Raw genomic sequence first — 288358 nt, 5'->3', positions numbered from 1 at the left:
CTTTCTGTGGATCGCAGGGAATTACCAGATGTCCCGGGTCTGTGCGTGGATTTTCCTGCTTGTTTTCCGGCTGTACGTCGTTCTGCGGGGCTGCGCGTCGAAGTTTCGATCTCGCGGCAGGCGTCGCGTCGATTTCTCCTTGGAAGTCGGGCGGCGTTGTCCTTGCGGGGCCGTGCGTCAAAGTTTCGATCTCATGGCAGGCGTCGCGTTGATTTCTCCTTGGAAGTTGGGCGGCGTTGTCCTTGCGAGGCCGTGCGACAAAGTTTCGATCTCACGGCAGGCGTCGCGTCGATTTCTCCTTGGAAGTCGGGCGGCATTGTCCTTGCGAGGCGTGCGTCAAAGTTTCGGTCGTCCCGAAGGCGTCGCGTCGATCAGCGTCGGTGTGCGGCGTTTTTCTTGCTGCGGAACAAGCTGTGCGTAGAAAATTTCAGCGCACAGAGCGTCCAAGTGAAAAAGAGAAGTCTTTTTGGTCCTGAGACTTCAGGGAACAGGAGGCAAGCTCTATCCAAGCCCTTGGAGAGCACTTTCACAGCCAGACAGGAGTTCAGCAAGGCAGCAGGCCAACAGCAAGGCAGCAGTCCTTTGTAGAAAAGCAGACAGGTGAGTCCTTTGAGCAGCAAGGCAGTTCTTCTTGGCAGGATGTAGTTTCTGCTTCAGGTTTCTTCTCCAGCAAGAAATGCACCAAGCCCCCTTTCAGTTCAATCCTGTCTGCCAGAGTCCCAGTAGGGGGTGTGGTAGTCCTTTGTGTGAGGGCAGGCCCTCCACCCTCCCAGCCCGGGAAGACCCATTCAAAATGCAGATGTATGCAAGTGAGGCTGAGTACCCTGTGTTTGGGGTGTGTCTGAGTGAATGCACAAGGAGCTGTCAACTTAACCTAGCCAGACGTGGATTGAAGGGCACAACAAGATTTTAGTGCAAAGAAATGCTCACTTTCTAAAAGTGGCATTTCTAGAATAGTAATATTAAATCCGACTTCACCAGTCAGCAGGACTTTATATTACCATTCTGGCCATACTAAATATGACCTTCCTGTGTTCCTTTCAGATCAGCAGCTGCCACTTCAACAGTGTATGAGGGCAGCCCCAATGTTAGCCTATGAAGGGAGCAGGCTTCACAGTAGTGTAAAAACGAATTTAGGAGTTTTACACTACCAGGACATATAACTACACAGGTACATGTCCTGTCTTTTACCTACACAGCACCCTGCTCTAGGGGTTACCTAGGGCACACATTAGGGATGACTTATATGTAGAAAAAGGGGAGTTCTAGGCTTGGCAAGCACTTTTAAATGCCAAGTCGAAGTGGCAGTGAAACTGCACACACAGGCCTTGCAATGGCAGGCCTGAGACAGGGTTAAGGGGCTACTGAAGTGGGTGGCACAACCAGTGCTGCAGGCCCATTAGCAGCATTTAATCTACAGGCCCTAGGCACATATAGTGCACTCTACTAGGGACTTATAAGTAAATTAAATAGCCAATCATGGATAAACCAATCAATAGTACCATTTACACAGAGAGCATATGCACTTTAGCACTGGTTAGCAGTGGTAAAGGGCCCAGAGGTCAAAAGCCAACAACAACAGGTCAGAAAAAATAGGAGGAAGGAGGCAAAAAGTTTGGGGATGACCCTGTCAAAAAGCCAGGTCCAACATGACCCCCTACCAGCCTAAAGCCAGGGGAGAACAATCACTATCCTGATGTACTTCCCTGTTTGAGGCGACAGAACAAGGAGCCAGGCCCACAACAGCAGGGGCATGCTCCAGTTCTTCGTCTTCCTGACTCCAATTGGATCCCTCTGTCCATACTCTCAGGGCCCACTAAGCCAACCCATGGGGAACCTTTCTCCTTACCTGCGGATCCCATCTGTGCAGCACCTAACCTTACTTTGCTCACATATGTATCCCAGGAGCAGGATAGTACCACCATGACCAACACAGTGGTGTTGCCCACTCTACCCCCGGGGTGTGACACTTGTCCCCTCCCCAGGGATAACTCTGTCCACCCGGACAGCAAGCCACAGTGGTTACTGACAGCTGCCAGGGATGAGAGCCAGGCCCTAGGCCTCTCAAAGCTCTCCCACCACTGTGGCTGCGGAGAGTGGGGGGCGGTAGCCCCAGGTGCTGGGCACCCTTTAACCACTCTCCCTTCCACCAGGTCAGGGATGACAGCCTGAACCTGGTCCTCCCCTCTGGGGCTCTGTACCCTCCCTCCTGGAGCGGTACCCCCAGAGTCCAACATGGTCAGGGTGCTTATAGAAGTCGCCCTGTACCATTCCTCCACCAGTGCAGGGCTGTTAACCTGCAACTGGCCCTCCAACCTGGGGTCTGTACCTTCAGGTTGGACTAGGACCCGGGGTGAGGCTTCCCTCCCCCTGCCCTCCCTTCTGGGGTCCAGCACACTCCAACTAGGAGTGGCCTCCTCAGAAGACAACATGGTAGGGGCACTGTTATCAGTAACCCCTCCCTCCAGGTCTGGGGGGACACCCTGAACCTGGTCTTCCAGCCCAGGGTCTGTACCCTCAGACTGGATCACTGCCTGGCAAACCAGGACTTTCTGGGAGGCACACCTACCCCCCACCAGGTCAGAGTTTAACCTCTGCACCTGACCATTCAACTCAGAGTCACCACCCTGAAGTTGAACAATTGCCTGGCACGCCAGGACTTCCTGGAGGGCACACTGACCCTCCACCAGGTCAGAGTTTAACCTCTGAACTTGGCCATCCAACTCAGAGTCACCACCCTGAAGTTGCACAATTGCCTGGCACGCCAGGACTTCCTGGAGGGTACACTGACCCTCCACCAGGTCAGAGTTTAACCTCTGAACCTGGTTCTCCAATCTAGGGTCACCACCCTGAGGTTGGGCAACTGCTTGGCACACCAGGTCTTTCTGGGAGGCACACCTACCTCCCACCAGGTCAGAGGTTAACCTCTGAACCTGGTTCTCCAACCCAGGGTCATCACCCTGAGGTTGAACAATTGCCTGGCACGCCAGGACTTTCTGGGGGGCACACCTACCCCCCACCAGGTCAGAGTTTAACCTCTGAACCCGGTTATCCAACCCAGAGTCAGCACCCTGAGGTTGGACAACTGCCTGGCATAGCAGGACTTTCTGGGGGGCACACCTACCTCCCACCAGGTCAGAGGTTAACCTCTGAACCTGGGTATCCAACCCAGAGTCACCACCCTGAGGTTGAACCATTGCCTGGCATACCAGGACGTTCTGGGGGGCACACCTACCCCCCAACAGGTCAGAGTTTATCCTCTGAACCTGGTTAGCCAACCCAGAGTCACCACCCTGAGGTTGAACCATTGCCTGGCAGGCCAGGACTTCCAGGGAGGCACACCTACCTCCCACCAGGTCAGAGTTTAACCTCTGAGCCTGGTTCTCCAACCCAGGGTCACCACCCTTAGGTTGGACAATTGCCTGGCACACCAGGACTTTCTGGGAGGCACACCTACCTCCCACCAGGTCAGAGTTTAACTTCTGAACCTGGCCATCCAACCTAGAGTCATCCCCCTGAGGATGGACAACTGCCTGGCACGCCAGGACTTTCTGGGGGGCACACCTACCCCCCACCAGGTCAGAGTTTAACCTCTGAACCTGGCCATCCAACCCAGAGTCAACACCCTGAGGTTGGACAATTGCCTGGCACAGCAGGACTTCTTGGGAGGCACACCTACCTCCCACCAGGTCAGAGTTTAACCTCTGAATCTGGGTATCCAACCCAGAGTCACCACCCTGAGGTTAAATCTTTGCCTGGCATGCCAGGACTTCCTGGGGGGCACTCTCACCCCCCACAAGGGACACACCGTCCCCAAGGGCCACACAAGAGTCTGGTTGGCGCAGGTCTCCCGACCTCTGCCCATCCGGCAGAGTCTGGGTTTCCCCCAAACCAGAAACGGTTTCACCTGGGTCATTCCTGGGGGGCTCTGCTCTCAGAGCTGACCCCTGACTCTCAAGGTCCTCCACTGGGGTCTGCAACCCCCTCTCAACCCTATGTCTGGACTTCTGCACCCCCTCACTAGGAGGGGTACTGGCAGACACCAGAACTGTTGGGATGCTGGCTACAGTCACCCCCCCAAGTTCTTCTGACACTGCGGGGCTTCCCTCAAAAGGTGGCCCTACGGTACATACTAGGCTTCCCTCCTGGTGTTCCCTCATGGAACCCTCTAGGACCTGGGACCTACCTGGGACACTACCACCCTTTCCCACCTCACTCGGTTGGGAACCACCTAGACCACTCCCTTCAGGAGGACCCCCAAATGCCTCTTTAGACTCTCTGGTACTCACCCAGAAGTCTGCCTCCATTGTAAGTTCCCTGGGGTCAGAGAACTCACACTGCACCTGGTGTTGGCGTAGCTCTGGAAAATAAGGAACAGACATATGCTCTCCAGCAATTACATCACTCTGCCCTTCACATGTATTAACCACAGTACCCTTCACCCAACCACCCAGTAACTCAGCCTTGGAAAAGCACTCTACCTCACCCTCCTGAGACTGGTGAGACAGTATCTGTCTGTCCCTGACACTCAACCCATACTCTTCTGGGATGTCTCTACACTCTATATCCAGGACGTCCACCAGGGGGGAACCCTTTTCTCTGTCACTCTCTGCTAGAGTCAGTAAAGTGTCCCTCCCCCCAGTAGGAATATGACTCCCTGTGCCATTTCCCCAATCCTTCTCAGGGACCGTGTGCATAACGGGAACTACCTCATACCCTTGAACCGCCTGGGGTGTGTCAACTCCCTTCTTCAAGTTGGGCACCACATCTCTGGGCTTGTGCCCTTCTTCAGCAGTACTAGATGCAAGATTTTTGCTGCCACCATCTGAACTGGACTCAGCCCTTCCGGCTTCCAGTTTCAGCTCTTTACAGCTCAGCTCTTGAGCTGCAATCTTTTCTTCTTCCAGGGCTAAGAGACTTGCTGCCTCAGCCCTTTCAAGAAACTCATCTAGCTCTTCCATCCACCGCTCTTGAGCTAGGAGCCATTCATCTCTCACTGGTTCTCTTTCCTCAACTGAGTAGTCATCCTCCTCATTTGAGCAGTCCTCCTCCTCATCTGAGGGGTACTTAGTCATTTGGTTTTTTTCTGCCTCTCTCTCTGCCCATCTTTCTTCCCCCCAGACTATGTAGGCATGTAGCATTTCCATCTTAGTAGATTTCCTTGATACAGGAAGGCCCCATTTTCTGCAAAGCCTCCTTAGTTCAGCCTTAGTAAGGTGGTCAGTAGGCACAAAGAGTGAGTAGGTAAGTAATCTCATTGCTGATAAAGTCTTACTGGTAAAAACCAAAATCCTAAGTCCAAAATATCAATAGTATATCCAGGAGGACATCAGAGAACCAAAAGCAAAAAAAGATGAAAAATCAAGTTGACCTTCAACTGTGGGTAGGTAGTGAAATACTTAGTTACTGTATGTCACAGCACAAACACAAGTCCTATCCTCACCGCTGATCACCAATGTTAGAAATGGGGTTTTTGGTTGGCAGTCAGGTTGCCCTCTGTCCAAGCAAGAACCCTCACTCTAGTCAGGGTAAGTCACACACAATCTAAAATCAGCCTGTGCCCACCCTCTGGTAGCTTGGCACGAGCAGTCAGGCTTAACTTAGAAGGCGATGTGTAAAGCATTTGTGCAATAAATCATACAACACCATAATATAACACCACAAAAATACACCACACAGTGTTTGGAAAAATATATAATATTTATCTGGATATCTTCAGGTCAAAACGATCAAAGTTGCAATATGAATTTGTAAAGATATCACTGAAAAGTGATATAAAGTGTCTTAAGTCTTTAAAAAGTAAACAAAGTCTCTTTCAAGCACAAAGTACCTGGTTTCTGGTGGAAAATCTCCTCAGAGGGCCACAGAAGAAGAGATGCGTGGAAAAAGGGTGTATGCGTCGATTTCTCCCCAGCACACACGGACTTGCGTCGTTATTTTTCACGCGGGAAGTCGTGCGTCGTTTTCCGCCACGCGGACAGTCTCTTTCTGTGGATCGCGGGGATTACCAGATGTCCCGGGTCTGTGCGTGGATTTTCCTGCTTGTTTTCCGGCTGCGCGTCATTCTGCGGGGCTGCGCGTCGAAGTTTCGATCTCACGGCAGGCGTCGCGTCATTTTCTCCTTGGAAGTCGGGCGGCGTTGTCCTTGCGGGGCCGTGCGTCAAAGTTTCGATCTCACGGCAGGCGTTGCGTCATTTTCTCCTTGGAAGTCGGGCGGCGTTGTCCTTGCAAGGCCATGCGTCAAAGTTTCGATCTCACGGCAGGCGTCGCGTCAATATCTCCTTGGAAGTCGGGCGGCGTTGTCCTTGCGTTGTCCTTGCGTCAAAGTTTCGGTCCTCCCGAAGGCGTCGCGTTGATCAGCGTCGGTGTGCGGCGTTTTTCTTGCCGCGGAACAAGCTGTGTGTCGAAAATTTTAGCACACGGAGCGTCCAAGTGAAAAAGAGAAGTCTTTTTGGTCCTGAGACTTCAGGGAACAGGAGGCAAGCTCTATCCAAGCCCTTGGAGAGCACTTTCACAGCCAGACAAGAGTTCAGCAAGGCAGCAGGCCAACAGCAAGGCAGCAGTCCTTTGTAGAAAAGCAGACAGGTGAGTCCTTTGAGCAGCCAGGCAGTTCTTCTTGGCAGGATGTAGTTTCTGGTTCAGGTTTCTTCTCCAGCAAGTGTCTGATGAGGTAGGGCAGAGGCCCTGTTTTATACTAAGTTGTGCCTTTGAAGTGGGGGTGACTTCAAAGAGTGTCTAAGAAATGCACCAAGCCCCCTTTCAGTTCAATCCTGTCTGCCAGAGTCCCAGTAGGGGGTGTGGCAGTCCTTTGTGTGAGGGCAGGCCCTCCACACTCCCAGCCCAGGAAGACCCATTCAAAATGCATATGTATGCAAGTGAGGCTGAGTACCCTGTGTTTGGGGTGTGTCTGAGTGAATGCACAAGGAGCTGTCAACTAAACCTAGCCAGACGTGGATTGAAGGGCACAACAAGATTGTAGTGCAAAGAAATGCTCACTTTCTAAAAGTGGCATTTCTAGAATAGTAATATTAAATCCGACTTCACCAGTCAGCAGGACTTTATATTACCATTCTGGCCATACTAAATATGACCTTCCTGCTCCTTTCAGATCAGCAGCTGCCACTTCAACAGTGTATGAGGGCAGCCCCAATGTTAGCCTATGAAGGGAGCAGGCCTAACAGTAGTGTAAAAACGAATTTAGGAGTTTTACACTACCAGGACATATAACTACACAGGTACATGTCCTGCCTTTTACCTACACAGCACCCTGCTCTAGGGGTTACCTAGGGCACACATTAGGGATGACTTATATGTAGAAAAAGGGGAGTTCTAGGCTTGGCAAGCACTTTTAAATGCGAAGTCGAAGTGGCAGTGAAACTGCACTCACAGACCTTGCAATGGCAGGCCTGAGACAGGGTTAAGGGGCTACTGAAGTGGGTGGCACAACCAGTGCTGCAGGCCCACTAGCAGCATTTAATCTACAGGTCCTAGGCACATATAGTGCACTCTACTAGGGACTTATAAGTAAATTAAATAGCCAATCATGGATAAACCAATCAATAGTACCATTTACACAGAGAGCATATGCACTTTAGCACTGGTTAGCAGTGGTAAAGTGCCCAGAGGTCAAAAGCCAACAACAACAGGTCAGAAAAAATAGGAGGAAGGAGGCAAAAAGTTTGGGGATGACCCTGTCAAAAAGCCAGGTCCAACAGTGGGCATGCTGGGTGACTGGATGTAGGGATTGTGGCCTGGGTGGGGTAGTGGTCCTGGTGGTAGTGGGAGGCGTGGGGTGGTACATGCATTACAGGTATGGTGGATATGAAATAACTGTAGATGACTTACGCAAGTCCAGTCCTCCAGTGAGTCCAGTGAGGCCCACAGGGTGCAGGATAGCCAGTACTTCTCCTCCCAGTCGGTGTAGTCGGGGTGTAGGTGGGGGTCCTCCCCAGCCTTCTGTATAGCAATGTAGTGCCTGGATGCCATAGACCTCACCTTTTCCACACAGGTCGTTTCATCTCTTGAGGATGAAGTCCCTTGTGCATGGATAGTTTCCCACTGCGTTGACCTTGTTTACTATAGTCTGCCATAATTCCATCTTCCTGGTGATGGGTGTGTGCTGGACCTGTGCCCAAAAGATTTGTGGCTTGACCTTCAGTATTTCATCCACCATTGTTCTTAGCTCCATATCTGTGAAGCGGGAGTGCTTAGGGGGTGCTATGGTGTGTGTTGTGGGTGGTGTGTTGTAGGATTATTGGTGAGGGTGTGGTTGGGTGTGTGACTTGTGTGATGTTGCGTTCAGTGTCTACGTGTTGTGTTATCAATCTCAGTTGTCCTATTGGCGATGCGAAGGATTGTGGGGTGTGTATGTGAGTGTTTTATAGTGTTGTGGATGTGTGTCAGGTGTGTGGGTTTCCAACTTGCGAATGTGTGCATTTCTTGCTGTTGGGTCCAACTGCTGGCCGAGGTGGTCCGTACCGCCAATGGTAGTTCGACATCCACTAACTGCTGCAGTGATTTGTGCATCGTTATTTATAGGGCAGAGGATTTGTCTGGTGGCGGTGGCGGGGTGCAGTGTGGAGCCTTTCCGCCATCAAGGGCCCTGGCGGTGGCTGGAGGTTGCAGAATGTTTGGAGGTTTCTGGTTTTGGCATCATTATATGGTGATGTGCTGTTCACCGCCAATGGTGGTCTTCTGTTCACCATCACCACGGTGGTCGGCAGTGTTTCCCGCCATGTCCATAATGACCACCTAAGTCTTATATGATACATTTGAAAAAAAGTATATATCAATGATGAAATAATGGGGGTCATTCTGACCCCGGCGGTCTAAGACCGCCGGGGCCAGGGTCGGCGGGAGCACCGCCGACAGGCAGGCGGTGCCCCGCAGGGCATTCTGACCGCGGCGGTTCGGCCGCGGTCAGAAGAGGCAAACCGGCGGTCTCCCGCCGGTTTACCGCTGCCCTTAGAATCCCCCATGGCGGCGCAGCTTGCTGCGCCGCCATGGGGGATTCTGACACCCCCTACCGCCATCCTGGCACGGCAGGGGCCCCCGTAAGAGGGCCCCACAAAGTATTTCAGTGTCTGCCTAGCAGACACTGAAATACGCGACGGGTGCAACTGCACCCGTCGCACCTTCCCACTCCGCCGGCTCAATTCTGAGCCGGCATCCTAGTGGGAAGGTTGATTTGCCCTGGGCTGGCCGGCGGCCTTTTGGCGGCCGCCCGCCAGCCCAGGGCAAATCTCAGAATCACCGCTGCGGTCTTTCGACCGCGGTGCGGTGATCTGACGGCGGAACCTTGGCGGACGGCCTCCGCCGTCCGCCAAGGTTAGAATCAGCCCCAATATGTTATGTGTTTTCCAATATGAATGGTGAAATGCCAGACTGTAATCTATTAGTTAATTTATGAGATATGAACAAAATTCCTTTTTAGATTTTTAATATATGATTTGAAAAAATAATTTATTAAAGGTTCTCTTGAAATATGAATTTATAGTGCTATATTAGATATTTTTAAAATGGTAGTTGCAGCATTCAGGGAATATAGGGTTCTGCATACAGCTTCTTTCACATGTTTTGGAAGGCATACTAACAGTGAAGTTTGATATGTGTGCTGTGGGGGACTAATGAATAATGTTCGTTATAACATATATTTCAAACTAATGTATGGGTAAAAAGTGTGCCTTTTGGAAATTACTCTTTTTTAAATTGCAAGTTAACATAATACAGTGCGGCTGGAGAGTTGAAAGTTACATAGGGTTATTGCTACTGTCTACTGAGTTTAGAATCTGAGGGACTGATTTGAAGTTCGGCAGACAGGAAGACTCATCCGGCAAACTTCCAAAGGGGAGGTTGCTGCTACAATGGGTACCTCCCAGCCAAATCCATTAGGAGTTTCCCACTAGGCTGACCTCGTTTTCGGCCCATCATCCCAGCAGGAAACTGGCAGCGGCATTGCCTCTGGCTCAAAATTGAGCCGGCAGCAATGTTGTTCCCTGCAGGGTGCACCAGAACCCTTAAATGTTCACTGTATGCACAGCAGATTTTCTTCTTTATCCAATTCATGATTTTCATACTGTATCTAGCCTTATTGCTCAGTTGTTTTGTGTGCTCTGTTCATTTCACTCATTTCTCTGTTTATGTTTTAGAAGAAGTAAGTATGTGGAAGGTGTTGGTGAGTACCGGTTAATAATAGGGAATGTAAAAAGTGGTTTTATTAGTGAGAATAGAATGTTTTTATGGCATTACAACACAGACCTTTCAACTGAAGGTACTCTATGGTGCAAGATACTAGGCACTATAAGTAAAGTATAACTTGAACTTTAAATATTCCAGAAAGATAGTGTACATTATTTTTGCCATGGATATTCTATGGTTTTCTCATTGAGTATATCATTAAGTGTAATGCGGTTACATATGTAGGGTGATAGGTGGTGCCCATTGTAGGTCTATGTTCAGTCTCTCTCATCTATTGTGTGCAAATTTATTCCATCACTTGGTTTCCTAAGTGGTCCTTTATTTTCTCTTTGCTGTCTTTTGCTCCACTCTTGTTTGTGTTTGTTTTGGTTCTCATATGAGTTTTCATTACTGTCTTGTGCTAAATACATCCTTTTCGCTGTTGCTTTCTCTTCTATTCTGAATTTGCATCATGCATTCATATTCCCCCTCAAACAAATAACCAATTACTATCAACCCTCCAACAAAAAACTAGTATAAAGAAGTTGTTGGTCTGTATTGATGAACAATAGGAAAGGGAAAAAACAATTTTATTGGAGAACATTTGGTGCCACTATGATAGTGAGCTACATCGATAAAGCCAAGTTGTTTCATAGGGCCCTCACTCTATGCACTTTACAAAAAGAAATGCGGTGTATAAAGAGACACCCTACATTATTAAGTTGCAATATAGCTTATAATGTTTAATGTTCATGATTATGTTATAATTATGTCTTACACAGTTACAAAGGTCCTAAATCTATAATGAAATCAAACCTGTGCAATGTAGATTCACATTTTTGGTGTGTTCTTGTGACTGTGCTTTAAGGCATGTCATTGTCTTCTATGACCAATGTATGATATTTCCTCTATTTTGCTCTACTTCTTGTTGACTTTTAAATAATTTTTCTTTACATTCTGCTAGAGTTTAGCTCAGCTATGCTTTTATTTGCTGTCTTCACCTTACCCAATTCCATGTTTATCTGTTTAAAAGGAAAGTATCAGGAAATTGCTACTGAGCACTGGTTAATGAAAAAAATGGCAAAACGTGGGTTAATTAGTTAAAATATAATACTTATATGACACTGCCACACAGATCCTTGAACCGCCAGAAGACCGTACCGCGGTCGAAAGACCGCGGCGGTCATTCTGGGTTTCCCACTGGGCTGGTGGGCGACCGCCAAAAGGCCGCCCGCCAGCCCAGTGGGAAACAGCCTTCCCACGAGGACGCCGGCTCCTAATGGAGCCGGCGGAGTGGGAAGGTGCGACGGGTGCAGTGGCACCCGTCGCGTATTTCAGTGTCTGCATAGCAGACACTGAAATACATAGTGGGGCCCTCTTACGGGGCCCCTGCAGTGCCCATGCCATTGGCATGGGCACTGCAGGGGCCCCCAGGGGCCCCGCGGCACCCCCTACCGCCATCCTGTTCCTGGAGGGAGACCCGCCAGGAACAGGATGGCGGTAGGGGGTGTCAGAATCCCCATGGCGGCGGAGCGCGCTCCGCCGCCATGGAGGATTCTCAAGGGCAGCGGAAAGTCGGCGGGATACCGCCGACTTTCCGTTTCTGGCCGCGGCTTCTGGCGGCTTTCTGGCGGTGCTACTGCGGTCATTCGCCCTGGCGGTTTTTACCGCCAGGGTTAGAATGACGACCACAGTGTTTAAAAAGTGTCTTATGACACTACATTTTATTTACTTGCAGCATATCCTACAATATTGACTGTTTCTGATCTGATCTCTTTTACAGTTAAGAAGTAACATAATATAAAGGTCATAAAACTATGGTAAAGTTAATGTTTTTCAGTCTAGCTGCGCCTTTTTATTATGTTCTCTTTTCTACACCTACACCCTCCCTTTGACTTTTATATTAAATATTTCTTTGTAAGATCACCTTCCATCACACTTATCTACTGTATGTCATCCATCTGTGCTTTTTTGTGCTCTCTTCAGCCATTTCTTTGTTCAGTTTTTAGAAAAATAAGTATGAAGAAAGTACCATTGAGCACTGATGGATAATAAAAAGGGGCCAAGCAAGTTTTTTCTACTTAAAATGTAATGTTGATATAATAAAAACATGCAGAGCATTAAACACAAGCAACTGTATAGTTGGGGGACTGTAGGCACTATGGGGCATATTTATGAGCCCCTATCGCCACCAGAGCGTCACTTTTCCTGACGCTAGGGTGGCGCTGTGCCCTGCACTGTATTTACAAGGCGGTGTTAAGCCACTTTTTGTGGCTTAATGCCACCTTGTAAATACGACCCCTTTCACACGCAGCCCTTTGCGTGAAAGGGGCGTGCAATGGTGTTGCTGTGGGCATGACATAACAACACCCATTGCATTTTGACGTTGCCTCAGATTTGCGAGTTTTCGTAAACTTCAGTCAGCGATAAAAATGTAACGCCACCCCAGGGGTGGTGTTAGCAAGGCGCAACGAGGAGGAATACTTTTATTCATCCTCGTTTTTTGCTTTTTCTATGTTTGCCGCATTCTGCAGCAGGTATAGAAAGAGCAAAATGCTGGAAATTATTGTTTATGTGTGGGAAGGTGTCTCTTCGTGCACATAAAAAATCATTTGAAAATGGCGCTTTGACAATTCTGTGTGTGCTGTATTCTGCAGCACACACTGAAGTGCCAAATCACCATTGGTGATTGTTAATGTGCAGGAAGGGACACTTTCCCACAGAAACAACCACGCCATTCAACGCAGACATCCTTGCACGATGGTGCAAGGATGTCTTTGTTTACGCTGGCACTTAACTTTAGCACCAGTGCAGGGGACAACACAGGAATGTGCCGTAAAATAAATACAGCGCATCCCTGTATTGTGAAAATTACAGAGCACGGCGCTGACAATTTTGGTGCAGCATCGCGCTCCATCATTTTCCTATAAATATGGGTCTTTCTGCTAAAATACTTAGCATTTCTACTGCTGATAAAGTGTAGAATGACAGTGAATATTATAGCATTACAACTCACCATAACTGGCTACACTGGCCAATAAAGGCTACTGCCATCATAGGCTCAAGGTAAAGGAGAGGACCTGTGACAAGAGACCTTGCCTTTAATGCTTGGTGTATGCTGCAGCAGTGGTGAACAAGGTAATTGAACATACAGCTCATAAAAGTGAAAAGTCTTAAAAACCTGCCTACAGGAAACTCAGAAGGTTCACAAAGTCTCATGCTTCAAAGACTTGAATGAGTTTCACTGTTTTTCATTTGTGGTTGCTTGACAGTTTCTACTGTGTGAATACAGATTTATGAGAGTGGTTAATGGTGAGATTCGTGCTAGTTGGGCTATTTTAAACAGTTTTTTTTTAAATTTGGGATAGCTGAGGGACAAAACAGTTAATGAGAATGCCCTCTTCCGCTCTCTAGTGGCATGTTGACATTTTCAGCTGTGGGACAATAGAGATAAACGGCTCTTGGGTGCCTTGCTTTGTGGAATCTGCCTTTGGCCTTCCCAGGCCCAGGCCCAGTCTACATATCCTAGAGTGCTAGGGGAAGGAGAGAGGCACAGACTGCTGGTTAGGACATTGTCCTTTTGAAACAAGTGACCCTATGGCCCTCATTGCGACCTTACAACCTGGCGGTGTGTGATAAAGTGGCAATAATATTGCCAACAGGCTGGCTGTAAGTACGTCCAAATTATGTCCATGGCGGTGATCTCTTCCATAGACAGCCAATGTACCACACCAACTGCCAGGGCCGAAACAACAGCCACCACGGCAGTATCCGCCAACAGCCAGGTTGAAGTCAAAGTTCTGCACACCATTTTTTGAACCTGCAATCCACCAACTTTTCAGGGGCGGTACCAACGCCAACATCCTGGCAGAAACAGAGCACAGAAGTGAAACATCTCACGATTGGAGACAAAGGGAATAACCACACCTCCATGGAACCTGAACTGCAAGTTTTCCTGATGATCTTCTACGTTATGCTCCACCACAAACACCAACGCCGATGAAGTCGACAGCCACCTAGCACACAAGGAAGGGTGGGAGGAAAACGAGAGTGACACACACGCACCACACACACCTAACACACACACACTGTACATACAACCAGCTGCACTACAAAAACAATTTGACCCTGAAAATCGGCAGAATAATGCATGGACAACAGGAATTGACGAAAGTGATTGTAATCAGATCAACATCAAAATGAATAATCCTATTTGGGAATGAAACAGATATGTACACATGTACGAAAAAGGTACACTGTCCAGTCCAAAGTTCAAAGGGCCGATATGGCCACAGGGCACAGTCCAAGGCCCAACTCGAATCCTGAGCACACCTGGATAAAACACTCCAGGGGCATCAGTTTGCAAATAGGCAGGACCTCAGGGGGCACCTCAGCCAGATGTGGGAACAAGCCCACTGGTTCTGGAGGGGGCAACATGCCCATTGCTTTGTCCTGGGGAGTGCAAGACCGCAGTCTCTCGAGTGGGTGTCTTGCCCACTGGTTCTGGAGGGAGCAAAATGCCTATTGCTTTGGCCTAGTGAGTGCAAGGCCACAGTTGCTCAAGTGGGTGACTTGCCCATTGGTTCTGGAGGGGGCAGCTCACACAGTAGCCCCTGGAGGGTGTACCTCATGGTGTCAGCCTGCGGTCAAGGCTGCATTGTGGTGGTGGGGGAGGCTTCTGGGCAGCTCCTGCACTAACCGATGGCTGCATGGTAGTGGTGGTAGGGGGAGGCTCCTGGGCAGCCCCTGTACTTAATGATGGCTGCATGGTGGTGGTAGTTGAGGGAGGCTCCTGGGCAGCCCCTGCACTCACTGATGGCTGCATGGTGGTGGTGGTTGGGGAGGCTCCTGGGCAGCCCCTGCACTCACTGATTGCTGCACATCCACAGCTGGCAATCAGGTCCTGTGACAGCTGCTGCTGGTGGCGGTGTTTGCCTGACAGCATCCGTTGGCGTAGAGTGCCTCTTGTCCTCCTGTTCATGGGTCAGGGATGCCCTACCCTTCCTAGCAGGGGTGGATGAGCTCTTCCCATCTCTGCCTGGTGGTACAGGCTCCTTCACCTTCCTCACAGCTGGTGCAGGCTACTTCCCCTTCCTCATAGCTGGTGCAGGCACCTTCCCTTTCTCACAGCTGGTGCAGGCTCCTTCCCCTTCTTCACAGCTGGTGCAGGCTCCTCCCCCTTCTTCATAGCAGGTGCAGGCTCCTTCCCCTTTCTCACAGGTGGTGCTGGACTCTTCCCTTTCATCCTAGGTGGTGCTGGCTCCTTCCTCTTCAGTGTTGTTGGTCTTGTATCCTTATCACCAAGAATAGGTGGTGCTACCACTGTCCCCGTGGACTGTTTGGCTGAGGTGCTGGGCTGTGTCCTTGGTACCCTGCCCATACGTGCAGGACGGGGGGTAGGGAACAGGTCAATCTGGGAAAGGAAAACCTTTTTAGGAACGATGGGGCAGGAGGAGGGAGGAGTAATGGAAGTGGAGGATGAGGGAGTGGTTGTTGGAGGTGTATGTCTGCTGGATTTGGGTGCAGGTGCATGGGCTGTATGCTGTTGTGAGGTGGATGACTGTTGGGTGTCTAAGTGCTTGTGTTTGTGTACTTTGGGGGTCAGACATGGTGGGAGAGGACACAGGGGACGCGTGAATGGATGTTGCGGAGGTGTCTGCTAGTGAGGTGTGTGTTCTGCTTGGTGTGGTGATGATGCTGGTAGTGGATTTTGATATAGTGCACTCAGGTGTGAGTGTGAACTTAACTGGGAGGGAGGTGGAGTAGGAGGAGGAGGAGGAGACAGTTGAGGCAGTGGATGTTGTTGTGTCTGCGACTGTATGGTGTTTGTGTGAGTGCCTGTGGGATGAAGTATGGTGCTTGTGTTTGCCTGTGCCCCTCTTGGGTGTTGTTTTGTGTGCATGCTCATCTGTCTGCTTCAGATGGGTTGGGGTTGAGGAGAATGGCACTGGGAAGTGGAAGCTGGCAATTGGGATGCCAGCCTCTGGATGGCATTCACAATGGTTGACTGCCCTACAGAGATTGATCTCAGGAGGTCAATAGACTCCTCACTCAGGGCAGCAGGGCTCACTGGGGCAGGGCCTGAGGTGCCTGGGGAGAAGAACATGCCCACCCTGCTGGGTGAGCAGCACAGGAAATTCGCTGAGGGGCTACTGGGAGGGGGTGCTGTTATGGGTGGTAGGGCTGTACCTGCAGCTTGGGTGGTCACAGAGGTGTCTCCCACCACCAGGGTGCTCCTATCAGAGGAGGTATCAGAGTCTGTATGTCCCCTCCAGTCTTCACCGTGGTGCTCCCCTCTCCCTCCATCCCACTGGTTCCCTCAGCATCTGTGGGCTCTGTCTCCAGGGTCCTGTGAGATGCAGCTCCCTCTGTCCTGGTGCCTCTGCTCCTCCATCAGATGATGCCATCTGACAAAAGATGACAAAACAAGAAAAGGGGGAGAGAGACAAGGATACACTTGGTCAATGACTGTACTAACACCACCATTGGGGAACACAGTACCCTCAAGCACAGGGAACAGGCCTACGCATTATGCAGTGCACTTCAGGTGATATGGGTAGTAACCAAGGTATGAGGAGGAGCACCCACCGCCAACTGCAGCACACCTGGGACCTACACAGCCCAGCCTAGAAGTGAATACTATCAAGTTAGGATACCTGTATTTTCCATGCAACCCTTACCCTTCAGAGGACCTTCACTGCTATATCTGGCCTTAGGGGCACCCGCTAACACACAACCACCACCCAGATACCACCCCACGCGCCATAAGTAGTGGTGATACACACTGTACTCACCCCCTTGTGACTGCTGTGATGACCTCAAACACCCATCCAGCTCATGGTAGGCCACCGCCAGTATGCAGGCCATCAGGGGGGACCGGGTCCGATGGGCACTCCTTCATCTTGGGAGGCCATCCCCAGCTGGGCCTCCGATGTCTTCCGTGCCCAGCATCTCAGGTCCTCCCACCGTTTGTGGCAGTGGGTGCTCCACCTGCCATAGAACCCCAGGGTCCGCACCTCCTTGGCGATGGCATGCCATAATCCCTTATTTTGATGGGCACTGACCTGCAGATGTAATACATACAGGAGAATTCCATTAAATTAACAGTCCAGCCTGTCACACAAGTGGCCCACCATACCGATCCCATCAACATTGTAAAACACATAGGACAGCCCACAACATGTACACCGCCAAGAGGAAAGAGAACCCACCCATCCTCACGCAATGCCTTCACACACAACTCCATACAATAATGCGCATGCATCGTGCCCACAGTGTACTCACCTGTTGGTCTGGAGGCCCATACCGCTGTCCGTACTGGGGTAGGACCCCAACAGCCAGTCTCTCCAACTCTTCCGAAGTGAAGGCTGGGGTCCTTTCCCCGGTCACACGGCCCATGGTAGGCTCCAGACACAGGTCACAGCAGCACATGCAGTGTGGGTCCTCTCCTGTGGAAGGTTAGGAAACAAGTGAGGAATATGAAATAAAAAGGCGGTCACGTCCGAGTCGGTGTATTCCGTCACTGCCAGCGTACATCCCCATAGGCCACTGTACCCCATAGAGCCCAATATTATCCAATGAGGAATTGTATGGTGGTTCAAGACCGCCTATCACCACAGTGCACAACGTCGGCAGAATTACATCACTTCCACCTGTCTCTCCACACAAGACAGGAGGTTGCCATTTCAGGGGGCCTATCGATAATTACTGTGTCACAGGTTAAAAAGCACATACTTTAAAATTCCACTTTCCTAAAACATGATTACACAATGTGGACTGCTGTTGTGTCATAGTTGTTCCAATTGTGACAGCCTACCCACTCATGTGTCCCTTAGATACCTACTGCTGTGGATAAATAGGAGTGCCATGTACAGACCCCTGGTTCACTTCACTACACTGGAGGACAGGTACATAATACTGACCTATAGACTGGACAGGGCCACAATCACAGAGCTGTGTGCCCAGTTCGAGCCTGCCCTGATCTCAGTTATCCTTCAGCCATCCTTCTGGGATCCCCCCTCTTGTGCAAGTTCTATCAGTGCTCCATTTCCTGGCATCTGGTTCTTTCCAAGTGACAGTGGGCTTGGCAGCAGGAATGTCACAGCCAATGTTCTCAGTAGTGCTGGCAAGAGTCTTGTCTACCCTGATAAAACACATGTGTAGCTACCTTGCTTTCCCCCAGGTGGAAGATTGGGCCACTGTGAAGGCTGGGTTTTATGCAATGGGACATATCCCCAATATAATTGGGGCGATTGACAGAACACAAATTGCATCCCCCCCCGGGCAAAATTACCAGGTGTACAGGAATCGTAAAAGTTTCCACTCCATGAATGTGCAGATGGTGTGCCTGGCGGACCAGTACATCTCCCACTTCAATGCTAAGTATCCTGGGTCGGTGAATGATGCCTTTGTCCTAAGGAATAGCATGATCCCAAATGTGATGTCCCAATTACAGGGGCACAGAGTGTGGCTAATAGGTGACCCTTTGTCCCCTCCCAGTGTATGTTGGTGTATACCTATGCTGTTGGCCAAATAGGATAGTGTGTAGCTAATTGTTGTCCCTCAATATTTGCAGGTGACAGTGGTTAACCATACCTATTTTGGCTGCTGACCTCTGTGAGAAATGCCAGGACAAGGGCAGAAGATTGTTATAATGAGGCGCATGGGCGAACCAGAAGGATAATTTAGAGAACATTCAGCCTCCTGAAGGCCAGGTTCCGGTGCCTCCATCTTACAGGTTGATCCCTGTGCTACTCACCCAAGAAGGTCTGCCAGATAGTAGAGACATGCTGCATGTTACGCACCCTGGCACTCAGATGGCATGTACTTTTTCTGCAGGAGGAGGAGACTGGAGATGCTCCTGTGGCAGCAGTGGAGGCTGAGGACAGTGAGGATGAAGAGGATGAGGATGTGGACAACAGAACATTAGTGATCCGTCAGTACTTCCAATGGCACACAGGTGAGACAGAGTAACTTCACATTTCTATGACTATTGTTGCATTCTGTGTGGCATTGGCATGATGGCATTACCCACTTATTTCCCCCACTTACTGTTACCTGTGGATTGTCATTTTATAGATGTTGGTGATATGACAACAATTACCTGATGTGATCACAACAGCCATCAACAGGTCATTCATTCTATACTCTCACAAGGTACAATTCATTTGCAGTGGTTGCAGCTGTTTCAGACAAATCAAATGTGTAATTCATGAAATACTAGTAGTCAAGTTTTATCCAAGGGTGTTTATTGTAGTGCTAAAAAAGTGAGGGGAAAGTGCAATGGAATGGGTGATGATGGAGGAAAGTTCAGGGTATTGTTCCAGGCTGTTTGTTGCATAGGTGCAGTGTCCAAGGGAGACACTGGAAGGGGAGCAATGGCAGTTCAATGTGGACAAGGTGACAGAGTGGGACACAAGGGGGACAATCAGGAGAGTCTCATTTCCTGGTGGTGGTCTTGGCAAGTGTCTCTGGCTTATGTCTGGTTCACAGGGAACATTTGCTGGATGGTTCACCTTCTGGAAAGGGAGGGATGCTGGTGGTCTCTGGGTCCTGTGGTGGGGCCTCCTGGCCACTAGCTGCAGCAGAAGTGGGGGGCTGTTCAGTTGACTTGCTAGTGGTAAGGGCATGATGGTGTGCTGTTGCCTCCCTCATGATGTTGCCCATGTCTGCCAGCACCCCTGCTATGGAGATCAGGGTGGTGTTGATGGCCTACACGTCCTCCCTTATCCCCTGATACTTTCTCCTGCAGCCACCTGTTCTCCTGCATGTTGTCTAGGATCTGCCCCATCGTGTCCTGGGAATGTTGGTAGGCTCCCAGGATCTTGCAGAGTGCCTCCTGGAGAGTCGGTTCCCTGGTCCTGTCCTCTCCCGACGCACAACAGTCCTCCCAGTGTTCCTGTTGCCCTGTGCCCTGTGCCTCTGTCCCCTGAACTGTGTGCCCACTGACCCCAGGTCCCTGATTGTCTTGGGGGCGAGGTGTGGCCTGGGGTCCCTGTACAGGTGGGAACTCTGCTGATTGACATGTCCTGGGGACAGAGGTGTGGGTACACTGGGTGGGTGCTGTGGTGTTGGTACCTGATGGGGGGGGTGCTCCGTAGTGGTCTGAGAGTGGCCTTGGGTAACCAACTGCCCAGTGGTCCCTGATGGGCCAGGTAGGTCATCCAGAAGTCTAGAGTTACTGTCATCACTGGGGGCTTCTTCTGTTGTGGGACTGGATAGTGGTGGCACCTCCTGTCCACTGACATTGGCTGGGGTACCTTTGGGGATGTAAATGATGTATTATGCTTCAAGTGTATGACATTTGTACTTTTGTTAAATATTGACTTACCAGTGTCCAGTCCTCCGGCTACTCCAGCGAGTCCCTCAGGATGCAGTATAGCAAAGACTTGCTCCACCCATGCTGTGAGCTGTCGGGGGGAGGTGGGGGGTCCACTGCCAGTCCTCTATATGGTGAGCTGGTGTCTTGCTGCTATGGAACGTACCTTCCCCCATAGGTCATTTCACCTCTTCCTGATGTCGTCCCTTGTTCTTGGATGCTGGATCTTGGATGCTGTCCCACGGCGTTGACCCTGTCCACGATTCTCCGCACCCATCTTCCTTGCAATGGAAATCTACTGTACCTGTGCTCCAAACAGCTGCGGCTCTACCCTGACAACTTCCTCCACCGTGACCCTTAACTCCTCCTCAGTGAAACGGGGTGGCTTTGTGGGGCCATGGGTGTTGTATGTTGATGAGGGTGTGTTGGGTAATGTGGTGGAGTGTGTGATGTGGAGTGCGTGAGGGGTGTATGGGTGTAAGTGGAGTGTGTGTCTAGTTGTCTTGTTGCTCTTCTTCTCAGTCTCCTGGTGGCAATTGGTGTTCGGAAGGGGTTGGGGGTAATGTGGGTGTATGTTTTATGGTTGTGTGGGTGTGTGGGTGTGGTGTGTGTATGAGTGTCAGGTGTGAGTATTTGGTATTGGCCAATGTTGTGTTGTTTTGTATATGGGTGTCCATTCTGAGCGCGGCAGTATGTACCGCCAGTGGTTTACTGCCATTGAATGTCTGCTGTGGTGATTTGTGGGTCATAATGTGGTGGGAGTTGTTTTGTTGGTGTAACGGTATGGGTTTTGGGACCATCACTTTAGCATTGACCTTTAGTCTGGTGTGCGAGTATCATAATATGGTGAACGGATATTCGCCAGTGTGGGGGTAAGTTGGCAGCCGTCAGTGTGGTGGTAAGCTTGATTTATCACCAATGTCATAAGGAGGGCCTATATCACCATTTATAATGTGGTTCTGTTCCATTGTCTTCAATTGACCTGTCAACATTCAAAACCTCTACTATAACTCATAATGTTGGACCTTTGTGATTAGGTTACTTTGCTATGTATACCTAGGAATTGTAGGTTCCATGGGCCATTTTTTAGTATTTTACACTTTTGAGTAAATTCACTTTGTTTTGGCTTTTCACAAAATCCAAGTGTAAATTTACTCTAAAAGTGTCTCCACCAATTGAAGGTCCACCCTTTATGAAGAAAAAGATTTTGTGCATTTTGTCCAATTACCTCTATTTCATCAGGTTGCTGGGGGCAGTATTCTGTTGACAGAGCCAATAGGAGTCTTGTTGATGCAATACTTATATTCCACACTATTTTAAATGAAGTGGGCACACCAAGTGTTTGGCACAGATGGCACTCAATTGCTTTTGCAACAGAATAATCTGTCTGCAATAGTCAAAACGACCTTTGTTCTTTATTAGATTGTGGAGAGCTTGATTGAAGACATGTGGCTTTCAACATCAAATTGGACTAATCCAAAGCTCTTTCCACTCTTTCCCTTGCTTCTCCAGCATTTATGGAATTAAGTAATAAAAAGAGAAAGGCAAAGTCCTTCAACCAGGAAACACAGGAGCCTTCCTACTTTCCTCTTCCCATGGCTCACTGTTTCACCTAGAGAATTCTGGTGAGCTCCTTGGTCTCCCTGGTTTGGCCGCAGGGGAAAAATCAGTTTAGAGTGACTGAGAACTAGTGGCTTGCCTCACCCTCCTCTCACAGCTGCTGCTGTGCACGTTCAACAATTAACTGCCATAACCCTGTTCATGGCTGTAATTGGTGAACATTCACAGAAATAGTTGTGAAATGAAGGCTTCAGAATTGCGGGGGCTTCTACCCCCTCTGTCTCCCAGGAGAACTTTGTTTTTTAATTATGGCATATGCCCAAATAAGGTTGTAGAATGTTCTAACAGCCTGTAACTACCTGTAACCATTACATGTACTCTCCCTTGTTATTGTCCCTCTACTTGGGCCTATACCTCTAGAGTGAACCTTAAATTGCTGGTACACAGGACTTTAGGGCTATATTAGGACACTACTTACTAAGAGCCAGAGGGTTTTAATACCATTATGATTTTCTGAGGTAGGTTTTACTGGTCATTGAATTGCCATTTATTTGTTACAGTTTTTCACATTTGGCTTGGACATATATTGATGTAGCAGGCCTTTAATGGCTGTTATAGTTAGCTGCATTATTTTATTGAGGTGCATTGGGGTGTTCTGCATTCAAGAGGAACAATGTTTTAATATTGTTAAAGCATGCTGCAGGTGTAGATTACAGCCATTAAAGTCACACTCCATTGCTATAGCCATTCACTTTTGGCACAAGTCTGTAATAATGGAGTGGGCCTTTAATTGTTGCTGTAGCTAGGTTATCAAACCTTTATGAGGACATTCTGTGCTCATGTGGTTGAATGTTCTAGTAGCAATTTAGCCTTCTGCAGCAGGCTATTATGTCCACTAATTCTCAAACCCTTGTCTTAATAGTTCTAAATTGGCTGAGGCCTATAACACTAGAATGTCCATTTAATTGACAGTAACGTCTGCAATGACAGTCTGTAGGAGTATATCCACCTATAGAGACACACTAACAAACATAATTTGTGTTTGGTGATGTCTTTTCAAGTCTTTGCAAGGCCAGCTGTACTCTGAGTAAGTGGTGTTGAGTTGCCAGGCTTATCCTCTACATTAGCCAATGATTGGAGAATTTTCAACATCCAATCCGAACATGTTCTGCCATGGTCCCACATCCTTTTGTAGCATTTCTCTTCACTCTATAGGCACCCAAACTCCCTGAATTCAAAATACCTAACCTCTATTGTTCTGGAATAGATCTTGCTCTCCTTTGGCCAATATCCTATTTGGATGAGGTATCACTTCTTCCCTCAGGGTCATACACTGCTGCTTCTTATTTCTGGGTTGAAGGAAGAAGGCCTAGGAGGTCCCAAGAATGAATTATGATCTTGCTATTACTATTTGGAATATTCTTGTCAAAAGAGGAAGCATGACGGTGTATGAAAGTTCTTCGTCATTCTTCCACCTGCTCTATTCCCACTCCTAGATGGTAATACCTAGTAGGGTGTTGACAGCACTTCTTCCTTCTAAGTCTTGGGGCTAAGCCATCCTCTCCTGAGAGCAAGTCACGCATCTCTCATCCAGGAATTTGTATTGAGCCTCCGGAGTGGTCCTGAGTTTCAAACTGGTTCTAAACCAAAGTTTGCTCAAGTGGTAGAAAGTGGTCTTTTTAAAAAATGACGTTTCTACCAACATTATCAAACGTCTACTTTTAACATTAAATTAGATATTTGAAATGAAGTGGAAACTAGCTTTGGAGTATTTTTCTAGTATTCCCCCTGGCAAAGAAGTTGAATCATGGACTACCCTCATAGAGGGCAGGTTAGTCCAAATTTGTAGGGCACCACATTTATTTGTGTTGTGCATTCAGCCCTTAACACAAACAAGCTACACATAAGGAGTGATGTATTTGATAAATAAAAATAGTTTTTACTACATGGTAAAATAACTTTTCCCTGCCATGTGCCACTGCAGTACGTTTAAACTATTGTCCTGTCTGAGCACAATGGTACTTCTGCCAGCCATACATCTTTGTTCTATATGTGACTGGTGTTAACATATGCTGCAGCCCGTATTAAACATTTACCTTTCATGCCATTGGTGCTAATTCTGCTTCAACTTAGATTGGCCTTTCTGAAAGTTAAATACAACAATTAGGTGAAACTATTGTTAGTGGCAGTGCACACACACTGTGACACAGGATAGAGAATCATAATACAAATAAAAACATGGTCAAGAAAAAAACTAAAAATCTTGGGTGCCCACATACACAAGTACGGTTTGGATGTTCAGTACGGTTTGGATGAAAAAGGTAGAGTATTGATGACATTTGTTCTGATTTGAAGGTAGGATGTTATCCAGTCTATTGCAGTCTCCTCTATGCCTGCTTTGTAGAGTCTCTTTATGGGAGTGCCATGATAAACTGTGTTGAGGCAGCTGAGAGGTCCGAGAGAAGTAGTCCAATTACCTAATTCTGGTCTACTGTGTGTTTAAGGCCATCTCAGATGGTGATGCAGGTAGATTCTGTGCCTCATTCTGAGTGGAATCTTGTTTGGTAGTCTGAAAGTGTGGTGTAATCTTCAATAAATTGTGAACCTGGGTGAATGTTGCTCCTTCTCTCAGTTTACACAGGAAAAGGCCATTTGCAATCTGTCTGTAGTTGTTGCGGTCATGGGGGTACAAGTTTTTTTTCAGCAATAATGAGTGTATGTATGCCATTTTTTAGGCCTTAAGGAAGGGTTCCCATAGTTAAAGAACTATTGATGATTCTTCTTACTAGTATAGCAGCCGAGGAAGTTTAAAGCACGTTTTTGAGGATTTGTGGCGGATAAGGGTCAGAAGGTGAGGCAGCTAGCCTGCTTGCTTTGATCAGATCCATTAATTCACTTTGTGATATTTGTTTGAAGGAATGCAGATGCATGATTATCATACATTTGGCTCTGCTCTGTCACTTTGGGCAGAGTCAGTAGGGGGTTGTTAGTAATGGGTTGGTGCTGGCAGTTTCAAATAGGGGTCCAACATATCTGCTTTTATTGTATAATGATTTTCCAGTTTGTCACTAAATTTTTGAGTAATGGAATAAGTTCCTTCTGTTCATTTAGGTTTACGAAATTCCAAGATAATTTTATGAAAACATTTTATTGCACATTTAGCATTTTGAATTCTGTCTGAATAGTGAATTTTTCACTTTTTTGACTGTTGACTTGTATAGTCTGTTAAATATCTGTAGGTGAAGTTTGTCCTGATTGCTGTTTATTTTGATCCAAGAGCACTGCACCTTTCTAATTTGTTCTTAAATCTATTTTAGTTCTATATTTTGCTTTGGTGCTTGCTTTCTTTTGTCCTGTTTTGTTGTTCTTAGTGGCATTAGGATATTACATGCTTCTTGTAGCCACTCATAACGTTTTTGAACTGAATGTATTGTGTCTAGATCTGTGCTGGATGTTAGTTATGTTTCTAAGTACTGAAAATTGAGTTTGTTCGACAGTCGATAGATGGATGCATCCAAGGTGGTCTGAGGTGCATTGTTTGTGGTGTTTATGGTGGAAAGCTAGCAATTGGTAGTCTGACCATGTGACTGTGGCAATCCTTTGTAAGGTAACTAGTTCTGGATTTGCGAAAATGACATCTAGTGATGTGTGTGGGTTTGTGGACAATCTGAGGTAGGTTCATTGTGTGAGATTCTTATGTTTATGTTTAGGTCACCAAGAATACACAGGTTGGAGAGCAGGGTTCTAAAGTTTGAATCTGTTTTTGGAAATGTGTCTGGGAACGTTTCATTGTTAGGTGGTGGGTTGTAAGGGACAAGGATGTTACAGGAGGAAGTTGGTGTAGGGTTGCATCTGGTGATGAGAGCCTCACAACCTTGTATGGCAACGTTGCCAGCGTTTGTGAGATTTATTGTTTTTCTTAAATATAACAGATAGTCCACCTCCTCTTTTGCCTATATGGTTTTGTGTGACAGTTTGGGAGCCTAGCGCAATGGCTGCATGCAATATTGGGGCCATGCCATCTCCCAACCATGACTCAGTTATGAACAGTAAGTCAGGTTATGTGTCAGTAAGTAGGTTGTAGATATGGTGCTTGTTTTTAGGGTGTGATCAATCATTTATTAGTAGGCAGTGTAGAGATAGTAATGTAGATGTAGAGATAGTAATATGGTTGTGGTATGACTTTGTTTTGTAGAAGACTGAACATTATTTTTTTAACCTAAAGCAGGTGTGTCATTAGTGCCGGTATTAGCAGTATGATCATGGCAATAGCTTTCTCTTTCTATAGTGTATTCCTTTTCCAGTATGCTTGGAAGGCATTTTGATGGGTCTGCATGTGTAGGTGATGAAGACAGTTGTTGAGAGTGAGTTGGTGAGCTGTGTTGTTTTTGTAGGGTAGCCTTGTTGTATAATAGATAAGGAGATGTAAAGTTGTAAAGAGTGTCATGTTGTTTATTTTGTTTGTATCTGTTTTGGGGAGAAAGTGTATAGGTTAAGGGGAGTGGTGGAGCATGTGGGCCATGTTCAAAGGCTCTAACCTGTGCCATGGATGAAAGATGGGTGAATAGGAGTTGTTGTGCTAGGTACTGGTGATGATGTAAAATTTGGGAGTAAAGATGGTTTAGGATGTGTATTATTAGCAAACTAAGAAGGTTGGGAGTGGGTGTATGTTTCTGAACTTGTGATATTTGCATTATGAAATTGTGTGAGAATTTGATGTGGTGATGTGTGTGTCATATTTTTTGTAGGTAGTGAGAGGAAATATTGAAGTAGATATTTTCTGAGAAGAACTTGTATGTGAAGTACTGTTGGTGAGTATAAGTTGTATGGTAAAGTGGATAGTGATATGTTTTGGAAAAGAGTTTGTGTTGTGTGAGTTAGATTTCATAGCTGGAAGAGTTTATATGTATGGTGGATTGGAGTGTAAGGAGAATTTGATTGGGTGCTTTTGATAAAAAGAGGAGGAAGCTGTGGGAGGAGGATATGATGGAGGTCACAGTATGGGTTTGGTCGTGATAGAAAGAGGTCTGTTAGGAGCAGGAAGAGGGTAGAACTTGTGTTCTGTATGAATGAGGTGGTGTCTGAATGGATTAAAGGTATGTGTAAAGTGGCTTTGTGTATGTTGGAAGTATGTAGGTTGTTAGTGGTATAGGACAGAGTGGTGTTTTGTGTGATAGTGTATGTGGCATTGTGTGGTAGATGGGGTAGAAGGGTGTATAGGTGTGGTTTGTGGGGTTTTGTAGTGTTTGTTGGGATATTGAAATGTAGATAGTGTTTGTCTGTTGTAAATGAGTAGCTTGCATTTGTTGAGAATGTGTTATTATGTTGTGAATCGCACAAAGGACAGCATTTCTAGCCCTATGCCTGACCTGGCATGAAATGGCCAAAATAGGCAACTATCCTTGTCTTCTCCTCCCTTAGCCTTAATGCATGTGCTGAGATGCCCTGAGCTCTAAGGTTAAATACCCCTAGGTCAGATGACGCCTTTTGCAAATAGGAACCCTAGCCCTAACCAATCAGAACACTAGCCCTAGCAACCGATCAAAAGCTAAACCTCAAGCCCTATGTCCAATAGAAAACCTAGCCCTCGGAACCAATCAGAACCCCAGATTGTTCAGCTTATTGGAACTCTAAAACTGAAAGGGTCATTAGGAGTTTGGCAGATGGAAACATTCATTTGCCAATCTCCCGACGAGGAGACTGCTGCTGTACTGCAGTCTCCCCACTGACCCCAATACAACTTTCCCACTGTGCTGACTGGCAGAAATCAAAGGATTCTACCAGTCAGCACAGTGCGAAAAATTCAGCAGCATTGTTCCCGGCTCATAATCGAGCCAGCGGCAATACTGTTGCAAGCAGGGTGCACCAGCACCCTAGAAATGCACAATGTCTGCAAAGGGTGCTGGGCAGGGGGGACCTGGGCATGGTCAGTGCAGAGCCACCCCTGTGTCTCTCACACTTGTACTCTGCCAGCCTTTTCATAGTGGTGAAACCGCCATGAAAAGGCTGGCAGAAAACAAGGTTGTAATCAGCAGGGCGGCACTGAGTTCAATAAGCAGGGTGGCTGGCAGGACCGCCATCAGCCCATCGGGATCTTGGATCCTGGCGGGAATGACGGCAGGTTGGCGAGTCTACCTACCAACCTTGTAATGGACTGCTACAGTCTTGTGACTGCCAGACTCGCAATTGGCCCCTAAATCGAATAAAATCCTTAGCGTAGGAACCAATCAGAACCCCAGACCTATTGACCAATCAGAACTCTAAACCTAAGCCCTAAATCCAATTGAAACTTTAGCCCTAGGACCAATCAGAGCATAGATGCAACAGCCAGTAAGAACTTGCATAAACAACACAGGCTGGTGGGCAGGAGGCTGGGAGATGCTCCTCTAGTCAGAACCTCCTTGGAAACAAACAGACTCAATCCATACTTTGCAGGTCCTATTCAACCCTGCATGTAAGGCCCGAATTTAAAGCCACTAAAAAAACTGCTTTGTGCACACTTAACAAATTACTTTTTTATCCAAAAGTGAGTACTGCATAAACTTTCCAAAACAAGCTTCAACCATAAAGTAGATTAAGCAGTGTCTTAAATACCGTGCTTAGCTTCTAAAATGTAGTTTGCCTTTTCACCTCTTAAAAACACAGGGGGGTGGTTGATTTCCTCTTACAGGCATTTGAACAGTACAGGGGTAAACTAGGAGAGACATTTAAACAGCCCTGGGTAAAGGAAAAAACAGTTTTAAAGTTTCAAGAATACACAGTATACATCTGTGTTCTTACCGAATATGTGACAGAACTAGGTCCTAAACAACTATAGCCCAAACCACTACTGCTAAACAACTAAAAAGTCTCTACAACTAAGTACTGAACAACTACTGTCTAAACAACAATTGTGCCTGAATAACAATTGCCTGAACAACTAATATATATATATATATTCTAAACATCTAATAAACCATAAAAACCAAAAAGAAAACCTTACCTTAAAATTAGTTGTTCAGGCAATTGTTATTCAGGCACAATTGTTATTTAGACAGTAGTTGTTCAGTACTTAGTTGTAGAGACTTTTTAGTTGTTTAGCAGTAGTGGTTCAGGCAAGTAGTGGTTTAGACCTAGTTGTTCAGGATGTTTCCCGCTCTGACCACCTTGCTTGTCTTTTTGCTAACTAGGGCACAGATAAGCTGGGACTACAAAATGGAGGTGGCTGTATTGAGTTACTTTAAAAAAGCAGGAGTCCCTCAAGTCTCAATCAACTCACCCATGCTTTTCACCATCTGCATGAAGTCATTACCAACAATGATTAATTAACTAGCTATAACTATGCAGATGACATACAAACACTCCTTAAACTAGAAAGCCCTAAAGACATTGGAAACTCAAAAATCTTTGGTTGCCTCAGAGCCATTAATCAGTGGATGACATTGAGCTACCTGAAATTGAATGATTACAAAACTGAAATACTCACATGTGGCTATTGGGAAAATCATGACTCACTCTGTATCTGGCCTGCAATTTGGGACCACCTCCTAAAGTATCATAAAGTATCCTAAGGAAATAAGAAACCATAGAATTACCTTGGACTCCAAGTTATCAATGAATGCCCAAGTGGACAAATTAGCAAGAAAAAGCTCTTTTACTTACAGGTACTCATCCCAAACTTCTTTCACTCCTTGGATCAACCCAGACCTCATTTTACGACTATGATCTCCCAAACAACCCTTTCTAAAGTCTTCTCCAATGTAACCCTCCTTTGACTCATCCCAAACTTAATCTTACTACTGTGATCTCCCTAATCCATTTCTAGAGACCCTTCCCTTCTCCAACTCTAATTTTTCCCATCACAAACCCTATCTGACTACTATGATCTCCCACATAACAACTTCTAGACTTTTCACTCTTTTATCCCTCCATTATCCTATTTCAACTCAGCTTACAGACTTGCATGTCCACCACTCAAATTACTCATATTTCCCTATACTAATCCACCACTAACCCTTTTTGGGTTTCAAAGTAGTGTGCTACTTGCTAAAAAGCATGTTGATGCCTCATCAGAGGTAGTAAGTGCTATATGAATACAATTATAACTACAAAAGGTAAATTTCCTCTAGTTACTCAACAGTCTACATGGATAATTAACATGCATGTGCCTGTGAATGTGCATGCAAATTGTTACTCTTGAAGGCAAGAGTTGTACCTTTATATACAAGAGCAATCCATTGGTTCAATCTCTGTAAGTACCATGAAAAATGATGGTGGGTGCATGCCAGTGCCCAAATAGAGTTTTAGAAATTAAAACACAGATTATCCAACAATAATATTTTAAACAATAAGGTTCACATCCTTTGCCTCAGATGAAGCGCTAGGTCTGTTCTTGTCTGTGCACCATGCGTACCATACAGTTTACAGCTGTCTAGAACTTACAACAAGGAAGTTCATCAATTGATGCTTAGCCATTGGCCACCACTGTATGACTGACATTGAGACAGAAGAACCCTAGGTGATAAAAGGAATTATTAGTTGGCATAAATGGTAGTCAACCATAAGTAATTAACGGCCTGATTTAGAGTTTGGGGGACGGGTTACTCTGCTGTATTATGATATTATTAAATCATAATATGGAGGGTGAGAAATCCTCCATCCACCAAACTCTAAATCAGGCCCAACGTCAGTAACATGTTAACTCCGGTTAAAGGCTTCTTTAATTTAAACTTGAGCTCAGCCTCTGTTAGCTTTGGTACTGAGCAGACAAGCTTAACTTATGGAAAATGTGTAAAGCATTTACAAGTACCAAAACAGTTAAAAAGTCAAAAGCACAGCACAATTGACATATCACTCCAAATTATATAGCATAGAGGAAAATTTTATGAAAACGAGTGAGACCAAAACAACACAAATCTAATAAGAGGAACTGGAGGTTTTAAAATATTTAACTGAAAATAGTGGCAAATAGCAAAACGTTCCAAGGGTAGTCAATCTTCATTATAGATTAGGATCTAGCTAGAGGTGGAGGAAGATTGAGATGGGGGTGGGTTGGATACAAGAAGTAGATTGACCCAGCTAGGACCTGGAAGGGAAGTTGGAAAAAAGCTTTTAAGTTTCAATCTTAGCAAAATAATTTATTGTTTTGTTTTAAAAAAAACGATTTTCTTTGTGGGATAAACCTGACATCCAGCCAGATGCTGTGAAATGCTGGTTGTTTACATTTCTTGGTCAGTTATCTGGATGCTCTGGAGCAGAAGGTTAGAAAAATAAATCAAAAGTATTTTGGTGCCCAACCTGGCACAAGATTACATTTTTAAGAGCCATAGAACACTGCAGGGGCAATTAAAGACACTCAGGGTCTCTACCAGAGGGCAACAGCAAGTCCAGTTGTGTTCCAGTTGCCACCGGTTAGCTGAGATTCTTCACAGAAATGCCCACTTTGGCATTTGTATGTTCCTGGAGTCACCACCAATGGGATCAGCGCTCTGATTCTTGGAGATGTTTCCGTCCTTGGATTTCCAATGGAGGGTACACTAAGCTCCTCAGGATCTTCTTACAGGTCACAATTACCAAGTGCAGCAGGTTCAGTTCAGCTGGTATCCGTTTGCAAGTCCAGCAATGTTTTAATGGGGTGCCTAGGGGTAACACAGTTTAGGCCTGGGTGGAGCCTGTGGACTTCTGCTACGTGGAACTCCGCGAAGTGCCCAAAAATCTCAGCTGTGCTATGCGGAGTTCCGCAAGTGGTGGAGTTTGGGTAAGTGGGACTGTTTGTGCTGATTTTTAGCACCAAAAGTTTGTTCTGTGCTGTAAAATCAAAGCACATGGCACCACGTTGAGCGCCAGAGAGTGCTAACTTGCTTCTGCCTCTCGAGTAGAACTTCTACTCAAGCGGCAGCTTCCTCAATGTGAGCAGCAGCTTCCTAATGTGGGTGCGAGTGACCTGCCACGACCGTCTGGTGCGCTCACCAACATAGTGATTTCTCTCACTCAACAACTTAACGTTGGTGAGCCATGCAAGAGAAAATAATTCCGCTCCGCATCACTTCGTGGAGTTTATTTGAATCTCCATGATCTGGGTGGATCACGGAGTGGACAAAACTTTGGGCACTCTGCTGGTGGAGTGGAATTCTTCAACCACCCAAACTACATTAATAGATGGTACCAGAGAATGGTTTGTGATGAGTCTTAGTTACTCCCTAACCAATGGGGTAATGCTGCCTTTGGGAATGCTGCTCACTTTTTCAGTATTTCTGTTTGCAATATTGCAAACAGGCCCAAAATGGCATATGCCAGGGAATTTTCAAGATGGTGAAATTCTTTGCTCACACTACGGCCCAGATTTAAGAGGGCCTAGCACCTCCTTCCACCACTTTAGCATGTTTTTTTATGCGAATGTGGCCCAACAAGGCAAAAATCGCTGCACCAGCTTTACAAAGTGCAATGGGAGGGTGTTCTCCCATTAGAGGGAGCTGAAAAAATGGCCATTTGTTACAATGGGCCCCTATGTACTGTTCATGGTTAGCGCCAAAATTTTGTTGCAGACCCTGAACATTACATCAGTGCTATTGCCCCACTATCCTCTCCTATGGTGTGCCATAATTTAAATACGGCACATACATGCTGGTGGTCGGGAAGCACTACGGGGCTAAAGGTGCAAGAAAAGTGGTGCTGCACTGGGTGTAGCACCACTTTTCTTAAATCTACCCTCTGAGTGTGGGCAGGGTGTGTGCATGAGAGTGTGTTAGCTAAATCACCTGTGTCCTTCCACATCTAACACTCAAATCCAGTTTGAAGCTGGCACTTGGCCCACAGAAACTCAGAGACAGAAGTCTGGTAGAAGAAAGCCAGGGTCCTTTCGGAACCAGACAGGAAATACACATTTGTCTTGTCAGCCTGTTCACTTGCTTTTAAGTGTGCCTCAAGTTTTATCTGGGTCAACAGACCTATCTATCAAGCAGGAAGTTGCAGTCTGTTTTCAACTAAAGCCCACAGCTTCCACTCTGAATTTTCTGTGGAGATTGGATTAGTTATGTCAGCATATTCAGCCTGTTGTGAGCTCCTGGGAGATATTTCACACCTGATTCACACCTTTGCAGACAAAGTATAGGCTGGGAGAAGCTAGGGAAATAATGCAAATTAGCATCTGGGCACCTCAGACAGGGAAAAAAGTGGCATTTTGAAAGTTGCCTTGCCTTAATATGAATGAAAATATGACTTCCCTATTATAATGGATTTTTATTAAGCAAAAGCAGTTGTTTACTTGTTTTTCTAGCTGGTCCCAACCCTGAGATAGCAGTATTAGGGCCTGATTTACAGAAAATGACGCTGCACCCAGAGCAGTGCCACTTTACTTGTGCCCCTTAGTGCCCCTCTAGCACCACCAGATTTGCACTGTATCTAAGATATGGCGCACCATGACAGTAATTAGGGAACTAGCTTCAAAATTTATGAAGCTAGTTCGGAGCTTTGCAGGATTAGCATAAAAAATGTTTACTCTAATCCTGCGGAGCCCATTGAGGCCCATTGTAAACAATGCTGAGCAGGCATTAAAAGTGCCCTAAAAAAATGATGCATTTTTTTTCAGCCCCACTAACTAGGGAGCGTCCCCTTTGAATATATTATGCCTGGCGCAGGCATAATGTAGCGCAGAGGTTTAGAAAGTGGCACAATGCATGCATTGCGCCACTTTCAAAATTTGGTGCAGCGATTTTGGCCTTGTTGGCCCACATTAGAGTAAAAAAATTACGTCAATGTAGCGCAAAGAGGCTATCGGGGCTCTTAAATCTACCCCTAAGTATTTTGATATGTACTCTGGGTTTCTACTTAGGACTGCTAAGCCTGCCAGAGTGAAATTCGCTTTTAGGGCCTCATAACTGTAGGTAATTGGTAACAAAAATGTTGTACATGCCACTTTTTTATATACCATGCCCCTACCATGTGGGCTACGAGTTTTACAAAGGAGTTACTTAAAAATATTTAAAATGGTTTTTACCCTGTCCTGTAGGGTTTAGACACAGAAATGCTGTAAGGACTCACCAGGAACCGCCATGGACTGCTGTTGCTGTGCTGAACTATGACCTGCTGGGTCACTGGGAAGAACTTACCACTTGCATCTTCTTTGTGCTGGCCTGTTGCTGGGCCCCTCCACCTGTGGGCCTCTTCTTTGGACTCTGTCCCCCAGGAGCAGTGTGCTGTGGCCCCTAACCACTGTAACTGTCTGCTGCCAGTGTAGGAAGAGCGTCTTCTTTGGAATTTTACAAATGCCAGTGGGAGCGCTAGTTGGTGATGACAAAATACGCTTTGAACGGGCGTTCTAGTGCCCCAAAATAGCGACCTTCCGCACATGAAAGCCTTTTCCTCACTCCGCAGCCCGAGCTGTCTGTTATTTCAGCATGCATGAGGAACGCCAGTGTGTAGTGCCCCCAGGGCACCAAAAAACCAAGCTCCTGAGGGAGGGTGCGCTCAGGAGTACACCCGGGGCGTGGTGTGTCAAGAAGGACGCCCCCGGGGCACCAGCTGACCAGGAGGGGCCCATCTTAAAGCAGAGGGGGTGCGTGGCACCCCCCCTCCTCCCCAGAATTATTGGTGACCTTGGCCCACTTGTGTGAAGGCCAGTGGAGGCCAGGGGGGGGGGCACCCAGCAACTGTGGGCCCCAGGCCCGTAAGTACTACAGAGGGGGTGCATGCTTCCCTCCTCCACCTCAGAGGTCACGAGAGTCCCCCGTTTTGCACAGAGGAGCGCCAGGAGCCCAATTTTTTGTCTTTTAGGCACTAGATGTGCCTGCATCATCGAAAACAGATATTTCCACAAGAAATAAGATATATTCTAAGTTCTTTCTACAGACTGGAGTGCATATATTGCCTACCTGCTTGATAATGTTTATGTATGTATGTAACTTTTCCTTTTATGGGCATAACATGCTAATATGTTTCTATGACTTGCCATATGTTTTCTAATGTTCCTACTATGGGCGTTTATGATATTCTCATGACAAGTGTTGTGGTGTAATAACTTGTTTCCTGAGTACTGCTTATGTTGCAGAATACTGAGTAACCTGTGTGTTATATGTGACTACTGCTAGTTTGCAGAGTAACTAATGTTTAACATTCTGACAACTGCTAAGGTAGCAGGATAGTACTGATATGTCATGTTTGGTCTAATAATTGCGTTGTGTACACTACAGTATATTTTCATATAATCTGGTGTTGTGTTTCCTTTGTGGTGGGGATACTGCGTCACATGTGTTGTGTGTGTTGTGCAGCGCTTTATACATTGCCTCTGGGATAGGCCTGACAGCTCCTGCCAAGCTACCAAGGGGGTGAGCAGGGGTTACCTTGGATGTGTAACTCCCTTGCCCTAAAGAGTGGGTAGGCTCTGCCTGGCGGAGGTGCATGCCCTAGCCAACCAGAAACCACATTTCTAACATTGGTCGTCAGCGGTGAGGCTAGGACTTGCGCTTGCACACTACCACTGTAACTCATTATTTCACTACAAGGATTGCGTTTAGACCATCACATGTTTGGCTTCTCTTAATTTTCTCTCTTTGGTCAATTTTCCTGTTTTCAGTTCTCACGCTTGGGTATTGTGGATGTCACATTTGTGTTTTTTGTACCTTTATAATATGGGGCTTATCTTTGACTTAGAGGACCTGACGTTTTACATGCAGGGAGAATTAGAAGGGTTCTGTAGAGAGAGAGAGAGGGCTGCCTGTGAAGGGGATGTCAGGAGATCTCTGAATTTCTTTGAAAGGCTTGTGACATATACCCAGGGAGGGAGTGTGCTTAGGGGGTATCCAGAGGATCCTGAGTGTAGCAAGGGTTCCCAATGGGAGGGCTCCCAGATCTCATCCCTAGAGAGTGGTAGAGAGACTGATCAGGAGGGTGAGAATAACCAGGTAGGGACGTCAGTTGACAGGGAAGGCCCCAGTGATGGGGAGTCCCTTGCTGGGTCCGGTGTAAGAAGCAGGGCTACCTCTCATTCCTTGACACCTGATGAGCTAAGAGATAAGCGGGAAGAGAGGGACCTGAAGTTGCAGTTAGCGCCCCTGGCTGTTGAGGAGAGAAGGGCTGAGGTAGAGAAGGCCTTAGTACAGGAGAGGATGGCAGAGAGGGTCTTTACCAGCGAAAGACTTGCTCTAGCGCACAGTCTGAAGGTTCTGGACTCACCAGCGCTGCAGGTGGAGTCCAGTGGTGGCAGCAATGTAGATTGCTGTAACAAAGATGTTCCTCACATACCCATAGATCTGGTACCTAGGTTCCAAGAGGGGGATGACATACGTCAGTGGTTAAAGGAATATGAGAGGGCTCTGGAAGAGCACAGGATCCCTGAGAAGGACTGGGGGACTGGCCTAGGGAGCTATATTCCTGAGGAGGGGCGAGATGCCCTACTGACACTAGAAGAGAGTGACCGGGGGTACTCCACTGTAAATAATGCACTGATTGTGAAGTGTGGTTTTTCCCCTGAGGAATACAGAAAGAGGGCAGTAAGAAACTGTCCCACCAATCTTGGGAGGAGTTTGTGGAGGATTGCTACATTTTACTAGATGGATGTGTGAAGGGTAGCACAGTAAACAACTTTGAAGGGCTGTTTAATCTGATTGTCATAGAGCACCTGCTTCGTTGTTGTTTTTCAGCGTTACACCAACACGTGTCAGCGTGTGAGCTCTCTGACACCAGAGAGCTTGCAAAGGAGGTGGACTTCTGGTTGCATACCAGAGGGTCTGGTGTGGCATTAGGGAGTGTTCCTAATTAGAGGGGCCTAGGTGTTTCCCAACCAGGTGTGGTGGGAAAGGCTTGTGTCCCAGGTAGGTGCCAGTGTAATGAGAGGGGTTCGGGATCCCATGTCTTGTCTCAGAGGAGAGGAAGTGGGGGTTGGCTGTGTCCCAAGATGTCTGAGACCCGGTCTCATAGCATGGGTGGTTCCATGAGTGGACGCCAGGATGGGAGCCTAGCCTGCACCGTAGGGCCAACTGCTCAGAGGGATCCCACTTTGCCAGTAGAACTTGGGCGTGTGGCTGGTGACAGCGTTCCGCCGGTTCTGTTGTCTAGTAGTCTCACTTCAGAGTGGAAGAGGCAGAAATCCAGGCGTAGGGTTGAGAGGGGTCTCCGGGCCGCAGTGGAGAACCTGGAGGGTTAGGGGTCAGCTCTGAGAGCAGAGACCCCCAGGAATGACCTTGGTGAGACCATTTCTGGGCTGGGGGGAATCCAGACTCTGTCAGATGGGCAGAGGTCAGGAGACCTGCGCCAGCCAGACTCTTATGTGGCCCTTGGGGAAGGTGTTTCCCTGGTGGGGGTAGGTGTGCCCCCCAGGAAGTCCTGGTGCTCCAGGCAATGGTTCAACCACACGGTAGTGACTCTGGGTTGGATGATCAGGTTCGGGGTTTAACCTCTGAACTGAAGGGGAGTAGGTGTGCTCCCAAGGAAGTCCTCTTGTGCCAGGCAGTGGTTCAACCGCAGGATAGTGACCCTGGGTTGGATGGTCAGATTCAGGGGGTAAGCTCTGATTTGATAGGGGGTAGGTGTGATCCCAAGGAAGTCCTGGTTCTCTGGGCAGTGGTCCAGTTTAAGGGTGTCCTCCCTGGACTGGATGGACAGGTTCAGGGGGTAAACTCTGACCTGGTTGGGGGGGGGCGGTTAGTGTGCTCACCCCGTGTGAAACTTCAGATGGCTTCTCCCGAGGTGAGGAGACGCAGGACTCTGGAAGTGGGGTTCAGGGAGTGGGAAGCTCGTCCCAGACCCCGGTTCAGCCTAAGGGTGTCGTCCCTAGGTTGGGTGGTCAGTCGCCAGGTAGTGATCCAAGGCTGGCGAGAGAATTGTGCAGGACTGCTGTACTCAGCACCCTGGCATTTGTGGATTCTGGTGATACCTCTCCTAGGAGAGGATGGCGGGATCCTTGAAGGAGGGGTAGAGGGAGGAGAGCCTCTCCTCTAGCCCCTGTGGAACCTATGGGTGCAGACCCTAGGTTGGTGGATCACTGGCAGGGTAGAGTCCTTGAACTGATTGGAAGTAGAATGGACACAGGTAGCTTTGCACCTGGGGCTACTGCCGCCCACTCATTATGGTTTCAGAGACCAGAGGCTGGCCTGGTTCTGGCCACTGGCAGCTAGAGAACCCCCATGGGTTGGTCTAGGTTGCCTGGGAAGCATTGACAGAGATCCCAGTATAGTCAGGAAGGTATAGAACTGAAACATGCCCCTGGTGTTGTGGGCCTGGGTCCTTGTTCTATCGCCCCAATCAGGGAAGTACATCAAGGTATTGATTATTCTCCCCTGGCTTTAGGCTGGTAGGTAGTCGTGTTGGACTCTTCTCCTTACGCTGAGTAATCCCCATTCTTTTTGCCTCCTTCCCCCTGGTTTTTCTGACCTCTCGCTGTTGGCTCTAGGACTCTGAGCATTTTATCACTGCTGACCAGTGCTAAAGTGCAGGTGCTCTCCCATCTAAAGTTGGGTTGATTGGCTTATACCTAATTGGCATATTTAATTTACCAATAAGTCGCATACCACATTGGTATCTCTACACACAGGGCCCGTAAACTAAATACTACTAGTGGGCCTGCAGCGCTGCTTGCACCACCCACTGAAGTAGACTTTCAAACCTGTCACAGGCCTGCTAGCATAGGGCCTGTGTGTGCAGTTTTCTGCCACAGGGATCTGGCATCTAAATTTACTTGCCAGGCCCAGAACTTCCCTTTTACTACATGTAAGTCACCCCTAAGGTGCACCCTAACTAGCCCTTTGGGCAGGGTGCCATGTATGTAGAAGGCAGGACATGTGCCAGGTTGCGTGGCCTGTCCTGGTAGTGACAAACAGTCTAACTTGGTGTCTCACTGCTGTGGGTGCTGCCTTCTCATTGGATTGCATTAGAAATGCAATGTCCTATGTGTAAGGGGTATTGTCTGCTTTATGAGGGATAACGTAGGCGTGTTTGGTATGGTTGTGATGGTGATAATAAGTGCTGCTTACTGGTGTAGGTGTATTTTTTATTACTATTACAGAAATGCCACTTCTAGAAAGTGCGCATTTATCTGTGCATATGACTCTGGTCTTTTGCAGCTTGACTCAAATCCACGTCTGGGCAGAATGACAGTTGGGGCTTTGTGCATACTTTTCAAACAGCCTGTTAAGGGATGGTGGAGGTGTCACAGAGGTGAATCTGCATACTGAATAGTCTTCCTGGGCTGAGAGAAGGGAGAGGCAGGGCACACCTAGATTTGTAACGGCTGTGCCCTGGCCTCACATTATAGGATCGTTAACCCCCCACTGATGTTTGGAGCCTGTGCTGAAGGAGAGATGGGGCACTCCCAGAACCAGTTGTAACTGGCTGGAACCTCCTCACCCTACCATTGCAAAACATTGTAAGGACTGAGTATAAGTACAGGGGAATTTTCCCCACAATTTGGAGACTCTTTGAAATATCCTGGAACTGGACACAGAAATGCTGGAAGGACTCACCAGGGACCGCCGTGGACTGCTGCTGCTATGCTGACCTGTGACCTGCTGGGTCACTGTGAAGGACTTACCACTTTGGACTCTGTCCCCCAGGAGCAGGGTGCTGTGGCCCCTGACCCCTGTAACTGTCTGCTGCCAGTTTAGGAAGAGCGCCTTCTTTGGGATTATAAAAATGCCAGGGGGAACGCTTGTCGGTGATGACAAAAAGCGCTCTGAATGGGCATTCTAGTGCCCCAAAATAGCGACCTCCCGCGCTTGAAATTGCTTTTCATCACTCCGAATCACTGCCGCAGCCCGAGCTGTTCGTTATTTCAGCACGCGTGAGGAACGCGCTGTGTGTAGCGCCCCCGGGGCACCAGAAAAACAAGTTCCTGAGGGAGTGTACGCTCAGGCGTGGCATGTCAAGAAGGACTCCCCCGGGGCACCAGCGGACCTGGTCATTAGCTGCTTTTGCCACAGTCGGAGGAGACGGGTGTCTCCAGGTGAGAGACCCGCTGTTGAGGTGCTGAGGATTGCTGCACCAAGGAGGAGGTGCGTGGCCTCCCTGTATACAAGGAGGAGCCGCACAAGCCCCCACTTTGCTCGGAGCCCTTCTCCCCGCACACCTGGTCTCATTCCCGGCTCCTTGTGGGCCGGTGTCCCTGAGTTTGGCCCCTCTTGGGAAGGCCGGTGGAGCCCCCAGGGGGCCACCAATGATCGTGGGCCCCAGGAGGAGCCTGTCTTTAAAGCAGAGGGGGTGTGTGGCGCCCCCCTCCTTCACAGAAGTATTGGTGACCTTGGCCCGCTCGCGTGAGGGCCAGTGGAGGCCCTGGGGGGCCCCCAGCAACTGTGGGCCCCAGGAGGGGCCCATCAGTAGTACAGGGGGTTGGATGCTCCATCTCAGAGGTCACAAGAGGCCCTCGTTTGGCACAGAGGAGCGCCAGGGCCCCATTACTTTTCTTCTAGGCACTAGAGGTGCCTGCATCATGGAAAACAGGTATTTCCACAAGAAATAAGCTATAATCTAAGTTCTTTCTACAGACTGGAGTGCATATATTGCCTACCTGCCTGATGATGCTAATGTATGTATGTAAATGTTCCTTTTATTGGCATAACATGCTAAGATGTTTCTATGACTTGCCATATGTTTTCTAATGTTCCTACTATGGGTATTTATGATATTCTTATGACAAGTGTCATGGTGTAATAACATGTTTCCTGACTACTGCTAATGTTACAGAATACTTAGTAACCTGTGTGTTATATGTGACAACTGCTAGTTTGCAGAGTAACTAATGTGTAACGTTCTGACAACTGCTAAGGTAGCAGGCTAGTACTGATATATGATGTTTGGTCTAATAATTGTGTTGTGTACAATGCAGTATATTTTCATAAAATCTGGTGTTGTGTTTCCTTTGTGGTAGGGATAGTGTATCACGTGTGTTGTGTGTGTTGTGCAATCCTTTACACATTTCCTCTCTGAGAGGCCTGACTGCTCGTGCCATGCTTCCAAGGGGGTGAGCTGGGGTTATCTTGGACTCGTAACGCCCTTGCCCTGACTAGAGTGGGTAGGTTCTGCCTGGCTGAGGTGCATACCCTAGCCAACCAGAAACCCCATTTCTAACAGTGGATCAGAAGTTATATTTTACTTTGTTGCCCTAAGGGGTGGCCTAATTAGTGCTGCAGTCCACAGATTACATTAACTTTCTATGTCATGGGCACAGTTTCTACATCATACACTATGGCCTTGTGTGCCAATTAGAGATTAGCCATTTTCTACATATATTAGGAGCCAGAGCACATACACTAGGTACTGGACAGAGGTTACCTAGGCCCATGTTTATACTTTTTGATGCAAAACTGTGCAAATGCAGTTTTGTGTTAAAAAGTCTAGCACCGGCTTGCGTCATTCCAGACCTCCAGCCGGGCGTTAAATTTAAGGAATCCTGCAAGCCAGTGCAAAGGGTGGGCTACCATCTGGGAAAATAATGTTGGACGGGAAGGTGGCGGTATGGAGGAAGGGTGTTTTGCACCAAAAAATGATGCTAGGCTGGTTAGAGGCAAAAGAATGCCTTTAACCAGACTAGCGTGATTTCCTGACACCAAACCATCCATACCACATGATTCCTGTCTTATAAAAGACAGAAGTCATGCCCACCACCCCAAATGGCCAGCACAGGGGACAAGGGTCCCCTGGACATGGCCATTGCACCCAGTGCCATGTAGGGGGGGCCATTTCAAGGTCCCCAATGGTATTTTTTTTAAAGTACTTACCTCTGCTTACCCTACCCATCCTCTGGTGTCCCACTGGTGTGGGTGGGGTGTTACTGGGGCTGAGGGTGGGCACCTGTGGGCTCTTTCCATGGTGTTTGACTATGTACATTGGTCCACAGGTCCCCTAATGCCTGCCCTGACCCAGGCATTAAGCAGGCTTAGTGCTGTTATTTAGGCCCGCCTACCCCGTGCACCTTTTTTGCACGGGAGGATAATTTTGGCGCTAGGGGCTTTGAGTCATTTTTTGGACGGGAACACCTACCTTGCATCTCATTGACGCAAAGTGGGTTCACACATCCCAAAAATGATTTTAACTCCAGTATCTTGTCAGTAGATGGGTTTAGCATCAAACTATAAATATGGAGTCGATTTTGCGCTGAATTTGTGTAAAAAAATTACGCAAATTCAGTGCAAACAGAGTATTAATATGTCCCCCTAGTGTGCAGAGTCCACCAGCAATACAAATCAGCACAAAATGGGGGTGACCCCCCAAAAAGGGGCATTTTCCCACTCCCTGTGACTGTATTGACAATGGTGAATGCTTTAGTGTGTACCATTAATGGAATAGACATACTCAGCACACTATCAAGGAGCATATAATAGAGTATACAGTTTTATGATACATTTTGTGAGTAGCACCAACATCTAGGGCCCAGTATGCAAATATTTGGCTGAAAGGTATTCTTCCTTATTGGCCAAATAACAAGTCCTTTTCCATTGACATTTACCTCCTGTTTTGAGCATCTGTCAAATTCCAGTGGGTGAATTGCTGTATGCAGAGCATGGAAGTCAGAGTTGTGGTCGAATATAAAAGATAGGCTATGACTGGGGGTATTTTCCGCGGCCCTGTGGTGTTCCTGGGGCTGGTTGAGGGCTATGCTGTGCCTCTTCCCACAGCCCGTAGAACAGGGAGCAGATCCCATTGTTACTGTGTCTGGAATTAATGGACCACACACACTTACTCAGGGAATGCCAAACTAAATGATTCTTAATGAGGCAAGCTGATGAAAACACAAGCCATTTTTTGCCATGTGTTTATTATTTCACTGGACTATAACTCTGACAATGCCTCCTTAGTGATTACTGGGAATTTTGAATTGGTATTTGAGTGATGGGAAATCTTCTTCTGCTCAAACTGCAGAAATAGTGGTGTAATTTGATACCCAAAATATATGTAAATATCAATAGATACTATTGTGACTGTGGTACTGGAGGTTGGTAAATTTCCTTTATATTGTAGTTCTATCTTCAAATCAAATTTCAAACTGAATCAAATGTATGTATGGGAAGAATACAAGGACTTTAACCAGCATTATATATGATGTGAAAAAATAGTTGTACAGTAACAAACTTATAGCCGAAGATAAAGGGAATCCAAAGATAATTAGCAGGGAAATCTAAGATCAATAGGGTGTTCTTGCAACCACTCGAGCACAAAGGAAGAGTCAACTGTTAATCCCTTCTCTACTAGGCCTTTTGCCTCCCAGCACTGAGCCCTTTCTTGGCTATTTGGGGTATTTCACGTTTAGGGTCCCATACCTTTTTTTCTACATAAGGTATCCATCCCAAATTTGTGTCCTTTTTTCCAACATCCTGAGTATTCTAAAGCTATCCAAGCTTTGTGTACTACCGTGGAGGGGACAGAGGAAGTAGGCAAAATATAGCAACATTCTGAGTTTTTTTTTCCTAAAATAGGGAAAAATGTTTCAGACAAAAGTGTTGTTTTTTTCCTAAAACTTACTGTACTAAAGTCTCTATCTTCCCAGCATCTATGGACATGCAAAGCTGAATCAAAATATATAATTTGTTATAACAGTTTGGGCACTTTTCTTAGAGGTAGCCCATTTTTCCTGTTTTTGTGCTCTCAACCTTCTTCCAGATTGTGGTGGGAATCAGTGTGAAAGCCATTGGTGATCCAGGACAACTAAACATATCTGAAAACTAGACAAAATTCTGAATTTAGCAAATGTTCATAAGTGTAGATCCCTCAAGGTTTTCCTCAGGTAAAATAAGTGTTGAATTAAAGAAATATTGAAAATGAGTAGGAAAAAATGGCAATCTGTGGCATCATTTTCATATGTAACTTTATGTCACTATAGCTGATTCACTAAGCAACATACCATCACATCCGCTAGACCTTTCTGGTTGCAGGGACATATAGGGATTGTAGGTTCTCCAAGAATCTAAGGTACCCAAATGCAAACAATTGAGCTGCACTGTACAATGGTTTTTCATTGAATAACTGGTATAGACCAATTCTTATAGCGAAATAGGTAGAATGAAAAATAGGTATCAAGGAAACTTATGTATTAGTGAAATGGACACAAGATATAGAGTTTAGTAAAAGTGGTTATTTCACAATTTTCTGAATTTGTGGGTAACTATAGTAGTGAATGATTCGGAGAGTATTTTTCAAAATATCGTCTTTCTCATAGACTGATTTACATTTGAAAGGCACAAATACAGTGAAATCCAATGGGTGATAACAAGTGTTCTACTATTCTATGCTCCCACAAGTCTTCCAATAATAATGGTACCTCAAACGTGTGGGTAGACCTATTGCCCATAACAGGAAGCGGCTCAAAATGAAACATAGATGCAGCTTATTTTTCTACCCAAAACTGACGCTCTTTTTCCAATGTGCGTAGTTCTATATTTCGTACTCTAGCTCAGCTCGCAGCAAGGGGAACCTAGCCAATCTCTATATTTTTGAAAACTAGACGCCAAGGGGAGTCCAGGTTGGGATGGCTTGGATGGCTCGCTCCACATTTTGTTACCTAGAATCCCTTGCAAACCTCAAACTATGATTAATAACATATTTTCCTCACATTTCTGTGATGGAAAGTTCTAGAATCCATGGGGAGCCACAAACTATGTTCCATCCTGCATTTAGCAAAGTCTCCTAATACAAATGGTACCTCACTTGTGCCTGCACAGGAAATGACCCAAAACATAATATGGATAAATCACACTTTCCCACCCAAAACTAATGTGGTAGCTCTAGATTCTTTACTGTAGCTCAGCTGCCACTTAGGGAATGTTAGCCAATCTGTACATGCTTGCAAACTAGACAACTAGTGGTATCCACAGTGGGCTGACTTGCATGCGCTCAGGTTTTGTTACTCGGAACGCCCTTCAAACATCAAACTTTGACAAAAATTTAAAAAATTCTCACATTGCAGGCATGAAAATTTCTAGAATCTGAACGGAGCCACAAAATAACTTACACCCGGCATTCCCCAAAGTCTCCCAATAAAAGTGGTACCTCACCTGTGAGGGTGAACCTAGTGTCCATGACAGGAAACAGCCCAAAATGCAACATGGGCACATCACAAATTTCCACCCAAAACTGACCCTATTTGCCTAATATGTAGCTCTAGATTTTAGAACTTAGTACAGCTGCCTTCTAGGGAGACCTAGCCAACCTCTACATTTATGAAAACTAAACACCTAGCACTATCCAGGGTGGGTTGATGTGCATGGCTCTCTCCAGGATTTGTTACCTAAAATCCATTGCAAACCTCAAACTTTGACCCTAGTTCAGCTGCCGCTTAGGGAAACCTGGCAAACCTGTATATTTTTGCAAACTAGACAACTAGGGATATCCAGGGAGGGCCGACTTGCTTTCCTCCTGCCAAGTTTTGTTACCAAGAATCAGTTAAAAAAATCAAACTTGGTCTAAAATTCACATTTTCCTCACATTTCTGTGATGAAAAGTTTTAGATTATATAAGGAGCCACAAACTCCCTTCTACCTGCCATTTCCCCAAGTCTCCTGAAACAAATTGTACCCCAATTGTGTGGGCAGACTAGTGCCCACAACAGGACATGGCCCAAGTCACAACATTAAGGCAGCATATTTTTCCACCCTAAACTGATCCTCTTTTACCAATGTGGGTAGCTCTAGATTTTAGAACCTAGCACAGCTGCCTTCTAGGGAGACCTAGCCAACCTCTACATTTATGAAAACGAAACACCTAGGGGTATCCAGGGTGGGCTGACTTGCTTGGCGCCTGCCACATTTTGTTACCCAGAATCCTCTGCAAACCCCAAACCTAGATTTGTGTTACACAGACTCCCTTGCAAACTTTGACAAAAAAACATATTTTCCTCACATTTCTGTGAAGGAAAGTTCTAGAATCCAAAGGGAGCTGCAAACTTCCTTCCATCTGGCATTCCTCAATGCTCCCGATAAAGATGGTACCGCACTTGTGTGTCTGGGCCTCGTTTCTGCACCAGAACAAATCAAAATAGCGTCAAGAATGGCAAGGTCAAGTCCTTTGCAAGTACTCCTATTGTTGTCAGTTTGATCAGTTCATGTCGCAGGCACTAGACCCAGCCACACAAGTGGGGCAGAATTTTTACTGGGTCAAGTGAGGAAATGCTAGGTGGGAGGGATTTTGTGGTTTCCTTCTGTTTGCAGGAGAAAATGGCACAGAAATGCAAGGAAAATGTGTGATTTTAGTGACATTTTGAGGTTTGCCGGGTATAATGAATAAGAAAACCTGTTGGGATCCATGTGAGGCATGCCTCCCTGTATTCCCCTTGGTGTCTAGTTTATGAAAATACCTATGGTTAGTTTATTTTCCCTAGAGACAGTGTGCAACCTGGCAGAGAAAAACAGAAATGACAAATATTACTTCACAACCATCTATTACTCGAGTACACACATATAGCAGATGGATTAGCCAACAGGATGAATAAAGGTTCAATCTGTTAAATTTTACTAACAAGAGATTTCACAAAAATGAAATACACTGGTAATTATTGAAAGGTAAAAAACTAAAACAATAACTCACAACCTTACAAGTTGTAAAGCTGTGTCAAGGCACGAACTGCTTTATAGGACATTCACATACCTTTCATATGTGAAACACACAAGATCAGTCACTCCGTTAGCTGCGGGCCCAGCACATTACAACACACACATCAACAGACAATGTGGAGACAGTGTACACCTTGGCAGAGAAATACAGAACAGACAAATATAACTGCACAACCATCTATTCTTCATGTACACACACATACTGGTTGGATTTGACGCGAGGGTGATTGAATGTTCAAAACATCAAATGTTATTAACAAGAGAGTTCACAAAAATGAAATACACTGTTAATAAAAGAAAGCTTAAAAAACTAAACCAATGAGTCACAATTTGTGAGCTTTAAGGCCGCGTTAGGGCGGAAACTGCTTCACACTCCTTTTACACACGTTTCATATGTTACATATATAAGACGATTCACACCGCCAGCCATGGGCCCAGCACATTACAACACTGACATCAACAAACAATGTACAGACAATGTACACCCTGACAGAGAAAGACAGAAAAGACAAATATTACTGCACAGCCATCTATTTCTCACGTACACACACATACTGGTTAAATTTGGCACCAGAGAGAGTGAAGATTCAAAATGTAAAATTTTATTAACAAGAGACTTCACAAAAATGAAATACATTGTTAATAATTGAAAGGTTAAAAAACTGAACCAATGACTCACAGCATGTGAGCTGCAACGCTGTGTCAGGGCACCAACTGCTTTACAACCCATTTACGCACCTTTCACACGTGACACACATAAGACCATTCACACCACCAACCACTTTACAACACTCACATCAACAGACAATGCCATTCAAGGGCCCATCGCTTTCATACGACTACGTGATGACACAACAATCACACTGGCTGGTGGCTGACAGAGAGTGTGGACTGGTGTTTGGCTAGCAGTGTATGTAGTGATGAGCAGCAAGTCACTACTCACACACCACCAGCCAAATGCCAGCTCACATACACCGTCAGCCAAGTATTAGCTCACACCTACTGAATCCAAGTGCCAGTCCAATCCTCCACCACTTCAACTCTAGGAGCACTTGCCTGCTCCACTACAACAAGGCTGCCTATCACAGGCTGCTGAAACTGAACAAATGTCACCTTTGACTGTCGAGAACCATCCTTGAATATAACAAAAGCATTGAAAGTTGCAAGATTAAACACATGGACACCCAACTTCCATGCTAAATGTAAGCCTTACAAACAGCTGTATAAGGTTCCAACCTCTAATTTACTCTAACTACACCACCCATGTGCTTCTTGTAGTCTAAAATGCACACGTTTGCACACTTCTGTAACCTGTCCCAAACAGTCACAGGTAAAGTACTTTTATCATGGATGGTTGTTAGCATGTAGACATCTCTCCTGTCTTCAAATTTCACAGCTAGAAGTTCATCGCTATGCAAGGCTCTGCACTGTCTTTTCTCAAGGATTTTACAAACAAGCTCTTCTGGGTAACCTTTATGGTTAGAGTGGATTATGCCACAAGCAACAGTGCCCACTTTGAACAATTCCCTGAACAATTGCACACCAGTGTGGAATCTACCTACTTATAAATGGTGACCTTTGTTGAAAAGTCCTCTACCAAGTTCCCATACAATTCTCTCACTAACTTCCAAAGTCGTTTAACAAACAGGCTGGACAACAGTAAAATCCCTATAAGTTTACATACGGAAATTATAGACATAGCCTGTACTACTCTCAAACAGGAGATACTTTTTAATTCCACCATTTGTCTTCTTGTTAGGAATGTACTGCCTAAAAACCAAACGACCCTTGAACAGGACCAAAGATTCATCCACAGCTAATTCTGTCCCTGGAACATAGATTGTTGAAAATCATTTAACAAGGTAATCAAGGACCTTAAAAAGGCAGTCACAATCAGGGGGATCTTGTGGCAATGCTGAAGCTAACAACAAGATGCAGCATTAGAAGAAGAAGCAAATACATATCACGACTCATGGTTGCAAGAAATACAGCCATTACCATCAAGTGACTAGTAGACCAATATGAAGACAGTGACAGCTTCCTTATCAAGCCCATCAAAAAAGTTAAACCTAAGAATTTCTTCAACTTATCCACATTTGTGGGAGTCCACTGGCTTGCTCTACAGTGGGCCTTAGGTCTGGCATTGTTGTCTCTCAAACATTGTTCAGCATACAAAGTAGTCTGGTCAACACTCTCATCTAAAACTACACCATCCATAAACATCTGAAATACATTTATAGGCAAAAGGTTTTCAGTAGTCACCCCACACCCTGTGACACCAGTAAAGGCAGACAACGCCAGCTGCACCACATTTAGGGTAACCCAGAGCTCAGCACTTCTAATGGGAAATCTTTCAGGCCCAGACTGCAATCCAGATTTCTCCTGCTGCATGATCTGCACACCAGTGTTCTCCTCTAAAACAGGCATTTCCTCTACTCTGAGAGTGGATTAATCATCAGATGATTCCTCTTGGACAGAAAATTCACTGCCAGAATCTTGCACTTCCTCCTCTGCGTCAGATGCAGAGTCAGTCTCAATATCATGGTCAGAGGAAGATTAAAAAAACATACGAACAATCTGCTGAGTGGTAATCCTGAGGCTAGCCATAATCTTTACTAATAAAAGTACCTTGACAAATATGTCAACAACAACCAACACTGTGTAAAATAAGTAATAAACAGTGTGGCTTTATCACAAAGACCTATATACTCAAAAGCGATATCACTCACTTGCCAGAGACAACTAGACTCACCAGCCCCTACTCTGCACAGACAGAGCAAACACCAACAATATCCCACTAGAAATGAAAAATAAAAGAAAATTACACACAAGACAACACAATGCACATGGTGCACAAATTCAAGGAGAATTTCGCACACAATAAAACAGAAGCTAAATATGCTGCTATTAGACCACTTACATTAAAACACATTAATGCAGGGAAATGATACTAATTTAAACAGTAAACAGTGCAAAAATAGTTTTCTTACCAAACACATGCAACTACACAACTTGCAGATCTACCAGTGCTGATACGGCAAGCAAAGAGTTGAACCAAGGGAAATCAAAAGCCTTGCACGAGAATAAAAAGGAGAAATAAAACATTAAAATCACAAATTCAATTGATGACAAGAAATAAAACAGCTAACATGATAAAACGCCACTCTTCACTACCCAAATGCCAGTACACCCACTGCCAGCCAACCACCAATACATGCAGACTGTCAGTTGAACTCCAGTTCACACCTTTCTCCCTCCCTTAGAGATAGATTGTCCTAAAAATATGGCCACTCTGTCCTCAGGGGCAGCACATGGGGTCACTCCCCGCAAAGTTATCAACTAAAATCCCTGGCGTCCAGTGGCTTTTGACCGCCCGGGGGAAGATCAGTCAAAAAAAAGGCTAAACTAGCCCCTTGGAGATGTGGGGGGAACACGGAAAAACCTTTTGCCCTATGGCAGTGAACCTTGACAAAGGGCTCGCTCCCTTCAATTGCCTAAATAAGGTGTCCCTGGTGCCTAGTAGATTTTGACTTCCTGGGGGGGAGATCAGCTGAAAAAACAGCCGATCTAGGGGGTGGCAAAGCATTGAAAAAACATTTTGCCACCAGGATTGGACCCTCTCCCAAGGGGTTGTTCTCTTCAATTGTGCAAGTACAATTCACTGGTGCCTAGTAGGGGGGCAGCGGAAGTACTTCCATTGCCATCCCTGGTGGAAGGGTTGTAATAGGTGGCCTATGGGGGGAACGCTAGTGCTTCCCCCGTGAGCAAGTGTGAGGATGGAACAGTTTTGTCCTTAGCACACACCCACCGTGGCTAAGGATACAATAGTTCTGTCCTAAGCACCAATGGGGTTAAATGGTCAACACTTCTCAGTGCCTCAGATCACATGTATCACACCATTGGCATAATAGTTCAAACTCCAATCAATGTGCCAAAATATATAAAAAAGCTTTAGAGATCACCATGGTTTGCATTTGACATGGATTAACACAGATAAATAATCAAGATAATGCAAGATGAATGTTTATGTACTGTGTTTTAAAGCAGTTCTTGTTGTGGCATACAAAGAACAGAATTTTGAACATTCTGAAATTTCACAAATGTGAATTTAAATGTATAGATCTACTCATGTATAAAATTACTGGTAAACTTTCATATTTACACCTAAGTTCAGACCTACATTTCTGTACCCACATGCCTCCACCAATTCAATTCAGGCGCTGGAGACATTTAAGACATTCATTACCAGAATTTTTCACTTGCATTTAGGGGCAGCTCAGAGCATTGTTTGTATTTAGGAATGGCAGCTCAAGACTCAGAGCCTATGACAGGTGTACTTCAAAATCTACTTTCATAGTAAAATGGTTGTAGTTATCTCACTGACAGCAAAATATCCAGTGTTGCTCTGTACAGCATTAGAGGATTCTATTGGGTACTCAAATACTTATGCAAGAACTCCCCAAGAAGAACAATCAAAATAAGAGTAATTGAGCACCAGAAAATGATGAGGTCCTTTTGGGTCATAAGAAAGAAAATAATTATTCCAAAGTGAAGATGGTTATTGCTCAAAGGATCGATTGCTTGCTCTAGTTTTTTGGGCTTAAATACACATAAATATCATCGGCATAGACGATTGTGTGGTTTATTCCAATAAACACTGTAAGTGAATTCACTCAATTTTATCCTTCACTATTCAAATACAACTCGCCAATGCAGAGTGTTATACAATTCTGTTGAAGAGATGGAAGTCCTTGCATGACAAGGAAGGCTGTGTCATTCAGTCCCTCTTCAAACTTGTATGGCCAGCATTGTACTTTTATCTCAATGTCATTAACATTCGATGAGTCCACTGACAGTGCTCCACCTTTTTAGTCATTATTCCAGAAGACCAAAAGGCTCTACTGGCTCGGTGGCTTGACGGCATGCATTGGTCCACTACCATTTATAGCGGATGGTAGCTAAGGCCTTTTAAAACATGCTATGAAAGACTGATACTGTTGGGCATCCAAGATTATGGTAAGAGGAAAATTATTTTTTCTCTCTACTTCTTGCAGAGGATTTTCCTAATCTTCTCTGCGTGAATTCCATTCCATCCTCTATAATCTGTGTCCATCACTTCCCCCTCAATAGATACATGTTTGTGTGTGTTTGGGCTTATAGTCAGGTTCTCCTGAGAATATATATTGCATGTAGCGCAAGTTTGGCATTTTATGACAGGGTAAGTCAGTTCTGGTGGCTACTTTCAGAGGTCCTATAGCAGCATCACCTCTGTTTAGTTTTGAGCTGCAACATGTATTCAGCCTAAATCACAGCCTGAACAGTAAAGACTGAAACAAAGGGGCACATCCACAAAGGTAACTTTCACTTTAGAGTAAGTTTACTACCTTTTGGTTATTCACAAAATCTGAGTATTAAGTTATTTAAAAAGTGTAACATATGTCTCCACTTCCTGAAAAAAGGAGTGCAGGCAGATTTATGAGTGTAAGTTATGACTACCAAACTAGAAGTAACTCCAGCAACACACATGGCCATCCACGGGTACTGAAACACAAGCCTATAGAAAATAACAGAGGCAGGAAAAAAAACCTTCGGAAAATAAGTTTAATTAAATAAAATAATTTAAAAAGTTAAAAATATATACACATTTGATATAATATTAAAACATATATATAAAAGTAGTAGATAATTATTTATTTTATTATGTTTTAACAACTGTTGTTGAATGTAAAAAACTGTAACTTTTTCAAATATAATTAAATTACTTATAATTAATTCTAAACATCATTTTTATTAGTAATTATAGCATGTTATTGTTATTTCTTTTGGGGAATTTATTATTCAATTTAAACATCTGAAATATATTTTTAACATATGTAAATTACTGAAAGAAATAATTCAAAATAAAGATAATATTGCTATAAATGTATTTATTTTGTTGTACATTTAGAATAAATATTTTAAATAATTTTACATTAGTATTTAACATAAAATATGTTGAATATTTTTTTGATTAAGATCAACTTTTTTTATTTTTCCTCATGGTTTACCATAATGAGATCTCATCCACAACTGATCAGCGAGTGCTCAACAATTTAACAACAAGTTTAGTTCAGCCCTTACTAACTCACACTTAACTATGTGCCATGCTTGCAATGTGTTTTATTGTAGAACTGTCAAATATAAGCGTGTTGCATATCAGTATAGAAGTATGGTACCAAAATCCATAACTGAGAAGACAAGTGAATGAAGTGTGAATGTCCATCATTTATATGACAATCCCCAGTTCTCCTCCCAAGTTCACACTTGCATTAGTGAACCCCTTTTGTATAACTGGACAGGTGGGCGTGTCTGATTTACAGCTTGCTTATCCATCTCATTGGCATGACCATCCATCTTTTTTGTTTATTAGGCTTTAAAAAGTGTAACATATGTCTCCACTTCCTGAAAAAAGGAGTGCAGGCAGATTTATGAGTGTAAGTTATGACTACCAAACTAGAAGTAACTCCAGCAACACACATGGCCATCCACGGGTACTGAAACACAAGCCTATAGAAAATAACAGAGGCAGGGAAAAAAACCTTTGGAAAATAAGTTTAATTAAATAAAATAATTTAAAAAGTTAAAAATATATACACATTTAATATAATATTAAAACGTATATATAAAAGTAGAAGATAATTATTATTTATTTTATTATGTTTTAACAACTGTTGTTGAAGGTAAAAAACTGTAACTTTTTCAAATATAATGAAATTACTTATGATTAATTCTAAACATCATTTTTATTAGTAATTGAAGCATGTTATTGTTATTTCTTTTGGGGAATTTATTATGCAATTTAAACATCTGAAATATATTTTTAATTTAATTTAACATATGTAAATTACTGAAAGAAATAATTCAAAATAAAGATAATAGTGCTATAAATGTATTTATTTTGTTGTACATTTAGAATAAATATTTTAAATAATTTTACATTAGTATTTAACATAAAATATGTTGAATATTTTTTTGAGTAAGATAAACTTTTTTTATTTTTCCTCATGGTTTACCATAATGAGATCTCATCCACAACTGATCAGCGAGTGTTCGACAATTTAACAACAAGTTTAGTTCAGCCCTTACTCACTCACACTTAACTATGTGCCATGCTTGCAATGTGTTTTATTGTAGAACTGTCAAATATAAGCGTGTTGCATATCCGTATAGAAGTATGGTACCAAAATCCATAACTGAGAAGACGAGTGAATGATGTGTGAATGTCCATCATTTATATGACAATCCCCAGTTCTCCTCCCAAGTTCACACTTGCATTAGTGAACCCCTTTTGTATAACTGGACAGGTGGGCATGTCTGATATACAGCTTGCTTATCCATCTCATTGGCATGACCATCCATCTTTTTTGTAACTAGGCTAAAGAAACATGTTATTTGGACCAATAGCACACATCCTCCAGTACTCTAGATAGTAGGTCGCTTTCCTAAATATGAGGTTGAGGAGATTGTAGATTCCAGGATACACATTTCAAATATTTGATTGCATTGAAGGGTTGTGATACTTTGGAAAGAATGTGGGAACCTGCAGGTGGTTTCCATGCTCCCAGTTTGGTTCAAAACCAAGCCCAGTAGCCTGTTCCCATTGTGGAATTTTTGGGAGGTAGTAATGTTAAGATTTACAAATGATTCAGATATAGGAGTATTTTCTGGGCTGGAAACATATAAACTACCGATGGAGAACATAGTAGAGGACACTGGTTCACACAAACATTAGTTTGCACAACAGTGTTTCTCTCAAAAGACTCACTTTTGGGTTAGCTGAGCACTTCATGGAAGAAGGATAAGAGCTAGTACGCAAGAATGTTTTGAGACTGACCCCATTCCACTTACATTCTTGCACTTGTTGTTTTGTATTTTTTATTAAAATCCTTTGAAATCAATAAAATTATGTTTCTTAGGAGTTGCACTATTGCACATGAAGGGGGAATAATTAGTCCACAAATAGCCATCACAATGAATCTGGTAGGTCATTTTCCTGTTATTCAGCATTCCACTTCACATTCTTTTCTCTATTTGGAGCTTAGTGTCATCATCAAAGAAGAAGAGATGACAAGAATCTTCTTGGGCAACTTCTTGTAAGTACTCAAAAAGAAGGAAATGCTGCAACTTTTTAAAACTTTGGTGTAGAGATTAGGTTCCTATTTAATAGTCAATGAGCCAACCACTTATAAATGCATATAAAGCTATCATAGAAGCTTTCATAGAAAGTGCGTTCCAACCCATAAAAGCCCGGATTTTCGTTCACTTATACGCAGTTGGTGCTGGGGTGTTTTTATCCTCAGCAACAGTGGTCATGCATCGGCATCAAGGAGAAATGTGGCACTTACGATCAGCGCAGTGACACTGATACATGGATTTCTGTAACAAACAGCTGCAGAACCCACTTCCAAGGGCCCAGGGCTATGTTGGCACCACTTGACAGGGTGTGACTCACATTGGGCAGAGTCCAGGAGCGATAGCAGAGTTGTTTGAAGTCTTTGATATCCCTGAGACTTCAGATAAGGAGGCATACCAGCAAGCCCTTGGAGTCACTTTGGCTATGGGGATGTAGAGATGCAGGTCCAGTACTTCTCACTTCCAGACAAGGAGGGCTGGAGGCACCAGGGCAGGCACAGCAAAGCAGCAGTCCAGCAATGTTCAGCACAGTTATAGCAGAGTGACAGTCCCTGTAGCAGCACAGGAGTACTTCTTCTTAGCAGAATGTCCACAGGTCCAGCAGTGTACTGATTTGGTGGGGGTTGGGGTCCACTGCTTATACCCAGTTGTGCCTTTGAGGTGGAAGAGACTTCAAAGAAAACCCTTTTAAGTATACAAAGTCTCTGTCCTTCTTTTCCACTACAGTGGGTTATGCAGCTCTTTATGAGGGCTCAGGACCCAGCTATTCAGGAATAAGTGTGAGCCCCTCCCTCCCATCCTACCCAGGATGATCCATCAAGATGTTAATGGCCCATCAGAATGTTGATGGCCAATCAGAAACACCTAGCTACCTTTGTGTGTGGCTGTCTACAGGGAATTCACAGGGAGCCAAGCTGTCACCTACCCAGACATGTATTCACAGACAAAGGCACAGAATGGTTAAAGTAAGAAAATGCCAACTTTCTAAATGTGGAATTTTCAGACTTGCAACTTAAAATCCAACTTTACCATCAGTTGGGATTTTAAATTGTGAGTCCTGAGACACCAAACTCAAAATATCTACCCGGTCTCAATTGGAAACTACACTTATAAAATGTAATATGTCAATTCCAATATTAACCTATTAGTAAAGAAAAAATAAGTACCTGTCCAACTTTTTAAACACACTTCACCCTGCCCTTGGGACTGTCCACCTCCTACCTTAGGGGTGGCGCATATATGTTATAGAAAGGGAGGTTTGGGTCTGGCAAGAGAGTTAACTTGCAAGTTCGACATGACAGTTTAAAAGTGCACACACAGGCTCTGCATTAGCAGGCCTGAGCCATGATTGAAGGGCTACTAAAGTGGGTGACACAATCAGTGCTACATGCCGACCAGTCACATTTAATTTGCAGGACCTGCACATGTACTGCACTTTTCCAGGGACTTATAATTAAGGTATACATGCCAATTGTGGGTAAGGCAATGCTACCACATTTTAGGAAAATAGCCCATGCACTTTAGCACTGGTCAGCAGTGGTAATGTGCCCAGAATCCTAAAGCCAGCGAAAACGTCAAGGAAACCACACCAAAGATGTCAGGTCTAACAGGGACTGTGGAGGATGCTAGACAACTGGGCTTCTGATCAAATGGGCCCGCTTTTGTGCCTTGAGAAGTGACCACTGTGGACACTGACATACCCTGCATGTGGCAAAAGGCTTGAGTGTTTAAGTAGTGTTTAAGTAGTGAAGGCATGAAGCACAGTCTGTTCTGGAAAACATTTGTGGCTGCCACCAGTAAGACCTCATGTCTTAAAATCACCAGGATGTGGCTTCTAAAGATTATGGAATCTTAACATTCTGCAGTAGATTGTCAAATCCCATTTTTTAATCCCGTGGTAGATCCTCAAAATCCCCAGAGTCTGCCACTCAGATGGGGCATAAGGTTACAGCATTGGGACTGTGTGCACAGAGACAGGTTTGACTGTGCTGGTTAAGTAGTGGGTGGGTAGAAACGGGGCAGCACACATGTGACAGTCACAATCTTGGGCAGCATGACTACTGTCACACAACAAAGACAACACTACGTTGCAATGCCCTGAGCAAGAGGTGGAAGGGGGAGCCCATAATGCCCTGGGTCAGAGGTGCATGGGAGAGGATATGAGCAGCTCTCCCATGACAGAGAAAAGGCTTTCTTTTAAGAGTATGTAGAGTTGAGTGGTCAAGAGCAGTCAGCTAATTTTGCACTGGTGGACTTTAGAGTTACCATGTTTGAGAGCTCTGACACTGGAATGTATAGTTGAAGGTGGTCAGCAAATTGATGAATGCAGATGGTATTTTCCACAAGGATTGCTGCTAGAGGCTCCATATATAGTCTGAAAAAATGAGTTACTAGAATGATACCTTTTGGTACTATGTATTTCACTGGAAACAGTAAAGAGTCGATTTCCACAACTTGAGATGTTGAAGAGAAGAATGATGTAAACCACCTCAGTACCGTTTGCACAATTCCCATTTTAGAGCTAAAGATCTGAAGGAGTGGTTGGTGGCCTAGCATAATGAGTGCTGCATGCAGTTCTTAAAGAACCACCAGGCATACAACTCCATCATCTAATATTTTAAATGTATTTTATATTATTTGGATGCTGGCTCATCTGTACCTAGTTTGAACAACAACGCAGAATGGAAAGGACTGAGAAACCTGTTATTTGTGAATGTTTACATAGTGAGGATGTAACAACTCTTTCAATACTTTTTCCCAGAAAGAGTAGTTTGAAGGCTATTCTGGGATTCTTAAGGTCTTTGGAGTCCATGTTGTGTTTCTTGAGGAATTTAATGATATATGTGGATTTTAGGGCTGAAGGGAAATTGCCTTTTTCTCGAGATGTATTAACAAGTTGAAGCAAAATAGGTAAGATATCTTGCAGAAAGCAAGTATAAGGTCTTTGCTCCAAGAGGAGGAATTTGTTCAGGAGATGACTTGATAGATGTACTGTGTGTTACGTTTTTCAAACAAGGACTACATGGTAGTTATTCTTTTTGGCATTGCATACATTGGGGCTGTAAGGGCCCAGTAAATTTTGATTACCTTGGGTTATCCTGTCGATGATCCCTCACATCTGTGTTTTTGGTGGATTACAGGTCCCTGAAAAATTTGCCTTTTTGTCATCAAAGAGTATGCTAAAAGCATGCATTAACTCTTCACTCATACCTGTGGCCTTCTTCAAGTGTCTAGCATGAATAGTGGACATATCTGATTTCCTTTTTTTCAGACCTTTCAGCATATAGCTAGTTTTTGACAACGTATTCAAGGATGTGAGACAATGGTACATATACTACAACTGGTGCTGCAAGAATTCACAGTAGTTTGAGATTGCTGAGTATAATACAAACTGAGTTTTTGAATTTGCTGTGTATCTCAGGAGACTTTACTGTATATTCTCCTCATCCACCATTGTCAAAATCCTGAAAGAAGAAGGTTCTTTTACCCTAGATTCTTTAAGTAGTGTATTCAAACTACAAAGATAGCACTCCCACTAGGGAAGTATAACGCAGTTTACATAAAAGTGATAAAGAGTTTGACCACCAGATATAGACAACAGTATATTATCTTTAGCATTCACAGCCTTTAATGTGGCTAATAAAAAGTTATTATGATTTTGACTGCAGTATTTGCACATTTTTGCATTTAATTGATGATTAATATATCAGAGGTATTATAAGCTAACGGTAACCATTGCTACATATGGCATAAAAGTTAGTATAGCCTAGGGCATGTGGACTTTAATAGTTCACTCTAGATACTGTGATAAACAATGACTTTAGGGCCCAGATTTAAAGAGAGCTTGCCCCATTCCAACGCCACATTAGTGTAATTTTTTATGCTATTATGGCTTTGGAAGGGCAAAAACACCGCACCATATTTACGAAGTGACACCATGCTTTTAACCCCTTGCACCACATTATGCCTGTGCCAGTGTAGGAAAGTATCATCTTTCTTGGCATGTTACCCCCAATTTCTGCCTGTTTGTCAGTGTGTTTTTCCTGTGGCACTGGGATCCTGCTAGCCAGGACCCCAGTGCTCATGGTTTGTGACCTATATGCGTTATCAGTATGCTTGACTGTGTCACTGAAGTTCTGCTAACCAGAACTCCAGTGCTTATGCTCTCTCTACTTATGAAATTAGTCACTATAGTTTAGTGACTTCATATTCCAATTCCAATTGGCACACTAGAACCCCCTTATAAGTCCCTAGTATATGGTACCTAGTTACCCAGGGCATTGGGGTTCCAGGAGATCCTTGTGGGCTGCAGCATTTCTTTTGCCACCCATAAGGATCTCATACAAACCTTTCTTCAGGACTACCACTGCAGCCTGAGTGAAATAGTGCCGACACTATTTCACAGCAATTTTCAGTGCACTTAAGTAACTTATAAGTCACCTTTATGTTTAACGTTCATTTACTAAAGGCTAGGTGTAAAGTTACTGTGTGTGAGGGCACCCTTGCACTAGCAAAGGTGCCCCCACTTTCTCCAGGGCCAAATTTCCTGGACTTCGTCAGTGCCAGAATACCATTACACGCGTGGACTACATATATGTCTATACATATATGTAGCTTCACAATGGTAACTCCAAATATAGCCATGTGAGGTGTCAAAGATCATGGAATTGTCCCCCATTCCAGGTATTGGGAGGCCAATCCCATGCATCCTGGGGGCTCCACCATGGACCCCCAGCACTGCCAAACCAGCTCACTGAGATTTCCATTGTAGCCCCATTTTCTGGTACCTCACAGACAGGTTTATGCCCTTCTGGGGACTGAGCAGCTCAATCCCAGGAAGGCAGCACAATGCACTTCCTTTAGGAGGAGGGTGTTACAACGTCTCCCTCTGGAAATAGGTGTAACTGGCCTGGGATGGGGAAGCCTCCCAGAGCCTTTGGAAATGCTTTGAAGGGCACAGATGGTGCCCTCCTTGCATAAGCCAGTCCACACCAGTTCAGGGACCCCCAGTCCCTCCTCTAGGGTGAAACTGGACAAAAGAAATGGGAGTGACCCCAGGGGTGGTGCCCAGAGCTCCTCCAGGGTGTCTCTGGCGTTAGCCATCTTGGATTCCAAGGTGCGGGGACATTCTGGAGACCTCTGAGTGGCCAGTGCCAGCAGGTGACGTCAGAGACCTCTCCTGATAGGTGCATACCAGGTTAGGTAGCCAATCCCTCGGTCAGGGATATTTAGGGTATCTCCTCTGGGTGTTTCCTCAGATTCAACTTGCAAGACTCCCCAGGACTCCTCTGCATCCTCTGTTTCAGCTTCTGACCATCAGATCAACCGCAGACTCCTCCAGGAACCGCTGTAACTGCAATAAAGTATCCAGGATGACTCCTGTGACCTGCAACTTCAGCTCCAGACAGCATTTGCAACAGTTTCCAAGGTGTGCACCCTCTGAGGACTGCCTGTCTTCATCCTGCACCAGAAGAACCAAAGGAATCTTTCGTGGAGTGACGGAGTCACTTCCCTGCTTCTGCAGGCACCCTTCTACGATGACGACAGGTACTCTGGGACTCCTCTACTGATGATGAGCCTGCTCCCTGGAACACAGGTGATAGACTGATGTGACCCAGACTGTCTTAAGGTCCAGCTGTTTAAATTTGGCGGAGGTAAGAGTTTGTCTCCCTGTACTGCTACAGTACCTCTGTGCACGTGTCATCTCCGGCTTCATGGGCTTATGTGCACTTCTTCCATGCACATTGTAGCCCAGGTCCCCAGCACTCGACCCTGCAATGCACACCTCGCTGAGTTGTTCTCCAGCGGCGTGGGACCTTCATTTTTTGTGCTGCGATGACCAGACTTTGCATCTTCTTTGTCCCTGTGTTCTGGGACTCCCGTGGTTGCTGCCTGGTCTTCTGTGGGCTCTCTACAGCACCGAGAGCCCCCTCTGTCTTCTCAGTCTGAGATGAGGCCCCCAGGTCCCTCCTGGGTCCAGGCAGCTCCATTTTGACGCAAACCACATACTTGCTTGAACCAAGGCTTGTTGGCAGAATCCAGCGACGCAAACAGCCTACATCCACCAACTCGACATGGGACATCTCCTGCACCACACAGGAACATGCAGTCATCTTCTTTGATGCTTTTCTGTACTCTTCTTCTTACTGGAGGTTCCACTTTTGCACCACCTTCTAGGTTGGCAGAGGCTCCTGTCCTTCCTGGAATCTTCTGAGACTTCGGGACTTGGTCTCCTCTCTTCACAGGTCTTCAAGTCCAGAAACTCATAGTTGTTTATTGTAGTCTTGCTTGGTTCTTGCAAAATCTCTCATCAAGACTTGTAGTGGGTCCTGAGGAAACTTGCAGTACTTTACTCCTATTTTCCTGGGCTCTGGGGGGGTACATTACTTACCTTTGGTGTTTTCTTACACCCCCAGCGTCCCTCCATACACTGCACTTCCCTACGGGAGAGTTAGTGATTAACATTCCACTTTCTTAGTATTTGGCTTGTGTTGTCCCTAGGCCAATTGCATTCTATTGTATTTTCTACTGTTTGCACCATTCTATGACTCGTTACTTTCCTGATTCTGGTTACTAGTGTATATATTGTGTATAATACGTACTTCCAGAAGGAGTATTGTCTCTAAGATAGTTTAGGCCTTGTCACTAAAATAAAGTACCTTTTTTTGGTAACACTGAGTATTGTCTCTTATTGTGTATAAGTACTGAGTAACCATAGTGGTATTGTAGGAGCTTTGCATGTCTCCTAGTTCAGCCTAAGCTGCTCTGCTACAGCTACCTCTAGACAGCCTAAGCTGCTAGAACACTGCCTACTTTTCACTAGTAAGGGAGAAATGGACCTGGTATAAGAGGTAAGTACCTAAGGTACCCTCTACAAACCAGGCCAGCCTCCTACAAGTCCCAGAGTATTTTTACATTTTAATATATGCCCCAGGTATGAGGAAAGTGGCTTATTATATGGTGTGTTTGTACAATCTTACTGTGTATTAAACTCACAAACCTGTATTGGATCCAGTCAGGTGCATTTGAAAAATCTCTGCTCACCCCGGGTCGCTATGACTCTGAGCAGTTAAGCTTTATCAAAGCAACATATTTAATACATTTACAAGTACCAAAAAAGTTGAATAAGAAGAAAACACAACACAATACAAATCCAACACTAGTTCATAAAAATAGGTTGTATTGTTATCTTTAAATAGACAACTCAGTCACACAAATTCACTTGAGGGCTCCAGAGATGCATTTTTAAATAAGCAATACATCACAGCTTTTTACTTAGCACAATATATCATTGTAATTTTATGTGACTTGCCGCTTAGCGTTAGCCACAATAAGTAACTTGAAAATGGCTATAAGGGCACGCTTGTGGTCGCCATCCCTCGCAGCCAGTCACTGAGATCAATAAGGTTGAGTAAAACAGTTACCTCACAGTCAGAGCAGTCTTCGCTCCTGTTCTAGGTTCTCTGTATAAACCATCATAGACTTTAATGGAGTTGTCCTGATGCAAGGGATGCAAGATGCTGAGATGGTCATGGATGATGAGGGTGCTTAGCTAGTGTTCGGGATTTCCTGGCACCACCCCCAGTCCACAAACACAATGGGGAGACTTTGGCTACAGAGGTTGTGGTCTCTCAAAAGCCGGATGAAGTCCTACTGAAAACCAGTTGCCACTGGTTTACTGGTCTCCAGTTACAGAGAAACCAGTGTTTCCCTTTATCTGATGTTAACTTCATTGTTGGGTTCCCTATCTGCACTTCAATGACTCTCCTGGGTCCAACAGACTCAGGTATAACCATTAAGGGTCAGGGTCTAGTCTCTCAGGCCGCACATCAGAAGTCAGTGGCGATCAGGCATTCTTAGCTTTCAACTCAACAAGGCAACCTACTTAAGCTTCCCTGGCCCTGTAGCTGTAACAGGAAGTCAGCCAATTGACTCTTGAAGTTTCCTTTTCTGTGTGGGGTTCAGGGATGACTTTTCTTTGAGCAGGACCACATAGGCAGAGTCTTTCCCTTCTCTAGCCCAAGGTGCAGCAGGTGCAGTCCAGTCTTTGGTACTGCCTCTCTTTGCTGGACCCAGGAAACAACAGGGCAGTCTTTCTTTGATTATCTCTCCCATACAGATTTGATCGGAGGTCTGGGTGCCAGGAGTGCCACTTGTATGCCCACTACAAGCTTAGGGGTGGGTGGCTTTGTAGCCAATCGGAATACCAGGTGCCTCCCATCTGGTGACAATTTTCTGTGAAGTGTGGCATCTAGCTTTCCCAGGGTGTACTATTCAGACCACTCCCACCATGCACAAGGCCTCTCTTGGTGGTTGGAGCTCCCTAGCCCATCCCAGAGGTGTGACTACCTGAGGGCTATACATGACTTGAAAAAATGGTTTGGCCGGGGCTTATCCCTCTCTGTCCTAAAATGCCAGCCTATCTGCTTCAACGAAAGAGCAGGTCCTATTGTATGTGACTATTATTTGTCCTTCCAATGGCAAATGATGCAAAGAAAAGTCAAACTTAACAAGGCAAAATGTTTATTTAAACTAAGCCGCTGGCAATGGGTTGAGCCACATCCCAATCCATCGAGGGATTGGAATGCGGCCAGTGTCTGACATTAATTCAAGCATTCCATACATCACTTAGTTGTTTTTGCATTTGATGCCCTAAGTTTGCCAGATCTATCCAGACATGGGTCCCAGGATCACTGTGCCATTGGATTCAAGCTAGCCTGGCTGATAAGGGTGATACCCCGACCCAGTTCCAGGATGCTTGCTTCTGGTCCATGGGAGGACCTTGCTGGGCAGTTCGGGCTTGACTGTTCCCGGGGGAGCAGGGTCAAAACTGATTTGCATGTGGCTGAGACCAAACTGTGTGGCATTGTGGGCAAAAATATGATGGATTGGGATGCGGCTGGAGCGATTGTCAGTGGCTGAGATCAATTCAAGCATTCCATCCATTGCCTTGTTGTTTTTTCATTTGCCGGGTATACCCAGGATGGGTCCCTGGCTCACTGAGCCACTGGATTAAAGCTAGCCTGTCTGATAAGGGGTGATACCCTGATAGTGATCCCAGGATGCTTGTTGCCAGTCAAGGGAGGACCCTGCTTGGCAGTACAGGCTGGACTGTACCTATGGTAAGCAGGGTCAAGACTGATTTGCATATGGGTGGGTCCAAACTGGGGTGGGTTTGGGGCAGTAAAACTATGGACTGGAATGCAGCTAAAACTAAGCTAGCAGCTTCAAGCATTTCATCCATCACTGTGTTGTTTATGCATTCTGTGGCTCAAGTCCACCGTGTATGCCCAGATGTGGGTCCCGGGCTCCCTGTGTCAGTGGATTCAAGCTAGCCTGGCTGATGAGGGGTGATACCCCAAAACCGGTTCCAAGATGTCTGTTTCTGGTTCAGTTAAGACCTGGCCTGGTGGTTCCGACTGGACTAGTCCCATGGGGAGCAGGGTCAAGACTGATTTGAATATGGCTGGGTCCAAACTAGGGTGGCATGGTGGCAAAAAAATTATGCATTGAGATGAGGCCCCAAGTGATTGCCAGTGGCTGAGATTAATTCAAACATTCCATCCATCACCTTGTTTGTATTCACTTCTGGAAATGGAGCAGTTTTCAGAACATTGAAAAACAACTAATTAGAGTGTCTGTGATGGCCGAAGTCAATGTGACATTGTTGTCAGGGCTATACATCATATGGAAACCCCTAGTTTAACAAGGTCTTCTACTGGCATGGTGTTTCACAGGCGTCACTTTTAAAGGAACTGAGAAAGTCTACCCTTAGCTGCCTCAAGAATGGGCTGGGTCTATTATCCTGCTACATTAGCTTGGTGTTCAGAGGCTCTATGGTTTACTTTCTCCAGAAGCAGCAAGGGTATCACGAGGTTCCCAAAATCAAATATTTTTTTCTCCATTATATTCCATAACTATGGCATAGGGCTGGCCATCTCTGAGATTGGGCACACTACTCAGATAATGGAACAAGTAGCCAACATAACCATGATTTTTTTGGGTCTGTTAAATGCTCAGAAGACCATGCCCTTTGGCCAGGAGGATGTTTGTGACAATACAGCTTAAATGTTTCACTTATCTTTGCAACACCTCCCTTAGCATACACATGCAGCCAGCTCACCTTAAGGACGCTGTGAACAATTTACCTGGGATACAAAAAGGCTTTAATTTCAACCTGAGTGTCATCTAGTCTTGGCTATTTGGCATTTCTTGGAATTGGAGAATGAAGACGGGTCTGCTAGTAACCTGAATGTCACCTGAGGTGAATGGAGAATACCCACTACTGATGGTGAGAGGGAAATTGGAACTCAGCCCCCCCTATTAAATAGTAGAGCACTGCCCTCAGGGGGCTGTTGGATTGTTTGTGTGTGACATATTTCACTTTATGATTGTACATAAATACTCCTTTTATTGTAAAAGAAATTATTTGAATTGAAAATCTCAAATTGCTGCTACTGAATATATTTTGAGTTGTCAGCCTGTATTCACCCCGTGCATCTATCACTCCCCAATACCCCCACCCCCGAAAGCATTTGACTGCTTGCCCTGTGCTACCACTGCAAGTCAAGTTCTGAAGGCGTATTTGGCCCATTTGCTCAGGAACCATAGTAGGTAGGGCCATGTGAAATCAGGAGTAATAGGTCTCAACTCCCACAATTGGGTCCAGTAGCTCCTGATTTTACCTTAGCCCTCCAGAGTGGATTGTGACATTGCTTTACTTTTTCAGGATGGGGGATCTGTACAATGGAAGTAGGATGGAACTAGAAATATGGATGTTATCAAGGGGAGAGTGAAAAAAGGATCCAGATGGAGCAAGGCCTCTAACTCAGAGAAGAGCAAGCAGGTACAGGTGAAGACAATGGGAGAGGATCTCTAACTTGAAGCACAAATGCATCATGTACAGGATCAAATTAAGTAAAACATAGCATACAGGAGCTTTTGAGCATAGAGATATGGCAAATAAAAACCAACATGCAGTGTGAGTTGTAGTCCATATTTTAAACAAAGTAAAATAAATAAAAAAAGTGAAGCATGAATTCACAAGCATGAATGGACTTGACGTGATGAATGCTTACCTCTGCCTCCATGAGTCCCGAGAAGGTAGTGTTCCTGATTGTTGAACAGATGCTGGTTTGAGATATTGAGGGATCTATTCACCTTTGAGTGAGCCATCAGAGAACTTTGTGAAGAGGAGGTCCTGTCTGCCCTCCTCTGGATTCTCTTCCCACATCTAGAAAGAAGTGCAGTTTCACAGACGTCATGGAGAAAGTTTTGTGGACTCCACCATCTGTCACAAGTGAAGTCACAACCAACACTGCAATGTAAGCCTAGGTTGACTTGCGCAGAACATCCAATTAAATATACATGACATGCAGGACAGTAACTAGCAACCTTTCAGAGACATTTCAATTATGGGTTGTGTAAATATACTCATGATTTCAGAGTATATTTCGAGGTGCTTCAAGGTTAAAGGTGCTGCAAAAGACATCTACAAAGACAGTAGTAGAAAGAACAATGTGGTGCAAATTTGTTGGGGAAATAAAGACATGGGAGTTAGAAGAGTGATAAGGAGGAATTGATGGGGATCGTGGCACATGCAAGTTTTTTTCTCTGAAGCGGCTCCCAGCATCTCATCAGGAACCCTCTCCATGAAAAAATCCCACAAAAACACCATAAAAAAAACAAAATGCCACAGACCTCCTGTGATTCATGGTTTTCCTACAGCAAAAGGCAGCTTGGTCCATTAGGCTTCTTTAACAGGTGGGGTCATTATAGCACTGTTCAGGGGGTCTAATATCTTGCCCTTGTCTAGAGATACCTTGATTAATTTTCTGATGCCCGTGGTAATGGTAGGGAGGAGCCCTTCAATATATGCTTTGGACATTATTCAAATTGTAATGTGGTTGATTTTTTGTGGGTAAGTCTTGAAACCATAGCTTCAGAAAAGGGTTGGGGAGCATTAAAATGCTAAATTATTTGGTGAAGGGATACCTGAGTGATTAATGGTTTTAGGTTTTTTCTTTAGCTAGTGGTACTCAGCTTTACCTTTTTCTTTTATTAATGAGTGCAGTTCTGTGCTGTTAAACTGCTTTACGGGCTGTTACTGAAATTCTGGGTTAGTAAGTCTATGCAAAATGATCCATATATCCCCGACTAATGAATTTCCTTGTTGATTCAAAATATGCAGCATGGTCTTTTAGCTCTTTCGAAGGTAGCCCGAACTATACTTTACATTTCTATTTTCCTCATCATCTGATTCCTACCATTGTGTTTCTAATATACTAACATCCTTTACGACAACCTATTTGTTTTGCAGCTTACGTTTAGATTTCACTTTGAAATGGCATTCAAATAATGCGATATACAATTCAATTGTATTTGTCTGTTCACAGATCAAAAAATCAAGGAACTTTTGAAAATGTTCCACCGTTGTGCATTCATTTAAAGCAAATAGACAAGATATGTCACCGTGCATGAAGTCAATTCTACTTTGAAAGCAAAGAAAATGCATTTTATTTATTCAAAGCACTTCAGCACCACCTGGGATTTACCAAATATTCAAATTAGTATTACATAAATAAACATTTAAATAGTGAGGAACAGAATATTGAACCAATGTCAATTTTTAAAGAAATGAATTAAATCTTTAGTATTTATGCGTCGAGGGCCTGAAATAAAAGGATTGTTTTTCAGTGCTGAACAAAGTGCGTGGAAATGTCTCTTAATGATAGAAATGTATAAGCCATTCACTTTGAGCCTATCTAATATCTAAAGAGTCGTCTTGGATTCCTTTACAATGCTCTTTGTTTTCATAAAACATCAGTTGATACCAGTACTTAATATGTGGTTATTGTTTCCGGTGCTGAGCACCAGCACTTATTTTTGAGGGCTGGCTTTCTTCTGCCTCAAGCATTTACTGCGAGCAAAAGACAAATATGGAAAAGACTGAGTAAGAGAACAACGAAAAAGCGTAGAAAGCAGAAAGCTGCCAGAGTTAGTTGAAGTGGCAGGGAGTGGCTTTAAATGGATTGAAGAGGCCCGAGACGGCTTCGGGACATAGACTCCGACACCCTTCTTTTGGTGTAAAAGGCCATTTATTAGAACAGGCTTGCTCAAAATATAACATGTCAAAAATACACACATAACTTAATATGAAACTTTATTTTAACCTTGTAACCCCCTTTCGTCCATTTGCATTACAAACCTCCACTTATCCTTCGCATCTCACCAACTCCACTTCTAATTCCACACATCTCCCTTTTCCCTTTTACCCTTTGCCTGACTCTGACCTCCCCCCGTCTGTCATCCTTCCTATGCTCCTTTCTCTCCCCCTGTAAGGGTGGACAAGCCTGCATCTGACTCTCCACCCTCCCCCATCCACTGCCACACAGCAACAATCCACTTGCCGTTTTGCTGCCCAACCAGCGAACCCACTGCAACTACATGCGTCCTTATTCATGGTCCCCGCCCAAAACTTTCTCCCCACAAATTTGTGAGCAAAAACCGAAGTTCCATCAAATAATGTGCATTCCCCATATCGGAGAGATGCACACCGTCACCCCTGAAAAGCACCTGCTCATCTTCCTTCAAACCTTCATGCCTCAAAACCTTAATGTCATGGGCTCCACAAAAAACTTGCATGGTCCTGTTTAGCTTTCTCCTTGCTTTCTCAATTGCCCCATGTTTCAATGCCCTGCGCCATATTCTTCGTGGCACAAATTTCGTCCACACTAAGCAAGTCCCATGCATGTTGCGCCTCATCAGGACCAGGTTGCGCTGCATGTGTTGCAGTAGGGTGAGCCCTGAAAGGCGTACCAAATCATTTTCCCCAAGGTGTATGACCAGCACATCCGGAAATCCCCAAGTCGGCAAAAGTGAAGTGAGAAAAGGAAGCAGATTGCTCTAGCTCATGCCGCTCTTCCCCCAACACTGCACCTCATGCCGGCTACTGGGTAGTCCCAAAGATCATCCGTAGATCTGTTTCTCTGCATACTTGGCCGCCCAGTGCATCAAGGAGTGTCCCACCAGCCACGTGGTTGACTTCATATGTTCTGGGCCCCTTACGCAACCTGAAATGAGAAACAAAATGAGCCCTGTTGTCACATGCTCCCCAGCTCACATCCCTGGCCCCAGAAGACCTCACTGTGTTATCCCAATGCAACTAAACTCGGACATACCGTTCACCACACTTTGAGCGCCATCGGCCAATGCGCCTGATCTTGTCCCAGTCCCACCCCAACTTGGCTACTTCTGTTGCTGCCCCTATTCAAAACAAATGTGTACCAAAATTACCTGCCTGCCTTCCCAAATGCCTCAAAGCCATCCTCAAAATGCACAACAACTGAAAAGCTGTAACCTTGGTATCGTTCCTATGCTGAAAAATCCAGACCTCTTGGCTCTTACTGCCTGCAGCAAAATGTCCCATTCTCGCACCGGACAGGCATCCAACACTCCTCCTGCTTCCAACCACACCCACCTACCCCTGCCCAACTGGTCCATTTTGGAGCGCCTCAACCAAATCCCCAACCTGTCCCCTATGCGCTGCACCTCACATATCTTTACCCCACATGCAGTGCCTACCCCCAGCAACTCAGACACTCGGAACGCACCAAAAAACATCCATATCATGCAGAGCCGGAATAACGCCACCTCATTAGCATTAAAACAACACACCGGCAAAACATGCAAGATCTCTAACAACAAATCGAACGTGATGGCTTCCCGAACAAAGACTGAACTAGAACGAACCCTCCCCCAAACCTTCAGCATTTTCCCCAGAATATCGTTCTTTGCTGGATCCCAACCAAAAAACTACTTCCCGTAGAAAGACATCCCTGCCAGTTTGCCCCCAATCGTAGTGGGAGACAAACCTTTGTGAATCAAAAACAGAACAAAACGCATCACTCGCGCCTCCAATACCACCCGCTCCTGGCTCCAAAATTGCCCCCTGTAAGCTTCAAAGTCCTGAACCTTTAACCACGCGAGACGATAACTCCTAAGGGTGGATTCTGCCAGCGACCTCTCCACCAGTTCCATGACCATCACACCCCCCATTCCCAAATGTCCTCCGTAACTGTCTTGAATTCGTCCGTGCCGGGTGCCAATTGTCAAAAACGCTACCACTGCAAACGAGATAAGGAATCTGCGATAGAGTTGTTTACCCCAGGAATGTGTGCCTCCTTGAATATTATGTTCAGAGTCAAACAACGCAACATAAAAATTCTGAGCAATTTCAATACTCTCACATCCCTAGCTTTCTGATTGATGACCAACTCTACCACAGTCTGATTTTCCACATGAAAAATCACCGTCCTGTTTGCCAATTCATTGCCCCATACTGACAGCGCAACCAAAAGGGGAAAAAATTCCAGGAATGCAATGCTCCTACCTTGGCTGAGCCATTGCACAGGCCACGGTTCTGCACACCAGCGCCAATCCCAGAAAAGACCAAAGCCTGCTGCCCCAGCCGCATCCGAAAAAATCTGTCCCTGCCACACTGTGTTCTCATCTCGAAAGGCCATAGAGACCCCGTTAAAATGTGTCAAAAAGATTTCCCATATCCTGATATCCTCCCTCAACCCTACCGTCAACCTTATCCTGTGGTGTGGGAGCGATGCCCCCGGCATGGCTAAGCCCATGCGCCTACAAAAAGTCCTGCCACCTCGATCCACCCTACATGCAAAATTTAGATAGCCCAGAAGCTGTTGTGCCACTCAAAGCTCAATTTTGTGCCTCACCCTGACCTCCCTTAAGAAAACCAGCATCTCCCTTACCTTTCCCTACAGCAAGCGAGCAATGAAAACCCTTGTGTTCAATTCAATCCCCAAAAATGTAAAAACTGTACTGGGTCCCTCTGTCTTCTCCGGCACCAGAGGTACACCGAAATCCTGTGCCATCTGTTCGAAAAACCTAAGTGCCCTGCCACAGGAACCTGACTGCGCTGACCCGACAAACAAATAGTCGTCTAAATAGTGTGACACCGTCCGGTGCCCACTGCACTGCACAAAAACCCACTGAAAAAAGTACTGGATGCCTCGAAAAGGGCACATGAGATGCGCACCCCATAGGAAGGACTCTATCCACAGAGATCGCACCTCCAAGCTCAATTCCTAGCAAAGAGAAATCTGCTGGATGTATCGGTAGCAGCCGAAAAGCTGCCTTGATGTCACATTTTGCCATTTCTGCGTGCCTTCCACATCCCCAGATGATCTGTATGGCATCATCCACAGTGGCGTATACCACCTTGGTGTCCTCTGGTGCGATAAGATCATTCACCGACGCCCCTTCCGGCCAAGACATATGGTGTATCAGCCTAAACTCCCCCTTGCTCTTCTTCGGCACTACTCCCAAGGGTGAGATCATCAAATCCTCCAAAGGCCACCCGTAAAAGGGGCCCACAATTCTACCCTCCGCTACCTCCCTCTGCAATTTTGTTGACACTACCTCAGGCATAGATTTTGCAGACTGCAGGTTTTCAGCCCATCTCTTCTGCCGTGGACCCTGATAACCCACCCGAAAACCTTCTCTAAAACCCCACTCCAATCTGAGTGCTGTGTCCGTGTCTGGGTACACGCGCAACCAATGCAGTAATGCCTCAAGTCTAATTGGAGTAGGCGCCCTTTGGTGCAGTAGCGCCTTGACTCCCTCTGCCCTTGCCGCTCTCCACTGCTCTGCCGGGCTAGTGAGTGCGAAACATTGCATGACCGGGTGTTTTCCCCCACATTTGGAACACTCTTGCTTAAACCTACAAGGGTGCCTAGAGCAGAATCCCTTGTTGAAGTTCCAACAGGCTCCTGATGTAGCTCCCTGCACTCTCTGAGACACCCTCTTACCTCCCTGAGCGGGACGCTGCTGAAAAGGCTTATACACCACTGGTAGACCACTAGCTGTATGCGTTGATGCAGCCGAATTTGACGAGGCCATCCACTGCATCCATAACTCAGAATCCACGTCCCCCCATGGCTTCTCTGGGTTGCTACTAACTCTGGCTCGGAACTCCACATCGTAGTTGAGCCAGGCAAAACCCCCGAAATGTAACTGAGCCTTCCTAATTATGTCCATGTATTTAAACATGGCAATAGCCCGATCAAGGTATTTTTCACAATATATACTGGCATCAATGAGGAAAGCCGAAGTCCAGTTATCCATGGTTATCGGAACTCTTGGCCTCCGTGCCAACTCCCATTCCTCCTCTTAAGAGCCCTCTTTAGCTTGAATATCCCTATGCAGGAGCTTGAAAACATCGGCATTCTCGTGCTTCCAAATTCTTGCCTTTGTCTTTTCAGCCACATGGGACCCCAAAGGCATTGCGAGACCCATATAAGGTAACCTTTTCTTGTGTCCCGCCCCCCCTTTTCTTCTTCTTCCTTATTGCCCTCTTCCCCTTTTTTCTCGCCCCCTTCTTTGTCTGTCGCTCCTTCATCCTTCCCCTTGTCTGCCCCGCTTGGCGTACTACCTCCAGCTTCCAATTCAAGGTGCACCGAATCCTCCCCCACCCTTACCGACTTATACTGGGTTGCACCCCCTGGCCCTTTCTTGGCCTCCCATGGTGCCCACCATTGTCTTTTACCTTGGAGCCCACGAGCAGTCATTCTAGCCTCCGACAGTAGTTTGCGCCTGCCACCTTCCTTGAGGGGCACCACGTGACTTGCTCCGACGAATGCGCCTGTAAAACAGAAACAGCAGAGGGGGCTGCGCAGCTCCAGTGCCCTTGCCCCTTCCCTTGTACCCCGCTCACTTCTTTCTAATGAATCTCACCTTCCTCCCAATCATCCAGCTCATCCTCATAATTGAACTCAAGCTCCACTTCTCCATCCATCCCCTTACCTTCATTTGTGCCACGTGCTTCTTCCATGCTGCATTCGAAACCTGCTCTGAAACCCCCCTGGCGCAAGCCAGTCGCATCCTTCTTGCGTTCCCACGGTGTAGAGAAGGCCACCGGGGACCCCTCTAGTGCTTCTGACCAATGTCCAGGGGCCGTATTGCGCCCCTTTGGCTTCACCACCCTTCTGCCCACCTCTGATGTAGACATGGACTCTTTTCACCGCGGCTGGTCATGTGCGGCAGACACTGCCGTCACGCTGCCACATCCTCCGGCCACACCAGCCTCCTGACCTGCCCCCTGCTCTTCCTGGGGTATTCATACCCAACTACCTTTCTCTGTCCCCAAGGACTCATCTGGGCAACCGCCCGCCTCCCCTGCCTTCCTCTTCGCCTTCTTGGACCTACCCTCCACCTCTCTCCTAGCCATGCACAACTCTTCCCACCTGCGTTCCGTCTCCTCCACCAGCTGCCTTTGCTCTAGGATTCGCGCCTCTATGTCCACGTCTGCCCAGTGCGCAAATGGTTGGCGGCCAGTCACCTTTGTGCGTCGTGGGGGGGCAAAATTAGCAGCACCCCCTTCATCACTTGCGTTGCCTGGGCTACTAGCCGTGCCTCCTATGTCTCCCTGGACTGCCGCAGCCTTGTCCGCCATATGGGCCTGCCCTGCGCCTTTCCCCTCCTTCACTAACGTGCCCAACATGGTCTCTTCTCCAGGGCCCCCCACCTGGTTAAGGTCAAAGGGATGTTCAGCCCCCAGTGACCTCCCTGTCACCTGGCCTACTTGCCCTGGGGCACCTATGGGCCAGCCAAGGCCTTATGTTGGCCCTCCCCCCCTGTGGCCCCCACCTCCTGGCCTGTATTCAATTGGGGCTCCCCCTTTTTGCCCTGTTGCTTTAAAAGGGGCGGGGGCAGCCGTGCTCCCCCGCCCTCTCATCCCTTTTCTTTTTATAGTTTTTCTTGGGGATAAGCACGCTGCCGTAGCCGCTGCCACGCCCCGTGCCGCTGCGCGCACCGCACCCGTCAACCCCACCCAGGCCTCTTCGAGGATGCCGGGCTGCAGGAGATCTCCGCGGCCCGCCTCCCTGAGCACCCTCAACGTGGCCTTCACTGCATCTAAATCGTGTCCCCCGGCCATTGTGCACGGGGGACAACGAGGTCGCCCAGGCGCGCGTGTACTGAAAGACGCGCGCCTGTTGCACACACAGGTTTACGGACTTCGAAAGTCCACAAAACCATATTATACAATAGAAAAAACTCACCGCATCCTTCGGTGATCGCGGAACCACCACGGGGCCCCAAAACTCTCGCCTACCCTAACTTTTCTTCCCCGCCCATCCGATCAGCAACTCTTGCGCAGCGTGACTCAGCTGGTGCAGAAAGGGGCCGATCCACCCAACCCACCCCTTTTATACCCTCCTTCATGTCCCACCCCCGCCCAGCAAGCCGCCTATCCGCTCCCAGGCCGTCTACATCCGGCCTAGAGCTCCCGTGAATAGACTTGACTGTGTTCAGCTATTCACGGGGCCCTATCGGGATTACGCTGCCTCATTATTCGTGCTCACACGTTTAAATGCAGCAGTAGGTGTTTAAGAGGAGGGCTTTGGGCACGGCACATTTTTATTTACACATTTAGCACTGGTTGATACTACAGTTAACACTATTGAATTTCCTACTCTCTGGAACTCTCTCTCTTCAGTCTAATGTTCTGTGGCTTTTTAAGGAATACTATTCTACAAAAGCAACACTAATTCTTTCACGGAAAGTACAATAACAAGATTCCCTCCTCTGATCAAAGCATTAATCACCACAATTGATTTTAACCATCTCATGTGAAAATATGAGAACAATATAAGAAATGATGTCAAGTATTGTTTTATTCATGTAATCTACTGGACTGGGCATAGGCTGTATGTGCCCTGTAAAGCTGTTTCAAATTGTGAAGCTTTTACAATATTGAAGACAAAGGAAGTCCATGTGCCCTTCACAGAAATCGTTTGGGCTTTCTTAATTTTTCACAGCACACTAAGGGCAATTTTTGTGTGTGGGGAAAGGCACAAAGAGTGGCTGAGACGAACATGGGGCTGAATTACAAAACATTTGTGATTAGAGCTATTTTAAGGGAGTACTTGTTTAAAACAACTTTTCCTCTTTATTTGACCTAGAATACTTAGGCTCATATTTACAATTTTTTTGTGCTGCATTTGCATACATTTTTTACACAAAAGTGGCGCAACCTTACAAAATACAATTATATTTTGTACGTTTGTGCTGCTTTTGTGTCAAAAAATGACGCAAATGTGGCGCTAAAAAAGTATAAATATGTGCCGTGGTGCAGTTTCCCTTGACGTCTGTGACTTCAGACCTCCTGCTTGCTGACTTTGTTTTGCTGGCTTTAAAACTCAGGGCACTTTACTACTGTTGACCAGTGCTAACGTGCATGTGCTCTTTCACTAAAACATATTACCATTGGCTTATCAACGAAAGGCATAGTTAATTTACTTTTAGATTCCTAGTAAAGTGCACTACATATGTCCAGGGCCTGTACATTAAATGCCACTAGTGGACCTACAGCACAGATTTTGCCACCCACTTAAGAAGCCCTATAAACATGACTCAAGTATGTCATTGCAGAGCCTGTGTGTGTAGCGTTAAACTGCTATGACGACCTGGCAAGTTAAACCTCCTGTCAGGCCCAAACCTTCCTTTTAAATACATATACTCAAGTGGATTATTTTTGGGTGGTGTTTTTGCTGTTTTTCTATCTTAAGTCTTGCACAAAAATATTAAACATTGCCTCCTAAGATAAGCCTGCTTGCTCTGTTCCAAGCTACCAGAGGGTGAGTACAGGTTAATTTATGGTGTGCATCTGACTTACCTGTACAATAATTGGGGTTCTTATTTGGACAGGCTGCATACCTTTACCAACTAGAGACCCAATTTCTAACAGCATTGTAGTATGAAAGCAAAATTCTGAAGGTAGAATGTGTTATGAAGGTTTCTACATATTTATTGTGTGGCAGGGATATTTTGTCTTATTGGGCAGCTGTGTTTGTGCTGCACTGTTACAATGTGGTTTTGAAGTGCCATACTGCTGTTAGTGTAGAGTTCTGTTTTGACTGTTTTGTTGTGATGTGTTCTGTTACACTATATTTGTGTTGTCACATTGCTTTGCATATGGTATTATGTCATGTTTAGTTGCTTACATCAGTGATAACAATAAATGCTGCTACATTTCCAGCCAAAAGCATCAATTGGCTTGAAAGAGCCCTTGAGAACCACTGATGTACACAGACCACGGTGGTAAAATAGCTCTGCTACAGCTCTTTAACTTTTTACTACACCTGTCAGCCAAAACCTGCGTCAAACATTATTGGCCATATGACATAAAGTGAGTACTGGGAGTGTTAATTTAAGATAGAGAGAGAAACAAGAAATAATAACTAAATTATCCACAAAGATTAGTACTAGAAGTAAGCACATTTTGCTGGAATGGACATGGATTTGCCAAAGTCCTTAAGGTGACATGGGAATACATCTGTTCGGTACCCTTATATCTAAATGCCTAGCAGATCAATGGAAGAAGAACAGTAAATCTGTATGCTGTACAGGATTCCAGGAAGTCCTTCACGTACATGCAAACTCTTAAAATTAAGTTGAACGTGAACTTCAGGAAATAAAATTCAACAATCGTTTTCAGAAAGAAGAACATAAATACTTCACAGTTAAACAAGATACAGACTCAACCATTGTGGAGACAGCTAGGCCAAGAGTGCATTCATTCCTAGCTGGTTGTAGAGATCCCCAGGAGTGCAGTCCCATCATTATTTAAAAAGGCAGAAAATGGCAGCATACCAATTGGTTAGGCAATGCTTCCCCAGAAAGAAGCTAGAAGCCTCACCTCACTATAGAGATGCAGACAACTAAGAACACACTCCACTTATTCCTGATACTCATCTTCCTTTGAGAGACTACCCTACTCCCTGGGGTTGGCTCAATACCCATTTCCCTTGAATCCCATCTGAGCTACTGAGCATTAAGAAACAGTTCCCCAGTTTTAAAGAAAATCCCACCCAGTTCCCTGAACAATTGCAAGGCATGCTTGTAAATCAACTGCTGTAGTTCATGGTAACCAGTGAAGTGAGAGATCAATTGGTTGAAAAGTCTGCATAGGCAGGGTAGGAGCTCGGGAATGCTGGGGCACTGAACATTGCAGAAGACGTGTTGTTGAATCCTCAATTCTGGTGAGAATGGATTGGACAAAGATTTCAAACTGCAAATCAAATAAGAATATATCTTCCTTGAGACTTATCCTGAGAGAGACTAAATTATGTGTTTGAAAGAAACGTGGATATTGTGTTGTCGATGAGGAGAACTCAGGAAGCTGTAGGTGCTGCCATTGTGCAGAGGTTGTTCCTGATTACGAGCATTCATCTGATTATAATATATACTGGATGTCAAACTAAGAATCTAGCTGAATTAGTGACTGATGCCAACCAGGACAGAAAAAAGACAATTTAAATCCAAATTAATGCACTTGCAACTGCAAACATGCCCTTCTAGAATGCCCTTCTGTGTTCAAGTATCACTAATCCATCCACAAGTCCCTTATTACTGTATAACCTCTTCTCTTGAGGCCCACACATCCATTTCTTGAATAGTTCACCTAAAGGAGGTAACACCAGTTTGGTAGGTCTCTTGCATATGTGGGAGGCACATAGGGGCATATTTTCAAGCCCCTAGTGCTGCCTCAGTTTAATTTCTTTTATGCAAAGGTGGTGCTACCAGTCCCCCACCCTATGCCATATTAACAAAGTGCCGCAATATAAGCATTGTGCCAATTTGTAAGCCCTTGCACCACATCATACCTGTGCCAAGCAAAATGTATGCAAGGGGGGCGTTTCTGCCCAGGGAGGCCCAAAAAAAGAATGCAGTGAAATGTACAAGATTTCACTGCACCATTCTAGTTTAATTTTTTAATGCCTGCTCAGAACCGGTGTTAAAGTGATGCTAGTGCATTAGCCTATGCACCTCCTTGTGCTTTGCATGACTAGCACCAAAATATTTGGTGTTAGTCAGCAAAGCATCACAATAGCGTCAATAAAACTGACACTATTGTCCTAAAGTGTGCCTTGGTGCGCTGTTCTGTAAATGCAGTGCTGCCATGGAATTTGTTAGGGGGGAGCAGGGTAAAGAATGTAAAATGGTGCATCGGAGCTGATCCACCAGTTCCTTGTAAATATGCCCCATAGTTTCCACGTACTATACCATCATCCACACTTCACCTAACTCTTTAACTGTGGTGTGCAGTCTTTATCCTGCAGTCTTTATCCTTAGAGACATTACCACTGTTTAGGGTTCAGAGTGGGTAAGGTAATGGTACAGGGCAGTAATGGTTTTAAAAGGCTTTTCTGGCTTAGCGGTAGGTAGTTATAAAGAGTGTTAAGGGGTTCTGAGGATTCAGGGACAGGAAGAGGTAAGGGGTGGCAACAGGGGTTTAAGGTACAGGTGTGGGTAGAAGTAAAAGGAGGTAAGTAGTTTCAGAAATGGAAATGCTTTGAGGGCTACCTCCAAAACAGCATAAGGAGACTTGGGGGACTTCTAATGGTACATCATACTAATTGTTCAATCCACAGTTTTAATCCCACTCCCCACATGTGAATGCATGTACTAGCCCCACATACCGCATAAAAGGAATTCTAAATGTCAAACCAAGTGCTCAAGCAGTGAATCTTGAAGAGATGTGTACAGGTCCTCAACGGCATCCTCTCTATGCTACCAAGGTCAAGAGACTGCCTTACACTCCTCCTGTAAGAAAACATATAACAGAAATAAGTGAGATTAAAAAACATCCTGTAACTATGAAAATCAAAGTCATTAAGAACATAAGCTCATAGGAAATTGGAGCGCAATGATTTCAACAGTCCAAATCAATCGCAGTTTTGACTCCGATTACTCCAGGTGTACATGTGGCTCCTTCGTTATATTCAGATCTCTTAGAGTCTTAGTATCTAGATCAATTATATGCCATGACTCTCTCTTATGCAATTTGCAGAATTCTGTCCCCACCTCTGTGATGCTGGTCCACCCTCTCTATGCCATAGTATCACAAACCTTTCCAATTGCTAAAACGAACATGTTTAAAGTGTCTGGCAACAGGTTAGTGATGATCTTTGTAAGTAATGGCTTGGATTTGCTCAGGTACCCTTTTAAGTACTGGGTGAATAGCACTTCCTACATACTTGAGTCCACAGGGACATTCCAGGACATGAATAAAACAAGTTGTAGCAGAGGAGATAAATTGATACATTGATATATCTTCCTTCTAAGATTATCCCCTGTGCCATATTCCTGGCAGTTTCTAGACAACATATATGCTTTACATGTGCCACAGACATAGAAACCTCTTAGTGCATCAAGGTCCTACTAGTTGTTAGACCCTGTGGTGGTTATGTCTCCTTGCATTATTAAATCCCTCAGAGATTTGCTCTTTCTATATGTAATAGATGGATTGCCATCAATAATCTGTTCCAAAATTGGATCACATTTCAGTATCTTTAGTTATCATTCCTTCTACATTTCCACTGCTCACATTGTATGGGTGATCAAACATGAAATATTAGTCTTAGCTTGGTTAAATTCATCAGGGTCAAATAAAATCTCCTCCCTGATCCTATCTTCTGCTTTCTTTAGTTCCCAATCTAAATAAACCCTTTCTCTGAACCTAGACTGCATGATCTTCAATTCATTCTCAAGATCTGCATCATTGGTACAATTGTGTATGGCCCTGACAAATTCACCACAGGGGATGCTCCACTTGAGCCAGTTTGGGTGTTTGCAAAGGGCATGAAGCAGCAGCTGTGGGTTTTCCATACACCTTGGGTATTAATTTGTTTCCTTCCACTTTCACCTTAACATTCAAGAACTCAATCTCATAGTCACTTAATTGACATGTTAAATCCAGATTGTACTCAATCTGGTTAATTCTCTTAACAAAATATATGTCTGCCTCCTTAGTACCTCTTCAAGGCAGAAATAAATCATCATCATCAAAAATACTTTATTCAATTGAATTCACCAATCATAAAAGCAAATGATTCATATTAATAACATCACTCAGTAATTAAAAAGATAAGAGAACACAGATAAATCAAACCATACCTAAAATGAGGACCATGTAACAGGTTATGTTACAAAAAATTAAAATAAATTCTCATAAGAAGCAATTACAAGATCAATAAGACAATATGTTTAAAACAAAAGCTATTATTGTTAATAAAATACATATAAATATTAAAAAAGACTTCACTAGATTATCTAATGATGTAGTCTAGCCGTAATCACTGCACGTAAAAATGAAGAAAATCCATTACAGATCATAATTGATGGTAGGGACAAAAGATAGCTGAAGGCTGGGCAACATTGTTTAAAATGCATTGGTTTTAAAAGTGCAATCACAAACGCTTTCCTTAGGTCTAAATAAAATGTACAGAAGAAAAGAATATGTATTGTGCTTTGGTCAGACACTGAGTCACATGGACATTTTACCAAGGCTAAGGTCGAGTCATTAATATGCAGAAAGCTGACGAGACGATGGAAAATCTCTAATCTTAAGCGTGTAAAGACAAACCGATGCCTTGGATTCAATACATTTCTCAAGTACGGTTCCATGCCATCTATTTGTTGCAACATAAAATTCCTCCTTACGCTAGGTTTCTTTACCTCAGTGGCCCATCTTAAATCAGTCAGATGAGTAAGACAGATGTTTTTCAATTCCTTCCTGGAGAATGTTTCCAGTTTGGCTGGGGTGGAATATAACTCAGAATAGCCCAGCTCTATGAAAAAGTTATTTATGTAGTTTAACCATGGAATTTTCATCGAATAAGTTAATGCTAATGCATCTTCTATAATGGCCCTACTCAGCCTAGCGGAATCAGAAGTCCATACTTTGTGCCATAGTAGGATTGGTTGAATACGAATTAAGTCTATGAGGCATGTTGCCCCCATTTCTATATGGCATACCAGTGTTGAAGTAGATTTTGGAACACTTAAATTGGACTTTGAAAAATCGTTTTCGACTAGCTGTAAGGTATTACAGTTCCTATAACCCCAGAGTCCTGCCCCATACAATGCAACAGAGACACATGTTACATTATACAATGTCATCATATCTTTAGGGGTCGCTCTACCAACCTTTTTAGAAACGTTTTTTATAGCCAAAATAGTTTTTGTAAATAACAGCTTCCTCGATTTTATGGCTTGTGACTATATACCTTCATTATCAAACGTGATGCCTATGTATGAAAAGATTCCTGTGTCATCTAATTTCGTGCCTTTTAGCATGATCTGGGGTTTCTTTGTAGAGTTTCTACCTCATGTCATCGAGAAGGTTTTAGAGTGATTAATTCTAAGACCTAAGGCTTCCATATACTTATCAAAGGTTGTTAGTAGCCGCTGCAAGGCTACTGGAGTGCGGGCCATCAGAACGGCATCATCCGCATTGAGAAGTGCTGGGATCTTTCGAGAACCAACTTGTGGGAGATCACCGCAAACGTCAGATAACACCCCCTCTAGTTTGTTAATCTATAAAGCAAACAATAAGGGCGCTGGTACACAGCCTTGCCGTACCCCCGTTCAATGGGAAAGGCTGAGGTACATTCCCCCTGAAGCCCATAACGCACCTTGGCTTTAGCTCCAGCGTATAATTCCCTAATGAAATGAACTACTGTATAGTTGAATCTACCCCCATGTCCAATAAGATAGGCCATAGTTTGCTATGAACCACGCAGACAAATGCTGAAGTCAGGTCGACAAACACTAGGTATAAGGCTCCTGCCTTGGCTCTCGTATATTTACCAAGTATGATGTCTAAGTTCAGAGCCTGCTCTATGGTCCCTATCCCAGCCCTGAAGCCATATTGCAAGTCCGAAAGGATGTGAGTTTCTTCCGTCCAATCTAGTAGCCTATTTAGAACAATTCGTCCAGCAATCTTTGAAAGAGTATCAAGCAGGGAGATTGGGCGATAACATGCAAGGTTTTGGCGATCTCCCTTTTTAAAGATTGGAACAATAATGGACTCAGCCCAGCTCGGGATAAAGACTGTGGCACAGCAGGCATGTAGAACCTGTGTTAATAATGGGCCCCATAGTGAAACATTAGATTTGTAAATATCAATTGGGACTCCATCTGGGCCTGGTGCTTTCCCGCTTTTGCTAGTGTTAATAGCATCAGTAACCTCTTTTAAACTAAATGGTGGAATGATAGGTTGAGAAAGTGGTCTCAGAGGATTTGGTTCCAAGACCAGATTTTTTGCGGAGTATATGCTAGAGAAAAAAGAGACCCAATCCTCTTCCGTGATGGCTATTTCAATTGTTGGTAACGTTCCATCATGTAGAAGAGGAGAGTTCACAATTTTCCAGAATTTGACATTGTCATTCTGAAGACTTGCTTCATGAAGAGAATGCCATGCCTCATTTTTAAATTCTGTTTCCTTATTTTTATAGCCTTTTTGTACTCCTTCCTCCGAAGACTGATACCATGTTTGTCAGGATTTTGTCTTTGTAAGTACTGTTTTAAATTCTTATGGGATTGAGTACATTCTCTATCAAACCATCCTTTGCCTACATGAGGCCTAGGTTTGCCAAAACGAACTGTAAGGGAGTGTTTAATTCCGGTGGTAATTGCAGTAAAAGCTTTATTACAGTCCTGCGGACTGATGTTGTCTGAAAGACAAATTTCAAACTCGTTGGAAAATTTGCTCATTAATAGTTTCATAAAACGCTTAGGTTCGATCTGTGACCACCGAATAGTATAACCATTTCTTACTCCCAATTCAATATTCTCTACCTTCTCTGTTGGTTCCTTGTGTTTGGTTGTGGCTTGAGGCAATGCAAGGCTTAGACTTTGAGGGTAATGGTCACTGAACATAACATCTTGAATTTTATACTCGGACACATAAGAAATACAATTATTGGATAATAATATAAAGTTGATTATTGTATTGGCCTGTCTGCCGTTAAATGTGGGTTTTAACTGTTATTTACAATGATTTAAACTGTTACACAAGAGGAGATCAAATTTAAATAATGTTTCATTCAACAAGTTACCGTAATAATTATGTGTGAAATGGAATGAATCATCATCTCCATCTGTGCCGAAAAGGCAAAATTTCTCAACAGTTTGAAGACACAAATGTGTATTAAAATCCCCCCCACACAATAAAGGTCTCATTATGCGCTGAATTACATGCTCGATCCAGGTCTTCCTGCAGCAGCTTGAGCACAGATAAAAATCTTTGTTGAGCATTATTATAGAAATTAATGATCACCAATTGTGAAATGTTTTTTAGTTCACATTTGATCAATTGATAGAATGAGTTGGAAATTAAACTAACGTCCTTAATTAAATTGAGCTTATTAGAGATGAAAGTGCACAACCCACCTTTTGCCCTGCCCCGTGAACAAGGAACAGCGGAGGTATGAAATGTCTTAAAACCGTTTATGTGAATAGGATTCACAGACCAAGTCTCTTGTAAACTCACCCCAGAAAAGGATCGGATATATTCTAACCAGTCTTCATTCTTGATTTTAGAATGCAGGCCCGCCACATTCCAAAATAAAAATGAGAAATCCTCTCCCCGAGTATTAGTACCTTGCCCAGCAGAAGACTGTTTTATTGCTTTATCTTTTAATTGGACAGGAAGTCCACTTATTGGCACTTCATTGTTGGCAATTTGTCTTGGTGAGGATTCCACGTCCATCCGTTCATCTCCAATGCTCTCCACCAGACCATCACCACCCTTTAATAGATCAGGGACTGGGGTTAACATAGTAGTCATGGACCCGCCCACTTCCTGATCAAGTGGTAGTCAATCGACTCCTTCAGAACAAAGAGCATGGAATATATTCTTGGTAGGGATCGTGTAATATCTCTCAGACCTGATTGTTTGTTTCTCAGGATTAGGACCAGAATGATCCTGGCCTGGATTATGAATATAAAAAAAAACCAGAGGCAGCAGTACAGTGCCATGATCCGTGATCTGCCGCGGGCTTAAGTGACTCAGAATGTCTTCAACCAGTTTCGGGGTTTTAAACGAGAGTACCACACAGTCACCCCTGACTATTTTCTGGTTCTTACCCACCCATTTTACCCTTCTAGCCATTTTAATATCCTCGAAGAGAACTTCTGTCATGTTAGATTTCATGTGAGTTCCAATCCAATTCAGGGATTTATTCCTCAATGCTGTCCATGATTCCCTGTAATCCCCGGAAAGGGTAGGAACATTTGCGAGAACTATCACATAGGGAGTTGCCCCCGGAGGAAGATCTAGTATATCTCTTGGTGTTGAAAAAGAATCCCGGGAAAATTTCAAACTATTCGGTGTTTCCCCTCTGTTTATCTTTGCTTTTTGATATAGGGGACTTCTGGTGCTAACTAGTGGAGTACGTGGGTCTACATGTCTTTGAATAGTCTGAGGCATACGTGATGGCTATTTGTGCTCTATTAGGGGATTACCGTTTGGAACTGGATCGTCACAATGTTGAGTAGTGGCGTCTCTTAAGCTTGCAAACTGTGCCTTCATTAAATTAAACATTGTCTCCACATTTTCCTCCAATTGTGTTAAGCGTTTAATCATTTGGTCAAAAAAAGACCTGACTAGATGTTCCAAGGCATTAGTAGTCTCTAGGGGATTAATTTTCATTTTCACTATGGGTTGTTTATTCCTCTGGTCAGATTTTGTATTCTCACAGACAATTTGTACGTGTTTTGTAGGTTCCATGAGTGAAGCTCCAGAATTACCAGGTCTAGTCTTATCAAGTGGCTCTTGACTGGAGACTTTATCCTCACTGGCTAATTTGGGTTTCCTTAAACGTTTAGGAGAAGGTGAGTGGTCGTCATCATCTGAAATAAAGTCAATTGTGTCTTGGATACATCCATTTATAACTCTAGTTTGGATTCCAATTGCCGAAAGAGTGGTCGGTTTTCTGGTGGGGGAAAATGAGGAGGGCCAGACGGGCCCTTCTGAATTAGAATCTTTTCGTCAACATTAGTAATCTGTTTGTCAATTGCCCCATGGCTCCTGAGATACATTTTAAGATTGATTAGTGATCTTTCTGAGAGGTAGTATCTTTTATATTGGATTGCTTCCTTTTACCCATTCTTACTAGTTATTTGATCCTAAAAAAGGTTTCACTAAAAATGCTCTAACAGTGCTCCTCACTAATAAAAACTAAAACTAAAATAAAGCAATCTCTGTATAACTCTGACAATACAGATTAAATATTATCAATAAAAAAGGCTTCTCACGGTACTAAAAGACTGTTTTGCAGAGTCATCAAAAGTACAAAGTTAAAACCGTACTGCAAGAAGTAAAAAAAAGTACCTGTTTGAGGCTTAGTGACCCAAACGAATATTCGCATGGAAGATGTCAGGGGTATGGCCCAGCCCAGCCTCTGCCAGGCGCTGACGGGTGAAGGACGTGCCCGCCCTTGGCCCGGGCCTCTCCCGGGTGCCGCCCACGCATGTCCCGCGAGGCTGGAGCACTCCTATAGATTTAAAGGGCCTTTCCTCTGGCCCAACGTCAGCAGCAGGAAACAATTAGCGCAACCCTCAAAGTGGGCGTGCTACAATGTATTTGAAAAGAGGGGCTCCTCCCTGCCCCAGGCTCCAAAGTTCAGCATGTCCTGCGAGGGGGGAGCGCTCCTGTAGATTTAAAGGGCCTTTCCTCCGGCCCAACATCAGCAGCAGGAAAAACAATTTGCGTGACCCGCGAAGCGGGCATGCTACAATGTATTTGAAAAGAGGGGCTCCTCCCTGTCCCAGGCTCCAAAGTTCAGCGTGTCCCCGAAATGAAACATCAATAAAATGCAGCCATAGAAGGATTCTGCTCATGTCCTCCTCAAACTCAGGAAGGTGGCCAACTGTTTCTCCCACCAGCCGATCAGCAAATTGGCATAGCTGTGAGCAAAACAGGTGCCTATTGGAGTCCCGCGTGTTTGTCTATATAAGACTCCATTGAACATGAATAGGTTATTCCTTAGGCAAAAGTGCAGGATTTGTAACAGCATTTGAGTAAGTACATTAGAGGGTTATATGTCTTGCCCTCAAAAGATATTCAGTGGCATTAATCCATCCTCATGCCTAATGCATGTATACATGACTGAACGTCTGAGGTCATGAGGAAATAATCCTCCCAGTGTATGCCGTCAATCCTCTTAGAAAGTCCTTTGTGTCATCTATGTGTGATGACAAAGCATTTACAAAGGGTCTGAGAAAGAAATCTATATAACCTCAGGTGTTTTCTATGAGGCTTTTTTTGGAAGACACAGCAGGCCTGCCTGGTGGGTTATCAAGTGACTTATGAACCTTTGTTAATAAGTACAGAATTGGTCATTTAAGATGGTCTTTTTTAAGGTATTGGTTCTCCTCCAACTCAATCAACCCTTTATCCTTCCACATACTCAACAAATCCCAATACTATACTCTAATTTCTCTGTACTCAGCTTGAGTTATCTCACTGTAACAACATGGCTCTTACAACTGTCTCATTGTTTCCTCAATATACCTATCCCTGGGCAGCACTACTACATTGACCCCCTTATTGGCAGGTTGTATCACAATGTCGGCATCATTGGCTAGTGATTCAATGGGCTTTCTATGTGCTTAAATGATATTCTATTTGACTCTAAACTTACTTGACCCCAATTTTCTGAGATACACCGCTACTGTATCATGGAACACATCTATAGCATCATATGCTAGCATAAGGGTGTATTTAGATTTAGCCTCAAATCATTATTCGCACAGCAGTCATTTACAATATTCATTTCTTCCGAGGCCTCTTCTGTACTCTTTCAATCCCCCTCTTGCTGTAAATTGTGTAAATCCATCAAACAATAAAATTCACCCATCACTAGTTCCATGTCCGTTGTACCTTTGGTAGCATTGTTTGACTGTGTACTAGAGCACTGCTTCAATTTTCTGATGAATTTGAAAAGATTTGTCATCGTTCCCGCAAAATTAAATTGTTCCAAAGGGCAGAATGAGGGGCCAGGGCCCAAAGTACTGCGTTGCAAAGGGGTTAAATTTCTTTTAGATGGATTTATCATCGTCTTGTCTATACCCTTAATTATTCCATTGTTGCACCTCTGTTCTTCGTTCCCATGGAGGTGTTTCTTCTTCCTCTGCCCCTGTTACAGACAGGGAAAACATTTTTGTCCCTTTATAATTTTTCATCCATTTGCAGCCTCCTACCCCCATTTTATTTTGAATGACTGGAAGTTTTGTGGCGTTTGGCAAGATGGGGGCAAAGAAAAAAAGGGTGGGGCCAAAATGGGCTTCAGATCCAATGCATTCTTCATCGACTATTGTATTTTGCATAGCATAAAAAACATGAGGTGGATTTGTAAAATTCGGCATATGTAAAGTTTCAGAACTACTACACAAACAATTAAAAGACACATTTATAGTTGCATGATTATGTAAAGTGATAAACAAATACATAACAAATACAATAGATACAAAGAAACAAATCACATTAAATCTGATTGCCACTCTGTAGTTATAAATAGTATTCTGAGAGAAAGGAGTTTCTGATAGTACCGCCATAAAAACTTTCTACCTATTTGACTAATCACCACAAAACCTTCCAGACCTATAGCATTTTCAACATTTTTATATAATAAAAAATTTTGGGTGAATTATTAAGGGGTTGTAAAGATAAAAGGGGCTCTCAAAATGCATTTTTCCACCAATGTATTTTCCTTAAACTATCTATTTGAAGTACTGTGAGAATGGCTGAATGGATTTACATGAAATTTGTCAGGACTTCACATTATAGTGTAGAGAGGAGGCCTTTTGGGTACTGCAGTTAAGTAGTGTAGTTATTCTTTATAAGGTATTTACACGTAGTGACATCGGTCACCATGGGATTTCATGGAATTTCACAAAATTTGGTGAAACAACTGCAGTACATGGCCCTAAATCTATTTAAAAATATATATAAAACGATAAATAAATTTCCCAACCCCTTACCATTTCAATAAAGTAGTAATAGGTAGGGACCTACTACTTTCCTGTAACCAAGGCCTTAACACTGAACACAATCGAAATATAGTAAAAACAATATGGCTGCCTTTTCATTCTCAAAAAACAGCCATTAGCCAAATACATACTGGCTTGTCATCGCCATGTACTACGGTATACTGTAAAATTATTACAGTAAACCGTGGCCCAAAATATAACTAAGGCCTAGCTATATTATTGGATTGTGGTACCCTTGTGAACTCATGGTGTCACATGGCCAATGCAATACTTAAGTCAGATTTACAAAGGAACCTAAGACCAACGTCAACGAGGCCCTGCGTTGATTGGTAAATCCGGAGAAATGCAAAGCAGCCTAATTCACTGTTTTGTGTTTTTCTGTGCACCATAAACTAAATTTCTGTTAAATTTCACATACATTCATATGCCATGTCACTGTAACCACTCCAGGATATGCTATTCTACTGTACTCCAGTCTACTCTGTGACTCTCCACTGTAGGAAACTCCACTCTATGCCACTGCACTCTACGCTGTTAGACTATATGTAACACCAGTATTTGCCACTCCAGTTCACATCATTCCACTATATGCCACTGCACTGGAAGCTTCTCCACTGTTCATTATTTTACTATACACTGTTCTACTGTGCGCCGGTCTACTCTACTCTATTCCAATGTATGCCACTTCATTCTACAACACTCCACTATAAGCAATTTTAATGTGTGCCAATCCACAGTGCTGTACTCCACTTTATACCAATCCAATATAAGGCACTCCCCTCTATGCCACTTCATTCTACGCCATTGAATTGGACCCAACTCCAATGTGCAGCTTTCCACTGTATGCTATTACACTTTACTCCATAACAATGTACACCATTCCATTCTACTCCACTGCACACTATTGCATTTTACACCACTCACTCCACTGTACAACAACTTGCTCCACTTTACACCACTCCAATCTATGCTATTACACTGTACACAACTCCACTTTATGCCAGTCCACTTCATGCTATTACAGTGTAAGCAACTCCACTTTATGCCTCTTCAGTGTACACCACTTCACTGCATGCTGCTCAGCAATATGCTACCAGAGTAAATGTTATTACACTCTATGCCATTCTACTGTATGGCACTCCACTCTATGCTATTCCACTGTATGCCACTCCACAGTATGTCACTCTATTCTATGCCACTCTAGTGTACGTCACTCCACTTCACTTCACTCCATTCTGTGCTATTCCATTGGACACCACTGCACTGTATGCCACCCCATTGCTATTTTATTCTACCCCATTCTAGTGTACATCACTTCAGTCTATACTACTTTCAGTCTATACCACTTCACTGTATGTTACTGCACTGTATACTACTCCACTATACGGTATTCTAGTCTACACCACTCTACTGTACACTATTCCATTGTATGCTATTCCACTGTATGCCACTACACTATACTTTACTCCACTCTATGCCACTCCAGTGTAGGAAAGTACCCTCTTTTTGGCCTGTTACCCCCAATTTCTGCTTGACATCAGTGTGTTTTTGACTGTGTCACTGGGATCCTGCTAGTCAAGACCCCAGGGTTTATGGTTTGTGGCCTGCTTGTCAGTATGATTCACTGTTTTTGAAAGTATGCTTGCCTGTGTCACTGGAGTGCTACTAACCAGGACCCCAGTGCTTATGCTCTCTCTGTTTTCAAATGGATCCCTACATACTGGTAATCCAGTATTTGACTCCAAATTAGCATACTGGTCACCCCTTATAAGTCCCTAGGATATGGTATTTAGGTACCCAGGGTATTGGGGTTCCAGGGGCTCCCTATGGGATGCAGCATTACTTTTGCCACCCATAGGGAGTCCAGGCAAAGGCTTCTGCAGGACTGCCATTGCAGCCTGTGTGAAATGGTGCATGCACACTTTCACAGCCATTTTCACTGCACCAGCTCACTTATAAGTCACCTATATGAGAGGCCTTCCAACTCCAAAGGCTGGGTGCAAAGTACCTTGAGTGTGAAGGCATCCCTGCACTAGCAGAGGTGCCCCCACGTCATCCAGGACCATTTTCCCAGTCTTCATGAGTGTCGGGACGTCATTTTACACATGCACTGGACATAGGTCAATATTGATGTCCAGCTTCACAATGGTAAGTCTGAATATGGCCATGTAAGGTGTTTAACAACTGGTAATTGTACCCCAATACTGATTCTAGTATTGGTTGCACAAATTCATGCACTCTTGGGGCTCCACTAGGGACCTGCAGTACTGCCATACCAGCCTTCTGAGGTTTTCTAGTCAGCCCCAGCTGCTGCCACCTCACAGGTTTCTGCCCTCCTGCTGCTTGAGCAGTGCAAGCTCAGTGAGACATAACAAAAGCTTTCCTTCTTTGGGAGAGGGGTGTTACACCCTCTCCCTTTGAAAATAGGTGTTATAGGCATGGGAGGGGTAGCCTCTCAGAGCCTCTGGAAATGCTTTGGAGGGCACAGATGGTGCTCTCCTTGCATAATCCAGTCTACACCAGTTCAGGGACCCCCAGTCCCTGCTCTGACGTGAAACTGAAGAAAGGAAAGGGGAGTGACCATTCCCCTGTCCTTCACCACCCCAGGGGTGATGCCCAGAGCTCCTCCATAGTGTCCCTGGGTTTCGCCATCTTGGATGCCAAGGTGCTGGGCCACTCTAGGAGCATCTGAGTGGCCAGAGCCAGCAGGTGACGTCAGAGCCCTCCCCTGAGAGATTCTTACTTGGTTAGGTGGCAAATCCCTCTTTCAGGGCAATTTAGGGTCTCTCCTCTGAGTGTTTCTTCAGATTCGGATTACAAGACTCCAGCAGGAATCCTCTGCATCCTTTACTTCATCTTAAACCGATGGAACCACAGCTGAACCCTCCATGAACTCTACAACTTGCAACAAAGAAGCAAAGATGACTTCTGCAACATTGTATCTTCAGCTCCCTCCAGCAACTGCAACAGTTTCCAGGTTGTGCATTCTCCATGAACTGCCTGTCTTCAGCCTGTACCAGAAGAACCAACAAGTCTCCCGTGGAGTGACGTAGTCACTTCTCTACTTCAGCAGGCACCTCTCTGTAGTGACGAGCGGTGGCGTGGGTCTCCTCTCTAGACGACGAGCATGGATCCAGCAACACAGGTGATGGACTAAAGTGAACATGACAGTCCCAAGGTCCAGCTGTCAAACTTTGGTTAAGGTAAGAGCTTACCCAGGCAAGACAGTACCCCTGTACACCGCATGACTTACAGTTGCCAAGGCTTGTGTGGAACTTTTCATGAAGTTCTTTGTGCACAGCACAGCTTAGGCCCCCAGCACTCCATCTTGTGACACAAAGTTTCCTGAGTCATTCTCCGGTGGCGTGGGACCCCTTTGTGTTGTGCCACATGAGCCTTTATTTTCACTTTCTTTGCCCCCATGCTGTGGGACTCCTGTGCATGCTGCCTGGTCTTCTGAGGGCTCTCTGAGTTGCTGAGAGCCTCCTCCGTCTCCCCCTCCTGGGTAGAGACCACCAGGCCACTCCTGGTCCCGGGTAGCACCATTTTCCACCAACCAGAAGTTTTGCATCTGCCAAGGCTTGTTGGCGGAATCCAGAGATGAAAACCAGACTGCAACCATCCAACCGGCGTGGGACATCTTCTGCACCAACCAGGAACCTGCATCTGTCTTCTTGGGTACCTAACTGACTTTGGTGGTCATTACAACCCTGGCTGTCCAAGACCGCCAGGGCTGTTTTGACGGAAGCACCGCCAGGCTGGCGGTGCTTCCAAGCTCATTACGACAGCGGCGGTTGCGCCGCGGTTGCACCTCTGGGGCTGGCGGTTTCCCGCCACATTTGCCCCGGCGGTGATAATCTGCCAGGGCAGCGCTGCTTGCAGCCCTGCCCAGGGGATTGCGAGTCCACGACCGCCAGCCTTTTTCTGGTGGTTTGAACCACCAGTAAAAGGCTGGCGGTATAGGGAGTCACAGTGCAGGGCAATGTGCAGCCTTTCACTGTCTGAATAGCAGTGCACGGGGGACAACGAGGTCGCCCAGGCGCGCGTGTACTGAAAGACGCGCCTGTTGCACACACAGGTTTACGGACTTCGAAAGTCCACAAAACCATATTATACAATAGAAAAAACTCACCGCATCCTTCGGTGATCGCGGAACCACCACGGGGCCCCAAAACTCTCGCCTACCCTAACTTTTCTTCCCCGCCCATCCGATCAGCAACTCTTGCGCAGCGTGACTCAGCTGGTGCAGAAAGGGGCCGATCCACCCAACCCACCCCTTTTATACCCTCCTTCATGTCCCACCCCCACCCAGCAAGCCGCCTATCCGCTCCCAGGCCGTCTACATCCGGCCCGAGAGCTCCCGTGAATAGACTTGACTGTGTTCAGCTATTCACGGGGCCCTATCGGGATTACGCTGCCTCATTATTCGTGCTCACACGTTTAAATGCAGCAGTAGGTGTTTAAGAGGAGGGCTTTGGGCACGGCACATTTTTATTTACACATTTAGCACTGGTTGATACTACAGTTAACACTATTGAATTTCCTACTCTCTGGAACTCTCTCTCTTCAGTCTAATGTTCTGTGGCTTTTTAAGGAATACTATTCTACAAAAGCAACACTAATTCTTTCACGGAAAGTACAATAACAAGATTCCCTCCTCTGATCAAAGCATTAATCACCACAAATGATTTTAACCATCTCATGTGAAAATATGAGAACAATATAAGAAATGATGTCAAGTATTGTTTTATTCATGTAATCTACTGGACTGGGCATAGGCTGTATGTGCCCTGTAAAGCTGTTTCAAATTGTGAGGCTTTTACAATATTGAAGACAAAGGAAGTTCATGTGCCCTTCACAGAAATCGTTTGGGCCTTCTTAATTTTTCAGAGCACACTAAGGGCAATTTTTGTGTGTGGGGAAAGGCACAAAGAGTGGCTGAGACGAACATGGGGCTGAATTACAAAACATTTGTGATTAGAGCTATTTTAAGGGAGTACTTGTTTAAAACAACTTTTCCTCTTTATTTGACCTAGAATACTTAGGCTCATATTTACAATTTTTTTGTGCTGCATTTGCATAAATTTTTTACACAAAAGTGGCGCAACCTTACAAAATACAATTATATTTTGTACGTTTGTGCTGCTTTTGTGTAAAAAAATGACGCAAATGTGGCGCTAAAAAAGTATAAATATGTGCCGTGGTGCGGTTTCCCTTGACGTCTGTGACTTCAGACCTCCTGCTTGCTGACTTTGTTTTGCTGGCTTTAAAACTCAGGGCACTTTACTACTGTTGACCAGTGCTAACGTGCATGTGCTCTTTCCCTAAAACATATTACCATTGGCTTATCAACGAAAGGCATAGTTAATTTACTTTTAGATTCCTAGTAAAGTGCACTACATATGTCCAGGGCCTGTACATTAAATGCCACTAGTGGACCTACAGCACAGATTTTGCCACCCACTTAAGAAGCCCTATAAACATGACTCAAGTATGTCATTGCAGAGCCTGTGTGTGTAGCGTTAAACTGCTATGTCGACCTGGCAAGTTAAACCTCCTGTCAGGCCCAAACCTTCCTTTTAAATACATATACTCAAGTGGATTATTTTTGGGTGGTGTTTTTGCTGTTTTTCTATCTTAAGTCTTGCACAAAAATATTAAACATTGCCTCCTAAGATAAGCCTGCTTGCTCTGTTCCAAGCTACCAGAGGGTGAGTACAGGTTAATTTATGGTGTGCATCTGACTTACCTGTACAATAATTGGGGTTCTTATTTGGACAGGCTGCATACCTTTACCAACTAGAGACCCAATTTCTAACAGCATTGTAGTATGAAAGCAAAATTCTGAAGGTAGAATGTGTTATGAAGGTTTCTACATATTTATTGTGTGGCAGGGATATTTTGTCTTATTGGGCAGCTGTGTTTGTGCTGCACTGTTACAATGTGGTTTTGAAGTGCCATACTGCTGTTAGTGTAGAGTTCTGTTTTGACTGTTTTGTTGTGATGTGTTCTGTTACACTATATTTGTGTTGTCACATTGCTTTGCATATGGTATTATGTCATGTTTAGTTGCTTACATCAGTGATAACAATAAATGCTGCTACATTTCCAGCCAAAAGCATCAATTGGCTTGAAAGAGCCCTTGAGAACCACTGATTTACACAGACCACGGTGGTAAAATAGCTCTGCTACAGCTCTTTAACTTTTTACTACACCTGTCAGCCAAAACCTGCGTCAAACATTATTGGCCATATGACATAAAGTGAGTACTGGGAGTGTTAATTTAAGATAGAGAGAGAAACAAGAAATAATAACTAAATTATCCACAAAGATTAGTACTAGAAGTAAGCACATTTTGCTGGAATGGACATGGATTTGCCAAAGTCCTTAAGGTGACATGGGAATACATCTGTTCGGTACCCTTATATCTAAATGCCTAGCAGATCAATGGAAGAAGAACAGTAAATCTGTATGCTGTACAGGATTCCAGGAAGTCCTTCACGTACATGCAAACTCTTAAAATTAAGTTGAACGTGAACTTCAGGAAATAAAATTCAACAAACGTTTTCAGAAAGAAGAACATAAATACTTCACAGTTAAACAAGATACAGACTCAACCATTGTGGAGACAGCTAGGCCAAGAGTGCATTCATTCCTAGCTGGTTGTAGAGATCCCCAGGAGTGCAGTCCCATCATTATTTAAAAAGGCAGAAAATGGCAGCATACCAATTGGTTAGGCAATGCTTCCCCAGAAAGAAGCTAGAAGCCTCCCCTCACTATAGAGATGCAGACAACTAAGAACACACTCCACTTATTCCTGATACTCATCTTCCTTTGAGAGACTACCCTACTCCCTGGGGTTGGCTCAATACCCATTTCCCTTGAATCCCATCTGAGCTACTGAGCATTAAGAAACAGTTCCCCAGTTTTAAAGAAAATCCCACCCAGTTCCCTGAACAATTGCAAGGCATGCTTGTAAATCAACTGCTGTAGTTCATGGTAACCAGTGAAGTGAGAGATCAATTGGTTGAAAAGTCTGCATAGGCAGGGTAGGAGCTCAGGAATGCTGGGGCACTGAACATTGCAGAAGACGTGTTGTTGAATCCTCAATTCTGGTGAGAATGGATTGGACAAAGATTTCAAACTGCAAATCAAATAAGAATAAATCTTCCTTGAGACTTATCCTGAGAGAGACTAAATTATGTGTTTGAAAGAAACTTGGATATTGTGTTGTCGATGAGGAGAACTCAGGAAGCTGTAGGTGCTGCCATTGTGCAGAGGTTGTTCCTGATTACGAGCATTCATCTGATTATAATATATACTGGATGTCAAACTAAGAATCTAGCTGAATTAGTGACTGATGCCAACCAGGACAGAAAAAAGACAATTTAAATCCAAATGAATGCACTTGCAACTGCAAACATGCCCTTCTAGAATGCCCTTCTGTGTTCAAGTATCACTAATCCATCCACAAGTCCCTTATTACTGTATAACCTCTTCTCTTGAGGCCCACACATCCATTTCTTGAATAGTTCACCTAAAGGAGGTAACACCAGTTTGGTAGGTCTCTTGCATATGTGGGAGGCACATAGGGGCATATTTTCAAGCCCCTAGTGCTGCCTCAGTTTAATTTCTTTTATGCAAAGGTGGTGCTACCAGTCCCCCACCCTATGCCATATTAACAAAGTGCCGCAATATAAGCATTGTGCCAATTTGTAAGCCCTTGCACCACATCATACCTGTGCCAAGCAAAATGTATGCAAGGGGGGCGTTTCTGCCCAGGGAGGCCCAAAAAAAGAATGCAGTGAAATGTACAAGATTTCACTGCACCATTCTAGTTTAATTTTTTAATGCCTGCTCAGAACCAGTGTTAAAGTGATGCTAGTGCATTAGCCTATGCACCTCCTTGTGCTTTGCATGACTAGCACCAAAATATTTGGTGTTAGTCAGCAAAGCATCACAATAGCGTCAATAAAACTGACACTATTGTCCTAAAGTGTGCCTTGGTGCGCTGTTCTGTAAATGCAGCGCTGCCATGGAATTTGTTAGGGGGGAGCAGGGTAAAGAATGTAAACTGGTGCATCGGAGCTGATCCACCAGTTCCTTGTAAATATGCCCCATACTTTCCACGTACTATACCATCATCCACACTTCACCTAACTCTTTATCTGTGGTGTGCAGTCTTTATCCTGCACTCTTTATCCTTAGAGACATTACCACTGTTTAGGGTTCAGAGTGGGTAAGGTAATGGTACAGGGCAGTAATGGTTTTAAAAGGCTTTTCTGGCTTAGCGGTAGGTAGTTATAAAGAGTGTTAAGGGGTTCTGAGGATTCAGGGACAGGAAGAGGTAAGGGGAGGCAACAGGGGTTTAAGGTACAGGTGTGGGTAGAAGTAAAAGGAGGTAAGTAGTTTCAGAAATGGAAATGCTTTGAGGGCTACCTCCAAAACAGCATAAGGAGACTTGGGGGACTTCTAATGGTACATCATACTAATTGTTCAATCCACAGTTTTAATCCCACTCCCCACATGTGAATGCATGTACTAGCCCCACATACCGCATAAAAGGAATTCTAAATGTCAAACCAAGTGCTCAAGCAGTGAATCTTGAAGAGATGTGTACAGGTCCTCAACGGCATCCTCTCTATGCTACCAAGGTCAAGAGACTGCCTTACACTCCTCCTGTAAGAAAACATATAACAGAAATAAGTGAGATTAAAAAACATCCTGTAACTATGAAAATCAAAGTCATTAAGAACATAAGCTCATAGGAAATTGGAGCGCAATGATTTCAACAGTCCAAATCAATCGCAGTTTTGACTCCGATTACTCCAGGTGTACATGTGGCTCCTTCGTTATATTCAGATCTCTCAGAGTCTTAGTATCTAGATCAATTATATGCCATGACTCTCTCTTATGCAATTTGCAGAATTCTGTCCCCACCTCTGTGATGCTGGTCCACCCTCTCTATGCCATAGTATCACAAACCTTTCCAATTGCTAAAACGAACATGTTTAAAGTGTCTGGCAACAGGTTAGTGATGATCTTTGTAAGTAATGGCTTGGATTTGCTCAGGTACCCTTTTAAGTACTGGGTGAATAGCACTTCCTACATACTTGAGTCCACAGGGACATTCCAGGACATGAATAAAACAAGTTGTAGCAGAGGAGATAAATTGATAAATTGATATATCTTCCTTCTAAGATTATCCCCTGTGCCATATTCCTGGCAGTTTCTAGACAACATATATGCTTTACATGTGCCACAGACATAGAAACCTCTTAGTGCATCAAGGTCCTACTAGTTGTTAGACCCTGTGGTGGTTATGTCTCCTTGCATTATTAAATCCCTCAGAGATTTGCTCTTTCTATATGTAATAGATGGATTGCCATCAATAATCTGTTCCAAAATTGGATCACATTTCAGTATCTTTAGTTATCATTCCTTCTACATTTCCACTGCTCACATTGTATGGGTGATCAAACATGAAATATTAGTCTTAGCTTGGTTAAATTCATCAGGGTCAAATAAAATCTCCTCCCTGATCCTATCTTCTGCTTTCTTTAGTTCCCAATCTAAATAACCCCTTTCTCTGAACCTAGACTGCATGATCTTCAATTCATTCTCAAGATCTGCATCATTGGTACAATTGTGTATGGCCCTGACAAATTCACCACAGGGGATGCTCCACTTGAGCCAGTTTGGGTGTTTGCAAAGGGCATGAAGCAGCAGCTGTGGGTTTTCCATACACCTTGGGTATTAATTTGTTTCCTTCCACTTTCACCTTAACATTCAAGAACTCAATCTCATAGTCACTTAATTGACATGTTAAATCCAGATTGTACTCAATCTGGTTAATTCTCTTAACAAAATATATGTCTGCCTCCTTAGTACCTCTTCAAGGCAGAAATAAATCATCATCATCAAAAATACTTTATTCAATTGAATTCAACAATCATAAAAGCAAATGATTCATATTAATAACATCACTCAGTAATTAAAAAGATAAGAGAACACCATACCTAAAATGAGGACCATGTAACAGGTTATGTTACAAAAAATTAAATAAATTCTCATAAGAAGCAATTACAAGATCAATAAGACAATATGTTTAAAACAAAAGCTATTATTGTTAATAAAATACATATAAATATTAAAAAAGACTTCACTAGATTATCTAATGATGTAGTCTAGCCGTAATCACTGCACGTAAAAATGAAGAAAATCCATTACAGATCATAATTGATGGTAGGGACAAAAGATAGCTGAAGGCTGGGCAACATTGTTTAAAATGCATTGGTTTTAAAAGTGGAATCACAAACGCTTTCCTTAGGTCTAAATAAAATGTACAGAAGAAAAGAATATGTATTGTGCTTTGGTCAGACACTGAGTCACATGGACATTTTACCAAGGCTAAGGTTGAGTCATTAATATGCAGAAAGCTGACGAGACGATGGAAAATCTCTAATCTTAAGCGTGTAAAGACAAACCGATGCCTTGGATTCAATACATTTCTCAAGTACGGTTCCATGCCATCTATTTGTTGCAACATAAAATTCCTCCTTACGCTAGGTTTCTTTACCTCAGTGGCCCATCTTAAATCAGTCAGATGAGTAAGACAGATGTTTTTCAATTCCTTCCTGGAGAATGTTTCCAGTTTGGCTGGGGTGGAATATAACTCAGAATAGCCCAGCTCTATGAAAAAGTTATTTATGTAGTTTAACCATGGAATTTTCATTGAATAAGTTAATGCTAATGCATCTTCTATAATGGCCCTACTCAGCCTAGCGGAATCAGAAGTCCATACTTTGTGCCATAGTAGGATTGGTTGAATACGAATTAAGTCTATGAGGCATGTTGCCCCCATTTCTATATGGCATACCAGTGTTGAAGTAGATTTTGGAACACTTAAATTGGACTTTGAAAAATCGTTTTCGACTAGCTGTAAGGTATTACAGTTCCTATAACCCCAGAGTCCTGCCCCATACAATGCAACAGAGACACATGTTACATTATACAATGTCATCATATCTTTAGGGGTCGCTCTACCAACCTTTTTAGAAATGTTTTTTATAGCCAAAATAGTTTTTGTAAATAACAGCTTCCTCGATTTTATGGCTTGTGACTATATACCTTCATTATCAAACGTGATGCCTATGTATGAAAAGATTCCTATGTCATCTAGTTTCGTGCCTTTTAGCATGATCTGGGGTTTCTTTGTAGAGTTTCTACCTCATGTCATCGAGAAGGTTTTAGAGTGATTAATTCTAAGACCTAAGGCTTCCATATACTTATCAAAGGTTGTTAGTAGCCGCTGCAAGGCTACTGGAGGGCGGGCCATCAGAACGGCATCATCCGCATTGAGAAGTGCTGGGATCTTTCGAGAACCAACTTGTGGGAGATCACCGCAAACGTCAGATAACACCCCCTCTAGTTTGTTAATCTATAAAGCAAACAATAAGGGCGCTGGTACACAGCCTTGCCGTACCCCCGTTCAATGGGAAAGGCTGAGGTACATTCCCCCTGAAGCCCATAACGCACCTTGGCTTTAGCTCCAGCGTATAGTTCCCTAATGAAATGAACTACTGTATAGTTGAATCGACCCCCATGTCCAATAAGATAGGCCATAGGTTGCTATGAACCACGCAGACAAATGCTGAAGTCAGGTCGACAAACACTAGGTATAAGGCTCCTGCCTTGGCTCTCGTATATTTACCAAGTATGATGTCTAAGTTCAGAGCCTGCTCTATGGTCCCTATCCCAGCCCTGAAGCCATATTGCAAGTCCGAAAGGATGTGAGTTTCTTCCGTCCAATCTAGTAGCCTATTTAGAACAATTCGTCCAGCAATCTTTGAAAGAGTATCAAGCAGGGAGATTGGGCGATAACATGCAAGGTTTTGGCGATCTCCCTTTTTAAAGATTGGAACAATAATGGACTCAGCCCAGCTCGGGATAAAGACTGTGGCACAGCAGGCATGTAGAACCTGTGTTAATAATGGGCCCCATAGTGAAACATTAGATTTGTAAATATCAATTGGGACTCCATCTGGGCCTGGTGCTTTCCCGCTTTTGCTAGTGTTAATAGCATCAGTAACCTCTTTTAAACTAAATGGTGGAATGATAGGTTGAGAAACTGGTCTCAGAGGATTTGGTTCCAAGACCAGATTTTTTGCGGAGTATATGCTAGAGAAAAAAGAGACCCAATCCTCTTCCGTGATGGCTATTTCAATTGTTGGTAACGTTCCATCATGTAGAAGAGGAGAGTTCACAATTTTCCAGAATTTGACATTGTCATTCTGAAGAGAATGCCATGCCTCATTTTTAAATTCTGTTTCCTTATTTTTATAGCCTTTTTGTACTCCTTCCTCCGAAGACTAATACCATGTTTGTCAGGATTTTGTCTTTGTAAGTACTGTTTTAAATTCTTATGGGATTGAGTACATTCTCTATCAAACCATCCTTTGCCTACATGAGGCCTAGGTTTGCCAAAACGAACTGTAAGGGCGTGTTTAATTCCGGTGGTAATTGCAGTAAAAGCTTTATTACAGTCCTGCGGACTGATGTTGTCTGAAAGACAAATTTCAAAATTTGCTCATTAATAGTTTCATAAAACGCTTAGGTTCGATCTGTGACCACCGAATAGTATAACCATTTCTTACTCCCAATTCAATATTCTCTACCTTCTCTGTTGGTTCCTTGTGTTTGGTTGTGGCTTGAGGCAATGCAAGGCTTAGACTTTGAGGGTAATGGTCACTGAACATAACATCTTGAATTTTATACTCGGACACATAAGTAATACAATTATTGGATAATAATATAAAGTTGATTATTGTATTGGCCTGTCTGCCGTTAAATGTGGGTTTTAACTGTTATTTACAATGATTTAAACTGTTACACAAGAGGAGATCAAATTTAAATAATGTTTCGTTCAACAAGTTACCGTAATAATTATGTGTGAAATGGAATGAATCATCATCTCCATCTGTGCCGAAAAGGCAAAATTTCTCAACAGTTTGAAGACACAAATGTGTATTAAAATCCCCCCCCCACACAATAAAGGTCTCATTATGCGCTGAATTACATGCTCGATCCAGGTCTTCCTGCAGCAGCTTGAGCACAGATAAAAATCTTTGTTGAGCATTATTATAGAAATTAATGATCACCAATTGTGAAATGTTTTTTAGTTCACATTTGATCAATTGATAGAATGAGTTGGAAATTAAGCTAACGTCCTTAATTAAATTGAGCTTATTAGAGATGAAAGTGCACAACCCACCTTTTGCCCTGCCCGTGAACAAGGAACAGCGGAGGTATGAAATGTCTTAAAACCGTTTTTTGTGAATAGGATTCACAGACCAAGTCTCTTGTAAACTCACCCAAGAAAAGGATCTGATATATTCTAACCAGTCTTCATTCTTGATTTTAGAATGCAGGCCCTGCCACATTCCAAAATAAAAATGAGAAATCCTCTTCCCGAGTATTAGTACCTTGCCCAGCAGAAGACTGTTTTATTGCTTTATCTTTTAATTGGACAGGAAGTCCACTTATTGGCACTTCATTGTTGGCAATTTGTCTTGGTGAGGATTCCACGTCCATCCGTTCATCTCCAATGCTCTCCACCAGACCATCACCACCCTTTAATAGATCAGGGACTGGGGTTAACATAGTAGTCATGGACCCGCCCACTTCCTGATCAAGTGGTAGTCAATCGACTCCTTCAGAACAAAGAGCATGGAAAATATTCTTGGTAGGGATCGTGTAATATCTCTCAGACCTGATTGTTTGTTTCTCAGGATTAGGACCAGAATGATCCTGGCCTGGATTATGAATATAAAAAAAAACCAGAGGCAGCAGTACAGTGCCATGATCCGTGATCTGCCGCGGGCTTAAGTGACTCAGAATGTCTTCAACCAGTTTTGGGGTTTTAAACGAGAGTACCACACAGTCACCCCTGACTATTTTCTGGTTCTTACCCACCCATTTTACCCTTCTAGCCATTTTAATATCCTCGAAGAGAACTTCTGTCATGTTAGATTTCATATGAGTTCCAATCCAATTCAGGGATTTATTCCTCAATGCTGTCCATGATTCCCTGTAATCCCCGGAAAGGGTAGGAACATTTGTGAGAACTATCACATAGGGAGTTGCCCCCGGAGGAAGATCTAGTATATCTCTTGGTGTTGAAAAAGAATCCCGGGAAAATTTCAAACTATTCGGTGTTTCCCCTCTGTTTATCTTTGCTTTTTGATATAGGGGACTTCTGGTGCTAACTAGTGGAGTACGTGGGTCTACATGTCTTTGAATAGTCTGAGGCATACGTGATGGCTATTTGTGCTCTATTAGGGGATTACCCTTTGGATCTGGATCGTCACGATGTTGAGTAGTGGCGTCTCTTAAGCTTGCAAACTGTGCCTTCATTAAATTAAACATTGTCTCCACATTTTCCTCCAATTGTGTTAAGCTTTTAATCATTTGGTCAAAAAAAGACCTGACTAGATGTTCCAAGGCATTAGTAGTCTCTAGGGGATTAATTTTCATTTTCACTATGGGTTGTTTATTCCTCTGGTCAGATTTTGTATTCTCACAGACAATTTGTACGTGTTGTGTAGGTTCCATGAGTGAAGCTCCAGAATTACCAGGTCTAGTCTTATCAAGTGGCTCTTGACTGGAGACTTTATCCTCACTGGCTAATTTGGGTTTCCTTAAACGTTTAGGAGAAGGTGAGTGGTCGTCATCATCTGAAATAAAGTCAATTGTGTCTTGGATACATCCATTTATAACTCTAGTTTGGATTCCAATTGCCGAAAGAGTGGTCGGTTTTCTGGTGGGGGAAAATGAGGAGGGCCAGACGGGCCCTTCTGAATTAGAATCTTTTCGTCAACATTAGTAATCTGTTTGTCAATTGCCCCATGGCTCCTGAGATACATTTTAATATTGATTAGTGATCTTTCTGAGAGGTAGTATCTTTTATATTGGATTGCTTCCTTTTACCCATTCTTACTAGGTATTTGATCCTAAAAAAGGTTTCACTAAAAATGCTCTAACAGTGCTCCTCACTAATAAAAACTAAAACTAAAATAAAGCAATCTCTGTATAACTCTGACAATACAGATTAAATATTATCAATAAAAAAGGCTTCTCACGGTACTAAAAGACTGTTTTGCAGAGTCATCAAAAGTACAAAGTTAAAACCGTACTGCAAGAAGTAAAAAAAAGTACCTGTTTGAGGCTTAGTCACCCAAACCAATATTCGCATGGAAGATGTCAGGGGTATGGCCCAGCCCAGCCTCTGCCAGGCGCTGACGGGTGAAGGACGTGCCCGCCCTTGGCCCGGGCCTCTCCCGGGTGCCGCCCACGCACGTCCCGCGAGGCTGGAGCACTCCTATAGATTTAAAGGGCCTTTCCTCTGGCCCAACGTCAGCAGCAGGAAACAATTAGCGCAACCCTCAAAGTGGGCGTGCTACAATGTATTTGAAAAGAGGGGCTCCTCCCTGCCCCAGGCTCCAAAGTTCAGCATGTCCCACGAGGGGGGAGCGCTCCTGTAGATTTAAAGGGCCTTTCCTCCGGCCCAACATCAGCAGCAGGAAAAACAATTTGCGTGACCCGCGAAGCGGGCATGCTACAATGTATTTGAAAAGAGGGGCTCCTCCCTGTCCCAGGCTCCAAAGTTCAGCGTGTCCCCGAAATGAATCATCAATAAAATGCAGCCATAGAAGGATTCTGCTCATGTCCTCCTCAAACTCAGGAAGGTGGCCACCTGTTTCTCCCACCAGCCGATCAGCAAATTGGCATAGCTGTGAGCAAAACAGGTGCCTATTGGAGTCCCGCGTGTTTGTCTATATAAGACTCCATTGAACATGAATAGGTTATTCCTTAGGCAAAAGTGCAGGATTTGTAACAGCATTTGAGTAAGTACATTAGAGGGTTATATGTCTTGCCCTCAAAAGATATTCAGTGGCATTAATCCATCCTCATGCCTAATGCATGTATACATGACTGAACGTCTGAGGTCATGAGGAAATAATCCTCCCAGTGTATGCCGTCAATCCTCTTAGAAAGTCCTTTGTGTCATCTATGTGTGATGACAAAGCATTTACAAAGGGTCTGAGAAAGAAATCTATATAACCTCAGGTGTTTTCTATGAGGCTTTTTTTGGAAGACACAGCAGGCCTGCCTGGTGGGTTATCAAGTGACTTATGAACCTTTGTTAATAAGTACAGAATTGGTCATTTAAGATGGTCTTTTTTAAGGTATTAGTTCTCCTCCAACTCAATCAACCCTTTATCCTTCCACATACTCAACAAATCCCAATACTATACTCTAATTTCTCTGTACTCAGCTTGAGTTATCTCACTGTAACAACATGGCTCTTACAACTGTCTCATTGTTTCCTCAATATACCTATCCCTGGGCAGCACTACTACATTGACCCCCTTATTGGCAGGTTGTATCACAATGTCGGCATCATTGGCTAGTGATTCAATGGGCTTTCTATGTGCTTAAATGATATTCTATTTGACTCTAAACTTACTTGACCCCAATTTTCTGAGATACACCGCTACTGTATCATGGAACACATCTATAGCATCATATGCTAGCATAAGGGTGTATTTAGATTTAGCCTCAAATCATTATTCGCACAGCAGTCATTTACAATATTCATTTCTTCCGAGGCCTCTTCTGTACTCTTTCAATCCCCCTCTTGCTGTAAATTGTGTAAATCCATCAAACAATAAAATTCACCCATCACTAGTTCCATGTCCGTTGTACCTTTGGTAGCATTGTTTGACTGTGTACTAGAGCACTGCTTCAATTTTCTGATGAATTTGAAAAGATTTGTCATCGTTCCCGCAAAATTAAATTGTTCCAAAGGGCAGAATGAGGGGCCAGGGCCCAAAGTACTGCGTTGCAAAGGGGTTAAATTTCTTTTAGATGGATTTATCATCGTCTTGTCTATACCCTTAATTATTCCATTGTTGCACCTCTGTTCTTCGTTCCCATGGAGGTGTTTCTTCTTCCTCTGCCCCTGTTACAGACAGGGAAAACATTTTTGTCCCTTTATAATTTTTCATCCATTTGCAGCCTCCTACCCCCATTTTATTTTGAATGACTGGAAGTTTTGTGGCGTTTGGCAAGATGGGGGCAAAGAAAAAAAGGGTGGGGCCAAAATGGGCTTCAGATCCAATGCATTCTTCATCAACTATTGTATTTTGCATAGCATAAAAAACATGAGGTGGATTTTTAAAATTGGGCATATGTAAAGTTTCAGAACTACTACACAAACAATTAAAAGACACATTTATAGTTGCATGATTATGTAAAGTGATAAACAAATACATAACAAATACAATAGATACAAAGAAACAAATCACATTAAATCTGATTGCCACTCTGTAGTTATAAATAGTATTCTGAGAGATAGGAGTTTCTGATAGTACCGCCATAAAAACTTTCTACCTATTTGACTAATCACCACAAAACCTTCCAGACCTATAGCATTTTCAACATTTTTATATAATAACATTTTTTGGGTGAATTATTAAGGGGTTGTAAAGATAAAAGGGGCTCTCAAAATGCATTTTTCCACCAATGTATTTTCCTTAAACTATCTATTTGAAGTACTGTGAGAATGGCTGAATGGATTTACATGAAATTTGGCAGGACTTCACATTATAGTGTAGAGAGGAGGCCTTTTGGGTACTGCAGTTAAGTAGTGTAGTTATTCTTTAAGTTATAAGGTATTTACACGTAGTGACATCGGTCACCATGGGATTTCATGGAATTTCACAAAATTTGGTGAAACATCTGCAGTACATGGCCCTAAATCTATTTAAAAATATATATAAAACGATAAATAAATTTCCCAACCCCTTACCATTTCAATAAAGTAGTAATAGGTAGGGACCTACTACTTTCCTGTAACCAAGGCCTTAACACTGAACACAATCGAAATATAGTAAAAACAATATGGCTGCCTTTTCATTCTCAAAAAACAGCCATTAGCCAAATACATACTGGCTTGTCATCGCCATGTACTACGGTATACTGTAAAATTATTACAGTAAACCGTGGCCCAAAATATAACTAAGGCCTAGCTATATTATTGGATTGTGGTACCCTTGTGAACTCATGGTGTCACATGGCCAATGCAATACTTAAGTCAGATTTACAAAGGAACCTAAGACCAACGTCAACGAGGCCCTGCGTTGATTGGTAAATCCGGAGAAATGCAAAGCAGCCTAATTCACTGTTTTGTGTTTTTCTGTGCACCATAAACTAAATTTCTGTTAAATTTCACATACATTCATATGCCATGTCACTGTAACCACTCCAGGATATGCTATTCTACTGTACTCCAGTCTACTCTGTGACTCTCCACTGTAGGAAACTCCACTCTATGCCACTGCACTCTACGCTGTTAGACTATATGTAACACCAGTATTTGCCACTCCAGTTCACATCATTCCACTATATGCCACTGCACTGGAAGCTTCTCCACTGTTCATTATTTTACTATACACTGTTCTACTGTGCGCCGGTCTACTCTACTCTATTCCAATGTATGCCACTTCATTCTACAACACTCCACTATAAGCAATTTTAATGTGTGCCACTCCACAGTGCTGTACTCCACTTTATACCAATCCAATATAAGGCACTCCCCTCTATGCCACTTCATTCTACGCCATTGAATTGGACCCAACTCCAATGTGCAGCTTTCCACTGTACGCTATTACACTTTACTCCATAACAATGTACACCATTCCATTCTACTCCACTGCACACTATTGCATTTTACACCACTCACTCCACTGTACAACAACTTGCTCCACTTTACACCACTCCAATCTATGCTATTACACTGTACACAACTCCACTTTATGCCAGTCCACTTCATGCTATTACAGTGTAAGCAACTCCACTTTATGCCTCTTCAGTGTACACCACTTCACTGCATGCCGCTCAGCAATATGCTACCAGAGTAAATGTTATTACACTCTATGCCATTCTACTGTATGGCACTCCACTCTATGCTATTCCACTGTATGCCACTCCACAGTATGTCACTCTATTCTATGCCACTCTAGTGTACGTCACTCCACTTCACTTCACTCCATTATATGCTATTCCATTGGACACCACTGCACTGTATGCCACCCCATTGCTATTTTATTCTACCCCATTCTAGTGTACATCACTTCAGTCTATACTACTTTCAGTCTATACCACTTCACTGTATGTTACTGCACTGTATACTACTCCACTATACGGTATTCTAGTCTACACCACTCTACTGTACACTATTCCATTGTATGCTATTCCACTGTATGCCACTACACTATACTTTACTCCACTCTATGCCACTCCAGTGTAGGAAAGTACCCTCTTTTTGGCCTGTTACCCCCAATTTCTGCTTGACATCAGTGTGTTTTTGACTGTGTCACTGGGATCCTGCTAGTCAAGACCCCAGGGTTTATGGTTTGTGGCCTGCTTGTCAGTATGATTCACTGTTTTTGAAAGTATGCTTGCCTGTGTCACTGGAGTGCTACTAACCAGGACCCCAGTGCTTATGCTCTCTCTGTTTCCAAATTGATCCCTACATACTGGTAATCCAGTATTTGACTCCAAATTAGCATACTGGTCACCCCTTATAAGTCCCTAGGATATGGTATTTAGGTACCCAGGGTATTGGGGTTCCAGGGGCTCCCTATGGGATGCAGCATTACTTTTGCCACCCATAGGGAGTCCATGCAAAGGCTTCTGCAGGACTGCCATTGCAGCCTGTGTGAAATGGTGCATGCACACTTTCACAGCCATTTTCACTGCACCAGCTCACTTATAAGTCACCTATATGAGAGGCCTTCCAACTCCAAAGGCTGGGTGCAAAGTACCTTGAGTGTGAAGGCATCCCTGCACTAGCAGAGGTGCCCCCACGTCATCCAGGACCATTTTCCCAGTCTTCATGAGTGTCGGGACATCATTTTACACATGCACTGGACATAGGTCAATATTGATGTCCAGCTTCACAATGGTAAGTCTGAATATGGCCATGTAAGGTGTTTAACAACTGGTAATTGTACCCCAATACTGATTCTAGTATTGGTTGCACAAATTCATGCACTCTTGGGGCTCCACTAGGGACCTGCAGTATTGCCATACCAGCCTTCTGAGGTTTTCTAGTCAGCCCCAGCTGCTGCCACCTCACAGGTTTCTGCCCTCCTGCTGCTTGAGCAGGGCAAGCTCAGTGAGACATAACAAAAGCTTTCCTTCTTTGGGAGAGGGGTGTTACACCCTCTCCCTTTGAAAATAGGTGTTATAGGCATGGGAGGGGTAGCCTCTCAGAGCCTCTGGAAATGCTTTGGAGGGCACAGATGGTGCTCTCCTTGCATAATCCAGTCTACACCAGTTCAGGGAACCCCAGTCCCTGCTCTGACGTGAAACTGAAGAAAGGAAAGGGGAGTGACCATTCCCCTGTCCTTCACCACCCCAGGGGTGATGCCCAGAGCTCCTCCATAGTGTCCCTGGGTTTCGCCATCTTGGATGCCAAGGGTGCTGGGCCACTCTAGGAGCATCTGAGTGGCCAGAGCCAGCAGGTGACGTCAGAGCCCTCCCCTGATAGATTCTTACTTGGTTAGGTGGCAAATCCCCCTTTCAGGGCAATTTAGGGTCTCTCCTCTGAGTGTTTCTTCAGATTCGGATTACAAGACTCCAGCAGGAATCCTCTGCATCCTTTACTTCATCTTAAACCGATGGAACCACAGCTGAACCCTCCATGAACTCTACAACTTGCAACAAAGAAGCAAAGATGACTTCTGCAACATTGTATCTTCAGCTCCCTCCAGCAACTGCAACAGTTTCCAGGTTGTGCATTCTCCATTGACTGCCTGTCTTCAGCCTGTACCAGAAGAACCAACAAAGTCTCCCGTGGAGTGACGTAGTCACTTCTCTACTTCAGCAGGCACCTCTCTGTAGTGACGAGCGGTGGCGTGGGTCTCCTCTCTAGACGACGAGCATGGATCCAGCAACACAGGTGATGGACTAAAGTGAACATGACAGTCCCAAGGTCCAGCTGTCAAACTTTGGTTAAGGTAAGAGCTTACCCAGGCAAGACAGTACCCCTGTACACCGCATGACTTACAGTTGCCAAGACTTGTGTGGAACTTTTCATGAAGTTCTTTGTGCACAGCACAGCTTAGGCCCCCAGCACTCCATCTTGTGACACTAAGTTTCCTGAGTCATTCTCCGGTGGCGTGGGACCCCTTTGTGTTGTGCCACATGAGCCTTTATTTTCACTTTCTTTGTCCCCATGCTGTGGGACTCCTGTGCATGCTGCCTGGTCTTCTGAGGGCTCTCTGAGTTGCTGAGAGCCTCCTCCGTCTCCCCCTCCTGGGTAGAGACCACTAGGCCACTCCTGGTCCCGGGCAGCACCATTTTCCACCAACCAGGAGTTTTGCATGTGCCAAGGCTTGTTGGCGGAATCCAGAGATGAAAACCAGACTGCAACCATCCAACCGGCGTGGGACATCTTCTGCACCAACCAGGAACCTGCATCTGTCTTCTTGGGTACCTAACTGACTTTGGTGGTCATTACAACCCTGGCTGTCCAAGACCGCCAGGGCTGTTTTGACGGAAGCACCGCCAAGCTGGCGGTGCTTCCAAGCTCATTACGACAGCAGCGGTTGCGCCGCGGTTGCACCTCTGGGGCTGGCGGTTTCCCGCCATATTTGCCCCGGCGGTGATAATCTGCCAGGGCAGCGCTGCTTGCAGCCCTGCCCAGGGGATTGCGAGTCCACGACCGCCAGCCTTTTTCTGGTGGTTTGAACCACCAGTAAAAGGCTGGCGGTATAGGGAGTCACGGGGCCCCTGACAGGGCCCTGTGCAGCTTTTCACTGTCTGAATAGCAGACAGTGAAAAGCGTGACAGGTGCAACTGCACCCGTCGCACGGTCGCAACACCGGATGCTCCATTTGGAGCCAGCTCCTGTGCTGCGGCCGAGATCCCCGTTGGGCCGGCGGGCGGAAACCAGGTTTCCGCCCGCCGGCCCAGCGGGGATCTCAAAATGACCGCGGCGGGAGTGCGTCTGCATTGGCGGCTGCCCTGCGGTCAGATCATTGTGGGTGGCTAAAGCCGCCCGCCAAGGTCATAATGAGGGCCTTTGTCTTCTCACTGGTGGTTCTTCCTTTGCACCTTCATCTGGGTTAGCAGGGGCTCCTGTTCTCCCTGGACTCTTCAGCGCTTTTTGGACTTGGTCCCCTTATTCCACAGGTCTTCAGGTCCAGGAATCCATCGTAGGTGTCTTGCAGTCTCCTTTGGTTCTTGAATAATCTTCTATCATTTCTTCTTGTGTGTTTCAGGTAACTTACTGTGATTTCCTCCTGTTTTCCTGGGCCCTGGGGTGGGTTCTCTTACTTATCTTTGGTGTTTTCTTACACTCCCAGTGCTCCTCTACACACTACACTTGCCTAGGTGGGAAACCAACATTCACATGCTGCAATTTTAGTATATGGTTTGTGTCCCCCCTAGGCCCATTGCAACCTATTGTGATTTTCACTATTTTCACTGTTTACTTACCTGTTTTTGGTTACTAGTGTATATTACTTACCTCCTAAGGAAGTATAGTCTCTAAGGTTTTTTTGGCATTTGTGTCACCACAATAAAGTGCTTTTATTTTTATAACTCTGAGTATTTTCTTTCATGTGTATGAGTACTGTGTGATTACAGTGGCATTGCAAGAGCTTTGCATGTCTCCTACTTCAGTCTTGGCTACTCAGCTGCAGCTACCCCTAGACAGCCTAGCTTCTGGACACTGACTACATTTCACTAATAAGGGATGACTGGACCTGTTATAAGGTGTAAGTACGTTTGGTACCCACTACAAACCAGGCCAGCTTCCTACATCCAGTGTACACTACTCCACTCCACGATACTCATTCTTTGCTAGTCCATTGGACACCACTCCACTCTAAGTCACTCTACTATATGCTACTTCACTCTATCTCACTCTACTGTACACCACTAAACCCACTGCACTGTACACCATTCTATTGTATTCTATTACACTCACCCCACCCACACAACACCACTCCAGTCTAAACCACTATACTGTATGCCACTCCACTGTATACTACTACATTATACATTCTTACACTTTATGCCACTCCACTGTAGGCTGCTAAGCTATATGATGTGACACTCTGCATCGCCCACTGTATGCTACACCACTATACACTCTAGTGTACTCTCCTCCACTCTTTATAATGCCATTCTACTAAACTCTACTACATCCTATTCCACTCTAGTAGAATCTACTCCACTCTATCCCTGTACATGTCACTGTTCAAATTTGCACTCAACTCTTTGCCTTTACACTCTATGGTACAATACTCTTACTTACTCTACAGCAGTTTCTAACACTGTTCGACACAGAACTCCACTGTACTCTATGACATGCCAACCCAATTTTTAACAGTTTCCTCAACTATAAGCTGTGCCATTGCAATGTATGCAACCCCACCGTACGCCAATCCACTGTACCCTACACCACACTATGCCACTCCACTGTACACCACTCAACTATATGCTATTCCACTCTATGCTGTTCCTTTGTATGGCACTCTCCACCACTCTATGTAACTCCACTCTATAAAAGTCTATCACACTTCAAGACACTCTATGACATTCTACTGCTCTCTATCCCAGTATACTCCACTGTCCAACTGTACACTCCACTCTATGCCTGTACACTCTAATTTACAACACTCTATTCCACTCAACAACACATTTCTATACGACACAGCAGCCCACTTTACTATATGAAACCCCACTTCCATTTATAGAGTTTACTATGCTAGTACACTCCACTCAATGGCACCCTACTCTATGACACACCAATACACTCCATTGTACTTTACCCCACACTAGAGTACACCATTCCACTTGACTCCATTGTACAAGACTTTACCTCACTCTACGCAACTATATAATCCACTTGAGGAAGCTCCACTGGTTCACACTCTACTGTGCTCTATTCAACTCCACTCTACAATACTCTGTGAAATGTTGTGCCACTCTCTGACAGTTTACTCCTGTCAATACCCCTTCACTTAACTGTACAACACTGTACTATACTGTATGCCACTGTACAACACTCTACTCCACTCTACAAAACTCTAGTCCATTGTAAGAAACTATATGCAAACCTTTACATGCCACTACCCCGAACTTTACTCCACTCAACTGTAACACAGTACTCCACTCTACTCCGCAACTCCACTGTACACCACTCCACCTCAATACTCTTGCATTCTATGGCACTGTATGCCAATCCACTGTACCACACTCTACAACAATGTAGTGTGGTGTACACCACTTCACTCTACAAAAATCAACTAGACTGTATGCCATTCTATTCTACTGTAGTCTGCATAACTTTCCAAAGCAGACAGTGAAAATCTTTGTGGGGCCCTGTTAGGGGGCCCCTGCACTGCCCATGCCAGTGGCATGGGCACTGCAGGGGCCCCCAGGGGCCCCACGGCACCCGTTCCCGCCATCCTGGTTCTGGCGGTGGACACCGCCAGAAACAGGCTGGCGGGAAGGGGGTCAGAATCCCCATGGCGGTGCTGCAAGCAGCGCCGCCATGGAGGATTCCCTGGGCCAGGGGAAAACCGGCGGGAAACCGCCGGTTCCCCTTTTCTGACCGCGGCTTTACCGCCGCGGTCAGAATAGCCCAGGAAGCACCGCCAGCCTGTTGGCGGTGCTTCCGCCGCCCTCCGCCATGGCGGTCATGGACCGCCAGGGTCAGAATGACCCCCTTTATCTCACTTTACACCACTGTATTATACCCCACTCAATGCTGCGTCACTGTACAAAAAATCGACTTCAGTGTATGCAACTCCACTCTACAACACTGTACTGCACTATATGCCACTATACTGTACAGACCAGAGGTACAAAACGTTTTAGTGTGTTTAGGGAATTGTTATGGTGTTCCTTCCTAATATTGAATCACACTGGTATGTGTAAGTATTTTGCGACCAAATTGTGACTGCAAACCATTCACCTGTCACCACCTACTTCAAATAGTGGTAACCCATTCACAAGTGGGAAAGGGTCCCCAAGGCACCCCTTCCCCTTTGTGAATGGATGTAAAAAATATTTTTTATGGGCAGGCAGTGATCCCACAGACTACTGCCTACTCTTAACAAATGAAAAGAAAACCTGAAACTTTTATATTTAAAACACATTTCATTTTCCTTTAAGAAAAACGGGTTGCTTAAAAAAAAAAGATAGCTTTTTTAAAAGCAATCACAGATATGCTACAGAACCCATGGAGGGTCAGCTGAAACAGTACATTTGGAGGAGTAAAGCATGGTCCACAAGGACAAGATACGTCAGTTTCCCTGCTGCATTCAGGGTTCTGCATCAACAGCAGACTCTGGGAAAGCGAATGCAATACGTTTGCCATCGGGCTGCACAGCCTGTGAATCCTCTGTCGTCAGCTGCACTGCTGGTGGAGATGTGATGTGTCAAATTTTCTGCCACCTCAGGGTGATGTGTGGCTCTTTGGAGATTGTAGCTACAAAACCTATTTCTAAGGCCCAGGACTTGAGGGGACACCCCAGACAAGGGTAGGACTCAGAGATGGCATAGTCCAGCAGAACCAGGAGTGTTGCAAGCAGTCTTTGGTATCCCTGAGACTGCAGAAGAACAGGGGGCAAGACAGCAAGCCCTTGGTGTCCCCTTTGGGTCTGCAGGATGGGTCCAGACATTGTCCTCAGCAGGGCAGAGATCAGCAGGCATCAGGGCAGCTCAGGAATGCAAAGAAGCTGTTTATTTGAAATAGTCAGTCTAGGCAGAGTGGTAATCCTTACAGCATAGCAGTCTTTTCTCCAGGAAAGTTCTTCCTAAGTCCAGTAGTGGTCTGATTTTAGGGAGTCAAAGTCCCAGCACTTATAATGAAAAGTACCTTTGATTTGAGAGATGACTTCAGAGGATCTCTCTGAAGTGCACAGGTCCCTCTTTCAGCCCAGCCCTGGCTCTTGACTATCAGTGGGGGTCAAGCAGCCCCTTTGTGTGAACTTATGCCACTACCCTTTGAAATGAAAGTGTGGGCCCTTCCCAACCTCCTCCTAAGAAAGGCCCATCAGTATGCAGATGCAGTTGAGTATCCTGTGTTGTGGGTGTCTGAAGAAAATGCACAAATGTAGTTGTCACCCAGCCTAGGCCAGGCTCGTAATGGAGACAGGCTGTCAGGCACACAGGGTAGCAAAGGCAGAGAAATGCGCGCCTCGCAAAAGTGGCGTTTCTAAAACTATACTAATAAATCCGACTTTACCAGGAAAAGAGTTTCTAAAATTGTAATAGTAAATCTGACTGTACAGTAAAGAGGGTTTATCATTACCAATCCATTGATATGAAACATGATGCAACTGCTCCTTTCTGATCAGGAATTACAGCTTAAAAGTATATTAAGGAATTCCCAATGCTGGCCTATGAAAGGATCAGGCCTCATAGTATTGAAAAATGACTTGGGGAGTTTTCAATTACCAGAACATGTAAAAATTAAAAGTGCATGTCCTGCCTTTTACCTACATGACACCCTGTCCTATGGGCTACTTAAGACCGATCCTAGGGATATGTAAGGAGGGAGAGTTTAAGGCTTTGCAAGAGGTTTTAAATGCCATGTCAAAGTGGCAGTGAAACTGCAGGCACAGGATCTCAAGTGGCAGGCCTGAGACATATTTATAGGGCTTCTTAAGTGAGTGGCACAATCAGTGCTACAGGTTCACTAGTAACATTTAGGCCCGTATTTATACTTTTTTTAGCGCCGCATTTGCGCCGCTTTTTGGCGCAAAACGGCGCAAACCTACAAAATACAATGGCATTTTGCAAGTTTGCGCCGTTTTTGCGTCAAAAAACGACGCAAATGCGGCGCAAAAAAAGTATAAATACGGGCCTTAATTTACAGGCCCTAGATATATGATACACCACTTTACATGAGACTTATAAGTACATTAAATATGCCAAATGTGGATACACCAGTGTTATCATGTTTAGGGAAGAAGCACATGCACTTTAGCACTGGATAGCAGTGGTAAAGTACTCAGAAACCTAAGGCAAACAAAAAGATACAGCTAAAAACAGGAGGTTGAAGGCAACAAGTCTGGGGTAAGACCACCCTGAGAATGTCAGGTCTTACAGCGATCCACTGGAAATCGTAAAATGTGTCAAAGACACATTAGTACTTTAGTGTTTGTGATTATCAAATAGGGAATCACAAACATTTGCCATTTGATAATCTGAAAGCTGAACCTGCCCTTAGACACTGTACACTACTCTGTGCCCTTCCACTTTATGTCACTGTACTACACTGTATAACACATGATGACACACAACTCAACTTTCCTCTGTGATAAGCCACTCCACTATATGACACAGCTCTACACTCTACAACACTCTCCTTGACTGCACTCTATACCACTCCTCTTGATGATATCCACTCTATCACACTCTATTTCACCCTACCCTATTCTAAAATACTTTACTCCACTCTATGACAATCTATGACACCCTAATCTACAGTTTGACACACCATTCCACCATACAATTTGCTGCTCCAGTCTACAATACTTCAATCCACTAAATGAAACACTGTGCCACTATACTATATCACAGTTTACTATATTTTATGATACACTACTATATTCTACTCTACTCCACTTGATTGCAATCTACAATACTCCAGTCTATTAAATAGACTTTACAACACTCTCTTCACGCTAGTGTACGAAACTCCACATAAAAACTCTCTCTTTGTGACACTGGACTATACAATTTGAAACACATTTTTATGAACAATTTAAAAATAAATAAATTGAAATTCAATGAAAAAACCCAAGGATTAAAGCTTATTTATAGTTAGAAAAACACATTGTCTCTGTACAAACCAAGTTTAAAAGAAACAAACTTTAAAAAAAAAATAAAGTTTTATCTCTAAATTTCATTTACAATGTATCCACCACCTTCAATTTATTATAAGTAACAGACCTCATTCCACAATCTTTTTTAGCTGACTAACAAACAACACAAATTATGACCCGCCCCTACCATGCACTGTGTTCTCACAAATAATGATACTCCACTGTATAACGCTACATTGCACAAGACTCTCTCCCTCTCTACTGCATGACTCTACACTGTACAATACTGAACTATATGACACTCTACTCCACTGAACTACTCTCTGTGCCACTACACTGTATAACACTCTGCTACACTCTATGCCACTCCACAACACTTTACTCAATGACACTCCACTCCAACACACTCCATTTCATGACACTCCGGTTGACGACCTTCTACTGTACAATACTCAGCTCTACTATTTGACATGCCACTACACTGTATAACACTTTACTCCCCTGTATTCTTCATCACTGTACTCTACTTTACTCCACTCTATTCCACTCTACAATCTTCCACTCTACAATGCTAGACTGTACAACACTCTCCTTCACTGTACTATACTACATTGTTATTTGAAACACATTTGTGTTATATTTTATTTTATTAATAAATAAAAACAAGTAACATACAATGAAAAAGGCAAATGTTAAGAATAACTGATAGTTAAAAACACATTATGCCCTTTTTCTATAGAAACCCAACTTAAAATACCCAAACATTGAAAATTGTAAAAATACATTTAGAACTTCAATTTATAATTTACACCCTACCTTCAAATTACTACTGTCACTTACCTCTGAACACAGTCTTGTCATCTTACTCACCAAACTACATTACCGATAAATGATGTCTTTTCCATGCACCATTTATACCCTTATACATCACTTACAGCATGTGAAGTCATAGCATTTATTAGAAACACATAACTTCTCACATGACAATGTTTATCTATGGTAGAGTAGCGAGTTATCAATCAACCAATCAGGATTCATGAAGTACAGCTGATCACCCAATAGGGTATCTAAGTGCCTGCAGATCCTGGAAAGGCTCACTTGAACAGCCAGGTCTTGAGGGCTCTTTGGAATTCCGGAAATGAGGTGATAGTCCAGATCTATGTGGGGAGGCTGTTCCAGGTTTTTCCTGCAATGAAGGAGAAGTAGCATACTCAACTTCTGTTTCAGTAGATGTGGGGAGTGCGGGGAAATGAAAGGAAGGCGGTGTGTAATTTTCTTGATGGCTGGTGGAAGTTCAAGTGGTGATTAATTTAGGTGGGTCTTTAGTTGTATAGAGCCCTGTGTGCATGGATCAGTAGCTTGAATTGGCCTCTCTTCTGGATGTCGAGCGAGTGGAGTTGCTGAGGTGGGGTATTAAGTGGGTTCATTGGGGGAAGTATAGCTGCTGCATTTTGTAAAGTTCAAAGTCTTCATAGGAGGTATGTGACAATTGCTACATAGAATGCATTGTCATAGTCCAGTCAACTGGTGATTTGGGCCTTTGTCACAGTGCGTTGGGGTAGCCACTTGAAGATCTTACATATGCAGAGTGAGGAAGAAGGCAGAGAAGCCAGCATTGTTCTTTGACTCCATGGTGACATTGCTGTCAATGATGATTCCAAGGTTCCTTGTGTTTTCTGTGGGTGTGGTCTTAGATTTGATGGTCAACAGGAATCAATCCATGGGTTGTTGTTCTTTCCAAAGATTAGAACGTTCATCTGGTCCATGCTCAGACAAACATTCTTGATCAAGTCTATGATACTTGTCATGCATTTTTAGAAGCAGGTCTTGGTGATGGTGGGGTCATCAGTGAGAGGGAAGATGAGTTGGGTGTCATCTGCAAGGGATATTATGTTGAGACCATGAGGTCTGATGGTTTTGGCCAGGGGGGTAATGTATGTTTTGAAGAACATAGGGCTGAGGGTGGATCCCTGAGGGATACCGCAAACAATATCCAAGGGTTCAGAGTTGAAAAGAGGTAGGCAGACCATCTTCGTTCAACCGGTGAGGAAGGAAGTGATTCATATGAGTATGACCTCTCGAAGGCCGATACGGTGTAGTATTTTGACCAGTGTGTGGTAGCATGCGGTGGAAAGCTACCATGAGGTCGAGGAAGATCAGAGCTGCTGTTCCTTCTCAGTCAAGGAGGATTCTGATGTAGTCAGTGCTGCTATCATGGCAGTTGTAATGCTGTGGTTGCTACAAAAGCCTTATTGAGAGGTGTTGAGTAGCTGGTTCTAATCCAAGTGTCGCAAGAGTTGCATGTTGATAGACAATTTCAGTACCTTGGCTAGGAATGGGAGCAGGGAGATTGGACGATAGTTCTTAAGTTTGCTGGGGAGGTTGAGTAGTGGTCAGACTTTGATGTGTTTCTAGACATCTGAAAATGTTGCAGTGGTGATTGAGGTGTTGAGCAGAGTGGTGAGTTCCTGGCCGACTTTCTGGTTTCCGAGGTTGAAGATGTGATGGAGGCATGGGGGCCTCCCGAGTGGATGGATTTCATGACTGAAGTGATGTCCTGCGTGGAAGTTTATAGTTAGTCTTGTTTGATTAGCAAGCTCAAAAGAGTATGTAACAAGGTCTGCTATTTATAATAATTTTAAGGTGGTGGATACATTTAAATGAAAGGTATAACAATAACTTTAGAATTTCTAATGTTTATGTAGTTTAAACTTAGGTTGCACGGAAAAAATAATTTTTCCTAGCAATAACTAAGATTCAATTTTGTTTTTTTATGCACCATACAGGTAGGTCCCTCACACATGGGGGGCACATTAGTTCCACTTTCACTACCATCCCCACATTTTTCCTATCTCTTTATCAATGGTATGCAATCTTTACCCTGTAGTCTTTACCCATCGAGACATCAGCACTAATTTATGGTTCAGAGTGGATAATGGTAAATGGTAGTGATGATTTTAAATTTTAAAGGGGCTTTTATGGTTTAGGGATGGGTAGTTATAAAGGGTGGTAAGGGGTTGTTAGGGTTCAGGGACAGGTAGAGGTGAAGGGAGACAATTCATTTTCATCCTTAGGAGTTCCCCATGGGGGATACTCCACTTTAATTTATCATAATTTATATGCATTCAAAGTAAAAAGAAATGCTTCCTGGTTAAAATTAACATGGTGGCAGCCAATCACATCTCTGGGCAGGCCAGAAAGTGACACAAGTGCATTAACATACAGGTATCGCTGTGCTTTGTTGGTCTAGCACCATTCTTTGGCGTTAGTTCAGCAAAGTGCCACTATACCATCAGAAATTCTGAGGTTATTGTCTTAATATGAGCTATGCTGCGCTGTACTGTAAATACAGTGTACCATGGTGTTGTTACAAGGGGATGCAGGGCAATGCAAGGAAACTAACGCATCGGAGTCAATGCTTCAGTTTCCTGTAAATATGTCCCATAGTTTACACCTTCACTACCATCACCCACCCTTTACCTACCTCTTTAACTATGGTGTGTAGTCCTGTAGTCTTTGCCCTTTTGAAGCATTACTATTACCACTGGTTTAGGTTTCAGAGTGGGTACGGTAATGGTACAGGGTAGTAATGTTTTTAAAAGGACTTCTAAGGTTTAGCTGTAAGTAGTTATAAAGGATGGTAAGGAGTTCTTAGGGTTCAGGGACAGATAGAGGTAAGGGGAGGCAAGAGTGGTTTAAGGTACAGGCGTAGGTAGAAGTAAACGGAGGTAAGGAGTTTAATAAATGGGAATGCTTTGAGGGCTACCTCCAAAACAGCATACGGAAAAAGTATTAACAATTGAGTCTTGCAGGGTGGTGATGTAACCCCCTTAAAAAAGTATAAAAAGACAAACCTTTGATTTATGTTAAATAACAACATTTATTACATATCTACATCAACATATATCTATATATCTATAGATATGTTTATATCTATATACCTATTTATATACAAAAGGAATTGCGCAAGGGAGTCTGTTTTCCACAGAGTGGCTGCCAACACTGGAGAGAGATTTCTAGCGAGAGGCTACCCCTAGAGAGTAGTAGATTTAGCTAAGAGAAAAGTGCAATCAAAAGTAAGACAGGATATTTTGCAGGAGTCAGCAAACTGTAACTTTGGAGCTTTGAAGGGTGTATACATCTATATACGACCAAACGTATTGAGCTCTTTCAAGAGCACTGGGGCTGACTCATTTGGGTCTCAGCCTACATAGATGGATACTACACCCACTGTGCCACCGTGTCTGTCTAATGCCTAAGTCTTTCATGACAGTTTGCAAAGTGCAAAAAACAGGGGCAAGTTGAGGAATCCCTGCAACATATTCCCCTCCACAGTCCAACTTTTCTGCACCACTTACCTTGTTCTAGTCCAGTATCTTGGCCCATTTACTAATTTCTAGCCTAAATCCCATAGTTTCCAGTGCCAACCACACCAACCACAATTTCAATATCTAGAATTGCAAAGGCCCAACTGCTTTTGTCAGTTATCCCGGTTTATGGGCCTGATTACGACCTTGGCGGAGGGGATTACTCCATCCCAAATGTGACGGATATCCCGCCCGCGATATTACAAGTTCCATTCTATCCTATAGAACTTGTAACGGGATACCCATCATATTTGGGATGGAGTAATCCGTTTCCAAGATCATAATCTGGCCCTATGTGTTGTACTGCTATATGATATATTTTTGCACCAATCGTATTGAGCAAATTATGTTCTTACATGTTATAGCTTGTTTGCTAATATTTTTGGCACCTGACTTGTGCATAAGTATTGACCTAATGACTCAGATCAAGGAGGTCCGTGCCTGAGTTCTGAGTCAATTTAATAATTGCTTCCCTCATAGAGGGTGGCTTTGTCCCTTAGTCTAGCACTTCTAAGAATACTTCAACCAATTTATCAGTCAGCAGGACCACAAGGTGTGATACATTTCTATAATCAGCCACCACTACATAGAGCTTACATTTCTGCATGCCTTAATTTACTCAAAGTAATTTTTCTTTAGTGAGCGGTGTGCCCAACAGATTCCTTGGATTATGAGTAAGTTGTGTTGTTCCGAATTCCTCACCATCTTTCTATATTGTCTTTATGAGCTTGCCCCAGCCATTTGTAAATGCCCATACATTATGCTGCACACACATGATCAATACATGCCAGCTGTGTTATTTGGGACAGTATTTCCTTTCTTTTCAAAAGACATGCTAATGGCCACCCCAATTTATTTCCCTGTTGGAAAGTGGATTAATAGTAAGGGCTGGTAAATACCTACAATTAGCAATAGGCCACTAATCCACACTAGGTCCAGTTAGGTCTCAATAAATTAACCCCAGCTCAATCCTTGGTATCTTGGCAACAAGGCTTAATTTAGGATACAAAGGATGTAAAACATTCAAATATCACAAAATAGTAATACAATAAAGCACAGGAAACAGTTTAAAAATCCAAAACCATTTTATAAAAATAGGAAACAGTTTTATCTTGAATTTAACACCAAAACAAAAAAAATCTGATAAGGGGGACTGGAGATATGAACGTTTAAAGAATTAGGCTCTCATTATGACATTGGCATTCCAGCTCTGCCACGCTGGCGGTAACCCCGCCGACGGCGTGGCGGTGCTGGACTGCCAGATTATGACCATGGTGAACAACAGGCTGCAAAGCAGTGAGTTCACCGCCTGTACCGCCAGGGCAGTTGGTCCGTCGGATCGAATGTGGACCACCTTGGCCCCAGTGGTCCACCATAGACTGCCAACGGTATTTGGAGTCTCCTTTCCGCCAGGGATTTCCTAGTGGCAACCCCGTCAGGAAATCCCTTTCGGAAAGGATACTGGCGTCAGGAATTTACATTCCTGTCGCCAGTATGGGACTCCCCCAGCCTCCCCCACACAGCCATGGTCCCCCCTAAGCCTGTAGGGACCCCCCAACCCCTGTAAAGACCCCTCACCCCCAGCCCAACCAAGTATGCACACACACACATGCAATCACGCATTCATGCATTCATGCATTCCCACACTCATACAGACACACAAATACACTCGCACACACCCACGCCCCTGCATCCATTCATGCAATTACATAGACAATTACACACATACACACACACAAACACCACACCCTCCAATCACACAAACGCCCACCTCCATGCACGCACACACCCATCACCCCCCTCCCCTATCGGACGGGCACTTACTTTTTGTCAGTGGTCGTGCGGGAGAGGAAGGGATCCTTGGGGCCTGCTTCGCTGCCAGTGCCCCGTCACCACAACACCACCACGCCTAATACCAACTCGTAATAGGCGTGGCAGTGTTGTGATGACGTTGTGGTGCAAACGGAGCAGCCTCCACAGCACCGCCGAACGCCAGTATGTCTGCTGGTGGCTCTCTGCCCAAATTCTGGCAGAGAGCTGCCAGCAGTCATAATATGGCAGTCTGCAGAACGCTTTCCCTGGCGGTCTTGTGGCTGGCAGGAGGCCCTTAATGATGTTAGTGCATAGAAACTAAAGGCACTTCAACCGGCGCATAGTCAAAGTTTGAGGTTGACCGCGATGGAGCCCTGCTCCGCTGCAGCAAGCGGGAGGCCTCGGTCAAAAGTTTACCTTAGGACTTAGGCCCTCATTATAACAATGGTTGTAAAAAACGCCTACCGTCGCGGTGACAGCCGCCAAAATACCGTCACTGCGGCTACCATCTGTCCGCCCTATAATGATCACTGCTGGATTTCCACCACAAGAAGGGCAGAAATGCGGCAGGGATCGTACTGGTGGACGCTACTACCACCAGCACTGCTTCGCCAGTAGAACACCGCCAGCCGTATCATGACCTGTGTTACGGCCTGGCGGTGTTCTGCTGGTGGGGCGCTGCTGGCTGTAGCAGCTGCCTTCCAGTACCCTGCTGGCAGACCTCCTTGATCAAGGTAAGTCGGGATCTGACAGTGAAGGGGAGTGGGAGGGTGGGGGGTGTTGCGTGTGCATGTCTGAGTGTGTGCATGAATGTGTGAGTGTGTTTGTGAATTCATCTGTGTGTGTTGTGTTGTTTGCATGGTTGTATGCATGTGAGTGAATGCATGTAAGAATGGTGAAGTCAGTGCATGTCTGCATGTCAGTGTGATCATTGTAAGAATATGTGCGAGCATGTCTGGAAGTATGTGTGTATGAATCCATGTATGCCAGTGTGAGTGATTGGGTGCATGTGTGGTGCGTGTCTGCGGGGAGAGTATGAGGATCAGAGGGTGTGTGTGTGTGTATGTGTGTGTGTGAGGATCGGAGGCGGTGGGGGTGAGTAGGAGGATCAGAGGGGGTGGGGATATGTGTGAGGATCGGAGGGGGTGGTAGGTGTGTGAGGATCAAAGGGGGTGGGGGAGAGTTTGGATGGAGGGGACTGGGGTGTCAGGTGTGTGTTTGGGGTGGGGGAGCCACCTACAGGTAACAGGGAAGGAGCTCCCTGTCACCGGTAGGGCCTACCACCATGGTTTTTGTGGCATTGCTAACGCCACGAAAACCATGGTGGTAGGCATGCTTATAATGCCACCGCCAGTGCTATGCTTGCCGCTGAGCTGGAGATTGACATCTCCGGCGGCTGATACCGCCATGGAGGTATGAGTGGAGAAGTGGCAGGTTGGCTGCAGCCAACCCGCCATTCTCGTAATGTGACAGTATGTACCGCCAGCCTATTGATGGTATTACTGCCACATTTCCAATCACCGTCGGGGGCATAATGACCCCCTCAGTCTTTTTCTTGAAGATGTTTCTCACCGGGTTGAAATAGCTGAGTGGATCTGACCTCCCTGGAGCCCTCTTCAGATATGTGTCACAGGAGACTTCGGTGAAGAATTCTGCCTTCAGACTTATTAGATTTTTCGGGATGGAAAACTTCATTGGGGCCGAAGTTGGAATTGGATCTGATGTCCCTGGCGCCCTCCTCGGATACACTGAGTAGGAAGTTCTGGTCAACTTTTTACGTTTGGACTTTGACACATTTTTGGAGCTTTTCCTCTCTGACGGCGGACGACCCTCCACAGCAAGCTGATTTTGAGTTGACATTGTAGGATTGCCTTTCCAGGAGCCCCTGTGAAATCCTGGAAGTCTGGGGCTTTTCAGCTGGATGAACTTGAAAGTCAAGCCGGGTCATGGTCGACGTAAGCTGGCTTTACTCACAATATGGGGTTGGACCCTTTAGTGAGATTATTTCCAAAAGTTCTCTCCAAACTTCTGGATCTTCTTCCAGAATTTTAAAGGCCCATTAGGAGTCGACAGCTCACCCCAATGCTCCAGAATCTCTGAGTTGCTCCTTGACGGTTAGGACTCCAACTCCCAGAATGCACCTGGCCAAAACTCAAAAAAGACCCCTGGAAAGTGGTCAGCTGGTCAGTTTCTTCTGGTTTTGATAGAGGGGACTCTGGTTAGCTATTTTCTACCTGTAGTAAAAAGGGAGTCCCTTCTTGAACCAGTTAAAGCCAGGCAAAATACTTTTTGTGGTGAAGCCCAAGTGTTCAGCTGGTGGAGTCCTTCAGAGTGCAGTGTCCATGTGCAGGTCAGGGGTCCAGCAGAGCAGTTTTTCTTCTTGTCTTTGTTACTTGTAGGGATTTGAGGTGTGGGTGCAGCTTTGTCATATTTATCCTTGCTCCTGGGGAGAAAAGCAAAGGGTGAAACTGTCCAATCACAGGCAGACCACAATCCTCTTGGATGTCCACTTCATAGGAAGTGTGGCAGAAATCAATCCCATGGGAGCAACATTCTTTAAAAATTCAAAATGGCAGAATCTGAATTTTGGATATAAGGTCAGGCTTATCCACCCACTGGTGTGGCTAAAATTCCTTCACACACCCCTTTCCTGGCCTCTCCTAATCTAATCAAGGAGGCACTTGGTTGTCTGGGTTTGCAGGAAACAGGGGAGGGCCTGAGCAGCTCCAAATGTCCTTCCCTCCTTTGAAGACCAGTTTGGCTGCTCTCCCCCATACCTGTTTCAACATCTGCTGAGTTTGAGGGTAACTTTAATTTAAAATCAGCCAAAAAGGCAGGCCTGCCTTTAAAATGACACTGGGCACCTCAGCAGTGCACATAAGGGTGCACTACCTATGGTGGGGGCCCTAAACATACATGCCCTACCATATACTAGGGTTTTATAGGTAGGTTGATGTTGGCAGTTATAATTATCCTAATTTGCGTATCCACTTTACACAGAGCACTGGCCCTGGGACTGGGCACAGCCAAGAGCCAGTAACCACCACTATCTGTCCAGAACGTTTGGGGTGACTAGGCCAAAAAGGAAGACTTTCCTACATTCCCTCTCTATAAACCTTTTGTCCATGCCCTGTCTTCTTAAAAATACACAGAGCTGAGCAAGTGTTTGCTATCTACCTGCTAACGTCTGTGATTGCCATCAGCTCATTTGGACCAATCACTGTCCTCGGTAACAAAGCTGTCCCTTTCCCTAAGTGTAAGCATTTTTTTTAATTCCTGTGTGGTTCAATAAAATCTTGGACATACATTCCCCCTTAGCACTATCTTGAATGCTTCACATTCTGTTGTCCATGTCAGAGTTTGCCCTCCAGTGATGATCAAAGCATGACTCAGTTACCTCTTAATCAACTAGTTACCTGAAAGCACAATGTGGGTCTCTGTGCCCTGTTTCCCCCTGTTTTGAATTCCATCTTCAGTTGGGAATAATCAGATAAAAACACACTCATGTAAGCAAAATTCCAAATGTATGCTGGCCTTCATGTTGCATTAATGCATATTGCAATTTGATGTATGTGTTATATGCTACTGAGTAGAATAAAAAAACTCCATCCATGTGTTGCTAATGTCCCCAAATGATGACCAACCCAGCCTCTCTCATCACAAGTTTGAGAGCCTGATATCTGGTTTATCTAGTTTCAACCTATCTCTGTGGGTGAGGGGGATGTATCCTTCTGCCCATTCTAGGCTAAATTCATGTCACCTGCCCATATCACCATATTGGTTATGAGAAGCTCCATCCAAGGCAACACACCCCTAACACAGGTTGACTACCTTGCTCCAAATACCTGTCCCCATCATTTTTAGTTTAGTTTTGTTCATATTTCTTGACAAGTGTGTTTCTTGTTTCTTGTAACCTTTTGAGCTTTGTTGAGTCAGAGAATATTGTGTCACATGCTTATAAACCTGAAGTTGCATGTGTGAAATCTGCAAAACAATAACATTCCCACGTTCCACTCACAGGCAAATATGTAAACATATAAGCCCCCAACACCTCCGCAGACATTGAAAGGTGCCTGTCAACCACCTTATTCAGCCCCCTCTTGCACCCCAGTCATAACCTGTCAAATACAAAATTCACAATCAAAGAAATGTAACAGGGTGCTCTTCAGGACACCCAGTACCCAGCTCTACAATACAGCTAGGCCTATGGGAGCCATAAGATAGCTGAACTTGGTGGAGAAGGTGTGTTTATTTCATTACACAATCTTGTGTCTCCCTATTCCCCAGGAGACCTATAACCCACCACTCCTTCCTATGCAACTGCAACTGGTTAATAGGAAAACCCAAAGTCTCCTCTGCTGCATCTCTACCCTCCCTTACCCCTCTTCTGCCTAAAGGTACATGCTCAATCAGATAATTTAGTCCCTGGCATTTGGAGCACCTTAATGCGATGTAGTCTTCTTAGTTTTACCCTTAGCTCACTCTCATCCCCACCACCATTTAGCACTGCATCCAACTCTTCCTCTTTAGTCTGAGTTACACAGTGCCTAATAAGTAAAAGAGTAAGGCAAGATTCAAGAGGGCCATTTATCTACACATTAGCATCATTTTTTTTAATGCTAATGTGGCGTTGGACAGCCAAAAATGGCATGCCACATTTACAAAGTACACATGTGCATTGCACCACTTTGTAACCCCTTGCGGCACATTATGCCTGTGTCAGTCATAATGTATGCAAGAGGGGGTGTTCCCCCATCAGGGGAGTTGCAAAGAAATTTCAGAGATTAATTTGTGTCATTTTTTCTGGCATTTTAAACGCCTGTTCAGAGCAGGTGCTAAAAGGGGAATCCCATTGTTTTTAATAGGCCCCATGTACTGTTCAGGGTTAGTGCCAAAATGATTGCGCTAACCCTGAAAAGTACGTCAATAGTATTTTAAATACGGCGCACGCATGGTGGCAGTAGGGGGGTGCAAGTGGGCAGAAGAAAAGTGGTGCTACATGTAATGTAGCACCACTTTTCTTGAATCTGGCCCTAGGTTTCTGGGCCTAAAATTGGAAGCAGACACTGGTGCTATCCAAGGTTGGGATGCCAAATACAAGGTCCTCCTACTCCTGATTATACCTAATGCTTTTTTAATCCACCATAACATGCTCCCTGACTCTTACTCACTCTTGCTGGTTCTTTTACATCCATGTTTCCTGCTTTTGTCTCTGTTTTTCCACTATTTTCATCCTTTTTCCTGCTGTTTTGTTTTTCACTCTTTTGCTCTGGATCAAAGGTTTTTGAGAAGAGGCACCTGTTGATCCCCAAAAACATATGCTGGTGGCCCCCACCCGCAACCACCCGCTCAAGCTAAGCATTGGAGTTACTCTCATGCTAGCCATTCCTAGACGATTGTCATCAATTGTCAACATTTCAATCCTCCTAGACCACCACTCTATGAACGTTTATGAACTTTATGGAGTGTTTTCCGAGATTTCAGCTTCCAATCAATGCTTTCATCTCTTTCTTCAATTGCAGCTCTAGGCCTGCTAATCTGATGAATTGAAAGATTTTCCACATGTAATTAATCCCATTCTTCAACTGATGTGACAAAGAATTTGGATTTACCCTTATGCATGGCATTTGTTTTTGCAGGTTACAGCCCATATTTTAGTTTCAGCATTCCCAACTCCTGCTTATGAAAGCCTTGCACTTTCCTACTGTAGTCTGGGAATAATTTAATACTGCAATTCTGACACTGTAAGGTAGCAATTTTCCTGATAGTCTTCAGAATAATATCTATGCCACCTGTATTAAAACAGTTTTCGAATAACAGCTGTAGTCTCAGCAGAATTTAATTGACGGTGTCCTGTGTTCTCCTTCTATTGGAAAAAAGTGGACAGACCACTGGGTTTCAAACTATTCAGGATCCAGTCCTGTTTGAACATTTCCAATGACGACCACTCTGCTTTCTCTGGAAAGCCCAGAATACACAGATTTTTGCTGTGAAAGCTCCCTTCCTCCTATTTGTTTATTTCTCCAAGGAGTGCACAATTTTTTCAGGAGCAAACAATTTTAGTCAGTGCATGAATTTGTATGTGAAGATGTATTCTACCTCTTCCATATCGTTCACCCTATCTGCAATTTTTCACATGTTCACTCTCAGAAGGCTGACATCAAGTTCCATGTGTCCTGGTTTCAGAGCGTGTAGAAGAATTCAAGTCAGTTAATTTACGATACATAGGGCAAGATTTAAGAGGGGCTCCACATTAGCCTTATTTTTTTTACACTAATGTGGCCCAACGAGGCCTGAATTGCCACACCAGATTCACAAAGCAAAAATGTTGATGCTAGTTCCCTAACTATCGCCATGGTGCGTCATATCCTAAATACGCTACACACATGGTGGCATTAGGGGGCGCTAAGGGGTGCACTAAAAGTGGCTCTGCATTGGATGCAGCAGGACTTTTCCTAAATCGGGCCCATAGTTCCATAGGAGTAAAAGAGGGTTGGTGGAAGCGGAATCAGATTGCTTTTTTTCCGCCATTTTTCCCAAACACTCCCCCATATTTAACAAATATCAGTAAAAAAATTAACACTGTTTTCAGAATTTGTCAAGAATAAAGGAGCAAGATGATTCTACAAAATTATGATGCAAGCATGTTTTCCAAACACTCAAAATGGAGGTGTGGTTGTTCATAGGCCCTTATCCTCATCCAAACAGAGCATCAAAAAGGGGATGCGATCAATAACGAGAAAGCTAAGATCTGGGTGAATGAACACAAATGCGAAGTAACACATCATTTATGGGGAAGAACTGTTGAAAGACACAAATGCAATTCATAAGTTAACAGCTACGTTAGCACATCCTCTGGTGTATGAGACTCATGCGGAAATACTGACCGCTACTCCATTCAGGACCCTCTTATTTCACAGAAATCACCTGCTATTTCCTAGTTTGTCTCATAATATTCCACTCAGTAATCAAAGCCTCGATCCACATGCCATGGAGAGCTGTGCCTTCGTCATGTACAAACCTGACACACAGTATGCCTACGCTATATCAGTGATGACAATGAAACAAACAACAAACCACCCTAGAATAATTACATTGCAACACATTCAACATGTGATAGTGGATAGATATCTTACAGTGCGCAGCTGGCCCCAAAGCACTAAACACCCAGGGGCATATTTATACTCCATCTGCACCGAGTGTGTGTCAAAAAATTTGACGCACATTCAACGCAAAACTTGCCCCATATTTAAACTTTGACGACCGCGGACGTCAAAATCCTGCCATGTGCCTAATTTTTGGGATGCGGGAAACCGCCTTGCATTAATCATATGCATCTGGGTGAATGAACACAAACGTGAAGAAACACATCATAAATGGGGAAGAACTGTTGAAAGACACAAATGCAATTCATAAGTTAACAGCTACGTTAACACATCCTCGGGTGTATGAGACTCATGCGGAAATACTGACCACTACTCCATTCAGGACCCTCTTATTTCACAGAAATCACCTGCTATTTCCTAGTTTGTCTCATAATGTTCCACTCAGTAATCAAAGCCTCGATCCTCATGCCATGGAGAGCTGTGCCGTTGTCATGTACAAACCTGACACACAGCATGCCTACGCTATATCAGTGATGACAATGAAACAAACAACAAACCACCCTAGAATAATTACATTGCAACACATACAAAACGTGATAGCGGATATATATCTTACAGTGTTCAGTTGGCCCCAAAGCACTAAACTCCCAGGGGCATATTTATACTCCTTCTGCGCCGAATGTGCGTCCAAAAATTTGACGCACATTCGACGCAAAACTTGCCCCATATTTAAACTTTGACGACCGAGCCCGCGGACGTCAAAATCCTGCCATGTGCATAATTTTTTGGATGCGGGAAACCGCCTTGCATTAATCATATGCAAGGTAGGCGTTCCCGTCCAAATAAGGACTTAAACGGCTGTGTGTCGTATTTATGCTTCCGGACAAAAATGCTGCAAGTCCGGGAGGCGGAAAACGACACACAGCCCGATTTGCGTAAAAAATTAATGCCTGGGTCAGGGCAGGTGTTAAAATGGGGCAAACACATCTGTATTTAATCAGAACACACAGAATCAACAGCAGAGCAGCCAAAGGGAGACATGGAGGTGCTACTCATCCAGCGTGCACGCAGACGCAGAGCACAGCAACAACAACAGCAGCTACCACAACACCACCAGGGACCCCAAAGGCAACGCAGAAGGCAGGAGAGAATATTCCGCACCAGAACAACCCTTCATGGCCTCAGGGAAAATGACATCATCCAGAGGTACAGGATGAACTGGCAGGCCATTCAGCAGCTGCTGCACAACATAGAGCCACAGTTGGCACCCACCTTGCTGACACCCCGCACCATCCCAACAGAAACCAAGCTGCCAGCTGTACTTCTCATGTTGGCAAGTGGCTCCTTTCAAAGCACTGGCGCCCTGGTTGCCGGAATATCACAGCCATCATTTTCTGCCTTCTTGCCCAAAGTACTGGATGTCATCATTGGACTCACACTCCACCACATCTGCTTCCAAAACACACCGCAGAAGCAGCAGGAGACAAACCAGGGGTTTTACCTCATTAGTGGCTTCCCATACGTCCTTGGTGTCAATTACTGCACACCTGTACGCCTTGTGTCACCTGCTGCAACTGAACACCTCTACCGCAACAAGAAGCACACACATTCCATCAATGTGCAGGCCATTGTCGATCACCAAGGGTTGATCACCAACATTGTGGCAAAGTATCCTGGGAGTGTACATGACTCATTCATCTTCCGTCACTCTACCATCAATCAACACTTCCAGGATGGACGATATGGCAATGGACTACTTGTTGGTAAGTACAGAAACCTACTAATATACACACTGCGCAGCAACCCTCTAGGACACACAACACATACCCCACGACAGCAAAATGTGGACAGGAACACACAGAGGTTGTGACATCGCTAGCCATGTTTGATAGGTCTGCAGTGAACCTGTCACACATCTGAAATTAGTATACAGTCTAATGTTAAGACATCAATGATCACAACGTATGGAGGAGTTTGGCCAATTGTCACCTTGCAAAATGTAAGCGTCTCACTGATGTTTAAATTAATCCATTGCATAAGTCTAAAGGTATGGGATGTCAAGGGTACATAGATGCTAACGTGTTACCACCACCCGTGAAAATGAGTCTGTGTAAGAAGGAGCACAATACACAAAAGAGTCACAGACAACACAAGACAACTACTGCCATGCAAGGTGATATCAACGGGGCAAGCTACATCAACATGATCCCATTCATTTTCTTTTTCAGCTGATCAGGGGTAGGGGATCCAGCCATTGATTATGACACCATTTGGCAACCCAAGCACTGCAGCAGAGCATGCCTACAATGACGCACATAGGAGGACACACAGCATAATGGAGAGGACCTTCGGCATCCTGAAGTCGAGATTCAGGTGCCTCGACATCACTGGTGGCAGCCTCCTATATTCCCCAGAAATGGTCTGTAAGATCATTCTAACATGTGCCATCCTGCACAACATTTGCATACAAAGGAACATTCCCCTCTTAGAATCAGAGCCACACATGCCTGAAGAGGAGGAAGAGGAGGATGCTGGCCTGCAACATGAGGGGGAACAACAAAACACAGCTGCTGGATTGTTTAGGCACCAACATATTGTGAACAATTTCTTTTAAAACAACTCACCATCACCACTGTATTAACTAATGTAAATAAACACCGTTAATAATCACCATATCATGGTATGGCTAATCATTTGTGCTCACCTTTATATCTTACTATCAGAATAAGAGTTTAGCCTCTGTGCAATTGATCACTGGAAATATGTGGCCATGTGCTGCCTCTTGTGCTGGTCCACCACTGCCACTGGAGAGTTGTTGCTCAGTCATATGACCACAACTGTGGCGTGATATAACAGTTGGAGATCACCTTTGGCTGTCTGTGCCAATAACATGGTACCCACTTAGTCTGTACATGTGCCAGATTCACAGTGGGTTCACCCTCAATGGCCTAGGAAGCAGTTACCAATTTTCCTGGACCATTAACATGAACAAGCGTCTGCCATCTATCCGGTGCATGCTTTGTCATTTGTGGTTTCTACGTTACCCAAAATCTTGGAAGTGCACACAACAGGTGTTGCTACATGTATGCTAGCACATGTCCTTTCTCATTTCCACACTGACTTGCATCTAAGGTTTGGACACATTGACTTCACATTCAAACAAGCATATTTTCAATAATGCATCTTGTGATGCACACACACTGGGTCGACAACTACATTAGTAGCTAATGCACACACATTGAGCCATAGGCATTGAGGTATTGTACTTATGTGCGTCACCTTGCTATCCTCTCCTGATGCCAAACATGCCCAATTTGTGCAATACACACATATGGCCATCTAGTGCATCAGCCAAGCGTGAGAATCCTGTTAAGGAAGAAGCAGATCATGGTCCGCAGCAGTATGATGTCTTACATGTGACCATACATCGTCAACACCAAAGTGGGTGCAATCAGTCTACCTCAGTTGTGTCTCAATTGTAACATTACATTAAAATGGCAAAATTACCCAAACCCAGTTATTGCCCTGAAAGTTTGATGCACATGCGTCAAAAAATGACGCATAACCATCAAAAAATGACGCTCATGCCTGAAAAACGACACATTATGCCCTTAAAATTGGTTAAGTGTTAAGACTATTTCCAAATATATGGATGTGGCCTAATTTTTACTCCTGTGCGTCGAAAAAAATGATGCACATACTGAATGCTTCAGAAATTAGGATACATAACGATAAAAACAGCAGCCATTTTATGCAGGAAGTGATGTAATAGGATATTCTGTTTACAGATTATGTACAGTGAGGTACTTTCACTTTGCAGTCTGTGATTCTTCTAGACTGTGTGGCTGTGTTCTGAGTTTTGTCCAGTGAAATATTGCTTTTGTCTCCTGTTTGCTCCATTACTTTTTAGTTTGTTATCTATAATTGTTGTTGTATATTGTCTGAGTGTTTATTGTGTACTATTGTCCAGTACTGTATTGTCTTTGTTGTTTTTGGGAGTCTGTTGTGGGTAGTGTTAGTTTGGAGATAGTTGGGCTCTTTTAGTTGTTAAGTTTACTTTTTTGTAATTCTACTTTCCCCCTTTTCTCCCTTGTTCTTCTTTATCCCCTATTCCCCTTTTTCGGTGCTAAGATGTTGGGTAGGCCACGTCTTGTCAAGATGGGTGAGGAGAAGCTTGTGGGGTTTATATGGCTGGTGTGCCATTTCCTCCCACTTATGATTGAGGCAGGGGGGTGGGTGATTCAGGGGTATCACACCGAGGCACGTAGAATCCGTTGGGGAAAGGTCCTGCATCACTTGCAGCGTGTATATTGGAGCCAGAGGAATGACCACCAGCTGAAGCACCGCTGGGCTGACCTCATCTCCAGGGATCAAGATCTGCTAAACGACCTGGGAATAGTGACTGGTGGCCCTGTTGGTGAGTACAAATCATGTAAATGTGCACGATTAAAAGCTCTGTACTGACATCAGATGATTTGTACAATATCTGCTGGCTATGTTGTTGAGTGTGTGGAATGCTTTGGAAACATACAGGGTCATTGATGGACTATGTGAAGGACCACAATTGCTAGCTGTCAGGAAGCAAGTGCTCTACAAACTTACTGAATACGTTTGCTTAATGTACGTTGGTGCCGCCTTTGTGTCAGACAGTAACACAAATTAGGAGCCAATCATGTCTATATAGGTCACATTTGCCAGTGAGGTATAGATTTTCCAAAATATTACCGACCTTTGTTGACGCAACAGCTAGACTGACTTTAGAAACACTACATAATGCAGAAAATGAGTGCAGGCTTCACGTCAATTGATGATAACAATGTGGCCCACACAAATGCCTCATGTGTGTCTGGTGAGTGTGTAAGGAAAGCATTCATGGAAGTTCTATGAATGTTAGCTGAATAGCTGGGTCACATGAAATGGAGAAACTGTAACAACATGAGGGCTTACAAATGTCCCTGCCCCTCTGTACATTGTGCCTATGTGTCATACATTTTTCATGGCCACAATGGGTGTTTGACTGGTAATGCACTCCTCAAGGAAACAGGCTTTGGATGTCTCTCTTGGATGCACATGATGAGACGAATACACTCCATTATTATGTCTGCTCACTAATGAAGGAGCAAGTTTGCCACCACATGATAGTTAGGGCCACTGCATGTGTGCAGATATGTGTGTAAATGTCACAGGAGACCCATGGTATGTACATGTTAGCCGTGCTATATCGAATGCAGTATCATCATGTCTGAGTGGCTTTACTTACTTATGTAATCTTACACATAGTTTTTGTCTTTGGAATTGTTGGTCAGTGCACAGATTTTGAGCACATATCTTCCTCCCATGCCTTACAGGTGGACCCGCACCCTACACTGTGGGCGTGGTGGCTTTATTCGAGGACCCCGACAACTCCACTAAGTGTTGATATGTCTGTTATGTGTTGTGTTTGCTGGTGATGTGTGATGGACTCCTGTGTGTTGAACAAAAAGCAAGGTGTAATGCGCTGGCCCATCATTTGTCTTGTTCCATGAGTGGGATTTCATTATCTCAGCATTTTGGAGTTTGCCAATGCTTATCCTATTGTCTTATCTAGGGATTCTAGGTCATTCCTGTAGGCCCGCAATGTGAATTGGGTTGAGTCATGTGGATAACACTTGTATCAACAAGAGTCGCACTGGACCTAATCTCAGATTTAGTCAGCCTGTCAGACCCACATTCTCCCAGAATGGGGCTGCAAAATGCTTACCCACAGACTTCTGCTTCCCTATTCACTAATGTACTTATGGAACTGTAGGTTTAACTTCCTAGCAGCATGCAGCTCCACATGTAGTGCTACAAGTATGTGGCACTTGAGTGCAATGGCCTAGGTGTGCATGCAAATCATGGCCAGGGGTGTTCTTGCAACTCTGTGTTTGTTGTAAGTCATGGCTTACTGGAAGTATATGATGTGGACAAAAGTCTGCACTGCAAGACATGTGTGGTGCTGGGATTGGTCAAGGGTTTGCTGTCTCCTATTTGTAGATACACCTTACCTGTGGTGTGTGTGTTGAGCCAAACACATGTCCAGCTTTCCTAAGTTTCCTGGGTTTCCATGTTGTTTGAAATTGTTAGTTGTTTCTCCACCCCCCACCCTCAAACACAGACATGGGTTTGTGAATAGTGTACTAGGACTGATGATACAAGTATGTTATACAGACATGTAAATCAGTGAATCTTTGGTTGGAACCTAGTATACACACTCAGGTATAGCATATGAGTACTATACTAGCAAGTCCATTTACAACTTGCAGATCATGTGGCTCTAAATTTCCATCCCGTACACTGACATTTGTAGCCCTGGCATAGATTTGGGATCTGCAGCATGATTGTTAGCTTACAACTGGCAGAACTCTGATGCCAAAATCATGCCAGTTGTTACCCATCTTGTAGGGTTTGGATGTGCTATGTGTGATACGACCTTTGAAGGCTGGCCTGCCATGTACTTCCTTAGGGACATTCGATTATCTGTATGATCATAGGAGCTGTTACAAGTACAGTAGATGTACTGTCTGATTTACTTCTTGTGCCATTTCACACAATGCAGTTCCGAATGTAATTTTTTTCCTTTGTCTTCACAGCCGCTAATATGACACCCATCCAGGTCCGTGAATTCCAGAGGCGGGCAATGCGTTACCAGCATATCCTGTTGGTAGAGTCGGGGTACAGAAGGATGGCCCGAAGATACAGGACCAAACGTGCCTCAGGAGCCTGGAGGGCTTTCCCACAGGGTGGCCCTACTTTGCCCATCACAGCCACCAAGAGCACGACCACCACTACCACCTAGGTGGCATCACCCACAGCTGGGGCCGTTGTCCCAACAACATCTTCAAGTGCTCCCGGCCCTAGCAGTGGACCACCTTCAGGGCAGCCCACAGGCATTGACAATACATGGCCACACACGCTGCTTTTGTGGACATGCAGCGCAAAATGGACAGTGTCCTCCGGAAAATGAGTCACCTGCGGCGGGATGTTCGCCATATCAACAAGCATGTGCGGTCCATTAAGCGGACCCTCAGGAGGGCCAACCTCTAGACTTTGTTGATGGACATCATTCCCTCCCCTCCCTCCTCTTTCCTTATTCTTTAAGAGGCTGTTAGTTTAGTTGGTGTTAATGGGTGGGGGTTGGGGGGGTCCTGATTATTTCATTTTTTTCTTTTTGAGTGTGTACTGGCTATGTGTTATGACCACACAAACTTGCCAAGTCGAATCAAAGAAGTGCATGAGAAAAGCAAAGAGATATCCTCAGTGGAGACAGCAAAGACCAAACTGGAAAAAGGTTTGCAGAGTAATCTTGCGCTTATTTCAAAGGAAGAATCAAGAAGAGAAGATCCAAGATGGCCGCTGTGAGTCCTGAAGGTTAGTTACAGTTCTAGTTTTGCAATTGGTTGGTTGCTAGGTTACGAGCTCTCCAGCTGGAAGCCTTGCACTTCAACTGAGGTCTGACAGGAATCAGCTGTGTGGAGAGAGAGCGCGCTTCAGAACAGAAACTCCTGTGAGGTAAAATTACATTTGAAGATTATATTACAGAAAACAGATAAATATTGTCAAGGTTTATTCGAAGAGTTTGATAGTAGACCGTTCACGTGGAAGTCGGCAAGGCTACAGAGTTATGTATGAATTAACCTTATGTTTACAAGGTTCTTGTTTAAGATATTAAAGTCAAAGAAAAACGAGCTTTAAAAGAGCAAGTATCTACAAATGTCAAGGTTATAAACAAAGGCCAAGTTTAAAGGAGAAACGAACTGTTAACAAATAAGCATTTACAAATTGAATGATAATAAACCAAAATAGAGTTTAAAAGAGAAACGAACTTAAATAAACAAGCATTTACAACTACAAGTTATCGACAGATGTCGAAGTAAGGAAGGAGAAACTAACTGTAATAAACAAGCATTTACAAATACAAGTTATCAACAAATGTCGAAGTAAGAAAGGAGAAACAAACTTTAATAAACAAGCATTTACAAATACAAGTATTGACAGAAGTCACAATAAGACAGGAGAAATTAAATAACATCAGCTGATTTGAAGAACGCATTATCACCAACTATATATATATATATATAGCAACATAAAACCAATCTCTAACAAAGGTTGAGAAGTTCTTCCAGAATCAGTAATAAGCATTCTTTTAAGAAGAGCTATCATTTATAGAGAGAAGCAAGGCTACAGAGAACTCAGGGTGAGTGAAGAAATAATAGAATTAAAGAGAATTAAGTGTTGAGAGTAGAAAGTGAAAAATTGATGTTGTATGTCCCTAGTAATTGCGACTGTGACTCTTGCAGGTGCGGTATCCAATCTTAGATGTGAAGAGGCAGACTGAGTACTGGCGTTCATCATCTCTGTGGCAGTCTCTCTACCATCCCATTCCCCTTTTCCCCTCCAGGGTACTCAGCATGAAGGATTAATATTCGTTGTGAGTAGCTCGGGTCGGGACTGAGGAGTTACCTTCTGCTTCTGAGGAAATCGAATTGAAGTATCCTGACAGATTGAAGTGCCATCACCCTAATTTTAGGGAAAAAACAGATTTCCTCCTGAGCAGAATGGCAGAAGGAATTGATATAAAAGCATTAGCCACCGTTTTGGAAGGGTTACAGAAACAATTAAATAACACCATAGAGGAAACAGTCCAAATAAAACAGCGAATAAATGAGTTAGGGAACACCGCTAAATCAAATGAATCTGTGTTTTCACAAATCCCTAGCCCTTCACAGTCTGCAGGTATATCCACTCAAGTAATTCATGCGATTTCCCCTATTATTCCTTTGGCTCAACCCGAGCGCTTCGGTGGGGATCCAAATAAGGCGCAGATTTTTCTGACCCAATCATCATTGCATTTTTTATGTAGACCAGTCATTTTTTCCGAAAACCAGTTGTAAAGAAATGGCTCCCTGTTGCAGTTACCCCCCACTTTTTGCCTGATACGGATGCTGACTTGACTGAGAAGAGTTCTGGGACCCTGCTAACCAGGCCCCAGCACCAGTGTTCCTTCACCTAAAATGTACTTTTGTATCCACAACTGGCAGACCCTGGCATCCAGATAAGTCCCTTGTAACTGGTACTTCTAGTACCAAGGGCCCTGATGCCAAGGAAGGTCTCTAAGGGCTGCAGCATGTCTTATGCCACCCTGGAGACCTCTCACTCAGCACAGACACACTGCTTGCCAGCTTGTGTGTGCTAGTGAGGACAAAACGAGTAAGTCGACATGGCACTCCCCTCAGGGTGCCATGCCAGCCTCTCACTGCCTATGCAGTATAGGTAAGACACCCCTCTAGCAGGCCTTACAGCCCTAAGGCAGGGTGCACTATACCATAGGTGAGGGTACCAGTGCATGAGCATGGTACCCCTACAGTGTCTAAACAAAACCTTAGACATTGTAAGTGCAGGGTAGCCATAAGAGTATATGGTCTGGGAGTCTGTCAAACACGAACTCCACAGCACCATAATGGCTACACTGAAAACTGGGAAGTTTGGTATCAAACTTCTCAGCACAATAAATGCACACTGATGCCAGTGTACATTTTATTGCAAAATACACCCCAGAGGGCACCTTAGAGGTGCCCCCTGAAACTTAACCGACTGTCTGTATAGGCTGACTAGTTCCAGCAGCCTGCCACACCAGAGACATGTTGCTGGCCCCATGGGGAGAGTGCCTTTGTCACTCTGAGGCCAGTAACAAAGCCTGCACTGGGTGGAGATGCTAACACCTCCCCCAGGCAGGAGCTGTAACACCTGGCGGTGAGCCTCAAAGGCTCACCCCTTTGTCACAGCCCAGCAGGGCACTCCAGCTTAGTGGAGTTGCCCGCCCCCTCCGGCCACGGCCCCCACTTTTGGCGGCAAGGCTGGAGGGAACAAAGAAAGCAACAAGGAGGAGTCACTGGCCAGTCAGGACAGCCCCTAAGGTGTCCTGAGCTGAGGTGACTCTGACTTTTAGAAGTCCTCCATCTTGCAGATGGAGGATTCCCCCAATAGGGTTAGGATTGTGACCCCCTCCCCTTGGGAGGAGGCACAAAGAGGGTGTACCCACCCTCAGGGCTAGTAGCCATTGGCTACTAACCCCCCAGACCTAAAACACGCCCTTAAATTTAGTATTTAAGGGCTACCCTGAACCCTAGAAAATTAGATTCCTGCAACTACAAGAAGAAGGACTGCCTAGCTGAAAACCCCTGCAGAGGAAGACCAGAAGACGACAACTGCCTTGGCTCCAGAAACTCACCGGCCTGTCTCCTGCCTTCCAAAGATCCTGCTCCAGCGACGCCTTCCAAAGGGACCAGCGACCTCGACATCCTCTGAGGACTGCCCCTGCTTCGAAAAGACAAGAAACTCCCGAGGACAGCGGACCTGCTCCAAGAAAAGCTGCAACTTTGTTTCCAGCGGCTTTAAAGAACCCTGCAAGCTCCCCGCAAGAAGCGTGAGACTTGCAACACTGCACCCGGCGACCCCGACTCGGCTGGTGGCGATCCAACACCTCAGGAGGGACCCCAGGACTACTCTAAGACTGTGAGTACAAAAACCTGTCCCCCCTGAGCCCCCACAGCGCCGCCTGCAGAGGGAATCCCGAGGCTTCCCCTGACCGCGACTCTTTGAATCCTAAGTCCCGACACCTGGGAGAGACCCTGCACCCGCAGCCCCCAGGACCTGAAGGACCGGACTTTCACTGGAGGAGTGACCCCCAGGAGTCCCTCTCCCTTGACCAAGTGGAGGTTTCCCCGAGGAACCCCCCCCTTGCCTGCCTGCAGCGCTGAAGAGATCCCTAGATCTCCCATTGACTTACATTGCGAACCCGACGCCTGTTTCTACACTGCACCCGGCCGCCCCCGCGCTGCTGAGGGTGAAATTTCTGTGTGGGCTTGTGTCCCCCCCGGTGCCCTACAAAACCCCCCTGGTCTGCCCTCCGAAGACGTGGGTACTTACCTGCAAGCAGACCGGAACCGGGGCACCCCCTTCTCTCCATTCTAGCCTATGTGTTTTGGGCACCACTTTGAACTCTGCATCTGACCGGCCCTGAGCTGCTGGTGTGGTGACTTTGGGGTTGCTCTGAACCCCCAACGGTGGGCTACCTTGGACCAAGAACTAAGCCCTGTAAGTGTCTTACTTACCTGGTTAACCTAACAAATACTTACCTCCCCTAGGAACTGTGAAAATTGCACTGTGTCCACTTTTAAAACAGCTATTTGTGAATAACTCGAAAAGTATACATGCAATTGAAATGATTTGAAGTTCCTAAAGTACTTACCTGCAATACCTTTCGAATGAGATATTACATGTAGAATTTGAACCTGTGGTTCTTAAAATAAACTAAGAAAAGATATTTTTCTATACAAAACCTATTGGCTGGATTTGTCTCTGAGTGTGTGTACCTCATTTATTGTCTATGTGTATGTACAACAAATGCTTAACACTACTCCTTGGATAAGCCTACTGCTCGACCACACTACCACAAAATAGAGCATTAGTATTATCTCTTTTACCACTATTTTACCTCTAAGGGGAACCCTTGGACTCTGTGCATGCTATTCCTTACTTTGAAATAGCACATACAGAGCCAACTTCCTACACCAGTCCAAAGTGGCATTTATATTGTCTTATCTGACAGGAGCTGCGGCCGCATGGTCCATGCCAATAATTTCCAGAAATGATCCTGTTTTATATAATTTCCAAAATTTCAAGGAAGAGTTCTTAAGAATATTTGATCGGCGAACTGCAGCTCAAGCCACTGACAATGAACTACTGGAAATCAAGCAAGGTGATAAAGATCTAGTAGCCTGTTGGAAAATGTTTATTGGTAAGGGCAGGTAGGTACCTACACCTAGCAACAAGCCACTAACCTCCACCTAGGTACAGTTAGGTCTCAGTAAATTAATCCCAGCTCAACCCTTGGTAGCTTGGCATCAAGCGTCAAGGCTTAACTTAGGAGACAGAGTGTAAAGCATTCAAATATCACAAAACAGTAATTAAATAAAACACAGGAAACAGTTTAAAAATCCAAAACCAATTTATAAAAATAGTTTATATTTTTATCTTTAAAATGACACAAAAACGAATAAAATCGGATAAAGGGAACCGGAGATATGAATTTTTAAAGAATTATTACTTTTCTAGCGCTTAGAAACAAAAAGCGCCAATCGGGTCATCTGGTTGCACCTCGACCGGGGCAAAGTCAAAGTTTCAGGCCGACCGCGATGGAGCCCTGCTCGGCTACAGATCGCGGGAGGCCTCGGTTAAAAAGTTACCTTCTGACTTAGTCTTTATTTTGAACATTTTCTTCAGCGGGACGAACCTGCCAGTCGAGTCCGACCTCCTGGAGCCCTTGTCTGGATACGCGATGCTGGCTTCCTCAGTGGAGATTTTTAACTTCGGACTTAGTCGTTTTTTCGAGGTGAAAATCCTTCGACCGGGGTAAACCTGGATCTTGATCCGACGTCCGTGGAGCCCTTCTCGGATACAATGGCTGGGAGGTCCCGGTCAACTTTTTACCTTCGGACTTAGTCTCTTTTTCTGAGATTTTTCTTTATCGGGACGAACCACCAAGTCAGGCCGGGTCGCGGTTGAGGCAAGCCGGCTAGAATTTCCGCGGCGGGTCGGTCCCTCTCTGGAGCTTTTTTACAAAAATTCTCAAATCTTCTCCAAACTTCTGGGGCTTCACCCAGATGTTCTTTTAAGGTTCTTTTGGGGTCCACAGCTCACCCCAAGGGTCCAGAAGTTCTGAGATGGTCCTTGGGGGGTGCGGACTTCAACTCCCAGAATGCACCTGGTGCAAACTCCTTTTTGGCCACTGGACAGTGGTCAGCTGGTCACTTTTCAGGAGTTGGTGCAGGGGGACTCTGGATAGCAATTTTTCACCTGTACCAAACAGGGAGTCCCTCCTTGAACCAGTTGAAGCCAGGCAAAGTCCTTCTTGTGGTGAAGCCCAAATGTGCAGCTGGTGCAGTCCCTCTGAGTGCAGGTTCCAGGTGCAGGCCAGGGGTCCAGCAGGGCAGTCCTTCTTCTCCTTTAGTTCTTTTCTTCTTGAAATCTGGCAGGGATCTGTGGTGTGAGGGCAGGTCTGCCAGTTTTATCCTTGCTCCTGGGTGAAAAGCAGGGGGGTCCTGATTCTCCAATCAGGTACAGGGTCGTCCCCCTGTGATGACTACTTCCTGGGAAGTGTGGCAAAAATCCATCCCAAAAGGCAACATTCTCTAAAAATCCAACATGGCTGAATCTGATTTTTGGAGGTTACATCTGGCTGAGCCCACCCACTGGTGTGGCTAAAAATCATAAACACACCCCTCTCCTGCCCTCTCCTAATCTAATCAAGGGGTCACCTAGTTGTCTGGGGTTGCAGGATGTGGGGGTGTTGCTGGTTGCTCCAAATGTCTTACTCTGCCTTTGAAGACCAGTTTGGCAGCCCTCCCCTTCCTGCCTCACCATCTGCTGAGGGGAGATTCCCTCCCCCAAGCACATTCCTTTGTGTGAAGCCAGGCCACTTCACACCTCATCAAGGCAGCTTTGACTAAGCTGCTGCAGGCTGGCCAATCAGAGCACAGCAGCAAAAACAATGCAGGGCTGAAATTGGCAACTTTTTAGGTAAAGTCTAAAACTCTTTACCTGAACAAGTTATATTAAATCCAACAACTGGAAGTTGTGGGATTTATTACAACAATTAATTTGATACCAAATTCTTGGTATGCAACATTTAAGGAGACTTTAAAATTTAAAATAAAGTCTCCCCATTCTAGCCTATGAAGGCCATTTACTTCAATGAGGGAAAAACGAATTTGGCTGTTTTTACCTCACCAGGGTTTATAAATCTATTTTTATAAAGTCCCTGCTTATAGTTACATGGCACCCAGCCCTAGGGGCACATAGGGCACACATTAGGGGTGACTTATATGTAAAAATAAGGTAGTTTAAGACTTTGGAACTACTTTTAATTCCAAAGTCGAATTTGCATATAACTTTAATTTAAAAGCAGCCAGCAAGGCAGGCCTGCCTTTAAAATGACACTGGGCACCTCAGCAGTGCACCTAGGTGTGCACCACCTATGCTGTGGTCCCTAAACCTACATGCCCTACCATATACTAGGGACTTATAGGTAGGTTAACTTAGCCAATTATAATTAGCCTAATTTGCATATACATTTTACACAGAGCACAGGCCCTGGGACTGGTTAGCAGTACCCAGGGCACCATCAGAGTCAGGAAAACACCAGCATAAAGTGGAAAATGGGGACAAAAAGTTAGGGGGCCTCTGCAATCAGCCCTGTTTTCTCACATAGCCTATCTGGCTCATTTCAATAAACTAATTGTAGAGACTGCCTTGCCGGAGTCAAATAGAGCCGCCATATTTTATCGTGGACTGAGAGATGAATTGAAAGATGCCTTAGCACAAGTTCCAAATAGACCCACCGAAATTTAATCAAGGGGTCACCTAGTTGTCTGGGGTTGCAGGATGTGGGGGTGTTGCTGGTTGCTCCAAATGTCTTTCTCTGCCTTTGAAGACCAGTTTGGCAGCCCTCCCCCTTCCTGCCTCACCATGGGGTCCAGCAGGGCAGTCCTTCTTCTCCTTTAGTTCTTTTCTTCTTGAAATCTGGCAGGGGTCTGAGGTGTGAGGGCAGGTCTGCCAGTTTTATCCTTGCTCTTGGGTGAAAAGCATGGGGGTCCTGATTCTCCAATCAGGTACAGGGCCGTCCCCCTGTGATGACTACTTCCTGGGAAGTGTGGCAAAAATCCATCCCAAAAGGCAACATTCTCTAAAAATCCAACATGGCTGAATCTGATTTTTGGAGGTTACATCTGGCTGAGCCCACCCACTGGTGTGGCTAAAAATCATAAACACACCCCTCTCCTGCCCTCTCCTAATCTAATCAAGGGGTCACCTAGTTGTCTGGGGTTGCAGGATGTGGGGGTGTTGCTGGTTGCTCCAAATGTCTTTCTCTGCCTTTGAAGCCAGTTTGGCAGCCCTCCCCCTTCCTGCCTCACCATCTGCTGAGGGGAGATTCCCTCCCCCAAGCACATTCCTTTGTGTGAAGCCAGGCCACTTCACACCTCATCAAGGCAGCTTTGACTAAGCTGCTGCAGGCTGGCCAATCAGAGCACAGCAGCAAAAACAATGCAGGGCTGAAATTGGCAACTTTTTAGGTAAAGTCTAAAACTCTTTACCTGAACAAGTTATATTAAATCCAACAACTGGAAGTTGTGGGATTTATTACAACAATTAATTTGATACCAAATTCTTGGTATGCAACATTTAAGGAGACTTTAAAATTTAAAATAAAGTCTCCCCATTCTAGCCTATGAAGGCCATTTACTTCAATGAGGGAAAAACGAATTTGGCTGTTTTTACCTCACCAGGGTTTATAAATCTATTTTTATAAAGTCCCTGCTTATAGTTACATGGCACCCAGCCCTAGGGGCACATAGGGCACACCTTAGGGGTGACTTATATGTAAAAATAAGGTAGTTTAAGACTTTGGAACTACTTTTAATTCCAAAGTCGAATTTGCATATAACTTTAATTTAAAAGCAGCCAGCAAGGCAGGCCTGCCTTTAAAATGACACTGGGCACCTCAGCAGTGCACCTAGGTGTGCACCACCTATGCTGTGGTCCCTAAACCTACATGCCCTACCATATACTAGGGACTTATAGGTAGGTTAACTTAGCCAATTATAATTAGCCTAATTTGCATATACATTTTACACAGAGCACAGGCCCTGGGACTGGTTAGCAGTACCCAGGGCACCATCAGAGTCAGCAAAACACCAGCATAAAGTGGAAAGTTTTTGTAGACACTTTCACTAAAATGGCGCATTTCATTCCTTTGAAAGAAATCCCTCGAGCCCCACAGGTTGCACAGTTGTTTACACAACACATAGTACGCGCCCATGGTATCCCAAAAATTCTAGTTTCAGACAGGGGGTCCCAATTTGTTTATCGCTTTTGGAAGGCCTTTAGTAAAAGATTAGGAATTGATTCTCGTTACTCTACCAGTTACCATCCTGAAACCGATGGGCAAACAGAGAGAGTGAATCAAGAGTTAGAACAGTATTTAAGACTCAATTTATTCGATAAAGAGAAGGAATGGCCCGAGTTGATGTGGGCAGCTGAATTTGCTTACAATAAAGCTGTTCATTCCACCACTGGGTTCACCCCCTTTTTATCTGAACCATGGTAGACATCCTAATGTAATGTTGGGTAAAGAAGATGATTCAGTGCCTGCAGTAGAAGAGATGGTGAGGGATTTGCAGACCACGCTAGTTAGGGCTAGAAAAAACATAATTCAAGCAAAAGACTCATATAAGACTCAGGCTGATAGAAAAAGAAGAGAGAGTCCCATTTATTCGAAAGGAGACAAAGTTTGGTTATCCACTCGTCATTTACGTCTCAAAGGAAATCGCAAATTTCAGCCACGATTTATAGGCCCATTCAAAGTTGACAAGATGATCAATCCAGTGGCAGTTAAATTGCAGTTGCCAGCTCATCTAAAGATACATCCTGTTTTCCATGTCTCCTTGTTAAAGAACAGTCCTCCAAATTTACGTCAAAACTCCCCTCCAATTCCTATCCAGATTAGCTCTGCAGAAGAGTATGAGGTCAATCAAATCTTAGATTCCAAAATCCGTAATGGCCAGCTTTATTATCTAATTGATTGGAAAGGTTATGGTCCAGAGGAACGATCCTGGGAGCCGCACGAGTATGTACATGCTTCAAGATTAGTGAGAAACTTTCATAGAACCTACCCAAGCAAACCAAAATTGGAGAACTGTTCCTTGAGGGGGAGTACTGTCATGACCACACAAACTTGCCAAGTCGAATCAAAGAAGTGCATGAGAAAAGCAAAGAGATATCCTCGGTGGAGACAGCAAAGCCCAAACTGGAAGAAGGTTTGCAGAGTAATCTTGCGCTTATTTCAAAGGGAGAATCAAGAAGAGAAGATCCAAGATGGCCGCTGTGAGTCCTGAAGGTTAATTACAGTTCTAATCTTGCAATGGTTGGTTGCTAGGTTACGAGCTCTCCAGCTGGAAGCCTTGCACTTCAACTGAGGTCTGACAGGAATCAGCTGTGTGGAGAGAGAGTGCGCTTCAGAACAGAAACTCCTGTGAGGTAAAATTACATTTGAAGATTATATTACAGAAAACAGATAAATATTGTCAAGGTTTATTCGAAGAGTTTGATAGTAGACCGTTCCCGTGGAAGTCGGCAAGACTACAGAGTTAATGTATGAATTAACCTTATGTTTACAAGGTTCTTATTTAAGATATTAAAGTCAAAGAAAAAACGAACTTTAAAAGAGCAAGTATCTACAAATGTCAAGGTTATAAACAAAGGCCAAGTTTAAAGGAGAAACGGACTGTTAACAAATAAGCATTTACAAATTCAATGGTAATAAACCAAAATAGAGTTTAAAAGAGAAACAAACTTAAATAAACAAGCATTTACAACTACAAGTTATCGACAGATGTCGAAGTAAGGAAGGAGAAACTAACTGTAATAAACAAGCATTTACAAATACAAGTTATCAACAAATGTCAAAGTAAGAAAGGAGAAACGAACTTTAATAAACAAGCATTTACAAATACAAGTATTGACAGAAGTCACAATAAGACAGGAGAAATTAAATAACATCATCTGATTTGAAGAACGCATTATCACCAACTATATATATATATAGCAACATAAAACCAATCTCTAACAAAGGTTGAGAAGTTCTTCCAGAATCAGTAATAAGCATTTTTTTAAGAAGAGCTATCATTTATAGAGAGAAGCAAGGCTACAGAGAACTCAGGGTGAGTGAAGAAATAATAGAATTAAAGAGAATTAAGTGTTGAGAGTAGAAAGTGAAAAACTGATGTTGTATGTCCCTAGTAATTGCGACTGTGACTCTTGTAGGTGCGGTATCCAATCTTAGATGTGAAGAGGCAGACTGAGTACTGGCGTTCATCATCTCTGTGGCAGTCTCTCTACCATCCCATTCCCCTTTCGCCCTCCGGGGTACTCAGCACGAAGGATTAATATTCGTTGTGAGTAGCTCGGGTCAGGACTGAGGAGTTACCTTCTGCTTCTGAGGAAATCAAATTGAAATATCCTGACACTATGTTGGGGTTCTTGTGTGTTTAGAAAAAAATAATATATATATATATATATATATATATATATATAAACAATTTAAAAAAGTATATATTTGTTTAGGATAGGATAGCGTGTGTTTAGGTTAGTATCTGTTGTCCTCCATGTGTCCCGTCTCATAATGGGGGCGGTGGGTTGATGTTTAGAACATTTCGTTACATGTGATAAGTAAGTTTAGGTTAGGTTAGTTAGGGACAGTTGTGGGTAATGAGTAGTTAGGGTAGATTAGGGTATGTAAGACTTTTCCCCGAGTTTCCTCTTCTGTTATTACTGTTTAATAAATATGTAGTGAACCCTTTACAGTATATGTAAAATGCTTGTTGATCAGGTCCTTGGCATAAGTGTACATGAATTCTGTTCTATTACATTTGTGTCCTATGCTACGAACAAATCCCAACTGAGCTGTAAGATTGGCAGCTACCCCAGAGCTACCTTGCAAAGATTCCACCATTCATTGCAACCACCAATCACCGTTACTATGGACCCCAACGTTTTTTTTTTTCATTACGTATGTTTTCAAAGTCACAAACAGTGCTTCCAGATTTGGTATTGGGGACACTGTGTTATGCCTGACTGCAGTGTGATGTTTAAGGAAACCCTTATTAGCTGAGTGGTCGTAAGCACTCTTGTAGTATTGTGTTCATGACTCACATATATCATTTGTGACACTGTTCAGCATGGCTACTTATGTGGATGTAAACTCAGACACCTTCATTCATGCAGTTTGTTGACTGTTTGCTTAGATTTGTGGACACTGTTGTGTGTGTTAGTATTGAATGGTGGCAACATTTTACTGCCACTATTTGATGGCTTAGGTATCCCTTGAGGAAGCATTATTCTGTACAACACAGCATTATGGTGTATGGTTTCTCTTTTCATCAGATATTACCCTCAGGAAGGGTATAGTATGGTGCAATCCAGGCCACTGTGCATAGTTATCAGACTACATAATTTCAAGACAGTTGTATTGACAAGCTATGTAATTTGACAGGAGGCAAAATTCAGTGATCCACTGCATGGTTGATGTGTCACATTACACAGAGACAAAGGGGCATATTTATACTCCGTTTGCGGCGAAATTGCGTCGTTTTTTTCGATGCAAATTCGACGCAAAACTTACGCCATATTTATACTTTGGCGTTAGACGCGTCTAGCGCCAAAGTTCATGGAGTTAGCGTCATTTTTTGGCGTGAACACCTTCCTTGCGTTAATGAGATGCAAGGTAGGTGTTCCCGTCTTAAAAAATGACTCCCAGGCATGTGCGTGGTATTTATACTCCCGGGCAAAAATCACGCCCGGGAGTGGGTGGGGCAAAAAACCCTGCATTTGCGCCTGAATTTAACGCCTGGATCAGGGCAGGCGTTAAGGGACCTGTGGGCTCAGAATGAGCCCAGAGGTGCCCTCCCCTGCCCCCAGGGACACCCCCTGCCACCCTTGCCCACCCCAGGAGGACACCCAAGGATGGAGGGACCCATCCCAGGGAAGAAAAGGTAAGTTGTGGTAAGTATTTTTTTGTTTTTTTTTGTGGCATAGGGGGGCCTGTTTTGTGCCCCCCCTACATGCCACTATGCCCAATGACCATGCCCAGGGGACAGAAGTCCCCTGGGCATGGCCATTGGGCAAGGGGGCATGACTCCTGTCTTTGCTAAGACAGAAGTCATGTTAATGGGGGATGGGCATCGTAAAAAAATGCCGCAAATCAGGTTAAGACGATTTTTTGGACTCAACCTGACTTGCCCCATTTTGAGACGCCCATACACCATTTTCCCCTACGCCGGCGCTGCCTGGTGTACGTGGTTTTTTCCACGCACACCAGGCAGCGCCGGTCGGCTAACTCCGGCTAACGCCATTCTATAAATACGGCGCCCGCATGGCGCTTCAGAATGGCGTTAGACGGCGCTAATTTTTTTGACGCTAAACTGCGTTAGCGCAGTTTAGCGTCAAAAAGTATAAATATGGCCCAAAGTGGTTGTGTAAGTGCTATTTATTGAAATGTGCTGTAGTGCTATATGTACATTGTCCATGATTGTGAGTCCTTTATAGTGACATCTTCCACTGTGATCCTACACAAGTGCTAAAGGAAAATGCATTTGACATGCTGGGGTGATGTGTCAGACAGTGCAGAGGGACAGGATTTGCCAATGAGTAAGTGAGAGACAAGCGCTGGGCAGGCTGACAAGATATACAGTGGTTTGCAGAACAGTCATTAAGTACAGTTGTTGTAAGACTGGCATGTTACAAAGCGCTGGACCTTGGTAATAGTTGGCCATGTGGCAGGGACTAGTGCTTCCGGGTACTTTTCCGTGTGAAGGTGATCTGTTCCACGTCTTCTTCTTTTGATGTGTGTGTTGCCTCCTCTGTCCTTGGTGGTGGTGGTTGCGAAGGGTCAACACACACCTCAGTGTTAGAAGACGTGGAGTCAGACATCCTGATCGCTGCTACCTGTAAAGATCTTAAGGGCAGTACTGCTGTAAGGAGGATCTGCTGGTTCTGACGAATAGCAGCCACATCATGATGGTAGGCAACCAGGTCGGCCCTGGGGGGTTCATGATTCCATTTGTGCATGCAGTGGAAGGTTTGGGGTGTGAGGTGTTGTGGCAACTCCCTTACTGCAGTGATTAATTCTTTTACAGTTTGTTGTAGTCCTTGCAGGATGGGTGTTAGCGCTTGCATGGCTGCTGCCTGATCTGCAGATGACATCATGCACGAACGCACCCTCTCTAGGCTGGCTGCCATAGTTTGCATTCCCACCCGCACCTCCTTGGCCAGCTCCCGCTGTGCTCCGACTACAGTTCTCTCAAAGCTGGTGCCTGTGTCGTCTAAGTCCTCAGCTGTATTGGAGCTGGCAGGTCTTACAATTGTTGTTGTGGGTGGGTCCTCCGTGATGGCTGCTTGTTCTGAGCTCCTCCTTGTGACAGAAGGTGGGGTCTGGAGGGTTCCAAGGACATCTTGGAGGGTCTGGTGGCTGATGTTTGTCAGCTCGTCATCCATGTCATCAGGGTAGTCCTGGACAGGCATATCCACAGGAGATCTATCATCCTCTGCAATGAAATAGGGTACAATTAGTGTGTCTGTGTTGTGGCATTAGTGATGTGACATGCCTGCCTTGTGATGATTTCACATTGTGATCTTGTTTCCTGTTCATTGCTCCAGTCTTTCAGATGGGCATTCTCCAGGCCTATGGCCCACCTGCATGTCACATGTATTGTGGTAAGTTATTTGACTTGTCGGCATCATCTCCTCTAGTGTTGTTTTAGGCCAAATAGTGAATTGCCACCTTCTTATCCTACTCAACCCTCCGTCTACATCCATTCTAATGGCGAGGCCTTTCACTGGCTTTGGGTGCTCTGATGGCACTAGCAGCACACTTAACAATCTGGACCTGCCCCAGTCTCAGATCGTTCACATCCACTTATATGTAGTTGAAATGTAGCGTATCCTACGCATAGCATTGTAATGGCACGATATGGATGTTAGCATTGGTAATGTGTACAGCTGATGTAGGGGAATGTGTGGAGATTGGATTGCCCTGATACTCTTAGCAGTGTCCTATTTCCTCCTCTGACTGTGCAGGTGTATGTCAGTGACCAGTTACATGTGTCCTCCCCCTCAATGCTGTTGTCTGAGCAGTATGACATTTGGGATGTTGCATTGTGACCCAGGCACAGGATGGACCCTGGCATATGCAGCATGGGTGTGACCATAGTGCTGTGTAGCTCCTAATGTTGATGACAATGGCTGATGTTTGCGGCAACTATGGGCATTCACAATTGACAGGACTGGAACATTTGTCTTGTTTCAGGGGATTGTTAAAGTTGTCATCCTTAACCCACTAATTTAGGTGTGTATGATCCATGGGGACGTTACTGCCATTGGCTACTTGAGCTGCACACAGAGCGGAGGTGGTAGTGGCAACTTCTGTCACTGTTACATTCCTGTTGTCGATATGGCTAGAGGTTGTTAATTGGGCCCTAGTTAATGTAGGGGTATAGTGACTGACGTGTAACTGGATGTCAGTTTGATGTTGTGCCCTTCCCTCCTGGTGTGGCTTTACCTTTGCTTCATCATTGGCATGGCAGCAACCCCCATGGGACTGTTGTTGGTGTTGTGTTATGGTGTGCCCTAGCTTCTCTCTATACAGGCCATGCCCCCATGCCATACCCCTTCACCCATGCCACTCCATATATATCATTTTGTGGTCGGCATCCCCCCTTCTTACAGTTCACATTAGTGCATTTTAATTCCCCATGCGGCTTACCCTGCATGTGCGTTGTCTTCTGGTAGTCTGCGCTGTCCTGTCCTTGAATCCCTGTGACGATCTCCTCAGGGATGACGGCTGCGACTCCCACCTCCAGTCTGCAGCGATGCCTTCCTGTTCCTGGCCATCTTTTCCTTGGTCCTGCGCTTGCAGTCATGCCAGCGTTTCTTGCACTCGATGACTGTTCTGCATACTTCTGCCACACTGTTAATCTTGTCAACAATTTGTTGCCATATTGCCTCTCTCCTACCTATTGGCAACTTTGAGGTGACAAACAGTTGGTGCTGGTGTTCTGTCACCTCTTTAACCAGAATTTCCTGTTCCTCTGCACTGAAGCAACACTTTATTTTCTTCTTCCTCCTGGCTGGTTCCTGGTCTGTTGTCATCTTCCTGGGGTCTGTACAGGCATCTGGGATCCATTTTGGCTCTCCTCTGCTGAAATGGCTGTGTTTGCGGGGAATTTTGATACTATTGCGTCACAAAACGCTGCATATCTGGTTTGCTGTGTCGTAAATCGAACCACTGTCATTTCCACCGCGTTAACGTCGTTTTGCTTTACGACTTGACGCTGCAGTGTGCGTAAAAAAATGGCTTACACCTGTGGTTTGTGCAGCCGTGCATCAAAGTATAAATTTGACGGCCGCACGGCGACCCGAAATGTCATTAGCCGACTGTAATATTTTTGACGCAAAACTGCACCGGCGCAGTTTTGCGTCAAAAAGTATAAATATGGGCCACAGTTTGAAAGCTACTTATAACATGGCAAAGAGACAGCACTATTTTTAAGTATGATTCTGTGCCATCTTCGTGTGTATGCAACCAAAATCTACTCCATTCAGTCAATTACAGTTAATTTCAGAATTTACCATCCTAGTTTAAATGACTTAAATTCCTTACCTCTGTAACCTTCCCAGGAGTACTAAACCTCAACTTAATCTTGGTTAAAAAACCTGTCACAGATTCAGCATAATTTTCCCTTTGGACCACCTGTACACTTGGCCTCCACTCCTCACATTCAAATGATTCTTAACTTGCCATTGTATCATGCACATTTTCTGCATTCTTGCTTAACTTTTAATCTCTATTAACTAGCCCTAACTCACCATTGAAAAACGCCAGACACCAGCTTCTATCCTATCAAAAGCTTAAAACGACTTCAGACTTTTACTAAATGAGAAGTGGTACTTTGGGCTCAAATAATTTCCTGCATATTTCTAGGATATGCTGAAGCCTCACCCTTTAATCGTTCCCTTATAGGTTGCATAGTGGAGTTACCCATTATAGCACCCCGTAAAAATGAAGCAAGTGCCTCATCTAGTGAAATACCAACTACATCAAAAATTATTTTCGTCAAATGTTGTACCAATAGATCTCTTTCCTTCTAATGAAAGTTGATGTTTTACAAACTTGCTTCAGTATTTTACTGTACTACGCATCCACTTTCTTGACAAATAATGAATGATTTTTGGAAGGGCTATACACATGCTTCAAAACCTATCAACGCGCATTTTAAAAAACTGTCACAACTGATGTCACTCCAAAAGCTAGAACAAATCTTCATATTTTACAAATGTACAGTGCTTTGTGCTTGGAAGTAACTCACATTTTAAGTTGAGCAAGAACAGTAAATCAAAAGTCAAGAAATGCCATATATATATATATATATATATATATATATATATATGTGTATATATATATAATAATTCCTAGTGGCGGTTGCCACTAGCTAGTTTTAGTTATATAGTTAGGACCTACTTCCTATATAAATAGCATTTTTTTCATGTCTATATCTTTAGAGCTGCCTGATGAATCTTCATGAAACATTCCAAAAACATTTGCTAGTCCTGTCAGCTGCTGCCTGGAAAGTATCATGGTGATACATGCAGGAGGGTCTAAGAAAAATTGGTGGGGTCCCAAAACATGCTTTCCCCATTCATTTATCTATAGCGATTATGAACAGCGATAACCCAAAAACTGCTGGAGAGAATTACACCAAATTTGGCAGGAAGGTAGGTTCTGGTCCAAAAAGAGTGTTTTAGTGTAAATCTGTTCAGTAGTTTTTGAGAAATAAAGGGGAAAACAAATGTAGGGACATGAATGATTTGCCATCCCTCCCAATCTCTGCTGAGATTCGATTGGCTGATAACACTTCAACAACAGAAGTCGTTGAACTGTTGTCAGCCATCTTCAGACTTGGCTTCAGCTTAATCCCAAAGAGTAAAACAAAAGAAAAAAAAGAGGCCAGGGTACAAACACCTGACCCCTTAACTCTAGTGGTGAGGTCCCGAAGGGATTCACCCAGGACTAAAAAGTATTTTGTTCTTGATTTTACGGATGAAGATGCAGTGGATCCTAAACTCCACTCAAAAAGAAGCATTGTCTCCCATGCTTCATCAGTCTACTGCCCCCGGGTGGATGAAGCCCTGGGGACCTTTTAGAAGAAAAAAAACTGTGTGGGCTTTTGGTCCCCTCCCAATGCCTTGGGGACCACCACCTCCCTGGGCGTTATTTCTTTGTATGCAGGGGGGCATGTGGCCCCCGCTGCACTGGGAACTACCACCTCTCCAGAGCTTTCATGTGATATGTGGTGGTACGTCTGGCTCCCTCCTGCTGCCCCAGGGACCACCACTTTCCCGAAGCGTTGAGCTAATATTGTGCCCCGTGGCAAAATGCATTGTTTTTCGGGGGCTCCCATTAACCTCGGGGACCACCACCCTCGGGATATCTTCACATTGGAGGGGTCTGAGTGGCATCCCTTGTGGAACCACTGATGACCCTGGGTACCAGCACCCCCCAGCCGGCTCCTGCTATGTCCCAGGGTGTCCATGCCAGGACATAGCTGTCTGCTGTGGCTTGGCTGCAGTGCTGCAGCTGTGGCCAAGCCACAGCATAGCCTCTGTTGTTTGCCAGTGGGACCTTTAAAGCAGGCCCTGCTGCCAAACAGCAGACCTGTCATCTCTGTCCTTGAATGCATGCAGAGGACAGAAATGAAATGCTTCAGCAAGCACAGAGCAGCTGTCAAAGCAGCTCTGTACTTGCTGAAGCATTGCCACTCCCGGGGAAGCCTTAGGTCTTCCCCTGCAGTGTCAGGTAATCTTTAAAGGGCATTTTATTTAAACATTTAAATAAATACATAAGGAGGGACCACAGGGAACACTATGGGCTCCCTCGCAGTCCCAGATAGCCTGTAAAGGGCATTTTAGTTGCATTTTTTTATTTTTAAATAAATAATTAAATGAGAAGGGTCCCAGATAGCCCATAAAGGGCTAACAAATTGAAAAGTATGTTAAATACAGTAGCTCAGTGTGAAGGTTGTAAACCTTCAATCTGTTCTTCAGGGGTTCGAGTCCACCAGGACTCATTTCAATTTTTTTTTTTTTTTTTTTATATCTTTAAAAAGGAATACATTTGTAATTTTACATTGGAAACAAATAACTCTTTCTAACTATATTAGACAGTAAAAACTGAAAATACTCTCTCTCTCCCTCTCACGTTTTTTCTCTTTCTCTGTATATCTTTAAATCAATTCTCCCACTCACACACTCACTTAGACACTCACAAACCCACTCAGAATCCCACTCAGACACTCACGCACCGACTCATGGACCTATTCAGACATTCACGCACCCACTCACAGACCCCCTCAGACCCTTCTGCACTCACTCAGAGCCCCAGTCAGTCCCTCACACATCCACCCGGGCCCACTCAGACAGTTATGCACCCACTCAGACCATCACACACCCACTCACAGACCCACTGACACCCTGATGAACTGACTCACAAACCTGCGCACACACTAACTCACCCAGTAAAACACTAATGTACGCACTCTCACACCCAAAGAGACAATCTGACAGTAACTCTCACCCCCAGATAACCCTCCCACACCTACTCTCACACCTAGAGAAACTGAAGCCAACTCCTGTCATGCACGGCTAAAGGGCCCTGCACATCATGGTTTTGGGTGGTTAGGGGGTGTTGGCCGCAGGGTCTGGCTGCACGCCAGGTCTTGCAGGCAACATCCACTGTGCATGAGTGAAGTCTGTGAATGGTGCAAGGTTGGGTGCTTTTAGGGGGTTGGCCTGTGGACAGGCCCTGTGGCCAACCCCTGCAATGCACGGCTGAAGGCCTTGTGCGGCAGTGGTTGGATTAACATATAGTAATTAAAATTACTGTACATTAAAAAACCATAGAAATTCACTGAAAAAAACAAAGGTTACAGGGACGTTATAGTTAGGAAATAGATTTTTTTTTTTTTAAACATAGATATTCACTTAAAAAAACTCAAGGTGGGACGTTATAGTCTGGCTCAGATTTTAACCTTACCAAACTATGGAAATTCACCAGTTATTTTTAGAATTACCTCAAGTAACTATAACTCATGCCCTAGAATTACCTCAAGTAACTATAAATCATGCCCTAATGTAACTATAACTTGCCCCTCGCCATGCACTGCCAATTACTCGCACAACCTTTTGCCACATTAGCATCATTTTTTTTACACTAATGTGGCCCAACAAGGCCAAAATCCTAGCGCCATATTTACAAAGTGGCGCAATGCACCCATTGCGCCACTTTGTAACCCTTTGCTCTACATTATGCCTGAACCAGGCATCATGTATGCAAAGGGGACATTCCCCCATTATGGGAGCTGAAAAAATTGTGCAAGGAAATCTCGTAGATTCCATCATTTTGTACAGCACTTTTAATGCCTGCAGAGAGAAGGCGCTAAAAGGGGGCTTCCATTATTTATAATGGGCCCCTATATACTCTTCTGGAGTAGTGCCAATATTTTGGCGCTACTCCTGCAGAGTACATCAATAGGATCATGAAAAATGACACTAATGCCCCCTACCCTGCACCATGGTGGGTCATATTTGAAATACGGCGCACACATGGTGGCGGTAGGGGGTGCTAAGGGGTGCAGGGAAAGTGGCACTGTACTCGATGCAGCGCAAATTTCCAATGTATGTATATGTATAAATATATATACATATATATATATATATATATTGAAGTGAATCTCATTGGACAAGTAGCACAACATATGCAGACTCAGAATAATACATCTCTTCACTGCTTCCCTCTTCAGAGAGCATGCAGTGCATGTCTTTAAAATCTGATTGCAAAGAACCTGGTACCCAATGTACGTGTCTCCAGTGGCACAGTGAACAAAAACATAATGGGCCGGAGTTTAGAGAACTCTACATATATATATTGAAGTGAATCCCATTGGACAAGTCCCACAACATATACAGACACAGAATAATACATCTGTTCACTGCTTCCCTCTTCGGAGAGCATGCATTGCATGTCTTTAAAATCTGATTGCAAAGAACCTGGTACCCCATGTACCTTTCTCCAGTGGCACAGTGAACACAAATTTGATGGGCTGGAGTTTAGAGCACTCTACCATCATCATTACTATTTTGCTTTACTCAGAGAGGTGCCACAACTTTGATGGGCATGACCAGATATGAGCTCTGTGAAAGTCTAGGTAGAACTTATGCTGGACCTCAGGTCTGTGGCCTAATAGAAGAAAAGTGGACTAGGGATGTTTGTGTCCTGGTTCAGAATAAAATAAAGGACTAGAAATGTTACCTATACATACTTAAAGTCATAATATTCTAGTAATAGATATTATGGAAAGAACATTTTTGTAGGGTGACATTTTTTGCTGGTATTCTGACATACAACCTTGTTGAATTCTAGATATACTGGAAATTGTCACTAGTATGTCAATAAAATATATATTACTGTCAATCAGCTTTTACCCTAAAAGCAATACTAGAAAACAGGTTTGTGATCTAATTGTGTACAGGTTGACGAATCTCCAGGCTTCTTATTGGATACAATTTTAAAAACTAGATTTGCATAATAAATCTTTGGTAAAGGATGCTTAATACCAGATAAGAGTCATTACACCAAAGAAATCAGATGATTATAAAATGACTGTGCAGCTCGGCTGACATAGTACATCCATTGTCACTTCTCCTCTTCTATATGGACAGATCCATCGTATAATTGTATAGCTGATTGTAACGGAGAGAAAATGATGTTGACTGCATCATGTCTGCTCTTTTTTAAAATGTAACTAAAATGTAACTAAACGAATTGCCACACTTCCCAGCCAATGTGATTCTATCGCAAGTTCAGTATTAATCTGTTAGTGAGGCTGTGTGTTTGGGTGGGGGACTGCATGTCGCATTTCATTGTATTGCCTCACATAGACACTCATTACAAGTGGTCCAGTTGGGAATAGATTATATATCAGCCTGAACATTACTGATATCACTGGAATCTGTACCATTGGGTGATAAGTAACTCCTATTTATGGGCGTCAATTCACCAAAATGTCAGGGGTAGCAGTAGTGACATTACTTTCCATTTGACCTTTTCTGTGACTCAAGCAAATGCTCACATATGCACGCACATTCACTCACTCTCTCTCACATACACACTCTCACCTGTTCACACGCATACCACATAAATTTGAATGCATTTTTTCTTTACCTTAGCTGCCACATAGGGTCATATTCCAAGGAATTGTACTCCATTTTTATGACAGAAATAGTGATTCATATTATTCTATTCTACTCTTGTGGGCCTTACCGTTGTTGAGCTGTTATTCAGGAGGAGCAAATGTCCTTCTTGAGTAGTGTGATGAACTACAGAATATGATGCTAGCTCTAATGAGTGAGTTTCTAATGCCAGGAACTTACAGAATCCATAGAAAATAAGTTAACACCACCCCATATTAACACGACTGAATGCATGGAGCACACTGGGTAATATCCTGAAGGGTATTTGTAGCAGCATGCAGGACATTTGTTAAAAAATAAACACAACTAAGGAGTGAATTTTAAATCAATGTTTTACCGACATTAAATAAGTCACCTTATAGTACAGTTTTCTGATCATAGGAGGTGATCCACAAACTCATTTTGAAATAATTTCTCTAGTGCAATAAAATGTACTACAAATTGCTATTCACAACCATACATGTTGGGTACCTGGCTTCACCTCTCCTATGGTTTCTGTAAAAAGATATCTGCCCATGCTCTGAGCCTCGGTCTAAGTGCAGAGGTTCCACTAGATGTAAAATGCGGTTCTATCTTATATATAGTAACAATACGGTCATAAAATGCAATTACTCTGACTCCACACCCCTTAGCTGAGGGTGTGGACATTTTCATTCAGCTTTTTGTGAATAAACAGCAGCAAACTTACTCAAAAGTGTAAATTAAATAGGGCTTCATTCACAAACTAAACTATGTTTTACGTTTTGTAGTACTACAGTAGTACTCTAGGGCTCACTACAAAGTCACTAGTTACAAACTGCACTTTTGGAGTAACTTGCAGTTTTGAGTAAGTTTCAGTAAGGTTACAACCTTTCAGTATTCACAAACTGCACTTTTGCAGTAACTTATACTTTTGTAGTAAGTGTTTATCTCCATTTGCTCTATAGGAGGGTGTTGCAGTACCAGTGTAACGCTGGATTTCCAAAAAATGTATAATTTTCCGCTGGGAATAAAAAAAGGCAGTAAACTTACTCAAAAGAGTAGCTGAAGGAAACTGGGGTTTTGTTACATTGGCCCCCCTACTTTCTGCCTGGTATTTCATCCAACATTTGCCGAAGTGCATTTGGTTCCTACTAAGCAGGTCCTCAGTGTAGTGTTTGTTCCCAAAACAGGATAACTGTACAGTTGTTCCTCCACTGACACTTATGTATGTTCCTAATAAGTGGTACCCATGGTACCTAGATCATGGGTACTAAGGATGGTCCCTAATGGCCGCAGCACATATTGTGCCACCCTAAGATACCCCGCACCATACTCATGCAAACTGCCATTTTAAGCTGAATTAAATTGTGCAGACAAAAGTGCCAAAATGACATGGCACACAGCCTGTGTGCCATGCCCACTGACACTGCACGCAGTATATGTAAGTCATGCCTATTGCAAGTCTTTGAGCCCAATGGCAGGATGCATTGTATTAGATGTGTAGACATAACTGCATGAGCAGATATACCTCTGCTACGTCTTTGTTGATTCAGAGTAAGTGAACAGGCCAGCCATTTTAAGTTAAGGTGCTGGACATTGGTTCACCAGCTACATGATGGCTTCACTGAAACCTATGGTGTTTGGTATCAAACAGCTTTTATTAACAAACCCACAATGATTCCAGTGATGGATTTATTATTAATGCATGCATCCAGAAGGCAGCTTAGAGGTCCCCCCTGCAAGCCTACCAGCCTCTAGTATGCTGGATGAATGGTCCTGGTGAGCCTGCCACTACAGATGTGTTTCTGACCCCCAGGAGGTGGGTGCTCTGCTCTCAGATGTCAGGCACAATGCCTGCTCTGGTAGGAGGTGTTCACACCTCCTCCAAGCAGGATGGCAAGTAATCAGCATACCAAGACCAGGGACTTCTAAGTCCCTGCCGCCTTTGATATATGACCCTGGATTCCCCAAGTACCAGGAGTTGCCACACCCTGCCCTGAGGCATATTTGGCACCAGGGCAGGAAGGAAATCTAGCTAGTAAGGTGGTGTGTTACACACTTAGACCAGTCCCTAAGGCGGGCTACCTGATCTGAACACAAAATTCAGAATTCAACCAACCAGGTTTTTGTGGAAATAAGCTCACAGGAAGAGGTCACATAGGAGGTGTAGTCACCCTACAATTAGGTAGCCCGTTGGCTGATACCTAACACTCCCCTTAACACCCCTAAATTGAGTATTTAGGAGGCATCCGTGATTCTAGCAACTAGATTTCACCAATCTATGATGACGAGAAATTAAGTCAAAGATGAAGAAGAATCATTGTCACTGATCTCACTTATATCATCTGTCTCTTCTTGCTTTCCGTCTTTCACTTTCTTGTCCTTTTTCTTTTCCTTAACTCTCTCGAATGGTTCACTTGGTAAAGCTGGGTATAATCTAACTCCATCTATCATATCAAATCTCCATCTCTTTTGTTCAGCTACCCATTTAGCATTGGCATAAGTATGCACTGCTTTTCAAACTTTTCCCTGACACTTTTCTTTCTCTTTGGCATGAACAGCATGTTCCCAATTATTTAGCACCTCATACTGTGCAGGCCTAGAAGGTGGTTTCCTCTCAAATAATACTCTTCCCCAAGTTTTCAATAATTCTCAGATTAAATGTGCCAGAATGTGGAAACCTCAATGCACCCTCCTTTTCTGTGATATTGTGTCATTGACCAAGCCAAATACATGTATGGAGCCTTACATTTATTGCCATATAATAACCTAGGGTATTTTTATGAAATTCTATATGTGATTATTGACAGTTGATTGCAAAATTAACTGTTTAAGGTCATACAAGGTTTGTTTGCAGGCGATGTATCTGTGCAGCTACATCTCTCCTAACCAAGTCTCATATGACCTTAAAACAGTTCATGTTTCAATCAAATATCAAATGTTTTGAGAAAATAACTCTTTGTCCACAATGCTTGTTCAACAGCAACAACCAATCCCAGCATAATCCTCTGTTATGTAAACAACCAATGTGAGGTGAACCGACCAATTCCAGGCAGCACACTGTGATGTCAGTCTTGCTCCTTGAAGTGGCTCACCCTCCTCTAGAATCTGCATGCACACATTCTTCCAACCATCAAATACACATAACTAATTATAATACAAATATTTTTTGTCTGTTCCACTAATGTATTGACAGTGTTCAGTCACAGAAGAGTCAAAGTAATCAAGCACTTCAAACAAAGCCTTGAGCTGAGGGGGTATTATTTAGATTGTTACAGAGTCACCCTGCACATAAAGATCCACTATACCAACCATACTTGCATTCACACAAAAATAAATGTCCCTATCTCAAGTGTGACATTGATGACGGCTCACAACAATCACCACAAAACTTAGCAGACAAATAAAATATTGTGTCTGATACCCTTCTAAATACTATCTGGGATCCTAGGTCATGTCTGATCCAATATCAACTTCTACTTCTTTTACTAACCACCACACTCACACACAATAGAAAAACATCTCCACAAAGCACCATCCAAACTCCACAAGACACTGCAAGTTAAATATATACCACTGCAACTCAGGACCCTATCCACTGACATGGCTCTGTCCTGAATCTCTGTAAATCTGCTGACCTTCCAAATACTGGACATGGGCCCTAGAGCTGGGATCTAGGGGATAACTACGCTTGAATAGAGGGTTCTAGCTCCCCTTACTTAAAGATCCAAATCATTCTCACTCTGCTACCATCTGCTGATGCTCTGGACCCATTATCTTACTTTTCTTCCATGAACTACCACTAGTATGTCTTATATTGTGCATAACAAGCAACATGTGTTTTTACTCTAATTCAACACAACCCACAGGTGAGTGAGTGTGCTCCCTGCATGTTATAATTTTTTATTTGTCACCTACTATGGACTGACATCACACAACCTAAAATATAGGTCAGGGACCGGGGTTTGTTGTTTTTTTGCTCTGATGTAACCCCTAAACCATGGTATGGCCGTAATAAAGAGCTAAAACATGTCTAAGGTGTGAAGAGGGTCATAGGTCCATAATTCCTTAGAAAAAGACCCCCATAAACTTTTGTTTTTAATCATATCCAGTATCACAATGAATAAAAGGATACCCTGTGTTTAGTGAGGTATTTTATCTTTAGACCCCAGCAGGATATCCAAAGTGCTCCCGAAGTTCAGTTGTAACCCATCTTGGCTTGTAGGTGCCAAGGTGGACCTGATGATGAAGCATTTTACTACTAGAGTGGGTGAGGGTCATATAAAGGAAAGCAATTATTTTCTTTAGTAATAAGAATACCAAGGCCAAATACTTGAAAGGCGTATTCAAATAAGGGGCTAGGAATACCTTTTTGTTGAGGAACATAAAAGACAACCTCTCTGTTTCTCAGCCAAACCATAGAACTAGGGATTCCACATAAAATACAAAACAATAATCACACAAACAGTGAATACATAATTGCCTTGTCTTATCAGAGAACAAACAATGAATGCCAGTAGTCTAATGAGAGGGACCATTTTACACCCAATTGGAATAAAATTGGAAGTGTGGCTTCCAACAACTCTGTGCGAACAGGAAGACAATGATGGCAGAAGTAAGCAAGCAGTGACACTAGGCCTGGAGTCCAGAAAATAAAGCAAGATACAATGGTTGTGCATTTCCTTGATAGAGGATAAACACTTATACATAGACATTGACAAAGCATAGCATAGCCAATGGTAACTGCTGACACCAGAAGGTGCACAAATGGAGAAAAAAATAAAGATGTGAACATAAGTGTAACCGAAGATGGGGAGCATGCCACATTGTTCCTGACACTAATGCCCCCTTTACCAACTCAAATAGGCCTCCATAAGGAAGGATTTCTTTTTTTAGGATCTTACTTCTGAAAGTAAGAAAAAACAATATCAGAAGCTAAAGGGAAGGGGGACCCTATACAGGCCCAAAAACAAATCTAAATCCATGATTTATGAATAGGGACTTTGGTAGTAGGCCTAAAAGTAGCAAATGTGCTGTGAAGAAGCCCAGGCATCTGTCACAAAAAATATGATACTACATCCACAATTTTAGTGAGAAAAAATCTTTTGAGAATGTGAGGAAAGCAGTGTGCAAATGAAAAAGTGAATTTGCAACTGAACACGAGCATGACAGTAGTATGAATATGTTTTGCATTGACACATATGGCAGAGACAATTTGTGTACTACCAATTCCAATAAGGCCATTGCCTCCCCAATCTGATAAACTAATGCAATTCAACCTGCCCACTAATAGATTGTCGCAAATCTCTTTTTTCCTTCTGAAGATGGACACAACATTATCCTAGTGTAGCTAGGCCAAGAAGCCTCACATCATTAAAGTCCCAAAGAGCGCAGAGGAAACACAAAATAAGAAAAATTATACTTTTCTGTACATTTAATATGGACTTCAATATTTTAGATCAAGCAATTTAAGAAAATACATTTGATAAGGGTTTATATAACATAAGTGTCCATGGCAATACATAGGAGTTAGAGTGGTCAAAGAGCAGACAAAATAGTACAACATTAAGTCAGGAATATCAAAGGAATTCTGGGTTGCATGTTTTCCATTTTGTTAACAACAAGCTATAAAAGCTATGGATAAGTCCTAATGTATGTCATATCAGAAGTGTTATTTGAAACATGGAACTAAAATCTGTCTGTGTGGCTTAATAGCTCATTCATTGCAAAGGTGTTTTGCTCCCTGTGCTGGAGAATTTTAAAATGTTTAATGTTAGGTCACTCATAACTATGTTCCTCTTTTTTTTCTTGTTGGCATTTCTCAAGCAGACAAGAATAATTCATGAGATATAATTGTAGGAAAAGTTGTCCTGAAAATCCTTTGTATGCTATTCCAAATCTGCTTGGGTTATCAAAAAGGTTTTGATCAGGAATTTGTGTAAGGGACTTCTTTTAAATTGAGTACATATTGTAACAACTCTAACCTGTGGGTTAGAACACTTGTGTACACCACTGGCTTGTTTAAAACTCAATCAATTGTGGGACTTCTCAACCACACCAACAGCAATTTGTAAGCTAGTAAATGTAAAGACGCTTTCAGTTTAGTATGATAAATATCAGGTCACCAGCACATCTCATGTTTAGATGATGATTAATTCATATGAATCAACAGAAGGTGATAGGAGGATACTTCTAATAAGTCTAACTATTGGCAATTGCTTGGGGTAGCATTACAGCCCACCATTCTTTTACCCAACATGCCACCTCAGTTTAGACCCAGCCATATGCAAATCAGTCTTGACCATACTCTAATAGGGACAGTCCAGCCTGAACTGCCAGGTCAGGTCAACCCTGAACCAGAATGGAAGCAACCCAAGGCAGGTTTGGCCTTAATTGGTGCTCTTCGGTCAGTGGAGCTTGGGTCCATCCATTGGCACAGTGAGCACAGGGTACCAGTGAGCAGTGAGTACAAGTGTTTAGCCATTTGTAATTCTTGACTTATTTCAGCTCAGAGATGGAGTTATTTACTACTGTCTTGGGTACCTTTTTGGCTTGTAACTTTAGAAGTCAGTTTGTGAATAACAATGGGATTACTCATCTCTTCTTTTGTGGGTGGGTACTGGTCCATCCCTAAAGCCCTCCTTATTCTTCACTGGCCCTGCCAATTTAGTAGTAAGTATTCCCTATTTCCAGCCACTCTCCTGTCCTTCCCATATTTACAATTAAAACATTACTTAGGGTGTAGACTCCACACAAAAAAAATGGAAGCAGAAACACCACATACATGTTTGTGAATAGCATTGTGTACTACATTTGTAGTACTACTGTACAGGAACCATAGAATATTTTCTTCAAGTGACTGGTTGTGTTTAGCACATGTTAATCGATTTATGATTCCTAGCAATTTTCACTGTAACTTCCTTGAAGTTTGGGTGTCGAGTGAGCCAGAGTTATACAGTGGAGATTTTTATTGCTCAGGAAGTCTGCGACACATTTTAAAAGTATATTAGATATAGCTTTAGAACTTTAGGCACTTTAAATTCCGTGACTTGCTCTCACTAGCCTGTCTCGTTATCATCTGCAACACATGATTTTTAGAGCTGCGGCCAATGCAAATCTCTTGGGAAGGGGCATGGGGATGGGGGATAAATATATAAAAATACAATTTTAAAAAATTCACCTTTTTCCAGTTGTCACTGTTGCCTTTTGCGGTGTTGCTCCTCTGGTCTTCTTGTGGTGTCCCAGAGAATGCTGGGAAACCAGCACAGGCTCTCTAGCAATGCTGGTCCTACTTACATGCTAAACATAGGATGTAAGCAACGTCAGGATTGGTATTGGTACTAGTGGCTCGGAGTGCCGGTCAGACACAAGCCTGCTGTTTCTCCAGCCCGGCTGCATATGCAGCCAAGCTAGAGAAACCTAAGTGCGCATGTGTGCCTCAGACAGCCGGAAAAACACACATGCGCACTTTGTGCACTCACCTCTCTTTCTCCTTCCCACCTCCCACAGCCCAACCCTGCTGCACCCTGAACACACTGCTGACTGAGCCAGCAAATAAAAGATAAAATGATAGTTAAATATCGTTTTATCTTTCATCTCCTGGCTTAGCCAGGGGGGTGACGCTCCTTTGCCATTGTGAAGGAGCCGCCCCTGGATTTTTACCTCCAGTATGTATTACAAAAGTGCTAAGAAATGTAATGATTTGCTAGAAAAAAACATATTTCTTTTTAATTTTAAGGTCTTAGGACTCTGTATTGGCCCCACTATCACCATGTCTCTCTATAAAAACATATTTATTTTGAAACGTATTTATGAGATCTTCCATTTGAGAAAAGTGTTCAACGTATTTCAGATTTAAACACATTCATTCAATTATTCTCCATCAACACATTCTACCAGCTCTTTTTGGCAGTGCCTTAAATAAAACACATATGCAGTGTGTCATTTAATAACAACTCTTCAATCTTTTTAGTGTACAGCTCTGCGCTTGGCCGAATATAGACATCACATTCTAAATATTTAAAATCTATTCAAGCTACTTAAACCTAACCTGTAAGTCTGAACATGCAGAGGGCAAGGTAGAAATGGCAAGATTTTTATTTCTTCCCACTGGAGAAGAATCGTTTTTTCCCACATTCGACAGCTGCAGGGAGAAGGGTTATAAATCTACAGCCATGTGTCTGCTGTTATCAATAGTAATTTAATTATGTTCTTGGGAATTGCAAAAGGGCAAACATATTGTACTATTATCATCTGATACTCCAATGGCATTCGAACTAAATGCAGCCAACTTCACATGAACTTTAAAGAGAGACCGGAAAGTCACTCTTTTAATACTGTAGTTGTTATAAATTGCAAAATCTTACAGAATATGTTTACACTGATGCAGCTAAAGAACATTTTGAAGAACGACCTATACTTGTGGGAAATGCATTTTGCTACACCAGTCACTAGAAATTACCACAAATTCAACGTTATAGAGTGCATGGAGCGCAGGTAGTAAATAGCACATTGCCATGTTTTAGGCCTGGCTACAGACATGTTTGACAACTCTTTTATGTCAGTACAACGTGCAACATACAACGTATTGACCAGGGCTTTGACTATTGGCTTGCTTCTGTGAGCCCCTTGACCTGTTGGGTCGCTTGGTTCCTTCAACTTTTGTTGGCTTGCTGGGTTCCTTCAAGTATTGGTTCAGGCAATGCCTTTCACTATATTCTACCTTTGTGTTTGTTGACTATTATACAGTAGTTCCTCTCCCCATACAGGGCTACTCAAAGAAATTTAAAGAAATCTAAAGCACATCTAGCAATGGCAGCAATGTAAGGGGATACCTTCCATCAAGCATTTTGACAGGTACCATGCCCCCTGATGGTGTAGGAAATGACGTGGGTACCTTGCCCCGAGGTTGTCAATCAATCACCATGCCTTTCATGTGTCTGTGGCTGTGTGATTGATAGCCCTAAGAGCCTGCGCCTGTTGTCTGTGTGTGCCCGGACATGTTCAGGCTGTCAAAGGGTTATGAAAAATTACAACCCTAACAGCTTGCGCAATGTGTGGGTCTATCAAGATAAATCTGGCTGTATTAAGGTATGTGTAAAATTAAAGCCGTAACATTTTGCGCGCTGTGTGCTGTCTGACTCAGCTGAGCAAAGGATATGTGTGAATAGGCAGGGTGTCTCACGGCTGCCTAACATGGAAGTGGAGACTGGCAGTGGGAGATAAAACCTGTCAAAGCTTCCAGCCGTGTGTCGTAGAATGAGTGACACAGAGTTAGGAAAGGGCAGAGTCATAAATAATTGTGCATAGTCAAATCACCCTGCAAACAGCTGCAACAAACATACTGTCGGAGGGATTGGTAAATCAGAACCTATAAGTCAGAGACATTCCGAGGCTGTCAAGCTTAAAACCTTTAAAATGAATGGTCCCCTTTGAAAGCCTAGTGTAAACAGTGCTGGAGGGAGCTTTAAATCAGAGACTATATGGCAAAGCATCAAGCCTACACAAATGAATCTGAAGGGTCCCAGAGCTGAGAGATTGTGAGGGCTGTGTCACAAGACACCGTTTGATCTGTTGCCAACCTCTGACAGGCATCACAAAGGGGCTATAAAACACAATGTGAACACACACCATTGTTCTCTAAAGCAGTATATGCACACAATTAACATTTGTCACAGGTATAGAAAAACCCTCAGTAACCCTGTATGTACACAGACCCATCTTAGACACTTTTAAGTCCCTACCAATTTTTAGTAGTGCTTCCAGTAAGTGCCTGATGCAGAAAAACAAGTTCCAGCACTCAAAAATAAGGTCTGGTGCCCTACACCGGAAACCTCCAGCTCAAATTAAGCACTGCTACAGAAACTCCAAAGTGTGACTGTCTGGGGAGCAGCTATAAATACTGTATACTTTGTTGCAAGTGAAGAAACTTCTATATTTTATCTGTGAAGTGTTGGTTAAAGTCAGCTATACAAGTCATTGAGTCACACATGTCTGATAGTCTCCGTTTGTGTGAGAGCAGAGCAACAGGGAGAGAGAGCTACTTACCCGTGAATTTAAGTTTTTTTCTATTACCATTGACACAGTGACGACAGTAAAGGGGGCCTTTCCAGTGAGCGAAGCCCCTACCCATGCCATTCCCACTAAATCCGGGGCTTTCTTCACCTGTATACTTAACAAAGAGGACACACCCCTATAGGATTTTGCATATCAGCAAATGACCCCCACAACATAAATCCTTTTCCTTGATTGGCCATTAGCACTACCCATGGATCTTCTGCATTTGTTGGCCAGTGATACTCAAAGTATGGCACTGGGGCCACCCTACCCAATTCAGCACTAACTTCAAAAAGATGTTAAATAAACAGGTAAGCTTTTATTTAAATGTTAGTTGAAGTTAAAGAAAGGAAGTAACTAGGGCATCCTGCACCAATTAACTTTCGGAACACTTTCATTTTTAAAGACATGTTGCAGCAAAAGTGTAAAAATGTGATGTGTCTTTAAAATTCAAAATATGTATTTCCTTAACATGGAGAACCCTTTCAGTTTAGGTCATCAAATTATGTCAGTGCATTGCACAGTATTTTTTTAATAAGTGATGGTTTTCAAACATTAATTCAGAAACCTTCTTTCTTCCCCCACCCTGACAACAATGCAAATAGTGAACTAAGAAGCAAGTCGGTTATTGTGTCCACTCTTTGGTTGCCTGGGTTCCTAATATACATGAACAACATTATAGTTAATTAAATCAAATGCAAGAGATGTTTTTGCTCATTGTCCATTCTGATGCCATGTATTTGAGATTCTCTCATTAAATACTGAAAACAATGCTGTGATTTTGAAGAAAAAGGAGAGAAACAATTGCCTAGGATCTCATATTACCTAGGATCACACATATTGGTTAAATGGGGAAGCTGGGATTAAACCCAGATTTTTTGGTTTCACATTGTTCGATTCAGCAACTACATGTCTATGCTTCGCTTCATCTACACCCACCTTGCCGCCAACTCCTCCCTCCCTTAAACGCCCACCAACTCACTACTTGCATCAGTGTGGCCCTCAGTCATATTGCAGACCAATGTTTTTGGCCCCTGAGAAAAGATTTGTGACTACTCATGTATTGGACTGTTAGATGGTGCCAGAAGGTGACTCTAGCTGGATCCATCGCAGCCTGATAGTGTCGCAGCTCTGCTGGCTCGACTCTTGCCACCACACCAACATATCCAGTTCTGTTAAGCGTAGCAGAGGACATGTAAATCCAATATAAAATAACCTAGCCTAGCACTGTCTTGCCTTGCCACTTCTCAAAGGGCTCTGAAGCCTAGACAAACACCCGTTGAGAAAAACATAAGTGAACAAGTTGTTCAGATATATCATCAAGTTAAACGTTCACTGCCAGGGTCTTTTTGTGATCTGTGGGTCACAGGCTTCAATCCCAAGACATTCAACCCGTCTTGTTATCCTTCCAATGATTGTAACATGAATACACATTTCTATTTGGTACTAATATTAGTAGATAAATATTTTCTCTATAAAGCACTTTGGATAAAAGTGTTGTATAATCACTAGATTGTTGTTATATTACCCAAGGATTCAGTCCAACATTTGCTGTAGAGTAGGACCCAGTATGGTCAGTCGGTGGAGGAAAAACAGTAGGGATCCTCCTATTTCCAGGCTTTCATATTTCTAAGAAATACATTTGAATGGCACTAACGTCCGGTACTTCTGTCTTTACTGCTGAAGCCCCTGTCCTGGCTGCTAGATCCCCTTTGGCTACGCTGAGGTGAAGTAAGATCTGGCTGCGCTTTTAAAGCACACAACACCTCAAGAGGATTCTTGGCGAGTGTGTTAATATGCATCCTAAAACAAGTGTGTGCAAACCAGCATATTCCAGGGCTTCCTTGGAAGTGAGTTGAAAGTGATAACCGGTTTCACACTCAGCAGCTTCATTGAGGACTGGATTACGATTGGGTCAGTTAATTCCGACCCATGAATAAACTCCTGTTTACACACAGGTTGGAATAACGAGTTTTATTTTAAAACATCCGATAATTATCACTTGTGTTAAATAAGTCAATCTTCATAACATTTCAGCAGGTCAAACCTGCCAAGAATTAAAAGGGGAAATTGTATGGTATTAAATGTATCATATGTATTTTGGTGCATTAAAAACGAAGGGACTGATTATGAGCAGGTTGTTATTTTCCAATCCCGGCATAAAGTCCGGTACAATGGTCATTTCCTGAACCACCTATGCCTTTTTTTGACAGAGGTCAAGGGAGGGGAAAAGAGAGAAGGAAAGGGGTGCACTGGCGTCCAAGAGAAGACTGTCCAGAGAACGAGATACAATGAGAAAACGCTCCGGGGACAAGCAAAATATAGTGTCTACTAATATGGCACGTATGAATGACAACATCATCAACTTAAGTGACAGAAAGATTTGACTCCCTCGAGTCAAAAGCATTGAATAAGGGCCTACATTTTGTTCCTACACCTAAAATAGACTTGTTTAAAACTAGAACTGAATTGGCAGATTTGCTTTGCAAAATCTGTCTCAAAACATTCTTTTTACAGAAAAACTTTGATGAACCAGTGGGAAACACAGGACTACTTCCAAAATCTACCTTCTGTCCCACAACAGGACAGATGCCACCTGAGGTTCTAGCTTTTGAAAAGTCAGTGTCTTGGAAAATTAGTATTCTCACGAAGACACAGAACAATTAATTCCACAACATGAGTTTGTATGAACCCACTGCTTTGAAATGTCTGACATCCGACCCCTCCATTACAATTAAACCAGCAGACAGAGGTGGGGCTGCGGTAATCTTACTGCAAAAAATGTATAGAGATGAATGTCAGCGCCTACTAGGAAACACACAGCACTACAAACGTTTGTCCCGTGATCCAACACCAGTTATCCAGGAGGAAATGTCCTTTCTCGTGGCCAAAGGATTCGAGAACAATTGGCTCACTAAACATGAAGCAGCCTTCCTGACACAATCTAACCCTAAAATACCTTACTTTTACATTCTTCCTAAGGTAAATAAAGGAAAGATTCCTCCACCCGGTAGGCCCAGAGTGTCTGAGATTGGCTCTGTCCTGGAGCCACTTTCCCAGTTGTGTGACTTCTTCTTACAACCGCTGGTGAAACAAATCCCCACCTACTTAAAAGACACCACCGATGTCTTGGTCCTGCTAGACTCTGTACCCTTTGACAAAACCAGGGAATTTCTGATCATGCTGGACGTTGAATCACTCTACACAAATAACCCCCAGGAACAACTCTGGGTGTTATATGCAACCTCCTCGAAGAAAACATAGGTGTCTCATGAACACCCCCTCAATTTGTTCTCGATTTAGCACACCTTGCACTAACAAGGAACTACTTCAAATTTGAAAACACCTTTTTTTTACAAATTCAGGGGACCTTAATGGGCCGTACTTTTGCCCGTAGTCTGGCCTGTCTGTATGTAGCCAGTTTCGAAAAACAGGTGGTTCTCCATGATGATAACCCGTTCCTAGGGCAGATCAAACTATGGAAACGTTGCATAGATGACATTCTACTGATCTGGACAGGAATCAGAGAGGAGGCCCTCAGCTTCTTGCACTGGCTCAATACGGCTAACCTGTTTTTGAAGTTCACCATGACAATAGGCGGTAACCAACTGCCTTTCTTGGATCTACTAATCTATGAAAAAAATGGATCCTTAGCCACTGAGGTCTACTATAAACCCACAGATCGCAATAACCTTCTCCAATTTCAGATCTTCCACCCAAGGTCCCTGAAGGCAAACCTCCCTGTGGGGCAATTCTTACGTTTGTGACGGAACTGCTCGAACCTCACAGATAACATAAAACATGCTAACAAACTGTCCACTAAACTTCAAGAAAAAGATTAACCCACACATCTTGTCAGAAGAGCCAACAAAAGAGCACGTAATAACAATAGAGACCAACTGTTGCAACCCCGTATAAACAAACCCAAGATGGAACAAATTGTGTTTGTGACCACGTTCAACCCTCTATCTAACAAAATCCAAAAAATCATCAGAGATGACTAGAAGATCCTGACATCGGGAAGCCTCCCTTTTCAACAACCTTTTCATGCCTTCAAGGGAGCCACCAACATACGCGACATGGTGGTTCACACTAGATCCATCTCTAAACCTCTCAACAAACAGACAACACTCTGGCACCTACCACCTCCCATGGGCCACCACCTGTGTGGCAACTGTAGTGTATGCCGGTTCACACAAAAATCCACCACAGGACACCTTGGTCTTAAAAGCCAGTGGGTTCTGAAATCACTTACAAATTGCAACAGTAAGAATGTAATCTATTTGATCAAGTGCCCTTGCGAGCTTAAGTATATCGGAATGGCATTGAGGGACATTGGCACCCGTATCTGTGAACACAGGAGCAGTATCCGATGCAAACGTGATGCCACAAAACTTATAAGCCGCTTTATTCTGAGTAACCATTCCCCAGATGATCTGATGTGGACCGTTCTAGAGCAATTGCCTCCCACAGCAAACAATATGACACAGAAGCTTTTTTTCTATGAACAGAGGTAGGTCTGGAGACTACACTTGGATACGAATGGATTGAACAACAAGATCCCATGGTTTTCACTTAACAAATGACCTCTATTCAACATCATGGCATACAGTTAAACCATGGTGCACTATAACCTATTCCGGTGGATAACTCCCTACTGGTGACCCCTCCAAGCACGTGTACCTTCCTCTCTCTACCCCTCCCCTACAGCCCCCCGTTCCTCACCCCCTCCCTTCACCTCCCTCCCTCTCCCTCTTTCTTTTTGCTTCCTTTTTTCCCTCTGTTTCTCACCTCTTTCCATACTTTTTTCCCACTCTTGTCCCTATTTCTTTATCTGAACGACAAACTCTCCTTTCCCCATTTTTCTCCCCTCTCACGTCACCCCCTCCTTCCTCCTTTTTCTTTCCCTTCCCCTTTCCCTTCTTTATTTATCCTCTAATCTCTGCACCCTCACTCCCCCACCCCCTCTTTCTTTCCCTTCTCTTTTTTATTCCCTTTCCTTTTTTCCTTCTCCCCCTTCAATGTCTGTACCCCTCCTTTTCCCTTCCTTCTCCTTCCCTCCCTTCCCTCCAGCACTCCTTCCCGCATAAACCCCCCTCCACTCCCCCTTGTGCATGCGCCTATCTCGCTAAATGTGAGATGATTGCTGTCACGTCACCAGTACTGCTGTGAACTACGTTTCCCAGCAGCCTTTGAGCAACGCGACGTTACGTGACTTGTTCATGGTGAAGCCGCACATCCAACCACACCCGGGCCCTGCAATCTAGCCCAGGCTGGTGCCGGTGATTGTGCGATTTGCGCACCAGTTTTAATCATTCTGATCTCCTTAAATATCTGCCCCTACGCAGGACCATTACCTCAAGCGGTCCAACAAGGGGACGGTTTAGGTGCACAGCGAACTCCTCCTTTGGAGTTGTGACTGAGAACACTTCTTTTGGTATACGGTGACATCCTCAGCACAGATAAGATCTTGTTAATTTATTTTCTTTCGCCGTAATTATGCCCCTAATCACAGTGGTATTACCCTGTATATCCTTCTATTTACCTGTTGATAGCAGGTTGTATAAACAGTGAATTACTTGCTCCCTGTATATTTCCTATATGTATTCATTTACCTGCTTCCTGTGGGGATTATATATTAAGCAATATGGCATTTACAATTGTTAGCGCACCTCTCAAAGGGTGCAAAGTACGGCTAGGCAGCAGCCCTTTTACTTTTACATTCCTCCATACTTTTCATGTTCTTACTGACGTACCCTGTTTATCTATCCTCTTCTCCTTAGTGTGTGACAATAAGGGGACACTCCCCATCCTGGAATCCTGGGGCTAGTAGCCTTCAGGTATAGGGTAAGACGCTCTCCCTCCTCTTTGGATACATGTCTAACACGTGTGCATTGCATGACTTTTGCCTTCTATGTCACGTTTTCATGTGCTGTGCTGTGTAGTGTTGTGTTTCACATACAAAATTACATATGTGCTTTGTTTCCCTCAGGCCTCCACAAGGTATTTCCTTGCTTAAACTAGGCCCCTTACCTCTTTTTCTCACCTTTTCACACTCACTCCCTTTGAGTGGAGTAGTTTTCCCTTACATTGCATAAGGTTTAGGGATCCAAGGCCCTGACGACTGCCCTGAGACTTTCCTTGGCTCATTATAGAGGGCAGCAACATGTTGGCCATTTTTAGATAAGTGACCCAGTGAGTCATTGTTCTCACAGACGTGTCCCAATTTGTGTTTTTAATCACACCAGCAGACACCACTATTAAACGTGTACTCTCACACAAGGTGACTGTCTAGGTATTTTTTATGTATACCCTAGCTTAGCTGGATCCCACATTTTCCAGAACAGTTAAAATTTACGCACTCCCTCCTGTTCCTTTAACAGTGAGGTTGAGTCCGCCCAGGTGGCATTGTCCTACCTGGGTGGGACTAGGTGGTCAGACCACCTAGTCCATAAAGGAAACATCCCCCCAACCGTAAAGCTATCAACACATGACCCTCCACAGTATTCAACACTATTAACCCATCTAGTAAGTTCTAGGAGCTCCAAGGGATACATCCCCTGTCAGTAGTTCCTCAATATAAAGTGAACCCCATACTCTTGTCTGTGATTCTGGTTCTACTTATAGGGAGAGAAGTACGGTTGTGTTTCTTCTGATTTTTGTCCAAAAATTCTTCTCTCCCTGACTCTCTATATGTGTTATGATGACCCATACATACACCACACACCCACACCACAATAAAACACACACCACATTACCCACAACCCTTTACGATTACAAATCATAGCCACAAGACTGACACCAAGACCACTTAGACAACTAGACACACACCACTTATGCTCATACATCCCTCACCCATCCCACATTACACACTCCACCACATTACTAAACACACTTTCACCAACACACACCAAACAACAGACATGGCATCACAAAGGCACACCCGCTTCAGTGAGAAGGAGTTAAGGGTTTTGATTAAGGAAATTGTCATGGTAGAGCTACAGCTGTTTGGAGCACAGGTACAGCAGATGTCCATTGCAAGGAAGATGGCGATATGGCAGATAATCGTGGATAGGGTGAACGCCGTGGGACAGTATCCAAGAACAAAGGACAATATCAGGAAGAGGGAGAACGACCTACGGGGGAAGGTACATTCCATAGCAGCAGAGTGCCAGCTCGCCATTCAGAGGACAGGGGGTGGACCCCCACCTCCTCCCCCACAGCTCACAGCATGGGAGGAGCAAGTTCTGGCAATACTGCATCCTTAGGGACTCGCTGGAGTAGCCGGAGGACTGGACACTGATAAGTCAACATTTACTACTTATCTCTCCCCTCTTCCCTGCATGCCATCTCACACCCTCACCTTCACTCCCATCACTCCACTACATCCCACACACTGCTTCTACACATATGACTAACCTCAATGCCAAGCCCTGCATGCTATACCAATACATGGACACTCCTCCCAGCCCTGCAGGGACACCCATCACTAAAGCATGCACAGCATAGGGAAACTAACATTCCCACAGTACATCATCATACACAAGCAAAAGCTGGCAGGGCAACACCAACAATAGCGGGGAAGCCATGGATGTATAAATGTCAATCACATGAAGCATAATACATCACTTACATCCCCACAGGTACCCCAGCCAATCTCAGTGGAGAGGAGGTGCCACAACTATCCAGTCCCCCAACAGAAGATGCCCCCAGTGATGACAATATCTCTGCACCTCTGGATCTTGGGGACCTACGTGGCACATCAGGGACCACTGGACAGCCGGTTACCCAAGCCCACTCACAGACAACCACAGAGTCTTCCCCCATCAGGATCCATAACCACGCCACCCACCCAGTATACCCACACCCCAGGACATGTCAATCAGCAGTGTTTCCACCTGTACAGAGACGCCAGACCATACCTCGCCCCCAAGACAATCAGGGACCTGGGGTTAGTGGCATTGGGCACACCGTTCCGAGGACAGAGGCACAGGCCACCAGGGACACTGGGAGGACTGTTGTGCACCAGGGGGAGGGCAGGACAAGGCAACCAACCCTCAAGGAGCCACTCTCCGAGATCCTGGGAGCCTACCAACATTCCCAGGAAAAGATGGGCCACATCTTTGACAATGTGCAGGAGAACAGGCGGCTGCAGGAGGGGCAGTATCAGGGGACCAGGAAGGACTTGCAGGCCATTAACAACACCCTGATCTCCATAGCAGGGATGGTGGCATTCATGGCCAACACAATGAGGGAAGCAACAGCACACCAGCAGGACCCTACCACTAGTCAGTCCATTGACCTGCCCTCCACTTATGCTGCCCCTAGTGGGTAGGAGGCCCTGCCACAGGACCCACAGGCTACCAGCACCCCACCCCCTGCAGAAGGTGAACCACCCCGGAAACGTTCCCTGCGACCCAGACATAAGCCAGAGACACTTGCCATGACCACTGCCAAGATATGAGATTCACCTGAATGTCCCCCTGTGTCCAACTCAGTCACCCTGTCCACCTTGAACTGCAGTTTCTCCCCTTCCTATGGCCCCTTGGGCACTACACCTGTGATACAAACAGACTGGAACAATACCCTGGACTTTCCTCCCTCATCACCAGATACCATTGCACTGTACTCTCAATTTGTTAGTACTAAAATAAACACCCTTTAACACAACTTGAATACTTGTATGTCATGTGTTGAAAATGTGTATTTATGGAACAGTTACATCCATTGCAAATGAACTGTACAATGTGAGCGCATAGAAATAATGACCTGTACCTGGGTGCAGTCAGCACATCAGTACACATTTGTCAGAGCACCAACATCTTTAAAATGATAAACCATAGATGACAGTAGGTAGAGATAAAAGGTAGTTAATGCCATCATGACACAGCCACACAGAATACACCAACAGTCATGGAAATGTGAAGTTGCTCTGTCTCACCTGTTTGTCATTGGAAGTACTGACAGATAACTCTGGTTCTGTTGTCCTCATCCTCATCGTCAGCCTCTTCATCCTCACTGTCATCAGGCTCTACTGCCTCCACAGGGGCATCTCCTGTCTCCTCCTCCTGCAGAATACATGGCGCCTAAGGGCCAGGTTGTGCAACATGCAGCATGCCATGACTATCTGGCAGACCTTCTCGGGTGAGTAGCACAGAGATCCACCTGTCAGATGGAGGCACCTGAACCTGGCCTTCAGGAGGCCGAAAGTCCTTTCAATGACCCGTCTGGTTCACCCATGTGCCTAATTTTTATGTTTTTCAGCCCTTGTCCTGGCATTCCTCACAGGGGTCAGCAGCAACGATAGGTTTGGGTAGACAGAGTAACCTGCAGGTATTGAGGGTCAACATTTAGCCACACACTATCCTATGAGGTTGACACCAGAAGCATACACTAACATGCACTGGGTGGGGACAAAGGTTCACCTATTAGCCACACCCTATGCATCTGTAGTTGGGCCATCACATTTGGGATGCTGCTCTTCTTCAGGAGAAAGGCATCATGCACCGACCCAGGAAACTTAGCATTGACGTGGGAGATGTACTGGTCCACCAGGCACACCATATACACATTCATGGAGTGGAATCTCTTATGATTCCTGTACATCTATTCATTTTGGCGGGGGGACAAACGAAATATGTGTCCCGTCAATCACCCCAGTAATATTGGGGATATGTCCCATTGCATAGAATCCGGCCTTCACAGTGGCCAAATCTTTCACCTGGGGGAAGGGAAAGCTATGTAGCTGCACATGTGTTTTACCAGGGCAGACAACACTCTTGCCAGCACGAGTGAGAACATTGGCTTTGACACTCCTGCTGCCAAACCCACTGTCACTTGGAAAGAACCTGTCGGCAGGAAATGGAGCACTGATAGGGCTTGCACATGATGGGTGATCCCAGTCGGATGACGGATAGATGAGATCAGGTCTGGCTCCAACTGGGCGCACAGCTCTGTGATTGTGGCCCTGTCCAGTGTATAGGTGAGTATAATGTGCCTGTCCTCCAGTGTAGCTAAGTCCACCAGGGGTCTGTACACTGTGGTTTGTCTCCGCCTCCTATTCATCCACAGCGGTAGGTATCTAAGGGACAAAGAGTGGGTAGAATGTCACAATTTGAACAACAAAACCACAACAGCAGTCCACATGGTGCACTTTTGTATTGGGACAGTGTTAAAGGCGAAGTAAGTGCCAATCTAATCTGTGACACAGCAATTGTGGATATGCCTGTTCTCCCACCCAAAATGGCGACCACCTGTCCTGTATGTAGGGACAGGTGGAAGTGAGGTAACTTCGCCAACATTGGGTGTTGTGGCAGAAGGCGGTCTTGCACTACCGTGTAATTCCTCATTGTATAACATGGAGCTCTATGGAGTACAGTGGCTATTGGGGTTCTACGCCTGCGGTGATGGTGTACACCACCATGGACGTGACCGCCATTTTCTATCTCAATCCTCACTTATTTCCTGACCTTCAACAAGAGAAGACCTACACTGCATGTACTGCTGTGACCTGTGTCTGGAACCTACCATGGCCCAGGTGACTGGGAAAAGGGCCCCTGTCTTCACTTCGGAGGAGTTGGAGCGACTGGTGGATAGGGTCCTACCCCAGTACGGACGGCTGTATGGGCCTCTGGACCAACAGGTGAGTACACTTTGGCCACAATGCTTGTGGAAAGGATGCATGGAGATGTGTGTGAAAGCATAGTGTAAGGGTGGGTGGGGAGTGGGGGGTGGGGGGATTTACTGTTGGCAGAGTACTTGTTGTGAGCTGGTTTATGTGTGTGCCAATGGTGATGGAAACGGGTATGGTGGCCCATTTGTGTGACAGGCTGGACTGTTTGTTTAATGGTGTTCTCGTGTCTGTATTGCTTCTGCAAGTCAGCGCCCATCAAAAGAAGGGATGCTATCGCCAAGGACGTGCGGACCCTGGGGGTCTATAGCAGGCGCGGCACCCAGTGTAGGAAACGGTGGGAGGACCTGAGATGCTGGGCATGGAAGTCCGTGGAGGAAGGGGTGCCTGTCAGACCCTGACCCCCTGATGGCACGCATACTGGTGGTGGACTACCCTGAGCTGGATGGGTGCTTGATGGCATCACAGCTGCCAAAAGAGGGTGAGTACAGTCAGTATCAATACATAGTGTGGCTGGTGGGGTGGTATCCGGGTGGTGGATGTGTGTTAGTGGATGCTCCTAAGGCCAGGCCAGACATTGCAGCATGGGTCATCTGAAGGGTAATGGGTGTATGGCAAATACAGGTGACCTATCTTGTTAGCATTCCATTTCAGGCAGGGCATCGTGAATCCCAGGAGTGTTGTAGTTGGCAGGGTGCGGTCCTCATCTTGCCTCAGTGACTAGCCATATGCCTGGTAGTGCAATGCATAGTGCTTTAGCCTGTTCCCTGTGTTTGACGGTGCTGTGTATGCCAACTTTGGTGTTGCTGCAGTCAGTGACCCAGTGTTTCCTTCGTCTCTCTTCCCCCCCCTTTATTGTTAATCATCCTGTCCTTTTGTAAATTAAAATCATCTGGCAGAGAAGCAGGGGCACCAGCGACAGAGGGAGCTGCATCCCACATGACCCAGGAGGTAGAATCCACTGATGCCGAGGGAACCAGTGGGACAGAGGGCGAGGGGAGCACCACGGCAGAGACTGAAGGAGACACCAATGACTCAGATACCTCCTCCCTGGTGGTGGTGGACACCTCTGTGACCATACCAGCTTCAGGTACAGCTGCCACCCCTGTACCAGCGCCGGCCTCCCTGCAGCCTCTCAGCGAGTGTCCTGTGATCGCTCACCCAGGAGGGTGGGCATCTCCTTCGCCCTAGGCACCTCAGGCCCTGCCCCAGTGAACCCTCCTGCCATGCGTGAGGATACTATTGACCTCCTGAGATCCTTCTCTGTAGGGCAGTCAACCATTGTGAATGTCATCCAGGGGCTGGCATCCCAGATGAAGCAATGCAATGCATTCATGGAGGGCATTCCCATGGATTGGAGGCCCGACAGAGATTGATTCAGGCTCTGGCCTCCTCTCTGATGGCAGCTATTGTCCCTGTTCCTACCGTCCCCCCTCCAACTTCCACTTCCAAGTCCCAGTCTCCTCAACCCCAACCCATCCCAGGCACACAAACAGATAAGCATGCATACAAGATAACACCCAAGAGTGACACAGGCAAACGCAAGCACCACACTTCATCCCGCTAACACCATACAGTTGCAGACACTGCCTCCACTGTCTCCCCCTCCTTCTCCATCACCTCCCTCCCATGTCAACACTCAAACCTGCATGCACTACATCAACATCCACTACTAGCATCAGCACACCAAGCAGAACACACACCTCACTGGCAGACACCTCCACAACAGCCATGCACGCGTTCCCTCTGTCCTCTCCCACCCTGTTTGTCTCTTCTCCTAAAGGACACAAACGCAAGCACTCACACACCCATCAGCCATCCACCTCACATCAACATACAGCCCATGCACCTTACACCCGAGTCCAGCAGACATACACCTCCAACAACAACTCCCTCAAACTCCACTCCCATTACTCCTCCCTCCTCATGCCCCTATGTCCCTAAAAAGCTTTTCCTTTCCCAAATTGACCTCTTCCCTAATCCTCCCCTGTCCTGCCCATATGAGCAGGATACCAAGGACACAACCCAGGACCTCAGCCAAACAGTCCATGGGGATAGTGGTAGTACCAACTACTCATGGTGGTAAGGATACAACACCTCCATCAAAGAAGAGGAAAGAGACAGCACCATCAGGCAAGAAGGGGAAGGAGCCTGCACCACCAGGCAAGAAGGGGAAGGAGCCTGCACCACCAGGAAACAAGGGGAAGGAGCCTGCACCACCAAGAAAGAAGGGGAAGGAGCCTGCGCCACCAGGCAGGAAGGGGAAAAGGCCACCCACCCCTGCCAGGAAGGGTAAGGGATCCACGCCCCATATACTGGAGGAGACGAAGCCCTCTGCTCAAGCAGAGCCTGTCTGGGTGACTCCTCCACTACTACTAGCTGTCACAGGGCCCAAACAGCCAGCTGATGCATTGCAGCCATCAGAAAGTGCAGAGGCTGCCCAGGAGCCTCCTCCATCTACCACTACACTGCAGCCATCAGACAGTGCCCAGGCTGCCCAGGAGGCTCCTCTATCCACCACCACACTGCAGCCATCACTGCCAGTAGACACCATATAGACCACACACCAGGGGCTGCTGTGCGAGTTGTCCCCTCCAGAACCAGTGGGGAAGTCACCCACTCCAGAGACTTTGACCTTGCAATCCCAGGACAGAGCAATGGGCATGGAGCCCCCTCCAGAACCAGTGGTAAAGTCACCCACCTGAGAGACTGTGGCCTTGAACTCCCCAGGACAGGGAAATGGGTATGGAGCCCCCTCCAGAACCAGTAGGCAAGTCACCCACCAGAGAGAATGTGGCCTTGCACACCCCAGGACAGAGCAATGGGCATAGAGCCCACTCCAGAATCAGTGGGCAAGTCACCCACCAGAAAGACTGTATCCTTGAACACCCCAGGAATGAGCAATGGGTATGGAGCCCTCTCCAGAACCAGTGGACAAGTCACCCACCTGAGAGACTGTGGCCTTGCACTCCCCAGGATAGAGCAATGGGCATGAAGCCCCATCCAAAATCAGTGGCCATTGTTCCTGCATCCGGCTGAGGTGCCCCCCTCTCGCCCTGAGGTGCCTGCCTATTTGCAAACTGATGCCTCTGCAGTGTACTATCTGGATGTGGTCAGGATTTGAGTTGGGCCTTAGACTGTGCCCTGTGGCCATGTGGGCCCTTTGAACATTGGACTGGGCAGTGTCCCTTTGTGTACATGTTTCATTGACAAATCAAATTATTAGTTTTTATATTGATCTGATTACAATCACTTTAGTCCATTCCTGTTGTCCTTTCATTATTCCTCCATTTTTCGGGATCAAATTGTTTTTCATGTGCAGCTGGTGTGTGTGTGTCGGTGTGTGTCATGCATGTGTGTGTCACTCTCATTTTCCTCCCACCCTCCCTTGTGTGCTAGGCGGCTGTACTCACCGTCGTTGTCAGCGTTGGTGTTCCAGGTGGATCATAGTGTAGCAGATCATCGGAAAGACTTGGGCCCATATTTATACTTTTTGACGCTAAACTGCGCTAACGCAGTTTAGCGTCAAAAAAATTTGCGCCGTCTAACGCCATTCTGAAGCGCCATGCGGGCGCCGTATTTATGGAATGGCGTTAGCCGGCGCAAGCAGACCGGCGCTGCCTGGTGTGCGTGGAAAAAAACCACGTACACCAGGCAGCGCCGGCGTTGGGCAAAAATGACGTTAGGGCGTCTTAAAATGGGGCAAGTCAGGTTGAGGCAAAAAAATCGTCTTAACCCGACTTGCGCCATTTTTTAACGACGCCCATCCCCCATCAACATGACTCCTATCATTGTAAAGATAGGAGTCATGCCCCCTTGCCCAATGGCCATGCCCAGGGGACTTCTGTCCCCTGGGCATGGTCATTGGGCATAGTGGCATGTAGGGGGGCACAAATCAGGCCCCCCTATGCCAAAAAAAATTATAAAAAAAAAAAAAAAAAATACTTACCTGAACTTACCTGAATGTCCCTGGGGTGGGTCCCTCCAGCCTTGGGTGTCCTCCTGGGGTGGCCAAGGGTGGCAGGGGGGGTCCCTGGGGGCAGGGGAGGGCACTCTGGGCTCATTTTGAGCCCACTTGTCCCTTAACGCCATGCCTGACCCAGGCGTTAAAAAGCGGCGCAAATGCGCCGTTTTTAGCCACGCCCACTCCCGGGCGTCTCTTTTGCCCGGGAGTATAAATACCACGTAAAGGCCTGGGAGTCATTTTTTAGACGGGAACGCCTCCCTTGCATATCATTAACGCAAGGAAGGGGTTCACGCTAAAAAATGACGCACATTCCGGGAACTTTGGCGCTAGACGCCTCTAACGCCATAGTATAAATATGGCGTTAGTTGGCGTTAGTTTAGCGTCGAATTTGCGTCGAAAAAAACGACGCAAATTCGGCGCAAACGGAGTATAAATACGGCCCTTGCAGTTCAGGTTCCATGGTGGCGTTGTTGTTCCCTGTGTCTCCGATGGTGAGTCCTTTCTCTTCAGTGATGTGTTTCCACCAGGCTTTTGATAGCATTGGTACCGCCCTGGAAAAGGTGGCGGTGTGATGTGTCTTAATATGGTGGGCGGTACTTTATCTGCTGCCTGGCTGTTGTTGACTACCGCCGTGGTGAGTGTTGTTTCCGCCCTGGTGGTTGGTGTGGTATATTGGCTGTCTATGAGAGTTTTCACCGCCATGGTCATAATTTGGCTGTACTTACCGCCAGCATGTTGGCGGTATTACCGCCACTTTATCTCTCACTGCCAATGTCATAATGAGGGCCATAGTCTCTGATTTATAGCTCCCTCTGGCATTGTGTTAGTTGCATCAGTTTACACTAGGCTTTCAAAGGGGACCATTCATTTAAAAAGTTTTCAGCTTGACAGCATCGGAATGTCTCTGACATATAGGGTCTGATTTACGGATTCCTTCGACAGTCTGTTTGTTGCAGCTGTTTGCAGGGTGATTTGACAATGCACAATTGTTAATGACTCTGCCCTTTCCTAACTCTGTGTCAGCCATTCTATGACACACGGCTGGAAGCTTTGACAGGTTTGTGCATTTTGTTTTGTGGGGTCCTTTTAAACTGCCCACTTCTTTTTTTAAACTTCCACTGCCAGTCTCCACCTCTATTTTAGGCAGCCATGAGACACCCTGCCTATTCACACATATCCTTTGCTCGGCGGAGACAGACAGCAGAGCCCAGAACCTGCCCCAACAAGTCCCTGTTAGAATCACACAGTGCGCAAAATGTTAGGGCTTTAATTTTACACACACCTTGACACAGCCAGACTTGCCTTGGTAGATCCACACATTGCGCAAGCTGTTAGGGTTGTAATTTTTCACAACCCTTTGACAACCTGAACATGTACGGGCACGCACAGACACCAGGCGCAGGCACTTAGGGCTATCAATCACACAGCCACAGACACATGACAGGCACGGTGATTGATTGACACACTCAGGGCAGGTCACCCACGTCATTGCCTACGTCATCACGTGACGCGGCACCTGTCAAAATGTTTGATGGAAGGTATCCTCCACTACTACTACTATTAGGATACAGCAAATCACCTTTGGAACAACATGCTGTCTTTGTGAGCCTAGTCCAGAATGCAAAGTGGAAACTGCCCTATCATCTCAGGCCTATATGTATACTTTTACACGCAAAACTGTATTAGCACAGTTTTGTGTGTAAAAGTATAGCGCTGGCTAGTGCCATTTCTGGATGCCAGCCGAGTGCAATATTTATGGAATGGCACTAGCCGGCGCTAATGCCCTGTTAGTGTCCTTGTAAAGGACACTAACCGAGTGGGGGAGGCGTAGGGGAAACCGGAGCTTGTGTGCCAAATAATGGCACTACACTATTTAGAGGCACAAAAAGCCTCTAAGCAGTGTAAGGCCATTTCCTGGCATGCAACCTCCATGGACCTGGCTCCTGTCTTAGTAAAGACAGGAGCCATGCTCACCACCCCAATGGCCATGCCCAGGGGACGAATGTCCCCTGGGCATGGCCACCGGGCCCAGCGCCATGCAGAGAGCCCCAAGTCAGAGCCCCCAAGCGGGTGAACTTTTATACTTACCAGGACTTACCTGGGATGGGTCCCCCATCCTGTGGTGTCCCTTTGGTGTGGGTCGGGGTATCCCTGGTGCCAGGGAAGGGCACCTTTCAGCTCTTTCCATGGTCTGTGACCATGGAAAAAGGCCCACAGGTCCTCTAACGCCTGCCCTGACCCAGGCGTTAAGTAATGGTGTTAAGCAAGCTTTGCACCATCATTTAAGGCTCCCATCCCCCGGTGCTAGATTTTAGCACGGGGATAAGGCGCTAAGGCCATATCATTTTCTGGACAGGAAAGCCTACCTTGCATCTCATTGACGCAAGGTAGGTTTTCATGTCCAGAAAGTGACATAAACTCCATCACTGTGGCGCTAGAAGTGCTAAAGTATAAAAATTGAGTTAGGTTTGGGCTGGATTAGTGTAAAAAAATTACGCTTTGGTGCAAATCGTGGATAAATATGGGCCTCATTCTGAATGTGCGGTCTCCTCCTTTGATCTGTCACAGGGTACTACCAACTCTATGTGCATTGTCCCTCTCTGTAAATGTTTTATAAACTGTTCTTACTCTCCAGCTGCCACTGACACTAGTTGCCTCGATCTTCATGTGCTCAATGAGTTGTAGCACAGCTTCCTTTATTTGCTTAACCTGCAACCCTACTCTAATGCATCCAGTAAACTGTGAAATGCTTTCTATCTGTGGAACTCAGCACATCGAAAATGGACTGTCTGGTGATATATTTAGGCTTAGCCAAGGAATGTTATCAACTTGCATGAAAAACACCGCTGGTCGCAACTCCTTCTTAGCCAAGCTATTAAATAACACGTCCAACAAGATATGGACAATCAAGTGAATCTTGGAGTACATGCGGGTAGTTAATAGTCCTTTGTACAAGAAATCCTTCAAAAAAGAGGCAAACCCCTCTCCCTCTAGTACTTTCTGAAACACTCAATTCAAGATAGTACATGCAGAAACACCTAAGACATATGGCACAGCCCAGTTGTCTTTGTCCTATCATCCAGTGTACAAAACAAAAGAGGCTTCAAGCATATATCAACAACAACTTTGGAACTGCTCGGACAGCCTTTAAAAGTAAGGATTACATGAAGACAAACCAATATACCTTTTTCATAATCCAAGTCCAATAAATTTGTTGGCAACCAACTGAATAATTGTGAATAATTATTACAGAACTGTACGCTCTACATGACCATTTCATGGCAGATCTACATGATGTCCTGTTTGTCACTCACACAAAGCATGAGCTATAAACTGAATAACCACATGAATGTGTTCGATTTGATTTACGTTTGTGGTCCAATTAAATGTGAGATCTTTTCTGTAGCTTGAAACAGCCCCCTTCATCAGACTTATGACGTTCCAGTATAATTGATTTATTCTTACACTTGAGAGAGCGTAGCTTATATGCTTAGAAATTAATATGAAATGTTTATGAACTAATGCGTAATAATGCCGCATAGAAAATGTATTAATGTATTTTGCTAAACGTACGCTTGAAATGTGCCCACGGGGAGTGGCTGCCTATATATACAATGACTAATGAAACTTACTAGTAATGTTGAAATGTTATGTTAAGAATATGATTTTGCACTAATAATAAAGGTTATATGTTAAAGTTCTGCTAATAAATCATTAGGCCTTAGTTAGCATGAGTGAAGGCCTAGCTGCCTGATTTTCATATTAAATGTGTTTTTACTAACATGCAGTGTGCTGACTTGCTGAAGGACATGAACTCTTGTTTTTCCAAAGCTAGGAGATGAATGTAACTGTAGTAGATCCGTTCTCATGAAATTCAACTTGCTTAGTGAAACATTCTTGCTGAATGCAACAGTGTAGACTACTCGCAGGTACAAGGTCACCTGAACCGGTACAGACAATGGAGCCACTGCCTAAAGATGCAAAGAGCACCACAAGAGTATGAATTCATACCGGACATTCTACCCGCTGAAGACGTCAATCATAAACTACGTGAGAACTGTTATGGGGTGACAAATTTAATGAAGTCATTGAAACTCTATTGGAGGGAAATAGTGGGGTACTGACCCCCAGCCAATTAACGTTTAGGGGACTGTACAACAGAAAAGGGATAAAAACCCTTGACACAAGGAAGTAGAGAAGAATAGGAGACTAGGAGATAGATGAGAGGGAGATGCTGTTGCGTTTTGCTATGACCCAGACACTTTGTCACTCTGCATAGAGACTTTGCTGTTTGGTTCTTAAACCCATCCTTGCCTTATATGGCCCGTTTACACTTTACCTCCTTATGAGGGAAGTGCCCCCTTACCCGACTGCTGAATTCCTGATGGCGAATCAACTGATGTCCTGCGGACGAAGCCTAAACCTGAATGCTGACTCAATTCGGAGGGTAACTATATGACAATGAAATTGCAATTGTCTGTTTGGTTTTCCTTTCTAGGTACCAACTGCTTCTTTTGACAGAGACCATAGTTAGATGTTTTCTAAATTGGTGTTGCTAAATTGTTTTGCATGAAGCACAACATGCCAATGCTAATTCGAGGTTAGATGAAGGGTTCACTAAACAGACGCAAATAGCCAAATGACTGAATCTATGCTTTCTTGAATAACATGATAATGATTCTTTGATAACCTATGTTGACGTCGTGCTATATTCTAATATTCATGATTCTTGCTTTGATGAAATCTTATCAGAGTTGCCAGATTGTGACTATGCTAATGTGTTTCTTGATTTTGAGACTAATAAACTTACTAGTAGAATTGTAATCAATACGGAATAAACTTCATAATAATAGTACTAAACAGGTGTGGTTATTCATGACTGCAAGGTCATGGTGGTTTCTGAGTTTTATTAATGTCTTTAACTAATCTGAATTGTCCTATTACAGTAAACCTTGATGACGTTATTGACTTATTGATTGACATGCTGATTAGTTGTCTCGTCCTAAGGTGTCTTCAATCAGGATCAAAAGATTCATTGGCCTAAAACGAGTCCCAGAGTGAGTAAATTAGTCATAAAGGGACGCGCTAACAGTTCTGGTAGCAGAGCGATGGTTTGGCTCTTTGGGAGTCCCAGGACGAGGGGCCATTGTTTAAGAGTGTTTTTCGAGATAATGCAAATATGGAGGTATGATGCACTTCTAAATTCCCCGTGACTTTCCCGGAGTCTTGGAGCTCGCCTAAGTGAGTTGGGTATGTTCTTGGCGTTCTAGCATTTGTGGTGTAGAATTTGAGCTTGCTCAGCTTATGCATATTGCAGGGGATTTGTGAAGTTTGTGTGGATTTAGGTCAGGTAATGTTGTTTTAGTAGGAGTGGGTGTACTCCGCAGTATGAGAGTAGGGAAGTCGGCGAAATTCATGTGAGTGTGGCGCTTTGTGCTCAAACATTATCCACGTGGTTGTTGGTGATGTACGGACCCATCGCGGTCTAAGACTCCAGAGTATGTTGACAAGTGTAGGAGACACGGGTTTTTGTTGTAATTTGTGCGGTTTAATAGGTCAATCGGGTGTGGTTGACAAGTCGAGTTTGAGTCAAATTGTGTGAGTGAAACCTTCGATGGAGATTTTCTAAGTTCTAAAGTGCACTAGAACAAACCATTGACAAGTTGAGAGTAGGATTTGCGGGTCGAATTCTGCTTGCGAGTGCGGAAGCTGAGAAGGAGCGAGTAGCGGCCAAGGCTTCAAGTGAAATCTCTGTAAAGTTCTGAAGCGGTTGTGTTACCCTTCCTGTAGTAAACCGGCAAATTTGGGTTTTGTTGTCAAAGGTGCTCACAATATATTGTATTAGTTTTGTGTGAGGAAGACAAGCCGCAAGGCTTTGCCAGCTGCAGTGTGTGAGTGTGACGTCAGTGGTGCCGTGCTGGGATAGTTCAGTTGATGAGAGGGGTCGCGCATGGATTGGCAGCCGTCCGTGAGAGGCAATAGGTTGAAAATGTGGGTGAAGAGTGTTCTGGGAATTAAAGTCAGTTCCTGATTAGATTCTAAAGCAGAATAAAGACGCAAAAATTACGTTTTTCAAGGCTCTAAAGAGTGCTTTGAGGGGAGATACATATATTACAGCAAGTGTGGGGGAGCCTACACCGCCTGATGGTACTCCAGCTTATATTGTAATGGAGGAGAAAGGAGTTGCACCATGTCTTTGGATAAAACAATGGTGCAAATTGACAGAGAAGGTGGGATGTTTAGCGTTTCCGGAATATGGGATGTTTAATGTAAGAATTCTGGAAAATTTGCGAATGATGTTAAGCGTGCAAAAGCCACCTCCGAGACCAGCTCAGTATGAGGCATTAGCAATCTGGGATTTGATGGCCATACAACAGAGACAGCAGAAATTTGAAAGGAGAATGAAAAGAGCAGAAAAGACTTTAGCTGAGGCTAGATGGGATAATGAGAGCAAGATGTGGAGAAGGGGAGTAGTTGACGGACTTAAAATCTTTCCGGCAATAACACAAGTAAGACAGACGGGGGCTCTAGTAAGCCAAAGGAGACTCAGAGGTCTAGGGCAGACGCAGATGATTCAGACGATGAACAGTTTCTTAATCAGTTGTTACATGATCGCCCGTCACCATATGCCATAAACGATAACGTACAGAGCACTAGTGTGGGTTCTGAAGACCCGGCACAAAATAAGGGCATCACAAGTGCAGTGCAGACAAGTGATACAGTTCTGATCCAGAATGGGGTCAGTGTACCCACTGCGCCAGACACACAGATACAGTTGCAGCCACCACAGATTCAAAGGATTTATCCTGATGTTCCAGTATTGGAAACAACTACGAGTTTGATGGTGCTGCCTGATCCGCTATACACAAGATGAAAGTTAGTGCAGATTGAACCAACTCCGCAATTGCTTCCCCAGCCGCAGCAACAAGTGGTTCCGAGTTACACTTCAGTTGCAGGACCGCAGTCAGTAGCTACAGCACCTATAATGAATCAAGCTATGGGAGTTAATGCTCCACAGGGTTTGGGACCTGGTCAGACACCAGCTGTCGCGGTTTTCAATGGTCTTACCCTCGCAGCTGAGAGGTGTAGGGGAACGGTCCTTGTTCCGACGGGTTCTGTACTGGCCGAGGTAGGGGCGACCCCTTCCGGTAGCCACGGTGCTGTTTGGTATGAGCGAACCACTACAGTCCGTGCCCTCCAGAAGGAGTCCCAGAGGAAAAACCCCAGTAGGGTAAAAAACCTCCACAGGAACTCCCTGAAACGAAAAGGAGGACACCGGGGTATTAGGACCGTAGATCAGGAAGGCAGGAAAACAAGGCAGATCAGGAACAGACAAGATTCGCAGAAGGATATCAAATAGGAGCGTGACTATCACCAAGGAGTGTTGCAACGCAATGAACAGGCAGTTAGAATCCCCTTATATACCCCTGAACAGGAAACAGGAAACAGGAAGTAGAACACCGCCATCTTGGATTGGGGAAGAGATAACAATAGTGAATTAGGTATGTGCGTAAAACAATGCATGCTGGGTAAAGAGGAAGTGGTCAGCATGCTGAGAGGAAAAGAGACAAGTATAAAGTTCCCCAAGCGTAAGGGTTCGGTTTGTTGTGATAACATCGGTAAGTGATTGGCAGGTACTAGACATGCAAGAAAAAATAGATGTTATGCGCAAACTGCGCTAAATGTGGCCATGCCTGAAACCCCCTTTGGGGTCTCAGGCTCTGCCGCTTCTGCCCTTACGGCAGAACTTGAAATAGGGCCAGCGGCGAGCGCCGCGACCCCTAGACCGGCTGCCTGGAGCCTCCATGGCTCTTGTCTGGGCCACAGCAACCCCCGCGACCCGGACGTCGGCCGCGGCGCCCACCGCGACCCGAGCGCCGGCCGCGGCGCTCTCCGCGATCGGGGAGCCGGCCGCAGCAGAATGCACGTGCCGCGCCGCGGCAACCCGAGCCCGCGGCCGCGGCGCTTGCCGCGACATAACACCAGCTGCCATATCATTGCCAATTACTGTTGGTCCACCAGTACCGCTGTATTCCCAGGGTAAGTCTGGCGTATGTGATCAGGGAGTAATGACCCAAGAGGCAATAAGAGGAGGGTCCACAGGATACTTGCAGGGAGAACAGACAGCCGAAAGGTGTAGATCCTTGTTAGACTTTAGTCCGATTGGGGTTCCTTTGGAGACAATGAGGCAAGCAACGTTGGGAATGCTAACTCCACAGGTAATGAGTACAAATACGACACAGACACCAATGGTGCAGTCTGGAAACATTTAGTTGCACGGCTTAACAGCGCAACAATTGAACGAGTGGTTGGACAAACCTAACACTCTGCAGACTACTACTGTGACCACAGAGAGGTCAGAAAGGGAAGAATACCGTAATTTTGTGAGACTGGGTGTAGAAGCCATGGAACTAGTGGAAGGAACAATGGGGGTGAACAGACTAGAGTCATATCATACACGGAAGCAGAATTGAGTTATCTGTGTCCAAAATAACTAGAGAAGTGAGCAAGGTCCATCAGAGGATGGCAAACCTGGCTGATAAATACAACATTGACATTGAGAGTACTAAACATTTGAAAAGAAGCTACAGATTAGACTTCGAGCCTAAAGACTTCGAGCACATGAGGTCTACCGGAATGAAAACACATCTCAAAGAAATACTGCAGAGTGCTCAAATTTGGGGAGCCTTAGAGAAATGGGAAGGCAGATGGGCAAAAAAGAGGGTTAAAGAGAAAGGTGATGGCCCGGAACCAAAGCAGGCTAAAGCCGCACCCGACACAGGGACAATAAAAATGTTACCCATGAGAGAGACAGCCTGAGGAGTTCTAGTCCATGTACCGTGGTCTAGAGGTGACATCCTGTCATTCACAAATGACTACCCCAGGTTGAGGGAGAAGCCAATAGAGTGGTATCAGCAGACAGACAGATTTGTGAAGCTTGCGAAATGTCTATGGGAGGACCTGAATACCCTGTTTGAGATTATAGTTCTACCTGACTTATTGGCTTGAGTGCAAGAGGGGCGTAGATTGGCCGACAGAGGAGCCGGCAAGGGATAAGGTTACTGGAGCACCATCCGCAGAAGTGATGAGGTATTATCATAAAGTGATTGAGTTTTTGAAACAGAAAGTGTCGCCGAAAGTGACTGATTGGCAGAAAATTGATCGAACATCACAGGAGGCCAAAGAGTCGATTCATGCTTTCTATGAGAGATTGTTGAAAGCATTCAAACATTGCAGTGGCACTGAGGTCATTGAGCCGAAAGACATGAATCATCTTGTGTTCAGGTTTGTTGAAGGGCTGAGACCAGAAATTAGCCAGATGATTAAGAATCATTTGATCTGTTGGCAAGCGAAGCCGGTTTATGAGGTGTTGCAGTATGCAAAATACTGTTGTGACGTGATTGAGTTGAAACAGAGAAAGTTGAAACAGAAGGTGATGGTGATCCAGATTAAGGCAGCACAAGCAGGGATGCAGGGAAATGGAATACAAAAGGTGATACAGCAGCAACCACAGGGGAATGGAATGTTTCAGGCACAGCCAAGAGGCCGAGGACGAGGAGGTTTTGTGAACTGTGGTCCAGACTTGAATATTGTTGTGGTTCAAAATGATGTGCAGGGGATGAAAAAGGTGTCACCATGTCACGCGTGCGGGGCGTGGGGCATTGAAGGCGGGAATGCCCAATGGTGGTGCAGGATGGTGTTGTTCAACAAAGCAATGATGTTGGTGCATTTCAAAATGTGAAGGGTCCAAAAAGGAGGGGTCAAACTCAGAACTTTCAGGATAACATGGTGCAGATGCAGGGTCTCAAACATGTGCAACAGATGCAAATGCCATGTGTTCAACCAGCACAAATGCAGCAGGCACAACAGCAGATTCCCATGGTATCTAGACAGCAAATGCAGATACCATTAGCTCCAATGAGACAGCAACAGGTGATGCTTCCTCAACAGATCACAGGTCAAACAATGAGTCAAAATAACACAGTAAAACAGTTCCCATTGTGTGGTGAGGATGGAATAAACGATGAATGGTCGGATGATTGTTCAGACAGTGAGGAGTGCAGGCTTGCAGCTTCCCTAGAAGTAGACCAGAGGGGACCCCATGTAGAGGGAAAGGTGATGGGTCATAAGGTCTCGTTCCTAGTTGATACAGGAGCTACACGCTCTACAGTTAGAAGTTCGGGGCGTAACATAAGGGCGGCAGGAGTAGCAAATCAGTTCCTGACAAATCCGATTACAGATCCGGTCTAAATTGAGATTGGTAACTTCCAGGGATTACACAAATTTGTAGTCTGTGACTCGAGTCCCGTATACTTACTGGGAAGAGACTTAGGGCCAGATGTAGCAACAAACCAAATTGCGAGTTGCAATTTGCGAGTCCATCCGACTCGCAAATTGCAACTCGCAATTTGGTATGCAGTACGGTGTCTCAGACACCGACTGCGACTCGCTATGGGGTCGCAATGACCCACCTCATGAATATTCATGAGGTGGGTCGCAAATTGCGGCCCCATAGCGAGTATAGGCACTCGCAAACATGGAGGCCTGCTGTCGTCAGCAGACCTCCATGTTCGTGACTGCTTTTAAATAAAGCAGTTTTTTTTTTTTTTAAGTGTAGCCCGTTTTCCTTACAGGAAAACGAGCTGCACTTAAAAAAAAACCGAAACCTTTAGTTTCGGTGTTTTTTCAGGGCAGGGAGTGGTCCCTTGGACCACTCCCTGCCCTGAAAAAATATTTGTGGGTCCAGTCACAAACTGGAAGAGGTCCCATGGGGACCCCTTCCAATTTGCGAGTGGGTTACCATCCACTTGAAGTGGATGGTAACTGCGATGCCATTTGCGACCGCGTACGCGGTCGCAAATGGTATTGCATCCCACTGCGAGTCGCAAATAGGAAGGGAACACCCCTTCCTATTTGCGAGTCGGAAATGCATTTTGCGAGTCGGTTCCGACTCGCAAAATGCATTTCTGCATAGGAAACTGCGTTTTGCGACTGGCAAACGGCAAATTTTGCCGTTTGCGAGTCGCAAACAGTTTCCTACATCTGGCCCCAACTGTGCAAAACAAGGTGTTCAATTACCTGTTCCAATGAAGGGATTGAGGTGCAGACGAACAGTGATGATGAAGATGATGATGGTCAGTTTCCAGAGTTAGAGACGGAGATCGCAAATGAGGAATACCCTTTGATAACCCTATTCCCGATGCTTACAGTGACTGACTTACCACCTGAGTTGCAGGGAACAGTGACAGAGAAAGTGTGGGACTTGACTGGAAAGGAAGTGGGACTAATAAAAGGAGTAGAACCGGTTAAAGTAGAGATAAAGCCAAATGCAGTGTTCCCCCAGGTACCACAGTACCACATGGCACAAGACGTCCTCATTCAGGTAGCGCAGATAGTTGCGGACTTTGTGAAGTAAGGGGTTCTGAAAGAAGTGCTGAGTAGCCTGTGTAATTCACCAATAATGGGTCTGAAAAAAGCTTGTGGGAAAGTTCGAATTGTGCAAGACTTGAGGAAAATAAACAAAATTGTGGTGAAATGTTGCCCCATAGTGCCCAATCCAGCTGTGATCATGTTTCAGGTTCCGTGTGATGCGGAATGGTTCACAGTTGTAGACCTGTCTCAAGCATTCTTTTCGGTGCCTCTTCATGAGGATAGCCAATTTCTCTTCAGTTTCAAATTCCTGGATAAGGTTTACAGTTGATGCAGAATTCCTCAAGGGTTTTCTGAGTCACCTTCCATCTTCAATCAGATACTGAAGAAAGACTTGGAGTCATTAGAACTGCCTTTCAGTTCGACTCTAGTGCAGTACATTGATGATTTGTTGATTACGTCCAGAACAAAAGATGACTGGAGGTATGACACAATTGCCTTATTGAACCATTTGGGAAAGAATGGACATAAAGTGTCCCCAAAGAAGCTGCAATACTGTCAGAGAGAGGTGAAGTATTTAGGTCACCTGATTGAGAAAGGGTCGAGAAAATATGCCATGCTGCAGATCAATCCCCCGACAACAAAGAGACGTTCGGATGTTTCTGGGAATGGTGGGCTACTGTCGCCAGTGGATTCCCAACTTCTCGATTATCTCTAAACCCCTAATAAGATTGACTGTCAAAGAAGTTCAGGATGGCCCGGGTGCTATAACCATGTCCGAGAAAGAGATGAAGGCATTCATGGAATTGAGGGAAAGTATGTGCAGGGCACCAGCTTTAGGTATGCCTGATTACACAAAGCCTTTTGTACTGTTTTGTCATGAACGTGATGCTTGTTCTTTGTCTGTCCTGACACAGGTCCATGGAGGTGCAAACCGCCCAGTAGCATATTTTTCAGCTACTTTGGACCCTGTCGCAGCAGCCTTACCGGGCTGTTTGCGTGCCGTTGCAGCAGTTGGTCAAAGCCTCACCCAGTGTGAAGGAATAGTGATGGGACATCCTTTAACAGCAATGGTCCCCCATTCAGTTGAAATCTTGTTAACCAGAACCAAAACGCAGCATATGACGAATGCACGCCTTACTAAATATGAGACAATTATACTGGGGTCACCAAATGTATCCCTTAAGAGATGTACTGTATTGATCCCGGCAACTTTAATTCCTATTGAAAATGCAGACATTGATGATGCTGAGGAGGAGGGAGAACATGATTGTCTTGAGTTAACAGATCTGTGCACCAAACCAAGGCCTGACATTAAAGATACCCAATTGGAAGGAAATGATTACATTATTTTTGTTGATGGTTCATGCTTGAGAGACGCAGTAGGAGTACTGAGAGCTGGATATGCCGTGTGTACAATCACTGGTATCTTAGAAGCTTCCTGGCTCGAAAGAGTGTACTCTGCTCAAGTGGATGAATTAATTGCTCTTACTAGGGCATGCCACGCAGCCGCAAACCTGAAAGTCACTATCTATACTGACAGCAGATACAGATTTGGAATTGTACATGATTTTGACCAGTTATGGTCACAGAGGGGTTTCATGACCTCTTCTGGTTCTCCAGTGAAAAATGGCGAAAAGATTAAGGATTTGTTGCATGCGATTCAGTTACCTCTTGAAATTGCCGTGGTGAAATGCAATGCTCATGTTAAGTCACAAGACTTTGTGTCAATGGGAAATGGATATGCAGATCAAGTTGCAAGGTTTTGTGCATTGAACTGTATATCGTTTTGAGATCAGTGGGAATTGTTATCTGAAACTGAAAATGAAACATGCTTAAACTTTGCGTTAATGGTGGTTGACACCTTAGATGAGCTAAAATCACTGGAGGGATGTGCCAGCAAAGAGGAGAAACGTTCCTGGCAGAGAATGCAATGTGGACAGAGATCTGATGACTTATGGGTTTCAGAGGAGGGAAAAATGGTTTTGCCAAACAATATTTTGTCACAGTTTGCGACGTTTTATCATGGTCAAGCTCATGTTGGGAGAGACACAATGATCAGGTTGTTCAAAATCGATTGGTTCAATCCAAAATTCAGACAAGCTGCAGAGGTTATCTGTCACAGGTGCATCATCTGTCAGCAGATGAATGCAGGAAAAGGGACTGTGGTGAATTTGAGCCACGTTGGGAAAGCTGGAGGTCCATTTAGCAGGATGCAGATGGATTTTATTGAGATGCCTGTGTGTGGAGGTCTGAGATACGTGTTGGTAATTGTGTGCATTTTCAGCCACTGGATTGAAGCTTACCCTACACGTAGGAATGACAGCCTCACAGTAGCAAAGCTGCTGCTTAGGGAGTTAATACCACGCTTAAGGTTTCCTAACTCCTTAGAATCAGATAGGGGCAGACACTTTGACAATGAGATGATTAAGCTCTTGTGTGCCGCATTAAACATTGAGCAGAAGCTGCATTGTAGTTATCGCCCTAAAGCATCAGGACTAGTGGAGCAGATGAATGGTACCTTGAAGTCGAGAATGGCAAAAATGTGCGCAGCTACCAATTTCTAAGTGGCCAGATGTATTACCCTAAGTGTTGATGTCAATGAGAAACACACCTGACAAGAAAACAGGACTGTCTCCTCATGAAATTCTCATGGACCGAGCTATGCGATTGCCCGCAGTACCTGCAAATGCTCTTGTGAATATCACGGGTGATATGGTGTTGGACTACTGCAAGGGTCTGGCTGACGTGGTCCGCTCTTTTTCTCACCAGGTGGAGGCTACCACATTGCCACCGATAAGTGATCCAGGTCACACCCTGAAAGCCGGTGACTGGGTGGTTGTCAAGAAACACGTGAGGTAGTCGTGTTTGGAGCCACGTTGGAAGGGGCCATCTCAGGTGATTCTGACAACTACCACTGCTGTGAAATGTGAAGGCCTTCCAAATTGGATTTATGCCAGTCACACAAAGAAGGTGACGTGTTCGACTGATGAGGAACTTGAAATGTCTAAAACAACAGCTGCAGAGAAGGAAGTCTCAGGGCCGGAGAGTATCCAAAGGGGAACTGAGACTGAAAGAGAGCCCACTGAGGACGGCTTAATCACTCAAACCGTAAACGAGATCAAGTGGAGTGACAATGAGCCTACTTCAGCTGGGGCATCAGGGGAACCGACACTAAAAGTGGTTCTCCCAGAAACAGAAGGATACGGGTTTGAAATTGATGCCATAACTGACCCTGAAGGCGAAGGGAGTGAGGCAGAAGGAAGTCGAGGTGTTCTGACTCCTCTGAGCCACTTGCAGAGCCATCAAGAGAAAACACCATAGCACAAGAGGAGGGTGCTGTTAAACATCCTGAAAGGCCAAGCAGAAAGAAAACACTTAAAGGAGATAATTGGCCGGAGCCACAAGCTACAGGAGAGAAAGTGATCCCTAATGAAACAATAGAGGAAGAAGTTGACACTACCAAGAAAGAAGATCTTAGTGAAGGAGAGTTGCAAGGTGATCGCAAACTGAAAAGAAAGAGAGTTGCAAACAGAAGATACGCAGGTCCTGAATGGGCGTATGCAACATCAGCTGAATGGCAACAAGAATTCTTGCCGTTCTGTTTTGTTCGAGAGGTACCAGGTCAATACTACGGCACTTGAATTAAACTTTAGAAAGAGACTGTGTTAAATTGAAATTGAAATTAAAAGCTAAAAAGCTGAGAAAATAGACTGATAAGTTACCGGATGTGACATTGTCAACCTGAAATGACTCTGAAAAACCGATTATGACAAGCTGCTAACCTGATTTGACAAAGAGGTCCTGGAGTGAGTGAAACACTGTAAATACTTGCAGAGAAAAAGAGAGACTTTGCACAGAAAAGAAGAGAAAAGAAAAAGAGAGCTTTTATATCATACTAAAGTTGATTGTTTGCTTTGTATTATTCTGCTACCTGATTCTTTACAGATCATGAGTTATACTAGAGATAATAGTAATAAGGGTAGGATGTGTGGTTGGTTGAGTGCTATTCTGGGAATTGTGTGTGCAATAATAATTATAGGTGTGATTGTGGGAATGCCATTGGTGGATAAGAAAGTGACTAACAATGCTTCAAATCCTGAGACTGCTACACTAGCACCATGGGAGAAGTTTGAGCAAGATGCAAAATACTTGCATGAGGGAACTAATTCAAAAGGGGAACTATCTACTAATGTCTTCTATCGCTTGCTGAATGAGTATGTTGACACAATGGATGCGAAGAATTGCTATGTGTGCACAAAGGTTCCATCATCAGTACAAGAAGGGGTTACTCATCATAGTCTGCCACTAACCTACGGGATAAGCTGTAGTTTGCTGCTAACAAGATTCTATGATCAAGAACATGTTCAATACTTCTATTCTAACTTGGATGTAGTGTTTTCCTTCATGCCTGTGATTGAGTTTCTAAATAAATTAGATAAAGAGCACAGCATAAAGTTAGTTAGGGGTTTCTTTGAGTCAACACTGACATTTGGGACAGCTTATGCTCACCGCAATAACCTAACCTGTCTGCTAACACCTGTAGAAAAGAGCTTCTTAGATCACACTGATGATAGAAGGAAAGCATTAAAGGAAAGGTTAGAAAAGGGATTAGAAAAACGCACGCTTGCAAATGATTATGCTTACACTGCAATAAAGACACAGGGCAAGTTAGCTATAGGTGCATTACACGTAGGAAGGCTTTGTATATATAGGCCAAAATCAGAGCATGACACTTTATTTGAGGGAACGAGTGAGTGCAGGCATGTGTTTTTGTTTCAGAGTAAATGGACATTCATGTTAAATGGACAGGATCCAGCGATCCCTGGGATCTATTATATATGTGGACTTAGTGCTTATTACCGTCTTCCAAAGGGATGGTCTGGGACATGTTATATGGGAATAGTTTTTCCCAAGATCTACCAGATTGATGACTTAAAGCAAATTCCTAAAATGTCTGAATTACAACATACTAGACCAAAGAGAGAGACAGCGGCTGCTGTCGTTGGTGACATATTTGGAGCCATAATTCCTTCATTAGGGGTTATCTTAAAATTCATAAAAATTTGAATAGTTGTCTACTATTGTGGATAACATGCTGACAAGCTTCACAGGGGCTATACTCCTGATGGATACTGAACTTGCTGCGGAAAGAGCTATGACTCTTCAAAACCGTCTTGCTTTAGACATTCTTTTAGCAAAGAGTGGCGGAGTCTGTAAAATGCTTAATGAGCGCCATTGTTGTGCATTTATTCCTGATAATAGTAAGAAGATTAGAGGTATGCTTACTAACCTAACAAGAGATAGTGCAGATTTGAAGGAGCTGAAGGAACCTGGAGTTTGGGAAAAAGTTGGGAAAGGAATTACCAAAGTAGCAAATTGGTTTAGTGGTATTTGGAATGGGGTTCTTGCAAAAATATTAGGGGGTATGTTGATTGTCCTGATTTGTCTATTTGGACTATGGTTATCATGCTAAATTAATAAAAGAATTAAAAAAGATTTGGCAAAACGTAATAAAAGAAAAGAATAAAAAGAAAAAGAGAAAATGTTCAAAGAAATTTGGGAAAGGTCAGATAGGGAGGAAGAAATTGAGATGCGCAATTTAAAGAAAATGAAAGGCTGTGAAGGGAAAGGTTTTGTGTGATGACAAGTGTCATCAGAGGGGGTACTGAGAGAGCGTTGCTTATATACTTAGAAATTAATATGAAATGTTTATTAACTAATGCGTAATAATGGGGCATAGAAAATGTATTAATGTATTTTGCTAAACGTACACTTGAAATGTGCCCACGGGGAGTGGCCTTCAATATATACAATGACTAATGAAACTTAGTAGTAATGTTGAAATGTTATGTTAAGAATATGATTTTGCACTAATAATAAAGGTTACATGTTAAAGTTCTGCTAATAAATCATTAGGCCTTAGTTAGCATGAGTCGAGGCCTAGCTGCCTGATTTTCATATCTAACCTGCAGTGTGCTGACTTGCTGAAGGACATGAACTCTTTTTTTTCCAAAGCTAGGAGATGAATGTAACTTTAGTAGATCTGTTCTCATGAAATTCGACTTGCTTAGTGAAACATTCTTGCTGAATGCAACAGTGTAGACTACTTGCAGGTACAAGGTTGCCTGAACCGGAACAGACAATGGAGCCACTGACTAAAGATGCAAAGAGGACCACGAGAGTATGAAATCATACCGGACATTCTACCCACTGAAGACGTCAATCATAAGGACCAATAAACTACGTGAGAACTGTTATGGGGTGACAAATTTAATGAAGTCATTGAAACTCTATTGGAGGGAAATAGTGGGGTACTGACCCCCAACCAATTGACTTTTAGGGGACTGTACAACAGAAAAGGGATAAAAACCCTTGACACAAGGAAGTAGAGAAGACTAGGAGACTAGGAGATAGATGAGAGGGAGATCCTGTCACGTTTTGCTATGACCCAGACACCCATGGGGGTCATTGCGACCCCGGCGGGCGGCGGGCACCGCCCGCCGGGCGGAGACCGCCAGAAGACCACACCGCGGTCAAATGACCGCGGCGGTCATTCTGACTTTGCCGCTGGGCGGGCGGGCGACCGCCAAAAGGCCGCCCGCCCGCCCAGCGGGAAAGCCCCAGCAATGATGAAGCCGGTTCCGAATGGAGCCGGAGGAGTTGCTGGTGTGCGACGGGTGCAGTGACACCCGTCGCGATATTCAGTGTCTGCTGGGCAGACACTGAAAATCATTATGGGGCCCTGTTAGGGGGCCCCTACACTGCCCATGCCTGTGGCATGGGCAGTGCAGGGGCCCCCAGGGGCCCCATGACACCCTTTCCCGCCATCCTGTTCCTGGCGGTTTTTACCGCCAGGACCAGGATGGCGGGAAGGGGGTCGAAATCCCCGGTCAGAATTGCCCATGAAGCACCGCCAACCTGTTGGCGGTGCTTCCGCGGCACTCTGCCCTGGCGGTTTTCAACCGCCAGGGTCAGAATGACCGCCTTTGTCACTCTGCATAGAGACTTTGCTGTTTGGTTCTTAAAACCATCCTTGCCTTATATTGCCCATTTACACTTTACCTCCTTATGAGGGAAGTGTCCCTTTACCCGACTGCTGAATTCCTGATGGTGAATCAACTGATGTCCTGAGGACGAAGACTAAACCTGAATGCTGACCCAATACGGAAGGTAACTATATGACAATGAAATTGTAATTCTTTGCTTTTCCTTTCTAAGTACCAACTGCTTCTTTTGACAGAGACCATAGGTAGATGTTTTATAAATTGGTGTTGCTAAATTGTTTTGCATGAAGCCCAACATGCCAATGCTAATTCGAGGTTAGATGAGGGGTTCACTAAACAGACGCAAATAGACAAATGACTGAATCTATGCTTTGTTGAATAACGTGATAATGATTCTTTGATAACCTATGTTGACGTCGTGCTATATTCTAATATTTGTGATTCTTGTTTTGATTAAATCTTATCAGAGTTGCCATATTGTGACTATGCTAATGTGTTTCTTGGTTTTTAAGACTAATAAACTTACTAGTAGAATTGTAATTAATAGGGAATAAACTTCATATAATAGTACTAAACTGGTGTGGTTATTCATGACTGCAAGGTCATGGTGGTTTCTGAGTTCTATTAATGTCTTTAACTAATCTGAATTGTCTTATTTCAGTAAACCTTGATGACGTTATTGACTTATTGACTGACATGCTGATTAGTTGTCTCGTCCTAAGGTGTCTTCAATCAGGGTCAAAAGATTCATTGGCCTAAAACGAGTCGCAGAGTGAGTAAATTAGTCATAAAGGGACGCGTTAACACACTGATCTTATGACAAATTCTTCATGACTGACATGACAAATAGCAGAAAACGGACTCTGTAGAAATCGTAAATGAGTGGTTTCAAATATTATCAGAACTCCAAGATGGTAATATTAAAGGTTTTAATATTAAATATTGCACTTGCCATAAACTATATATTTTTAGTGCTACATGTTTATTTCGGGGGGAAATAGCATATATATATATTATTTTTTTTTCAAAACGGGAAATATTTCTGAAAACAGTAAGTGAAATAATGGATTATATTGACTGTTGCATAAAAACTACAGCACTTAAGTGTTAGTAATGAACTTGGTGACATTCCTCTTGGAAGAGGCCTATTTCCATGTTCCTATTCATCCTCTCAGTCAGCAGTTTCTCCAGTTCTCAGTTCAGGGGAAGCACTTCCAGTTTTGGGCATTGCCGTTTGTCTGTTGACGGTGCCTCAGACCTTCACCAAGGTATGGGCTCTGTGGAGGCTGTTCTGCAGCTTGAGGTATTCTCTTTATTCCCTTATATTGATGATTGGTTAATATCTGGTTTTTCTTTACTGAAGGCTCAGGAGGCAGTATCACAACAATGTCATTTCTTCAGTCAAGATCTTCCAGATCAACTTTGGCAAGTCCCATCTGACGCTTTCTCAACAGTGACTTTTTATTGGCACTCCGTTATGCAGCAAGCCAAAGTTATTCTTCCTTCAGACAGGATTTGTGTTCTGTAGCCCACTGTTAGGACATTGATGTCTTCTTCTTCTGCTCTATCCCATTTTTGCCTGCAGGTTCAGGGGTTGGTGGCTGCGTCCTCTGGTACCTTAGGCTCATTTTTATTTAAAACTCCTTGCAAATCATTTATTGACCCACTGGAGCCCAGAAATGAGCCAGAACGAATTTGCAGTCTATTCCTCTAAGGTAATTTTCTGAAGGCCCTGAAATGGCAGCTGAATTCTATGAACTTCCTTCGTTCCTTTTCAGCTTCCTCCTGTTCCGTTCCTCACAACAGATTCTAGTCAGTGGGGATGGGGTGCGACACTGGGGGTAGCTGGAGGCTTGTGCCCATGGTCTAGGGTAGACAGTTGTCACTTTCAATTGGTGAAAATTGACTGTGGTATGACAGACAGTTCTAGTCTTTGAGTCCATCCTTCAGGATGTTTGTCTGGTAGTGCTCACAATCAGGTGGCACATTATTAGCTCAATCGGCAGGGGGGGGAACCAGGTTGATTCAGCTGAATTCCCTGCCATCTCAGATCTTTACATGGGTAGAGACCCATCTCTAGTCCCTAACAGCAGTGCACATCCAAGGGAAACTCAACTTCCATGCAGATCTTCTGAGTTGCAATAGGTTCTACTTGGCCTCCTTCCATCTTTTGATGAGTTTGTTCCACTGCTTGGGTAAGATCAACCAGGGGGTTTGGGCCGCGGATGCCTTGTTGTTTCCATTGTTGAAGGGCCTGCTTTACAACTTTCCCCCTAACACCCTCCTCCCGAAGGTGCTTCAGATTTTAGGGAAGAGATATTGGTAAGTATGATTGCTTCATTTTGGCCATGTCATTCCTGGTTTCCAATGCTTCGAAAATTGTCTAGGCTACAGTTTTTTTTTAAATCTCTTTGATTCCATGACCTCAGCAGTTTCCTCCACTGTCACTCAGTCAGCACCACATTCTGCAGTTGATGGATTGGTTCTTGAGCAGCAGTCCTTGGAGAGGCTTGGTTGTTCTTATGAGGTGGCAGCTGGCATTCAGTCCTGTAAGAAACCATCTACCATTTCTCTCTATTGTAAGAATTGGGGTTGTTTTTCAGAAGTGGGCTTCTGCTCATGATTATGACCCTATGATAGAGGACCTTTTTCATATTCTTGATTTGCTCTGGGACGGGCTCCTTAAGAATTTAGCTCCTTCTACATTGGCCACTGAATGGTCGGCTATTAGAGCTTTTATGGATCTTTCTGGTGATAAGGATAAATTGTTTCCTTTGATCACCTAGCTGTTTTGGAGTTTTAGGCTTCAACAGCCTCCTCTGCATCCAGTTTCTCCAATCTGAGATTTATCCATTGTTCATTGTGGGCTGCAGTTAGCTCCATTTCAGCTTTTGGATGATTGTCTTTTGCTGTGGTTATTGGCAAAATATATTTTGTTGTGGTCGGTTAATGAAGCTTGAGGCTCAGATCATCTCCTTTGCTTATCTACGATTTTTCCTGAGGTTCTTCTCTCTGATCCAGGTTTTCTCCTAAAGGCCAGTTCTAAGTTTCATTTGTGGCAGGAGTTGTTTTTGAGGAGGTTGGGTCTTCCTCTCTTGATGTTAGGTGCTGTTTTTTGTGTTAATCATGGTGTACTGAGGATTTTCACCATTCCCAGTCTTTGTTTCCTTTGAGGGAGCTCATATGGGCAATAAGGTAACCACATCCAACTTGCACTGCTGGGTGTGGCAGGCTATCTGTCAGGCATACTCTTCTCTTGATTTGATTCCCCTTTCTTCTGTTCAGGGCAGGTCCACTAGGTTGGTCTTGATGTCCTTGGTGGAAGTGGTTCCATCCAGGAAATTTAAAGATGGCTTCCTTTGATACTTCTCTAAAGCATTACCGATTGAATGTTGATGATTCAATGCCTAGTAATTTTAATCATAGGGTTTGACCACAGTGATGGTTCTGTTATGAAAAAAATTATGTCAGTGCAAACCTTTTGTCTCTGGCATGTGATTTCCTTACTAAGTTATGACTGGGGCAAGGAAGACCATAAGAAGGGTTAATGACTTCTTTACTTACTGGTAATTTTCATTACCCCAATTATGTCCTCCTTGTCCTAGTCAATAACCCTCACTTCCCTCCGTTTGGGGCCTGCGTTTTTCTTGCTTGTGAACTTACAGGAGAAAGGAGAGGGGGGCAGAGCTTTTGTCCATTCTATCGCGACAAAAGGTACTAAGCATGGTATGTGTGTGTCGCGGATGGGGCCACCCTCACTTCATTATGACTGGGATGAGGAGAACCAAATCGGTGTGATGATGAATACCAATAGGAAGTCACTCTCAAAGATGGTTCAGGGAAGAAAGATGGATAAACAATCTCTTTCATGTACACTGAATTGTTAGGCATGATGAAAACTGAATTATGCAAACCATTGTATGAGGCATGTTGGAAGCACTACTGTGGTCAGTTTAATGACGTTGTTTTAACTATCGGCATAAGTTAGTTTATTCTAGATAAATTCATCAATTGTACTACACACCTAAGCATATGGCTAAGTTCTAGGTCTGCGCATGATTACGCGGCTGGTCTTGTCATGGTTTGCACGTCTCTTTCCGCTCTGGTCTGCAAAACTTAGAATACCACATTGTTTCCTGCTTGTTCTGGATTGGCCAAGATAAGGGCAAACCCTTCTGGTAGCCATTGTGCTGCCACCTAGATAATGCCACGGCAGGCCGTACCCTCCAGAAGGAGTCCCAGAGGAAAAACCCAGGAAATGGGAAAAAACCTCTAACCACAGGAACTCCTGAAATTAGGAAAAACAGAAAATCAGCAGGAAGTCGGAAACAGAACCAACAAAAACAGCTGGAAAGCAGAAAAAAGACTTCTCAAAAACTGCGAGCAGGAGCGGGGTTCACAACCAAGAGGGAAGTATTTGCAGCGCAATGAAAGGAAAGACTTCTGTGCTTATATACCCCTAAACAGGAAGCGACCTACATGAAGCACTAATGACACCATCTTGGATTGGGAATACCACTTAAGGAAGAACAGAAGAAAACACCATTTCACAAAAGAAAGCAATGCATGCAGATGTAGGAAAGTACCATATTGCCTGGCATGTTACCCCCATATTTCACTGTATATATGTTGTTTTAGTCTATGTGTCACTGGGACCCTGCCAGGCAGGTCCCCAGTGCCCATAAGTGTGCCCTGTATGTGTTCCCTGTGTGATGACTAACTGTCTCACTGAGGCTCTGCTAACCAGAACCTCAGTGGTTATGCTCTCTCTGCTTTCCAAATTGTCACTAACAGGCTAGTGACCAATTTCACCAATTCACATTGGCATACTGGAACACCCTTATAATTCCCTAGTATATGGTACTGAGGTACCCAAGGTATTGGGGTTCCAGGAGATCCCTATGGGCTGCAGCATTTCTTTTGCCACCCATAGGGAGATCTGACTATTCTTACACAGGCCTGTCAGTGCAGCCTTTGTGAAATAACGTCCATGTTATTTCACAGCCGTTTACCACTGCACTTAAGTAACTTATAAGTCACCTGTATGTCTAACCTTCACCTGGTGAAGGTTGGGTGCAAAGTTACTTAGTGTGTGGGCACCCTGGCACTAGCCAAGGTGCCCCCACATCATTCAGGGCAAATTCCCCGGACTTTGTGAGTGCGGGGACACCATTACACGCGTGCACTGTACATAGGTCACTACCTATGTACAGCGTCACAATGGTAACTCCGAACATGGCCATGTAACATGTCTAAGATCATGGAATTGTCACCCCAATGCCATTGTGGCATTGGGGAGACAATTCCATGATCCCCCGGGTCTCTAGTACTGCCAAACTGCCTTTCCAGGGTCTCCACTGCAGCTGCTGCTGCTGCTGCTGCCAACCCCTCAGACAGGTTTCTGCCCTCCTGGGGTCCAGGCAGGCCTGGCCCAGGAAGGCAGAACAAAGGACTTCCTCTGAGAGAGGGTGTTACACCCTCTCCCTTTGGAATTAGGTGTCAGGGCTGGGGAGGAGTAGCCTCCCCAGCCTCTGGAAATGCTTTGATGGGCACAGATGGTGCCCATCTCTGCATAAGCCAGTCTACACCGGTTCAGGGATCCCCCAGCCCTGCTCTGGCGCGAAACTGGACAAAGGAAAGGGGAGTGACCACTCCCCTGACCTGCACCTCCCAGGGGAAGGTACCCAGAGCTCCTAAAGTGTGTCCCAGACCTCTGCCATCTTGGATTCAGAGGTGTGCTGGCACACTGGACTGCTCTGAGTGCCCAGGGCCAGCAGGTGACATCAGAGACTCCTTTTGATAGGCTCTTACCTTTCTTACTAGCCTATCCTCCTTCCTAGGAAGCCAAACCTCCTTTTCTGGCTATTTAGTGTCTCTGCTTTGGGGAATTCTTCAGATACCGAATGCAAGAGCTCACCAGAGTTCCTCTGCATCTCCCTCTTCACCTTCTGACAAAGGATCGGCTGCTGACTGCTCAGGACGCCTACAAAAGCGCAACAAAGTAGCAAAGACGACTACTGCAACCTTGTATCGCTTCATCCTGCCGGCTTTCTCGCCTGTTTCCTGGTGGTGCATGCTCTGGGGGTAGCCTGCCTCCTTCTTGCAACAGGAGTTCTGAAGAAATCTCCCGTGGGTCAACGGAATCTTCCCCTTGCAACCGCAGGCAACAAAAGACTGCATCACCGGTCCTCTGGGTCCCCTCGCAGCACGATGAGCGTGGTCCCTGGAACTCAGCAACTCTGTCCAAGTGACTCCCACAGTCCAGTGACTCTTCAGTCCAAGTTTGGTGGAGGTAAGTCCTTGCCTCCCCACGCTAGACTGCATTGCTGGGTACCGCATGATTTGCAGCTGCTCCGGCTCCTGTACACTCTTCCAGGATTTCCTTTGTGCACAGCCAAGCCTAGGTCCCCGACACTCTAACCTGCAGTGCACAACCTTCTGAGTTGTCCTCCGGCATCGTGGGACTCCCTTTTGTGACTTCGCATGGACTCCTGTTCACTCCTCTTCTAAGTGCCTGTTCTGGTACTTCTGCAGGTGCTCCCTGCTTCTATGAGACCTCCCTGACTTGCTGGGCGCCCCCTCTGTCTCCTCATCCAAGTTGCGACATCCTGGTCCCTCCTGGGCCACAGCAGCATCCAAAAACCCTAATAGCGACCCTTGCAGCTAGCAAGGCTTGTTTGCTTTCTTTCTGCATGGGAACACCTCTACAAGCTTCTTCATGACGTGGGACATCCATCCTCCAAAGAGGAAGTTCCTAGTCCTCTTCGTTCTTGCAAAACACCAAGCTTCTTCCATCCAGTGAAAGCTTCCTTGCATCCTCAGCTGGCATTTCCTGGGTGTCCTGCCCACTCTCGACACTGTCGCGCCTCTTGGACTTGGTCCTCTTGACTTACAGGTACTCAGGTCCGGAAATCCACTGTTGTTGCATTGCTGGTGTTGGTTTTCCTTGCAGAATCCCCCTATCACGACTTCTGTGCTCTCTGGGGGTTGTAGGTGCACTTTACACCTACCTTACAGGGTCTTGGGGTGGGCTATTTTTCTAAACCTCACTGTTTTCTTACAGTCCCAGCGACCCTCTACAATCTCACATAGGTTTGGGGTCCATTCGTGGTTCGCATTCCACTTTTGAAGTATATGGTTTGTGTTGCCCCTATGCCTATGTGCTACTATTGAAATCTACTGTAACTTTACACTGCTTGCATTACTTCCTTTTGCTATTACTGCATATTTTTGGTATTGTGTACATATATATTGTGCATATTTGTCATCCTCATACTGAGGGTACTCACTGAGATACTTTTGGCATATTGTCATAAAAATAAAGTACCTTTATTTTTAGTATATCTGTGTATTGTGTTTTCTTATGATATTGTGCATATGACACCAGTGGTATAGTAGGAGCTTTGCATGTCTCCTAGATCAGCCTAAGCTGCTCTGCTACAGCTACCTTCTATCAGCCTAAGCTGCTAGAAACACCTCTTCTACACTAATAAGGGATAACTGGACCTGGTACAGAGTGTAAGTACCCCTTGGTACCCACTACAAGCCAGGCCAGCCTCCTACAGCAGGGAAACTACGGACAACTGGGAGAAAGACAATATGGCCACTAGAAGAAAAGAAGAACAGGAAAATAAGAAAGAAGAAAGAGAAAATAAAAAAAAGAATGTTTCAGGAAAACAGCTAATGGTATGGGGAATTAAGGGGGTTGCCGACAAACGCAGCATGGCCAGGAGCCCGAGTTAGGACTTGTGGACCACGCCACAACCGACAAAACAGGTCGCAGCCTGAAAATCAGCCTGCGGCAAGATCGGCCATCCGGAATGCGGACTGCCCATCTAGCCGCAGTTCACAAAGGAGACACCACGGGTTCCCACAGTGACACAGTTCTAGGGCGGTGCACCCGGTACCACCGCACCAGGTGCGAACTACAGGTAGGGTGCCATGTTTGCAAGTATATTATAATTTTAAAAGCACCTGCTGCAGCGTTCCTTTCTTCCTGCAATTTTCAGGCAATAATCCAAATGTCAAGATAACTCTGGTGATAAATGTTCTGTTTTGAGAGGGATCGAAATTTTGAGAGACACTGTTGAAGGGTGGCAGTGAGACAATCTGCAGAGGAGGTGGTAATTTAGGGGGGCGGCAACAAACATTGTCGCACAGGGCACCACCAGTGCTAAGGCCGGCCCTGCATGGTTGAATGTAACAGTGTAAAGTGACAGTGTAGGCATTCTCTCCATGGGCTGAGTTTGCCCTCTGGCATTGGAATTCTGAAATATACTATTTGACACTGACAGCGAAGGTTTGGGAAACTATCATTCCCTCACTGGTATTGGCTCTTGCAAATTTGTTTCTAGGGTACCCCTTGCGGCAAAAAAGGCAGGTGGCATGAATTAAATGAGTGCCAAACAACATAACCAATCAATACGACTACAAGACTTGGCTTATTGTAGTGAACAAATTGTTGAGTACATCTATATGGTGCATCCTAAAGCTCATCAGATCTACTGGAAACCTTTAAAGCATTTCATTTACCACTAGAATCAGACTCTAAGTCATGAGCTTCCATGTATTTTTTGTATTACAATTCTGTGACTAAATGTATCCTTTAAGTATGAATCCGTTATATAATGCTGTGTTCTTTGAAGCTACTAGCGTGATGCAGTTACCTTACTGTGCTACGATGTAAAGTGCTGTCTGGGGTGATAATGAACCTTGATCCCTGTTGTTTGAATTTAATGCTGGTTACTTGTTTAAAAAAACATGAATAAAATGTTTAAAAAACAGAGTGATGGAGACGAAAACCACTGAAGTACAGATTATGGTTACGCCTACAAGAACCATGATAATCGTAACTCATGCACCAATACAAGGGTCATGATCCCTACCCTTGATCTGATAGATGCAATAATGATTGCTGTAAGATTGCATATCACATTATCATTAAAACTATGAAAGAGACGAGTGTGTGTGGAGAATGATTTAGTTGTTTAAGTATGTGTTGTTATTTAATTGTTTTGTGCGTTAGGTGTTGTTATTTATTGATAGACTTATTGTGAGTTTCTAAACTTTGCACTTGCTGTGCAGGTTACAGTTTGCAGGGATGAGATGAAAGTTATGGATTGCAGAGCTAACCTTTCGATATAACAAAAGCTGATATCCATAAAGTCACTGCTTTGAACTGATCAGAAGGTTGGGAGCCTCCATCCTGTTGACACCACAATATAAAAAAACTCCTGATAGGTTTGTTTGAGCCACTCATAGAGGTAATCGAATTCGGTGGTAGTTGTGCCATGGCTACTATGCACAGGCTTATGCTTTAAATTAAAGCATATTTGCACACTCCTTGACGTCAGACTGTCACAATACCTAAATTCACTTAATTCTATTCAATGCAAGACAAGGTGAAGGCAGCTGTAATATTTAAAGTATCCTCCCATAGTCAAACAAAAGTCTAGACAGAAATCATGCAACGATGGTTAGTGGTAATTCCAAGCTTAAAACTTCAAAATAAATACAACGTTGAAGTCTGAGAACGTTTCCAACGTATTCATTTTTATTGAATTTCCAAATCGTGAATCTAGTTCTGATACATTTCAATAGCCCAGCCAATGTGTTTTGTCCCAAATGTGGAACTTCTTCAGCATAAATATTACTGCTGAGATTTCAATGGAAAGTAAATTCCAAACATTCACATGGTATCCATTTATTTCAAACTGTATACTCGCTCATTCTACTGGCAGAACCTGTAACATCGTAGTGCTCTTGAAATTGAGCAAAAAGGAAGTTAAGACAATTCTTGTGTATCCCCTATCTCGATGTTGAAGAACCCTACTTTTGTCTGACCAGACGACTGTCTCCTGGTTTATTGTGGGTATAGGAACTGCTACGAGCTGGATTTTCATGTTAGGTGTGGGACTGACTTTTATAAGACTCTCTCCTACACACTCCCAGCCTTCAGAGTCCAGGTTTAGTGTGGTTGAAGACTTTGGCTATCGTGGCATTGCCTTGTCACATGCCTTTTCTAACATGTTATAGTTCAGCATACAGGAACTAATTAAAAAGTGGGTAGGGTTGACCTCAGGGCCTTTTTCCTAATTGGTTAGAAAGGTGCCCAGGTGTTACCTCCACCGTCTAGCTACTACCAGGCATATGTGTGGCACCCCAAGAGACCTTGATAGAATACTTTTTAAACCTGTGGAATAATGAGAGGACTGCACCTGTTGTTTGAGACCTTTCAGGAGAGCTGAAAGGCTGGAACTACCACCACTTTTGTCCAGAACCAAGATGTGGACTCCAAGGTTCTGTTGGCTGAACGTCTTTGTGACTACAGTGACACAACAAGCTACAAGATGCCTTTTTCCTAATGTGCCAGCTGACCTGTAGCAACTGGACCTCAAATGGATCCTTCTGTTGGCTTCTTCTTCACACCCTGTAAATATATATGTGCCTTTCCTGAGGTCTTGGGTTCCTTAGAATTGTACTCCTGTGGTTGGTTGGCACTTGCATTCTAATTTATTTGGTGGGTTCCATCGTAATCAAACTGAAATTTCACCTTGGTTTGTGCCTTGCACGACCATTGGCGCTTTATGTTTTCTTGGTACTTTTTTCACTCAAATCTTTTAAAAGTAATGTCTCCAGTACCCTTTTTAGATTTTTGTCTTTTGGTGTCCTTTTGATCGTAGTGTTTTTTCTGGATTGGGATCTTTACTATGTTGTGTCTAAAGGCTTTGCACATTTTTGTAAAGTTAAGCCTGCCTGCTTTGTGCCATAGCTACCAGGGGCTCACCTCAGTTCTTTAAATTACTGAAACTTTTGACTTGGCCTAAGAAGATAGTTACTTTTATTATTTCTGTATGGCACCAATCTACTCCGACTGATAAACCACTTTCTTACAGTACCTACACTTTACACCCGTTCAAGACTGTGATAAGAAAGGGCCACCTCTGGTCTTGGTAACCAAACTGCAGACTATGGAAGTGGACCGAACAGGTGTCCATTAGTTTCATAGTTCACAGTCATAATATATAGGCTGCACACTAGCACAGTCTAATTTGTATGCATAGTCTGCAACCTCAGTAGTAGACAATGGATTAGGAAATTAATTGCTTCTCTTTGGATGCCTTTCTATAGGCCATATTCTAAGTATTAAACCTCAAACTGTGAATCATGAGCTAAGGGGATCTGTGCTGGTTGGAGTCCTTGGGAGTCATGGTTTATATGTCACAATTATGTTTTTAATGTTTGATCATTCGGATGGAGGCTTTCAAGGAACTACCCCCCCCCACATTCTCCCTCTGCATCCCACACTTAGGCCTACTGGTCAATGTATGCTCACCCTGTCCACCTGTTTGGCCTTTAGGGGCATAGTTAAGAGCTCCTAGTGTCTCCTTGCGGCACATTAGTGCCATTTTTTTAGGTTAATGTGGCCCGATGACACAAAATCCCTGTGTGCTATTGGCAAAGTGGTGCAATGAATACATTGCCCCAATTTGTAACCCTTTGCTCTACATTATGCCTGCTCCAGGCATAATGCATACAAAGGGGGTGTTCCCCGTTAGGCAGGCCAAAAAAATGGGGCCAAAAAATATAACAGATTTCTTTGTGTCATTTTGTTCTGCACTTTTAATGCCTAGTCAAAGCAGGAGTTATTAGGAGCAAAACATTTCTTACAATGGGTCCCAATGCACTTTACAAGATTAGCATCAACATTTTTTAAACTAATCCTGCACAGCTCCAACTACAATCACAAATTCTGACTGTAGACCCCTAATTACTGCCATGGAGCACCATATTTTAAATAAAACACACACATGGTGGCCTTAGGGGGCACTAAGGGGTGCAAGAAAAGTGGCACTGCAATGTTTGCAGCACCACTTTCCTTATATATGCCCCTATATTTTTTCAGGACACAGAGACAGTGCCCAGTGAACAGCCATGGTGCCTCTAAAATAAAAAATCCAGAGGCTTCACATTTGCCAACTTGGCTTTGGATCTGCGGACCAGAAATGAATGATGGGGAAATACCTCCCTTGTCTAATTCTTTGAACCCAGGGGTGGTTTGCTGACACACATTCCAAATATCTATTTTTAACCCATCGAAGATCACGTTTTTACATGCTATTTTCACTAAAAATACTCAATTCACTTGCACCAAGCAAATAAAAGACATTGAGTACATTTCTACTTTACTTTGGTGGGATTTTGTTCAGTGTTGTTTTAGTGAACTGGCAAGTAAAGATTAGTTTGTGAGTTAAAATGGGAACTGACATCTTTTTTGATCCCTTTCCCCACTCCTTGCTGCATCTACATGTAACTTGGGGGCATATTTATACCGCTTTTACACTGAATTTGCATAATTTGTTTGTTGCAAATTCGGTGCAAAAATAACCCCATATTTATATTTTGACGTTAGACTAGTCTAACATCAAAATATTGGAGTTTGCACCATTTTTTAGATGCATTAACCTATCTTGAGTCAATGAGACGTGAGTAGGCGTCCCCATCTAAAAAATGGTGCTGACCCCATAGCCCCATATTCATCCCCCTGTGCTAAAATGACGCATGGGTGGGAGGATGGGCTAAATAACAGTGCAAAACATGCTTACACGAATAATTTACGCCTGGGTCAGACCAGGTGTTAAGGGACCTGTAGACCCATTTCCATGGTTAAATGCCATGGAATGGGTCCACAGGTGCCCTCCTCAAGCCCCAGGAACGCCTCCACCCACACCAGAGGGACACCGGAGGATGGGGGACCCCATCCCAGGTAAGTAGGGTAAGTATAGGTAAGTAATTGTTTTTTTTAAATTAAAGTGCCATCGGGAGCCCAACTTGGGGTCCCCTGCATGGGACAGGGTGCAATGGCCATGCCCAGGGGACACTGGTCCCCTGTGCTGGCCATTGGGGTGGTGGGCATGACTCCTGTCTTTCGTAAGATAGGAGTCATATGGTGTGGATGGTTTTGCATCAGAAAATGACGCTAGGCTGGTTAGAGTCATCTTTGTTTAACTCTAACCAGCATAACGTCATTTTTTGGTGCAAAACCCATTTCTCCCATACCGCTAACCCCACCTGGCTAACGTCATTTTTTTAATGCTAGCCACCCTTTGCACCAGCTTGCGCCATTCCACAAATATGGCATCCGGCTGGTCAGTGCTAACTTTTTTGGTGCAAAACTACATTGGTGTGGTTTTGCACCAAAAAGTATAAATATGATCCTTGCTTTGTTAAACACAAATTGGATAAACTTTCAAAGTACCACTACTTTAGCAATATCACCATACAAACCAGTATACAAAAATCAACTTCACCTTCCTTCAGTCTATCATCTCCACCAACATACAATTAGAAATATGTACAAAAGAGAAGAACAAATACTTGGTGCACTTAATACATCTACAGTCAGGCCTTCACACCAAGATATATTACACATAACCTAAACTTACTTAATTTCCAAAAAAGGGAAGGGTTGCAACAAGTAAATGATTTTGCAGTGTGTTCCTTTCTATATCCAAATTAAAATAGTCATGAAACAAAGAAGAGAAAGACAGGAACATCTAAATATTATGTACAGTGCCTGCATCTGATAAACCTTTGATAGTGATGAAAAAATGTTCACACAACTATTTTACAAAAATGAAGATCGGATAGTAAAGGGATGTTGGTATATGTATCATGCACAGTACAGATTCACTTTTTCTTTTTTACTTGTGGATATTCTTGTGGATATTACTCACTTTTTATTAAATTGCAGATATTTAAAAAGTCACACGCAGAGAGACCAACACATGTTTAACATTTATATCATATGAAGTCCCAATGCTTTGTTTAGAACCAAAGGGTCAGAGTGTTGCCATCACAGCCTGGCTCTTCCCTGCATCTAATATTAGATCAGGAAACAAACAGTGGAGTTATAAAGGCCCCTACATCCCCTAAGGTGAGGGGGCCCACAAGCTTCAGGGGGCCCCCTCAGCACAGTATCCAGAGAGCCCTTGAGTGAGTTTGCAGCGGGCCTCTCAATGTACTTTGCAGGGGTAGGGGGCTCAAGTTTCTTTACACCACTAGAAGCACTCTTATTGTGTAAGTTTCTGAATCTGTGCAATGATGTGTTATCTCACTGATCAGATTTTAGCCATTTGGCAATTCAATATTATGTGGAAAGGAAATGGAATGACATATGTTTACAAATGGAGGCATTTGCCTGAAACTAGGCACTGTGGCTCAGATGTATACTTTTTGATGCAAAACTGCACTAACACAGTATATATTTATACTATGACGCGGGATAGTGCTAAAAATAGGATAGAGTGAACATTTTTTACGTTAATCATTGTGCCTTGTCATAAGGCAAAATGACGTTAATGCCTGAAAAATGACTTTAACCCGTTTTACAACACGTAAGCATGTCACAAAAAAGAAATGCACCATTTTTACCCACATTAGCATCAAATACAGACGCTAACGGAGAAAACAGTGCAAGGAGAAGCAAAATAGACCCAGAAAGCGAGGAGAGACCCCAAGGGACCCCAATCATTTAGGAACCAGCCAGGAGGACTCAGACAAGACCCAGGGGAGGGAAAAGGAAAAGGAAAAGAGAAAGTGTTGTTTCAATGTGGAGGCGCATAAAATACTGGTGAGAGAGGTGACGGAGCATCAAAATCAAATCTTCATCACCTTAAAATTGGCAATTGGCAGGAGAGAGCCAATTTGGCATCAGATAGTAGACAAGATTAACAGTGTGACAAAGGTGAGGAGAACCGTAACAGAGTGCAAGAAATGCTGGCATGATTGTAAGCAAAGAACAAAGGAAAAAATGGCAAGGAACAGGAAGACAGCACTGCAAACTGAAGGTGGTAGTCTGGCACCACAAGAGCACTTGAACGAGATGGAGGAGACGGTTGCAGCGGTCATCCCGGAGGAACTGGTCACTGGAATCACAGGACAAGATACGGCAGACTGCCAGGAAACCCCACAAATGCAGGGTAAGTTGCATGGGGGAAATTAATGTCAAATTGTCAAGTGCAAGAAGGGAGAGGCACATAGGACTCATTTACGACATGTCAAAGGAGCGCAGAAGGACACATTGCACATTAAGCAGGTTGCACCATGCTGACGTAAGCTACACATGTACCTACGCCTTGGTAGTGCCATGCACCATAGCACATACACAACCTGGACATAAATACCTACATGTACAAATGCAGCACATGGGATGGATGGCATGCATAATGACTGTGCCTCTGGTTGTGTCATCACAACATCTCTTGCATATAGACATATTAACCCTACCAACATGACCAAGACTTCAGAGACTAGGTAGTCAGTCAGTGTCATACCTGGGGTCATGTCGTGGTGGTGTGCCTTACAGTAACTCCTTGAAACTGCCTTGCCTTCTTGCCCAAACATATGTGTGCTGCATCTTACCTTACACAATTCATTGCAACGGTCCCAGACATGTGCCGGTAGCACCACCACCCCGCACATTGACAACACATCCACATAAGGCAGCCACCACTCCATCATGCAGTGGGGATGCTCCCTGGGTGCAGGAACAATAATGTGAGCAGGCGCTGTGGGGAAAAGCGGGGTGGTCCCGTATCAATGGAAACATGCCACCATCCAGACCTGCCAGTGATAGGCCATCGGCCCGTGTGGTATTCCTCATTGACAACAGTTGCCACTACTACCTGCGCTGTTGGGGGTGGTCATATAGACAATGGCAGTCAGGTGGTCATAGGACTGCTGCACTTGAAGTGAGGGACCATTATGACTACCTGCAGAATCACCATCAAAGTAGCTTGAGGCCCTGACCTAAGTTCAACTCCAATTAACTTGCCATGTCCATAAACTCATTTACCATCAGGCACTGTCACATACATAATGATGTACACAGCAAAAAAAGTATACCCATGCTGGTCATCCCTGGGTCTACCCCTGTGCCTGTGTTAAATTAGCTGAACTGCCATCATGCTGCATCTCATGCATCATGGTGCAAGGATGGCTGCCTTGAGGGGGCGATAATAGGTTTGTAGGAAGGTGCACCTACCTGTATAGACAGAAGATGAAATTGAACTCTGCTAGTTCAGTGCGTGCTGTGCAATGTGCACACATACATCTGGGAATACAGAGCTGATTGCAGATTTCCCCTGACTTTTTGCCCCCATTTTTCACTTTTTGCTATTGTTTTCCTGACGCTGATGGTGCCATGTGTAGTGCTTACCAGTCCCAGGGCCTGTGCGTGGTATAAAATGAGTATGCAAATTAGGCTAATTATAATTGGCTAAGCCAACTGACCCATAAGTCCCTTGTATATGGTAGGGCATGTAGGTTTAGGGACCCCAGCATAGGTGGTGCCCCCATAGGTTCACTGCTGAGGTACCAGTGTCATTTTAAAGGCAGGTCTGCCTTGCTGGCTGTTTTTTAATTAAAGTTACATGCAAATTCAACGTTGAAATTAAAAATAGTTCCAAAGTCTTAAACTACCTTATTTGTGCATATAAGTTAACCCTATGATGTGCCCTATGTGCCCCTAGGGCTGGGTGCCATGTAACTATAAGCAGGGACCTTATAAAAATATTTTTATAAGCCCTGGTGAGGTAAAACAGCGAAATTAGTTTTTCCCTCATTGTAGTGAATGACCTCCATAGGCTAGAATGGGGAGACTTTATATTAATTTTAAAAGTCCCCTTAAGTAAAAATTACCTCAAGCTTAGTATCACATTAATTGTTATAATAAATCCCACAACTTCCAGTTGTGGGATTTAATATAACTTTTTTAGGTAAACAGTTGTAAACTTTACCTGAAAAGTTGCCAGCTTCAGCCCTGCAGGGTATTTGCTGCTTTGCTCTGATTGGCCAGCCTCTGGCAGCATGGCCAGGATGCCTTGATGAGGTGTGAAGTGGCCTGGCTCAACACAGAGATGTGCCTGGGGAAGAAGATCTTCTCTCAGCAGATGGAGAAGCAGGAAGGGGGCGGGCTGCCAAACTGGTCTTCAAAGGCAGGGACGGACATTTGGAGCAACCCGGCACATCCCTCACATCCTGCAAACCCAGACAATTAGGTGCCCCACTGATTAGATTAGAAGAGGGCAGGAGAAGGGTGGGTTTAAGATTTTTGGCCCACCAGTGAGTGGGCTCAGCCAGATGTAACCTCCAAAAATCACTTTCAGCCATGATGGATTTTTAAGGAATGTTGCTCCCTGAGATTGATTTTTGTCACACTTCCCAGGAAGTGGTCATCACAGGGGGGAGGGCCCTGCACCTGATTGGAGAAACAGGACCCCCCTGTTTTTCACCTAAGAGCAAGGATAAAACTGGCAGACCCACACCTGCACCTCCACCTCAGATCCCTACCAGATTCCAACAAGGAATAACTACAGAAGAAGAAGGGCTGCCCTGAAGGAATCCTGACCTGCACCTGAACACTGCACTCTGGAGGACTGCACCAGCTACACACTTTGGCTCCACCACAAGAAGGACTTTGCCTGGCTTCAGCTCGTTCAAGGAGGGACGCCCTGTTTGCTACTGGTGAAAAATTGCTAGCCAGAGTCCCCTGCACCAACTCCTGAAGGAACTGACCAGGTGACCACTGTCCAGTGGCCAAAAAGAAATTTGCACCAGGTGCATTCTGGGAGTTGTAGTCCCCACCCCCAAGGAGCATCTCAGATCTTCTGGAACCTTAGGGTCAGCTGTGGACCTCAAAAGTACCTTACAGGAACATATGGAAGAAGATCCAGAAGTCTGGAGAACTTTTGGAAAAAAGCTCCATAAAAGGATTAACACGCCTCTACAACTCTAGCCAGCTTGCCTCAATCGCAACCCAGCCTGACTTGCAGGTTCACCCCAGTGAAGAAAATCTCTGAAAAAGTGACTAAATCCGAATGTAAGAAGTTGACCGGGACCTCCCAGGCAGTGTATCTGAAGAGGGCTCCAGGGACGTTGGATCAAGATTCAGGTTTGCCCCGGTAGAAGGATTTTCATCTGAAAAAAACCACTAAGGTGGTCATTACAACATCAGCGGTCTATTTACAAGACCGCTGAGGGACCGCCGTGCGGAAGACCGCCAGTAGTGGCGGTTTGCGCTCAGCGTATTATGACTGTTGGCTGCTCTCCATCCTTTTATGGATGGAGAGCCGCCAACAGCCATACTGGCGGGCGGCGGGGAAGTGGAGGTTGCTCCACCTCCACCGCCACGCCAACAGAACACTGCCCACCGAATCACGTCCTGTGATTCGGCCCGGGGGTGTTCTGTTGGCGGTGTGGTGTCGGAGGAACTGCCCCCATGGCTCCCGTCCCCTCCCAGAGGATCGACGGAACAGGTAAGTCGATCGTCCGTTAGGGGAGGGGGGTGGGGGGGTGTTGTGTGTTGTGTGGGTGCATGGGGGTGTGTGTCTGTGTATGTAGAGGGGGTGTGTGAGTGCGTTTATGCTTGCAGGGGTGTTACGTGTTTTGGAAATGAGAGCGTGTATGTCTGTATGTATGTCTGTATGGATGTGTGCGCGTATGTTTGTATATGGGTGTGCGTGTCTGACTGAGTGTGTGGATGTAGGCATGTATGTCGGTGTGTGTGCATGTGTGTGTTGGTGGTGTCTGTGTGCGTGTCGTGTGTGTGTGAGTTTTGTGATGTTGGGGGTCGGGGTGGGGATGGGGGCCCTGCCACATTGGGGGGGTGGCAGAGGTGGTGGGGGGTGTAGGGGAGAGAGTCGGGGTCGGGGTGGGGGGGACCCCTATCAGTGCCAGGGAACAAATTCCCTGGCACTGATAGTGCATACCGCCATGGATTTCATGGCGGTTCCTACTGCAGGAAATCCACGGCTGTAAGCCGGGTCAAAATACCGGCAGCGGTATAGTGACGACTGCCGGGCTGGAGACCAGGGTCTCCAGCCCGGCGGTCGTCTCCGCCCTGGCGGGCGGAATGGAGAAGCGGCGGATGACCATGGCGGTAACCGCCATGGTCATAATACGCTGAGGAAAGACCGCCAGCCTGTTGGCGGTCTTACCGCTGCTTCTCTGCCTTCCGCCAGGGTCGTAATGACCCACTAAGTCTGAAGGTAAAAATATCCACCAAGGGCTACTGCGGCACATATCCAAGGAAGAGTTCCAGGAGGTCGGATTGGACTGGCGACTTGGTCCCACTGAAGAAAATCTGCAGAAAGACGACTAAGGTACATATTTATACTTTTTTAGTGCCGCATCTGCGCCACTTTTTGGAGCAAAAGCGGTACAAACTTGCAAAATACAATTGTATTTTGAAGTTTGCACTGCTTTTGCGTAAAAAAATTACGCAAATGCAGCGCTAAAAAGTATAAATATGGACCTACGTCCGAAGGTAAACTTTTGACCGAGGCCTCCTGTGAGCTGTAGCCGAGCAGAGCTCCATCGCGGTCAGCCTCAAACTTTGACTGTTCCCCGGTTGAGGTGCAACCATATGACAAATTGGCGCTATTCGTTTCTATGTGCTAACAATAAGGAATTATTTAAAAATTCATATCTTCGGTTCTCCTTATCCGATTTTATTCATTTTGGTGTCATTTTAAAGATAAAAAATATAGGGGGTCATTCCGACCCCGGCGGGCGGAAACTGCCCAAACACCGCCCCGCGGTCAAATGACCGCGGGGAGCATTTTTACTTTCCCGCTGGGCCGGCGGGCAATCTTCAAAAGATCGCCCGCCGGCCCAGCGGGAAAGCCCCAGCAAAGATGAAGCCGGCTCCGAATGGAGCCGGCGGATTTGCTGGGGTGCAACGGGTGCAGTTGCACCCGTCGCGATTTTCAGTGTCTGCTATGCAGACACTGAAAATCTTGTTGGGGCCCTGTTAGGGGGCCTCTGCAGTGCCCATGCCAGTGGCATGGGCACCGCAGGGGCCCCCAGGGGCCCCACGACACCCGTTCCTGCCAGCCTGGTTCTGGCGGTGAAAACCGCCAGAACCAGGCTGGCGGGAAGGGGGTCGGAATCCCCATGGCGGCGCTGCATGCAACGCCGGCATGGAGGATTCCCTGGGGCAGGGGAAAACCGGCGGGAAACCGCCGGTTCCCCTTTTCTGACCGCGGCTTTACCGCCGCGGTCAGAATGCCCCGGAAGCACTGCCAGCCTGTTGGCGGTGCTTCCTCTGCCCTCTGCCCTGGCGGTGAGACACCGCCAGGGTCAGAATGAGGGCCATAATCTATTTGTATAAATTGGTGTTGGATTTTTATTGTGTTTTGTGTTTTACTTATTTAATTTTGTGATTTTGAAATGCTTTACACATATGTCTCCTAAGTTAAGTCTTGTCGCTCGTTGCCAAGCTACCAAGGGTTGAGCTGAGTTTAATTTATTGAGACCTAACTGGACCTAAGTGGAGGTTAGTGGCCTATTGCTAAGTGTAGGTACTTACCTGCCCTTACAAAAACCTATTTTCCAACAATACACATACATCAACTTGACGAGCTATCAACGGTAGCAAGAGCATAGTGTCCTGGCAATGCCAACCTTGGGGTGTGGCAAGATTACAGTACTGCATAGGTGTAAGTGAAACATGTAAGACTGGGTCAGCAGCATATTGACATCTGTGGTGCTGTGGCTTGAGCACTGCAACACCCATTGCAAGGCCTCACCATGCAAATGGATGCATAGGGAGGGTTGGCAATGATAAGATGGTGTCAACACACAAAGGATATACATCAGACTTAGTAGATATGACCCACCTGAGCTTCCCCTAATGTGTCCCTCAGGTGGGGCAAAGGGCTGATAAATTGCAACCATGAAGTACAGGAACAATGTTTGGGAATTAAGATCACAATGAGCCTCCAATAGCAAGTCAGTGATGTGACACATCAAGTGCCACAACACAGAAAGATTGATTTTTAACAATCTCATTGCAGAGGATGATGGCTCACCTGCTGATCTGCCTGTCCTAGAGTACCCCAATGACCTGGATGGCCAGTTGACAACCATCAGCCAAGAGACCCTCCAAGAAGTCCTCGTATCCCTCCAGACACCACCTCCAGGTGCAAGGAAGAGTAATAATGTAGCAGCCATCCCAGATTCCCCACCCAACACCCCAATAGTACGACCTGCCAGCACCAACACAGCTGCGGACTCCGAGGACCCAGGGACCAGCTTTGAGAGGACAGTGGTAGGAGTCCAGCAGAAGCTGACCAAGGAGGTGCTGGTGGAGCTGCAGACTATGGCGTCCAGCATAGAGGGTATGCGCACGTGCCTCATTACGGCCGATGAACAGACTGCAGCCAAACGAGGCACACACTCCCCAATGCATGGAGTCCAGCAGTGTCTGAGTGACATAGTTGCTGCCTTGAGGGAGAGGCCACAACAACTGCCCTCCCAAACTGGCAGCAGTGTGCTTGAGAGCAACATCGACTCCATGCACCAGGAACTGGCCTCCCTCAGGGCAGACATGGCTGCCTAACACAGGGATGTTGCTGCTATTCTAAAAAATCAGCAGTTCCTCCTTGCTGCAGTGATGCCATATGTTGTTCCACAAATGGCAGCTGCTGGGAATTTGGAGTCCACATCTCCAACCACTGAAGTGTGTGTGGCCCCCTCTATCTCTCCACCACCACCATCAAGGGCAGAGGAGACACCACACACATCGGAAGATGAAGACGTGGAACAGATCATCTTCCCCCATAAGAGTACCCGGTAGCACCGGCCCATGCCACATGGGCAGAGTTTTCCTTGGTCCTTTGTTTTCCTTTGTCCTGTGCTTAAAATCATGCCAGTGTTAGCACAGTTGGATATGTGCACTATTCAAAGACACACTGTTGACCTATCTGCTATGGACTGTCATTGTCTCGCACATACAAATTGGAAAATCATGTTCCTCCGCACTTACTAACACTTCACCAAAGCATGTCCCATGACATGTCCCTCAACCCTGGACTTGTGTTGTGTCACAATTGTATGGATTTCACTAATGTGGTCACAGGCCTGGACATTGTGTCTTTAGTCACAAAGTTTCAGTACAAAAGTGCTGGAATATGGGGGCACATATCTACGCACAAGGTTCCTATATGATGAACGACAATGCTAGTCTCATCCCCTACAAGCAATTCACTGAGTATTTTTAAAAATGTAAAACACATGTATGCTTCACCTACTACATATGACAAGAATGGCTATGAAACAGTTCTCGGGTAATATCGTCAGCTGGGAGTACCAGTAGAACACATTGGTGTTAAACAGAGGTACTTAACCTCATCTGTAATTGCCACTGATCAGTTCTGCAAGATAGATATTAAATGTAGGCTGTTGTCAGGACCCTAACATGGACAGCTGAATTACCACACTTACCTGTCCAATACAAAGTAAACATAGTCACATTGAGTAGTGGGTACACTGGATAGCAGATGCATAGACAAGCAGATGTGTTGTTGCTGCAAATGTGACAGCTCAGTTGTAAACAGGTGATGAACATGTCAAGAGAGGGATTTGGAGCCATAACGGAATCCCTAGGCCAACACACAATTTTCATTGTGCACTCATGGGAAGACCCTGAGACACAAGCATATGACACATAAAGTAGGGAGTACCCATATTTTTTTTTTATTAGCAATGAGACTAAATCAGGAAAACGTATCCTAACCTAACCTATTCTAACTATACATAATCAACAACTAAACCTACCTACCCTATGCTAAACTTACCTAACACATTTAACAACACACTCTAAACATTGCCCCTCACTCCCCTATATGTTAAGAGACACATGCAGGACAACATATACTAAACTACATATATACTAAATATATCTAAACAAATATATATATATATATATATATATATATATATATATATATATTTTTTTTTTTTTTTTTCTATATTTAAAACACATATTTACCCCAACATGTCCACCCACCCACAAAGTAACATGTAAAAAGTAGAAAACCAACCCCAAACTCACTTATCCTAACTAAACTACATACCTACTCTAACCTAACACTAACCTTCTAAACCCACTATAAAACATGAAAACAAATGAGGAGGAAGGGGGGAAAATTAGGAGCTGAGAGTACCAAAGAAAATCAAAGCTTTGCCTTCTTGTGGGTTTTCTTGATGTATTTGAGTCTCTTTGTATTGGCTGCCACCTCCTTCTCCAAACTGTCCAACCTTTTCAATACAAGGTGTTGCGTCCCTCTGCAGATCCTGCAGCATTTTCGGTTCCATGGCAGAAAGTGGTGTGGTTGATGCACCGATGTCAAAGGTGTTGCAGCTGTGGCTGTAGTCATCGTGGCAGCTGTGCCCCCCCTGCACTGCTGTGGAGCTAGGTCTCCTCTATGTGGCCACTGCCAGTGTGGGTCCCCCTTGGAAGAATTCCCACCATTCCCTGGTTGATCTCTCAGCACGATAGCAGCAAGCAAGGTCCCAGAACCCAGATTCCACTGCCAGGATATGTCTGTAGCAGACTGCCCTCTTTTGCAATGCTCACAGTTCCTCATTGCTCATGTTGGCAGCTGTTAAATTGAGACAGGCAATCATCAGTGTCAGAATTGTGTGGAATAAGTACAGATTATTGGCTTACACTCTACATCTAATTACACATGCACTCCAACTCACATTCCAGAAAAGACAATGGCCCTGAGCAATGCAACGACAATGCTGCCTTAGCATCATTTCATTGACACCAAAGCGAAGCACAACAAGATTAGGAACCAAACACAAGAGGTGTGTCAATTTTCAACCATACATCACCAGTAACGTTAACATGTTATTGGGAGGATGGGATGCAGTTGGTAACCATAAGGGGTCAGTGCTGATAGGTACACATGCAAGCCTAATCAATATGACTGTCACCTACATTGTGAGCATCACATCGAGCTACAAATTTGGTATTCTTCTCCCCCTGTGCCAAAGGGGGGATGGCCATGCAATCCATCATCTCAACTTTCCTGGTCATCCACCAAGACATGCCCATTCGTGCATTGAGTCTGGGAGTGGGCCATATGTTAGGAGGCCTAACAACTAGGAAGCTGATGTCCATAGGTCTACCACTTCTAAATTCATGTGTCCCGGTGTAGACACCCATCTATACCTGATCTGCCAATACTATTCCTTACACTCCCATTTTTATGCCAGCACACATTTGGCCTTGACCTGCACACACAACATTTAACTTTCCACATAAGTGTTGTGTACATGGAGTGCATACGGAGCACCATGCTGGGGTCAATTGCCAGCCCAGTTCTCCATATTCATCACAATACAGGGATGCACCAAATTGGGTTCAAAATGGTGCATCCCTGTGTTGTGAGAATGATGGAGTGCCCTACTGCCAATATTCTCACAGCATTGCACTTCTAAGTCACATATGGCCCTACAGGTGGCTTGTCATCACCTTGTTTACACGATGCTGCCCATTGAGCACCACGAGCCTCACAACATATGACCCTCTGGTGGTGCCTGGGGAACCTTTCCATGGGACACAATGTCACCATCCAGCCTACATTGATATCTGATCACTTGACAGCTTATCACATCGAGCATTGTGTGCAACACACATGACTCACTCACACCAATCCCTGAGTTGCTTCACAGGACACATATTATCACATTTACTGGATTCATCTAGCTCCTCAAATTGCACCACTTCTCCGATTTTGCAGGGGACAGGTCCACCTGTCAAATATAAATGGAAAACCATGCTTAGTGTCATATCACTGTCACTACTAGTGGACAACAAAATTCAGTGTGTACTAATTTAGAGGAGTGAGCTAGTTATCGTAGTGTAAAACAGTGCAACAAACATACCACTACAAACACACAATGAGACGGACACTCAGGTGAGTGAGAGTCACACATCTGCACACTTACACTGGGCCTAAGGCTCATGTAGTGCTACAACCTGCAACAACCATATGTGGGCAATATATAGAAGATGAAACTCCATGGTATAAGGGGTAGTTGTGTAACAAATATATGACACTACCCTGGTACTTTGCAAGACAAGTGACTCAGGTACTCAAGCTTGTCCTGTAAGGCACACAGAGGCACTTTATGATGGACATGCGGCCCACGTATACGTTTGCAATGATCATGCATTGAGTAATCCATGACTGACGTGGCAAAGTTACATTGCCCCCTAAGTGATGATGACAAGGTAGCACTACATGTGCTTTGCCCTACTTTGTTGACACAATCCAAGTATATATGGTAGCCTGGCGGTGTCTTGGTGTATCATACGTGACACAATGCCGGGGCACAGGTGTCACCATAGCCCCTGAAATGTTTGACTTAGTGATGGTTGTGCATGACTCACCAGACATCTGGCCTGCATTGGAATAATGTCCTCTATACTCATACAGGGTCCCACTATGGCATCCATGATCTGCACTGTCTAACAGTGACTCTGCCCCATGGTGGGCCATTTATTGTTTAAGGGTCAGACATGATGGTGTTGTGGGTCAGTAAGTGGTGCATGTGAGGTGGCACCACAGTAGGTGTGGTGCCATCTCTCACAAATCTGGCACATGGTATGTGATGGGCATTCATTTTGTATTCCATGTGTGTGAGCCAATGTGCCAGGCAGATGTATATACACACGGCAGGTATGTCAGGTATGTGTTGATCAGATGTGTTAGACCTGATAGCCTAGGGTGGTCACCCCTAACTTTTTGCCTGCCTCTATCCACTTTTTAGATACTGCTCTTGCTGGTTTTTAGACTCTGGGGGTCATTACAACATTGGCGGTATAAGGCGCTTACCGCCGTGCAGAAGACCGCCAATACACCGCCGTGGTAGACCGCCACAGCTATTATGACACACATCACGAAATCTGCCGAAATTCAGACACCCACACAATACCGCCACACCAAAGGCCAGCGATAAACTGGCGGAAACACATCCTCCACCTCCACACCAACAGAAACACGCCCATGCTATTACGCCCCACGAATCCACGCAGCGGTCTTTCAACCGCGGTATTCCATTGGCGGTACACACCGCCGCGCTCAAAATACACACACATCTACAAAACACCGCCACATTGGACATTTCGAAATACACACACCTGATACACATACAAACAACACTCCCACACACCCAGCACAATATAAAACACACACCCACATCACCCACAAACCCCTACAACCCGAAATTCTGAGAGAAGGCCAGAGAGACAGCACAGCTATTGACAACCCCATCACACAGAGGCACACAACACCATCACCCACACTACATCCACGCACAAAACACCACATACCACTACATTCACCACACTCATCACCACATACACCACCCCACACATCACACACACCACCCCATGTCACGCCAAAGACACCCCCGCTTCTCCGAGGAGGAGCTCAGGGTCATGGTGGAGGAAATCGTACGGGTAGAGCCACAGCTATTTGGCTCACAGGTACAGCACACATCAATAGCCAGGAAGATAGAGCTATGGCGCAGAATAGTCAACAGGGTGAACGCCGTGGGACAGCACCCAAGAAATAGGGAGGACATCAGGAAAAGGTGGAACGACCTACGGGGGAAGGTGCGTTCCACGGTCTCCAGGCACAACATCGCAGTGCAGCGGACAGGCGGCCGACCCCCACCTCCTCCCCCACAACTAACAACATGGGAGGAGCAAGTCCTGACCATCTTGCATCCTGAGGGCCTCAGAGGAGTCGGTGGAGGATTGGACACTGGTAAGTCAAATCTTAACTATCACATCCCCCACCCTACCTGCATGCTATCACACACCCCCACCCTCACATCCTCCCCTATCACCCCAAATCCTCACTAATCTACCCATGACACCAACTACCCATCCCAACACCAAGCCCTGCATGACAAAACTAAGCATGGGCACCCCTCACTAAAGCATGCCCACTGCACATACCCAGTACACCCCCACAACCATCATCACACAAGCCCCCACACAGGAATGCCTGCACAGGGGTACACAAACACCCACCCATTGCACACCATTACACACACACATGCAATAATCATTTTCTTATACCCCTGCAGGAACCCGAAGGACCGTCACCACACCAGAGGGTCCAGACAACACCACTCCACCCCCAGAAGAGGCCCACAGTGACGACAGCAGCTCTGCCCCACTGGATCCTGATGACCAGCCTGGACCATTGTGGGCCTCAGGACGGTCAGTTCCCCTTGCCCAGCCACAGCCCAACACTGAGCTGCCACCCTCTGGTAACACCAGCACAGCACCCACCCAGCGGGCCCAAACCTCCCTACCCAGGACAGGTCAATCAGCGGTGCGTCCACCACTACAGGGCACCCAGGCTAACCCACCACCCCAACAACAACAGGGAACTGGGGGCAGTGGTAGTGGGCACACGGTCCAGGGGACGGAGGCACAGGAACACAGGGGAACTAGCAGGGCTGCTGTGCGACAGAGGGAGGACAGGCCAATGGAACCAACTCTCCACGAGGCCCTCTCCTCCATCATGGGAGCATACCACCACTCCCAGGAGACGATGGCCACGGTACTGGACAAGTTGCAGGAGACCCTGCGTCTGCAGGACGAACTGTATTTGGGGTTCAGGGAGGAGGTCAGGACCATCAGCTCCGCCCTGGGCACCATCGTAGGGGTGCTGATGGACATACAAAAGACCCTGAGGGACACCGTGGCACTCCAATGGGCCCCTGACACTAGCCAGGACGACGAACTGCCCACCACCTCCGCCGGCGCTAGTGGACAGGACGCCCCGCCACAGGACCAACACACCAGCACCCCACCCCCTGCAGACAGACAACCACCATGCAAGCGGGCCCTGAGATCCAGGAACAGGACAGAGCAAGATGGCAAGACCAACGCCAGGAAATGAGACCACCCTGATTGTCCCCCCACTGTCCCACTTTGTCACCCTGTCCAGATTGGAACTGCCCCAGCTCCACTTCCAATGCCCAGATGGGTAGTGCACCTGTGAGACTAATAGACTGGACTCTGCCATGGACATTCCTCCACCATCACCCATCCCCATTTTACAACCTTCCTTGATTTTTTTTGCACTTAAATAAACACCCTTGAAAGTCCAAAAAATCTGGAGTCAGTCTATGATTTGGAACTTTGTATTATCAATTACAGTGTCATAATGGGTTACCCATTGTAAGGCTAACATACCAATGTCACACATCACAAGCCCTTCAAGGATGCAAGCAGTTGACACGTAGGTTACCACACCTGTGATAGTGAAATGGAAGGGTACAACTCAATTAACAAATAGTGAGTGAAATGTAGGTACAGGATAGAGGTAGACGTGTGAAAGTTAATGTAATGTTAAACCAGAAAATGTTCTCACCTGTGTGTACCTGGAAATATTGCTGTATGACTGACTCCCTGTTGTCGTTTTCTTCATCCTCAGCTTCATCCTCATCACTGTCCACTCACTCCACAGGCTCCACAGCTGCCACAACACCGTCATCTGGATCATCCTCCTGCAGAAAAGGCACCTGGCGTCGCAATGCTAAATTATGGAGCATGGAGCAGGCGATGATGATGTCGCACACCTTCTTCGGTGAGTAGAATAGGGATCCACCTGTCATATGGAGGCACCTGAACCTGGCCTTAAGAAGGCCGAAGGTGCGTTCGATAACCCTCCTAGTCCGCCCATGAGCATCATTGTACCGTTCCTCTGCCCTGGTCCTGGGATTCCTCACTGGGGTCCATAGCCAGGAAAGGTTGGGGTAACCAGAGTCCCCCAATAGCCATACACGGTGCCTCTGGAGTTGACCCATCATATCAGGGATGCTGCTATTCCGCAGGATGTAGGCATCATGCACTGAGCCAGGGAACATTGCATTTACCTGCGAGATGTACTGGTCTGCCAAACAGACCATCTGGGCATTCATCGAATGATAATTCTTCCTGTTCCTGTACACCTGTTCACTCCTGCGGGGGGGGACCAGAGCTACATGGGTCCCATCAATAGCACCTATGACGTTCAGGATATGTCCAAGGGCATAGAAGTCACCTTTCACTGTAGGCAAATCCTCCACCTCAGGGAAAATGATGTATCTCCTTACGTGTTTCAGCAGGGCAGACAACACTCTGGACAACACGTTGGAAAACATAGGCTGGGACATCCCTGATGCCATGGCCACTGTTGTCTGAAATGACCCACTTGCAAGGAAATGGAGCACTGACAGCACCTGCACGTCAGGGTGGCGGATCGGTGACATCAGGTCTGGCTCCAACTGGGTACATAGTTCCTGGATTGTGGCACGGTCAAACTCGTAGGTGACAATGATATGTCTTTCTTCCATTGTCAACAGATCCACCAGCGGTCGGTACACCGGAGGATTCCGCCATCTTCTCATATGTCCCAGCTGACGGTGCCTAAGAAGGACAACAGCGAAGAACCAGTCACTATTCCTCCAGGTGTGTACCCACAGTTACACACAAGACTACACCAGACAAAAAAGCCTTCCTGTATGTGTGTTGAGTATAGGACTAGCTATGCGTGACGCAGTAGTAAATGAAGCCATGTGGGCCCCTGAAATGGCGGCTGCCTGACCTCTAAACTGGGACAATGGGATTGTGGGGTAACTGCGCTGGCGTTGCACACCGTCGCGGTAGGCGGTCGTAGACCGCGGCGCAATGCTACATTGGTTAAAATTGGACCCTATGGGTCCCAGGAGCCAATGAACAGGTGCGCCGGCGGTGATGAAGCGCACCGCCGCGGATGTCACCGCCGCGGACGTCACTGCCATTTTCTATCTATTCAATCACTAGATACCTGACCTTCGACAGGAGAGGACCTACACTGCTAGTGCTGCTGTGACCTCGGTCTGGAAGCGACAATGGCTGCTGCGTCTGGGGAAAGGGCCCCTGCCTTCACTGCACAGGAGTTGGAGAAACTTGTGGATGGTGTCCTCCCCCAGTACACGCTACTCTACGGTCCTCCAGACCAACAGGTTAGTACACAGGGAGCACGTTGTATGGGCCAGGCCTAGGTGGAGAGGGCTGGGTGGAAGAGAGAAGGGGGCAGAGTACATAGATCAGTTATGAATGGGAATGAATGGGCCACATGGCCAGAGTAGGGAGAGGGCCACTCACATTGACGGTGCAGTTGTTAATGACTGTTCCTCTTTCCTTGTGCATGTCATGTAGGTCAGCGCCCACCAGAAGAGGGACATTTGGCGTGCCATCGCCAAGGAGGTACGGACCCTGGGGGCCCACCAGAGATGGGGCACCCACTGCCATAAGAGATGGGAGGACATTCGCCGCTGCAGCAAGAAGACGGCGGAGACTCAGCTGGGGATGGCCTCCCAACGTGGGAGGGGTGCCCGTTGCACCATGACCCCCCTGATGTTCCGGATCCTGGCGGTGGCCTACCCGGAGTTGGATGGGCGCTTGAGGACATCACAGCAGACACAAGGGGGTGAGTACAACGTCATTCAGCGGACTTTGCGTGCAGTGGAGGGGTCTGGGTGGGGGAGGTGGACTGTGGGTGTCCCTAGGCCAGGGCGAGTTAGTTAGGCAAGGCCCCTCCATAATGTAGGCCATGTGGCACTCAACCCCACCTCAGCAGAGTGCCAAGTTGAGGTATAGTTGCCCCATGTGGCATCCATGTGTGCAGATTTCCACCATTGCCATGTAGGCCATGTCCCAGGAATTGCATGTGCAGAGGTCAGGAGCACGGCGTAATGCAGGGGGCTGCTGCGTCTGTCTTGTCCACCAACGGTAGCGGCATGCCATGCACTAAAACTCTTTCTTATGTCTCCCCCCCTTTTCCTGCTCTCCCTGTCCTTTTGTACATCAGCATCATCAGGCGGAGGTACAGTGGCACCGGAGCACGAGGGAGCTGCATCCCACATGGCCATGGAGGGCCACACCATGGACTCTGAATGCACCAGTCGGACGAAGGGCGAGGGGAGCTTCACGTCGGCCACCGGATCACCAACCAGCGACACAGACTCGTCCGCCGATGGGAGCTCCCCTGTGGTGGCAGCACCACCTGTGCGCCCCACCTCTACAGGTACAGCCGCCACCTCCCCTACCAGCACCGCCCTCCCAGCAGCCCCTCAGTGTTCGCCCCGTGCCCGCTCACCCAGGAGGGTGGGCATCACCTTCGCCCCAGGCACCTCAGGCCCTGCCCCAGTCACCCCTGCTGCCCTCAGTGAGGAGGCCATTGACCTCCTCAGGTCACTCACTGTTGGGCAGTCTAACATTGTGAATGCCATCCAGGGTGTAGAAAGGGAGTTGCAACACGGTAATGCATTCCTGGAGGGCATTCATTCTGGCCAGGCTGTCCTTCAGCGAACCCTGCAATCTCTGGCCTCAGCACTGATGGCAACCATTGTCCCTGTGTCTAGCCTCCCCCCTCCAACTTCCTCCACCCAGACCCAATCTCCTGTACCCCAGCCCATCCCAAGCACACCTACAGACCAGCATGCACACAAGTCAACACACACAAGTAGCTTAAGCAAACATAGGCACCATACACACCACAGGCACTCATGCAAGCCTCACCCACATACAGACACAGCAACATCCACTGTCTCACTGTGTCCCCCTCCTCCTCTTCTCCCTCCTCCCTCCCAGTCTCGTCTACACACACACCTGCATGCACCACATCTACAGGTACTAGGACTCGCACCAGGACACCCAGCACCACAAGCCGCTCACCTGCACTCACCACCTCCACTGCCATTTACACGTTCTCTGTGTCCTCTCCCAGTGTGTCTGTGACGCCCCCTCCCAAAGTACACAAACGCCGGCAATCACTCACCCAACATCCATCCACCTCACAACAGCCTCCAGTACCTGCACCTGCACCCAAAACACCTAAAGTAACACCTCCTACAACCACCTCCTCTTCCTCCACTCCCAGACCCCCTCCAGCTACCCATCCCAGTGTTCGTCAGAAACTGTCCCTCTGTCAAATTGACCTTTTTGCCCCCACCCCCCCACCTCCAATTCATCAGTCCCGTCGTAGCGCCTCAGCCAAAAAGCCTCCAGCACCGGGTGCGTGTTCCAGGTTTTTGGAGTGTACCGGCCACCAGGGCAGGCAGTGTGACCCGGAGCCAAGGCACTGGCAGCCCACCCCCTGTAAAGGCTCTGAAAATGGAGAGTGGACGACGGGACCATCTTAAGACCCCTGGTGGGACAACAAGTGACATGGGATCGAAGGGGATTGGTGAGTCAGCTGTAACTACAACAAAGGTGGGGAAGGTCCAGAGGAAGTCTGCCCGGCCTGTTGTGAGTGTCACGGCGGAGAAGTGCGCCATCATTTCCGGCGGTCCAGACACAACCGCCAGCACCTTCGTCACTGGTCCAGAGACCACTGCCAGAGTCACAGCCCAGGAGGGCACAAGTATCGTCACTGGTCAGGAGACCACCGCCGGAGTCACAGCCCAGGAGGGCACAAGTATCGTCACTGGTCCAGAAACCACCGCCGGAGTCACAGCCCAGGAGGGCACAAGTATCGTCACTGGTCCAGAAACCACCGCCGGAGTCACAGCCCAGGAGGGCACAAGTATTGTCACTGGTCCAGAAACCACCTCCGGAGTCACAGCCCAGAAGGGGCCAGGATGCCACTGCCCCGCTGGGCAATGATAGAACGTCATGCCACACACCAATGCCCAGTGTAGAGATCGTCATGCCACACACCAATGTTCAGTGTGGAGATCGTCATGCCACACACCAATGCCCAGTGTAGAGATCGTCATGCCACAGACCAATGTCCAGTGTAGAGATCGTCATGCCACACACCAATGTCCGTATCAGAACCGCCAAGTCAAAGCAACGCAGAACAGGGCAATGACCGCCATTTCAAAGCACCGCTGAACTGTCCTGAACCGCCATGGCAAAGCAGCGCTGAACTGTATTGAACTGCCATGTCAAAGCACCGCTGAACTGTATTGAACCGCCATGGCAAAGCACCGCTGAACTGTCCTGAACCGCCATGACAAAGCACTGCTGAACAGGGCAAAGACTGCCATGTCAAAGCACCGCTGAACAGGGCAAAGACTGCCATGTCAAAGCACCGCTGAACAGGGCAAAGACCGCCATGTCAAAGCACAGCTGAACAGGGCAAAGACCGCCATGTCAAAGCACCGCTCAACTGTATTGAACTGCCATGTCAAAGCACCGCTGAACTGTCCTGAACCGCCATGGCAAAGCACCGCTGAACTGTATTGAACTGCCATTTCAAAGCACCGCTGAACTGTCCTGAACCGCCATGGCAAAACACAGCTGAACTGTATTGAACTGCCATGTCAAAGCACCGCTGAACTGTATTGAACCACCATGTCAAAGCACAGCTGAACTGTCCTGAACCGCCATGGCAAAGCACCGCTGAACTGTATTGAACTGCCATGTCAAAGCACCGCTGAACTGTCCTGAACCGCCATGGCAAAACACCGCTGAACTGTATTGAACTGCCATGTCAAAGCACCGCTGAACTGTATTGAACCGCCATGGCAAAGCACCGCTGAACTGTCCTGAACCGCCATGGCAAAGCACCGCTGAACTGTATTGAACTGCCATGTCAAAGCACCGCTCAACTGTATTGAACCGCCATGGCAAAGCACCGCTGAACTGTCCTGAACCGCCATGGCAAAGCACCGCTGAACTGTATTGAACTGCCATGTCAAAGTACCGCTGAACTGTGCTGAACCGCCATGGCAAAGCACCGCTGAACTGTATTGAACTGCCATGTCAAAGCACCGCTGAACTGTATTGAACCACCATAGCAAAGCACCGCTGAACTGTCCTGAACCGCCATGGCAAAGCACCGCTGAACTGTATTGAACTGCCATGTCAAAGCACCGCTGAACTGTATTGAACCGCCATGGCAAAGCACCGCTGAACTGTCCTGAACCGCCATGGCAAAGCACCGCTGAACAGGTCAAAAACCGCCATGTCAAAGCACCGCTGAACAGGGCATGCACCGTGTAGGAATGAATGGACCGCCACATCAGGCATCCTTATCCCATGTGCAGCTGGGACAGTGACAGGACAGGTACTTTCACGTGGAGACTCATCCAGTCTGGGCACCAGTCCCCCTCCAGAACCAATGGAGACTGTTATCCACTTGAGAGACTGTGGCTTTACACTCCCCAGGATGGCACAGTGGGCAAACCACCCACTGTAGAGACTTGAGAGACTATGGCTTTACACTCCCCAGGATGGCACAGTGGGCAAAGCACCCACTGTAGAGACTTGAGAGACTGTGGCTTTGCACTCCCCAGGATGGCACAGTGGGCAAACCACCCACTGTAGAGACTTGTGAGACTGTGGCTTTGCACTCCCCAGGATGGCAAAGTGGGCAACCCACCCACTGTAGAGACTTGAGAGACTGTGGCTTTGCACTCCCCAGGATACATCAATGAGCATGGAGCCCCGTCGTGGATCTGGCTTCACATTCATCTGGCTGAGGTGCCCCCCCTTCCCTTCCCCCTGAGGTGCCTGTTTTATTTCTATCTGATGCCCTGGCAGTGTTCTCTCAGATTTTGGTCAGGTATCTATTGTGGGCCTCGCCCATGCATTTTTGGACTGTTGTTGCACGGACATTGTTGTGTACATATCTGCACTACTTCTCGGATTGTATGTGTAAATGAGAGTGATTTTGAGATATATATATCTGTATATTTTTTTATGACATGTATATTGGCACATTACAATGTTTGCCCGAATTTCGCATTGTCTTTTCATTCTTCCGGGGGGATTGTGGGTTGTTACTGTTATTTTTATGACTGCATTGGTGTGTATGTTGTGATATGCGAGGGTGGGGGTGTTTGGTGGGTGTCCCCCTAACTTTTGCCTCCCCCCTCCCCCGTGTTGTAGGTGGAGTACTCACCGGTATCTTCTGCGCCTACATAGGTGTTGGTCGTAAAGGAGCAGGAAAACAAGCGCAGGGAGTATTTGGAGTTCGGGCTCCATGGTGTCCTCGTTCCTCGTGGGATGTGTTCAGGTGAGCGTTTTCCCATAGCAAAAGCTGTTTCCGCCGTGTTTTTATCTGCGGTGAATCCGCCCCGGAAAAGGTGGCTGATTGGCGGGTTGTAATAGTGGTGGCGGTACATTGTCTCCCGCCTGTCTGTTGGCGGTAAACGCCGCGCTGTTTGTCTGTACCGCCGTGGCGGTTGGAGTGTTAAAGTGGCTGTCTTTGTTGGCGGTTTCCGCCACGGTCATAATTCCCTTTTTTTTCCGCCGGCCTGTTTGCGGTCTTACTGACGCTTTAACACAGTCCGCCAGGGTTGTAATGACCACCTCTGTGTACTTTACCACTGCTAACCAGTGCTAAAGTGCATATGCTCTCTCCATTTAAACATAATAACATTGGATCATAACCAATTGGATTATGTAATTTACTTATAAGTCTCTAGTAAAGTGCACTATGTGTGCCCAGGGCATGTAGATTAAATAATACTAGTGAGACTGCAGCACTGATTGTGCCACCCACTTAAGTATCTCCTTAACTTTGTCTCAGGCCTGCTATTGCAAGGCCTGTGTTCACAGTTTCACTGCCAAATTCGACTTGCCATTTAAAAGTACTTGCAAAGCCTAAAACTCCCCTTTTTCTACATATAAGTCACCCCTAGGGTATGTCCTAGGTAACCCATATGGCAGTGTGCTGTATAGGCAAAAGGCAGGACAGGTACCTGTGGAGTTTCCATGTTGTGCTAGTGTAAAACTCCTAAATTTGTTTTTACACTGCTGTGAGGCCTGCTCCTTTCATAGGCTAACATTGGGGCTACCCTCATATACTGTTTGAGTGGTAGCTGCTGATCTGAAAGAAATAGGAAGGTCATATTTAGTATGGCCAGAATGGTGATACAAAATCCTGCTGACTGGTGAAGTTGGATTTAATATTACTATTTTTGAAATGCCACTTTCTAGAAAGTGAACTTTTCTCTGCACTTAAATCCTTCTTTGCCTTACAATCCATGTCTGGCTGGGTTCAGTTGACAGCTCCCTTTTGCATTCACTCAGACACTCCCCAAACACAGGATACTCAGCCTCACTTGCATAAATCTGCATTTTGAATGGGTCTTCCTGGGCTGGGAGAGTGAAGGGCCTGAAACTTACATGTCAAAGGACAGTAGCCTGCCCTCACACAAAGGACTGCCACACCCCATACATGGACCCTGGCAGACAGGACTGAACTGAAAGGGGACCTTGTGCTCTTCTAAACCCCTCTTTGAAGTCTCCCCAACTTCAAAGGCACATTTGGGTATTTAAACAGGGCCTCTGCCCCTACCAATCCAGACACTTCCAGGAGAAGAGAACCTGAACCAGAATCTGCAACCAGCCCAGAAGAACTGCCTGGCTGTCCAAAGGACTCACATGACCGCTTTCTGTAAGGACTGCTACCTTGCTGTTGCCCTGCTGCCTTCCTGCTCTCTGGATGTGCTGAGAAGTGCTCTCCAAGGGCTTGGATAGAGCTTGCCTCCTGTTCCCTGAAGTCTCAGGACCAAAAAGACTTCATCTTTACAAGAAGGACTCCTTGTGCGGTGAAAATCTACGCACAGCCTGCCAGAAACGACACACAGCCTGCACCACAGTAAAACATTCACTGCGCGCCGAAGCAGAATGACGCAGTTCGACTTTGAACAACAAGAAGATCGACGCAGTGCCAGCGTAGCGACCGGAAATTTGACGCATGGCCCACTGGATCACGGCACAGCTGAGCCGGAATGACGCAGCCCGACTTCCAGAGAGGAATCTACGCAGTACCTGCCGTGCAGTAGAAATTTCCACGCAATGCCCACTGGATTGACGCAGTATCTGTGACTTCGTCCTGTCAGCACTGGAAATCCACGCATCATCCCCAGGGCGTCCGAAAACCCCACAACCTGAAGAGGATCCACGACCGAGCACCGTAAATCGACGCACAGCCATCCCTGCCAAGTGCGGCGCAAGAAATCAATGCACACCTCCTTGTTTTTCCATGCATCTTCTCCTCTGAGGTTCTTTGCGGAGATTTTGAACGCAAACCAGGTACCTTGTGCTTGAAAGAGACATTTATTGCTTTTAAAAGACTAAAGACACTTTATATCACTTGTACAGTGATATCTCCACTTATACTTTTTTTTTGTTGCATTTCAATCGTTTTGACCTGCATCTTATCAGATACATATTATATATTTTTCTAAACACTGTGTGGTGTATTTTTCTGGTGCTATACTGTGTTATTTCATGATTAATTGTACAAATACTTTACACATTGCCTTCTAAGTTAAGCCTGACTGCTCAGTGCCAAGCTACCCTAGGGTGGGCACAGGACAATTTGGTTTGTGTGTGACTTACCCTGACCAGAGTGAGGATCTTTGCCTGAACAGGGGGTAACCTGACTGCCAACCAAAGACCCTATTTCTAACAAGATGTAGTTGATATTGGCAGCAGTTGTCAGTCATTTGATGTTTGTTCTGGCAGTGATTTACACAGCATGATTTGAGGGATCTGTGCCTATGTGAGACTTCTGTAACATGAGCATGGTGTATGCCATTGACATTACTGTGCTATTCTTTGTTTGCATATACTGTGTGTGAAGAGTACATAGTAGGCAACCTGTGGGCACTTGTAGTGGTTTGTCTATTTCTACTGTTGGCAGAGGGTACATATCTGCACCTGTCCTTCATGTTGAGTGCCTGAAAAGTTGTGTGTGTTACCTACATGTGGGTGTATTTGTTTGTGTGTTTGTGGTGTGCACTGACTGTGCTGTACTGCAGCATGGTGCATATGTGATGTTGGCTGCACATCTGTGCTACCCTGCCCATGTGTTCCTGTAGTGGTGTGTTTCTTTTGTGTCCTACAGGTTTGGTGTGTTATGTGTATATTGCTAGGTTTGTTGACTTACCCATAAGTAGGCCATTTCCATGGAACTGTTTGTTGATCCTGCTGTGCCAGAATATATAGGCATCATGCACATCCCCATGAGGCTTGGCCAAAATGTTGGTGAATAGTCCCCGGTGGTCCACTATGGCCCGTACATTGGCTGAATGCCTGTGCTTGCGATTCCGGTATCTGTGCTCAGTTGCTGCAGGTAGCACAAGTCTGTCATGGGCACAGTCAGCTGCACCAAGCACATGTGGAAAGCCATGAAATTGGCAGAACCCCTGTTTAATCTGCTGCTGCTTTTGCTGGTTGTTGAGGAAGCTGATGTGGTGGGGTGTCAGGGAGATTATTGAGTCTAACACCTTTGGCTGGAATGCAGAGAAGGATGGCTGTGACACACCAACAACCAGGGCACCCGTTGATTGAAACGAGCCACTTGCCAGCATGTGCTAACAGCTTTGTCACAGGTGGAATGTTGTGTGGGGTCTGCAAGCTGGCTGTGATTTGTTACTCAATGTGGTGCAGCAGGTGAAGTATGGCTTGCCGGTTTAGTCTGTATGTCCTTATGATGTCTTGTTCCCTGAGGCCATGGAGGGTTGTCCTATTTCTGAATACTCTCTCCTGTCTTCTGCGTTGCCTTTGTGGGCCACGTTGTGGTGGTTGCTGTGGTTGTTGCTGTCCTCTGTGTCGTCTTGCAAGTTGGAGCAGTGCCACTTCTATCTTGTCCTGTGGGTTTGTTATGGTACTTCGGTGTGTTTTCCTTAAGAAGTGATGTGTTTGCTTTATTTTAATGTCTGGTCTGACCCAGGCATTAAAATTTGACTCAAATTGGAGTTAATGTCATTTTTTGGCTCTGCCTCCCACCCATGTGTCTTTTTTGCCCAGTGGATAAAAAGGGCGTTAGGGGGTTTAGAGTAATTTTTTGGATGGGAACACCTACTTTGCATCTCATTGATGGAAAGAGGTTTCACGCATCCACAAAATGACGTTAACTCCAATATTTTGAAGCTAGATGGATCTAGCATCAGAATATAAATATGGAGTTGACTTTGCGCTGAATTAGCGTAAAAATGAATGACGCTAATTCAGCACAAACAGGGTATGAATATGGGCTTATGTGAGTTAAACCAAGGCTTTTGATTAATATCTTGGAGATTAGGTTGAGTATTCATGAAGTTTGATATAAAGTGCAAACCATAAATCTCCAACAGGAACAAATATTGGTGTTCTGCTTGGATCTCCGCTTTCAGAAAGACCCCAAATCATATATCTACAAAAAAGTTAAAAAGCAGTAGCATTTTAATTATTTTTGTATTTAATGTTATTGAACACTTCATCACTGTTTTCATGCAAGGAAAGTCAATGTTTACATGGAACTCTAGGGACCATTGTTAGACAATGATAGGAATATACAGTACACTGCTGCTCCATAGTAGAAACATTAATGACATATTTTTGGGAATACAGACGGGAGGCTTTAGTCATGAATCCTATCATCAAACTCTGGAATGTAGCAAAAGTGACTCTAGCTTATGGTTGCAGGCTACATTTGATGAGGCTTTCTACATTTGAATACTTTTGATGGGAGTTCAACGATGCAAACATTATTTTATCCCGTGGCTGCAGGCTATATTCATTGAAACTTCCACAACCATAAACACTCTTGATGGGAACTCCATATGAAGAAGAACATTTTGAAGATAAAATCTACAGAAGAGAGAATATTCTTCATAGTGATTCATGCTTGTTTAGATGGTGTCACATTATGAAGGAGCCATCTCACAGTCTGTTTCATTGTTCCGAGAGCTTTGATTGATTGTGCATACAACAGTGATGGGGAGAAACCAAGCGTGTTCTCCTTGCTCCCAAAGCAACTGAAGTTGTTCTGGTTAATGTTCTTATGGACTTGATTTATTTCTGAGAGGGATAAGCCACTTCTTTGTCGCAGTCTTTCAATGATTCTCTAAATAAAAAGATTCACAGAAAAATGTCTTATTAAAAGAGCAAGTCTAGGACACATACACAAAGGGCTATTCGATGCTCATCGCAATGGCACATTGTAAGGGTGTGTTACCACAAACATTTTAATATTGACTTGCACTTACATCAACTCCACAATATTGACTATCAACTTAATGATAAGGTAAGTGGATGGGGAGTTAATAATTCTAAATCTATAGTTTCTTTTCTATGCTTACATTCACTATGTGTTAGTAGTCTGCATAGTAGAACTGATGTGTGTGAAGGTCAGCATTGTCATTCTTGATATTATGGCACAGAACTGTTGTATGGGTCAGTCACTGGTAACATCCACAGTATTAGAGTGTTTTCATCTGCTTCTTCCACATGATTCAGGAGGTGCACTCAGAGCTGCAATAGTAACTATCACCTGCATAATTAGTATTGACATGTTTATTTAGACCCTTGAAATAAAACAAAACTCACTGGAAACACAGACAGGAGTATGAACATTTATAACTGAAGCTGGGCTGTCTGGATTTGGTGGGCTAAATAACACAAGAAAAGCATACAAGAATTTCAAGGATGTTTCTTTAATTCATAATTTTCTTGTCCTAAGAGACATTTGTGTTAGCTTTCACTACTTACGCTTCTGGGACTTGTGGCGTTGCCCTAAAGAGCAGAAACAACTTTTTTTCTGACTTAAGAGGGACATCTATTTGCAGCTTGAGCACTGACTCTTTGTAAAAGAATCTTAAATTAATTGTTTCTAACTCAGGACAGGCATCTATTAAAAGTATGCAGTATTTGTCCTCAATAAAATATCATTTAGAACTTGTTACTGACTCAAGAGGGACATCTACAACAGTTGGCAGTACTGTACCTTTGTGATTAAATATTAATTTAATGAAAGGGTTTAGTAGCCCACATAATTTCTAGATATGAAAATAGGTTCCATCATAAAAACACACAATCAGATTCTCAAATTGCTCTTTATAGTATGTTTTTTAGTACTGCAAAACGACCAAAAAATGTAATCCACAAACTACGTGCAGTTTTGCATTCCCTATATTTATGTGTGCAGAGTCCTCCGACCATACTGCAGAGTCCCTGGGATTGAAGAACTGAACACACATAAGTGCAGAGTCATAAAACTCTGTGCAGAGTTTGTGAATATCAAAAATTTGTAGAATTACTAAAAGTGTAGGTATACATTTGAGAATCAGGCACAACGTGATTGAAAATCTTCACTTCAAACATATTGTATGCAGGTACTATTACAAGTGAGGTGAGGAGGTGTAAGTGAAAGAAAGGAAATTATGCTTCTATGACCAATTTACATTAAATGGAATGTACATATTATTTTCTAAATATACACATGCCATATGTTGTAAATTCAACCAATAACAGAATACTTACAAGAAAACATGTTTGGGAGGCATAGAAAAGTAGGTGTAAAAATAAAATGAAATAATTCTTTATGACACAACTTAGAGGTGTTTTAGGGGTGCTTTATATGTGCTGTGTGCAGTAGATGACCTGTGTGACATTGGTGGAAGCTAACCCTCAACAGACTAAAGAACCAGATGAAGTTGATCCTTGCCTTCTCCAGTATATGTAAGAATGGTTCCTAATGTGCACAATCAGTCCAAATATGTATGTTAATGTACACTGCTCAGATGATTGTCTCTTTGCTTGGCTGTGATTCATGAGATTTACTTACCCTTGTTATTTATACTTATTGATCATTGGCAGGGTCTATAAATATGAGACATCTGCCCAAGGGAACCTGATTTAGTCTTGGAATATTTCACTTCAAGTACATTTCCTTTTTTGTTGACACCAATTATCATAATGAAAACAACCATTTATGGGTTTCTCTAAGCAAAGGCAACCAAACGATTATACGTGACACAAGATATTTGGCAACTATATCTGACATACATTGGCTGCACCAGAAAACCATGTGGCTGCCAGACTTCATACAAAGACTTGCAGCAAGATGTCCTCCCCTCAGGCTGCCCCACGGTTCCAGCACTGACTTTTCGTCACTGTAGCATAAGCTCTATAGCAACTTTGATGTACACAGAATATAAATTGGGGGGCACATTCGACCTGCTGAACCAGGGGAACATTCTATTGCTACTGAGACAGCTCCCTGAGTTGGAGAGTCTCACCTCGGTCGATATGGTATCAGTGGAATTCATTCTATCTTCTGCATCCCAGACAAATGAAGCAACTAAAGTGATCTGGATCTCTTCTGAAGTAGCAGAACAAGTACTTGTAGTTTGAGGATCTTTCAGTAACTGGAGGATTCACGTCTCCCCTGTAAATGATCCTGTCAATACATATCTTCTATTGTCACGACAGGATGGGGGGACACAGCCACTGTCCTGTGCCTATGATACATTTTAAGGAACACTCAAGGCAAGTTTTGTCCCCTCAAACAGCATAGGCAATCCAAACGCTGGTGTCCACTTCCATACCTGCCTATAGGGCCCACCTGCTGGTGCATCAAAGAGACATGGCAGCCGGGTTAACAGCCAAGCTCCTGTATGCACTAAAGTCAAATAGGTATGTGCAGGTTTGGAAACATATAAACAGCTTAAGTTCCGTAATGCACCTTCGCTCCACAATTAACATCTCAGAGTCCACCTGGTATCAATAAATCCCCTGCTACTTTGGCCCCCCGACTCCGGGGACCCAAGGTGAGGGTCTTTGGACTCATCAAAAATCTCAAGATCAGGCCCAAACTATTGCTCGCTTTTTTTTTACAACCAAGCAGCTGCCCTCTAATTCTCTCAGAAACAGTGAGACAGAGAATCAATAAGGTGGTAATTATGAGCCTGGCGGTGTTCAACCGCCCCGCCGGCGGTGGAGGTGCGATCGTCGATCGGATGGTGGTCCAGACCGCAGTTATATGAGTCAGGTAGAAAAATGTGAGCAGAGCAGCCACTTCACCAATGATACCTCCAGAGTGAGAGAGCCGCTGCTGACGGCGGGGGCCATCTTCAGGCAGGTGTAAATGCCCTTCCCACCCACCGTAATACGAAACACCACACCGCCAAAATTTCCGGGGCGGAACCACCGCCACATAAAGCCTGGCAGAAGTGAGTCATACCTAAGGAAACACTCACCGTAGAGACACAGTCGTGCGAGGTCGACATGGAGTGCGAACTGGAAATCTTCCCAGTGCTGAGCCTTGCGACATTCCTCCAGAACCGTGACCACTGACAAAGATGACAACGGTGAGTACAGCCGCCTAGAACACAAGGGATTGAAGGAGACATTACACACCCACACGCCACATGCATCCCATACACATACACACCACCACGCCCACACACATGTACACACATGTACACCAACACCCTTACACACACACACCCTCACCACAAACACCCCACCAACACCCCAACGCACACCCCACCAACCCAAATTAGATACACAATCTGTACAGGTAGAAACTTACCTGACACATGCACAGCAATAAAATGCAAAACACATACCTGTGTGCATGACCCTCCCACATTAAAACATAGGACTGCGAAAGAACATTGCACCAACATGTATGTTGGCCAGATATATTAAACCAGAAACTGTAGGCAGAAAAATAAGTGCAAACAAAGCTCATTCAAATTGTCCCATTGGGCCCACAAGGCCCCCACCTGACTCCTACCATGACCGTGGCCTCCACAGGGAAGGAGCATTGATGGGGCAGGCAGGCAGGGGAGGATACTGACAAGGAAGGAGTGGATTTGGTGAGGGCAAGGCAGTGTTTAGGGACAAGATGGGGTAGGCCAGTGGGTTCGAAAAGGTCGACGTAGGAAAAGAAAAGTGTAGGAAAGTACCATCTTTCTTGCATGTTACCCCCATTTTTACCTGTATGTCAGTATGTTTTTGCCTGTCTCACTGGGATCCTGCTGGTCAGGACCCCAGTGCTCATAGTTTATGGCCAAATGTGTGTGGTGTGTTTGACTGTGTCACTGAGGCTCTGCTAATCAGAACCTCAGTGCTTATGCTCTCTCTGCTTTTAAATTTGTCACTATAGGCTAGTGACTTCATTTACCAATTTCAATTGGCACACTGGACCCCCCTTATAAGTCCCTAGTATAAGGTACGTAGGTACCCAGGGCATTAGGGTTCCAGTCGATCTTTATGGGTTACAGCATTTATTTTGCTACCCACAGGGAGCTGAGACAAACCCTTACACAGGCCTGCCATTGCAGCCTGCATGAAATAGTCCACACACTATTTCATAGCCATTTTCACTGCACTTAAGTAACTTATTAGTCACCTATATGTCTAACCTTCACTTACTGAAGGTTATGTGCAAATTTACTAAGTTTGAGGGCACCTTTGCACTAGCAAAGGTGACCCCCACATAGTCCAGGGCCATTTCCCTGGACATTGTGAGTGTGGGGACGTCATTACACGTGTGCACTACATATAGGTCAATACCTATATGTACCTTCACAATGGTAACTCCGAATATGGCCATGATAGGTGTCTAAGATCATGGAATTGTCCCCCCATTCCAAATCTGGTATTGGGGAGCAAATTCCATGCATCCTGGGAGCTCTACTATGCGCCCCCCGTACTTCCAAATCAGCTCTCTGAGGCTTGCACTGCAGCTACAGCTGCTGCCACCACACAGACAGGGTACTACCGTCCTGGGGTCTGAGCAGCTCAGTCCCAGGAAGACGGAACAAAGCATTTCCTTTGAGAGTAGGGTATACCACCCTCTCCCTTTGGAAATAGGTGTTACAGGCTGGGAAGGGGAAGCCTCCCCCAGCCTATAGAAAATGCTTTGAAGGGGACAGATGTGCTCTCCTTGCATAAACCAGTATACACCAGTTCAGGGTCCCCTTTTCCCCTGCTCTGGTGCAAAACTGGACAAAGGAAAGGGGGGTGACCACTCCCCTGTCCATCACCACCCTAGGGGTGGTGCCCATAGCTCCTCCAGTGTGTCCCAGACTTCAGCGATCTTGCTTTACAAGGTGTGGGGGCACTCTGGTGGGCTCTGAGTGGCCAGTGCCAGCAGGTGACATCAGAGACCCCACCTGATAGGACCTTGCCTGATAAAGTAGCCAACCCCCCTCTCAGGGCTATTTAGGGTCTCTCCTGTGGGATCTTTCAGACTCTACTTGCAAGTTTCGAGCAGGAATCCTCTTCAACTACTACTTCATCCTCTGACCTCGGATCAACCGCAGCCTGCTCCAGGAACCCTGTAACAGCACCAAAGTATCCACAAGGGATACTTTTCTTCTGCAACTTCAGCTCCAGGAAGAAACTGCAACAGTTTCCATGGTGTGCATGCTCTGAGGACTCCCTGTCTTCACCCTGCACCAGAAGGACCGCAGAAATCTCCAGTGGGGTGACGGAGTCACTCCCCTGCTCACACAGCCACCTTCTAAGTTGACTACTGGTTCTCTTGGACTCCTCTCCTGGCAACAAGGATGCGCCTTGGAACACAGAGGGTGTACCCCATCAACAGAGACTGTCCAGACATCCTGCTGTCGCAATTTGGAGGAGGTAAGACCTTGCCTTCCCCCAGAACGATAGTACCCTTCTGCAACATGTCTTCTTCACCTCCTGAGGCCTCTGTGCACTATTTGCAAAATTCCTTCATTCACAGCCTGGCCCCGGTCCCCAGCACTCTATCCTGCAATGTTCAACTCACTGAGTTGTTCTCCAGTGGCCTGGGCACCTTCTTTTTTAGTGCTGCTCAAACTGCACTTTGCACCTCCTTTTTCCCCGTGTAATGGAACTTCTGTGGGTGCTAATTGGTTCTCTGAGGGCTCTCTAAAGTGCTGAGAGCCCCCTCTTCCTCATCACACAGAGTTGAGGCCCCCAGGTCCCTCCTCGGTCCAGATAGTGCCTAGTTGATGCAAAACACAACTTTGCCGGAACCAAGGGTTGTTGGAGGAATCCAGTGCCAAAAGTCACCTGAATCCAACTTCACGGCGTGGGACATCCTTTGTATCATGCAGGAACCCACTGGCATCTTCCTAGGGTGCATTTCTGCAGTCTTCGTCCAACCAGGGACTCTTCTTTTGCACCCTCTTCTGGGTTGGCAGGGGCTCCTGTACTTCCTGGAACTTCTTTTGACTTATGGACTTGGGTGGTCATTACAACATTGTCGTTAAAAACCGTTTACCGCCATGCAGAAGACCGCCAACACACCGCTGCGGCTGCGGAATTCCGCCACAGCTATTATGACCCACAGCACGGAATCCGCCAAAATTCAGACACCCACACAAGTCCGCCACACCAAAGGTCAGTGATAAACTGGCGAAAACAAATCCTCCACCGTCACACCAACGAAAATTCGCCCACACTCTCACGACACACGAATCCACGCAGCGGTCTTTCAACCGAGGTATTCCATTGGTGGTACACACCGCCGCACTCAAAATACACACACTCTTACAAAACACTACCACATTGGACAATGCCAAATACACACACCTGATACACATACACACACCACTCCCACACACCCAATACAATATAAAACACACACCCCCATCACCCACAAACCCCTATGACCAGAATCACTGAGAGAAGGCCAGAGAGAGACACTACAAACTACTACCAAGCATCCACAGGCACACAACACCATCACCCACAGAACTTCCACGCACCTCACACAACACACCACGACATATTAGCACACATATCACCACACACACCACCCCACACATGACTCACACCACCCCATGGCACGGCAAAGACACCCCAGGTTCTCTGAGGAGGAGCTCAGGGTCATGGTGGAGGAAATCATCCGGGTAGAGCCACAGCTATTCGGAGCACAGGTGGAGCACACCTCCATAGCTAGGAAGATGGAGCTATGGCAAAGAATAGTGGACAAGTTCAACGCAGTGGGACAGCACCCAAGAAATAGGGATGACATCAGGAAGAGGTGGAACGACCTACGGGGGAAGGTGCGTTCCGTGGTCTCAAGACACCACCTTGCGGTTCAGAGGACTGGCGGTGGACCCCCACCTCCTCCCCCCCAAACTAACAACATGGGAGGAGTAGGTCTTGGTGATTCTGCATCCTAAGGGCCTCGCAGGAGTAGATGGAGGAATGGACTCTGGTAAGTCAAAGCTTTACTATTAAATCCCCCACCCTACCTGCATGCCATCACATACCCCCACCCTGACCCTCACCCCTTCACTCCAACTCCTCACAAATGTCCCAACATCACAAACCACCCATCCCAACACCAAGCCCTTCATACAACAACAAAGCATGGACACCCATCACCAAAGCATGACCACTACAGATACCCATACACCCTCCTAAACCACCATTACAGAAGGTCCCACACAGGAATGCAAGCACTGGGATGCAAGGTCACCGACCTATTGCACATCATGGCACAAACAGATGTAATAAACATCCTTTTATACCCCTGCTGGGCCCCTACCCAATGTCACCGGACAGGAGGGTCCACACATGTACACACCACCAACAGAAGAGGCCCACAGTGATGACAGCACCTCTGTCCAACTGGATCTAGAGGACCAGCCCGGCCCATCGGGGACCTCTGGACAGTCGGTTCCCCTCACACAGTCACAGCCCACTACAGAGCTTCCTTCCTCTGGAAACACCAGCACAGCACCCACCCAGCGGGCCCATACCTCTGTCCCCAGGACACGTCAAGCAGCAGTGTGTCCACCACTACAGGGAACCCAGGCTAACACACCTCCCCAACAACAACAGGGACCTGGGGGCAGTGGTAGTGGGCACACAGTCCAGGGGACGGAGGCCCAGGAACACAGGGGAACTGGGAGGGCTGCTGTGCGACAGGGGAGAACAGGCCAAGGGAACCCACTTTCCACAAGGCCCTCTCCTCAATCATGGGAGCCTACCACCACTCCCAGGAGACAATGGCAACGTTACTGGCCAAGTTTCAGGAGACCAAGCGCCTGCAGGAGGAACAGTATTTGGGCTTCAGGGAGGAACTCAGAACCATCAATTCCACCCTAGGCACCATCGTAGGGGTGCTGAAGGAAGTACTCAACACCAGGAGGGACACTGTGGCACTACAAGGGGCCCCTGGCACTAGCCTGGACGATGAACTGGCCACCACCTCCACCGGCGCTAGTGGACAGGAGGCACCGCCACAGGACCACCACACCAGCACCCCACCCCCTGCAGAGGGAGAACCACCCTGCAAACGGTCCCTGAGATCCAGGACAAAGACAGAGAACAATGCCAAGACCCCCGCCAAGAAATTAGACCACCCTGAATGTCATCTTTCTGTCCCACTTTGTCACCCTGTCCATCCTCAAACTGCCCCAGCTTCACTTTCTATGCCCATTTGGGCAATGCACCTGTGAGACTAATAGACTGGACTCTGCTATGGACATTCCTCCAACATCCCCCCTCAACATTTTACAACCCCCTCCAAAATTGAGCACTTAAATAAACACCCTTGAAGCACAAAACAATCTGGAGTCAGTCTGTGATTTTGAAATTGTGTATTAGCAATTACAGTGACAAATTGCTCTTCAATTGTAATGTCAACATACCTATGTCACACAGCTCTAGTCCATGAGGAAACAAAGCAGATGTCACACTGTGGGACCCACATCTGTGAAATCATAAGGGAATATGACAACTCAGTGACCATACACTGGGTGAAAACGACAGACAGTAGAGAGGTAGTAGTGTTAAAGTACATGTAGAAGGCAGGTCTGTATTCTTACCTGTGTCTCACTGGAAATATTGCAGGATCACCGAGTTCCTGTTGTCCATGTCCTCTTCTTCTGCTTCCTTGTCTTCACTGTTCACAGGCTCCACAGCTGCAACAACACCGCCATCTGGACCATCCACCTGCAGAAAAGGCACCTGTCGTTGCAAAGCTAAGTAGTGAAGCATACAGCAGGCCACGATGATCTGGCAAACCTTCTTTGGTGAGTAGAATAGGGAACCACCTGTCATATGGAGGCACCTGAACCTGGCCATCAGGAGGCCGAAAGTCCGCTCTACAATCCGCTGAGTTTGCCCATGGGCCTCATTGTCGCGTTCCTCTGCCCTTGTCTTGGGATTCCTCACTGGGGTCAGTAGCCATGACAGGTTGGGGTAACCAGAGTCACCTGCAAATGGCGAGGGACAACTGTTAGACACACACTAACCTGTAGGGATATCCCCAGTACCAGACAACCATTCCCACTGTCTTGCTTCCAGGTGCTCACCTAATAGCCACACACGGTGCCTCTGGAGTTGTCCCATCACACGAGAGATGCTGCTATTCCGCATGATGTAGGCGTCATGCACTGAGCCAGGGAACGTGGCATTCACATGGGAGATGTACTGGTCTGCCAAACACACCATCTGCACATTCATGGAATGATAACTTGTCCGGTTTCTGTACACCTGTTCACTCCTGCGGGGGTACCAAAGCCGCATGTGTCCCATCAATGGCACCTATGATGTTGGGGATATGTCCCAGGGTATTGAAATCACCTTTCACTGTAGGCAAATCCTCCACCTGAGGGAAAACAATGTAGCTCTGCATGTGTTTCAGCAGGGCAGACAACATTCTGGGCAACACGTTGGAAAACATAGGCTGGGACATCCCTGATGCTATGGTCACGGTTGTTTGAAATGACCCACTTGCAAGGAAATGGAATACTGACAGTACCTGCACTTGAGGGGGGATTCCTGTGGGATGGCGGATAGCTGACATCAGGTCTGGCTACAGCTGGGTACACAGTTCCTGGATTGTGGCACGGTCAAGCTTGTAGGTAATGATCACATGTCTTTCCTCCATTGTCGACAGGTCCACCAGCGGTCTGTACACCGGAGGATGCCGCCATCTCCTCACATGTCCCAACGGATGGTGCCTATGAAGGACAACAGCGAGCACAGAGTCAACCAACTCAGAGGTACGTACCCACAGCTTACACAGAACACGAATCATATTCCGAAAAGTGGCCTGTTTGTGTGTTGAGGCTAGGCATAGGTATGTGTGATGCGGTTAAAAATTAAGCCATGTGGACCCCTGAAATGGCAGCTGCCTGACCTGTAAAGTGGGAAAATGAGATGTGAGGTAACTGCGCTGGCGTTGTACACCGTCGCGGTAGGTGGTCGAAGACCGCAGCGCAATGCTACATTGGTTAACATTGGACCCTATGGGTCCGAGGAGCCAATGACGATGTACGCCGGCGGTGACGGTACGCACCGCTGCGGACTTGACCGTCATTTTCTATCTGTTCAATCACTCGATACCTGATCTTCGACAGGAGAGGACCTACACTGCAAGTGCTGCTGTGACCTCGGTCTGGAAGAGACAATGGCTCGAGTATATGGAGAAGGGGCCCCAGCCTTCACATCGGAGGAGTTTGAGAAACTCGTGATGGGGTCCTCCCCAGTACACGCTACTCTACGGTCCTCCAGACAAACAGGTAAGTACACTGGGAGCATGCTGTATGGGCTATGCCTGTGTGGAGTGGGGTGGATGAATGATGGGGGGGAGATTGAGGCGTGCATGTGCCACATGGCAATGGTAGGGATGGGGGCCAATGACTGTGATGGTGCAGTTGGTAATATAATTTCCCTTCCCCCTGTACAATTCAAGTAGGTCAGCACCCACCAGAAAAAATATATTTGGCGTGCCATCGCCAAGGACGTCAGGACCCTGGGGGTCTACCACAGACGGAGCACCCACTGGCGTAAGAGAAGGGAGGACATTTGCCACTGGAGCAAGAAGACGGCAGAGGCTCAGCTGGGGATGGCCTCCCAACATGGGAGGGGTGCCCGTCACACCATAAACCCCCTGATGTTCAGGATCCTGGCGGTGGCGTACCTGGAGTTGGTGGGCGTTTGGGGGCATCACAGCAGTCACAAGGGGGTGAGTACACTCTCATCCTGCTGATTTTGCGCGCAGTGGGGGTGTCTGGGTGGGGGAGGTCGGCTGTGGGTTTCCCTAGGCCAGGGCGAGTTTAGTAGGCAAGTTCCCTCCATAAGACAGGCCATGTGGCACCCCACCCCACCTCTGTAGAGTGCCAAGTACACCTAGTCATGCTCCTGTGTCATCAATGTGTGCAGATGTCGTCCATAGCCTTGTAGGCCATGTCCCAGGGATTGAACAGTGGAGACCAAGAGCGCGGCGTAGTGCAGGGGGATTCTGTGTCTGTCGTGTCCACCAACGGTAGCGGTAATGCATGCACTCAACATGTCTTTCTTCTGTCGCCCCCCCCTTTTTCTGGTCTCCCTGTTCTTGTGTGAATTAGCATCATCAGGCGGAGGACAGTGGCACCAGAGCAGGAGGGAGCTGCATGCCACATTGCCCTGGAAGGCGACACTACGGAGTCTGATTTCACCAGTGGGATGGAGGGCGAGGGGAGCTCCACGGTGGGGACAGGAGCTGACACTAGTGACACGGACTCGTCCTCTGATGGGAGCTCCCTTGTGGTGGTGGCAACATCTGTGCCCCCGCATCTACAGGTACAGGTGCCACCCCCCTACCAGCACCGCCCTCCCAGCAGCCCCTCAGCCTTAGCCCCGTGCCCGCTCACCCAGGACGGTGGGCATCACCTTCGCCCAAGACACCTCAGGCCCTGCCCCATTCACCCCTGCTACCCTCAGTGAGGAGGTCATTGACCTCCTCAGGTCCCTCACTGTTGGGCAGTCTACCATTTTAAATGCCATCCAGGGTGTAGAAAAGCAGTTGCAACAAACAAATGCATTCCCGGAGGGCATTCATTCTGGTCAGGCGGCCCTTCAGCGAGCTTTTCAGACTCTGGCCTAGGCACTGATGGCATCCATTGTCCCTGTGTCTAGCCTCCCCCCTCCAACTTCCTTCACCCAGATCCAATCCCCTATACCTTAGCCTATCCCAAGCAAACCTTCAGACCAGCATGCACACGCGTCAACACACAAGGGAAGCTCAGGCAAACATAAGCACCACACATCCCACAGGCACTCACGCAAGCATCACACACATGCAGACACACCAACATCCATTGCCTCCACTGTGTCCCCCTCCTCCTCGTCTCCCTCCTCCCTCCCAGTCTCGTCTACACTCACACCTGCATGCACCAAATCTACAGCCACTACTGCCATCACCAGCACACACACCACCACACCCCGCTCACGTGCAGTCACCACCCCCACTACCATTCACAAGTCCTCTGTGTCCTCCCCAGTGTGTTTGTGACGCCACCTCCCAAGATACACAAACGCAGGCACACACCCACCCAACAGCCATCCACCTCATGACAGCCTACAGCGCATGCACCTTCACCCAAAGTCAGCAAACAAACACCTCCTACAACCACAACCTCTTCGTCCACTCCCAAACCCCCTCCAGGTACCCGTCCCAGTGTCTCCCAAAAACTTTTCCTGTCCAACCTTGACCTCTTTCCCACACCTCCCCATCCCGTCCGTCTCCTAGGGCCCGACTCTCCAGGTCCCAACCTAGCACCCCAGCCACAACATCTCCGGGACCAGTTCTGCCTGTAGTCACTGGAATCTGGAGTGCACCGGCCACCAGGGCAGCCAGTGTGGCACGGAGCCACAGCATGGACAGCCCCCCACCTGTGAAGCATCAAAAGTTGGCCAGTGCCCGGCGGGAGAGGGGGAAGACTCCAGCCACCAAAGCCGCTCCCAGCGGTCCAGGTGGGAGTGTAGAGTCAGCCGCGACACCTTCCAAGGTGGGGAAGGGCCACAAGAAAGTCAGCAGGTCTGGGAAGAGCAGCACGACGGAGAAGACCGCCATCATCCCGCTGCCCAGGAGGCCACCGCCATCATCCCCGCTGCCCAGGAGGCTACCGCCAGCACCTGCCCTGCTGCCCAGGAGGCCACTGCCATCTTCCCTGCTGCCCAGGAGGCCACCGCCATCATCCCCGCTGCCCAGGAGGCCACCGCCAGCACCAGCCCCACTGGGCTGGAGAGGACCGCCAGCACACGCCCGCTGGGCTAGAGAGGACCGCCAGCACAAGCCCCACTGGGTTGGAGAGGACCGCCAGCACACACCCCGCTGGGCCAGACATGACCGACAGCACCAACCCGCTGGGCCAGACACGACCGCCAGCACCAGCACCCGCTGGGCCAGAGAGGACCGCCAGCACCAGCCCAGATGGGCCAGACACGACCGCCAGCACCAGCCCCGCTGGGCTAGAGAGAACCACCAGCAGCTGAGTCACTGCAAAGGAGCCCGCCGCCACAAGCACCGCTGCCAAGGACACCACCGCCACAAGCACCGCTGAACAGGGCACCGTCGATACAGGGAACCGCCGCTACAAGCACCGCTGAACAGGGCACCGCCAACCACAAGCACCGCTGCCAAGGACACCACCGCCACAAGCACCGCTGAACAGGGCACTGCTGCTACAAGCACCTCTGAACAGGGCACCGCCGCAATAAGCACCGCAGGCCCATGAGCACCAAAAGCTCTTATGCAACTGAGGCCACCACAAGCAGGATGAAGCACTCTGGGCACAAGGCCCCCTCCAGATCCAGTGGAGATTGACATCTACTACCTCAGTCCTTGGCAGGATGAAGCACTCTGGGCACAAGGCCCCCTCCAGAACCAGTGGAGATTGACATCCACTACCTCTGTCCTTGGCAGGATGAAGCACTCTGGGCACAAGGCACCCTCCAGAACCAGTGGAGATTGACTTCCATTACCTCAGTCCTTGGCAGGATGAAGCACTCTGGGCACAAGGCACCCTCCAGAACCAGTGGAGATTGACATCCACTACCTCAGTCCTTGGCAGGATGAAGCACTCTGGGCACAAGGCCCCCTCCAGAACCAGTGGAGATTGACATCCACTACCTCTGTCCTTGGCAGAAGGAAGCACTCTGGGCACAAGGCCCCATCCAGAACCAGTGGAGATTGACATCCACTACCTCAGTCCTTGGCAGGATGAAGCACTCTGGGCACAAGGCCCCCTCCAGAACCAGTGGAGATTGCCATCCACTTCCTCTGTCCTTGGCAGGATGAAGCACTCTGGCAACAAGGCACCCTCCAGAACCAGTGGAGATTGACATCCACTACCTCAGTACTTGGCAGGATGAAACACTCTGGGCACAAGGCCCCCTCCAGAACCAGTGGAGATTGACATCCACTACCTCAGTCCTTGGCAGGATGAAGCACTCTGGGCACAAGGCCCCCTCCAGAACCAGTGGAGATTGACATCCACTTCCTCTGTCCTTGGCAGGATGAAGCACTCTGGCAACAAGGCACCCTCCAGAACCAGTGGAGATTGACATCCACTACCTCAGTACTTGGCAGGATGAAACACTCTGGGCACAAGGCCCCCTCCAGAACCAGTGGAGATTGACATCCACTACCTCTGTCCTTGGCAGAAGAAAGCACTCTGGGCACAAGGCCCCCTTCAGAACCAGTGGAGATTGACATCCACTACCTCAGTCCTTGGCAGGATGAAGCACTCTGGGCACAAGGCCCCCTCCAGTACCAGTGGAGAGGTACATCCACTACCTCTGTCCCTGGCAGGATGAAGCACTGTGGGCACAACGCCCCCACCAGAACCAGTGGAGATTGACATCCACTACCTCTGTCCTTGGCAGGATTAACTACTCTGGGCACAAGGCCCCCTCCAGAACCAGTGGAGATTGACATCCACTACCTCTGTCCTTGGCAGGATGAAGCACTCTGGGCACAAGGCCCCATCCAGAACCAGTGGAGATTGACATCCACTACCTCAGTCCTTGGCAGGATGAAGCACTCTGGGCACACGCCCCCCTCCAGAACCAGTGGAGACTGTTATCCACTTGAGAGACTGTGGCTTTGCACTCCCCAGGATGGAACAGTGGGCATCCCAATGGCACAGGTCACAGCAGCACTTGCAGTGTAGGTCCTCTCCAGGTATCGAGTGATTGAAGTGATAGAAAATGGCGGTCACGTCCGCGGCGGTGCGTACCTTCATCGCCGGCATACATCGTCATTGGCTCCTGGGACCCATAGGGTCCAATGTTAACCAATGCAGCATTGCGCCGCGGTCTTCGACCGCCTACCGCGACGGTGTACAACGCCAGCGCAGTTACCTCACATCCCATTGTCCCACTTTAGAGGTCAGGCAGCCGCCATTTCACATGGCTTCATTTTCAACTGCGTCACACAGACCTCGGCCTAGACTCAACACACATACAGGCCACCTTTTGTGTATGAATGGTGTTCTGTGTAAACTGTGGGTACGTACCTCTGAGTTGTTTGACTCTGTGCTCACTGTTGTCCTTCATAGGCACCGTCCGCTGGGACATGTGAGGAGATGGCGGCATCCTCCGGTGTACCGACCGTTGGTCACATACAGGCTTTTCTGTGCCATAATCCAGGAACTGTGTACCCAGTTGAAGCCAGACCTGATGTCAGCAATCCGCCATCCCACAGGAATCCCCCTCAAGTGCAGGTGCTGTCAGTGCTCCATTTCCTTGCAAGTGGGTCATTTCAAACAACTGTGGCCATTGCATCAGGGATGTCCCAGCCTATGTTTTCCAACATATTGTCCAGAGTGTTGTCTGCCCTTCTGAAACACATGCGGAGCTACATAGTTTTCCCTTAGGTAGAGGATTACCTACAGTGAAAGGTGATTTCTATGCTCTGGGACATATCCCCAACATCATAGGTGCCATTGATGGGACCCATGTGGCTTTGGTCCCCCTCACAGGATTGAACAGGTGTACAGAAACCGGAAGAGTTATCATTCGATGAATGTACAGATGGTATGTTTGGCCGACCAGTACATCTCCCATGTGAATGCCATGTTCCCTGGCTCAGTGCATGACTCCTACATCCTGCGGAATAGGAGCATCCCTCATGTGATGGGGCAACTCCAGAGGCACTGTGTGTGGCTATTAGGTGAGCACCTCGAAGCAAGTCAGTGGGAATGGTTGTCTCGGTCTGGGGATATCCCTATAGGTTAGTGTGTGTCTGACAGTTGTCCCTCACCATTTGCAGGTGACTCTGGTTACCCCAACCTGTCATGGCTACTAACCCCAGTGAGGAATCCCAGGACAAGGGCAGTGGAAGGCTACAATGAGGCCCATGGGCGAACTAGGAGGGTGATCGAGCGGACCTTCGGGCTCCTGAAGGCCAGGTTCAGGTGCCTCCATATGACAGGTGGATCCCTATTCTACTCACCAAAGAAGGTGTGGCAGATCATCGTGGCCTGCTGTATGCTTCATAACTTAGCTTTGCGACGACAGATGCCTTTTCTGCAGGAGGATGGTCCAGATGGCGGTGTTGTGGCAGCTGTGGAGCCTGTGGACAGTGAAGATGAGGAAGCAGAGGAAGAAGACATGCACAACAGGGACTCAGTGATCCTGCAATATTTCCAGTTAGACACAGGTAAGAATACAAACCTGCATACTACATGTACTTTAACACTACTACCTCTCTACTGTCTGTCATTTTCACCCAGTGTATGGTCACTGAGTTGTCACTTTCCCTCACGATTTCACTGATGTGGGTCCCACTGTGTGACATCTGCTTAGATTCCCCATGGACTAGAGCTGTGTGACCTTGGTATGTTGAGATTACTATTTAAAAAGTATTTTGTCACTGTAATTGCTAATACACTATTTCGAAATCACAGACAGACTCCAGATCGTTTTGTGCTTTAGGTGTGTTTATTTAAGTGCTCAATATTGGAGGGGGTAGTGAAATGGTGATTGGTGATGGGTGATGGCGGAGGAATGTCCATGGCAGAGTCCAGTCTATTAGTCTCATAGGTGCATTGCCCGTATGGACATGGGAAGTGGAGCTGTGGCAGGTAAAGTATGGACAGGGTGACAAAGTGGGACAGTAGGATAACAATCAGGGTGAGCTCATTTCTTGGCGGGGGTCTTGGCATCGTGCTCTGTCTTTGTCCTGGATCTCAGGGACCGTTTGCGGGGTGGTTCTCCCTCTGCAGCGGGTGGGGTGCTGGTGTGGTGGTCCTGTGGCAGGGCGTCCTGTCAACTAGCGCCGGCGGAGGTGGTGGGCAGTTCATCGTCCATGCTAGTGTCAGGGGCCCCTTGTAGTGCCACAGTGTCCCTCCTGGTGTTCACAAGTTCCTTCAGCACACCTACGATGGTGCACAGGGTGGAGCTGATGGTTCTGAGTTCCTCCCTGAAGCCCATATACTGTTCCTCCTGCAGGCACTGGGTCTCCTGAAACTTGGCCAGTACTGTTACCATCGTCTCCTGGGAGTGGTCGTAGGCTCCCATGATGGAGGAGAGGGCCTCGTGGAGAGTGGGTTCCCTTGAGCTGTCCGCCCCCTGTCGCACAGCATCCCTCCCAGTTCGCCTGTGATCCTGGCCCTCCATCCTCTGGACCCTGTGCCCACTACCACTGCCCCCAGGTCCCTGTTATTGTTGGGGTGGTGGGGTATCCTGGGTTCCCTGTAGTGGTGGACACACAGCTGATTAACATGTCCTGGGGACGGAGGTATGGGCCAGCTGGTTGGGTGCTATGCTGGTGTTTCCAGAGGGGGGAAGGTCTGTAGTGGCCTGTGACTGTGTGACGGGAACCGACTGTCCTGAGGTCCCTGATGGGCCGGGCTGGTCATCTAGATCCAGTTGGACAGAGATGCTGTCATCACTGTGGGCCTCTTCTGTTGGTGGTGTGGACATGTGTGGACCCTCCTGTCCGGTGACATTGGGTAGGGGTCCTGCAGGGTTATAAAAGGATGGTTATTATTTCTGAGTGTGTCATGGTGTGCAATGGGTGGGTGACCGTGTACCCCAGTGCTTGCATTCCTGTGTGGGACCTTGTGTGATGATGGTTTAGGGGGTTGTATGTGTATGTGCAGTGGGCATGCTTTAGTGATGGGTGTCCATGCTTTGTTGTTGCATGCAGGGCTTGTTGTTGGGATGGGTGGTTTGTGAAGTTGGGATATATGTGAGGAGTTGGGGTGCTGTGGGTGGGGGTATGTGATAGCATGCAGGTAGGGTGGGGGATGCAATAATTGAGATTTGACTTACCAGAGTCCATTCCTCCACCTACTCCTGCGAGACCCTCAGGATGCAGAATCGCCAAGACCTGCTCCTCCCATGTTGTTAGTTGTGGGGGAGGAGGTGGGGTCCGCCGCCAGTCCGCTGAACCACCAGGTGGTGCCTTGAGAACATGGAACGCACCTTCCCCTGTAGGTCGTTCCACCTCTTCCTGATGTCCTCCCGATTTCTTGGGTGCTGTCCCACTGATTTTACCCTGTCCACTATTCTTCGCCATAGCTCCATCTTCCTTGCAATTGAAGTGTGCTGCACCTGTGATCCACATAGCTGTGGTTCTACCCGGATGATTTCCTCCACCATGACCCTGAGCTCCTCCTCCGAGAACCTGGGGTGTCTTTTCCTTGCCATGGGATGGTGTAGGTGATGTGTGGGGTGGAGTGTGTGGTGATAAGTGTGGTGATATGTAGTGGTATGTTGTGTGATGTGCGTGGTAGTAGTGTGGATGATGGTGTTGTGTGCCTTTGGATGGTAGTTTGTTGATGGTGGTGTCTCTCTCTGGCCTTCTCTCGGTGATTCTGGTTGTGGGGGGTTTGTGGGTGATGTGGGTGTGTGTTTTATATTGTAATGGGTGTGTGGGAGTGGTGTGTGTATGTGTATCAGGTGTGTGTATTTGGAATTGTCCAATGTGGCTGTGTTTTGTAAGAGTGTGTGTATTTTGAGCGCAGCGGTGTGTACCGCCAATGGAATACCGCGGTTGAAAGACTGCTGCGTGGATTCGTGTGTCATGATAGTGTGGGCGTATTTCTGTTGCCGTGACGGTGGAGGTTTTGTTTTCACCAGTTTATCACTGACCTTTCGTGTGGCGGACTTGTGTGGGTGTCTGAATTTTTGTCGGTTTCCGAAATGTGGGTCATAATAGTTGTGGCGGTTTTCTGCGGTGGTGTGTTGGCGGTCTTCTGCACGGCGGTAAGCAGCTTTTACCGCCAATGTTGTAATGAGGGCCTGAGTGTGCAGAGAATGTGGGTGTGTATTGTGATGTGATAGACAGGGAAGAGGGGGTGGTTGACACATTGGGGGAAGTGGCTTTTGTGGTGTGTACAATTGGATGTTGGGTATGAGTCGGTATTGACTTTCTTGTGTGTTGGTTTGGGTGCATGGTTGTCTGTATGTGTGCTTGGGATACGTGAAGGGAGTGGGGCACTGGAAGGGGCAGAGGAGGTGGGAAGGGAGATGGAAGAACCAGGGACACTGGCTGCTTTCAAAGAGGAGGCCAGAGCCTGAAAAGACCTATGTAGCCCAGACATGGCACTGTGAATGCCTTCCAGGTATGCATTGCATTGCGACATCGTGATGGGTGTCTGCCCTACAGAGATGGTTCTCAGCAGGTCAATAGCCTCCTCATTGAGGGCAGCAGGACTGAATGGGGCAGGGGCAGAGGTGCTTGTGGTGAAGGAGACGTCCACCCTCCTGGGTGAACGGGCACAGGCAACTCAGGGTAGCTACTGGGAGGGCGGTGCTAGTACGGGGGTGATGGAAGATCTTGTGTATCCTGTGTTTCCAGCAGTGTCCACCACCACCAGGGAGCTGCTATCGGAAGAGCTGTCAGATTCACTACCTGCAGTGGTAGTTGCCCCCCCATGGTTCTCCCCTCGCCCTCCATCCAACTAGCCCCCTCAGTGTCGGTGGCCTCTGCCTCCTGTGTCCCGTGGGCAGCAGCATCCTCACTCACAGGTGCTTCTGCTCCTTTGCTAGATGATGCTAATGCACACATGAACACAAGAACACAAATAGTGAGTGGTAGGAAAAAATAAGGATGTAGGCTTCCAATATCTCATTGAATGGCATTTTGGCACTCTCCTACCCGTCCCAGACACTATCCCTCAACATCATCCATCACATCAAGGTAGGTACCTCTGAGTGGTGATCGAGCTCCCACAATACACTGACCTACCTACACTTCACTTCCCAACTACATCACCATCCATTCTGTACATTTCCAAATAGGTTGAGTTTGAACAAGATAAAGGGATGCTGTACCACCACAATATGTCCAGTCTCAGAGGACATACATCAGACCCACTAGGCCACCCATGGGACCTGTGACATGGCAAAATACCCACCCCTTCTAAGCAGAATTCACAATCCCAATTAAGGAAAGTGGGAGGCCTGCATGGACATACATTAATACCACCCAGCCACTACTTGCCAACCACCCTTTTGCATCCAACTATACTTCACAATAAGCAATGTTAACAGTGGTGGTGCTCACCCCCTTGTGGCTGCTGTGTTGCCTTCAAATGCCCATTCAACTCAGGATTGGCCACTGGCAGAATGGAGGCCATTAGGGGAATCATGGTCCGATGGGCACCCCTTCCTCAATGGGAGGCTGTCCCCAGATGGGCCTCTGCGGTCTTCCGTGCCCACCGTCTCAGGTCCTCCCACCACTTCCTGCGGTGGGTGCTCCGCCAGCTGTATACCCCCAGGGTCCACACTTCTTTAGCAATGGCTCACCTTATCCCTTCTTCTGATGGGTGCTAACCTGCATGTAACACACAGAGTAAAAAGTAAAAAAAAGTAGCTGTGAGTGGAGGTGTACCGTTAACACATAGAACAAAACAACACCTGCAAATTTTCCATTCAAACTTACTGTCATCCATGAGCCTACACACATACGCCCTGGAACACTGCACCTATCCATGCCCACATTCTCCAGTCACTCGTGCAACCCTCCCATGGATTGGCACACATTCCTAGGACCTATGAATACCACTCACCTGGTCCTCTGGTCGCCCATACAACTTTGCATACAAGGTAGGACCCTGTCCACCAGCTTCTGGCCTATTCCCCCATAGCCCGTGCCATTTCCAGAACCAGAGTCAGGAAACAGCAGCACACACAGTGGAGTAGTGGCCGTCTTGAGGTGCAGGAGTCATGTGGCATTGGCAAACTAAAATGGCTGTGTAGACTGCGGCGGTGTGCACAGTCACCACCGACGGTGATCTTTATTGGCCCCTGTTGCCCTTAGACAACAATGTTATCCAAGGAGCATATGCTCTATGGTGAACACCGTCTACTGCCATGACGACATACGCCAGTGGTATGATGTCACTTCCTACTCTCCACAACCTGGATGACTGGAGGCTGCCATTTTATGTACAAAACATTTACCCAAACTGGACAGGGGCAGTGTATATGGCACCATTTCATCTACCATCAGGGAGCTAGAGGTGACATGGCAAATGCCTATACCAATATCATGGTTTCAAGTATGCCTACACTGTTGAATGTCCCATTCACAGCAATCACAACACATTGCCCTTTCAGGGTTAGATCCTGCTTCGGGACTGTTACTGTGTAGTATCTGTGGAATACACATGGAATGGATGTGAGAGGTGAATGTAGAGTAGTCAGTCCTACTAAACATCTATCTACCTTTTTCCCCACAAAGCTTCTGACCCATGTGGAGAGGGAGGGCTCCATTTGTCTATAGACCCATGGTTGATATGGCTGCCATGAAGGAGTGCCACATCATCATCACTGATCGCCTTGGATTGGAGCCTGAACTCAAGCCCACAATTAGAAACCCATTTGCCCTCCCTCCAACATTGCCGGTACTATCAATCCTACATTTCTTAGCAACTGGGTCATTTCAGGTGACTGTGGGCATGGCATCCAGTGTGTCACAGCCAACGTTCAGCGACATCCTTACAAAATTCCTGCATGGGTTAATCCGACACATGCAGAGCTACATCCAGTTTCCCCAAAGCCATGATCTCACTACTGTGAAATCAGTTTTTTATGCCATTGCCAACATACCACATGTGATTGGTGCCATAGATGGCACTCACATACCTATAATTCCCCCCCTAAGCCAATGAACAGGTGTACAGGAATCAAAGAAAGTACACACTCACTGAATGTTCAGTTGGCTTGTCTTGCAGATCAGTTTATCTCACAGGTGGCTGCATGATTCCCTGGATTTGTCCATGATGCCTACATACTGGGGAACAGCAGTTTGCCACACATGATGACACTACTACAGGGGAAGAGAGCTTGGCTAATAGGTGGGTGTGTATGACAACATCTGCAATCATATATGACTCACTGTGTTAGCATTGCAGCAAAGTGTGTTTTTAACTAACTTTTAGCCCTCTTCCCAGGTGATTCAGGATAGCCAAACACACTGTGGCTCCTGCCACCTGTGAGAAATCCCAGCACAGATGCAGAATACCGGTACAATGATGCCTGTGGTCGCACAAGAAGGGTGATTGAGTGGACCTTTGGGCTCCTGAAGGCCAGATTCCGCTGCCTTCCCCTTTCTGGCGGATCACTGTACTATGCCCCTGACAAGGTGTGTCAGATTGTAGTGGCCTGCTGCATGCTCCATAATTTGGCTCTGAGGAAACATGTTCCAATACTGGAAGTGGTGAATGCTGCACTACCACTCGTGGCATCTCAGGGGATGGATGACAGTGATTGAGAAGATGAGGAGGATGAAGTTGACTCAAGGAGCCAGCTGAAACAGCTTTACTTCCAATGACTCTCAGGTACATGTTGCAGTGTTATGTTAGCTATATTAGGCTGGATGTCAGTGGTAGATGGTAACTGTACCTCCACAGTGCTGTGTCGATAGGAGTATGTGTGGATGTCTTGGGATCCACTTTTAGCCATCTGCAGAGTGCTGAACAGAGTGGTCACTGTAGTTTTCACATCATCAGTGCCTGCATGACACTGTGGTGGCTTTATTCTCCACATACCCCTAAAAGGGCTGATGTCTGGAGCTCATTAGGATATTCTTACTGGATGTGACACATGTGGTGGTGCAAGGGCTAAAAGTTGTCCTGGCAGGTTGGCATTCCCAGACACTATGGTGGGTGACGTAATGTTCTGTTTTCATCTGCCACTCTACATACATATCCATGTAAATATGTGTTTTTAAAAATGTCTGAGTAATACATTTCCCATATTAGGTATATGTGGTCCCTTTAACCTAGTTCCCTCTGCTGTAATGGGGGGGTGTATGTCTGGTAGCAAATGTGGCAACAGTATTGTTGCAATGCAGTTAAAAGTGTGTTGCATTTCTCTTGCTGACAGATGCTGCTATGGTGTCCTACCCCTGACATATGGCTGCATCATGGATGTTTATGGGATGAGTTTAACTCTGCTGAAGTGTACACAGTCACATCCTTACCATCCACCTCTCTGTGCAATGTGTTCCTTCAAGATGTGTGTACTTAGGTTCATATTTGATGATGTCAGTTACATGTAAATCTGAAAAAAAGGTATGAAATTAAAAACAATTTTTTTAGTGTGATCAGGTCCAATTTATTGATATTGTGCATGACAATAGGGATGGAAATGTGGAAGGGATTGGGCACATGGTGAACTAAATACTCTGTTACATTTCTGCAAGCTGTTGGTAGCACAGGGGCAGAATAGTTGGGGCCAATGTGAAATGGGCAAATGGCAGTGGATAGTCAACAAGATGGCTCAGTGACACACAAGGGAGACAGTTTGGGCAGAGTCACTTCTTGGCAGTGGGCTTGGTCTTGGCTACTGAGTCACTGGGTTGTCTGGGTCTCCAGCCACGTTTGTGAGGGGGTGTCTAGGCTACAGGGGTAGTGGTGCTGGAGTCCTCTGGCAGGGCCATCATTCCACTGGTTGCTGCAGATGTTGAAAGCTGGGCTGTGTACTGGATAGTAGAAGGGCCCTGCTGGTGGGTGGTGGACTCTGGCAAAGTGTAAGGCAACCTCTGCTGCACCCCTGCAATGGAGGCCATAGTAGCATTGAGTTGTTTCCATTTCTCCATGGCCTCCTGGTGGGGTGACACCTCCAGCCTCTAATTTTCCTGCAACATGGCCAGGATCTGGCCTATCCTGTCCTGGGAATGTTGGTATGCCCCCAGTACCTCTGATATGACCTCATGGGAAGCCACATCCATCCTTGCCCCACCCCCCTGTGCCACTGACACCCTCCTACTGGGCCTAGCCCCCTGGGTGTGTGTCCCCATCACAGGTGGGCAAGTCCCACTTGCACTGGGGCCTTCATCGTCCTGCCTGATTCTGAGTGGTGTCTCCAATCCCTGTACAGGTGGGCAGACAGTCTATGGCCTGGAGACACTGGTGTGGGAAAGTTGGGCCACTGGTGTTGGTGGTGGCTGAGAGGTAGTGGTGTCAGTGGTGTCCTGGGTGGGGCTTCTGGAGGCTCACTGGACTGTGCTGTGGGATGGGCCAGGAAACTCCTCTTGGTCCACCCATGCTGTTGCACTCTCCTCGCTGGGACCTTCTTCTTCTGGTGGGGGACTTGCACTTCTTGCCATATAAGGCCAGGTGTCATGGGCTGTGGTACCTGTGTGTCACATCAATGAGTATTTAGTTTCCTGCAATGTGGAATGACTTGTGTTTGTTTTGTATTTTTTGCCATTGGCATATTTCTCTTCTGTTTTCTGCCCCCTATGCTGTCATTGCCATTTCCGTTGCAGCACTAGCCACCTGTTTGTTGTGCTTCCATTCCCAGACACTTGCATGCAGGGGCACATCGGGATAGGTGTGATGAATTTTTGGATTAAGGCATTGGTGGTGCATTGTGGGGGATGAAGAGCAGCATACATTCCATGCAGGGATTTTTGTTTGTGCTCACAGGGTGGTGTTGTGCATTGGATGGGGTGTTGTGGACATGCAGAGATTCTGGGTACTGTTGAATTTGGGATGTTGGATGAGCATGGGATAGGGTGCTTAGTGGTAATGATAAGGGTAGGGTGAAACATGCTTTAAGGTGGGATACAATGTAGGGTAGATGATCTGACTTAACCAAGTCCAGTCCTCCAGTGAGTCCAGTGATGCCCTCCTGGTGCAGGATAGCCAAGACCTTCTCCTCCCAGTTGGTGTATTCAGGAGATGGGGGGAGGGGGGCACCCACTGTCTTCTGTACTGCAATTTGATGTTGTGATGCGATGGACCGTACCTTCCCCTGCAGGTCGTTCCACCTCTTCCTAATGTCATCCCTTGTGTGTGGATGGTTTCCTACTACGTTCACCTTGTTGACAATTCTCTGCCGTAGCGCCAACTTCTTGGCAATGGACATTTGCTGTACCCGTGCCCCAGACAGCTGTGGCTCAACCCTGAGTATTTCGTCCTTCAAGGTCCTTAGATCCCTGTCAGTGAAGCGGGGATGCTGAGGGGGTGCCATGGTGTGTGATGTGCATTGTGTTGTAAGGGTGAGTTGGTGGGGGTGGTGTGTGTGTGTATGTACGTGAGTGTCCTGGTTGGGGGTGTGTGGTGGTTGTATAGTTTGTGTTGTCTAGTGTGTGTGTGTGTGAGACTTGTGTAACAGGTTTGTGGAGTGTGTGCGTGGTGTCCATGGCAATAGCTATGGTGCAATTGGTGTTGCAAAGGTTTGTGGGATGTATGTGTATGTGTTTTATAGTGCTGTGTGTGTGTGTGTGTGGTCTGTGTATATGTGTCTCAGGTGTGCAGCTTTTGAAAAATCAGTGCATGGTGTTATTCTTGGTGGGTGCCATCACTATCCGCTTCGGTCTGTACCGCCAATAGTGATCCGCTGTTGAGTGACCGTGGGGCTGATTTGTGATTCATATTATGGTGGGCGGGCTTTTTGTTGGCATGGCGGTGACGGGTTGCTAGGTCCTGCCTTTCCGCCATTGTTGGCCCTGGCGGTGAGTGAAATCTAAGACATTTTTGGCGGTTTCCCTTTCTATACTCATAATACTGCGGCATGTGGTCCGCCGACACTGCCGGTCTTTTTCAGGCCGCAAGCACGGCGGGCTGCGTTGTTTACCGCCAAACTCATAATGAGGGCCTAAGTGTCGGAGGGAGGGAGCCCCAGGACTTAATGGTATCCCTGCTGCTTTATACAAAGAGGACTTGGACTTTTGGGCAAAACATCTCTTGGCACTCTTTAACATCACAATTGCCACCAACATCATTCTGCAATCATGGAGAGGCTCAATCATCTCCCCAGTTTTCAAAGGGGGCTCAAATAATGTTCCAGAAAACTACCAACTGATTGCACTCCTAGAGGCCGAGTCCAAAATCTTTGCAGGGAACCTCTTGGAGGAACGTGAAACCTGGACTATAGACTACAACTTGATCCCATTTATTCACACCAACTTCTCCAAAGGGGTAGGCACAACTGCTAACCTTATGGCTGTATGGTTATTATTCCACCAATGTCAGTGTGCCAAAAAGTCTCTCTTTTATAGACTGTAAAGCAGCACAGGATCATGTAGGCAGACAAATTATGGTCTAAGCTTGCAGAAAGGGGCATCCCTACCCAGGTGTTAAAAGCAATAACCCTTCTACACACAAAACCTGGGAGAGGGTCAAATTAGGTGATGACACACATCTATCCCAAAGAAATTCCAAGGGTCTGTGGCAGGGATGTGTGCTCGCACTTCTTCTTTTCAACCTCTTTCTGGCTGACTTACCAACAAGACTGGATAAGCTGAACTCTCACCCACCAAGATTAGGGAAAAGTGCTGAGGCATGTTTGATGTATGCTGACGATCTCATTCTTTTTAGCAATACCAGAATAGAACTCCAGGGGTTAATTAATGCAACAGCTGAATTCTCAGAAGAAAACTCTCTTCTCATCAATTTGGGGAAATCAAAAATCATGTCCTTTAGGTTGGCAGCAGGGCTGAAGCACCAGTGGTACTTGGGCGACAGCAAAATTGAATCTGTGCATGAATACAAATACCTAGGTGTCCTCCTTGATTGCAATGGCTCTTTTAAGCCCCAACTTGAAAGTCTCAGCTGGAAATCCATCTCTCTTACTTTTGCATTTAAGCATGTTAAAAATGCCATTGGTTGTCCAACATGCTTCCCCCTACTGCAGGTCATTCAAGCCAAACTAATTCCAATAATAACATACAGCAGTGAAGCATTGAGGGTTAGAGGAGGGGAGCATTTGGACAAAATGTTTGTCAAGGTCTTCAAGGGGCTGTTTAGTCTGCAAAATTTCGCTTCACCGGTCCAGGTCCATCTTCAATTCGGCCTGGTGAGGAAGGGGGCATTTATTAACTTAGGCTACAAACTCAAGACAGCAAGAAAAGGTACTCTAAGCTCCCTCCTTTGGGCTGAAATCTCTGCACAATCGAATTCCTCTCTGGTGGCACTGGGCATGGCAGACTAACTATTCCAACTCAGTTCATGTCAGCTCATCAAGCGTGTGGCGAAAGAAAGTGCCAAATCTATTTCACAGTTAATGGAAAAAAAATCCCTATGAAAATGAAGCTGTTTGAAATGGGGTCTTTGGTTGGCAGTCAGGTTACCCCCTGTCCAAGCAAGGACCCTCATTCTGGTCAGGGTAAGTAACACACATCCAAATTATCCTGTGCCCACCCTCTGGTAGCTTGGCACTGAGCAGTCAGGCTTAACTTAGAAGGCAATGTGTAAAATATTTGTGCAATAAATCATGCAATAGCACCATATAGCACCACAAAAATACACCACACAGGTTCCGAAATATAGAATATTTATCTGAGTAGATTAAGGTCAAAACGATCAAGATTTGATAAATTCAAGTTGAGATATCACTTTTGTAATGATAAATACAGTCTTTTAGTTCTTAAAAACAACAATGTTCTCTTGCGAGCACAAAGTACCTGGTTTGCGTCTAAATTATCCGCATGGGACCGCAAAGGAGGAGATGCGTGGAAAAAGGGGAGGTGTTTGTGAGTTTCTCCGGGCGCACACAGACGATGTGTCAATGCTTTATTACTCAGCAAGCGCTTTGTGTCAATTTCCGGTGCGCAGACTTGGATCCTCTTCAGGTTGCGGGGTATTTGGATGCCCCAGGAACGATGCAGAGAAATCCTGGGCGTGAAAAATGAAGTCATAGGAGCTGCATCGATCAGGTGGGCAATGCAGGGAAATTTCTGTCACACAGCAGGCATTGCGTCAATTCCTCTTGCAGGAATTAGGGCTGTGTCGTCTCGGCTCGGTGATGTGTCGATCCAGTGGGCCGTGTTGAAGTTCTGGTCACAATGTTGGTGCTGCATCGGTCTCCACTCGGGGACCCGGGCTGCGTCGTTTCGGTTCGGTAATGCACGATTTTCTCAGCCCAGGGCATTTTGTGCATTGATTCCTGCAAGCTGTGCATCGATTTTTTGCCATGCACTGAGTTCTTTGCAGAGATTAAGGGGGTCATTCTGACCCTGGCGGCCGGTGGCCGCCAGGTTCACCGACCACGGGAGCACCGCCAACAGGCTGGCGGTGCTCCAACGAGCATTCTGACCGCGGCGGTTCAGCCGCGGTCAGAAGCGGAAAGTCAGCGGTCTCCCGACGACTTTCCGCTGCTCGTTTGAATCCTCCATGGCTGCGGAGCGCGCTCCACAGCCATGAGGATTCTGACCCCCCCTACCGCCAACAGGATGGCGGTAGGGGCGGTCGCGGGGCCCCTGGGGGCCCCTGCCGTGCCCATGCCAATGGCATGGGCACGGCAGGGGCCCCCGTAAGAGGGCCCCGCAAGGTATTTCAGTGTCTGCCTTGCAGACACTGAAATACGTGACGGGTGCTACTGCACCCGTCGCACCTTCCCACTCCGCCGGCTCGATTACGAGCCGGCATCCTCGTGGGAAGGGAGTTTTTCCCTGGGCTGGCGGGCGGTCTTTTGGAGACCGCCCGCCAGCCCAGGGAAAAACTCATAATACCCTCCGCGGTCTTCTGACCGCGGAGCGGTATTATGGGGGCGGAATTCTGGCAGGCGGCCTCCGCCGCCCGCCAGAATTAGAATCAGCCCCTAAGTCTTTTTGGCCCTGAGACTTCAGAAAACAGGAGGCAAGCACAATCCAAGCCCTTGGAGAGCACTTATTAGCAGAGCCAGAGGGCAGCAAGGCAGCAGGGTAACAGTAAGGCAGCAGTTCTTTGCAGCAAAGCAGTCCAGTGAGTCCTCTGGGCAGCCAGGCAGCTTCTCTTAGCAGGTTGCAAGTTTTGGTTCAGAGTTCCTTTCCCAGTAGGTATCTTGTCAAGAAGTGTCTGAGATGGTAGGGTCAGAAACCCGGTTTAAATACCCATATGTGCCTTTGAAGTGGGGGAAACTTCAAAGAGTGGCTTAGAAGAGCACAAGGTCCCCTTTCAGTACAATCCTGTCTTCCAGGGTCCCAGTAGTGGGCTTGGTAGTCCATTGTGTGAGGGCAGGCCACTGTCCTTTGAAATGTAAGTGCCAGGCCCTCCACCTTTCCAGCCCAGGAAGACCCATTCAGTATGCAGATGTGTCCAGGTGTGCCTGAGCATCCTGTGTTTGTGGTTGTCTGGGTGAAATGCACAAGGGAGCTGTCAACCAACTCAGCCCAGATGTGGATTGCAAGGCACAGAAGGATTTAAGTGCAGAGAAATGCCCACTTTCTAAAAGTGGCATTTCTGAACTAATAATATATAATCCAACTTCACCAGTCAATAGAACTTTGTATTATCATTCTGGCCATTCTAAATATGACCTGGTTACCCCTTTATAATCAGAATCTACCACTCAAACAGTTTATGATGTTAGCCTTCATGTTAGCCTCTGAAAAGAGCAGGCCTTACATTAGTGGAAAAGGAATTAAGGGGGTTTGCACTACCAGGACATATAAAGTACACAGGTAGATGTCCTACCTTATACCTACATAGAACCCTGTCCTATGGGTTACCTAGGGCCTACCTTAGAGGTGACTTACATGTAGAAAAAGGGGAGTTTAAAGCTTGGCAAGTACTTTTAAATGCCAAGTCGAATTGGCAATGGAACTGCACACACAGGCCTTGCAATGGCAGGCCTGACGCATGGTTAAGGGGTTACTTATGTGGGTGGCACAATCAGTGCTGCAGGCCCACTAGTAGCTTTTAAGCTACAGGCCCTGGGCACATGTAGTGCACTTTACTAGGGACTCATAAGTAAATTAAATAAGCCAATTGGGTATGAGCCAATGTCACCATATTTTACGGGAGAAAGCATATGCACTTTAGCTCTGGTTAGCAGTGGTAAAGTGTGCAGAGTCCTAAAACCAGCAAAAAAAGTGTCAAAAAGTAGAGGAAGGCAGGCAAAAAGGTGAGGGTAACCACCGTAAAGCTCTCAGGTCTAACAGAAACCATGTTTGGTTTGTCTCGTCATCATATGACAGCCTTGTCCCACAGTCTTACCTGGGAGTAGCGTGTAATCAACTGATTAAAACAGCTCTTATGAAATACCGAAGGTGCTGTCTTCCAATGTACACCCATCTCCCCGGGTGGATGCAAATCAACACGATGGACATCTGTTAGCTCTGCAGGCTGGCCCCAGAAACATTGATCCATTAGATGTGCCTCTGTAAAAGTACTATGGTAGACTGTAAAAGGCTTCTACGACCAGCATGGCTTCAAACTATGCTACGCAGGTGCAGGCTGGTGATTTTGGCTGGAATTAAAGGGGACGATGTACAGCTCAGTTGCAAACTGGTGAAGTTTGTGGACAAACTAGGGAGCCAGCTCCCAGTGATTAAGAACTTAAGACATGTGTGCATTATTAGTTAGCAAGCAAACCTGTAATAATCCATAATTAAGCTTGCATACTGTAAAATTGGCTATTTCAGCATTTTATAATTGTATTACATGTGTTTATTGTTTGTGTAATGGTTTTAATTAACCAAACACTGTCAAATAAATAAACTGAAACTAACTCACAACAAATGTTGTTATGGAAGTGCATCAATGTAGTGAAATTGTATGTAACTTACTTTATGAAAGGCACAGTCCTGTTATTTAGCCTCTTCCGGTCTCTCTGAGTTGGAGAAATTGATGTGTTTAGAATAAAACAGGTTTTGAGTGGAAAACCCAGTATTTTAACTAATGTGTTCATATTTCAAAATAATATATTGCATCTCCTCACAAAGAGGTCCTAAAGGTCCCAGCCTGAGAGCAAACTTCAATCTCATTAAAATGATACTTATCTGTAATTTTCCGGCAGTAATCCCAGGTCCCACTCCACAAGAACTGCTCAGAATTTACAGGCATCCATATCATCGCCTGCTGACACATGACGTTTTGCTTCCGTTTTTTCATGATGAACCAAATGGTGGACATTATATCGATCAGCACTTTAATCTGTACATAGAACAATGCAAGAGCCTGATAAACTGCCATATAAACGGATCCCGGTGGTCCTCTTTACAATATTCTCTTCCTGACTTTATCCCAGTATTATTATTGCTTTTCGTAATTCAATCACAGCTACACACAATATTCATGTAGAACAATAATGGAAAAGAAAATTTAGACCCCAGCAGATTGTCTATTCTTATTTCCTAAATATGATCAACGCACATATGTCCTCTCTTTACCTTCTTGGGGCTTTTCGGAAAGCTTTTCTTTTATTAGAAACAATATTATCTGTAAACAATTAACCAAAACTACAATCTATTTCTAGTCACAGTCAAGTAAATTATAACCTTTTTCACATCATATGTCCTGCACGAAGATAAGTATCCTTTTTAGCAGATACATAATTTCCTAAATCTTCTGAAATGGCTAGTATATCCAGTTACACGCCGTTGTCGATCAAATTAAAACTTACATCGACCACCCATCTAATTTCCCAGGAACACAAATTTCTAGTTTATAGTTCAGATCCAGCGCATAACTGATTTCACTTCCAAGTTTTCTGGGTAATTGCTACACAGTTTAAAGCAATGACCATTCTTAACTGCTGTTTGTAATTTAGATAATATGTCAGTTTCAGCATATGATCATTTCCTTAAATGTCATGTCCAATCCAATGCCAACGGAGCTGTGATAGGCCTAGAAAAGCATTTGCATATTTAGTCATTTTTGTGCACGCCGAGAGATCCAATAATCATTATGTTGTGTCTTTGGGACTGAGGCTATCAATGAGCTTGTGTACAATGTTCAGAATGTCTTTCCTATAATGGGATATGATTGAACACAGGTAGACCAAGTGATAAAAGTCGAGCTCAGTTTCTGGACATCTTGAACATGTGCCCAAGACCCCTCTATACATCTGCCATATTCACTTCGGGATTAAGTAGGAGTGGTGAAGATAAACGAATTGTGTATTTTTTAGTCTAGAATTTTTTATACTAGCTTAACGCTGCCGAAGTACCACAACCAATTTCTTCTGATGTTTCTAAATTCAAAGGCACCTCCCACCATATTTTGAATGATATCCTTTCCCAACTTTGCAACAATGCACCATATACATTAGGAATTGCTTTACAATCACACCTGTGTGTTCATACAATGTGAATTGTAATCAATGGGGTGGGTATCCTGTTTGTAGTGTCCCAAGTTTAAGTCAGGAATTTGAGCCCAGTCCCATTCTATGAAGTACCTCAAGTAGGTAAGGCCAACCTAAGGTATTGAAATCCTTTATAATATACGGAGGGGGCCCCAAATGCCTAGCTCCTGTCCATGTAGCCCATTCCATGAGTAGCCTCTGTAGACTGAAAAGGTGTTCCTTTCTCTGATGAAACCATTCTTATCAGGCTGTACTATCAATAGCATTATGGGTATCAGGCAAGTGGTCAGAATCTTACCTAACACTGAGCAGTGCAGTCCGATTAGAGATATTATCAATAGGAGCCAATCTTCAAGGTACTTCTGCCTGGTTCATCAAAATGACCAGTAATGCCTCTCTTATCGACTCAGGGTGTTTCCGTACTCCCTGGCCACCTTGAGATCTGTTAGCAGGTGAGGCACCAAGGTCATACTATGTAAATCAACAGGCAGACCATTTGTACCTGCCATTTTACCAATAGTCATCCATTACAACGAAAATTTTATTTCCTCTACTATTATGGGTGCTTCCAGTTCAGCTTTTTTGTAACTTGGTAATTCTAGGGAACTGTATCCTATCTAATTAGTCTCCCATAAATCTTTCATTAATAAAAGGATGGGCAGTGTAAAGTGCACCCCAATATTCTTAAAATGTCTGATTGATCTCTTCCTGAAAATTTACATACTGTAATTAAGCACAATCCCTGAAGGACAACTTTATAAGTGTGTTATTCCACCATAGCATCAGCTGTCGTGTCAGTGTTCTCAGAGGAATATTGGTCTATGTATTCCCCTATTGTCCTTCTAAACAACAGGTCTAAAGAGCCATGGCCAAAAACCTCCATAGTAGCTTATGTTGGTGTGTCTTTCCACAGACGAACGATTGCCTAAAAGGGCTGTGGTTAGACAGCATGTGCCCCAAGTGTTCTACGTCAACCATCCATAGTCTTGTCTAAGCATTACAGCAGAATGAGTCTATTCTGGTAATGAGAGCATGTATTCCTGACTACAAAGAGGTATTCCTTGTCTATTGAATGCAACATCCTTCATATCTCTGGTAGCTGATTATAGTCTGCCCCTGCCTTAAATGTATAGTGGTTATTATCGAATGTACACCTGAGACTGGTGGAAAGGACCTATCCAGATTCACATATGGGAACAGCTGAAGTCTCTGCCCCCAAGTAAAAGGTGCATGCATATTTCTAATCAATGTTGGGGTCAAAACTGTTAAGAAAGAAGCTAAGTTAACATTGGGGCAAAAACTGTTATTCATGACAATGGATTTCTATGAAATATACCTTTAATAACCACATACCTACCCTCCTGGTCTACCTGGGAGTGCAGAATCGTGACTCAAATTACTGTGAAAATCCACACCAACACTCCCCATACAAATCCAGAGTCTGTAGGTCCCACTAGGATATCCCACCTCCTACTGTGAATCATAGCCAGTGCTTTGGCCATAAGGTGGATCACTGTAAATCTGCAAAATGAGTATGACAACATTTAGGATAAGCCTGAACCTGGCATCTTTTGATGTGTGTAGCCATTCCCCTCACATTCCAAGACAATGCATTGAATGTAACAGACATCATGCTGATGTTAATGTCAGGAGAGAATGGGTATTGTAACCCCAAGCCAAACACTGGGCCTACGTCTGATATAACTACATATGCTTTATATCGTAAAATGTAAAACAATTATGAAATGCCCTGGTCTGAACTCAAATAAAATCCCAACTCCCTCTCCCTGGCTAAGTTGTTCGAGAACTCTCAGCCAATAACTTAACAATACAAACTTGTGCAACAAATACTTTCATCTTGGAACCCGGAAGAAGCCAACTAGCAACACAGGCATTGGTAAGAAAAAGGTAAGGTCCCACTGTATATGCGAGTTAGATTAGTGTCAAAATGCCAATGATTCACTGAAAATCAAATAGGGAACTGTAATGAGAATTTTATGTTGCTCCACTTCAAATTTTATTTCAGACAACACATAGGGGGTCATTCTGACCCTGGCGGCCGGTGGCCGCCAGGGCCACCGACCATGGGAGCACCGCCAACAGGCTGGCGGTGCTCCCACGAGCATTCTGACCGCTGCGGTTCAGCCGCGGTCAGAAGCGGAAAGTCGGCGGTCTCCCGCCGACTTCCCGCTGCTTGTGGGAATCCTCCATGGCTGCAGAGCGCGCTCCGCAGCCATGGGGATTCTGACACCCCCTACCGCCATCCTGTTCCTGGCCGGTCTCCCGCCAGGAACAGGATGGCGGTAGGGGGTGCCGCGGGGCCCCTGGGGGCCCCTGCAGTGCCCATGCCAATGGCATGGGCACTGCAGGGGCCCCCGTAAGAGGACCCCACTGTGTATTTCAGTGTCTGCAATGCAGACACTGAAATACGCGACGGGTGCAAACTGCACCCGTCGCACCCCTGCAACTACGCCGGCTCAATTCTGAGCCGGCGTCCTCGTTGCAGGGGCATTTCCTCTGGGCCGGCGGGCGCTCTTTTGGAGAGCGCCCGCCGGCCCAGAGGAAATGTCTGAATGGCCGCCGCGGTCTTTTGACGCGGTGCGGTCATTTGGCGGCTCCCTCCAGGCGGGCGGCTCCCGCCGCCCGCCGGGCTCAGAATGAGCCCCATAATTTCCAGTTGAGGTACAGCAAAAAGAGTCCCACAGAAGGGCAAAGGCTCAGCCAACACGTGTTTCGCCCATTAGGCACAAAAGCCAGGGCTTTGTCAAGGCTGAAATTAAGAAACAACATACAACTAAAAATATAGTTTGATTATATTATAATGAAGAAAAAGGAGATGAACACCGAAATGTGGAGACCCAAGATCCAGTGGAAAACTCATGCGACACAGGGGTCTAAGAGGCAAGGAACTTGTTTGAGTAATTGGTGATCCATAAGAATGGGCTATGAGAGAAAAAAATGTGATTTCAAAAACTGTATTGTGTGCTCATACAAACTGGAGAGTATATAGTTTTGAGGAAAAGAAATGCGTGCAGAATTTACCTTCAAAGTATAGGATAGTGTACAACAAATAATTGTCTTAAAGTCATCCTGATAATGCTGGTCCCAAATGTTTAATGGGAATAGAGGAAATGAAGATGAAGGTACTAGTTAGTATTACGTGGGTATACAACTAGTAGTGATCTTGGATCCATATTAGTAGTACCAATCCTAAGGATTTAGTAAAAGTGGGAGAGTCAAGGGTAAGGGTGCTCGTTAGTCTTGAATAGCGAAAAGATACCATAATCAAGAAAAAATTAGAATACGACATACAATTCCAAACCTACCATACTCTTTAGAGAAATGTTGGCGTGCAAAACAATCAGCTGTTTAAGCAATAATTCATATGGTATTCTGCAAAGTGAATAATTATACAAGACATGTAACATCTTAGTGAAGTTAGCTATCCCTTAAATGAAAAGACAATTAAGCAAAATAATAGTGCCTCGTTATTGAAGAAGTTGCTATAAAGCAATATCTATTATGTTAATATAACAGAAAATACAGGGAAAAAGGCAGAAGAGAAAGCGATCAAAAGTATGTAAAATCACTCGTAAAAATTCATTACGAGTGTACCACTCATAGCAAAACCCAAGGCGTGAGAGAAAGCTGTTATTTATCCTTTAAATGGATGTCAAACACTTATATTGTGTTCTATGGGGTAGGTGTTACGACAAAGGGGTGTTTAGTAAGATGGTAATGGTGACCCCTGTATTATGGAAAAACATTAGGGGTTTGCGAAGAAGCCCATCATAAATTTCATAACAGCTATAATGAACATGGCATTAAGGGGCATTGGAGCCCCCCGTCTCACCTGTTTTCGAAAAATGCACGCTTTAAAGTTCAAGCGTTCGCGTCCGTCGCCATTGTATTAAAACGGAGGTGGACGCGCCAGCCAGACACCGCTTTTTGTATCCGTGTTCAATGTGATTTGTGTCCCACCTCGATGTTGCTGTTTAAGTGGAGACATAAAAAGAGGACTAAGAATACGAGGCATCGTAGTGTGCCATTATCGTATGTAAGCGGCGCCATCTTGGATAATGAAGAAAAAGCGGCGCCATCTTATGTGGTGTCACCCTCATCCAAAATAAAGGACACAGAGGAAATAGTGAAATAAAATGGGCATGAAAATTAATAAATAGAACCAATATAATAATAATAATAATAGTAGTGATCCCTCTTGGGGTGGGACCTGGTGATAAAGCTGACTGATTTTATGAAACATGGTGTAAACAGAAAGGACCTACACTCAGATCCAATCTGCTAAAAAAACAACATTGTATGACAGCCCTTATCAGAAAGAACACAGGTAGGATGGACGCTATTAAGAGAGAAAAAAAATTGTATTGTAAGAACAGACATATGCCTGAAGTTGTTGATGAGAAGAATAGTGACTGAAATGAACATAGGAAAAACAATGAGAAACCAATCAACAAGAATTATTTTGAGAGGTAGGAAGGGTGAGTTGTCCTGTCTCACACCAATAAATACATAGTGGTGATAGAACATGGATAGCACTTTACATTAGCCAATAATGCCATTCATGATCTTTAGTAAGTCCATTGTTCACTGTGTCATATTTAATTATCAATCGGCTTTCTTCCTGGCGCCGTCGTACTACTGTATTTTCACCTCTTGGGGATGCTGTGATTCGTCAAAGGCCACTAAAAGTGAAAATACGTTGATGAGAATGAAATTCAGCAAAGTTTTCTGCTAGTGGTGCCTTCATTTCCAATTTCTGGATGTTACGGTAGTGTTCCTGAATCCTAGTTTTGAGTGGGCGAATGGTACTGCCTATACACGTTTGATGACAAGGGCACCATATTGCATAAACAACGTTAGTACTTTCACAGTTAATAAAGTCGTTGATGTGATGACATTGGTCATTTATAGTGACAGTTCTGGATTTGGAAAGGCCCAGCTTGCAAATAGAGCATGTGCTGCAGGTATAAAAGCCTTGTGGTTTCGAGGGTAGAAATGTAGTAGGTAATTTGGCGTGATAGAAGGATGAGCATAATTTGTCTCTTAAATTAGGGGCCCGTCTGAAGCATATTTGAGGAAAATTGGTAATGTGTTTATTGATGGAAGGATTGTTCTGTAGTAAGTACCAATGTTTTTTCAGTTGTTTCCGGATAAGGTGATGGCCGTTATGGAACTCCGTAACAAACCGAATGATGGAATTCTTTCTGGCCTGTTGGGGTGTATTAAGCATCTTGTTGTGGTCCATATCTCTTAATTTGTCCTTCATGAAATTAAGTGATTTGCGATCGTAACCCCTGGCTGTAAGTCTCTCAGTCTCAACTTGCAAAACAGGCATATTTACTGAGATACCAGTGAATGCCTGCTCCTCTATAATCACATCAACTACCCCCAGATTACACATTACTCCAACATATCTGCCTCACTCATTAAGAAATAAGGAAGTAAAAATGATCCATGCACATGGAGTTATATAATAAAGTCTAAGGTCCTAGGGGTACAGTTTGGGCCCTCCTTGAGCCAGTTCTTCAGGTATTTAGTCATCTGATCTCTCAGCCCTTTCACAGTCCGACACAGGAGAGCCCTGTTTGAGGTAGTTTGCCGATCAGTTTAGCTACAGTTTGGACCCTTTCTATAGCCACTTGTTCTCTTATGGGTTTCCTTTTTATTGTCTTGTTTTGCAGAGGCCTCCTGCAGTGTGTTGTGCAGCCTTAACCGGTACAGTAGGGATAGTCTCACCCTTTGTTTCCAAACATGTCCAATAATCCTTTGGGGTTGAAAATAATTTCATTATTTCACCATTTAAGACCTTTAGCCATGCTGAGAACATGATGATCTAGTTGTCTATGTCCTTTCTTCACTTCCAGAAAATATGTACATTGGCTTTTCACTTCTGCAGTATAGTTTGGAAAGATATCAACTTTACTATTTTCAACTACCCAAGGACCTCTAATTATGGCAACTTCCAGTATGCGGTCCCAGTAGTTGAACGGGCAGTCCAGCACTGGTTTGGTTGTGGTATTTAACCAGTGTCTTTCTGTGATCTTTTCATCATAAAGCATGTGTGGGGTTAACCCACCAGTACTATGGCGACAGCCATTCCTCAAGAAACAGATGCATACTCCTGCCCTTGGCTCATTCCAGATGGCCTACAGATCTCACATTCTGGTGACGTGAACAACCCTCAGTGTTGTCAATCTTCCATTTCAGACAGTGATCTTCTTCTTGTGGCTCGTAAATTGTGTTTGCATATCCTTCATTAAAGGTTGCATCGCTGCCAAGGTGGACTCATTGGTTCCCACCTGTTCCGTGAACTTCTCCGTGACTGTCCAAAGAAATTCTACTCATTTATCAAGGCACTGATCTTAGGTTTCTGAGCAGATCTAATGCCTTTCATAGCTTGGTAACAGCAGATCAAATTTATTTGTTTTCTCCTGTAAAGTTCTCTCCACACTCTTACCATGAACTGCTGTGCCCGTAGTGTTCTCCATTTTGGCAGTTGATTCCTCAGGAGAAGCCCTGGCCTAAGACCCTAAAATGTTACCAAAGTTGAACCTCAAATTTCAACATGTGGGCCTCCTAACAACACTGAAATGATCAGTACACAAGTGTAAGGGTTGAATTAATGTTGATAGCGGAGAGTGGCAACTGCAAGTCTCATTCCCCCTGGTTGACATCAGAATAGGGAACCGTTCAAGTTGAGGTATACCCATGTGTGCAATGTAAGAAGCTGAAGGCCTACAGTAAAGGCATGTAGAAGGTATGTGGAGATGGAGCCCACTCTCCTGGATGGCATTCTGTATGTGATGTGCCAACAACTGTGAATCAAAGGGATAATTTTCAGGTAGGGTTACAGTCTGAGAGTCTCAGTGGATGCTTATTGCATCCTCCTAAATGTTGGACATAGGTGCTCTTAGTCAGCCCAGTCGTAATTTTTCAACCCCACTGATTGGGTATCCAGCAATTTCCCAATCCACTGTGCCACTGGAGGTAACCATCTAAGGCAACAAAGCTTATGGGGGTGGGGGTGGGATTGTTACCCTGCTGGTCATTACTACTGGCCAGCTTCAGTGCTCTCCAATTTGTCATGACTACATGGCCAAACTCTGTCCCCACATGCAACAACCCAAATTTGACCAATGAACTGTGCACCTGGAGACCCCATGACACTTCACCCTCACCAAATGCTTGCCTATTCCAGTGGAAGGTTAAAAGGTGGGGTTGTGGCAGTTCATGTGGGTTCTGTTATCATTCCCCACAAGGATCCTTCTCTGTTCTGCACCCTTACCGTTTTGAGCATCTGTGTGGCCCACCATGACACTCAGACCTGTGCAGCTGCTCCAATCAAGGACCCTATGGTCCACTGCTAGGCCAAGCAGTGCAAACTCCCTCGACGAGGATCACCACACCGTTTTTTCCACAGTCTGTGAGACTGATGTGACCAGTCGGAGCCAGCGCTCTACCTGTTAAGGCCAGAGAGTTTCATATCTTGGCCAGAATCATTTGTAGCGGGCTGTCAGGACAAAGCTCACAGAAGTGTAACTTGTCCCAGTGCCATCATCTCCACACACTAGCATCTTCACATTCCCCTTCTGACCAAGGTGAATACATGTATATTAGACTAAATATTGTGCACATGCATTGGCAAAGATATCCTCTAGGTTTGGTACATAGTTTTCTTATGTCCTATTGTCACGCACACAGCCACCTTGACCCTCTGACCAGATGCATGAAGATGATTGAAAATGCATAGTGAGGCACAACAGTACATTCTTAGAAGGTAAACATATCTGTCATATTCTCATTTGCTAAGAAAGGGAATCCATAGCTATTATTGTCTACAACAGAGACAGCATTAATTATAAGTAAGCATTGGCATGATCAGTAGGTCTGTCTTCTAAGATAAAATGCCTCAAAACCATTTGATGAGTTTGTGTGTGTTAGAAACGGGTTTCTGATTGGCTAGGGTACACAACTAAGCCAGGCAGAACTCACCCACTCTGGTCAGGGCAAGGGAGTTACACACCCAAGATAACCCCTGCTCACCCCCTCGGTAGGTTGGCACGGGGAGTCAGGCCTAACCTATAGGCAATGTGTAAAGCATTTGCATAACACACACAACACACGTAACACTATTCCGACCACAAAGGAAACACAACGGCAAGTTATATAAAAATAAACTGTATTGTACACAACATCATTAGACCAAACACAACATGTCAGTAATACCCTGCTACCCAAGCAGTTGTCAGAACATTACACAGGTTACTAGCGCTCTGCAGAAATAAGCAGTAGTCACAATAAAACACATAGGTACTCTGTATTCTGCAACATATGCAGCAGTCAGGAAAGCATTACTATTGTAATGCACTTCATACTACACGTAAATGCCCATAGAAGGAACATTAGCACATAATGGCAATCATCAAAAGGAATATGTCATCATAATTGTGCATGGTGCAGTAATGACATCATTAAGAAGGAAGCACATGCAAGTCTTGGCAAGTCATGAAAAAGAAAACATATAACCCTAGCCGCACAGATGTAAGGGACATTTAGTCTATATGCAGGGCCTTGCGCTCCTGCACAGGCTTTCCACGAGGGGTGGTATCTCACACACCCTGCCTTGCACAGGAGATCCTGTACTCCTATCCAGCCAAGTGGGCTACTAGAGAAAAGGGGCTGGGCCGGCATGGGGACCTCCGTTGAGGGTTACCGCCCTGGCTGCCCAACTGGAATACGGCTCAAGTGAGGGTGGGAGGCCGGGTATTACACAAAGGGACTTACGCTCAGAGGGCAGAGTCTCTCCCCTGGAGGTTCCCCACTTCTACATACAGGCCGTCCTGCCCCAGAACCAGAAGAAACATAGGGAGGACAGAGGGACCCTCCTTAGGCCTCCATCCATGAAGGCCTTTACAGGTGACAGGCAGGCAGGCAGCCCCGTATTTCTTCCTCGATCTCCTGGGGCCTCGGCGGGGAGTGCACCTTGAGTAGGTGTCTGCCTATGCTCCGGGGGGGGGGGGGCACTCAGTGACGTGCTCTTCGACAATCGGGATCCCTGCGATACCGATACGACAGACCGCGGGCTGAGGTGTGCAGTGCCTTTTCTCCCGCTCGAACGGCGGTACATTCTTTTCAGCTCCAGACACAATCTCCCCGGGCCACGCCACAGCAGCTGCCGGTCTGGGGTACCTCACAAAACGCTCATCAGGACGTCCAAAAGGATGGCAGCGCCAACGCTCATTACACACTTAAATAAATAAATTGGATCACTCTGCATGCACTGAGACCAGATCAAGTAAAGCGATTTCGTAAGTGCTCCAGACAGAGAAAATGAGGTGCTCTTCCAGGATCCACCAAAAAGCACTCTTCTGAATCTACAGCACTAAAGATGCTGAGAGAGAGGGGCCACAGCACCCATCCCCTGGAAACACAAGTGGAACACAGGGCGATAGGGGCCAGCAACAGGCCAGCAGAAGGGGGATGTAGTCAGTGGCAGTTCCTCCTAGTAACACAGTAGGTCACAGGTCAGCACAGCAGCAGTAGTCTAAGGCGGTTCCTGATGAGTCCCTCCAGCAGCATTCTGTGTGCAGTTCCAATTATGTTTCTTGTGTGTTTTTATGGGGAAAAATCCCATGTACTTATACTCAGTTTTGCAAAACATTTTCAGTGAGGGAGAGAGGAGATTCCAACAAGTTACAACTCGTTTTAGGAGTGTCCTTCTCTCCTCCAGCAGAGGCTCCAGGCATTATCTGGGGGTAAACAAGCCCTTTGTGTGAGGCCAAGGCATAGCATTTATAGCTGCAAGTGTGCCCCGCTTCCCCTTCTCTCAGCCCAGTAACACCATTCAATATGTAGATGCACCTCTCTGACATCTCCACCGTCCCTGTGTACAGGCTGTCTGAAAAGTATGGACAAAGCCCAGCTTCACTCTGCCCAGACATGGGTTGGAGTAAAGCTGCAAAACACCACAGCCAAAAGCACAGAGAAAATCTCACTTTCTAGAAGAGGCATTTCTATAAGGATAATAAAAAATCCACCTACACCAGTAAGCTGCATTTCTCACTACCATTACAACCTTACAAGCATGCCTACACTGCCCCTCATAAATCAGACAATACCCCTAGACATAAGGCAGGGCATTTCTAATGCAATCCTATGAGAAGGCAGCACTCACAGCAGCGAGAAACCAAAATAGGCTGTTTGTCACTAGCAGAACACGCCACGTTACCAGGCACATATCCTGCCTTCTACATACATAGTACCCTGCCCTTAGGCCTAGCTAGGGCCTACCTTAGGAGTGACTTACATGTAGTAAAAGGGGAGCTCTGGGCCAGGCAAGTAAATTTAGATGCCAGGTCCGTGTGCTAGTAAACTGTGCACACAGGCCCTGCGCTAGCAGGCCTGAGACAGGTTTGAAAGGCTACTTCTGTCACTGATGCAAGCTGTGCTGCAGGCCTACCAGTAGCATTTAATTTACAGACCCTGGGTATAGGGATACCACTGTACAAGGTACTTAAAGGTAAATTAAATGTGCCAATTAGGTATACGCCAATCATACCAAGTTTACAAGGGAGAGCACATGACCTTTAGCACTGGTTAGCAGTGATAAAATGACCAGAGTCATAACATCAGCCAAAAAGGGTCAGAAAAATTAGCAGGAGAAGGCAAAATGTTTGGGGAACGACCCTATAGAAAGGGCCAGGGCACCAGTGTGTTCTATAGTTAGTGGGCGAGTGGGAGAACGCAAGAATGAACCGATAAGTGGGTGAAAGGAGACATGCATGCAAGTATAAGTGACAGGGCACAGATGAGGAGTGATTAAATGCATGACTGGAAGAATCCATTTAAACACCTATTGGCTTATTGCTGCATTAACTCATGCACACCACCAAAATATAACACAAGCACTCAGCAGTCAACAATAAAAAGGTACTTTCAATGTTAAACTGATGTGGTGGCTTTGCCAAAGCTTTTTAACTCAACATCTCTGTATGCAGATCATTTGGCATGTAAGTATTAGACACTGGCGGCCACCGCAAATCTCAAGTGGAGGGGTGGTGGTGGGGGTGTTATGGAAATAATATAAAAAAAATAACTGTCCTGCTGCCGACACTGCTAGCCGCCTTACTCCTCTTCCCTCCTACTCCTGATGGTGTCCCAGCAGTCCCTGGGACACCAGCACAGAGTCCTTATGCAATCCTGGAGCTGCTCTCATGCTATACCTTGATTGGGAGCAGTGGCAGGATTGGTCTGGGCAACTTGGTCTGCTGCTCAGACAGTGCAAGGGAGTCTGTGCTGTTTCTCCAATCCTGGCTGTGCAATACAGCTGGGTTGGAGAAAGCTAAGTGCATGTCTATTTGGCCTGCCTGTGATGGCCATCCAATCTGACATGCGTACTTTTAAGTGCACTCCAGTGACTCCACTTCACTCCTCCTCCCTACTCCCATGGTCTGGTCCCACCCCTGCCTGCACACACTGACTCAGCCAGCAGCTGAAAAATAAAACAATAATAAAATATTGTTTAATTTTTCAGCTGCTGGCTCTGAGCCAGTGGGGCGACACTCCCCCATAAATGCAGATGAGCCACCACTGGCTAATAGGTCACACATATCTTAGTAGTTTTGAATGTACAAAGGTCAAAGGTTGCATCCAGTTACAGAAGCACATGGAGCCAAGACATACATGCTAAGTTCAGCAAAAGCAGGAAATATGGAGGTTCACCCAAGGGCATATACAACCCTTACAACCCCAATCTCTGATTACTCTTGTCTTTCAGCTTGAAAAAGCTCAATTTTATTAAGCGGATAAAACTCCTTACACGTCACAGAAGAAATTATTTAAGTACGCTTCAAGGTGCCAGTCACTCGGATAGGGTTTCAGCACTGTCTTGAATAAACGACACTGCCAGGCAAAACCGCCCTAGGGAACAGGAAAAAACGTGTTTTATGGTGCCAGATAAATGTTCCAGTACCCTATAAAACACATAAAATGTTTGACAAAAGCATGGTTTCATTGTCCTCTTTCTATAAATGCTGAAAGCATTGTGCGAACTGGTAACACAATTTATGGGTTATATTAACAAGAGAAAGCAGATGTTACAGTAATGTAGCTGGCTTTAACTGCTTGGATGTGCAATCATTTTCAAAGACACTCGGCTGAAAGGCTGGATAACAACTCCTGCTAGATAATGACACATCGCACACTCGTGTTACAGATGTATATTCCGACAGACCTGGCAGACCAGCAGCACCAAGGCTGCTTTAGCTCTTAAATTCCACAGCCTCTCTTCACCATCCTTTACAAATATCAAAATTAAGGCTGTCTGCCTCTGCTCAGTGCTTTTGAATGACGCTATACTAAACATAAAGGAAGCAAAATGGGTGAAAACGTATGCAGCAGAGCAAGGGAACATTGGCTAAGAGGAGGAAAAAACTTTCATCTGCCATCAAAAGTGATTAATTTTGATAACATATTTAATTGTTGCAAAATTGGGGATACTAATGCCAGTGGGAAATATAAATTATCCACGCTTTAAGGCTCAATGACGGGTTTTTGAAGTGGAGCTCAGGGTCTCACTAGTAATATTTTAGTAATATTGGCCTCCCTAAATGAAATGCGATCCAGATCGTCTGGCAAGTTGGATGAAAAAATCATAACAGCTTTTCATTGTAGCACGGCTCCGTCAAACACAGTCATCTACGAGAAGAGAAAATATTCAGATAAAACGCTTGGAAAATAGTCAATTTTTCCATTCGAGTTGCGTTTTTGTATTTGAGTGAATTATGTGAACAACAAAATTGAGTTAACCAACAGTCAGCCCAGCTTTCCTTTGTTTAATTCAGGAGAAACCTTTGAATGGCCAGTGTTAGTCGGTGGGTGACTGCCATGTGCATCAGATGGCGGTCTTAAGGGAGACAAAGAGCATTACAGTCTTGCTGGCAGCAATCAGTAGTGGTACAAATTACTCAAGCACATTTGATGCTTTTTTTTGTTCGCGCTACGCTTTATGAAAATGTGGAAATAATTAAAATAAAGCAATCACTGACTCTTATGCCTAATGATATGCGACAGCGCCACAAAAGGCATTGGAAATATAAATATTTAGAATCAATAAAAAGTAATTAATACAACACAGTGACCCTACTTGCGAGTACGGCCCTGATTACGAGTTTAGTTGCTATTTGTTGTACTTGATAAATAACGATAGCACAAGGTATATTATTTCTCTCGTGCAATAAATAACACCTATCACAAGTTTGTAGGTAGTGGCGGGGATTTTGGTGTTTAACACACCAAAATGAGCATGGTACGGTAAATACCCCACAGTTTCACCTTATAAATTGCTCCAATTTTAACATGCCAAAATAGACAGCTGAGGTATTTAATGCATCAGATAATTATTGCATGTGTTAAATACAGCCAAAAATGTAATTTTATTACAAGACCGGAGGCTCATATTATGCAGTCTTTTCTTGCTTTAATTTTTAATAGCTGCCAAGTAAAAAACTACAGTTCCCAGAAAAAACAAACTACAACAATGACATCATAGATGAACAACCAATAGGATATCGAACACGAGTATTAATATCTTAACTGCGAGCAACAAGTCCTCTTTTCTTGCTGCTTGCAGTCAAGATAAGTAACTCCATTTGTTTTGCTTTGTATATTGTAAACAATCCCAGCTTGAGACCTACACAGGATACAAGCCAAGGTTCTACCCCCGTCGTTCAAGAGGCTATCGTCACAGGGGTTACGCCAACAAGGGAGACCAAACCTCCGGTAAGTGTTTCCAGTTCTGGCCTTCCTCCGGTAGGAGGCAGACTGGCTCAGTTTCTAAATTCATGGCTTTCTCTCACTTCAGATCCCTGGATAATTCAATCCATTCAAGGTTACCTATTAGAGTTTTACCAAACCCCAAGTCAATCCCGTTTTCCTCTTCCCCTTGTTTATTCCCAAGATCAAACCGAGCTTCTGCACAGCGAAACCCAGTCTCTCCTTACCAAACATGCTATAGAACCCGTCCTGTTCGATCCTGCGGGTTTCCTATGCACCATTTTTCTTGTCCAGAAGAAAAATCACAGATTTCGATTAGTTTTAAACCTAAAGGCTTTCAACAATTTTGTCATTTACCGGCACTTCAAGATGGAGACCATTCTCCACCTAAGAGACATTCTGCTTCAGAACGATTGGTTGGTCAGATTAGACCTTCAGGATGCCTATCTCACAGTGCCCATTCATCACTCACACAGAAAATTCCTTTAATTCCAGTGGCAAGACTCCTTTTATCAATTCAGAGTTCTTCCTTTCGGTCTTTCTTCCGCTCCTTGGTGCTTCACCAAGATTCTCAAACCCGTCGCGGCCTTTCTCCGCGCTCACAGTGTTCGTCTAATCCTTTATTTAGACGACTTTCTTTTGATGGCACAGGACGAACGTCTTCTTCTAGACCATCTTCAGCTTTGTCAGAACCTTCTTCTCAGCTTGGGCTTCCTCATCAATTTTCAGAAGTCGGTTCTGATTCCAACTCAGAAGTTGGAATTTCTCGGATTTCTCATAGACACTACTCAGTCGGTGCTTCAACTCCCTCAATACAAAGTATCCTTAATCAAAAAAGAGATTCGTCAATCATTATCCCTTCCTCACATCTCCCTCAGGACTCTGGCACGTCTGGTAGGACTTCTAGCATCCTCTATTCAGGCCATCTTCCCCGGTCCTTTACATTATCGCGCCCTTCAACGGCTCAAGATCCGCCATCTTCACAAGGGCCTCGCTTATTCGGATCCCTTGGTCCTAGATGCTGAATCCAAAGAAGAACTTCTATGGTGGTTGACGCTTCTAGACGCCTGGAATGGCAGAACTATCTTCTCTGCCGCCCCAGATCTTGTATTAGAATCCGATGCAAGTCGGACCGGTTGGGGCGCAAGATGTGGTCAGTTCTCGACTGGAGGCGCATGGTCTCTGAAGGAGACCTTCTTGCACATAAACAGTTTAGAGATGCTTGCAGGTTCCTTTGCCATCCGCACTTTTGCAAAAGACAGAGTAAGTTGCACCATCCTTCTAAGGATGGACAATTTGTCCGCGGTCAGGCACATCAACCACCTAGGCGGTACCAAATCCAAAATTCTCTCCACTCTGGCGAAACATCTTTGGGAGTATTGTCTTCCTCGTCGAATCTCAGTCAAGGCAGTGTATCTGCCAGGCAGGCTGAATACGGTGGTGGACTGGTATTCCAGACACCTTCACGATTCCAGCGATTGGCAATTGCACCCTTCAGTATTCAATCATCTTACTTCTATCTTTGGCGAAATGTCCATAGATCTTTTTGCTTCTCGCCTCAACTCTCACCTTCCTTCCTATTTCAGTTGGAGGCCAGATCAACAGGCTCTTGCCACAGATGCTTTCCTTCAGACTTGGCCGTCATCCCTTCTTTACGCTTTCCCTCCCTTCCTGCTCATTCCTCGAGTCCTTGCACAAGCGCGCAGGCAACATTCCTCTCTAGTTCTCATAACTCCTTTCTGGCAGGCCCAACCTTGGTATCCAACTCTATTGGAGTTGACAGTAGATCACCCCGTTTGGCTTCCTCACTTTCCCAACCTCCTCTTAGATCCCCAAGGCCAACAACATCATTTGATTCTCAGCAATTCCTTGTTCCTCATAGCTTGGAGGATTTCGGGTCGTCCTGGAGAATCCCAGGAATTTCGGAAGATGCTGCTAAACTCATCCAGTAGGCCAGAGCCCCTGGTACCTCCAAAGCATACAAGTCCGCATGGACCCTTTGGAGT

This window comes from Pleurodeles waltl, chromosome 7 (genome assembly GCF_031143425.1).
Source record: "Pleurodeles waltl isolate 20211129_DDA chromosome 7, aPleWal1.hap1.20221129, whole genome shotgun sequence".
NCBI lineage: Eukaryota > Metazoa > Chordata > Amphibia > Caudata > Salamandridae > Pleurodeles > Pleurodeles waltl.
This window is presented reverse-complemented; position numbering follows the sequence as displayed.